The following is a 288,358-nucleotide window of genomic DNA, read 5'->3' on the forward strand; positions in this document are numbered from 1 at the left end:
TTTAAATATTGTGGTGATATTAAATCCTTAATAAACTTAAAAGACAACAAAAATATAAAAAATTTATTGCTCCTTTAAATTTATGAAATATTTTTGTCACTTTTGTTTAATATTTTAAAATTGTACTTTGTTTAAAGCAATAAATTAATCGCAATGTATTCCATTTTCATTGCAGTATATCAATTATCGCAATTAACACAATTGAATTCAAAAATACTACAAATTATATTTTAAATTCACTTTTAATAAGTAAAATAATATTTTGAATTCTGTTCCAAGTAAAAGAAATACTCAATTAATTTGTACTGGTTGAAAACTCTTATACTAAATATTTATACAAAAAAATAGTACTCAATTAAATTTCGTACCTTATTAAAGTGAAATTCAATTCTATTATTTTTAATTCATATAAAATTTTGAAATTATTCTATAATTTTTTTAATTTAATTAACACATTTAATAATTAATATTTTATTCTTATATTAATTCAATATTTAAACAAAATTTCAAATGCAATATATGAAATCATTAAGAATTGTGCTTTAAAATTTTTAAATATATTGTAAGCAAATGTATACTTGCTGACAATGAAAAACTTTTAAAATTATCATTATTCACGCATAACCAAGTACATGTATTAATAGTCCTTCAATTCAATACTCACAAAGTTTAAAAATGAAGTGCAAATTTTAAAGTTTTAAACAAAAATCTAAAAACTACTTCTATAATATTATATAATAAAATAAAAATATTTTATATGACATAAATCAGGAACAATTCATATATATCAAATTCCAAAATGGAACAATTTCTTGAAATACGAAATCGTTCCTAAATTTAGCATTACAAAATAATATTAAAATTTTTCATTCTATTAGAATTTTTTAAAGATTTTGTTTTAATTTCTAAATATTTTTTTAATATTTCCCAAATTTTTTTAAGCAACCACTTAAACTACCAAATTTTAACAAACCAATTTTGAAACACATACATACACGCATTTGATTATCAAATGGAAATTATATTACTTAATATTTCAATTAAAATTGTATTGAAGCCAAATACTCACTATTTTAGCCATTTAATAATACTGAATTTTTATGTAAATTAGTGTATTATTTTTTTCTTGTTTGTAAAATTTACATTCAAATATTTCAATAAATTTATAAAAAAAACATGGTTGTCGTATAGCTTTTAATTGATTTCTGCTTTAATTTTCTTGCTTATTACAAAACTAAAAGTCACCAATAATATTAAAGTACGAAACAAACATTGCAAATTATTGAAAGAAGTAGGATACAAAAATACCTTATATGTATTTTAATTATATGCATACAAATATATTAAATATCTTAAATATACTAGTATTTAAGATGAAGTAAAACAAGAATTAATCAAAATAATTCAGACCAGTTTCTTAAAAAAGCAAAAAAACAAAAAAAGAAAAAAAAATATTGTAATTAAAAAAAAAAATAACATGCATTCATATACTTATTAAATTCTACAGTCGCACTCCAGTAAAATTATAAATTTTTCTTTAATGTGCTCGCATAATAATTTAGAGCATATTATATAAAATAAATTAACATCTAATTTACACCTGATATAACTGGCTGGTATAAGCAAAATAAAGAGCAAAAGTACTAAAAATTTCCTTTTAATTAAATTTCCGTTGTCAAAAGTTGAAGAATGTTTTTTAAAAATATTTATAATTTCATAAAATTGACCATGTGAAATGATTACATATTTGAACTACATAATTTTTTAAATGTATTATGTACTTGAATTATGTATTTATAAAATACAAAAAACTAAACTAACCATGAAAATTTAATGCAAAGTTTTCCATTTTTCGCACAACTCCAATTGAATTTTTATTCAATTAATTTTGCTTTAAATTTAAAGTGGGTAATAAAATCATAAAAATTTTCTTTACATTTTAACTATCGTTTTCCACTTTTATTTTTAATATTAATCCAATTATTTTTTTATTTTAATAGTTACAATTACTTTACCATGTATATGGTAAAGAAATCTAGTTTAATATTCCAATTATTTAACCTACACCTTTTGTGTTATTTAATATATATTTTTTTTTTCTTCACATATAACACGTACTCGTATTACTTGCATTATAATGTGAACATTAAAAGGGAAAATTATTTTCATATCCCATTCTCATGGAAATTATACAAAAAAAATAAAATATAAAATCATAATTATAATAATTATTACACATTATTTTTAAATTACATGGTACCTAAAAGAAAACGGGTACTTTGATCATGGTCAAAAATTTTCTACAAGAAAAATGTGTAAAAAAATTTATTTTTAATAGAGCCTAAGTTGTATTATGATGCAATTTAAATTTCAAAAGTAAATATTTAAATTCAATAGACAACTATACAAATATAACTTTTAACAATGATTACTGTTGACAATAACACTACTTCTGCTGCTGCTGTTAAATGTGCAATAAAACGTAAAACAAATAAATAATTTAAAAAAAACCAGATTGAGTTTTTTTTTTATTTTTCTCTTATTTTTTGTTCCTCACTTAAAAAATGATTAACTATTCAACATATTTACTTAAATATCAAACAAATGAAACATTTTTAAATCATAAAAAAAAACTGTTCAAAGAACATCTTTTACATTTTATTTTCCATATTTGTATGTTTATTGTCATACCATCAACAAATGAGCCACGAGTGGTCGTATGTCAAAAAGCAAATAACTAATAATTACAATAAATAAATATTTTTTTTTTGTCACACATTAAACTATGCTCATATTTGCATAGTTCATATTAAATATATTCATATAAATAAATAAAAACTCAACAACTATGTTTTTTGAATTAAGATTAAAGTGAATGAATCATTGAAAATCAGGTAAATTTCAACTTTGAAGATGATTCACTAGATCTACCACAACAGTAAAACAAAACAAAATTTACATTAAAAAATTAAATTGAAAAGAAAAAATCATGTTGCGGCATCTGTAGTAATTTACATTGCGTATTTTAGCTGTTATAAGCATTATTTAATTTTGGTTTTTTTTTACTATGGTTTACAATTATGTGAAATATACGCGCGCTTACCTTACAATAAAGTACGTGCAATAACTGGAAATCTGAATAATTTTAAATAAATTTTTTTTTATTACTATTATTATGTAATGGAATTATAATTGCAACTATGTATATTTCGAAAAATTATACAATAAAATTAAAAAATATTGCACAGAAAATATTCTTTACAACTTTGATTGGAAAACCAATAATATTTTCAAATTATTAAATTTAAATTAACATATTTTTTTAATTTACAAACAAGCAAAAATTACAAAAGACTTAAGTGAAGAACTTGAAATTTTTCTATACACAGGAATATTAGCGCAATTTCTAATTATTGCATTTCTAATTATTTTTAATTACAAAATTTCAGGTTGTTAAAAAATTTCTCAAATCAAATAATTTTCATTTAAAGTATTTATTGCTCTTTAACTCTTAATTTACAGACAGTTATCCAAATAATAAGCAAAAATACCAAGAAAATTCATGATTATTATTATAAATTTATTTTTTTTTTTTTCAAAATTAATTTTATTCAAATGTTTTTTTAAGAAGAATATATGTTCATATTATTAATTGCAATCATTAAATTGTAAAAGTCATTAAATGACAATTCCAATGTTAAAATCTATTTGTAAACCATCCATATTATAAGTTTTAATAATCATAAACATTGCGGTGAAATATAGGCTCATGACTTGAATTATTTATTCGGATCAAAAAAAAACAAAACTGTGATTATCTTTTAAAACACTGAAAAGAAATTTATAACACAACTTCCTTCTTATTATTTCAAAATTTCAAAACGAAAAAGAAAAAAACAAATGGTTTCTTTAGATGCATTTTAAATAGAAAATGAAAATTTTTATATGAAGCTTTGTTTTAATCTTGAAATTTTAATCTTTTTCGAATTACAAATGTGTAATATTAACGCAATGTTAACAAAATTTCAATAAAATCTCACAGTAACAGACGGATAGGATATATATATGTATGTGGAAATCCATATTTATAACAATCAACTTACGAATAAATATTTAAATGTGAAAAAAAATCAGAAAACCGCGTAATTGTAATAATATGGTGATATTTTTTGCGCGAAATTTAACGATCAAATTAAAAGAAGAGCGTAAAAAAATTTTTTTTCCTTTATAATAATATGTGCATGTGAATAAAATCTCAATTGGTTTGCATTAACAAATAGCAAAAAAAAAAAGTGTGATTGAGCGGGTGCATATCTCTTGGTTATACAAATTTCTTTTGCACATATAAATTTTATACAACTCAAAAGAAAAATAAATTAAATGATGACATAAAAAAAAATTAATTTTTTTGTTTTCTTTTTTGCTTGTCTTTTTATTTTTTACTTTCATTTTCATTCAAATTGACACTATGATTTAATAGTGAAATAATGTTTTGTTTTCTTTGAATTTTTTTTCCCAGCTTTTCTTTGGGCTCTTAGCTACCGCATTTATATTGAGTGTTAATGCTGAAGATAAGAAAAAAGCTAGCGAAAGTAAAGGTGTTGAACCAAAAGCTAAAGCTGATAAAAAACAAGAAAAACGTGGAATTTTTAGTACTAGCTACGGTCATGGTTTTGGTTATGATCATCACGGTCTTGATCATTTAGATTTAGGTGGTCACCATTTTGAACATTTTGATAGTAGCAATGATTATTCTCATGGTCTTTCAAGTTATGGTCATGGACATTATGATTTTGGACCACATATCGATCATGTACATCATCATAAAACAATAACACTTGTTAAAAATGTTGCTGTACCATATCCAGTTGAAAAACATATTCCAGTTCCTGTAGAAAAACATGTTCCAGTACCAGTTAAAGTACATGTACCACAACCTTATCCAGTTGAAAAAGTTGTACATTATCCAGTTAAAGAAATTGTTAAAGTACCAGTACATATTCCAGCACCATATCCAGTAGAAAAACAAGTTCATGTACCAGTTCATGTACCAGTTGATAATCCAGTACCAGTTAAAGTATATGTACCCCAACCCTATCCAGTTGAAAAACAAGTTCATGTACCAGTTAAAGTACCAGTACCAGCCCCATATCCAGTTGAAAAGAAAGTACCATATCCAGTAAAAGTACCAGTTCATGTACCACAACCATATCCAGTTGAAAAAATTGTCCATTATCCAGTTCATGTACCATTTGATCGTCCAATACCAGTTCATGTTCCAAAACCAGTACCAGTACCAGTTGAAAAACCAGTACCTGTTCCAGTTATTAAAAAAATTCCAGTACCAGTACATGTACATGTTGATCGCCCATATCCAGTCCATGTTGAAAAACCTGTACCAGTACCAGTTAAAGTACCTGTACCAGCACCATATCCAGTTGAAAAAGAAGTTCCAGTACCAGTTGAAAGACATGTTCCATATCCAGTTAAAATCCCAGTTGAACGTCCAGTACCAGTTCATATTGAAAAACATGTACCAGGTATATAGAAGAATTTTCATAATTTTCATAATACATTTGGCCTTTAAAATTAATTTAAAAATTTTACGAATACATTTTTTTTTTCTTTTTTATCGTAACAGTTGTTCACGAATCATACAAACCATACAAAGTTCCAGTTGCAGTACATACACCAGTTCATTTACATGAACCATGGAGCAGTCACGGTCACAATGAACTCTCTTCATATGGTGGCGAATATGATCATCATTCTTACCATCATTAATATGAAAGAACATTAAATAATTTTTTTTAAACAAAAATTTAAATATTTTCCAAAACAAAATAACAAGAAAAAAAAGCATAATAATACGAATTCTCTCCCTCTCAATAAAAAACAAAAGCACTACAAAACAACTGTTATATTTTAAAACATTAACAGTTCATTTTTTTAGAGAGAGAGAGAGAGTAAGAAAAAAAAGAATAAGCAACCCATCTCTTTAAGGAGACGTATTGTTGCATTTCGTGATATTCAAATTGTTTTCTACTTCTATTAAAATTTCAAGTTTTAAAAAAAACAAAAAAAAATAAAATGTTATACTTCATTATTGTTTTCTAAAACTCTCTATTTTCTATATTATTTTCTCTTTTTCTAATTGTTTTCTTCTATTTGTTCTCTTCACTAATTTAATTCATTAAATTTCATTTCAAATTATCTTTATTAAACAAAAAGCTTAATTTAATTAATTTTAGTATTTAAGATAAATAAGATTAAAACATCAAATAAATAAAAGTCATCATTTGAAAACCCTTCAAAGAAAACGCTCCGAATACCCCCTCATAAGTACATAAATTAGATAGATACGATATACAAACATAATATACAAAAGGGTTATCGTTATTTTATTATATTAAAATAAAAAAAAAAATTAAAAAAAAAATGGCCACACTGCCACTTATTTTATAGTATTTTATAGAATATTTAATAAAATAAAAAATAATAAATATAAAATTACAAAAAAAAAAAAAAAAAATATTTACCAAAAGAATTTTTGGAGAAATTTTTCAAATGAACAAAAAACAAATCAGAATAAAACACGATAGAAAAAAAAAACAAATATGGCGGTACAAAATATAAAGTCACGATTTTTGTTCTTTATTCCCTATTGAATTAAAGAAAAATTTTAAATCGGACCGTTGTATATGAACCGTTATTCATCCATATTTATGTTTTTATTTTATTCTTTTTTATTTTTTGTTTTTAACTTCGGTTCTTGAAAAAAATTTCTCCCGCCAAAATTTTTAGTGAAAAAAAAAAATTATTTTTTGTTCTTTCTTGCCCAAAGTAACTTTTTTTTTATTTGTTTTGTTTTTACCATCCATTTTGAACATACATAAATTATATAAAGTGTATACAATCATGCCAAATACACAAACATGCAAGTATTTATTATTGCTTTATTTGCACAAAATGTACATAAAAAATATCAAAATTGCCAATATAAAACAATAATAATGTTATTTATGTGTTTGTGTTTTTAGTAAAAGAAAATATGATTGTGTACATACATACATAAAAAAAAGCAAAATCTCGATATTTCATTTTTATACATTAATTAATAAAATAAAAAAAAAATAAGAAAAAATTAATTAAAATAAATAATAATTAATTTTATTTGTAATTATGTAATATTTTTTATATATACATTAAAAATATGTAATAAATAAATATGTATTTTAATTTTTTATTTTTTTGTAAATAAAATTTTAAGATTAATTGAATTGAACAAAAGAAAATATTAAAAAAAATTTCAATATTTTTTATTTCTTTTTTTACAAATTTTTTTTACAGGTATTCTATTATACTAATGAAAATTAGTATAGCAAAATTCCCTTGAATTGAACAAGCAAAAGATAACATTTTATAATATATTATATTAGTATCATATCTACTACATATGTTGAATAAATCAAATTGAATTGGATTCAAGAAAAATTAAGAATCTGGGAATTAAAATAACTTTTAAAATACAAAACTTAATAGTCATTATGTACAAATATGAAGAAAATTGAACGTTAAATGAAATTTAAAACAAACTTGAAAATTTAATATTAAATTTTAAACTCGAATAGTTTAGCTGAATTTAGTTTTCAATTGAATTATGAGCTCTAACCTAATTGAACTAAGGTTTGTAAACGAATCTTAATATTATTACTATATTTTGATTTAAATTACAAATTTTGTATTTATTAATATTATAACAAATTTCTGAAATTTAAAATTCAAAAACTATAAAATTAATTTTTAGAACACTTTTATTCTAAATTTTTATTTTTAATTGTAAATTAATAATAAATTAAAAATAATTTCAAAAATAAGAATTATTGATTTCAAAAAACTAAATTATTTTAACTAATTTAAAAAAATTACATGTCAATTTAAGAAGGTTTAAACCTTAACTGATCGAAAAGCAATCAAAGATAAAATTGAAGAAGCTATTTTCGATTGCATTAAAAATTTATTGAATTTTTTTGTAATTTATTCTTCAAATTTAAAGTTATATAAGTATTTATTTGCTTATTTAACCTAAAAATCCCAAAAAAACTATGATAATGATTGTAAATTCGAAAACTTTTTCTTCTACATTTAAACTGTTTTTAATATTTTGATTTTTGTTTTTGAAAGTGGTAATCGATTCCTTTTTATTACATAATCTATTTGTTTATGTTACATAAGAGTCAAAAATTTAAGGATTTCGTTGTAATGTTTACCGCGTTTAAATTAACTCATTTTTTTTAAAAATTGGACATACAACACTTTCAAAACAAAAAGTATTTTTATTAAAAATATTAATATTATTTAAATTATTTACTCAAATTAAATTGATATGTATTTACAAAAATATTCCATACACATAAAAAAATTTCAAAAATATAAAACCTAATACTCTTAATCATTCATATTTGCAGTAATTAATCATTCATACAATTACATGCGATATTTTAAAATTAGCCCATTTATAACTTTATTGTGGAATCAATAAATACATTTTGTCGCTATTTTCCACATTTCACAAAATGGTAGACTCTTAGGAGCAAAATGGTTACCAGATTATAAGAAAATTGAGGTAAATTGAGTTTATATGTATATATTAGAGTTTTATGTTAACGATTGACATAAAATTTTTAAATTATTTTTTAAATCTATCACATGCTTAGCTTGTTTAAGAATACAAAACGTATTGTATAATTCAGTGTTTAAACTGCAGAAATTTTCTATAAAAAAATGTTCTAATAAATAATAAACCACTTAGCGCTGTTTACCTTTTGTTTTATTAATTATATATACATACCTCATAAACTTATGTACATGAATATAAACATATACGTACATATATGAATAATTATTTTAGCAAAGAATTGGAAAAAAAAACTTTCATAAACAAGACATTTAACATCGATAAGATCAATTACTACAATAGCCCACATTCAATTTAACGTTCGTGAATTTTTTTTAAATAAAGTTAAGTCAAACCAATGGTTTGTATTGTAGCACTTTTCCCTTCAACAAGTGAAAATTCTGCTTTTAAATACAGTCTATGTATACCTATATACACACTATTAAAATTATTTTCAGTCATATACAAAACTATTTCTAGGATTGCATATATTTAGGATGTCGCATATATGCAGTCTTTGAAATAAAACAAAAATTAATATAAAGGTGTTAGAAAAATAATTATATTTTTTAATGTCATGGAATTTAACGTTAGCTTTTTGTGTTTATAGAAATTTGAAAAAGCTTGTGGTTTCGGAAATATAAGGTGTCAAAAATCAAATTTTACAAATTTCAAGAGGAGATAACTTGAGAGGGAATGGAGATGGAAAAAAATTTTCCTCCAACGAAATGAACTATTTGTTAATGTCTAAAGGCCCCTAAAATTTTAAGCTTCTACAGGCTAGGGTCTAGAAGAAAAACGAAATCAAAAATTTGGAAAAAAAGGCTTTAGATAACGGTAAATTTGAACGGCCATTTTGTTTTTCTAAAGTTTAACTATAGTATACCACGCTAGGGAAAGCAAGCTGCTGCCTTTCTGCATTTACAAAATTTCGAAAATGCTTATGGTTTCATTGCAACAAATAGTTAAAAAAGGCCATTTTTAGGGTTTTGGGGTGGTATAACTTCTAGGGAGGGAGAGATTTTAAAAATTTTAAAAAGAGGTAAAAATTTTCTTCTACAGAAATAAGATTCTAGTAAAGATCCATGTTCGTATAAAATTTCAGCCTTCTATCTTCAAGAGTGTAGAAGTTTTGTAAACAGTCACACGGACAGACAGCGGACGGACAGGCGGACAGAATGAAACTAATAAGCACTTTTTTCAAAAATTTTTTGGAAAAGTGCTAAAAACCACTTATAGAACATACACTTTAATACACAAACAGCCTTACACAAATTCTATGTCCATTTACTTTAAACATGTGCATACAACGTATGTTCTTAAAATACATAAATATTTTGTATGAATAAACAGTTCTATTTTTGCGTAATTATTTCAATAAGGCAAAACCGTGTAAGTCAAATTATCACAAAATCAAGGTATTACTACATTTAAATTTTTTATGTTCAAATTTATTATCCAACAAAATTTTACTCAATTCAAAACATTCTAAGTTGTTTTGAGTGATTTTGATTTGATTTTCTAATTCTAAGAAGTTCTAATACAGGCTGACAACAGTTTGAATGCATTGCTATAACAGACAAAATATTGAATGCATTGCTATAACCATGCATTATAAATTATCGAATTAAGTTCTACACAAGTTTGACTGCATAAACTACAATACGTTAACTTAATTTACTCGAAACTCTACTAGTTTTGACTTAAATCGTTTTGCCTTACACTCGTATTATGTAGATATAAATGAATGTGTATTAGAATAATAGTAATAACACAATGAATACGTATTTCATTAAGAGGTCAGCAATGTGAGTAATCAACAATTCAGCATATTTGATAGCAAAAAAATCTTGTATTTTTAATTCTCATTAGTGTTGACTCTAAAATAAAAATAAAGTACAAAAAAAAATCTAATAATTTTTTTTCGTAATTTTGAAATTTTCATTTGTAAATTTTTTCTCTCCTGAAGTTTTCTTGTTTTTGTTAATTTTTTTTTATTTCAAGGTCATTTATATATCAGTTTTTCTTTCAATCTAATTCGAAAATTTAATTGAAAGCGCAACATGTATCGCACGTAAGAGGAAAAAAAAAATAAAACACAACCTATTTGAACCTGTAACGTGAATGTCTAGGTCTCTGCGCGAATAATTTTTTATTTTTCTTCTTTTGTTGATTTTTGCTGTAGGCTTTTAATGTCTGCTGTCTAATTCAGATGGAAAATTAAAAATAAAAAAATTTAATTCCCTAACTATCATTTCCAGGTCATTTTTTCTTAAAATACCATGCCATTGTGTTTTTGTTTTTTTTAATAAATGACCAAAAATAATTTTTTATATAAAAAAAAAATAATTGCTCATATTGGATTATTACATGAAATGGCAACTAAATAATTGCGTCTTTTGAATTCTCAAACTTAATAAATTTGTTAATTTATTTTTATTAACAGGTTATAACTGTTAATTCCAAAAATAAGTTGGTTACACAAAGACATTAAATGCGAAACTTGCTTTAGGCCAGTCGCAAGGCAAGCTTGAAAATGTTGTATGATTGTGTATATTTTGTTTTATAAATAGAAACCGTACTTTGTAAAAAGCCGATTACAGAAAAAGAATTTCTTCAAAAAAAAAAAGCGAATCATTTTATTGTTCATATCGTTGTATTGGTTAATTTACATTTTATACAGAAGTTTTGAAATATTGCTCATTTACATGCGGTGGCTATGCTCCTTTAGAACTTTACTTAAGAACAAATTTTTACTTTAGAACAAATGTTTTACTCATATTTTGTTCTTAAATAAAAATATTTAAGAAGCCATTATTACAATTAAAAAACCAATACTAAAACTGACTTTATTGCTTTTTCTGTTTTTCCTTAAGTAAATTTACTTCCCAAATTTATATCTAAATACATTTCTGCCTCTAAGTACAATATTCAATAAAATATTCATACATACACCCATATAATATATAGCAATTATTTAGCACAATCTGCAGCAACAATTTTTTTTGGGTTTTCATCTTAATCACGCCCTTGATATACGAAATAATCCATTTTTGGACTTTTAATTGAAGATTTTTAAAAGAGTTTTTGTATTTTTAAAATAAAAGGAAAAAAAAAATCACAGTGAAAACAAAAGTAAATGAACAATACTTTTTTTTAATATAAATTTAAAAAAGATTTATTCACTTACATCACAATAATAAAATATATATATAAAGTTAGCCTGAATGAATATTAAAATAATACAATGAATATACAAAACATGTATAAGAGCTATAAGAGATTGCAACTAAAAACGTTACTTGGAGATTTTATACCGTGACATAAGTTTAATTTTTATCCAAATAAATAATTGGAAAATTTTTTGTAATCGATGATGAGATACAATATTTTGATATAGTTGATAAATAGTTTGAAATTTATGAACGATACAAAATATTAGCGAAAGAGATTTTGATTTTAAAACGTTGAAATAGAAAATTATCGAAGCATATTATTTGATCAAATTAATTATTGATCAAATTTTTTTGAAATTCTGAGTTTGAAACAGACTAATGTTGATTCAATTATTATAAATTTGTTAAGATCTGCTTATAAGTCATATAAAATATGTGCACAAGCAAGCAAAAATAAAAATTTAATCGAAGAATGGTGGATATATTATCGATTATAAAGGTATTAGCTTTCTTTAGAGATTGACACAGGGCTTTTCAATAACAGTTTTTGAAAGGTCTAGTAAAGGACGTGAAATCAATATATCTATTATTTAATTTTTTATTTCATGGGTAAATAAAACAAATTATCAAATTATCTAACTTTCAAAGACTGTTTCTTTGAAGCTTCTATCTTTTTCGAAAGGAAAATTATAACCAAAAAAAAAATCTTAAGAGTAGAAATTTTATGAAGATTCGTTAAAGTCCCTATATCTCGGAAACCATTGAAGTTTAATATGAAGCTTCAAACAAACTTTTTAACCATTTTAGATAACCTTAACGATAGTATATAATTTTGTATTCATTACCGGATGACGCTTTACAACATCTCAAATAAATTCAGATTCAGATCACAACATTATCAAAAAGAAACGCCACCTTTTAGTATTTCAGTTTAACTAAAATCTGTTTTGGCTACAAATTTTATAAATTAAAATTTTAATAATAAATTTTAACACTAAAATTTGATTTTGATACTCCGATACTGCATCTTAATATAGTAATTAGAAAAACAAAACAGAGACAATTATAAGGTTTTTAAACATTTTAATTCTGAAATTTAAATATAATTAAAATTAATTCTACAAAAACATGTCAAAGTAATTCCACAAACATAACGATTTTCTTTACCTCATAAATCTCAGATCATTCAATTCACTTTTTTATTAAGTTGATATTTATAAGTTTGAAGTAGAATAGATTAGCTAAAATTGTGACCTTGTACAAAAAATAACTATGGATACTGCGAATCCCAAAAAATATTAAAAAATAGAATTTTGTAACAAATATTTTGCAATACATCAGCCTCAATTTTTATACTGTATAACCTAAAATCAAAATTTAAAATTAACAAATTCTTTTGATTCATCACTTAAAACAAGATCCAATACAAGAGATATTCAATTCTAAATATCATTTTATTTCATTTCTAAAATAAGTGCTTTATCATTTAAAATTTATTTGAGAAAAATACAAAACGATTTCCAAAACTTAATAATACAATGGCATTAAAAATACTCTCAATTTTCAATCCTCTATATGAAAAATTTTATCACATTATACTTATATATATAGAAATTTATGTTTAACATATGTTCTTTATACAGGTAACATGATCAACAAAATTTTTAACAATAAAAAAATAATTTAAAAAATTTAATTATTTTTCAAATTACAAATTATTTTTCACTCCTATATATACCACCTATAAAATAGCACCACACTTAACTACTGTATCAGTTTTATAACAATAAAATGTACCTATAAAATTTTTTAAGTGTTTTTCTTTCTCTCACTTAAATTTTACGATATGCGAGTACTAGTTTTTTAATAGCGTAAATTAACAAACATAAAAAAAAAATAAACATTATTTGCAAGGGCACTTGTAATAATAATTATTTCAGAAAAAGAAAAAAATACAAACAAAAATTATTTGAAACAATAAACTGGAGGCAGGTCCATTGTGTTATTTTATATTGTATAACAATATGTACGCACAAATATCTTAATTATGTTAGACATTTTTAATAAGGTAAATTGTTGATATTTTAATAATTTACGTTCAGTCAGGTGTCATTCTGTCTAAATCTAACTATTTACATATACATATACTTATATATATATCCCTATATATTTGAGTTTCAGGTTAACTTGAAAAAAAAATTATATTACAAGTAAATATTTAAGTGTTTAAATAAATTAAATTATAACTGAAAGAGGTCAACATTTTATAACGTTCATTATAATAGTTCTCAAGTTATTATTTTAAATAAACATATTTATAGTTGAATGTAATCATATTTAAAGTTTTTAATGTATAAATACACCCTTATTATTTATAATATTGCCCGAAACATTATTAGCCTTAAATAAATAAAATTATAAGAGATTTTAATGTGTACGCCTTGGAATATCTTAATCTAATTTTTCAAAATGGTTATAGAATTTAATGATAGATAAAAGGAGATTAAGCAGATTAAGTCGAGCAGCTTATTTTAACTGGCAAATTCAAATTATAAAATGAGAAAAATTTTATAATATTAAACAATTATCAAACTTTTGTATAAGTGTTAATTTAAAACATTATAAAAAAAGAATTAATTGTAATAAATGCTTAAAAAGAGAAGCCAGTCAAACCAGGAATAACGTTTTCAAAGTTCTTAATATTTAATTGTTTAATTTGTCCGAATATTTTGAAAAATATTCAAAAAATATCAAAGAAAAAATTCAATGCACTTTATGTAGTTTAACATTCAAAAAAAGAATTTCTGCAGCAAAAGTCATGGTTATAGTTTAGAATTCTGGCTTAAAATTTTGATAAAAATCAAATAAAGCAGTTCAAATATCAATATTACAGCTTTTATAATTTCTGAGATATAGCCCAATAACTTTTGAAGTTGTATGGCAGGTACCAGAAGGAGCCAAGCAATTTCATCGACTTTTATCAGATACATTGGCAACTACTCAAACCAGTACCCTGATAATGTCTAATTTAAATAGGGTTCTGGCACTTACTATAATAAATCATTTGTGAAAATTTGATGAGCTTACCTCATTTAGGTTTTGAGTTATCGCTGGGTCGGACGGGCGGACGGACGGAAAAAAGCTAAATCGCACTCAGAATTGCACGCTGATCAAAAACATACACTTGAGTCTATATCTAAGACCATTATTTCTTATCGTTACAAACGGTAAGGTAAATTTACCTTCGAATTAGTATACCCTTCGAACATACATTCGTACGGGTATAAAAATTACCTCTGATAAAGTACGTACATACGTTGCGGGGCCTATTACAAAAATGAAATATTTAATTCTGAAACCAATAAAGTTAAAAGAATTTAGAAATCATTATTTAAGAAAAAAATGTCAACAATCTTAATTAATATTTTTGAGAATCAATACTTCTAGAATTAATTTTTTTATAACGAAATTATGGGAAACGTGATAAAAACGAAACGCTACGAAAACCGCTTTACTCAAAACAACGATTTGTTCTGTAACTTAATCCCAATAATAATGAATACCCAAATTAATTGTACTTTTCCAAATATAGTTCTAAAGCAAATGTTCACATTGAAATACTTCATCATTTTCTATAATAAATCATAAGACTAAATATATTTTTTACAGAATTAAGAGACCAAATTATAACCAGAAAAAAAAGTCTACCCTGTATTTAATCGAACCTTACTTATTTTCATAATCGCATAAAGAAAATTAATATTAGCACTCAAGCTTACATTTATAACAAGCAAATTACTGTTCCAAATGAGATTGAAATATCTCTTAAAAGCAGCTTTAACGCCACAACTGACGGTCTCAGAAGTTTTCATTTAGTACATTGTTAACGTACTAGTATAATAAATTTTATTTGAACATTTTAAAAATTTATTTTAACAATCCAATATATAAACGCAATATTAAGCAATTTTACGTGGAAAAAAACAAATTTTCAAAAAAGCTTTATTTAAAAATTATATTAATTAGTCTAAAATCACATTTAATTTTAATTATGAACAATTTATTTTAATTCTTTTAAATTCTTAAATTATTTTTTTTTCCGCCACTTTATTTCGAAATTTTTGATTTCTTTAGTTTGTTGATAACTACTGAACTTACGCTCTAATTATATACTGCATTTTTTTTATGAAATATTGACTGTCATTAAATTAAAATATGATAGAAATCACATATATATGCATATATCTCTATGCACTATTATATTTAACATAGTAATATATAAAAGTTAATTTCCTTTACGGCACTAAAAATAAATATTTGTTGACTTATATGCCATACAAACAGACCAATCAACATTTTCTTATAAATTTTATTATAAGTTTTGAAGCGAATTTGCTGTCATTGTTGTCGTCGCTCATTCATTCAATTAAAGTTTTTTTCTCTTTGGATTTTCTTTGAATTTTTTTTCAAATACAAATCTTAAAATGTTATTTAATTTTATTACAATAATAAATATCGCACCTAGTAATAACAATAACAAAATTTTTCATGTTATGTATGATTAAGAAATATTTATAGAGGAGATATGCGTTCATAAAATAGCACAGGTACATGTATAGAAGAACAACATAAAAACTCTTGTTCATATTTTGGAAACTGATATTATGTAATTTAAGAATTTGATTGTTAAATGTGAAAGTTCAATTGTGAAAATGCAGTTTTTAAAAATATCTGAAAACTTAGTTGTGACAATCTTTTTTCCCACAATGATACCAAACATCACAAATAGAATTTTTAACGGAAACGCATTTGGATATGCTATATGGAAATTAAAATAACCTATTTTTAGAGCTGTCTGTCAATTTGTTTGTCCGTACCCTCATGTAACTCTATTTCGGCTAAACCAATTATAATGAAACTTTTTAATTTCTAAAATTAGACTTGTAATTAGTCAACTTTAATTGGATACGTCACGTCAGAACAGGATACGCCTGAGGATGTGATGTACCCGAAACTTGACGCTGGGAAACGATATAAATATATTCCTATTTCTTATAGTAATATATACGAACATAAACGTTATTAGCCTGGTAACACAGTAAGAAATAAGGATTCAAACAGTGTTATTGCGATTAAATTGAAATTATAGCAGCAATTTAATTAACAACTTAATTACAACTTAATTTCCATAATTGCTTAATTTTTGTAACTTTCTCATTTTTAATTAGAAATGTAATTTGCTCTAAAACTCTCCTTTTGTAAAAGTTTTTCTACTGAAGTTTCAAATACCCCCATATTAAATCTATTTATAAAGGCTTTAATTTATTTTCAAATTATCATTCAATTAAAATCATCAAATATAATTAAATCTATAAAATGCACTAAATTACATATTTGCATATTGCGTCATGAAAAATAACGTTCACTTAAAAAAAAACAAGTCTTAAAATTAATGCAGATGGAGGATCAATGATGTTTATGTTAATTTTTACTCAAGAAATGTGTTATATAATCTATATTTAAAATTATCGCAAATTCCTTATTTTTGGCATATTTTATCTTCTTTTTATTATTTATTATTTTTCATTTATAAGGTCATTTTGTAAAGAAACCCATCCATCGGGAAAAATAAAATTCCTTTCGACAGTACATACTTAATTAATAACATTACATATATGAAAAGTGAAAAATTCAACCTTGATAAATAATCAAGTTAATTACCACTAACTAACAGTTAAATTTTATAAACTACAAAATTTAATCAGGTTAAAGAAAAATTAAAATAAATGTCTGAATTGTTATGTGAACATAATCACGACATGATACAGTTCATTGAATTTTTATTTTCCCTTAATACTGTTAAGAAAATACAAATAAAGAAAATTTTGCTCATCATTTAAATTTATAATATAGTTAACAACCTGTATCATTTTGTAATTTCTTAGGTCTTTCTTATAAATTTCATTTTATTTTCGTTAATTATTAACCCACTTATTACTATTTAATTCAATTATTACTAAACTGGAATAACGTTGATTTAGTAAGAAGTTATATCAACCATTTTATACGCAGCTCCTTTGAATAGTTTTTTTTTAAATCACTTATTAAAATATAGGACTTGAATTGAGATCAACTACTGCTCTTGAATTATTTCAACATTTAATTAAAAATATGACTGGTGCGGTAGCTTATAACACAGCATAAGGATTTAACACAGCTGGTATACAAGCCCCAAATATAAAAAAATAAATAACAGAAGCTAGGCTCCCATACAATTAGTTTTAAGAAAAAGAGCATGAAAAAGTTAATATTTAATTAAATTTTAATGAATTTGCAAATGATAATCTGCAATTACTGGTAAAAACCAATTTATTGCAGAAAACCTGAAGGTGTCCCAATGAAAATAGCTTAGATTTATAATAGTGATAATAACTTCAAATTTAATGTTTTACAAAATTATTCTTCTAGTTGCTTCCAATCATTAAGAAAAGCCATAAATAAATAATTTTAAAATTTAATTACAATATAACATTCAAAAATTAAAATTTAATGCTGTGGTTATTTTTCAAATTTAATCTGACAAAATACGAGTATCCAATCAGATTATCTCCCACATCCTATATGAAACGTGATTCCATATTAAATACATTTTTATGCCCATAATTATTTGTAAAGCTGTGAAATCTAATGACACAATCAGGATAAAAATAAACGAAAGATTTATTTTACTTGTTGTAAACATTTTAAAATTACAAAATTACTTTTAACGGAAAACATAATTCCTTTCTTTCTACGAAAAATACATAGTTATTAAAAATCGATTTGTTATGTAGTCAAATGGATTTGCTACTAAAATAAAAATTAATAAACATTACGAATTTTATATCGGAACAACAATTTTTAAAAATGAATCTTATAACTCTTATAGTATTAAATGTCGTCATTCGAAAGAGTTCGAAAAAATTATGCTAAATTTATTTAAAAGGCTTCTAATATAAAAATATACGCTCAATTGTGACCTTCGTACAAATTATTTTATCCCTCTATATCTAAAATTTTTACTGTTAAGAGTCATATTTAATATTTCCTTCATAAAGCATAATGATAACTAATTCCTTTTAAAGCAGCTCTTCTGAATACAATAAAATTCCTTAAAACATAATTAACAAATTGTACCGCAATAAAAAAAACTAATTCACTTTTTTTTAAATGGATCGGAAATGAAGTTGTTAAGCAGAATGAAACGAACATAGTGGAAAAAACATTAAAACAAAAATACCAAAAAAAAAAAAGTGAAAACAATAAAAATTAATAAGACTTTACACTAACACATTCGTAAAAAAAACTCAAACGACCTTGAAATAAAAATGAAATTGTTTACATTCGAAAAAGTAGAGCTTTTTCTAAATAAAATTTGAAGACAAAGAGTTATTAGTGTTATTAGCAGTTAAAAGTTTTTCGTTCGCCTAAACTTAGGCAATTTTTTTTGAAGTTACAAACAAAAGATTATTAATTATTGAATCCAACACTTATGCTATATTTTTGTTCAAGTGCTTTTAATTTTTTTTCTTGAATTATTTTTTAAGTTTTTCATATTTGTTATTTTTAATTAATTAATATTAAAAAAATTAATAAAATTTTGTATAAATTTGAAGAAAGATAGAATTTTTTTATAATATAGAAATGTAAATGACGTTATATTTGGCATCACGGAGTTGCATAAGATAACTTAAAATTTATTTGAACCTAAACATGGTTTTAGCTTTAAAGATTAACATTTCTTTTTAAATATTAAATATTTACATACTGTTAGGAAAATTTTTCGGTAGATATTGTAATAGTAAAAGCGTTATAATTCATATAGTACAGATATACAGATAAAATAGCATAGCACACAATTTTTATTGTCACCAATGTAAAAAATTGCATATAACTTGGGGATTACTTTAAAGTAAACATAAATCTCTTAAAATTTTTAGGATTTTATCTATAATCCTTTAAATGTTTAAACGCACAATGTCCAATAAAAAAATTAGTAGCATACGTGTATAAGGAATTTAAATGATAAATTAAAAGTTGTAATATAAAAGTTAAAGCTCAGATAGATTGATCGGTTTTTTTTTAACCTTGCAGACATGCAACTGTATGATCACATGAAATTAAGCAACCAAATAATTTGTATTTTTTTGCACTTCAATGTATCAAAATGTTGCCCGGTTACGAAAAAAATGTTTATTAACATTGCAAAATTAATTTCTCATCAGTCATTGGTTATAATTAAAAATCATTTAGTGGGTGATATGCAATGGTCGATGACTGATTACATTAAAATATTTTTTATATCTTTAAGTCTTAGTTTACAATTTTTTTCCGTGTTCTTAAAACTGACTTTTTAGTTAATACGATTCTAATTCGAAGTGCTATTTTATTGTAATAAATAAAAAAATAGAACTGGGTTCGATTTTGTATTTCCATTAAAATATTCTTACTATAAATTATGCATAAATTTTTTAATCCTCTATTACAACTTTATTTTCATTAAAAAACAGAAACTTGTGAAAATAATGGTAATTATATTGATTAATTAAATCAATTAATGATTCGATTGTTTCGGTTTTTTTTTTCTCGTCCGCAATTTCAATGGATCATTAACCTCATTTTTCATAGGTAATTTTACCAATGAAATTTTTCATTTTTAACATCAAGTTATGTTTTATGGTTTTTGTGTTTTTTCATTTTTCAATTTATATTTTCAACACTTTAATTAAACTCCGCTATTAAATGAAATATTTCAAAATTGTATTAAATTTTATTAATTGTGTTTTGTACACACAACTATATAGTTATAAACGAGCGCATATAGTATTATTAAAATACATAAAAACAATAACAAACATAATGTGAGTTAATATGCAAAATAGTTATAATAATTGTGTACATACATATATGCATAAATGAATGTGTACAATGACCATATATAGAAAAACATTGATAATAAGTGGAATCGTTGTGTAATTTTAATTTATAATTTCTTAAGCGAAAATCATATAGCTGCTCAGTTTTATTAACACGCTTTAAATAAATTGCAAATTTTTTTTAGCTATACGACTATGTCGAACAATATTTTGTTGGATCCTTTCTAGTTTTTAAAGTTTTGTATCTCATAGTTATTATGCGACTAAATCCATAAATGGTAAAAACAATTCTTTAAATAAAAAAAAACACAACATTCTCAAACGCAATTCTGTCTAGCAATAATAAAATTTTAATGAATTTGATTTTCTTTTATAGTCTGTTTTGTTTTAAGCTGTAACCAACTAAACAGTATAAAAATGAAATTTTGGTGGCGGTAATATACTCCGTTTTTATGTTTTCTTAACATCGTAAATAATTTAAAAAATTTTGCATTTTTTCTAATTCCTATAACATTTTCGAAACTTAACTATTATTCTTCCATACGCAATTCTTGCAAAGGAAAAAAATATATGCGAAACTTAGTAGTCAAATAGTTTTTTAAGACATAAAACACTATAGACATACACTGACACTTATATATGTATATACATTCATCTTCCACCTCTTCTATATTTTTAAAATCATTGTTTTTATGCTACATTATTTTTTGTTGTGCTTAATCCATTGAAAATTATGCAATTCACTTGTTCGTCGAGTGCATATTGCAAAAAATAAAATAATTATAAAATAAATGTGTTATATGTAGGAATATAAAGTTTGTGTGTATGTAAATAAAATTACAATTAGCTACTAATAACGAATTTGGTGACAAAATAAAAAATTTTTTTAAAAATTGGTGAATAGAAAAACCTTTTTAAGTTTTTTAAATATTTTTTAACGGAAATCCGTCATAAATATTTTAAAAATACGTTATAGCCCCTTGTATAAAGACATTATGAATATTAAATAAGTTGATGGGAAAAGAGGATCTTAATATCGGAAACCTCGACTTCGAAACCATTGGTAAAATATGCATATTCCAGAAGCTTCCTCAAATATCAATAATTACAAAAAAGATATTTAAGATATTAAACAAAAAAAAATTTACATATGTACCTAAAATGCAAATTACACACTATAAAATATTTTTTAGATAAATCTACAAGTGACAAATGATTAACTAGCTACTAGATAATATAAAAGATAAAATTCATATTACACTGTTATTTGAAAAGTCATCGCCCATTTTATATCTCCGAATATGAAAGAAAGTTAATTACAAAGCGGAATGCAAAACCAACTATAGTGTTGACTATACACCATGCATATTATAGTTCCGTATTCTATGATTTATCGAGCATTTTTTATACATGCAAAATAATTTTCCTTTATATGGAAAATCGTTCCCTTTAACTCACTTAAACAATATTATTAAGTATATGTTATACTTTTGTTACAATTTCAACAAAAAGAAATAAAAAAAAATATTATTATCTAATTGCAAGTCAATTACAGGTCATATACCATTTAAGGAAATTTTTTACTTTCCATAGAAAAAGACAAAGTAAAAGAGTAAAATAGCTTATAAACAACCATCAATGACAACCACTTCATTATTTAACAATGTTTCAAATTTTTATTATAATAATAATTTCAATATAATAATCAAAATATTTTCATTGCAAATTTTATAACAATGAAAACCTACAATCTATAATCTACATTATAGAATGTGTATTTATGAATGTGTATTTGTATGTATGCATAAGAAATATTTCTTATTCAAAATATTTTGTATTGTTGTAAAATTAAATACCTACATAAATACCTAGATGTATACACATTTACTAATATTAAGTACTTAGATTATCAAAGTTTAACAGGTGTAAATTAAGTGCTTTGAACTTTGTAAGAGCAGTATACCTCTTTCTTAAATTCAATATTATTAATATTCTGTGTTAATACAGTAAGGTTCAGATATATTTAATAATGGGGAAAATTGCGAGTTTTAGAAATTTTAAAATAGAAATTTTAATCTGTCACAGGATGTCCGTCTAGAAAAATCCAATGCATTTTGGTAAATTTGCGAGATAATAATCGAAAAATGACGAAGAATGCAATTAATGTACTCTTACAATATCAGAATTTGAATTCTTAATTTCCTGGAAAAATATATGTATTATTCCGTGAGGGACTGTTAATCTAGTTTTAGTTAAGTGCGTATTAGGTAAATAATATTTATCTGACATAATAGACTATAAGCGATATTTAAAACAATATTTTTGTATTGTTAAGCAAAATTATTACGACAGTAACTATTATCGTAATAGCCATTATACAATCTTTGGTAATATCAATTATCACTGATTCTACTGTAAAAACCCATACTTAAATTTCAAATATCTACTTTACATTTTCAGCTATACGTTTGGTTATTTAAAAAAAAAGAGCTAAATTTATTCTGTAAATGCAAAATTTTAATATTAAAAAACAAATTAAAATGTTATAAATATATTGTGGTTGACATTTAAATGGTTACCGTGATGGGTTTTCCGTTTCATTTGCCATAATATAAATATTAAATTTAAAAAAAAAAAAAAAACTAGTTAATATTATTAGTTTGTATTTAATGCTTGTTGTCTGTACAACATGAATAATTTACAGGCAAAATATTGACTCTATACACGGCAATAAGTAATTGAAAAGAAAAGTAAAAATGAATAATTGAACTTTATAGCAAGCAACAAAGTCGATCAAGGTTAATCTGTGTTCATCTCTATAAAGAAAAATGTATAATTGTAATTTTTCTATATATTTCAAAGATATTTAAGTAATATTTTAATTTCTTATATTTTTTCATTCTCTAATTTATGGATCTTAAGCTAGATGTACAAAATGTTCGTTTGTATATGTTAACTCTATAGGTACATAGGCACTACACATTTTTAACCATAAATATGGATAAGATTTCCAATAATCTTAACTTATTTTAACATTTAAACATTGCTCTTAATTTTTTAAAAATTTTAAGTAATTTTTTTTAAGTAACTCATAAAATTATTCAAAAAGAAAAAAATTTAAAAATGGGTTAAATTATTCTGAAATTGCATTTGTAAAGTAGAAAAGAAAAAAAATAAAACAATTATTTTATTTAATTGATTTTAATAATGAAATATTTGTCAATGTCAATTGGAAAATTTCATAACATTACAAATATCAAAATTTGAAATGAGACAATGAAAATATTTACGATTAATATTTTAAAGTAGCATGTAATAATTATGATTTTGAGGTTATGCAACAAAAGTTGACTGCATTTAAAGCATTAAAATGAAAAAATATAATGCATAAAAAATTGACTTAAATTAATTGTAATTTGAGATTATTAGTATAATTGCAATAATAATTTTGAAAAGAAAAGCAAAACGAAATAGAAATAGCTTAAAGGAAATTATTAAAGAGCTCAGCATAATAATGACTGTAAATAAATGCATGGCTTATTCTTTTTAAGACATTTTTTCGTTTTCAATTTATTTATGATGATAATTTTTATGAAAGAAAAATTTAAGATTGTCAAAGCTCACAATTTATTACTATTGGATTCAGGATATATTTTATATTTTGTCTAACTAAGTAATAGGCAAATTGCTGTTATTGTTATATGTATGTAGACTGTTTTTCATTGTTTTATTGGTATTTTAATTATTCCAAGATGTAAGTAAATAAAGGCGAAAAATCCCCGAGCTCTAATACAGACATAGTTAAACAATCTAATTTTTTTTAAAGAAATCTTCTTATATATTAATCTATATTATGATATTTCAAACTAATATCTTATGTTAGAACCTTTAGTATTTTAAATAAAATTTGACTTTTTTTTATTTTTACTGGCCGCATTGCATAACAATTAGGGGAGGTTATGTGATGGCACCAAATATCACATATCGTTCTAGGAAAGTGTAAATAACCTATTGTTAGAGAGATATCTGTCTGCAAATCTGTTTGTCAGATTCAAATCAGTACTTCAACTTCGACTTAACTAATCTCCACGAAAATTTATATTTGAGTTGTAGCTTATATCTGTAACTGACAATACGTCAACTAACATTTTGAGAAATGTTAGAGAATCAAGTGTCAGCAACTGGACTTTTACTACGGAAAAATTTTACATTTTTAGAGAAATAATCAACCAATTTACTTGAAATTTTATAATTAATATCTGAATGTTAGAACCATCATTAATATCTGGATGGTAAATCATGAATAAATTTTTTTGGAAAACATCAGATCTCGGAAACTGAACTTTTACTAGGGGGCTGATTTTACATATGTGATCATATCTATTATCTAATTAACGGAATTTCTCAAAATTCAATATTTGAGTTCTGGTTTTTAACCAAATTAACTGGGAAACTTTGCAGGAAAATCGGAGAACTGAAAATGAACCTCTACTAAAAGTATAATTTTCACTTTTCTAGGTACATTAAAACCTACTTTCTATCATTGATAGAATTTGGAATAAATAAGTGCTGACCACTTCAGATTTTTTTTCATGATTTAGATCTTTGGAACAGAACCCACAAAAAAAGCGCCTTCAGTCATTCGAAATACTTCCAATTTAACTTAATCGTTCAAACTTCCAATCAAACTTAATACTTTCCATTTTAATATTTTTATACCCTTTGAGCCACACACGTCCTTTACATGTCTCTGCAATTTTCAATTAAATTTTAAAGGAAATACTATTTTAAGGTGCATTCGATAAAGTTAAAAAAAATAATGTTTAACTGAAATTTATATTTAACCGAATTTTTTTTTTCTTTTTAAAGGGAGGACCGGGGTTCCCGTGGCTCTTCTAACTTCGACCCATAGGATTTTTGTGATCCACCATCCAGTTGAATAAGCACTTTTTCTAAGTCTCCGACGAATCTCAGTATCATGTCCACCCAGGGCCAAAATACTTCCGAGAGTCACATACTTCCGACAGTCTCACATTCGCATAGCAAATGCTCCACTATTTCATCCTCTTCCAAGCACAGACGGCATAGCTCATCCTTTTCAGTTGAACCATTTGAGAAGAACAAGAGTTTATTTTCCTTTCAAGAGGAAATTAATCAAAAAATTACAAGTTTTCTTATATACTGTTACAAAATAGTTATTCAACATTTTCTAATTTATTATATTATTTGTAAAATTTCTATTTATAAAATAATAAAAAAAACTAGTCAATAAAATTTCAACACAAATAACTATCATCATGTATGTATTAATTATTATGGCAATTAATTAATTGCTTATCATGTTCAAACGCAATGGCATGTGCGTGCAATAAATACAAGAACTTTTAATATAACATAGCATTAAATAAATTTAATCAAAAAACCGCATCATATAAATCATAAAATCAAATTTTTTTGAAACCGAAAGTAATTTCTGAAAAGCTGGAAAACATTTTAAACATTTTATGTCAACTTTTTTTATACTTTATAAATTTTTTTCATCTCTGTAATTTTCTGTATGTAATTTAAAATATTTATCATAATCTGATATTTTTCAAATGTAAACATGTTTTGTAATAATTTTTTCTAAAAATAGTTCAAAAGAGCCTACATTCATTTTATTTTTCTTTCTGTTTAATATTTTTTCAATAAATTCGCCAATATTCAATACTATACCCAGTACTATACATAAAAACTAGCTTACAGATTTATTAGAATGCACGAATGTTACATTATAGATGACATTACTGTAACAATTCCCTCCTCACCATAGAGGAAGATCACATCTTAATTTTAATGTTAATTCCCACTTATTTTTTTCCCACAAACTCAAATCCTTTAATACAAAATATTTCTTATTTTATTTTTGATTTTAAGTAGATCATGCAAAAATGATTTAAAATGAATTCGAGACTCGAAAACTGTCTGTATTAACAAGTTGTTTTCCTTCATCAATATAATATTTTTTATTTTTCAATTTTTTAATTCAACTATGTACCTACATACTTGTACATTACAAGCATTCATGTTAAAATTTTCTTCAACAATAGAAAAAACGAAATTAAAAGTAAATAACAGCAAAAAAAAGTGAAAAAACTGCAACATTTTTTGATGCATTCAGGAACTTTTTGAACTTTTTTTTTTACTTTTTTTTTCCTTATACTAGTTTTTCTTGTTTTTCACTGTGTTTTTACACACACATACATACAAATGTTGAACATACAATAATAATAGATAATTGCTATCAAAAAGAACTGGTGTATATTAACAATTTATTTATTACGTCACATGCAATTTGGCACACTTTAAAACACAAAAATATAGAGCATGCATAATATTGCAACATTTTTAAATTAATAATAACAACAAAAAAGAACAAAAGAAAACTTGTAAGAAAAAAAGCGCATGCAAACAAACTGAACGAACTGAAACGACGCTGGTAAATGAATTGAATCAATTCGAATTTTTATTATACAATTTTTAATTGTTTTCTATTTTCTCGACACAGAACGGAAGTTTAATAACTAAGGGTTTAACATTTTGAAATTAATTAATATTATGTGCAAGTCCTACATCATATCAATTTCGCTACAAAAAATTTTTTTTGAATATGACATTAAAAATAATTTGACAAAAATTTAATAATAATCTGTTTATGATGTACGATCTTTTCTAATTATGCTTTTAAAACCCCAAGACTTATTAAACCCAAAAGATGAATAAAATGTGCATACGACGTAATATTTGTTGTCCAATTTTTTACTTAGCGATTTTCCTTGAGTCCACATTCAATTAAAGGACCACAATAAATACAAACAGCAGCCATGAAATGGTACTTTAGAGGTACTTGCCAAATAACAACCTGGCTTGTTTTATTTTGAAAGCTTTTTTAAGCAAAGTAAGTATAGGCATGATGAGAATTTCATTTGAGCTCAATAGTTGTGAACTTAGTTTATTTGCAAAATAAAAACTGTTACTTTTAACAGTAAAAAAAAGCAAGGTATTGAAATATAAAAGTGGACATTACACGACTTTGTTTACATCGTGTAACTTTATAAGAAATAATTTAATTTCAAGAATTTCTTACTTTAAAAACAAAAAAAATTTTTACGATAAACAACTTACAACTTACGATAACAAACATACAAGCAGATATTTTGGTTAACCAAAAAATTACATCTTATATTAAAACAAAATATGTAAAGGACGGGAAAATTTTCTACAATAACGTTATTTTTTTTTATCTTTAATAATGTGCGATCAACATAACGCTTACATGCAAAGAAAAACATTACGAAAAATTGGAAAAATTTTTCCTTTTACTTTCTTTTAATCTTTTATTACGTTCACATATGCCCACATACATGTATTCCTCGTACATATTAATGTAGACAGTATGTTATGTACAATGCATATATTAGCTCTCGTATGCACACACATACCTGCTTGTTAATTAACTGTAAATACGTTGAACTTTTGATTTTCTTTGTTTCATATATGGATAAGTGCATATTATGTAGGTAGATGCATCTTCAACAACGTTATTATTAAATTATTATGATCGCGTGGTCGTGCCGTTTTGCTTTTCTTATGTTTTCTTATTTTTTATTTTTTTTCTGTTCTTTATGAAAAATAAAAGAATTTTTAAGCTGCGCAATGTCTTACAAAAAAAAAACTAACTGCTTTCGTTAAAATCATATTTTACATAAGATAAAATTCATTCAAAATTATTCAACAACAAATTTAATATTTACTAAATTTTATTACATTAAAAATGCTGCTTGGAAAAATTATAGGGAAGTTAAAATATTGACGAATTGTATGTATATGAAATTTAACAAACGAAACGAAAAAAAAAATATTTAAAATTGCATTATGGCGTAATTCGCAAAATTGTGAGCGAAAAAAATTAAAATATGGAATGTTCAATGATGTTTAAATAATTGAGAAAAGTTGAAACACCTTCTGTAATCATTTGTTGCACAAAAGAAAAAACTCATTTTAAATTACGTTTTTTTAATAAATATGTTTTAATATTTAAAAATTTTTTAACAATAATTAAATATTTAATTGCCCAAAATATATTTTTGTAAAATTTAACAAATAATTTTAAGCTTCAGTAAAAATACAAATCAATTTAATTTATTGGAAAAAATTTTATGGCCATTTCCTTTTAAAAATCGTGTAATAATTTTATTCATTATAAATTTGAAATATTAAAACTAAAATGATTGCATGCTCTCATAAATGAATTTTTTTAAAATTAAACTAATCTTAATACATGTAGCTATTTTTCCAATTTACCGAAAATTTGTTAATTTTTGGCAGAAATCAAAATTCAAAAGAAAAATATTTTTTTAGTTTCAAAATTTGTTTTTGCGAATTTTTATTGTGCAAATAATAAAGATTTTAAGCTTTAATGATCCAATTTTATTTGCAATTTTAAATAGCGAAATTTTTTAAAAATAATTATTCTCTTCAATTGCAATTAACCAACACGATGTTGGGTTTTTAACAATCATACGAATTGTAATTGTTCATTGAAGTTTTGATATTGATGCAAACATTTCGTATTTAGTAAAAGGTTATATAAAAGGTTAGTATAGCTAATCTCGCATTATGAGGCATAAAATGTATTTAATATATTTTAATTGCATTTTTAATCAAATAATGTTTCTGGAAGTAAATTACATTAAACTTAAACTTTATTTGAATCAAAACCTAGGAACCACCCTTTTTATTAGTAATTTCAAAACTAACTTATTTGCCTTAACAAATTTAAGACCGAATACAGATTAAACCATGAAAAATCCGAATTTGTAGTAAAATTAAAAAGTTAAAAACGCAACTTAGTCATTTGCTGACTTTTCCATTTTTCATAATCACAGTAATTCATAATAAGGTAGTTTTCTCAATAAAATATGTTCCATATCGAAATTTGTCGGGTAAGTCGTTTCTTAAAATTCAAAATACTACTTCGGAATCATCACGACTGGCTTCAAATAAAGAAATATGAAGTGCACGTTTCATAAGAATATTTGGGATTTAAATTTTTGGCGACAATTTTAATCGTATTCATTTGTAGACTTTTTTGTGGTAGAAAGTCAAGACAGATTCTTGCTGTCTGCTGTGTATACAAAATGCATATAGTCATAATGCAAAATTTTGTATTAATCAGAAATAATTATTCGTTATAATTCACATTGTGATTTATGACAGAGGAGAGAAGTCTATACTATTCGTCAAAATAAACTTGTATACAGAATTTTAAGAAAAGTATCATGAAAAAATTAAGATTTCATAGCGATTGAGATTCAAATTACTGATTAGTTTCGATCCGATCTAACATGTTACATATATTTAATTTAATTCGAAAATGCACTTTAGTCTTACAATATTACACAACACAAAATTTAGTGAATTAAAAGTAACCATAATTATTTTAAAAGCATAATTATCCAAATTATTGTTAGCACCTGCATACATACGAGTATTACAAAAATAATTAAATCAAAACTGACTAGTTAGAAACTAAAAGACATATAAAACTCTAAAAAATCTATATAAATTTCAAACTTTAAAAATTGAAATCTAATTCATATAAATTAAAATTTTAATAATATTTAATTTGTATTAATTCATACATGTAAAAACTTTATAATCTAGCAATTATCTCATGATAATCATTAAAATTTCTTACTATATTAAAATTATTACGGAAATACCACGTACTATAATATATTTCTAATGTTAAGTATATAAATAATTGCATATAATTTAGAAGGAAAAAAAAATCAAATTTTTACAACAATTGCATCACCATCATCATTAACTTTTAGTTATACTTATTTTCTATCAGAAATTACTATAGGAATTCTAGTTATTTAATATGTAATCAAAGTTAAAACTTTGTAATTACACTTTATGATGATGATTTATGTATCAAACATGTGTTATGTATTTACAAATATACCACGGAAAATATGGTAATATAAGAGGAAACTGTCTTTTTTTCTTTTTCTTTTCCTTTTTTATTAAATGTAGAATATTCATTAGTATATAAAAGTATAGAAAAAAAATTTATTAATTTTTATCCTCCTTAACATATTTTAATATGTTGGAACATCGGAATTGCCAACATATTAAAATATTTTAAAAAATAATTGAATTATGAAAACCCCAATAAAAACTGCAATGGTATGAGTAACTTTATAAAAGTTGTTAACAAAAATTGTGGGCCACATATTTCGGTAAAAATTACTAAATTTTTTTGAAATACTACATCATTTAAATGCACCCTCATTGATTGAGCTACCCGGTAAAATGAACATCTTTTTTTTGGTTATTATTCATAAACTGTGTAATTAAACTGTGTAATTTTTTTCGGTGAAGAGTGAACAAAAAATTAAAATTTGATTTAAGTGAATGCTGGATTTATTTAACGATTTGTAAGTTACTTGTCGTTATTGAAGTAATTTTGAAGAATATATGTACGTATGTGTAGGAATTTAAAATAGAAAAATGGAATCTAAAATTACTTATAATATAGAAAATGACAGGAGAGTTCTGTGACACACATAAATTGACGCCTACTACAATACAAATACATTTTTCGTTTTATATTGAAATTCTAAACTAAATTTGCGGCAAAATGCAATTAACCCATTTTCGAATTTAACAACTTATTAAACAATTGACAACACTGCCAGAGCATTTTCAGCAAAAGAAAAAATTCAAACGTAAACCAAGCAGTCTTTTTAGTTTTTTTTTTTTTTTTGCTGAAAGCAGGAAGAAAATTTACGCTATTCAATTTTTTCAATTCTGCAACAATATTATGTACGATAATATTTTGATTATATTATGATGAATATTTTTTAGATTATGATTTATTTAACGATTTGTAAGTTACTTGTCGTTATTGAAGTAATTTTGAAGAATATATGTACGTATGTGTAGGAATTTAAAATAGAAAAATGGAATCTAAAATTACTTATAATATAGAAAATGACAGGAGAGTTCTGTGACACACATAAATTGACGCCTACTACAATACAAATACATTTTTCGTTTTATATTGAAATTCTAAACTAAATTTGCGGCAAAATGCAATTAACCCATTTTCGAATTTAACAACTTATTAAACAATTGACAACACTGCCAGAGCATTTTCAGCAAAAGAAAAAATTCAAACGTAAACCAAGCAGTCTTTTTAGTTTTTTTTTTTTTTTGCTGAAAGCAGGAAGAAAATTTACGCTATTCAATTTTTTCAATTCTGCAACAATATTATGTACGATAATATTTTGATTATATTATGATGAATATATTTTATCCTCCTCTATCCTACTTTGTTTCAGAGCTTGCATTTATAATTGAGCTAAAAATATATCCACATATACAGATATATGTAATCAAACACATACTTGTTTATAATGTAATAATATTATTTTGCTCTATTTAATTTATAAGTATATATGTAAATGTACATACTTGTAATCATTGCACTTTATTATTCATTTCTATTGTTGTTGCTTTTATTATTTATGCCTATGAATATGCACGTACGTATATATATATATATGATATTATATGCGCTTTTAGTTACATATACACTATTATTTAAAGAAAACAATAATTACAATAACGTAATGAAAATGTAAGTAATATAATTGCATTTTATTTCACCTGTACGATTACTTATATTCATTTACAGGTTATGCAGTTAAACTGCATTTTATTTTATAGTTTTGTCTATACAAAATTTTCATTGAATAATATTAAATGTAATTATGTGTATGCTTATGTTAGTAAATTCTATACATAATATGAATGATTTTATAAATCTTAAACTATCCCATTATATTGAATGCTTAAGAGAAAAATCATACTACTGACCTAGTCTTTAGATGAAATTTTACTTTATAAAAAATAAAATAATAAAATATTTTATACTGTCATTTTCCTTTTGTTATAATATAAAAAAAATAAGAATTATGCGGTTGCATATAGTGCAAAAACATAGGAAATAATATACTGTAATTTATAACATAAAATTGATAGAAATGATATTTTGAAAAATTTATAAGTATATAGAGAGAAACAGCTGACTGTATAAAAGATTATTTAATTTTCTTAAATAATTTAAAACAACAGTTAATGTTATATTGCATAATGGTTTTATAATATATAACTTTCACATGCAAAATATACATAAATCGCAAACTAAAATCAATGTCTTTGAAATTGTGTACACGGTAAATGAACTTATAATAAATTAAGTTAAAAAGTGGTACGAAAAATATCAATAGTAAATTACTATATATTCAGACAGATTTAAATGGTAAAAAAATTTAATTTAATCCAGAAAGTAAATTCCGAGCTAAACTCAAAATTATAACAGCCTATAAATCCTGTATACATACATACCACAAATATCACTACAGACAATTTTAAATTTGCTCGAAAATTTCTTTATACTTTCTTCCATTAATATTAATTATTAAGGAAGCAGGATTCTAATATTCCATTCAACATGATAAGCTTACAAGAAAGTGATTTATTATGCGTAATGTGCAATTCTTATTGCATATTGCTGATACCTTTGCAAGCGGCAGGGTAAGGGAGCGCACTTTTTAAATATTGTGTAGGGTGCCGAACAAATCAGAACCTCTTCAAAGTTCACCACCTCTTTAAAATAAGCGTGATTTCTCTTTAAAATTCATTATGTAGGTAGAAAAAATTTGTTTAATTCCAGCAACTCCAATATAACATTGGCATCAATCATAGCTCACGATGTTATCAATATAACAAGGATTCACTGTATATTGCATAAATCAAAAATTAAAAAATCTTATTAACTTTTTTAAAATGATTTATGGGGTTCCGGAAATATTTTTTTTATTTTTCACTGACAAAATATATAGAAAAAACAATTTTCATCTTTTAAGCCTAAAACTATCAAAACAACTATGATTGAGTTAGATGCACTTTGGATAAATCCTGTAAGATTACGTCAAACAGTCTACTTTAAACTTTTGATTCACTTGTTTTTTATTTCTACAATTAATTAAAATGTGCACCTGAACAAAAATATGATGTAAATCACCTTCCAATCCTATAAAAACCAAATATTTTAAAAATCTGACCTAATGCCATATAAAAATTATTATTTACCAAAAATAATTTTCACTACACTAGTCAAATTTCACTGTTTAAATACAAAAATGTATAGATGTACATTTTATTTTACAATAAGACGTACATTAATGTTAATTTTTATTAAAAAGGGTACGTTATATTTAAAGTTCAAGTTGAGTACAACCTTGGAAAATTAAAAAAAATACAAAATAAAAAATTCAAAAGACACAAAAACAATAAACAACAAATTGGATTCCTTCGTAATTTTATTTGAAATTTTCGTTTTCTGCTACATCACGCATTACATTTATACAAGCATGAGTATACAGAGATAGCACGTTTTAAAAAACAAAATATTAAACACGTTTTTAAAATTATAAAAAAAAAATCATGAAAATGAAGAAACAATCATCGAAGAAATTTCATTATTCATCAAAGTATCTAACAAACTGTTTGAAAATCGATATTTCTTTAAAAAATTATTACGACAATAAAAGAGAATCATCCATCCTACAGTTTTAAGTTAAACCAGTAAATGCTTAGAAATTTTTTTTTTCTTTAAATGTTATGTAATAAAAAAATTTATTATAAAATACACATTGGGGGCAGCATCATCAGAAATAAGAAAATAAAATACTTAATATTAAACAACAACCTATTACAGAAATTAAATATCGGATTGCAATAAAAAGTATGAGACGTGGAAAAAAAATTGCATTCATAATAGTTTCACTGGACATAGAAAATTCATACTTTTCTATATTTTATAAAGAAAATGAGATGAAAATTTTAAAATTAACGCATAATGAAAAGATTTGAATAGAAAATAAAAGGATTATGAAAATGAAATGTTTTAAAATATTTGGAGTGGAAGTTTATGCCTATAATACTCTTACATTATAGGTTTTAAATTTCAAAATGAAGAAAATACCTACAATATATGCAATATTATGTCACACTTAAAAAATATTTTAATAATATAATAAAGTAATTTTGTACTTATATATAAAGCATTAAATACGGTATTTTAATAACATTGTTATGTGGAAATTAAATCAAAAATAACGTAACATTTAATTCATAATATTTCCTTTATAAATTTAATATTTATAACAATTTGCATGCATAATATATACAGATATAATATACTATTGGTTAAAAATTATTGTATTTTTTCAACATATCCAATAAACTATAAAAATTTCCAAATTGATTTTTTTAAAACTGAAAAAGGAAATGTTATTAACTCATTATGCCAGCTGTCCACTTTTATTCCAATTACAATAATTATAATATAAATCCTAAGTAAATATGCATATAGGATATATATCACATCCACATGTAAATATGTTTAATAATAAAAAATTAAAAATAAATTTTAAACTACAGTTTTGATTTCAAATTAGATAAGTAAAAATTAATGCGACTAAAATGCAACACTAAACGAAAATATTGTAAATAATTTGAATTAATTGAATAAGATATGCGGTGAGAACAAAGCTTAATTAGCCTATTATACATAGGCTAATACATATTTTATAAAAAAATATGCAAACTTTTTGTCATTTAATATTTTTGTCAATCATTTTATTATTTTAAATAAATAACTTATTCAAATATAATATATCGTATTTGTATATCCAAAATTATATGCACTGTTAAAGGACATAAGTGGTCGAATAATTTATAAAATTTGCAAGTAGTACTTCAATTTACTCATTTAGCCGATATCAAACTTAAAACAGGCGTTAAATTAAAATAAATTGAATTTATAAAAAATATTTGTGAATATTGTTCACAACACTCTACTTAAAGCATTATCAACGCACAAAAACTGTAATAAACCAATTTTGTACAAAATTCAGATGTATAATCTAGCATTGTGCTATAAACTATGGTTCAATTCGGAAAGCTATGGGGAGGTCCAGTCAAAATACGAAGAGTACCGACAAAAAAAAACTTATATCACATATTTGTTAGGAAAAATATAATCTATGGCTTCGAAAATCTCCTTAGCCTTAAAAAATATGGTAAAAAAAAAAATTGACATACTTAACCTAGGAAAAATAATTTATGAGTTATTAAATTACAAAAAATTTAAAAAAAATCTACAAATTAGGAATCGAAAATTACTGAAAACGAATACACAGCAACAATCAAGACACAATTGCATGCTTGCGACACAAAATATCAATAACAATATTACTGTCATAATAATAAATAATATGCATAATAATAATATTTACAATGTGAACTGAAAACGTTTTAAGTAAGAATTTCAAAATAGCCAGTTAAAGTACAATGTTTTTCTACTTTTTTTTTCAATTAAAATTGTGCAATTTGAGCAAATTTCTCAATTCAATCTATATTTAAAAATGGACTCGTATATACAATAACGTAAAATTTTCAAGAGAAATTCCTTCCATATTTTCTCATCTTTTATTCCAAATATTAAGTCAAAAGTCAATTCTAGTCAAGCGTAATTTTAGACTTTCTTAAGTAATTTTACTTACAGAAGATGATTAATAAAATCAACTAACAATAAATATTCACGATTTGTTTCCAAATATAGCCCAATAATCATTTAATATAAAGAAAATAAGAAAACTTTTTTCACATTTTTTATTTTCTTTTTCTAAAAAAATAAATGGAATCTAATAATTGTCATTATTAAAGTAAAATAAAACATAATAATTGATAAAATTCTCAAATTTTTTTGAGCAATTGCAATTTTGTATACAAAACTTTATCCACTAATTAAGCAACATCTTAAACTAATTATATTGACTTAAGTAAAACAAAAAAAAATACCAAATTTATATTACATGTAAAACTAATTTGTTAAAAAATATTGAATTTTCAACATGCCCTTTTAAAACCCTTAACTTAATTGAAATATTTATAACCTTGAATATGTTTTTGAAACACTTTAATTTACAATTATTATACTGATTTTAAAAATCTATTAACATTATATCGATTGATCTATGAATAAGTAATCTATCAATATAAGTTACTTAAAAATTCATAGGTATTTTTTTGTAACCTTGCCATACACACATATAAGCATATAACATTAAAAAAATCAATATGCAATTTAATCTTAAAATCTCTTAAAAAACAAAAAAAAAACTACTAGACTGTATTTGTACATAAATGTATTTTTACAAGAGCTCTTTTGTTCTCTATTACATAAAAATGTTACAAAATATTTTGCAAATATGTATTATCAAGCTCAAGCTAAGCTCTATAAAAATAATTTAATAAAACCTACATTTAATCTTATCTAATAATTATCAATCACCAACATCAATGAATTTTATTGGAACAAAATATTATGAAAATGCAAAGAAATAAACTTAGAAAAATTTCAAAGCATCATGGATAGCAAGCACAGTGTAATGCCATTAAATCTTCTAGTTTTGTAAAAACGCAAAAAAAAATAAAAACAAAAATTTCCTTGATTCAAAGAAAATTACAATTTTAAATTTATAAACACATACTCTCATACTAACGCACATTACACCTATGAAAGAAGTTTTCATACAGAGATCGCAAAAATGTAAAACGAAAATTTATTAAAGGTTTGTAAGATTAAACATGGCGTTTGTATCTTTATTATAGATTTACATATTATTATTATTATTATTTCAAAAATATATAATAATATTGTAAAAAAGAAAAATAAATAATTTTCATGTTTAGCAAAGAGTGCACAATTTAAATTGATGCATTACAAAAAAAAGCAAATTATACCAGAATATGTGGGGCAATCTTATACCTTAAAAATGTTATTCGTAAATGATGTAAAATTTAATTAATAATTGAATTGAAAATGAATGTCAGTATTTTTAAGATAAAATTTTATGGGAACAATACTTTATAACACTAGTACAGTTTACTATACTAATATAACACTATAAAGAGTTTAATTGGTAAAAAAACTAAAAACTAAAAAGAGTATAAAACACTATAAAGAGTTTAATTGGGTTAAAGGGTAATTTGTATCTGTTAATAATTATAATATCTGTTAATAATTAATTCTTTAAACGACTAATGAAAAGCAAATGTAAAAATTGAATTTTTCCATTGATATAACTTTACGAATCAGATTGCACTCCATAGTTCTAAGAATCTATGGAAGTTAATGACCAAAATATTTCAAAGGTTCCTAAATGCAACCTTTGACATGACGCAAATAAAAAAATTTAAAGAGACTTTAAGATAATGCTCGAATTCAAGGGTAAATTAGAAGGTTAAGAAAAATAATTGAATTTTTTGGTGGCTTGATATTTACCGTTAGTTTTCTAGGGTCTAAAAGAAAAACGATATCAACAATTTGAAAAAAAAAAAACATTTTAAGTAACATTTGATTTAAGAAGCCCTTTAGCAGTCTTTTTAATATTCAATATTGCTGCGGTAGAAGGAGCTAGTAGCGACATTTTTTCGTTTACAAAATTTAAAAAATGTTTATGGTTTCTTTAAAATAAATAGTCAAAAAATAGGCTTTTTCGGTTTTTGGGAGAGCTTTAACTTTTAGAGGGGAGGGGATAGGTAAAAATTTTCTTCTACGAAAATACGTTTCTAGTAAAGATCTACATCTATGTATAAATGAAATTTCACAAGGTTGTAGAAGTTTTTGTAAATATGTCTACGGACGGACGGACTGAGTCATACTAATAAGCACATTTTTTCAGAATACAACAAATTATCTAGTAAAAGTTCTTTTAGAATTTCAAAAAAACTGCGTAAAAATAGGCGAATTTTATGCCAGAATTTAAAAAAAAGGACAGTCGCTCTACTGCATGATTTTACCAAAATAAATTAAAAACAATTTATGTATATTAAAATTCAAATTAACTTCAACGTATAGAGTGATTAAAACCATTTCATATATGTATACGTAAAACGCCAACTGATTTTAATTACAAATATTTTAATAAACAAAGAATACAGCGGGGAATGAAATTATAGGGTAAAAAAACAGCAAAAAACCCGAAAGAAAAACAACAATATAACACCATATAAATGTTAATAAAATTTAAATATTTCCAAATATCACTGAACCGAATATCAAAAACGGCTTCCCCAAAAAAACAAAAGTGCATAGCAAAAAAAAATAATTTAATTTGTTTTTTTTTGCTTAATATTTTTGAAAAGTACCACTTGAAAATATCAGTATACAAGTTTGTATGTATGTTATATGTTTACACGTTTACCAAATAAACTAAAATATACAACAAAAATTATAACATTAAAAATATACATAGCTTAAATTTTGTTTTTTCACTTTTCTTAAAAATATTTCCAACGATTTTCTTTTGATGTTAATCGATTGAATGCACAAAATACATTTACACAAACATGCGCTTTGAACAAACACATTCGCAGAAAAATTAATTTCGTTTACAATCACATCGATCAACAACAACAACAACAAAACTTACTCTGTTACTGTTACTTAAAACTATGAATGTATACACGTTTGTAATAATAACAGTAAATGTAAGACATTTTAATATTTTGTTTTGTTGTTTTTTTTTTATCTTTTTAATTTCGTTCAATTTTTTCTTTCTTATCGAATTTTATGTTGAGTTTGTTGTGAGTGTGTAGTTGAAGTAGAAAACATTGTTTTTGCTTTCATTAAGTTTTTCTATACAACAATATTTTGGCTAAAAGTTTTCAGGGAAAAATTTTTATTTTTGGCTTCCATAACTATAAAAGTCCATACGAAACAAACAAGAGGCATCATTAACTCGTTTACTTTTCAACAATTCAAATCATTTTCAAATATAAATTTTTTTATATTTTTTTTTCTTTTCTTTATATAAGAAAAACAAACGGTTAAATAGTCGTTAACTACTAAAGTTTCCGTTTAATTTAATTTTTTAAATCTTATTTTCTTTTAAGTAAATAGAGATGAAATTGCTGGTAAGTTAAGAAAAAAAAACAGGATAAAAACAAGGATTTTTCAACACTAAAGAACTTAATAATTCATACAAATTCAATAAATTTTTAGATTCGATACTCGAAATACTCGAAATTTGTAATATAAACAAATTCAACTAAAAATATTGCAAAAGCATAAGTTAAATTTCTTTTTTGTGAAAAATAATGAATATTAGTTTAAAAAATAATTTGTGAACTTTATTATAAAAAAAAAAAAAACAATTATATAGAAAATTGTCTACCCAGTTGAACAATTAATATTACAAAAAAAAATTAAATCAAAAATAAAAGTGAATTTTAAAAAAGAAAACGAAAGTTAAGACCAAAAAATTCAATAAACTGAAAATCATTAAAGCAAAACTTGCTCTAAATTATGAATATGAATTAGGTGGAAAATTCAATGTGCCTACATGAAGCATTAAATTTATTTTACCGAATTTTAAATTATGAATTCAAAAAAAATTAAAATTCATTCATAAATATTAGTTACAGTTTTCATGATTTATTTCCATAATTTATTGGATTTATTCAATATAGGAAAATAATTCGAAAAAAAATTAATTATATGAAATCGTGTGAAATTAAATTCCAAAAAATACTTTCAACAATTTAAAATTAATTTGTAAAAACAAAGAACATTGAACTTAACAAAAATTGAAAGTATTTAGTGAAAATTGAATACATAATCACATTTCGATACTCGAAATCATGTTAATATGAGTTACGTGCATGTAACATGAATTATAAATTAAAAAAATCTTGTAAGGAGTAATTTAAAACTGTGAAAACTAAACTGTGAAATTTAAATTTGATAACTATCTAAAATATTTTCAATTAGATTATAAAAAATTTATACAATTTCACTTTCGTTCTACACAAGGCGGTAAAATTAATTGAATAAATAATTAAAACTGGTTACCTTGTAATGAAAATTTATTTGTCCATTTTCTTTTAATTTTATAACATCAAATTCCAAAAACATTTCGCTTCATTTCAGATAGACATACTTAATTTTTTTCATTACAACTTTCTAATTATTTGCTTAAATTCACATTAATTACGCATCATTTGTTCAAATCTCAAAAACTTGCAAATTCATATTCCAATTTTGTATGGTCCATTTATTAAAATTTAAATATTTCCTTTTATTTTCTTTCAACTGGAACCATATAAAATTCATTTAAAATTTCTCTTATTCGAAACAAAAAATTTTAAGAAATAAAATTGAGCTATTGGAAAAATTTGTAATAAAAAATTTTTTTGTCATTTATTTTTTTTAAATACCTACTAGAATTTAAAAAAATATTTTATAAATTCTTATATTCGTATATATTACATTTACTTGAATACAGAGTACAGCTTGCCTGTTAGCATTAGTCTTATTGGCCAATGCTGAAGAGGAAAAAAAATCTGTAGAAAATGCTAAAGTAGAAGAAAATGCAGCAACACATGACGGTAACGATAAGAAAAATGAAAAACGTGGTTTACATCATTATGAAGATTTTCATCATGATTATGAACATCATGAACATCATGAACATCATGAACCAATAATTAAAGAAGAAAAGACATTAACAATTGTTAAAAAAGTTCATGTACCATATCCAGTTGAAAAGCATATCCCAGTTCCTGTTGTTAAACATATACCAGTACCACATAAAGTAAAAGTACCAAAACCATATCCAGTTGAAAAAATTGTACATTATCCAGTTAAAGAAGTTGTTAAAGTACCAGTACATATTCCAGCACCATATCCAGTAGAAAAGAAAGTACCATATCCAGTACATGTACATGTTGAACGTCCAGTACCAGTTAAAGTATATGTACCCCAACCCTATCCAGTTGAAAAGAAAGTTCATGTTCCAGTAAAAGTTCATGTTCCAGCACCATATCCAGTTGAAAAGAAAGTACCATATCCAGTTGAAGTTAAAGTTGAAGTAGAAAAACCATATCCAGTTGAAAAAATTGTACATTATGAAGTTAAAGTACCAGTTGAACGTCCAGTACCAGTTCATGTTGAAAAACCAGTACCATACAATGTAGAAAAACCAGTTCCAGTACCAGTTATTAAAAAAGTACCAGTACCAGTACATGTTAAAGTAGAACGTCCAGTTCCAGTTCATGTTGATAAACCAGTACCATATGAAGTTAAAGTACATGTTCCAGCCCCATATCCAGTTGAAAAAGAAGTACCATATAAAGTTGAAAAACATGTACCATATCCAGTTAAAGTACCAGTAGAAAAACCAGTACCAGTTCATATTGAAAAACATGTTCCAGGTAAGCATGATAACAAGCAGTTTAGGCGTTATATAAAAATTTATACCATTATAAAATTATTTTTTTTAATTTTTTTATAATTAATTTATTTTTAATTCCATTTTTTCACAGAATATCACGAAAAAGTTAAACCATACAAAGTACCAGAATTAATTCATAAACATTATGAAGAAGCAGAACATAAAGAAATTCCAATTCATGAAGAACATGAAGAATATCAATCTCATGGTGGCTGGGAAGAAAGTGGTGAATCCCATTATCCATAAAAGAATTATTCCTTTCTTATTTAATTATTTATATATAATGTATACATATTATGTATATAAACATTAGAAAAAAGTATAAATTAAAATTAAATTAACAAAACAAATATTATGTCATATATACAAATATTATGAAATCATGTAAAATTGGAACTGATTTAGGACCTTTTAGTTAAGTTAGGAAAACAAAATTTAAAAATTATACTCGTTATATAAAAATAGAAAATTAAATTAGCTAGGCTAAAGGATAAACCTTACATAGAGGACCAAAATTGTTTTGTATATTTTCATTATATTTTATGTTTTTTTTTATATTTGTAAATTTTTTCTTTTGTAAATCCCCCAAACTTCATATATACATCACCATCTCATCATTGTCATCAAAGAGATGGTATAGGAAAGGTATTGATTCTAAAATGCTGTGTTTCTAGAGATTTTCATCTCTCGTTTTATAAATTAAGTGATTTAATTATTTTTATTTTTTGTATTTTTATTTTATTTTTATTTTTTTATATATTTTTTTAGAAAAAATTTAAAAAATCCAAAAAAAAAACCGAAAGTAATTGTCAAGATAAACGAAAATCATTAAAAATCATGTAAATTTTGTTAATTGATACAAAAAAAAAGTTAAAACATTAAAAAGCCAAAAATTATTAAAAAATTAATAATTATATTTTATTTATAAAAATTTAATGCTAAATTCAACACAAAAATGAAAATTATCAGTTAAAATTTGAGTAATGCTAAGAGAATAGCAAAAGGTATACAGTAACAGCGAACATTGCGCACAAATCCGTCAGCTTTGAAAGTAATTAAAAATATTTAACGCATTTCGACTGAACTTGTTGCTTAAATAAGAAGAATTCTCCTCGTTTTTGTGTTTCAAAATAAACTAATATAAAAATTTTACAAGATTTCAACTAGCCAACAAAATTATTAAGAAATTATTCATAATTTTTGCCAAACGGCATAATAATTTCAAAATTGAATAAACTCAAAAGTAGTGATTATTTTTTCATTAATAGTTTAGAAAATAAATAATGGTATAAAAAACCTGTAGTACAATATAAAGAAAATAATCTAAAACAATAATTGATAATTCAACCAGCAATATAAACAAAAGGAAAATAGAAGATCGCTTAATAAATGAAAAGGATAATAAGTTAACAAATGAAAAAAATTAAATCTGCTTTTGAGAAACGAATTCAACAATAAATAAATGTAATTTTCATTTATTTAAATACACTCACTATTTAAACTTTTATAAATTTTCTATTGAAAAGCGTAACTCAATAAAACTTTTCAAATTTGAATAATTAATTTATTTTTAAAATTACAATAACAGTAATAATATAAATATGATAATTGTTATAACATTCTACCCCGATATTGTACTAACAACCACATTAACCACAATTAAAAAACTCATTAAAAATTTTATTTGAACTAAACTGAATTTCTTGTATTTAACAATATTTCATTGCATTTCTCATACTTTTTTAAATTATTTAATTTTTTTCATTATGTCGTGTATTACACTCCAATTCATACAATGTTTATATTCATATTTTGTCATAATTAATATTATTAATATATTGAACAGAAAAGTAATACTAACATATTAATAAAATGGGGCATAAAATATACATACAATCCTAATATACTAATGGTAATAGAAATGGATTCAAAATTTCAATATGGAAATTTTGAAGGGTTTAATCTTGTAAAAATTAAACATACACAAAAAAAATACTGCCTAACTAACTTGCATTTGCTGAACGCTTTCAACAGCAAAAAATTAATTGAAATTTTCCATTGATTAACTAACACCTTTTACAGGAATACAATAATTAAAAAAAAAAAACTCTAATAGCTTTCCAATTCATTAATTAACCAATAGCTATCAATGTACAAAATAAAAACTATTCAAAATTTTCAACACATTTTTTAACTTATAAAAACACATTTTTAAAAATTTATAAAAACAACTTATAAAAACGAATTTCTTTCCTTAAAAATTTTTAACGAAAATTATATAAAAAAGGAAAATTTCTAGCACAAAATTTGATTGTATATAAAAATCACGGATTAAATTAAACGATCTCTAATATTTTTCTATCTGTTTTACTATCAGTATCCTAGGCGTACTATATATTGCAGTAGTAGTATGTGCATGTGTACCGGTTTTGAATAATAGTAAAATCTTCATTTATTGAAATCAAAATTAACTATATTTCGTTACCTAGGCTATAAAAATTACGTAATTTAAATAATTTTTTAAAATATAACTTCATATTACAAAAATATACCCATCTAATAAGCCATAATGGTATATAGCTAATTTTACAACATCTCCTAATAATATACTTATATTTGATTTCTACAAGAAAATTATTTAATTTTATATTGTTATAAATATAACAATCAAACAAATTTTGCTAAATATTCGTATTATTATTATAAAATCGTACAATACTCTTAGCATGTAGCGTGTTTAACGTATAAGTTAATTATAAAAATAATAACAGTAAACATTAACAGTTACCACTAGACAAAACATATAACACACATACACAAACAACAATAAATTTATATAAAATTGAGAGTGTTATAACTAGATCCAGTATTTCAAGATTATTATAAAATCAACAACATAATAAATTAAATGTTTATTATAGCGAATTTAAAATGTAAAAAGAAAACATACAAAAATAAATATCTATATAATTTAGCTTCCTGTTTTAACAGTCATTTTAAATTGTTATGGTATTGTAACGTCCGCAAGCATATTGTGCAAGAAAAATTAAAGTATTTACCGTTATAGGTCAGTAATATGGGGAAAAATAGTAAACAAAATGTATGTTAGTATGTCCGTTAACATACGTACGTATATTGTTAGACGGTGCAATGTACTACAAATGATTTAGCGGAATAAAATAAATGTACTGATAAAAACAACACTGTAAATAATAAAATAAATATTTTACTTTTTCCTTATTTTCGATACAATTATGGATATCTTATTCGACAGAAGAAGAAATTTAGCTGGCATTTCTATTTTTTATATGTAAAGATTTAGTATGATGCATCGCAATCATTAAATAAGAGAATGTCACGAGTATAAAAACAACAAAAGCAAAAATATATTAACAGTCCAGTTAACAACCAGATTTTTTTTTTACTTTTGCAAATTTATACAATTTTCTTCAAAATTAATTGCGATGTAATGGTAAATTAAAAGAAAAGTAAAATAATGAACAGCAAGACAAGTTTTTACATTAAAGAAAATCGAAAGTATTTTTCTTTATTTATTTTTGAGATTATAGCTAAATTTTTTTATTTTTTCACTAAATAATGTTTTGCATTTATACGAGATGCTATATACACATAATTGTACAGTACTCGTATGTATTGTTTATTTAGTTATAACCGCCTAAATTATCTATAAAAACTAAAATTTTCGGAAGTTTTAAATTTTAGACTTAAATAAATAGATTATTTGCACAATATCAATAATTTTAAACTTGCAGTTTTCCAATGCCAGTGTATCAAATTAAAAATTATTAAGCACATAATGAATTGTATCAAGCCAATGGCTTGTAAAGTAACACTTTTCTCTTCACCAAGTGAAAATACTGCTTTTAAAAACAAACAATCTACTACATTAATAAAATTACTTTTATTCACAAACCAAAATAAGTTTAAGATTGCATATATTTAGGATGAAGAAAAAAAAATATTGAAAGGTTCAAATCCAATGATTAATTGTGTGAGTCAAAATAAATAAATGCCGAAATAATTTTTTTCAATGAAGTAAACTATTTATTGCGTTGGTATTTAAAAATTGTTAAAATTTTAGATCCCTACAGTTTACCGTCTAAAAGAAAAACGGCATCAGAAATTTGAAAAAGAGATAACGTTTAGTTTTAGCGGCTGTTTTGTTGTCTTAGAGTTCAGCTAAGCTATGCTGCGGTAGAAGTCCACCACTGCTTATACGTTCACATAATTTGAAAAATGCTTATGGGTTCGTTTAAGTAAGTAACCAAAAATGTCATTTTTAAGAGTCTATTTTGTATATAAAATTTCACTTCTGTGTATTAAGGGATGTAGAAGTTTTATAAATAACAAACAAGGACGGGGGACGAACGGCGACACGGACAGAGTTAAACTAATAAATATTTTCTTACAAAATTTTTTCGGAAAATTGCTTAAAAAATTATAACAAATATTCATTATATTTACACACAATGGAATTAAGTATCCTGACCAGATAGTATTGCCATATGTACATAAGTGGCTTTTATTTAACTTCAATTTATTTTTTAAACGATCTTATTTTTTGAGTTTCATTTAATTTGAAATATTTCTTTTCCAATTCAAAACTATTAGCGACTAATTGAATTATTTTAAATTTAACTATAATAATTTATATTGTAAGGGTATAATGTGGTATAATAATATAATTTAAAAATTTATCTTTTCCATTCTTCAACCTTACAGCAAACAACATTTTGTTCAAATCGCCAACATTTAATATACATACTTGTTACATTTAACAGCTATACCTAACATTTTTTTCTAAATTATTAATATTATGCTTTGATAAGCCACAAAGGCTTTCATTTTAATTTTTGAAAAGTGGTTGTTTTTAAACCACAAATTTAGTTAACTATCTCACCTTCGTTGTATGCATGCTACATGGAATTATTATTAATCTCATAAGAACATTTTTCTAGAACATTTTTCTGTCCTATCTTATGAAAATTACAAAACCACATAAAAAATGTACCTATATGTACCTACATATATTTTAAATAAATCATAAAAAGTAAATAGAATATTACTCACTTCATATAAGGTACATTTGCTGGAACATGATATTTTGCACCTGGATCAAAATCTAGTTCTGATCTCAAAACAGGAGGCTTTATTCCACCATACTGCTCTCTATATAAACGGATACAAACAATAAATTAAGCAAAATGTTAAAACTCTTTGAGTTCAATAAGAAAAAATTACTCTAATACAAAATCAATTTCGTACCTTAAGTTCCAAAAATGACAATTCATAAACTCTCTATTGATTCGACGGCTAAATACGTCATAACGCCAAGCCTCTAAAGACAACGCAAAGGGTAAAAATGCCAACTATAAAGTTTAATTGGATAACTAATCTTAAATATGTAATTGAAAAGGAAGTACTAACCTTATCAATTGCCATTGTAAATAAATAATTTATGTCATAAGGAAAATCTTCAACCGACTTTTGTATCAAACCTAAAGTTTGCAAATGTTTCAAGGTTGATACTGATAAACCAATTGCATCGCCTATAGCTTCATGAAACCCTAAAATTTGAACTCATTTCCGTAAAATATTTGTGTTGAAGTAATAACTCTTTAGCTTAATACCTGGATTTGCTCCATCTCTATAAACTTTTGGTAGATGTCTATAATTTAAAAAATATTGTATATGGGCCATTTCGTGATGAACATTTATAAAATCCTTTTGTTTGATTTTCGTGCACATTTTAATACGATAATCGTGTCTATTACAAAAATCCCATGCGGAAGGCTGACACAAGACTTCGCGATCTGGAAGCAATTGTATAACAGAATTTATCCAAAATTCTTTAGGCATTGCGGACATATTCATTGAAACAAAGAACTCTTCAGCCAATTGAAACATTATTAAAGGTGTATATCCTTGTTCAATCATTTTTGGAGTTACATCAATAAACGAACGACCAGGATATGGTATTATTATATCTAAAATATTTGTCCAACTTTGCGCATACATATTGCCGAAAATGTGTCCTGGTAATGGTGCATTTCTATTGATTTTATCTGGACCATAAAATTCTCTTAATTTTCTACGCACGTATGCATGCAACAACTCATATAACGGTTGTATTTGTTCCCAAACACGTTCAACTTCTTGACGAAAATCACCAGACTCATAAGCCGAAAACCAATATTCTCCACCATTTGTTTGGTCTATAATGGAAGCAAACAAATAGCCACTATTATTTAATAAAATTTATTACGCAATTTTGGTCTTATTTAAAACTTTCTTATTTAAAATATCAAGCGCAAGTGCTTTCTATATAATTATTTACCACTTAGAAAGAAATTGCGTTTATTCCTTTCCAAATATCTACTAAATTTATTTACTTGAATGAAATTTGAAAACAACAAAATTAGTTAACTTACTATTTACAAAAGCAATTTCATTCATTAATTCTATAAGTTGCTCAAAACTATCACGCATATCTCTACCAGCTTTACGATGAAACTCTCTCCAAGTATGCTGAAGTTCATCCCAATCACGACTTCTTGCCATTATAAATTTTAAATCCGGATTAAGTTTTAAACCACATTGGAATGGTTGCTGATATGCACAAATCGAAGAAGCGTGATAAAGAACAAGCATATCATTGATAAGGCGATTATACTAAAAGGAAATTTTCATTAAAATTTATCAATCATATTGAATATTTGAAAATTAATTTATTTGAAATTTACCCTATCCAACTGATCTGGTGGTAAAGCATTTGGACCAACTTGTGTAAGAAGACGATATTGACGTGCCAGGTTCTGATCAAATATTAATGCTGGATCAATATTTCGGGATAGTTCAAATATATTTCTCATATAATCAGAATATTTTTGTTGACCCAATAACTAATAAAATATTACGTAAGTAAAATAGTATTGTTTATATAAGTAAAACTAGTAAGGGTGGAACATTTGTCACAAAATTTTTCAAATCTAAGCCAAAATATCGCATACGTAGTTAAATGTCCACATCTAGTTTAAAACTTTTAAGCTCTTTGAATTTCAGAGAAATTAGAGTGCAATTTCTACTTTTCTTTAATTTAAAAAAAAAAATACCGCAATAATTTAACATTGAATTCAAATCAAAATCTTTTAACCTTGTACCAGTTCTTACGGTGTCTACGACTTAATATGTTTAGTGAAGAAAGAATATACTTATTAACAAAAAACAGAAAAAACAACAAAAGAGCACGCGATCATATAAAACTAAACGAATAAAAAATAAGTGTTTACTTTTGCTGTACTTTAACCGTGTAGACTTGTGGTACCTTTATTGTTTTTCCCAATGTACCTGTAAGAACATTATTATCATTGTTAAATTAAGTAAAAAAAATAAATATTTTCATGTCAATGTCATAGTAATTGAACATAGCCAAAGCTTTTGTGCTTCTCGTCATTTTGTCTTCGCTCTAGTGTCATTATGTGTTGCTAGTTTTTTCTTTATAAATCATATTTATGACAAATTATTTTTGAATACATACCTCATTCATCATCATATCTACACTATGCATTAACATAGAGCTCAAAAGTTTTAAACATTAAAATTAACAAAAACGAAAAAGTTAAAAAAAATATCTATTTGTTTTTTTTCTATTGTACTCTAATATGATTTGTGACTTACTGCTTCCGTTTGAGTAATTTCATTAACACCAGTCTCATAATTCCATTGGGCAACAACATTTGCAGTACATTCTAATGATCCTCTATGATCGTTCTCAATTAAAAAATTACGTAATTTTTCCATTTCACGAGCATATCTACGATCTTGTTCAAGACGATATCTTTCATCATTAATATAACGAGGATCATTATTAAATCTTGGATCATTATTAAATCTCGGATCATTATTAAATCTGGCGTCGTTATTAAATCTAGGATCATTATTAAATCTAGGATCATTATTTAATTGCGGATCAGAATATGGTGGTCGTTGTGTTGTTGTAAAACGATCACGATCCCGATTATAAATATCTGGATTATTGAATTGACTTTGATTGTATGAGATGACATCATTATTACGATTGCTATAAGGATTTCTATTATCATATTGATTAATTTGTCTGTTATACGTATTTGGATTATAAGTTGATGGTGGTGGATAATTTGGATAATTTTCAGTTGTTACTACGGAACCATTACTAAATGGGCTTTGATATTGTCGTCCACTATTATAATTATATCGAAATCGATCATCTGGATTTATACCAGCCTAAATTAATATATTTTTAACACAATTCACCATAAAGCATTTTTAATCAAAAATACAATTACCATTTTTTATTTTCTTACTTACCATATAATCATTTGGTCTATCATCAGCTTCTAATTCACTAATTGAACCATATGGTGGTCCAAATCTCATACTACGATCATCATCTGGATTATTTAAATAACGATTTCTATTTAAATTATTATTAAGTTGATCTGGTGTATAACTATTTGGAAAAACATTCGGCCGAATTGTTGGTTCAACTGTTGGTAATGGTGGTAAATTTAATTGTGGATTCGCAAAAATATTTTTAATACTAATTATTATTAAAGTGAACACAAATTTCATATCAATATGATAATTATAATAAAATAATATTTTCATATTTCACGTAAAATTTCTAATCTATTTTTTTTTATTAATTATCTCACTTTGTCGTTTCCCAAATAACATTCGTATTAGAAATTTTATTAAAATATTTTCATAAGGGTGATTAATAATTCATTAATTATTTTCTAAAGCGAAAGTGTATGGACTCAAAATTTAAGTAATACTTTCAATTTTTTATTATTAAACTACTATTTGAAGTGAAATTAAAAAACGATAATTCATATAAAAATTATAATTGTAAAGATGCAATCATTAATGATTCACTTGTAAATTCAAACAAAATTTTAAAATTCAAAATTGGGTTTTTCAGTACAAAATTTTCATGTCACAAGAACACTAATATTAGAGTAACCACTACATTAATTAAGAGCATTTTAAATAATTAAAACGAATAATATTTTAATATTTCAATCTATTCTACTAAAATCTTAAATATACTTATATATTTACATAATACGTATAAAGTTCTCGCGGCGATTCCTAACTAACAACTAATTTCAAATTTTACTTTAACAAGTAGAAGTAAAAAATTTTAATTTTTTCATAATTAAAGTTCGGGTAAGTTTTAAAATTATAACTAATTCTTTTTTGTTCTTTTTTTTTATAATATTGTTTTCATTTACAATTACTGAACATAAAATTGTTAGCTTCTCAAGTATGCGGGTTTGATATATAGTTACTTTTATATTTGACAATGATAAGATTTTTCATTTAACTTTAAGTTTTTCCATTAAAAAAAATAAGGTATTGTTTTCCACGAGAATTTTACATGTCATTAGAAATATTTATATAGAGAAAAGAAAAAAACCATATGCGGATTTACAGGCGGGGTAAATTATGTTTTTTATGCTTATATCGAAAATAACTTATATAGAAAATTGTAAGAGTAAAATAGTTTTTATACAACGTAAACTATTGGAAAAGACATGGTTTAAATCCAAAAATAATCAAAACATTATTATTCGGTCAACTTGTTATTCAAGAACCTATTGCAAAAGCTATTTAAGAAATTGTTATGTAATTTACTAATTCTTTATTTATTTTTATTAATTTTAAAATTTTGTCACTATTTTCTAGAATTTTATTTTCAGTTAGGTAAAAACATTTTTTAAAAAAAAATTATAGTAATTATTTAGGTATTAATGTATATTTAAAATTTTCACACCCCCCTCCAATTTTATATGAGTAAAACCGTCCCTGAAAAAGAGTAACAAAAAAAAAAACCACACTATTGTAATACACTTAAAGAAGAGGTCAGATTAAACCTTAAATTAGTTTTCTTTAAAATAACAATCAGAATAACAACTACAGTAACAAGGTAAAGTAAAACTAAATATTATCAAAACAAGCACATTTCGTCTAACACATGATTTATAGCGTTATGTTAAAAACGGTATGTTATAATTCTACTCGTAGAATCCTACGAATTGCAAAAAAGAAATTGGCAAATACGAATTCATTTCCATTTATGGTAGCTTGAGGAATTTAGGGAGGTATTTAGAGAGGAGAGTTAGAGGAACTGAAAAAGAAAACCAATACTTAAAAATTTTAAAACGACCGTTCTCTTTAAATTGCTTGTTTCATTAAATTGATTGTTTCATAGACTATAAAAACATTTAGTTATAATAAATATTCGGAGCAGAATTTCAGAAATTCGGGATTGAACGATTACGAACTTCAGAATTCGGGGGGAGGTAACGATTTACGAACGAAATTTATGATAGGACTCATAGTCAGAATTTCAGAATATGTTGATATAGGCGACGAGGTTTTTATTTTAAGGAACATACGTACTGCATACAGGTGTGAGGTAGGTTCACTTAGGAATGCAGAAATGCTCTTTAAAAAATCAAATATAATTTGCATGTTATCAGGCGTTTGCATAAATAATTATATAGAGAACTAAAAGTGAATGATTCAAAATCACATGCTAATGATAATTTGTTAAATTATTGTTCTCGATAAAAAAAAAATAATACTGAGGTACCGCTGATGAGAACTTAAAACAATAATTATAATGACAATACTATATATTAATTTTTTATATTTTTTTGTTTTTCTTTAATCATCAATGCAATTTAACTGCCATATACATGAAATAGTACAGTAGAACAGAAAGGTTCTTCTGTATTGAATATTGGAAAGCTTAAAAATATAAAGCGCAAATACATACATACATATGTTAATTACATTATGTAAGTACTAAGTTTTGAAATTCATGTAATCATATTAACTTCAAATATGTATATATTTGTAAACAATTAACAAAGATATTATTGCTCGTAAACCACTTTAATCTCTATATATTAAATAAATTGTGTTAGAATAATTATCAGGGTGTGATTCATACTATATAGCACATAAAGCGGTCAATCTCAATTATATTATAGACCATAATAATTTTGTATGTTATGTAACCCACATTGGCATTGTAAATGATTTTTTATTTACATCATTGCGACATACTTCTATGCTTTAAGTATTCATTCTTATTACATGCATATATATATATCTAATATATAAAGTACAAAATCTTTATAAATGAATATATGGAAAGCAAATTTGTAATTTTCGGATTTTCGAAAATTTAAGAATTCGAAATATTTTCTGATTTTTTCGAAATTGTTAGCTTACTTTTAATAATAGCTACAAATAAAATCAGCCCGCTACAACATTATGCAAAAAAAAAGAGAGCACTACAATTTCTTAAAGACTTCCTGATGTTATATGCCTCAATAAATTCGTTAATATAAAGAAATTTATAAAAATATTTATAATTATTGCCAGCCCAAGCAATGTCTGTTCAAATATTTGATATTTACTTATAAATATATAATGTAATTATTAAGTATGTGCTGCACAAAATTTTCGAATATTAAAGTTTTTTTTCTGTTTTGATTCGAACTCAAATTTTATACTTTTTACAAATTTGCAAAATGTCCTTTATATAATACAAAATTTTGAGTTCGTAAATCTTAAATTTTAAGCTCTGGCTCAAACTGGAATATTACGAAGCTATTGCATCTAATTAAAAGGGTTTTTTTTTTAAATTGAATTTCAAAATGAAACCATGTATTAATTTTGCTATTATAGTTTGTTATCAAGTTTTATAAGAACAATTTATATAAGTGTTTTATGCAATTTATAACATATAAAGTATAAATTAAATTAATTTTTTAATACTTTTTATTATTTCACCGCACCTATGTTCATGCATATGACGTACCTAAAGGGTAATTAAATATTATGAAACAACTGCATACTCTTTATTAACAGTATTGCATGCAGTGAGAGAAGTTATGAGATGGCACCAAATTTCGCATGTAGAGTTTTTAAGAAAAACCCACTTCTCCATGGTGGCTAAGCGTGTTAGTGATTCGTTTTATGTATGCATAAGTGTATCTCAAGACTGAACGGATGGGAATGTCACGAAATGATAAACTTTTTCAATAACTTTTAGAAGAAATTACAGCAACTGTACTATTACTACAAGCAAAATTAACATTTTTGCATATATAAAGAGAAATAATCCACCATTTTTCATGAATTTTAATATTGAGTGTGTTCGGCTCGGAATCAGAAATTTGTCTAAAGGCCGGTTTGACGGAATTTTTTGAAATTTATTATTTGAACTTTTCAGTGAATTCGTATGGCGGAAAGCTACCCCCAACCAAAAGCGAAATTTAAATTATTCTAGGTTTGCAAAGAACACTACTAGACAATACACCTTGTGGTCGATCATTTGCTGACCATATCAGATTTTTTTTATACTTATTAATTTCATTCAATTGCAAAATAATTAAATTATAAATCTTCTACCTTCATCTACACTATATAGTGGCTATAATTTCAATAAAAAAAAATTTAATTACACTAACGATGATGTTATAAATTTTGTTGAGCGATTTTTTAATTGTTACAATACAATGTTAAAATAATCAACATCTATAATTATCAAAAGTATTTAATGGGATAAAGATTGCAAATCAAGAAAAGTTTTTATTTACTGATTCAGTATATAAAAAACTTCAATTAAAAATTTTTTTATTTATGTAGAAATTTTATTTAAAATGATAGTTGAAAATATTACTAAGCTTGTTGTCTTCAAATTTTTAAATATTTTTTTTTTTCAACTTCAACAATTGTTTGAACATTTAATACAAAAACAGACAGAAAAAAACGCAAAAAAGTGATTGACCGAAGCGTCGATTATTTTAGATATACATGAACACAAACACATATTACTTGCACAGATAAATCGCAATTACAACAAATGAGAATAACCACCGCATTATATAATTACTTATATACATGAAATATATCTAATGTAATTATAATAAATATTTAGATTTTTTCAAAACTACACATAATAATTTTTGTTATCATTTTTTCAATGTTTATATTGTAAAATTTAGCCAGAAAATTGTTTTGCATCCAATAAAATTTATTTTTAATTCACCATTATTTTGGCTTAATTAAATGGCGCTTCTCTTATTGTACATATATTTTTCTCTAATATAATTTTTATATAGTCATCATCACTTGCTAGTTGACCTTCAATTTTTTAACGAAATATTTTTTTTTATCATTAAATATGCTATGAACTTAAAATAATGAATTTTTTATACAAAAATGACAAAAAACAATAGCAAAAAAAAAATGATGTGGTCAGCACATAACCGACCGCAATGTGTATTGTCTAGTTAAGTGAAAGTGTTACAGAATATTATAAAAATGTCTGTTAAATACTTCTTTCCAATTTTTAGGACATTAGTAAGCTTATAGTTAACATACCTAGAAAAATGTAAATTTGGCTCTTAGTAGAGTTTCTCTTTGTGCTACCCGAATTCCTTGAAATGCTCGCCAGTTAGTTTCGGTAACAACCAGAACTCAAATTTCAAGAAACTCCATCAATTCGTTCCGTAGATATGGTGAAAAATGTAAAATCGGCCCGCAAATCAGTTCTCGAGCCCTGATCTTTCCAAAAAATTTATATGTTCATAGTTTTCATACGAGGAATTTATATATTAAATTTCAATGAAATCGGTTGATTATTTCTCTTTATATACACAAAAATGTATATTTGGCCCGTAGTAAACGTCCAGTTGCTGACGCCTGATTTCTTCCAAAAGCTAGGAGGTTTCATCGCCGGTAGAGCAAAACTTATATATGAAATTTCAAGTAAATCGGTTGAATATGTTCTTCAATATGCTCAAAAATATAAAACAGGCCCGCTAAAAAGTGCAGTTCCTGAGGCCTGATATATACCAAAAGTTGATCGATCCGTGCCATGGTGGAAATAAACTTACATATAAAATTTCATTAAAATCGGTTCAGCCGAACTTGAGATACACGCGTACACACACAGACCGCCAGACCGACAGACCGACAGACCGACAGGTTGCTAAAAATAGTTTATTTACACTTCCCTACTATAGAGAAGTACGTTCCCACCGAAAACTCGATATGCAAAATTTGTTGCCATCACATCACCTACCTATTGTTTACACAATACGGTCGGTAAAAATTAAAACGAAAACAAAATTTCAATTCAAGTTTTTCGAAAAAAAAAACAAAAAAAAAATTTATAAAAAAATTGATTTACTAAAATATATTTTTGCATTATCAAATATTTTATTTAATAATTCTGTAAAATATATAAGCTCTATTTAATTAAGAACATTATAGATCAATGCAAATATGTCCAAAATTTAAAAGGATCAAAAGCCATTTAGAAATAAGCATTATACAATCATCCTTATGAACAAGAAAGTTATCGTATTACGGGATCTCCGCTAAATGTACTCAAAAATGAAATATTCAGCCCTAAAATGAATTCCACTAGTAGAATCCTATGAATTACGAACATAACTATACGACGTAGACTTTTGAATGATCAAAAATTCCTTTCGTGGAGACTATGGATCAGCAATGGCAGTATCATTTTTCGGAGTATGAATATCAGTATTTTATTTCAACTATCAAATGTTTATTTCTATTTTTTGGTTACTGTTTCAGTAACCAAAGTTTCAGTATATCTTTTTATATGAAAGTATTGCAGTTTTTTTAGTTTTAGAATAAATTCGAAAAGTGCATGAAAAATGTTTCTTATATTTGTTTGGCAATATGAATTCATTTCCTTTCATGGTACCTGTTGCGTTAGAGAAACTGAGTTAAACTCAAACAAAAAAATTCAAAACGTGAGAATTTAAGAAGACCACTCTCTTCAAATTACTTGTTACGTGTGATTATTTCTATCATAAACTTTTGAGGGTAATTTTTACTACGAACGGAACATCGGAATAAATTTTATTAGAAACGGAATTTCTAATTATCCATTACGAATATTCGGAACAGAATTTTAGTTGTTCGTAATTGACAATATGATATTCGTAATTTTCCGAATTTCAGAACTAAGAACGAAATCCATTATAGATCTGATTTATCATTTATTCAACTAGCTTGGTCACTTTAGCATATGACATCATTATTTTGTATAATTCGCAAAAATGAAACAAATTTAAAAAGTATTAATTAATAATTAATTTGTTTATTTTTTGTTTTTAATATTCTTGTATTCCAACAATAAAAGTAAAATATTAAAAAATATTGATTATTTCTCTCAATATTTTTTTAATATTGATTTTTCATTAAACTTAAATATATTATTCAATTTATTTAAATCTAATACTATTAAAGCTTAATTTTATTAAATTTAATTATTTATTCAAAAATTTCGTTTGAAAAACAACGAAAATAAAACATGTAAATTATTAAAATGATAATTTCTTAAAAAAAAAATATTAGGCAATTATTTCAGGATTCTAATATATAAAATTATTAAAATTTGAATAAGCTTTTCTATATGCTAAAAAATTTTTGAAAACTAAGATTTAAAAAAAGAAAAATCAATTTAGTCTGTGATCGAATCTTGGTATATTCAAATCGAAAAATCGGATCTAAAACTTTAACAAAATATAAAGAAAAAACAAGGTATTTAAAATTTATGCTTTTTTTTTGCAAAAAATAAAAAACTGGTTATTAATTGAAATTTAAATAAAATTCTATGTTAATTATTATTTAATATTCAAATTACATAACTATTTATTTAATTTAAATTAATTATATAAAATTATGAGTTATTTTTAGTAAAGAATTAATCTTTTAAAATAAAATTATGAATTAAATTATTTAGAGTCATCGTACTAATTGCTATAATTTTACACATAGTGTGAAGAAAATCTTTTACGATAATTTTTATTTCGAAATTTATGTCTTAAATGTATTATAGAAACAAACGGAAATTAAACTTTTCAATATTTTTTCTAAAAATTGTTAAAATTTTAAATAGCATTGCAACAAAATTTAGAGTATTAAAAAATTTTAATAAAATTATAAAATTAAATTACCGTAACATCCAAAATACAGTGAAAAAAATTTACTACAATTACGGTAATAAAAAGTACTGCATCATAGTTTCGATTTTTGCACTACGCCGTCTGCTTTCTTACTGCGTAGTTAAAATCCATTTTAGATTTTCGTATCTTGCTACATTATATAAATTTTTTATTCTGCAATATGGAGTACAGAAACAATGTAATACTACATTAATACTGCGTTTTGGGTGTCAGGGTTATTAAGTTTATAAGGTATATTTTATATCAATATACGATTCTTATAAGTATTGAAAGGATTTACAGCAGTTCCACAATGTCTTTGACTTTAAAAACACAGAAATATTGTTATTGAATTTTTTTATTTGAAAGTCAGAAGTAAAAGTACATTAAACTACTAAAATATTAACCATTTTTATAAAAATTTTCTTTTATAATTAAATAACAAATTTTTAATTTTTCCGATTTTTTAAAATAGCATAGTCGCAGTACAAAATGCCACACTTATACGTTCTGGTAATTTTGGAAACATATTAATTTTCTATAAATAAATAATTTATTATTTTTCTATTAAAATTTTTCTAAAGATTTTTGCGTTAATATCATCATTATGTTTTGTTAAATGTGATATTTCCAATGAAGAAGAACTGAAAAACTTCTTAGATAATTTTGATAATGAATTAGCTACAATTAATGATCAAAAAACTGATATTGCTTGGAAAAAGGATGCATATTATAATGAAGAGGAAGCTGAAGAAGGTGAAACACCAGAAGAAATAAAATTATCAAAAGAATTAACTAAATTAAAAAAATTTATAAATGAAGAAAAAACTAAGAGTAAATTTAATTTAAATGATATAAAAGATAATAAATTAAATGATTTATTTACGAATCTACCAAATCTTGGTTATGAAGCATTAAATGAAGACGATATGGCAGAATTAGAAGCTACACAAGCTAATATGTCTTTAATATATAGAAAAGTGTATATATGTTCATTTGAAGATCGACAATTGTGTAATTTAACACTTATACCACATGTTCAAGAAATCATTCATAATTCTAATAATACTGAAGAAATTGAATATTATTGGAATGAATGGCAAACAAAAAGTGGTTTTCAAGCAAAAGATGATTTTACAAGATTTATTGAATTTTATAGAAAAACTGCTACTGCAAATGGTTATCAGAAACCATCAGATTATTGGTTTAGAAAATTTGGTAAAGGTGATGAAATCATACGAATTATAGATAAATTAGTAGTACAAATACAACCATTATTTGAACAATTTCACGCACGTATTCGTGGTTTATTAAGACAAAAATATGGATCTGAAACTATACGTTATAATTGGCCATTCCCACAACAATTATCAGAGAAATATATTAGTGCTGCTTTTCGTAATGAAGATCATGATGGTATTGAATTACCATATCATGAAGCTGGATTACCGAATGTTACGGAAGCGTTACAGAAAAAAGAACTTCTACCAAAATCTTTCTTTGAATTAGCTGAAAGCTTTTACCAATCTATTGGTCTTACTCCTCTCGAAAGGTAAATATATAATATAATATTGATAGAACATATGAAATATCTTAATATATAATTTCTAAATATCTTAATAATAATCGAATATTTTTATTATGCAAGTGATTTCTGGGATAAAAACGTTTTACCTAAAGGTGATCCAAGCGAAACATATTTATATTGCACAAATAAAGTATACAATTATTATGGTAAAAATACATCACCAAAAATGACACATTGTCCGAATGTAGATAATCTACGTTTAATGAATATGTTTGAGACTGTCTCTACTTTACATTTTCATAAAGAATCTAAAATTCAACCAACACTATTTCAAATGGAACCGTTTCAGGATTTCTATGAATCATTAGGAAAAGTTTTCTCATTATCAGCAACAACACCAAAATATTTAGAAAAAATTGGAATATTACCAAGTGATGCTTATAATGCAGAAAGACGATTGAATAGATTATACTTTTTGGTAAGTGAACAAGTTTTTCTAACAATTTTTTAAACATTCTATTAATAACCTCAATTCATTTCTAAATCAAAGGGTTTCCAAGAAGTTTTCGTCCTTCCAGTTTTATATATTCTTGATAAATATCGTATTGACGTTATGAATGAGAAAATTAAAACATGGGATAATTGTGCATATTGGGATCTTACCGAAAAATATACTGGAGCTATACCACCATATCAAAGATCAAATAAAGATTTTGATATACCATCGAAACTTTTAATAGGTGTTGATGAAATTTATTCAGGGTAAAATATTACAAGGACACATTTAAAAATTTGCACTCTTCTATTACAATTTGATTATTTTTTTTAGAACAATCATTGGTACAGCAATTAAATATCAAGTTTATAAACATTTATGTGAAAAAGCAGGACAATATGAAAAAGGAAATCCAAATTTACAATTAAATGATTGTGATTTATCAGATCATCCTGAGATTGGTGAAAATGTTTCGTAAGAATATTAAAAAGCAATAATGTAAGTTCTATACTATTTATTGTTTTGTTTTTTTTTTCCCGGTTTTAATATATAGAAAAGCAATGTCACTTGGATCATCAAAATCATGGAAAGAAATCTTGTCTATATTAACTGATGGTGAAACTGAACTTAGTTTTGATGGTTTAATTGAATATTTTGAACCATTAATAGAATGGTTGAAAAAGGATAATGAACAAAATAATGCTGAAGTTGGATGGCAAGAAACCAATCGTATGTTTAATTTTATTTTTTACCTTGTTAATTTAAAAATAACTAATTTTTATATTTAATTCAATTGCAGAATGCAAAGCATAAAAGAAGTGTCTTAATAATTATTGTGATTACATCAATGTGCCAATGCTTAATTAAAAAAAAAACTTGCCAGTTTTCTAATAATAATTGTTTTTTTTTCTACCAAATTTTGTACCTGAAGGATCAATTGAAAATAAAAAACAAATTTTTTTAAATATACGAGTTTTTCTTACAAAGAAGCAATATTAGTTATGCAATCATATATTTTTGTGAAAATATTTTTTAAATCTAAAATTCTATCAGACAGTTCTAAATTTAGAAGCTTAATTTTGATTCGATGCCATTGGAAGAAAGTCTAAGTTTATTTTTTGTGTTTGAAACGGGTTTTCTATTACTTTAATTTTTTTCCAACTCACTCGCTCTCACAGTATCAAAATTATGTTCCTAATTTATTTCAAAATAAATTAATATTTTTGAAAAGAATTAATTTTTTTTTTAAATTTTAGTTTCGACTTCATTAAACCCTTTACAAAAATATTGCATTTAGGTTTGAAGTAGATGATGTAGTATTCAAAATTTTTTTGTTAATTATTTTTTATTAGAAATCTTTTTATATTTTCTATTTTTATAATAATTTTATTATTTTATAATTGGTTGCATGAATAAAATCAGGTTTTTTAATTAAGAGTTAATAAACCGGTATAGGTTTTTTCTAGATTACAATAAAAAGATAATAATATAAATGTAAATAAACAATAACAAAAAAATTAATAATTAAAATGCAAAATAATCGAATAATTTTTTAATTTATTCAAATTTCTGTGAATTAAGAAAAAAAAATATTTCTACTATATCACAACTTTTATACAAATTTATATAGAACAAAATTATTACTGCCATTAAGATCAGAAGCTTTTTACCTTCTTGCAACGTTTACCTAACAGCATAGCGAAACGTTACAATGGCAATATAGCCGTTCGCTTTAATTGTTATTCTCTTAAACTTTTATTGGCATATTTTTAACGTCATTTTTCCCTTAGACGATATGGTGCTGAAATCTCTAAATTTTATTAGCTTCTAAACATTAATAAATAATTTACATTATAGTGCAAAAATTTATAGATCTTTCTTCTTCCAATTTTTGCCCCTAAAAATTTCGCAAACTTTCAATTTTCATTCGGCTACACTTTTCTTTGAAACTTTTTGCTTTATTAATCTTCTATTAAAACAAATAACAAAAAATACCTAAAATAACATAAAACAAGTAAAAACGTTTCAGTCGGTATAAACCGATTGAATTATACCCTGCACCTTTCATTGTTGCATAGCAATTACTCGAACCTGTGAAACCATTCTATAGAAACTTCACGGATATGTCTTCAATCTATCATTGGATACACAACTGCCAAATTTCATGAATCTGACATCATTATTTTTCCGAATATAAAAAATTTGCATTTGGAGTTCCATGTCATTAAAATTTTTAGAGCATATGTAGAATATAATTGGACACACCTTTACAAATTTTCATATATATATATCTTTATTAATTTTTCAAATATTTAAAATAAACTCAGCTGTTGTATGACAACTTGTGAAACTTATGTGTCGATTGTATTATTCGTTTTTGAGTTATCGAACGGGCGGACGAACATATCTAAATCATCGCAGAATTGTACGCTGAGCAAGATACATATGCTGATACATACATATGGCCCGTATAAAAACCCCGTATAAAAAAGTAATTATATTTTTTAAGTAGCCTATAATTAGCCGTAAATCCGTGATTTTTTTTAATCTTCTTTTAACATTTGTTCTCATCCGAAAAATATGCAATTATTATAATATAGTTTGAAATATTAATATGAATAATTTTATTGAAACGCTTAAAATTAAAGTGATGCAACCTACAAATTACTGATTTCGTGGTTCTTTTATATAAAACTATTTTAAAATATTAAAATTGATGAAGGTGATACAAAAAAGTACTATAAATACAAGTTTTACATTGTGGTTTTAAAATGTATTTAGCCCGAAATTTTATGTTTGAGATTGAGCCACTATTCTTCAGTTAAAAACTTCAATTAAAATAAATTTTTTTTATAAATTTGTTGAAGATGTGCTACTTTGCAAATCACTACATTACATTAATTCGAATTTATTTATTCTATTATCCTTATTTTATATATATATATATAAAGGTCTCTAATTTAATACTGGTTATGATAATAATAAATAATTATGTAAATATGTTTTCTGGCGTCATATAGTGATAAATACTTTAAAACGACGAGAACTTCCTTTGAAGGTGTTATTTTATATTATCCTATTGAAAATTTATACCTCTGGAAATATAGAAGCTACCAACTTTTCAATTTTTTTATACATACTTAATACACTTATCTCTGTATGACTTTTTTTATACATACTTTATACACTTAACTTATACATGATTTGATTTGAGTAATTTTACATTGAAAATTTTAAATTTACAAAGATTTACCATAAATATTTTAAGCTGAAAAGTACACTGTTTTCTCATTTAATTAATTTTTTTATTAGTAAATATTAGAAAATTTCCGCAACGAACTAATATCGACATAGATTTTAAGAGTAAATTGGATGAAAGTGCAATTTCCAGCGTGATTTAAAAATAATATATGCCATGTAATCATGGATTTATAAATACATATATAACCCGAGTTCTCCTTTCAGCTTTTTGATAGAATTTTCAAATAAATTTAAACAATTTACAATTTAAAAATTTAAACAAACCCATTTTGATAATATCAAATCTACTATAGAGTATTTGGTATAGAATATTTTTATATTATAAGCAAAGGCTGTCGTAGAAATTTTTTTATTTATGTAAATTTTAAAATAATAATACAATAGAACAAAATGCTCAATATAAATCTCAATATAAGGTGCAACAAAACTTCTCCAAAAAAAATATTTCCAAATATTTATTTGATAATGTACCCGTATATGTTAATTGTAAATAAGAAAATTGTCATTTACCTTGATAATATTTTGATCATTCGAATATTATAACTTTTCTGCATTTCGCCTCAAAATTTTATTAAACAAATTGAATTTTCTATCACATACATATCTAAAACCTACACAATGTTCCTTCAATATGTTTACACTAAATATTTTTTAAAAAATTCAAAACTTTACAAATTATACATTATATCGCACATAAATTAAATTAATAAAATTATAACTGTAGAATATCTAATTATTTTTAAATATATGCTTTTAAAAATTTTTCTATATATTCTGAGAAATAATTGGAAAATACATTATTCAGGAAATATAAAGCCTAAAAATTTGATAGTCTTTATTTATTTACCTACACATATATGTATGTATATCTTATACACAGAATTTCTATATATATACACACACATATATATGTATATATATATATATAATAACTATGTGGAGCATAGCTGACAAAAAATCCAAAAATTAATTTGTCAAAGCTGAATTTAATATCAAATTCATTGGACCAATTTAAAATATATTATTATTATTCTGTCATTAAGTATATCACGCAGTTTATGCGGAAAAAATAACTTATTTCGTTACTCTTGATAACTATATGGTCAGTAATATATTAGGTTCAAGTATATTCTAGAAGAAAATCAAAAAAGCAGAAAATAAAGCTTATATAATAGCGGATTTATTGTATTTGATTGATAAATTTCAAATTATTCAATTTTGAAATGAACACAAAAATGAAAAGTTATTATACTAAATTGAGGTTATTTATAATTTCAATTGTTTAAAAGCTAAATGTGTAATCGTGTATCTTATATAAAGGTAAAGTATGGATAATGCACTGGTTTTTATGTGGAACCCTCATAAATGAATTATTTTACATTACAGTGGAAATATACTTTACTTCAAGTACATTAACAAAAATATTACAAATTTATATAATTTGAGACGTCAATTAGCTATTTGATATCTTCTGCTGTCACTAGTACAATCTCATACACTTTTTAAGTATAACACTTTGTAAACGTACGAGTATATTTTCATTATTGCATGCAAACGTGGTTTTTTACATATTTTACTTAAAATAATAAATTTCATTTTTTACAAAAACAAGCACAAAAATATTAGTGATATTAAGTATAGTATTGTCAAATGATTGCCTCTGACGATATTAAACCATCATCTGCATTATATTAAAATAAAAAAGTTTTACCCGCTGCACTCTCTATTTGCTCTTTGTAAAATTAAACTTTTGGAGTTTATTCACTATTGGATAAAGACGATATTTTGTTACATTTTTTATCTTTAACATTATAAATGGTGTAACAACTTCAGCATATGAACTATGATCTAAAGTCAAAGTTCAGGAATAAAACACATACAAATCAACACATACTTTATAAGTTAAAATTTAGATGATATTGCGAAAGTTTTTATATTAAATTGTATATTTGATTAAATCGGAAAATTTGTAGTGTTGACGATAAAATTATAGTAGTAAAAAGAAGAAAACAAATAGGTACACAAAATTATGTCCAGTAAGCGGAAATTCTAACTTGTTGGTATTTCTAATGGTAATTATTTATTTTTATTTGTTATTATTTATTTTAATATTTAGTTTTTTTTTTAAATGAACTTTAATAATAATGAAAAAAAGCTAATTTTTATTAACATTTATGAAAAGATATAATCATTAATTGAGAAGAAAAAAAATGCAAAAAAAAAATGTAAAATCAGTTCACGTCTAATGAATTTAAAATGGGATGCAATATTTTCTAAATACAAAAATGTTATGATCTCAAATTTAGTTCTAATTTAACTTTGCTCTAGTTAAAAACAAATCAAAATAAACGCAAATTTTTATCCTTTTATGATTTTTTTTTCGACGGTCTTTATTTTTACAAAAAACTAACAAATTACGGTTAATTTTACGATTCTTTAAACGGTTAGCAATACAAAAAAGTGAAATTTAAAAAAAAAAAGTGAAAAGTTTGAAAAAAAATTTTTTTTTTGGTTATTTTTTGTTCTTTATTAAAATTTCAATTTTCCCTATAAATTTTAAATGATCATTTTAATATAAAGCAAAAAAAATATCTGAAAATGAAAATGTTAAAATTAATTGTGAATTTGTTGAAGAATATATTTGGATTATTAATTTTATGGGAATATAGTCCAGGATATTGTGAACAAGGAACGTTCGGTAATAAATTTAATATATGATCCGTAAATTTATTAATTATTATGGCATGTTTGAATTATATTTTTAAATCTTATATATTGTATATTACCTTATGATCTTACTATATTAGAAAAAAAAAGTTTTATTTTACTAGAAAAAAAACTTACTGCAAAAATTTTTAAAAATGCAAACGATTTTGTAATTTTGAATTTATTTCCATAAATTAGTTGAGAATGCACGTAATTAATGTATACAATATTAGTAACACATAAATATACAATAAAGCACTAAAATATCAATAAACGCACTAGAATATTTCAATATTCCTTTGAATTCTTAAAAATATTATTGAGAACATTGGAATATTGAAATTGATTTTTCAAAACCCTTTGTGTTTGTTCTAAAATGATTTTCAATTAAAAAGTGATTTTCGATTAAGACAATAATTATGACATATATAAAACCCTAAATTAACATAAGTCAATAATAATTGCGTCCTTATTAATGGAACCTATAATCACCAAAATTTTTGTATTTAAAAACAATATGTTCGGTTAAATTTGAGACAAATACAAACCTTGTATTCCTATCCAAGTATTCCTCTGCAAGTTTTAATAAAACTTCAACTTAATTTAGCGTAACAATAATTAAAAATTAAAAATTAATGGTTGTAATAGAACACTCAAAATTAACATGAAGAAAGTTGTAGTTTTGATTAATGTGACTTGAAAATTATAAAATTTTTCTATTAATTTAATTTTTACTTAAATATAAAATTTAAACGTACTTAAAATGAGAAAATCTTGATATCTACATCCTTTTCGATATTTTATCCAATTACATACAAAATACGTGATGTGAATATTAACTTCTGCAATTATTTATGTGTACTATAAATAATAATATAAGGCAATTTTTAAAACTTACTCGAAATTTGATATTTTGATATTTAATTTAAAGTAATAATTTTAAATTAATAATTATAAATTTAATTACTTTAAGATCGTCTTTTAGTACCATCAAATAATCAACATCCAACAAAACCAAATCCATTTTTAAAAGTACGGCAATTTTATGATGGTGTTGGTGGTGGTATTGATTGTCCAGCAGCAAGTGAATGTGTTCCATTAATTGAATGTTCACCAATAATTTATGATATTGCAAAAAGTTGTTATTATAATGATAAATCATTATTCTGCAATCAAAATGAAGATGTACCACATGTATGTTGTCCAAGTAATCCATTAGAACGTAATCAAGTTTGTGGCCGAAGTTTAGTTCAAGGACAATTTTATAAAGGATTGGGAACATATCCATTTGTGGCAAGAGTTGGATTTAAAAGTACACCTTAGTTATTTACAAAAAATTCTAATTTTTAATCTTTTATATTTTACTTCTTATGTAGATGTTAATACGGGAAATTTTGCATATCCCTGTACAGGTTCAATAATATCAAAAAGAGTTGTTTTAACGGCAGCGCATTGTGCTTTAGCAAAAGCAGATGGACATCGATTGTATGTTATTATTTATTAGTTTAATTTCTCTCATAAAAATTATTGAAATTTATTTTAAATCTAATAAAACTCTATATTATTTTGTTATAATTCAATTCATTATAATTATTAAATATTCTTAAAGATCTAGCATACGAATCGGTGAATACGATACAACTACAGAACCTGATTGTGCTTCTAGTGGTTTTTGTGCACCACGTTCAGTAAATCATGCTATTAGTCATGTTATTGTACATCCAGATTATAAACATGGCCAATATCATCATGATATTGCTTTATTAATATTAAAAACACCTATGAACTATTCAGGTAAGTATATATTTATTTAGTAATACAATAGCACAAAGTAACTCATTCTACAAACTAGTAACAATAATAAAATTAATATAAGACGAAAACTAAAATATTATTAGATTAGAATTGAAAAGAAAATTGCAGTTCAATTACAAATAATTTAAATAGTATGTATATTCTTATAATTATAGTTTTAAAGTGGAATATACACTAAAGTATACAAATGTACATATATGTATGTATATAAACTTATAAAGTTACCCTACATTTCAGTAAAATTACTTTAATAAATATTTCCCATTGAAATTTATTAGATCGTATGAAACTGGTGCAAAATGCATAAAAAGGAATGCAAAACATAGGCAAATATAAAATGTTATAATTTATAAAGGTTTACTCATACGAAGGTGATAATTATTTCTCACTTTTATTGTTTATAACCATATTGACGTAACCAATTAAAAATATCAGTTGAAAATTATAATTGTGATGGGAGAAACGTTTTGAAAAACACCAGTTATACGAGTATATATAGAAAAAAATTAAAAAAGTCAAGTTATTTTTTTTTTCTTTAAATTAAGAGTAATAATTTGCACTGTATTAAAGTTTAATATGTACTAACATGTAATTTTTTAATTTAGGTCAAATTTTGTCACATAATTTAAAATTATTTCAATAATTTCAATCATTTTAGTTGCATCACAGCCAATTTGTCTTCAAAAATCGAAAATAAACTTAGTTGTTGGAAAACGTGTTACAATTGCTGGATGGGGTAAACTTTCATCATCAAATTATCGTTCAAATGAAATGGTATCATTAGAATTACCATTAGCAGCATGGGAATTATGTTTACGTGTTTATGGTTCAACTGGTGCATTGGAATCACCAAATTCCGTTGGTAAGTATAGTTAGTATCACCGTAGAGAAAAATAAAAATATTTTTAAAATATTAAGTACACATATATTAAAATATAAATGCTTTTACATATTATTGAAGATGGTCAATGGATGTGCGCTGGTGGTGAAGGCAAAGATGTTTGTCAAGGTTTTGGTGGTGCACCATTATTTATACAAGAAAATGGAATTTATTCACAAGTAAAATTTAAATTAATATTAATTTGTTTTTTTAATCGTTCTAAATTATTTCTTTTTATAATATTTATAACTTTTATTTAGATTGGTATAATGTCTTTTGGATCAGATAATTGCGGTGGTGCACGTATTCCAAGTGTTTATACATCAATTTCATATTATGCTGATTGGATACAAGATAATACACCCACAGAATAAATTTTTTGTGTAAAAAATTGGTTTAGTGTTAACATTATCCTATTAATTTGGATAAATTAGTAAGACAAAAGAATATTTAAAATTATTATTTAATTTAATTAATGTGATATACTTAGAATGAAAATTATTGATAGTTCAAAAATATTTTGTCAACCTTAATTTTTTGGGATATACCTACATAAAAGTGAAACTCCACATAATATATAAAATTAATTTAAAAATGTTTTAAAGAATTATGTTAAAATAAAAATATTTTTATTTAGTTTTAAGTTTAACTGAGTTTCTGTTTCTATTTATTAAAAGCGAATAGTATAACAATGAATTTATTTACACGCTAATTTTTAGTTAAAATTAAATTAAACACTAACATAGTTGTTGGAATTTTAAACTTAAAATAAATAATAATAAAATATTATTCATAATTGTTTTTTTTTATAAAAAACTTAAAAATCACCCACATTCTAAAAAGAAAAATAAAGGATTATTTTGAGTATAATTTTAATTTTAATTTTATGTAAATAATATTCTTACTATCAGATTTTTCCCATCCAATATGGACTTTATTCTTTTCATTTTCAGCTTTAAGCCAATTCATTAATGGCTCAAAGTATTCACGAAGGGCAGCACCAGACATTTTTCTCTCTCCAGTAAAAACTTCCATTGCATCAGGCCATGGCTTTGACGCTCCCAAAGATAACATTTCCCTGAAAGCAAATGATAATACAATATTAAAATACAATTTATATTTATTGTTACTGAAATACAATTTAATATTATTATTCAGGAATTAATTAAAATAAATAAGGAAAAGGCAGTTCAAAATCTTACTTAAAAGCATTTCCAGCCTCAGGACTTCCATAAAAATCACAGTTATCTAGTGGTAATTCTGGGTTACCAGGTTCATATTGACCAGACTTAACACAAGCAGCCTTATAAAATTGAAATTGTATTATGAATGAAACAAAATACCTGCAACACACAATAAAACATTATGAAAATCTTTCTAACAAGTATTGCAAATTAATATTCAAAATAAAAATTAATTTAAATTTCAAACCTTAAATATTCAACATCAGCTGATATATGATATTTAGCTGGTGCGTCAAAATCATCTTCAGTTCTTTTGACTGGTGGTTCAAGACCAGAATATTGGTCACGTAATTTCCAAAAACCACAATTCCATTCTTCTGGTTTTAATTCACCACGTAATATTTGCCAACGGTATTTATCCATTGTGTATGCGAATGGTAGAAAAGCAACTTTGTCTAACGCAGTTAAAAACAATTGATTGATACGTGCTTCTTCATCTGGTTTATAATCTTTTAGTAAACCAATTTTTTCTAAATGTTTTGGTGTACTGACAGATAATGCTAAAACATCACCAACAGCTTCATGAAAACCGGGATTTGCACCGCTTCTATAAACATGTGGTAAATGTTGATATTGTAAGAAATATTGAATATGACCTAATTCATGATGTACAACAGATAATTGTTCTTGTGTTACTTCTGTACATTGTTTAATGCGAACATCATCTTGAGAGTAGAAATCCCATGCACTAGCATGACATACTAATTCCCTACCATCTTTTGGTTTTTCTAATATACTATTCTCCCAAAATGATTTTGGTAATTTTGTCATATTTATTGATTGAAAGAATTCATCACCCATTTGAAACATTTTCAATGGTGTTATTCCTTGTGCTTTCATTTCAGCATTAACATTTACCATTGGTTTATTTGGGAATGGTGCTACTAAATTTGCAATTTCACCCCAGGTTTGACCCCATATATTTCCCAAAAGATGTATCGGAATTGGTCCTTTCTCTGATACATGTAAATCACCGTATTTTTGTCGTAAACGCCAACGTACATAACCATGAAGTTGTTCATAAAATGGTTTCAAATCTGTTAAAACATCTTCAACTTGCTTTTCAAATGTCTCATCTTCATATTCGTCTAACCATTCTTCAGCACCAGATGTATAATCTACAATCAAAGAAAAAAATTTAAGAAAATAAGAAAATTTAATAAAAATATAATACAGGATTTTATTGAAATGTAAGAAATTAATTTTTATTGAAATGTAAAACTTACTACTTAATTTGGCAGCTTTCGTTTTCAATTCAATATATTTTTCAAAATTTTTACGTACAGGCTTTCCAGCAGCATCATACCATTGTGTCCATGTATATTTTAATTCTTCTGGATCACGACTTCTAACTATAATAGTTTGAATATGTGGCTCTAATGATAAATCACATTTCGTTCGATTTAAATGAGCGCAAATTTTTACTTTAGCATAATTTGTTTCCATTTTTGATAAATTTTCTAATAGATCTTTAAAATCATCATCATCTAAAATAGCATAACCCAATTTTGTTGATAATTTATATTGGCGTTTTAAATCTTCATTTTTAAATTCTCTCCAATTAAATTTTTGTAATTTTTTAACAAGTTCACGGGTTTGTTTAGCAGTTTCTGCTTGAACTTCATTTTTATGTTTTTCATTTTCATCAGTTATATTTGATGCAAAAGCCCATTCTGCTACATAATTTCGATTACTAAGGCTATTCATTTCTTCATTTAAATCATTAATAAGTTGTAAAGCTTCTTTTTCTTCATCATTAAGAGATGATTCTGCTGGAGCACCGTTCGTTAGCTATATATTGAAGTAAAGTGAATGTATGTGTAAAAATTATAACTGTATATGTATATATTATTTGTCATTTGTGCTTTTAATGCAAATTTTAATTTTATTGAAAGTGTTACCTGCATTATGCAAATGCACACAAAGCATAAACTTAACTTCATCTTGCTGGATTAAATCTCAGTACCTTTATGATAAAAATAAGAAATTTAGTTACTCTTTGTTATTTTAAATAAAATTGATTGTTATTATATATTTTTGAAATTTAATTAAATTCATTACAATCTATTATAAACTCTATGAATAAAAATATATTAAATTTGACGGTGGGAAAACTTTAATTGTATTTAAATCTATTGTCAAAAATTTATAATTATCTTGTAATAATGATTATTAGAACATTATTAAAATTTAAAACCTTAAAAATTAATAAAAAAAATTAACATGTATTTAGAAAATCAAAAAAAAAAAACCTTGTTATTTTATAATCGTTATTAAAATTGAAATGAGAGTTATTAACCGCAAATTTTTTATTAATTTTTTTTATGCCTTGCAAAACTTTTACGTGCTTTACGTTAATAATTTTTTTTTCTTATTTTTTTTTTTGTTTTTGATTTACCATAAATTTAAAGTTGATAATTTATTACAAATACATTATGTCGATTGTCGACATATACTGCAATTTTTAAATAAGTTTTAATTTAATAATTAATTGAATTATTCTTCATGTAGGTTCATATGTACATTATGTAAGTAGTAGGAAATTATGTATAAATTTTAATACACGTAAATCGCAAATTAGAAAAGTTAAATAAAAAATGTTATCATTTCGAAACGGTTGAGCTTACAGTTCATAAACTATTTGACCTTACGGTAATAATTAAAATTCTATAAATCTTATGCTATATCATAACTGTACATTTTTGTGCCGGTTTAAAAATAAATGATATTCGATTTCAATGAGTTTCAATTTCTTGCTTTGTTAGATTAAAATCCATGTAAAAATATTTATTTCATTCAATCTGAATAAATGTTAATTTTTTATAATACATTAAAAATTCCACCAAAAAATTCTTATAATACAGATATTTTTTTTTTTGGGAAATGAATTGGGTATAGGGAAAAAAACCTCGCAATTCAAATATTTTTCTATGTAAATTTAAATATGAATATCAAATTTATTAAATTGGGGCTAAAAATAATAGATAAAATAAAAATTATTTTAAATCTCTATTTTCCTTACCATCAAAAAAAGGAATTTACTGTATCTGCAAAAAAAAAAAAATTCGTAAAGGCTTCTATTCGTATGACGTAACCGAAAAATTAAATACAAACGTTAAACGTAATATTGAATAAATATTTATTTTTAAGTTAGAAAAAATTAAGTATCGTTGGTGTACACTGTACACAAACAGTATGTTGAAAATGAATAACTTTGTAAGCATATGGTCTTATTGTTTTTGAGTCAAAATACAAATAATATGTATGTACATAATTATGTACAGAATAAGTACAAGATTATAGTATCTACATAGTTATGTACAGAATACGAACAATATTTGCGTTATGAATTTGTTTAATATTTCTATGAAACATTTAATTATTTACAATAAATTATTGATAATTTTACTGAATTTGTGTTCAAATATAAAATGTCTGTTTTGTATACCAATTGAATAGAGTTCTCAAATGAATACCTACAATTATACCAATACTTGAGAAAACTCCCGCTTATTAATCATAACTGTTAAAATGAGTACAGTAATTTCAACAAAATTCTTCATTTAGAAACATTTCCGCCAAACATTTCTCTATATTTTTTACAGTAGCATAATTCTATTAGAAATTGATAAAATTACTAATTAAATGCTACATATTATTAAAAGTTTCTTATTATAAGTTTTAAATTAAAAAAAAACATTAAATTCAATTAAATTTTAAACCTTAAATAAATAAAATATACTTACATATATATTAAATTAAATTAACAAATTCATTACATTTATTTACATACCAATTTCAAAAAAAAATATTTTCGCCTATTTTATTGTATCCCTTTTTATTATACTTTCATTTCAAGTTTCTAAAAAAAAATATTTTGCTTTTTTATTTAAAAAAAAAAAAAGAATATAAAAATTGATTTATTTCTTAAATTTTTTTATATTATTTCTTTTATATTTTCTCTTTTTCACTACTTTTTTCAATTAAAATTATGGACTTAAAACGACAAATATTAAAGACAAAACTCCACACAAAACTAAACAAATTTTGAAGATCAACTGAGCTTTTATTTGATCAGGTCGGGGTCGCTCTCATACACCACACAAAAAAAAATTTATGCTCAGTTTTATATACATGCAACGTATATGTACCATTATAATCTTCTCATTTCTACATTTCAACATTCAATATAAAATTGAGAGATTTTTCATACATATATTTGTATATATTAATGTGCAAACAATTTAAAAAAGATTGCTGAAATTTACTTTTAGTTTAGAATATTTTAAACGGTTTATACTCGTATATACAGAAAAAAAATACTTGTTCATACGTTCATATTACGTTACTGTGCAGACGGGATAAGAGTACACCTCGACTAGTAGTGCCCCCCCGCTTCCAGTACGTGTGGGTTACAACGCTATAACGCCCTCACAAAATCCACCCCGCTGATGAATTCGAGCAATCTGAAGAACGAAGCAGATCGTAGGTCGTTTTTACAAATATATAGAATTTAGTATATCGTCGAAAAAATTTTATCGAACTCGATTATAAATATTTTTTTATAATATCAGATGAAATAAAATATGCTTTAAACTTTCAATTAACTTTATTAAACAAAATTATTCATATTAACATATTATAAATTAATTCATTATGTATTAATGCTGCAAACAAGGAATATATGTAAGTACATTACTGTTTTTAATAATTTTAAACAAATAATATATCTTGAATTAATATTTTTTTCAATTTATTTTAAAACAAATTTTAATTTATAACATTATAATCATGAAATAATAAAAGTTCGTGATTAGAAAGTTCAATATGAAGTATTTTTCTTAATACTTATATCTAAATAAACAACCTTCTATGTAACAAAAATTAAATTCATATAATATGTATCTCAGAGTAGACTAGAAGATTTCCAGTTTTCCTTGTTTCTATTCATTTTCGTTTAGTATATTGTTTACTTGTGAGTTTAAATTTAAGCTCAGCTCAATGACACAAATTTTAATTTCAAATGAGTGAGAATAGAAAATTTTGACACGAGCCAAATCAAGAATATAATCTTAGAATAGTTTAAAAAGAAGAATTGTTTTCTTATCATGAAAAGTATATAATTAAAAAAATCTTCAAAAAAAAAAATTGTACTTCATAAAAAGAAAATATTTATTATTAAAAATTGTTTGTCATAGATTTATTATTAGATTATTTAAAACAAAAATTCATCTATTTACTTCACCTGAAAACCTAATAAAACTTCACATATCCTTTACAGTTTTTATCCTATACCATTTTTAAAAAACGAAACCATTAAAAATTGGAGTTATACCAAAACATTTCTAATAAATTAATCTTACTTTTATCTTTTTATTTTTGGCAATTAAAATCACCCACATTTCTATTTTACGTATTTAATGTATACATCATAAAATAAAAAGTAAATTTCTTTTATTTATGAAACTAAAATGAAATTGAGTTATGTACCTAATATAGACGAAATAAATTTTTACAGATCGTGATTTTAATTTCATTACCATTAATAATGTTGTATAGAATGCGATGACATACGACATTTCATACATTATATATGTATGTACCTATTTAAGATGAAAAGATATAGATATATAAAAATTATTTTGAATAGAATTGAAATCAAATAGAACTTTGATTGTATCTCCTATTCTTGATCTTGATACTATTCTTATATAGCTGTTTGATTTAACTATATTACATGTATGTATATACTTATTAAAATAGATTACATACGTACATATTATATTAAATGTACATGGATGTAAATGCTTTAGAATGTTTGAATGAATTTCTAAATTTTGTTGAGATTGTTTTGATAAATAAAGGCTTGGAAATAATAAAAATAAACAAAAAATAAAAGGTTGAAAACGGAATGACCGGCAAATTATGCCAATCGCGTATATAACTGAGGTACACAGTTCACATTTAAATTTAATCATGGAATAAATATGATATACGTATGTACATATAATATAAGTACATCATTATTCATTAGATATATCTATAAATTTATTTCATTTTATAATTTGAAGACTTGATCCTGGAATTCTGATAATGTACGATTCTTGTTGTATTAAAAACTTATAAAACAGATAAAAGTAATTTCATTTTTTTGTTTTCCTTCTTTACTTTTATTTATTCTTTTTTTCACCTTCTCTTCTTTTCTTCTTTTATTAGGATTATATTTTCATAATAAAATTATTGATTCCTGATTTTGTTCAATGAACTTGTACAATGAATATTGCAATATTTGTTTTATTCTATATCTTTTTTCGTGAAATTGGGTAAGTCAAACTTGTTATGCATAGGTATAAAAAAAATGAAAAAGTCAGATATATGAGATTGAACCATAGCGATTCCATTATTCTGTGGAATTTTTGCAATACATATACAACATTTAATTTAGGTAGGAATATACCATATTTTTTCATATTTACTGATATGATAAACTATAGTATACTCGTAATTTAAAATGGTTTTCTTTTGAAGTAATGAGAAATTTTCAAATATTCTTATAATAAGTTAATTCATACTGATTTAGAATATTACTACGCATTTATAAAAAATTCCAATATTAAAAACTAAATTTTTTTATCTTTAAATTCAATAATACGTAACAACTAACATCTGTAAAATATTAGCTGCATCTACTACTCACTCAATCTACCACTTACATGTAACCTGTTAGAAATTTTTTTATATGCACATATTATGTGCATGTTAAATAGTTCATAATTTTTTTGAACACATTTTTTCCAATTAGCACTTCAAATTAACTATATATATATATATATATATATATATATATATATATATATACATTTTTCTGCTTCTATAAAAATTTAATTTATTTTATATTTATATTTTATGTAAAAGTATAAAAAATTAAATTGTTTCACATAAATATCTATTCAAATAATATTTAAACCAATATTTATCATTTTATCAAATATTTTTTTTATAAAATAAAACTTTTCAAAGTTCAAATGCATAGAAAAGAAAGGAATAATCCAAATAAGTTAATTTATATTCTAAAGTTAAGAGCTTGTTAATGTCAAATAAATAATAAATACTTCACAGCAAAACATTTAGCGGTCTCCTGCAGAATTTCATATATAACATGTGAAAAATTTGAAATTGTATCAATTCTAATTATAATTCAATTTTAAATTTAATCAATTACCAATTCTATAATTTTATAAAACAAGACAATCAAACAAAGTCCATGTTCTTTAAAATACTTCACTAAGTTTTCTTACATTTTTATATTAAAAAAAAAATAATATGTAGAACATATTTTGCAAATCCACAATTATACTATACATTTTCTAACCCAATCATATATATCTTACTTTATTCTGAAGTTTGCTACTAAACACGTATCTAAAAAAATTTATAGAAAAGGACACAATGTAGATATATGAAATTTAATTTTGAAATCGTCTATAATTTTTATTTTTTTACAGACAAACTACTAAAAGCAAAAAAGGAAAACTTGGTCAAATGATGACAGGCCACCAACAACATGATAACAAAATTAATTATACCCTTGAGTTTTGGTTATCAAACTAAATTATACTGTATATTAAAATATTCTATTTAAATTCAAATCCTATCTTCTTGTCATCTACTATTTCAAATAAAGTGGCAAAAAAAAATACTGTTTTCCAAATTTTAACAATAGCTTTAAGAAGTTTTGAAATTTCCATTTTACACACAATTTTGTTTTATTGTGTGAAATATTTAAAAAAATGTTTTACCAATTTTTCACAAAATTGGTTTTTTTGTTCTTACACTTTCCCTTCAATATTTTTCCTTAATGGTTGATAACGACCACGAAAAATTAACTTGATTGATAAATTTTAATCTTCGAAATCTTGTTCTTCTTCTCGTATTAATTTTTCTAACATTTCGTATAATTCTTTAAGAGTTGGTAATTTTACAACAACCTCAGAACAATAAGTTTTATTATCTTTAATTTTTTTTTGATATTCTTTTGGATGCCTCTTTTTTTCATGTTCCTTACAACTTGATAATTGAACAAAAGTGGAACTGCAAAATCTACACCAAAATGGTTTAAGTTTTGTGTGGGTTATCATATGTAATTTGAGTGTTTCACGAAGTCTAAAGTCTTTTTCACAGTAATTACATTTATAGGCTTTAGTTTCAGAATGAATTAGCATATGTCGCTTGAGATTATATTTGGATTTCAATAAATCTCCACAAATAGTGCATAATAAATTTGCTTCTCGATGATTTTTTAAATGTTTCTAAAATATAAAAGACAAAGATCAATAAAAAAAATAAGCATAAACAATATACTTCAGACAAAATAAAAATTTACCATCATTCTAAAAGGTGTAAATTTTTTTTGACAAATTGGGCATGGTTTTTCATCGTTTTCATCATGACTGTATCTTTGATGTCCGTACAAATTGTTACGAGAAGCGAATTCTTTATTGCAAAATTTACATACGAATGATTTTTCTACTGAATGTTTACTCTGTATATGAAACAGCATTGAATCTACTTTTGGATATGTCATATCACAATGCGGGCATTGGAAGGATGAATGTTTTTCTTCAACAGGTAAATGCAATTTTCTATGTTCTTCCAAAGATACGTTACTTGAAAATATTTTACCACAAATTTGACATTCATATTTCTTCTTTACTTTTGGATTATCTTGAAAATTATTTGACATTTTCCGACCATCAGGAATAAACTCATTTTCAGAGAAATGAAATTTCTGATGCTCATTCAATTTTTTACCATTTAGAAATTTTTTCCCACATAATTCACATATTTCATATTTCTTTTTAAAAGAACGAGAGCACTTACGTGTTTTGTTTAAATGGTTTGGTTTTTTATTTTCCGTATTTAAATCTTCAGGTACAAAATTAACTGATGCGTTTTCTGATTTATTATCACATATTTGAGCATCGTTCGTGTTATCTTCATTAACAATCTCATTGAATAACTTTATCATAATAGATTCACTTATATCCTCATCTATTTCAGACTGGTCCTTATTGGTTTTTTCGTGTGTATATTCACATAAATTTTCTTTTTCAATTATTTGGGAAACATTTTTGACTTGGTTATAAAAATTGGTAATTAATTCTATAAATGAAAAACAATCAATACACACTTTAAAAATGATGAAATTTTCAGCCTGTGAAATAAGTATTATGTAGAGTAATTTCGTATTGTACACATAATGAAAGGTGTTACCGAAAGAGAAAATAATTTTTCAATAACATCTAAAATATTTTTATCTAACGGTGTATCATGAGCCTTAAAACATTTGGCACCACAAAATCGGCATAAATTTTCCCAAATCTTATGATTTTCCTGCATTTCTGTAATAGAATACACTGTTTCTTCAGATTTGCGGGATAACATTATTTAGGACTTCTACAATAAGCTACACATACATAGTTGAAAATTAAAATTTCTTCTTTAATCTTTGAATGTTTCGTATGCATGAAAATTAAAAGAGCTATAGCTTAACCAATTTTTGGATAATCTTTTGAATTAAAAATTACTGAGGCTTTAATTTTATAGATTTAAAGAAATCTTAAATTAATTAAGAAGATAATCTTTTCTTATTTGAAATCGCGGCTAACCTGACATAAAAATAATTTAGTAATGTCAAAGTAAAATGACACTTTTAAATAAGAGATGGAGCATTATTAAGTAGAATAGCATCAATTTAGCTGTGTACAAATGTGACTTGACGACAATCAAAAACGAAATTTTGTAAGAACGAGAAACCTGAGTCTTTCCACAGCTGACAGAAAAATATATATTAAAAAACAAATACTTGGGTCTTTATCACTGCTGACAGAAAAATAATATCAAAAAAGAGAAACTTGGGTCTTTACTCTTTTCTATTAAAAAATATGAATTACTCGACATATAAGGTCTGTCCGGTATAAGAAAGTTTTTAAAACTTTCAAAAACTTTATAAAGTTTTTGCAGGCAAAGCCTCTGCGTTAATACTTTTTGAACAAAAATGAGAGAAAAGTATGACGTTTTCATTTTCTCAATATTCAAAGGTTTTTAAAGTTTTATGTAAAAAATTAAGTGTTTTGAAAACTTTTTAAATCTTACAGCTGTCGAAACAGATATTTTTCTTGGTTATGTTTGAAAGTTTTATTTAAAAAAAAAAAAATTTTCATCAACAATCATTTTTTTTTTCAAAACTTTTAAATTTAAAATAAAATAAAATAAACAAAATGGATTTACAAATGGTTTTTTCTAAGTTTCACATTTTTATAATCCGAAATCAAATTTTTGGTATAACAAAAAATAATTTGTTCATATTATAACTTTAAAATTTTGACGTTAATCATATATTTATAAAATTTTTAAAGGCTTTTACAAGTTTTCCGTCTGGTTTATTTTTTTTTTAAATGAGAAATTTTTTTTCTTTTTGCGAGAAATGACTGTTTCTTGTTTTTAAAGTTTTTTGAAGTTTTATCCCAGATAGAACCTAAATAAATATGTATGTCACGTGGTTTGAAAGAAATTTAAATTTTCCGTATTTTGTTTTAACGTTGAATTTGAATATTTTAAAGTTGAGGAATAATGCAGGTCTAGACCAGAGGCTCTCAAACATTTCTCTCTCGTAGATCCTTTGTCAGGTTTTCCAGTTTTAGCTAAACCCTCTGCTATTTTATTTAAAAGATTTAAATTTCTAACAGTAACGTAGTTAAGGTACTTATAATGCTAAAAATTTTTTTAGATTAACATTACATTTAAAAGTGAACAAAACTAAACAAAAAATAAATTCATTTAATGGGAGGAATGAACTTGATGGTTTGATATCAAAATTCGACATTTAATAAGATTTAATCTCAAATCTCCTCGGTTAATGACGTCCAGCTACTTTTTCTTGGTTTGAGATTTCCCTCTTTTTCTTGGTTTGAAATTTATTACTTTATCAATTATACAGATTTTGGAATTTTCGAAATTTTTTGGCATTTTCCCTTATTTTCAATTCATAAGCTCTCACTTTTTCTTTTTCGTCCACTTAGACCACTTGCAGACTTTCATCGACTCCTGGGAGGACTTGGGATATAGACCATCTTGGGAATAACTGTCCTAGACTATTAAAGAATCTTCAAAAAGATTTTAAAAAAACTTTATGAAAAAAAATTTCACATTTGAGAGATTTTGTGCAAATCAACCTCTGTCCTTTAAAAGTTCACTTTTTTTCAACTGCCAATAATCTCGAAGCAATAATTTTTAGGGTATTTGTAAAGAAGTTTTAAGGTACAATCGCATTAAGTGTTTAGGTACCAACCTAAAAATTTTTTATTCAAATTTAAACAGTTTTTTTTCTTATTTTAATTTGTCATTGTATGGTTTTACTTCTTTCTTTTCTTCTCTGCGTTTTCTTTTGTAAAAAACAATAATAAAAGAGTATCATAAATTCTTGGCACAGATTTAAGATTATCAAAAATTACTAGAAACCTGTACTAGATTACATTAACATTAAATCTAATTTGTCATATTTATTTCTGAATTTTCTCGTTTTCTTTCTTTTTGTCATAGAAATACATAGGTACAAATGTTGATAGTTCATTTACACTCTGTAAAATAAACATGAGCAATTAAGTATACATAATATAATCATAATATATGTGCATATGTATATGTATAAAAAAAATAATAACTTACTATCAGTGATTTCCCATCCAATTGGGATATTCATTTTTGCATTTTCGGTTTCAAGCCATTTTTGAAGTGGCTCAAAATATTCGAGTATAGCAGAGGCTGTCATACTTCGCTCACCTGACATTATTTCAAGAGCATCTTTCCAATGTTTTGAAGCACCAAGTTCTAACATGGACCTGAAAGATAATACATTTTTTGATCATTACATAAAAATATTCTTATTGAAATAAAGAATGTACTTAAAAGCATTTCCAGCTTCTTTACTGCCATATATATCACAATTATCTAATGTTAATTCAGAATCTCCTTTAACATATTGACCAGATTTTTCACACAGAGTTTTGTGGAATTGAAATTGAAAAATATGAGCTGCAAAATATCTGAAAAAATTTTCTTTAGATTTCGAAAAACGTATAATTACATACATTTATGTTTATTCAGACCTTAAATATTCAACGTCAGCGTCAAGGTGATATTTTGCTGTTGGATCAAAATCATTCTCAGATCTTTCAACTGGTGGTTCAATACCACCAAACTTCGAACGCATTTTCCAAAATTCACAGTTTAATTCATTTTCATGCACCTCGTTTCTAAAAACGGCATAACGATATTTGTCCAAAGTATAAGCGAAAGGCAGAAACACGACTTTCTTCAATGCCTATTAATAAATTGATACCAAATATTACCGTTACAAATTACCTCATAATCTTACCGTTACAAATAACTCATTGATTCGACTTTCTTCATCGTATTTAAAATTTTTGAGAAGACCAATTTTTGTTAAATGTTTTGGAGTTGACACGGACAGAGCAATAACATCTCCTACGGCTTCATGAAAACCTGGATTGGGTGCTCCTCTAAATGGCTCAGGCTGGTATTGATATTGTAAATAATACTGAATATGTCCTAATTCATGATGTGCAATATATAAATGTTCCATATTAACTTTCGTACATTGTTTTATACGAACGTCATCAATTTTAAAGAAATCCCAAGCACTTGCGTGACAGATAATGTTTCTACCATCTGATGGCTTCTCCAGGACACTTTTCTCCCAAAAGCCACTATAAAAGCAGTCGAACTAAATTTTGAATTTATTCTAACTATATTTATGTGCTTATCCAATTTTTACAAAAAGAGACAAACTATTATATAATAAAAGATGCATTTTTTCATCCCCTTTTGTGAATTGGTTATTACTTACTCTGGCAATTTTTTCATATTGATCGACTGGAAAAAATCATCTCCCATTTCAAAAATTTTGACAGGCGTATAACCCTGCTCTATTAACTCATCAGTAACATCAAAAAATGGTTTGTCAGGATACGGGGTTAACAGATCAATAATTGGATGCCAAGTTTGTCCCCATAAATTACCTAATATATGTATAGGCAAATTTCCTTTGTCAGAAACTATTTCTGCTCCATAATATTTTCGAAGTCTATAACGTACATAGGCGTGAATTTGTTTATAAAGGGGTAAAATTGAATTGTAAGCTTCTTCTAAATTTTTTTCAAAATCTTCATCTTCATATTCGTCAATCCAATCTTCTGCCATAGATGTAAAATCTATTCATGATACAAAAACAAATAAAACATATGCAACATTATATGCTATATGGTTCTATACTTACTATTCAGTTTCGCAGCCTTTCTACTAATTTCAATATATTTGAGAAAATCATTTTTAACTGGTGTACCTGCCTTATCATAAAAGGTTTTCCAATAATATTTCAATTCCTCAGGGTCTCTACTTTTTCGAACTTTGTATTCAATATCTGGTTCGAGAGACAACCCGCAATTATCAGGATTATTATATTCGCATACCTTAACTTTAGCATAATTAGTTTGCATTCTACTTATGGCACTTAAGAGCTGGTTATATTCATTTTCTGGCAACGCATTATATCCTAATTTTGATAAACGTTTAATTTGTCGACTTGTCCATTCACCTTTGGCTTCATTGAATTTTTGTAGTAAAATATCCTCTGCGATATCTTTAAAAAATTGAGCGTTTTTTGTTATTACATCGTTCATTTTTTTCTGATTCTCTTCCGTTACATTAATGTTATATTGATATTTGCATTCATACTCCTCATTCCGTTTTTCCAATAATTTGGGATTTAAATCTATCAAATATTTTTTGGCTTGTTCTTCCAGAGAAGTGCATGAACTATTATCGGATGCATTATGGCACGAAAATGATGACGAATTTCCAGAAATAAAACCAAAAATACCTAGTATTAATAAGCATATAAGAAATTTTTGATTTAAATTCATGTCAATTTTTCCAGTATCCGAATTCAATTAATGGCAGCACAGCACTACTTTTAAAGTCCAACTGAAATAAAAATGCAAATTTTTCTAAATAAATAAAAAATCTGTATGATACTAAAACAAAAATAAATTTGTTTCACTTTGATAATTTTCACAAAGGTTATCTAGCATCACCTTAATATATTTTATTTGCTTAAATTGCTTCCGAACTAGTAAATTCAAGTTTAATGACTATTTATATACGAAGAACAACAAACAATTATCTGAGTTAGACACTCAAAAAATTAATTTTTATTAATTTCAATCAATAAAATCAATTAAATGTGCATTTGTTTATTAAGATTGTATAAAAAAAACAAAAAGTAGAACAGAAAACAATAAATATTAAACGTCATATAAACCGGCAATAATATTATGTTAAGTTTTTTAGTTCTAAAAATATTTTTCTAAAAAAATAATAGTAAGTTTGCACATTAAACAAATTGACAGTTGTATACATCATCATGCGTAATCAAAATTTTGTTCTTATACGACAATTCGTAATTTAACGTAAAATGTAAAAAGTTAAAACGTTAAAAAGAATACTTTTTACGTTACAATGTAAAATATATTCACAGAAAGATGGTTATACAAAAAATATTTTGAAGTTAAATATTTGATTTAAAATTAATCAAAACCCTAAAACAAGAAATATTTAATATATTTTTGACAGCTCTCAATTGACCATCTCAATTGTTTATTAGTAGAAAAATTTTACATTCATATTTATACATTTTTTAAAAGCCCAAATCACACCTGATTCTTCCTGTAATAAAATGTAAATGTGTAATATTTTATTTTCTTCCGATATTTTTTTTTGTTTGTTCATTATTTTGAAGACATTAATAATTATAATGAAGAATATTGCTTCATTTTCCAGATAATGAAAAACAATAATTTATTACAAATATTGAAAAAACATACTCTCTTTTACGTGCGATAAAATTATTTTTTTTTAATATGAATGCATTCTCAGTTTTGCAAAAGATGAATAATGAAGCTTAGAGAGAAAAACTTGTTATTCGTTATATGATAAGTGTGCTACGACTGCGATTCCACTTCCATGAAGGAACCTAATAAAAACTTCCATATGTGCATAACTACTTATGTGACATATATCTACATCTGTAAGCAATTACATATCATTTTCGTTTTATTCCATTTGCTCATGAGTAGTTAAAGCTGAGCACAACTACATTATCTCGAACAAATGCGTGAATGAACTGTGTAGTTACGTTATTTTTTCCGGTAGATAGTTTTGGAATTGTTTATTTGTTTGTTTTGGCATTTAATTATAATGTTTGAAATTTCTTTTTTTTTTTTATTAAATTGACATTTAAAAAAAACAATTTTAGGAGGAAAAAGGGTTATTCCAAAAAGCTAAGGTTATGGTTTATTCATATATTAAAAGACTGGGGGTTTTCGTTCATTCAGTGCTAGAATAGTTCTACTTTGTAGTACCTTCGAAAATTTTCACTACATACACTGAAAATATAAATCGTTCGGAAATTACTGACTGCAAGAAAGTGCATTCGGAAATTCAATCTGAAATAAAGAAATGTTAGAAAAAAAAATTTTAATTTCAAAATAGCAGATTCAGATATTGAAAAGGTTATTAGACTAAGTTTTCTTTAAGTCTTCAAATCAATTTCCTTATTTTGCAATGAATTAAAAGGCGAAGGGTATTGGTATACAATTTCATAAACAATATATTTTCTGTTACTTTCGAACAACTGATTATTTAGAAGTTTCAGAATTTGTAGACTGCGCAAAAAAAACAAAAAAAACTTAGCTAAAGTTTTTGCATACTGTTTAACGATGCAATTTAGAAATTTTAGTTCTAATGTAGAACTTTCGTCGCAGCGTACATAAACGAAAACCCCCACTGTTTCATTTACAAACTACACATGTTAATTTATCAGTATTTGCTAATAGATGTCACTATACACTTTTTTGTTTGCGTGTCAATGTTTTATGGAATTTGACATATTGTGATGTCATTATTTTAGTACCAATTGACAATCGTAATATTTTTATTTTATTAATTTTAAACGAAATTTTTTTGTTTTCTTATTTTTAAGAGATCGATCATTTACCAAAAAAAAAAAAATTTACTTACTGTCCAAAAAATATAGCTGTTTCAAATATTCAAATAAATTGTAGTTTATAATTATTATTTCACATTCATTTCAATATCTACACCAAAGTTTTAACATAATTTTGACCAAAAACTAATAAAGGAGGGAAAATATGGCTTCAATTGTTTATCTAGAACATTACTTGGATGGTAAGTATTTTTTGTAGTTAACACTTAGCTCATATATTTATTCTTAAGTTGAATTCTTCCAAAAATTTTCATAAGAATAAAATTTAGAGCATTGTATTGTATATATGAAAAAGTAATATGAACATTACTAGTTCTTATAGAGTGAAGTGACTTTGTAAAAATAATGTAATTTGCTTCGAATTAAATCAACACATCTAGAAAATTGTAAAACAATTAGTTTTTTGAAAAAAAGAAAACAAATTGCCGAAACAAATAAATAAATAAAAATACTGTATACCTACTAGATCAGCTGTGAAATTCACAAAAGAAAAAAAATAAAAAGAAAAACGAAAAGGAACTGGATTGACTTCTATCTTCTGTAGGAGTATAGAAAGTTTTATAGATACATATAAAAAGTTAGTTTAATACCAACGAGCAAGCAAGCGATACTTTATAAAAATGCAATTCATTATTCAGTTCGTATACTAAATCTGGTTTTGATTAAAAATATTTCCTCTCTAATTTTTTCATTATTGAATTTGAAATTGTTGAAAATTTCCAAAAGAATGAATATGTGAAGTGAAAATTTTTCATATTTTTCAATATAAATTCTAATTGAAAGTACAATAATATTTGTGAAAATTTCTATTTCTACATATACATTTACAAATATATTTACATACATACATATTTATTATATATAGAGAAAAATGAGTATAAACTACACCGCCTTATATCAAGGTAAGTTGGTTTATTGGTTTGGAAAACAAAAAAAAAGTTTAAGGATTTGGAGTGGGTTAATTAAACTTTTCAGTATCTATTCTACACAAGAAAATAAAACGTACCTACATAAATTAATAAATTATAAAAAAAAACGCCTATCGTCAAAATAAATTCATTAATTTTCATCCATAAGACAGTGTAACTTCATAATTAAAATAACAAAAGAAAAATCTAAAAAAAAGTTCCATCTTGTAATCTTTAATTTTTGTTGTTTTTTTCTTTTTTTTTTTTGTTTAGGTCTGGAATCACTTCCCAATGAATTACAACGCAATTTTAAATTAATGCGTGATTTAGACGCAAGAGCACAAAATGAAATGAAAAAAATTGATGAAAAAGCCAAAGAATTTATGAAAGCCCAAATTCATAATAAAGAATCATTAACAGAGGAAGTACGTAAAGAAAAATTACGTGAAATACAAGAATTATTTAATAAAGCAAAAGAATATGGTGATGATAAAGTTCAATTAGCAATACAAACTTATGAATTAGTTGATAAGCATATTAGAAAATTAGATTCAGATTTAGCTAGATTTGAAGGTGAAATTCAAGATAAAGCGATGTCCACACGTAGTAAATCTGAAGAGACAATTGCAAAGAGTAATTACATATAAAATAAGTTCATCAAACGATTTTTTTTTTAAATTTTTATTCTTTTAGAAGGTCGTAAAAAAGTTAAAGATGTTAAAAGTATTGGTAAAAAAAGACGTACAGCTGGTGGTTCATCGGATGAAGAAGCAAATGCAATCAAAGAGAAACAAGATAAAAATTCAACTAAAAATAAAAAGCAGAAGGTAAATCAAGAAAAAGAAACAACTGGTCGTAAAGGTCAAAAGGTAAATTCCATTAAAATCATTTCATTCATACATGTTTATTTTTATTAATTAATTCGATTTTCAATTTCGATTTTAAAAAAAATGATTTATTTTATATAATATAGATTTTTATATTTTATTTTTTGGATTCTACAAATTTTCAAATATTTTTCGATTCCGTTTTTGTTTTTTAAATAATTTTAAAGTTGTTTTTAAACAAGAATACGAAATTTTTCGTATTAGTTATTTTGAAAGTATGATAATTTGAAATATAAAAAAAAAATTAAAAAGATGTACTTTAATATTTTTATTGTTATTCAGTTGAAAATACAGGTATTTATGTAATAACGCTTTTTTAATACAAAATATGAAAACAAAAATATGATAATTTTTGATGGTAATCAGAAAAGGCATGTAAAAATTTTCATCTTAATTTGCATTTGCATTTGATTCATTTTCATAAAAGACACACCAAAATAATTCGCATATTGTTTTTATTTTCAATCGCTTTTCAATATTTATTAAGCTTTCATTTTTTATGTAATATTTCGGTAGTCAAATAAGAAGTTTATTTCATATATTATTCGAAACTCATGAAAAAAAATATATACATACTTAATTATACTTAGTTATAATGATTTCTTATTAATCTACCGAATTTTAAATCGTTTTCAAAAGTAAATGAATTTGTATTTTAAAGTTTGCCTTAAAAAAGTATATATTTTGTGTAATTTTTATAACAGAAAAATACTGAAGGCGAAGAAATAGCACAAGAAACAAGTCATTTACCAGCAACACATCCAAGTGATGTATTGGATATGCCAGTTGATCCAAATGAACCCACATACTGTCTATGTCATCAAGTATCATATGGTGAAATGATTGGGTGTGATAATCCAGATGTAAGAAATATTTAACTATGATTAATTAGGATACATTCCGAAATCAAATATTTTAATTTTTTTAAATTTTAGTGTCCCATTGAATGGTTTCATTTTGCATGTGTTGGCCTAACCACTAAACCGAAAGGAAAATGGTTTTGTCCAAAATGTGGACAAGACAGGAAAAAGAAATAAATTAAAAAAACGAATGTTAAAATATTTTTTGAAAAGTGAATTATTTTTTTTTTCTATTTTAAGATCCTTCTCTTTTGTTTAAATAATTATTATATTTTACTAAAAATGTTAAACCCACAAAATTGTGTATTATATATTATGTTTAGTAATTTAAGGTCTCTTTATAAATGTATTTGATAAGAATTAAAAATATATAAAGTAATTTTATTATATTCTATAGAAATTATCTATATTTATCAGAAAAAATAATATTATTTAACAAATACAATAAATAAGTAAAAAATAATTTTAATAAGTTTTAGTTTTTAAACCACTTTTAGTGAATTTCTAAAAATCTCAGGATGAACAGATGCATACACTTATGTACATGAATTTAAAAATTTACAATACAGGATTATAGATATCTGGAATTCGGCAATCAAACAAATTTTATAAAATATTTTCAAATAGTAAATATGGTTTTATTTAACTATTTGGCCATATAATAATACATTTATTTTTGAAGAGCAATGTTGTCCGTATATTAATTTTAATATTATAACGAATAAAGAATAAAAAGTAATTCGGTAATTTACATTATTTTGTTTACAATCATCAATCAAGTTTTTATTAAGTAAATTTCTTAAAATGCGTTAAATTAGTTTTTACTTTAATTAGTAATTTTTTTTTATTGGGTTTCATTTTGAATCGAATTAGTGATATTAATTTTTCTTGATTGAATAAATTGAAATTTTCAAAAAGTTTTTTAAAATGGTTCTAATAAGTTACAGTAATTTGCAATTAAAAGATATGGAATAGACAGAAAGAACTCTTTATGGTAGCCTGCAACTTTCGCGATGTACAACGCAACTGCTGATTTGTCAGAATATCAAATACAATATTTTTATTTACATATATAATTAGTTTTGGTATCAATCCGGCATAATCTGGGTACATAAAATGACAACTTATACTCTTCGTTTTGTACTTCATAATTTATTGAGATCTCAAAATGAAAAGTTATGAGGAAAAATAACACAGTATAAACTATAAAAATTCCAATTTTTTGGTAAAAATGTAATATATTCATTTAGATTCAAAAGTTACTAACCCATATTCTACAGTTAGACGGGGTTAGATGGGGTCTTTTCTTCACAATTTTGTAAATTCCAGAATAAAATAAATTTTTAAATTTGAAATCTTATACTCAAAATCACAACTGTTTTGAATTATCTAAAATTATTAAAAACTCTAAAACAAACATTAAATTCTATAAATTATTGTAAGGGATTTTGAAAGGTAAGACAGCTAAAAAATATAAATAAAAGTATAAAACAGTATTTTTTTTTAAATCTTATATGTCAATTTATTTTAAATTTTCTTTTTCTTTTTTAAATAAATTATTACATCTACATAATTTTTATATGTATACATATTTGGATAAAATTTATTTCTATTTATTATTTTCATTTACATTTCTATTATATTTAATAATTTTCAATTATTTTATTTTCTTTTAAATTATTATTTAATAATTTTTGTTTAAAGTTACTTTACTTTCATTTTGTTTTACGGATAATCAACATAATATTCGTCATTGCTTCGAATTTTTTCTTATTATTTTAACATTTTTTTTTTTATTTTTCTCTCAATTTTATTCAAATTGTATAGTATTTTTGTTTTTAAATTTTTCATAAAAGAAGGAAAAATAAAATTTCATATTTATTTCATAATATAAATTGAATTTATGTAATATATAATTAGCTAACACATTTAAAAATTTCACACAAAAAATATTTTCACCCTAAATTTAAATTTAACGAAGAATAATTATTAATAAAAAAAAAGACGAAATTTTGAATTTACTTAAACACAAATCAAAAAAATTTTTTTTTACATATTTATTTTACATGTATTTCTGTCATGTTAAAAATTAAATTAATTTTAATTAGGTAATATTTACATATTTATTAATTTTATTAGAATAAACAACATTACAACAGATACTATAATATATATTTCTTGCAAATAATTTATATTTTTTTGTTAATTAAAATTTTAATTTAATAATAAAGGACTAAAAATAAAAACAAATATTTATGAAACTAATTTAGTTCTTACATAAACAGATCGAGACTATTTACCCTTGATGTTTAATTTATTTGTTAATCAAAATCGGTCTCAGCATTTACAACGACATAATCGGACACAAGATAAAACTTAAATAATAATCTAAAATAAAATTATAATTAAAAAAAAAACAACATCACATTTAAAATATTACATCTTAAATAAAAATGTAATAATAATAGTTATTTTAAAAAAAAAGAGGTAATAAGTATATAACTGTTGTTGTTTATTTAACGAAAAATAAACGAAACATTAACGGAACTTTTACATGTAAACAAAAATTTATTTTCTAATTTTAATTATTGAGATTATCTTCAATTTTTTTTTTTTTTTGGTTTTCATTTTTTACAATAAAATTAATAAATCATTTTAGTAAAATTAATCTTTTCCATAATTTAACGAAAGATTTCTAGTTTAACAATAGATTAATAAGTTTTGTAGATAATTTTACAAAATGAAATAAAAAAAAATTATTTACAATAATTTAAGCCAAAGATTTTGTTTAAACACAAAAGTAATAATCGAATAGGAAAATTTTAACATAAATCCAAAATTACTTGAGACTTTTTGACTTAAATATTATTATAAATCTTAAATAAGTTGTAATTTTTCATTAAATTAATTTTATTATAATTTTTCGTTAAATTTATTTCAACTAATTTACTACAGTTTTATTTCATTTTTCTACTTTTTTTTTGTTTTAAGTTAAAATGAAAATGCTAAAAATGGAAAATTTAACAAAAAAAAAACAAAAAGCTGCGTCTCTTCACAAAAGTAATAAAATACTTATTAATTAAAAATTTTCTAAATATTTGGGATTTAAAAAAAAAAAACTCATTATGATCGAATGTTTTCGTTCATTTTCCATTATTAATCATCTTTACATAACACCTGATGGTAATTTTTCATATGGTGTACCTAACGTATCTCTTCGACGTGGTAAAGTTCCGCTTGCTGTTAATGGTGCTGACTCAGGACACCCTAATACCTTTAGTAAATCAACTAAAGCTGAAGTATCATCAACGGAATATTGCGGTGCTGGTATACCACTTCCATTATTTGTTGAAGAACCAGCTGAAGCTGTTGAACCTGTACTACTATTACTGGCATTACTTGAAATTGTCGCATTTGATGATGAGTTTTGATGACTTTTAGCAATTGCTAATGACGCAGCTGCTTTAGCATATGCTAAACAAGTTCTACCTTCATGATCAGTTTTCTTAATATTTGCATTATTCTGAAAGACAAATTAAAAAAAAAAGAAGTATTAAAAATGTGATTTTAATTAATAATAAAATTTTAATATTTACCCATATTAATAGCTGAGCTATAGCTAAATTACCCGTTGCACATGCCAAATGTAATGGAGTTCTCAAATCACGTGTACTAACCGTTGAATTTACTTGATCATGTGACATTTTAGCCAGTACTAAAATTATGGTCTTCATATCAGATCTATAAGATAAGAACACAGTGTTATAACAGGGTAAATTTATTTTAAATTTCATCAATTCAAAAACTTAAAAAAAGAATCACATTTTACCTAACTACAGCCTCAACTAATTGTTGTCCGAGAGGAGCTGCTTGATTGCACATTGGTAAAAATTCTTTAGCCTCATATTTACTACGTATCCAAGCCTCTTTTTCTTCATGTTTTGAATTTGATGTTGGCTTTTTCCTATTTCTAGTAATATTTGCTTCCCAAACTGAATTTGCTAAATTATTACCAATAGCTAACATTACACTCAAATGACCAAGTCTAAAAAAAAAATTAAAAAAAAAATCATGAGTTAAAGTTTAAAATAAAAGTTAATTATTGAAAAAAAAATAATTTAAAACAAAAATAAAATAAAATAAAAAATAGAACTGATTTTTACTCACGGCCAATCATCCAAGTCCAAAGATCTAACTTTACTTATATGTGAACCTAAATTTCTGTGTATTCCAGAACATTCGATACACATTAAAATACCTAAATTAAGACTAGCCCATTCTGGATCTATAATAAAAATATGGAAATAAGATTTTTTTAGAACTTCACCGAATATTTTTTAAAAACTTACTTGCAGCATCACAGTCAACACAAAAATCATTACCCGGTACCCTAGATCTAATCGAAACCATACTTGCTACTTCATTTGAGGTAGCCGGTTTCATTTTACTTGATTCAATATTTTGTAGTGATTTAAATATTTCTTGTTCAATAGCAGCAACCCATTCATCACGTTCTTCACTATTTGCTGCTTCAAAATGCCATTGTTTGCTATCCAGTGATACAATAAAGAATTCAAAACCATCTGGATCATCAATTTCATTATTCTTGACACCACTACTTTTCATTCGACGGTGTCTTTTTTTAACATTTGGTGTTTGAGATTCAATTTTATTTTGTTGCTGCTGTTGCAATTGCTGCTGTTGTTGTTGATTACTATCACTTGGTATGAAAGTTTGTGAATTACTGTTACTCATAGCGATACCTTCATCACCGCTTGTATGTTGCGATGAATTCGATTTTAATGGTTCTCTTAATGTTTCAAATGCTGTAAGCAAGCATTTTTCAGTAGATTTTTTATTATCTTTTGCTAAAGATAAACATCCAATGCCTTCACTTATACCATTTTGTTTACCATTCATTGATGCTGTTAGAGCACTATTTGTAATTATAGATTTTGAACCACGTGGCTTTTGTCCTGGAACTTTAACAGTTACATATTGTAGAGGAATTTCTTTACCATGTACATCATCCATATAATCATGTAATGATGGATGATATGTTAGTCTACCATCATCACATAATGTCACATATTTTTTCTTCCATTCTTTATTCAATGATTTGCTAGATCTTTTATAAAGGTAACCTTGTTTTAAAGGAATTGATCTACCACTACCCATTTCACCATTTTTAAGTTTATCTTCTTTTTTTGATGAAGGTATAAATAGATTTGATCTTCTTCGACTTTTACGGGATGTTGTCGGTGTTGATGTTGGTGTTGGTAAATCTTTTCCATGTCCAGAAGTACCATTCATATCTTTAGAATCTTTTTGAGATGGTGCTAATGATAGTGGCGCTAAATTTTCTGAGCCATGATGCTGTTGATTATTTTGATGATGTTGTGGTTGAGATTGTTGTTGATGATTATGTATGGACATAACATTTTGGTTTAATGGAACAAATTTTGCTATATTATTATTATCATTAGCTATTGCTAACATTGCAGCTTGCTGTTGTTGTGACTGCAATTGACCATGTGATACAGCACCCCATTTTTGATTTTGTTGTTCAACATGTGCAAAATCTGCACTTATTCTCGTTGGTATATGATGGCTTGACGTTGATAGTACATGATGACGATGTGGTAAAGTTAATGTACTACTGTTATTGCTTCCAGTTCCTGTGCTGGCAATTATCGATGGTGAGGATGTTGAAAAACCATTTGATGGACTTGAATGATGAAAACTAGCTACACCAAGACGTGTTCCTTGCGGTGTTGTTGGTCTTGAATTTGTAATACCTGGTGGTGGTCCAGATACTCTATGTTGAACTATTCTTTGGCATGCTAAAAATTTTAAATAAAAAATAATATTATTAATGTAGAATAAAAAATGTATTTATAATATTTTTTTTTTGTTTAAAATATCGCACAATTTTATTTATTAAATTTATCATATTTTTAATACCTTCTTGAAAAACTCTTTCGACATTAAGGCCATATGTAGCACATGTTTCAAAATATGAGCACCTTTTCAAATCATTTGCTAATTTACGAGCTCTTGTATCATCTATTACACGCGGACTCCTGTCACTAATCGCATCTGTACAAACACAAAAAGATAAAGAAAAAATTTTATTTAATATTTAAATTATGAAAAATATTGATGAAATTTTAAAAAATTTTTTATTTACCTTGTGTTCCAACTAATATGATCGGAATTTCAGCTGTATTACGAAAATGCGCCATTTTTGTGTAATAACTGTAAACTGCATTAAAACTAGCCTCGTTTTCTAAACTAAATACAAATATAACAGCATCTACCCAAGCAGCAAACTGAAATTGAAAAAAAAAAAATTTAATATTTACCCAAATTTTCTAGGCTTATATGTAAGTGTTTAAAATTACGGACTAAAAAAATTTTAATCTCAAAGTACATAACTAAAATTCTAACTCAGGCATTTGATTTCAAGTTCAAACGTGGAACAAACGTAAATAGACAAACAAAATAAGATTAGGAAGATTATTGAAAAATTTATTAACATTTTGGATTTCACCACAAGTTTTCAAGAGTTTATTAAATAATTTTCTCAATTAATTGGTTTAATTCTGCTTTTTGGAGTTTTTAATGAAAAATATATTCAATCTAATAAATGGCAAATTTTTATTTTAAAAAAGTTTTCACATTTGGAATTTTTGCATCTATTTTAGAACCATTCCTTGTTTTCGAAATTTCACATGCCACCCAAATTAACAATTAAAGCTGCACATATACTTGTATAATATTGTCTGAAATACAATAACAATAAAAAAACAAAACTGAAAAAAAAAATTCTCAAGGATCAAGGGCAATAATTGCATACATGCTCTTAATTATTTTGCCTAAAACAAAACATAATTTTTTTTTATACCTATTTAACCGTAATTATAAAGAAATCTTAAGAAAAGGTAAATATCCTTTCAAATTATTCTTGGTTTTTTCTCTGCTTCATTGTATTTTTAACAATATGAGGAAAAACGAAAACAGTCTTGCAACAACAGCCACAACAGCAACAACAAAAAAATTCAACTTTTATAGTTTTTGTTTAATTGTTTTGTTTAATTTTTGTTTTTTGTGTATGTTTTTCTTTCTTATATTTTAGCTTAACTTCCGCCTTCCGCATTAATTCTATTTATTGCGACTAACGATTTGAAAAGAATTAAAAACAAAAAGTAGGTATGCAAAACACAAAAAATTAAGGAGTAAGTAACAACAGAATTGTGAATGAAAATGACTCCAACCATGCAATCAAATTGCTTTTATTGCACATAGCAAAAAATCCAAGAATAATAAAAACAAAAATTAAAGAAAAACAGAAAAAAAGCAATTTTTTTTTTTTACTGTTCTTCTTATTATTAACGATTTTTCTCTATTTTTCTTTTTTTTTCGTTGTTATTCATTTGTGACTTTTCTGGATAATTATTAAAAAGACAGGATTTACATATTCGCATCAATTCATGACTAATTTTCCTTCTCAAGAATTAAAGTCTTAGTTAATAGTTTTTCAAAAATCAGAGATATTATATGTAAGTGTACACTTCGGAGGGCCGCGAAACCTATGTCAGGATGTACACATGTATATAAATTATGTGAATTGTCTTAATTGCAAAGGCCAAAATAACTTTGAAATTAAGACAATAAAACTGTTCCGAATTCGAGAAAATCATTGGAAAAAATGAACAGAAAATTCTGCTAAAAAAAAACACTATCTGTCAAACAGAATTCATTTGTCAAATCAGTGATTTCAGTTATCAGCTTCTATTAATACGATCGTCATTAGAATAGCCAAAATATGTTTGCGTTGTTGAAATGGCATGCGATTAGTAAGTATTGTGGCCCTTTTCTAAAGTAAATTCATAAAATTTCGGGAAATTGTTTTTAGTTACTAGGGACACCATTCAAGCTTCAAATTTTCTCACTTTTAATCGCAGTATAATAGCTGTAAATATTACCTTCATATTCTTAAATTGGCAACTGCTGTTGTTGGCCACCTATGCTCTCTTTTCTTTTATATTACTTTTATTTTTTATTTAAATAAAAAAGCTGTGTTAATTTTAAAATTTTAAATAGGCTTACAATTTTCAATATTGCAAATATTAATATTTTCTATAAATTTTTTGTTTTATGCCTTGAAATTTATATTTTATGTACTTATATACATGCATAATATATGTTCAAATACGCAAGCATTCTTATCCAGCTATATACATTTGAGCACTTATTATGACTCTGACATTGTTCTTGTCGCCATTGTTACATAATAGTGTATAATTATTTTCGACGTCGTCATTATCATATCGTTCTATTTTGAGCGATATAACTGTGTTCCATAGAGAAATTTCTTTCTTTATGTACATGATATCGTACAATAAAATTACAGTTAAATTTTGATTGATGTTGATGATACGTATTGTACGATATGCATGTATGTATGTACCTAGTATTGATAATGATGAATATTATGTTGGATGCTTTTTTAATGATTTTTACACATGTAGGCATATGCATTTAATACAAAATATTTTCAATAGACTTTTAATTCAACTTTTCTATATATAGTAGACTTTAAAAAAAAGAATAGAAAAAGTTCATTATCCTTTATAAAATCGTATATGTGTGAGAGTATGCTTGTATGTGTGTAATGCATCAATAAGGAGTCTAAAAACTTTATATTATATGGAATGATGAATTATTTTTTTTAAAAGGGCTTTTGCTTTTCTATTTGTATGTATGCACATATATACATACATACATACATATAACTATGTACATTTCAATTTTTTAGTCTACTGGTAGGCTGTACAGTGTTATATTTTATATGCACGTAGTAAGATAAAGTAGGTATATACAATATATATGTATGTAAGTATACAATGTACATTGAAAATTTGTATTTCAAGTTTTTACACATACATACATATGCATACGTGTAAGAATATACAAGACTTATGACTAAGTACCTTATATGTACTTTCTATATCAAATTAATTCAGTTGAATTTTCAGTTGTTCCGCATTTTCCTTAAAAAAAACCGTAATAATTTAGATCTCTAATAATTTTAATAACATTATCATTATTCCTTTATTTGTCGTTTTAATTAAAACAATAATTATAAAGGCTCAAAATAAAAGATCTCAAAAAATAATCATAAGACGTCGAGGTATACCATATAGAAAAATTAGCAAATAACCTCAGGTTCCTATATATGTAACCTACAATTTAAGTAATTTTATAGAATTAGATATATAGAATTCAAAGACAGAGAGTCCTATTGAATTTTGTACAAAAGAATTTTGAAAATCAAAAATAAATAGACTAGTATAGGAAAAGTCTCCCAATAAACAAATTGGTATAAAAATATAAAAATTTGCAAATAGGATGCATATGTTTTGCACCAGGTTTTCGGATATATGTGTGTACAAATATTATACCGGGTGATTCACAGAGGTATTCAACCAAATGTACCATCGATTAGAGAATGTGAAATAAGTAAAACTTTTGTGCTGGAGTGAGTGTTTTCAACATCGTCAAACTGGTTTATTTGTAGGAAAATGTTCAATCAAGATCAAGGACTTAAAATTAAACAAAATTGAAATTTCAATATTTTTATTTTATACCGCCTGGATCATTAAAGATTTTTTAATGTTTTTTAGTTTAAATTAGAGCATAAGAAAAGAAAAGCAATTCTGTGGAAAATTCTTTTGAAGTTTCAAAAATATTCATAAGAATTTTCGGGACAAAAAAAACGTAAAACAATAAAAAATTGGAAAAATTGAAATGCTTGCAGTTCGGAAAATGAATAGCCAAATAATGGGCTTCATTGTTTTCAAGCCCTCCCTTTGCACTTACTAGCCTTTAAATTTTAGCAATCTATCTTTTTTGGAATGGAACTTATAAACAAAAAGAATTAAACATGTTAAATGTTTCTGAATTTTTTTGGAATCGCTGTACCTCGGGAACTACTTAGATTTGGCACTCACTACAGAATAAAAATTTTAGTCATTTTTGATCCTCTAACGAACCGATGGTATATATTGTTGTATACCTTTCTGATTCACCCTGTATATACGAAAATAATTACAAATTATTACGGCCACGTAAAATAGATTCTTAGATAATTTGACATTATCCATATGCATACATGCATGTTACAATAATATGTTATAAATATTTGATATGTACATAAATATAAAAGACTATTTTATATTATTGCTCAAATGTTGACTCTGAACTTTAAAAAAATGTAAATTTATACAAGACATTGATAACAAGCTCAGTCTAGAACAAAAATTTTTTCTTATATTTACATTATTTATGTAATCTTGTATGTAACGTACATATATATATGTAACGTTAAGGTTACTTATTTGCCAAATAAATATTCATATAAGTATGACACAATGTATATGTGTAACAAAAAAAAACACATAAGTCTAAGAGAAATTAAAAGATAATAGAGGAAAATTATGGAGAAAGGAAAATTGTAAAGAAAAAAAAAACAAATATTAGAAAAATTACAAAAAAAAACATTTTCAATGGTAAGATGTGATCTCCTCCTGTGCTCTTGAAAATGAAATATTGAAGGACACATTATTATAATTTATATTTTATTAATTGAAAGAAAAAAGGATGTAAAGTAAAGATTAATCTGCATGCATGTACCCCTACGTCCTTACAGTGTTCATATATTATCAGTTTTTTCTCATTAAATTAAAATTTCAAAATATATGAAATAAAAAGGATACAAAAAAGGAAGCAGACTTTCAATGTTTTCATGTTACGAGTCGAGAATTAAAAATTTCAATATTTTTTAAGAAAAACTGCCTATTTTAAAAGAATCAAATTTAAGCATATTTTCGGAATTTAAACTTAAAGTTAAAAATGTCTTAATTAAAAACTTAAGCCAGGATTAAGACATCAAATATATTTAAAATTCGGTCAGATTCAATTTTTTCTTAAATAAACAAATTCCATAAACAATGGTTTTGATAGCTTAAACCCTGATTTTGCTTTGATTATTTTTTTGTTGTAACATTATCAATTTAGTTCTAGCCTTAAAAATTACAAATTATACAATTGAAATTGAAATATATTGTAGAACAGCAGTTTAAACTAAGAAGTTCTTTAAAAATATATAGGTTCTATGATCAGATCTGGAATGAAATTAGATTTTTTTATAAATTTTCCCAACAATATTTTAATTTTAATAAAGAATTCCTCAAAAACTCGCATGATTCAAATATAAAATTTATTTTCTTTAATCATTTAATATATTTGGATAGGCATTAGACTTATATAATCTCTAGCATAAGTGATTTTTCATTTTATATTATTCTATAATATAGACATAGACTATTGACCTTTAGAATTTTTTCTGTTTTCCCTTAATAAATCTCAATTATGTATATACTAGTTTATTACAATATACAAACAATCATGATAATAACATATGAATAGAATTTTCAGTTGAACTTCTTTAAGTTTGTTTTGTGGGAAAAAAACGTCTACAAGTCCAATAAAAACGGATAACATTATATAAATAAAAAAAAGGAAAGAGAAAATTCTTTGTCCATAGCCTGATATATTGAATTATAATGTAAATATAATTTCCATATATGAAAATCCTACAACCAATTCATATTATATGCATTTAAGATTAAATTACCCTAATATATAGGATAATAAATCCTAACAATTTTCATAATTTAATAATTAATTATTAAAAAACATTTAAGAGAATAGGTATAGATTCATAAGAGCTTTATAAGAGGCGTATTTCAAAGAATAAATATTAAAAGGAGAAAAAAATTAATAATAATAATTAAATTTTTATATCCTGGAGTTTGATTATTTTCTCTATACCACTCATATATTTATAATATTTTTATTGGTTATTGCAGTGTTCTAGCTTTGAAAAATATCAAAATATTTTTATTTCATTCCTTTTATAAAGCCATAGAATCCTTTATATCCTAATATATTCTTATAGAAATAATAATTTTCTTTAAAAAATTATTATTTTCATATTTTTAAGTTCCTTTTAATCTTATATGTGCCCATAATTATAATAAAAGATTAAAGAATTCAATTAACACAAAAAAAATAATAATTTAATCGAATTTCCCTTAATACACAATATAACTTTGAATATCCTTTCTTGTAATATCAGAATAAAGAGGAATTTTTAAAGGAGCATAAAAATCATGAAAAACAAATTAAAGAACAACAACTCGGTATGTTTTTCATGAATATACTGTAGTTGTTAATATAAAAACCTTATTGACTCTATTAAAAAGGCGTTAACGTGAATACCACTTAAGTTTTTCCATTAGGGACAACTCTTACCCCCTAAATGTGTGTACAAGTCATTTAAAATGAGCATAGGGTACTAAAAATAATTATTAATTTACAAAAAAAAAAAACTATTCTATTATTAAAAAACATAAAAAAAAGCAAGAAATTAACAAGAACTTTAAAAAAAACTACTATAAAATCTTTGTGAAAATATAAAAATAAAAATTTAAGAAAGGAAAGAAAAAACTTATAAAAAATAACGCCAGCGGGATTTTAAGTTTTTGTTTTGCAAAAATATCACACACACAAAAAAGAAAAATAAAAGAAAAAAGTTCAGGGGCAACTACACATTATAATAGACAATAACAAGAAGAACGAAATAAAAAGAAAGAAAAAGGACTTTAAGGATTTTATTTTTGTTTTAAGAACAAAAATACATGAACTCGCAAAAACTACACATAACTGCAAATATTTCTTTCAAATAAGTTCAAAATAAGGATCAAAAGGAATAAGAAATTTCGCTGAAGAAAACAAAACATTACACAAAATAGAAAGAGAGAAGAGAGAGGAGAGGAAAGAAAAATATATCTAAGTCTTACCAGATGTTCTGAAAAAAAATAAAAAAGAAAAGTAAACAAAATTGAATTTTTATTGAAAAAATCATCTAAATGTTATTTTAAAAGAGGGAGTAGGAATGGTCAAACTAAGCAGAATTGAACTAGAAGAGGATAGCACGATTCAACTGAATGATGAGCAATTGGATACCATCAAATTAGATCAATTGTAGATGATAAAATGCGGGTAATATAGGTCTATTAGTAGAAGAATAATCGCACGCTATAAACTATATTTATGCATTTTACGAGTTGTATGTAGATTATTGCAATTAGTATGATACTTACAAAGTAAAACCAATTCTAACAAATTCATTTTGGACCCAAACATATTAAATATAAATTATAAGCAAAATTTAGATTTTATACGAATGCCAACACCAAATTTTAAAATTTCCATAATTCTGTATTGGTAATTGTATTGTGTTCAATTCAAATTCTTCACGGAATTCTTGAATTTTTAAGGAAATGAATTTTGTGTAATATGATCGCATCAGACATTATTTCAAATAAAATTTGAAAAAATTGTGCCTTTAATATTTTACATCGCATAAGAAATGTTCATTTCTGAAGTTTTGGTAAATTTTTACAAATCTTGTTCAGCTTTCACATTAATTTTCAATTACAGCCTAGGTACGGATTGCTGATTATTTTTAAATTATAAATTTCATATGAGTTTTACATGAGTTTGTGATTCCATTACTGAATTCAAAGATTTTATATATGTATGAAAAATTCCCAATGAATATAAAATTACTTTCCCTATTCCTATATTTACATTTTAATTTGAATACCTTAGAAATTCATTGCCAATGCGAGTTGTGGTAATCAAATCAAAATTTGCTTCCTATTCTTGTCCCATATATAGTATCAAGAAATCAAAATCTCAAAAGTTGAAAATACGCGTCATATATGAACATGTAAGTATGTGTGTATAAATAGAATAATTGATTTTTTTTGTTTTGTTTATACATTTTGACTTAAAGGACAAGGAAAGCGAGTAAAAAAATTCTCGAAAGATTCACCCCCTAAGGTTATTTTTAATTGAAAATTGAATTAAAATAATTCTTTTTTTTTTTGAATAATAAAAATTAAAAAAAATATTCCTGTGTATTACCAAGTATTGCCCATGTGCAATATTATAAAAAGTTCATGGTTACATGCATTGACTATATAGAGAGTTCATGAATTTTATAAGGATCTTTTTTATGGTATAAAGAGAGATTATGTGTTTATGAATATAGTGCATGAAGTACAATATAAGATTTGTAAATTATTATAATGAAAACGATTTAGGATCATTTTTCAACAATTAAAAGAAATTAGTGTACAATGCATTCTTACATTTCTTTATAAAGTATCTAGACCTACCTACTCTTAATGTAAATTTTATGAAAAATGTGGTTTCGGCAATTCAATTTTCAATTAATGCAAATCGAATGCAAGTTCCCATTTAATTGTTTTTTCTTATTTTCCAGTTCAATACCTTAATTTCAGTGTTCTTGCGTATAAAAAATGTCCTTAAACTTAAACAGTTCCCGAAAATCAACATTCACACTTTGAAATTATCAAAAAATTCCTTAAAAATTCAGCTTAACTTGATTGTTATTGGTCTTAGAGTGTTGATAAAAATTTTAGTAAATAATGCTTGAATTGCTCTTTTATTGTTAATTTTTTTTTTTTATTTATTCATTGTTTTGTTTTCAGACTCACTATTTTTCTTCCAATAATTTTAAATTTTAATATTAAATTTTGTTTATGGCAATTTTTATAACCACGTTTTTATGAAAATTATTGTAACTTTTTTTATTTTTTTGTTAAAAAACAAAAATTTTCACAATAAATTCATGAAGAGAAAGAAAATTACACTCAACACTGTAGGAAATTCAATCATCAACTGAAATTTAAGGGAGTAAAAAAAGGGCAAAACAAAAAGACAAACGATTTATTTTTTTCTGTAAGGATTCAAAAATTTTGAACACAGAAAAAAATGTTTTCCAGTTTTTCTTTTATATTCCCTTTTTTTTTTTGTCTCATATTTTATTAAAAAAATTTTTGAATTGAAAATGACTGGAGCATTAAAAATATAAAAAAAATCCTTGCAAATTTAAAATTTTCCTGAATAATTTAAGAAAATTTTAAGAAAATTTTTTTTTTGAAAATTATTTTGTAAAATAAGCAAATAGGCAAACTTAATTGTAAATTTAAATATTAAAAGGAGCATGATATGAGTTATTTAAGGAGCAAAATCCTATTATTAAAGAAAATTCCCCCGGTGCACGGAAATTGATAAAGTTTTAGGGGGGGGGGGGCCCACTTAATCGTTTCTTTAAATGTGAAAAGTTTCCAATAAAATTTTATAATTTTAACATTTACGGCATTTCGTAAATTGGATTGCTATACCAAATCATAATGATTGATTAATAGTGTGTGTAGATTGAAGATTTGTATAAGATTTGACTATTTGTGTAAGATGTACTAAATTGTCCTATCTTAAATCTAAACAATTTATTGTGAATTCGAATTAAGTGTGTTATTCATGGCTAGAGCACACAGCTTAAGTGAATCGAATTATTTCCTTATTGAATTTATTTGTTGTAATTTGAAATATTTTCCTGATAAAATTTAAAATTTTTTAAAATCAAAATCAACGAAGGAAAGCACTATATAAGCTGAAAAATAACTGATCTTCTTCTAACTTTTCATCCTTTCCCATATACCATTTAAAACCAATAAATAGCAAAAGAAATAGCAAAAGAAGAAAAAATTGACTTAAAAGGCTCCTTATCGTTTATTTTTCATTTTTTCGGCTGTCTATCTTTTTTTATTACATTCCATTCATTCGTGAATCCTTACGTATACGGAGATGGGCGAAAAAAATGCAAAGTTTTTTAAAGCAATCAAAACTATAAAAATTAAAAAAAAAAATGTTCGTTTATGTTTTGTGAAAAACAAGAAAAAATTATGGAAAAATGCTTGAATTATACAAACACACGTGCACTAAACTAATCACTTATACAAAGTTATTAAAAAAAAAAATCGCATGTTTGAAATTACCAACAAAAAAAATTTTCATTATATTTTTTTTCTAAATACTTTATCGGAACAATACAAAGTTTACCATTATAGACATAAGGAGGTGCTTAGGACACATGCCAAAATTATAAGTTTAAATTGTTTTCAAATGTTATAAACAAAAAAAAATCAAGAAGAAAAAAGTAAAACTTGTACGAGTATGTCGCCACTCGCCATCGCTACTACACTCTTTCGACATTTCTAAAAAATTTTTACAACAACTGAAAAGAGAGTAGAGTCAGAATATTTAGAGAATTTTCAAAAATTTTCACTCAATGTCTAAAAGAGTAACTTAAAAAATTGCAATGTTAAAAATGAAAATATTGATTTTTTGTTTGTTATTTTGTTTTTTATTATTTATGAGCATAGCAACCTTGTATTGCGCGTTTTCGCTCTTCTTTCTAAAATTTCAATTGTATTAAATGAATAAAAAGGAAATTTATTATTTTCAGCCACTTCTGCTACCCTTTTTTTATTTTAAAATGCTAAATTGTACAATGTCCTCTTCAAAATCTTTAAAATCGCTGCAAAAAAATTGATAAGGGTTTCCCCCTTTTATATAATATAGAAAACAGTTTTTAATTTCATTTTAAATTTGATTTTACTTCCAAATTTCACTTACATGTGCATATTAGCTTAGTGAGTGTAAGAAAATGAAAAATTACACAAGAATAATGTGGTTTAAATATTGTAGGTCTTCATTTTCCTTCTGTAGAATAATCAAGACAAATATTAAAAATTTACGATCCGATGTTTGTGATTTGAAAGTTTATGAATATTTTTACGATGTTAAAAAGACTGCACTGTTGTAATTTACTACAAAAAAAATACCGAAATCTAGACAGGCTACAATAATTCAAAATATAGCAGCATTCTTTCTAAGAAATTCATTTATAAACAAATTTTAAAGGTATAATAAAAGCTAATTGGACAAATTGTTTTGTAAGATCTACAAATATAATTATTGGCAAAAAATATTAACAGGCGTAATGTAATGTAGACGAAAATTAGAATTTTGTATTATCAATACTTTATTTTTACTATATTTAAAACTAGTACAGTTCTTTTTCGCAGACTCAAAGAAAATTAAAATATTGCATACTTTTCGGAGATACAAATAATATTTTATTAAAATTAATGCACACGAACCTGAAATACTCATTTTTAATATTACAAAAACAAGCCATGTGCGACTTTTACTAGTTAATCTGATCTATATTATAAAGCAAGGGCTGATACGATTCACAAATTTCAAATTTCTTTTTATGTATTCATATGTAAGTACTTACAGGGATAAATGAAAAAAAAATCTTAAGAACACACGTGTCACTGCTCTCATTATCGTACTCATTTAACTTAAAAATCTAATAAAGATTTATTACGATATTAGAAAATATTGAAAAACTACCAAATTATTTTTGGCGTATTTTACTCTATAAATAGTTACAAGGGTGATCATAAAAACAATTATTTCGAAGATATTTCAGGATCATAGTGGCTTGCTTGTACAGATATTTTAACACCCTTTAGAATTAAGAAAAACGATTTTTAAACTGTACGCGAAAAAAAATATTTAAAAAAGTGTATAAATAAATTTTATAAAAATTTTTAGTGGGTCGGTCGATTTAATTGATAGTTCACATAACAAAAAGGGGTTCCCACAAAAGAAATTCCAAAAAAGAAAAGATAAAGTGCAATGCAATGTTATCAGAAACAATAACTTGTAAAGTACCTTATCATGTTTCCAGACAAGAAAAATTATTATCACGTGATATTGTTTTTTTTAGAAATAAAAGCGACTCCTTTCAATTTTTTCATAATCTATTTTTTAGTTTTTAGTTGTAAAAGTCATTCATCATGCAGAATGGACAAAATAGACGGGTAAATGGAAGGGGGGGAGGAATTAAATTTAAAATGTACATTGGCGCAGACATCTTTCTCAGTTTTTTATATTAAAAATGAATTTTTTAATAAGAGGGGTGATTTTGCTTCAGGCGTACACAACATTTATTTTCATTAGATTCAGTTTTAATAAAATCAAAAATGTAGAAGGAAAAAACACCATTTTCCTCGTTTAATGAAAGCATTTTAAATTTAATGGGTACCTGTGTGTACTACCTTACAATCTTATTAAAAAGTAAGCGTGCAATGATAAGATTATGAAACTAAAATACAAGTATAATTTATAAAAGATTTTCCATTTTTCTTTTTTTAAAAATAGAAAGAGAGTTTTTGATTTTTCAAATGAAAAGATTTTTAGGTTTTTCTATGTAATTAAATTGTGTGTTTTTGCATTTATTTAATCGCATCAAAAAGTTTTTTAATGACTTTAAATGAATACAAACAGTAATTTTAACTACTAAGAGTACATTTTCTGTATTTCATATTAAAAAGTATAGAAGAACGACTTGATTTTGTACATTGAACTTTACATAATGAAATCAACTTTTAAGGAAGAACATTCAGGAATTAATTTAAAAGAAATACTAACTTAGTTCCTAAATAATAAAATTTACTAAAATCTTGAATAACTTTTGTTTTTTCAGAATTTTATGTTTATTTGCTTGTATAACAAAAGTGCTATCGGAACACTAAGAATATTCAAAGGGAATAAAAATAATGCAGGGTGTTTCGTAGCAAATTGCACTGCTGTACACCATTGTATAGGCCCTCATAAGTAGACAAAACTTTTGCATGGAGACGATGTTCAAAGCTCAACAGGTTCAGAGTTACATGGGTTTAAAATTAATTTCGACTGACTTTTTTACTTTTTGAAATTTTAAGTATAACTTCGTGCCTGGTGTAAGACAGGCGGATTATTAAACATTATTTGAAAACCTTAGAATAAGGGCTTGCTTATGAATGTATACATTAGTTTTAATCTGTTCAGATTTCGGAATCAAATGATTTTTAAAATCGAAAAATTTGAAATTTTAACTTTTCGTTTTTAAAAAAATCAATAATTTTCTAGGTGACGTAACATTTCTGAGTGCAGCTGAAGACCTTTCTCCAATTTTAGCACAGTTGGAAATCTTGTCTTCTAAATTTTAATTTGTCATTTGGGTCATCTTCCTACCTGTTCTGATTTAAGAGTTATGGAGATAATGTAATTGAGAAATTACTTTAACTAATAACTATATGGTATCTGTAAGAAGGTTTCTAGTTCTTTACGCTTTATAATAACCATATACTGAAAATCTACTCAATATTCTTTTTATTTTCAGATTAAAAAATGAAAATCTACTCGTAATTCTTTTTATTTTCAGAAATTTTCAATCAACTACTTTTTTCGATTTTTTACTCCCCATTCTTCCCAATAATTATTTCACATTTTTTATTTTCGAAAAATTCAATTCGAAATAAAATTAAAAGCATATTATGAAAAAATGAGATCCTTAAAAAATTATTTTCCATTTTCATTTCCTTCGCACAAAAAATATCTTTGAATTAAATATTAATTATGCATTTTCTCTTTATATATGAATATAAAACAGAGGAAGTAAAATATGAAAACCAATTTTATATTTCATAAATGTGCTTTTTAAAACTCTTCAATATCAGATTAGATTTACAATAACTGAGTTCATTTTGAAGATTATAATCAAATATTAAAAAACCAAAAAATAAGAAACAGAAACTTATTTTCTTTTTAATTTTATTAATATAAAACACAAAAGTAAAATAAAAACCAAAGGAAACTCTCATTGCTTAAATATAGAGCTTTAAAACATTTTATAGACCACATAAGGAAACCCAAAAAAATTTCCACAAATAAAAAAAAATCAACTTTCTTTTATCAAATATCAAATAAAATAAAATCAAAACAAAATATGGGAATAAAAAATTTTATCCTTTTTTTTTGTGATTTCATATTTTAATCTAACTTCATACTTTATTAATAATAATGTTCTTACGCTCTAAAAAGACAAAATGTCGTAGCTCGATTTAACAGAAAATTGAGGTATAATAAGTTTTCTTTTTAATAAGAGAATTGCTTTTTGTGTTTTTGAGCACCTCAATGATTTGAAAAATTTTAAGAGAAATGAAAATTGTTATAGCTCTTTTTATTTTATATGAAGATTTGAACTTCTAAAATGGTCCGCATGCTAACTGAAAACTTTGCAAATTATCGTGCTCAAAAACCTTTTAAGAAATGTGTTTCTAAAATTAATTAAAATTAAATTATGTTAATTTCTATACAAAATGAAAACAGAATGTATAGTGAAAAAACTTACTGTGCGGCTCTAATTATTCTTGTATAGTCATAAGTCAGAGCATCATTTTACTAACGGAAACCCAAATTTTATACTAGTACAATTTGTGTCTAGTTTCTAGATTTTTTTCTTTCAATTTTAAATAATTGAATACAAAGAAGCGAATAATTGATAATTATAAGCGAAAATTGAAATATTTTTTGCAAAAAGTATCAGATTCAAAAGTTTTGCGTTAAAATAAAACTGTGTTGCGGGGACAATAATAATACTTTTTGCACTATGCATAAACAGTGAAATCATTGCACAAACACAATTCCCTTTAATCAACAAGATCAATAAAATCTGTTAATTTTCATGTAATAATTGAAATTTTGTATTTAAAACATTTTAACATAGAATTTTCAATTTTATCATAATTCTATATTCATTTAACTATGTAAGAATATAATTCACACATATACGTATACAAATATATATGCATATATATATACATAAAACAAAAAGTATAATATTTATAAAATGCAGAAAATTTAATCCCTTAAGGTTTTGAGTCATAAATCTTTAAGAAATAAAAATAAAATAATTTTTCATTCACATTACATACATTTTTAAAACTCTATAGAACAACATTAAACTATACATACTATAATACATACATACAGACTTAAAAAATTGCATATGTATACATATATAATAATACGTTTAAATATTACTTTTTAATAATTTTAAGTTAAAAATTTTCCAATGTATATATAGAAGGAAAAATATTGAAAAATGAAAAATATTAAATAATAAAATAAAAACAAAACAAAAAAAATAAGCGGAACATAAGAAAATTTCTCGCAGAAGGATTCATGATTTTCAATTGCTCAACATCGTGTATATATGTATGTATGTGAAAAGTTTTTTGCTCCAATTTTCTACAGAATACACTGAAAATTGATCAATATAATTTTAATATATACATTTTTCTTATTATAACTTTTTTAATATTTAATGTAATTTTCTTCATATTTCAATTTAAGGAACGATACAAAAATATTTTATTCATTTCAATTTTTTTTATAACTAAATTGCATATTGCATATAATAAGGATATAAAAGTTTCATTTGAAAATTTTATTATGAGCACTATTGTAAGGAGTAAATAACCAACACTGTATATTGGGTTCATTTAAGTTTAAACAGATTTATATTAAAAAAGTTAATGATTTTCTGTAATGTTATTACAAAAAATGTTCAATATTACATTAAAAATTTAAGTGTATATTAAATATTAAATACTTTATATATGTATGGTATCTTAGTTCTAAGATAAGAAAGCATTGAATTTTTAATACACCTTGTACCAAATCTGAAGAAACTGTTTCAGATAAAGAAAAAAGAAAACATTAAACTTTAGAATAGAGATTAGATAATCTAATCTTTTTGCAGGTAAATATTGGATATAGAAAATATTGTTATCAAGAACCTCATTCTTCAGTATAGAAACTTTTTCATATTCTTTTCATTCAAAGAACTCATTAGAATTATTTTTTATAGAAGAATGAATTTTCTTATATAATATTTTAAGAAAATTAAGATGAACTTGTAAACCAAATGAAATTATGAATATATAGAGTTTAAATAATTCGAATGTATCGGTATATAAGCTTAATATAATTTATTTTGGAAAGCTATGTAATATAATTCAAAAGTTCAAATTCTAATTTGAGCTTCGTTGTAAGAATTTTTAATTCTGTAAAGGTATGTACAATAGGGAAAGGAACTCCAATACGTTTTTTGTTTTTTACAGAAATTGTGCTATATTTAGGGACTAACCCCAACCGAATATTATAAATTTAAATATTAGAGATTTAATATATATAAGGTATAATAAAATTGGGAGTATAAGATATTGTGATAGTATAATTTTATACATTTGAAGTGCTCCTGTTATGTTATACGTTTTATGCCTAAATGTGAGATTACACAATGGAATTCAATGAGATTTTGCTAATTTTCTAAGTAATAATAACGCAAAAAACCGATTTTAATTGCGATTTTTACATTTTAAATTACGATATAAGCGCATCCATATTAAAGATTACTTTTCTTTAATTCTCTTGATAAAGACTTTGTATATTAGAAATTTTAATTAAAACTTTAAATTTTAGTTTAAATTTAATTTTAGTAGAAAAATTTCAAAGTCAATTTCAGGCCAACAATATTTTGTTATAAGCTTTGATCATACTATCAAAAAGTCAAATTTTAGCATTTTAAATTAAAAAAAAAATTCAACTAAATCATTAATCCCTATACGTTTTTATAATATATGTATATATATAGAGATTAACGGATAAATATATCCACATATACATAAATATCATAAAATTAAAAATGTAAATATCAACACTTTAATCCCTTCATTAATTTTTATGATATTTTATTGTTTAATGTAGCTAATTGTAATTCCAAAAAAAAAAAAATGGGGTTAATTGAAAATTGAAAAGCAAGATCCACATACTAACTATTTACATTTTTGTATATATTTATATCATATTCGCATTCATAAAATTAATTTGTAAAATATTCGAAAAATAAAATTTTATTAATAAAAACAACAGCAAGCACCCAGAGTACATTGAATGTTAAAAATTGTTCTACAATTCATTCTGAATAATTGTTAATATATATTTTTTTTTAACAATTTTAATCGGTCCCAATTGAATAAATACAAATTGAAAATTAAGTTTTATATATGTATACAAGTACGCAAATATGGAATGAAAATTTAAAAAAATTTTCCATTGAATAAAATTTTTAAAGACAAAAAAATTGATTAATATTTGTGTACGTCAAAGAAGCTTAATAATTGGCGGTCATGACATAAAATGAGATGATTTTTAACAAGTTCGATTATACTAAATCAATCTTAATCTATATATTAGATAGGGTGGAATTGAAAATTAAGAATATTCATTTTAAAATTTAATGCAAACAAATCAAATGTCCCACTAATATTTTGCAAGGAAAGCTAACGATTTTCTATTATTACACAAATCCTTGTGAAAACATATTAAATTTTAATTAATTAAAATCACGCGCCAACTAAACAAGTTGTTAACCCCATAGGGCATAAAAATACAAGAATTCCTTTCAATGCAGTCAAAATTTTACTAATTTAAGATTATTTAAGTAGAAACACGTACTGCCAAAATGTTTTACCTAAAAAAATTATTTTCAATAATTCTCAATAAAAATTTTCTATATATTTTTTTATTCGGTTCTCTCCCGCAATTTCTCATGTTCAAATGTGAATATTCAATTTTAGCTCACATACACTTGTATTTATGATTGAAACAATTTGAATGTCTTCTTTAAATTTTAAATATTATGCAACTTTCATTTCTCCTTACTCCCACTTACATATGCATGCATATATAGAAGAGAATTCCACTGAGATTAAAAAATATTCATTTCTTATTTTTATATGATCGTATTCATATATTCTAGGAGTATATCCCGCATCTATACCACTACACTTTAATACATAAATATTTTATATATAAAATCAAATTCAAAGATTCTATATTGTTGTGCAAGTAAAAGCACAAAAAAACATATTGTTTAAGTTTTTTTTTAAAGGATAACATTTATTTTAGTATTTTATTCCCAGTATATCCTTTCAAGAGACAAGAGAAATATAAATTTTACTACATACACTGGAAAGTATATATTATTATGTGTTATACATATATTTATATTGGCATATTAAAATTGTATTTTAATACTCGTAAAATCAATAGACGATTGAAAAATTGAAAGATTAAAAAAACAAAGAGAAGAAGAAAACCTATGTGGTATAAATTTGAAATAAGAAAATTCTCTTTATTATGATGAAGATTTGCCATTAAAATGCAAATCGAAATTTCATTTTATTGTATGGGTTTTTTTTTTACAAAATCATATAAGATAAAGAATATTTTCAATTTTATACGTATATGTGAAACAAAAATGAATTTACATAGAAAAAATCTCTAAGGACTTTAAAAATATTCCTTATATTTTTATGGTTATTTTTTGTTATGGTTATGCATGGTTATTTTTTTTTTGGTACCTCAATAATTTGAAATTGGTATTCACAAAAAGTGTAAAAATTTCAGATTTGTAGTAATAATATTGGAAACCCATTTGAATTATGAATAGGAGTATTAGAATCAAACAAAAGAAATTTCAAATCAAAGTCAGTAATAAAAAAATTTGATAGTGTACTCAATAAAAATGTCCTGTTTTTCAATTATTAAAAAAAAAATACAAAAAAGAAACGTCTGACTTGTAATCATTTGCATATTTGTGTTATAATCAAAACGAATTCAATCTTTTTGTTGTCACATTATCCAAAAAAAAAAAAAAACAAATTTAAAACTGAATGATCACTACATGAAATTAGATTTATGCATGTTGAATATATAAGACCTAAACAGGACAATTTGTATAATGTTATACGTAAAAAATATTTATTGTTCAAATAGAGATGGCAAACCTTTTTTTTGCTAATGCGAATCAAAAATTTTTGTTTCAGTTTTGCAGCTTATATGCACAATTCATATAATGGTCATCATTTGTATTTGTTTTCAAGACAACAATTAAAATTTCAGAATGTAGTGAGAGAATTTCATTAAAATTTTTGTGTGTTTAGTAGCACTGCAAGTTGCTAGTTTAAAGAACTGCTAGCATTTAACCCGGATTTAAAAATAATTAAATAAATTACCAAATATTTGATGATATATATAAAGAATAATTGATGATATATATAAAGTTTTTAGCAGAAATCTCGTGAACAATAATATTACCTCAGTGGTTTTTGCATTTTAAAAGTAAAAATGTGAAAACAATTTCGAGCATCATAACTGGAATTTTGAAAAATGCAGATGTTTTGTATGATGAATTTTCGGAAAAGCCCTTTTTTAATTAAGAGCATATGTCACACCATATTGTGTACTATAATCAGACCATAAATGCAATTAGTAATTTTTCGGTTTAAGTATATTTCCCGTCAATCACTACCAATTACGATTTTTTGATGCTGTTTTACCTTAATATTGATTTTACTATTATTAAATTTTTTTTAACATAAATTTTTTTATGCTACAGGATTTTAATCATCTCCTATTTCTTTTTTTTTACATTTACTTTGAAGTATTCGCGTTCGATTGGAATAAAACAATTTAAAATTTTACTTGGATTCAATAATAAAATCCAATCACGTTCCCGTCTATTCTATTCTTGAAAACTTAATTAAACATAAAACAGAATTTAATCGCGTGAATTTTTATTTTTTCAAGTATCTTGTATTTTATACGTTGAATACCTTAAAACAATAAACTCTGTCGGTCATTCATTAAGCCCATTAAGGTTTTCTACTGCTGTTTCACACTATACATTTGAAAAAAAAAAAATATATCCGTTCATATATTGAGTAAAATATAAAGAACTTTAAATATTTTTAAAAAAAATTGCATTTTAAATCTCTAAAACGCGTTCAGTTTTATAGAATTCTGCGATTTAGATAAAATAAAAAAAAATCATTTTTTTTTCCTTGTTATTTTTGCAAAATATAATCAATCATATATAGCCTAAAGGTTGGATACTGTACAACAACAGAACATATGTAAAAAAAAAAAAAACAAAACAAAAAAAGGACTCTGTGGGTAAGAAAAATAAAAAAAAAATTTAAACTCACAATAGAAGAAAATTAATTTTCGTGCCGTAATGACGAATATTGATGATAATCGAATGCATTTAAAGAGTTCATGAATTTCAATACCTTCTCTTAAAGTTTTTAAAGGAATAAAAAAAAAGGAAAATATAAAAATAGGATAATGAAAATAGAGTGCGTCTACGCATGTCAAATTCCTGATATAAAATGCGTTTCAATGCAATTTTACTGTACTGTATAATAAAAATTATATAGGAAGCAAATATTCATCTATACAATTGTATAAAATTTGCATGAATATTTGTATGTATGCATGTATGAATGTACAATATTTCAATTTAATAAAAACAGGACAAATTTGTCTTGTGTTTGATTTCTGTACAGTTTTTTATTTTTTGGTAACCAGCCAGTTTTTCCTAAAATTCATATGAAAATTAGTTCAGAGTTCAATAAAATTTTGATTGTATATTTGGAAATAAAAAGTACAACAAAAAGGATTTAAATTTTTTTATATTTTAACTTTAAATATCCTGCGGGGTAATAATAGGTAGCTCTAAATGTTTTGATTTTGTAATTGGGTTTTCGGTAACAAAAAAAAAACCAATGCAATTTTTTTATGGTTTGAACTTATTAACGAGGTTGGTTATCAATATTGTATTCCACATTTTTTTATAAATAGCCATGGTTTTTTAAAACAAAAGATTTATGTATACATATGTGTATTTATTTAAATATTTAAAAGTACAGTCTGCAATATAAGAAAATAATTACTCATTTTAATAAAAAAAAAAAAAAACAAATTCTTTTTTTATAAAATTAGGAAAAATGTTCAATGAAATTTTAATGAGGTTAAAATTAAATAAACTTCTAAATTCAACAAAAATAAAAATTCTCGTCGAATTGTATATACCCAAATAAATTTTAAAGCGTGCCGCATTAAATAGAAGATGACCAATATGCAATAGAAATACAACAAACATAGAAAATTTGGAATTCAACTTTTAAAAAGATCCCACAAGAATGAACCTTCAGTGGTATAAGAGACATGAAGAGAATTAATAAAATTTTAGTTTTGAATATTTTGCCTTTTTAAATTGAAAATATTTGAAAGAAATTTCATTATTCTTGTTCCATCATAAAGGCTTTTAAATCACAATTTTCATTTAATTCGATTTGAACAATTTACGCCTCTTTCCCAATTCTGTCACATCCCAATTGAAACACATGCCAAAAATAATGAAACAATAATAAGAGAAATTGGAAAAGTTAAGAATTGGAAAGAGAAAATATCAACCGAAAATTTGTTTTCGAAGAGAATATTATTAATAATATACTAAAAAAAAAATATTATTAATAACTATTAATAAATACTAAAAATAAAATATTATAAATAAATTCGGCTAAAAAATTTGCTTTATATTGACAAATATTATAAATCCCAGAAATCAGACACGGTAGCATTCGAATACATCAAATATTTCACTAACTTTTTATTTTAAATAACTTCGAAAACGGCGCAATGGGATCTTAAGATTTGGAAGAGTTTGATTGAAGCCCTTTATCTGTATGAATACTGAATTTAAATAACATAATATTTATAGCCAATAACAGCTAAATACAAATTACAATTTAATTATTTTGATTGATTTCTATTCCATAAAAAAATAGTCACTTATATTATTAAAAAAAAGAAAACAAAACGAGAAATTCGTTCATTGTTATAAATCGAAATTATTATTGACATGAAGAGCGAAAATTGACACGTTATATGTTAATCAACAAATAAAAGGACGACAAAATAATTGCTTTTCACTAACAAAAAATAAAATAAAAATAGACTGAGCAATTTTGTATTTTCCGAAAATGAACTTTTAATCTATTTTTACACACCTAATTATTTATATTGAAAATTACCTTTAATTGATATTGAAAGCATGAAAAAAAATTTTTTTCATTTTTCCTATAAAATCAATTAAAAGAATTACATATTGCCTGTAAATACTAGGAATTATTCCCAGTAAAATAGTCCTAATAACCAATATAAAATCGCATAAATATTGAAATTCTATGAAATATTTCTACTATTATTGAAAAATTTCTTTATAAATTCAATTAAATTTAATTTTTCATAAAATTTTCATTCCAATCCCATGTTAAATGATTATGTTATGTGTTTTGACACATTGTTGACCGGCAATTTTATTGAAAATTTATCTCATATCCCTGGCTATTATTTCGTAATTGGATGTCGAAGTAAAATAATAAAAATAAGTTTTAATAAATTTTATTTATTATCAACTTTTAATATTTCATTTTTAATATTTTGGTGGCTTAATATCAGAGTCGCTCTTTTCTCATACAGTATCATTTTCACAGTTACCACAATTCGATTTTTAATCACTCGGACGATCAGATAAAGCTTCCGCGTGTAATTCATTGAAAGATTCTTCATTACGTTCCGTCATTGTTTTTTAAATTTTTTAAATTATTCAATATTTTTTACAACAAAAGACTTATATATATATATATATAAGAAATAGCTTGTGTTATACTAATCAACAATTGCACTGTATGGTCGCTAACAGAGAAAACAACAGCGATGCGAAAAAAAAATTCATTACGAGATTACTCGTAGCCGGTCAACACGTTCGGCCATAAAAACTCGTGACCGGTCAACAATGTGTTAATTAACGTACATATATTAATTATATGGAAAATTGCGATAAGGTTAATAAAACTAGATTTATTAACAAAAAAAAGTCTGCTATAAAAATTACATAATTTTGTATAGTAAAACTTTTAAACTAGTTTACAGTGCTACAAGTGTACAAAACTACTTGATGAAATTTTCACTCTTCTTACCGCACTTTTACATTGAAATTTGTTGCAATGCAAGTTACTATTTTTCAATCCGTACACCTTTATCATCCACAACTTCATAATTACGTTATATTTGGTTTAATTTATTTTTTTTTCTTCTTATTTTTTTCCTTTCTATTTAAAATTATTACAAATTTCCGGATTTTTTGTTTTTTTTTTTTTTTATATAATTATATGATCCCCCTCCCCCCTGTATGTTGGGGAATAAAAATTTTCACATCGTATCAATTTTTTCATATAAAATTTCTTAATTTCTTATCACATTTCAATTTAATTTCAACATCATTTTTTAATTTAAAAGTTTCTTATGTAACATATAAGAGTTTGCATGTCTAGCTTAAACTGTACGATATTATTATGGTAATATATACACACATTTAAATACAGAAATACATTTCGAACATTCCTTCTTCTAATTGTATATACTTATATAGCACGATTTCTTTTCCTTTCCGGTTTAGTATACCAACTCTTTTATATTATAATATGTAAAGTACATGCATACATAAATAAAAGTATGCATTATATAGACTCTATTTAGGTTTTTTTAAAAAAGGGATTGCGTGACTGACAATTTGTGCATTTATTTTACCTAAAATTAAAATGAACAAACCTGTCGCCAATTTCAGTGACGTTGTAATATTTTAACAGTATGGGGAGCGGTTTATAAACTTATCGGTTTCGCTTTTTTTTTGTGTTTCGTGTTGTTTTTCTCCTTAAAAATAAATCAAATGTCAATCTTCGTCTAAAAAAAACTTACTTTGTATTATGTCGAGGCTCCATTTTGTTTTCAATGGGGAGAAAATAGTTATTTTTTTAATAAAATTTATTTAGTTTATTCTTCTCCCCTTTTAAAATTTTTGTTTATTTTATTAAAAAAAAAAACAAAAATTTACTTAAATGAAAAAATTTATTCGTTGTCTTTTGTTTTTGACAATTAGACTTAGAAAGTGGCGCCACAACTATTTAGAAAATATTAAAGAAAATTCAAAAATTCCCCGTGTTATTTTTGTTTTTGGTTGCTTTTCGAAAATCGTTAAAGTTAACAATCCATATAAATGATTACTTTTATACAAATAAGTACCTATAGCAATTTGTGGAAGTTTTGCATTAATTTAATAGTCACTTAACTATAAATGCGTACATATATCGTACTACAAAAGAAAATTTCTATCTTTGTAATTTTAATAACATAATTTTGCTTTTCTTGTTTTTGAATAAAGGGTTTTTCATGGTAAACAAAATTATTTTTGACAACAATGATTAGGAGTGGTATGTAACATTACTTGCTTATATAACGCTAATCACTCGATGTCACATGCATATATTTCTTACATAAAATTGAAAAGTTCGAACCAAATAAAAATTGAAATACGTTCAGTTTTTTCTTTAAATACAAGTTATATAACATCAACTTTAAGAAAAGTTGTAAAAAATTCATTTACTGTTATTGTTATATAGTGGTGCTACAGGTCATTTAGTTAACATTGCATATACTTTATTTGTTTACAATTTTTTATTGATCCTCACAATATGCTCTTTCTTTTATTATAATGACAGATGCGAACAAATACTATTAAAAATTTCTGTAACCTCCAGGTTTAGTGCACTGACACCAGCAATCTAACACGTTGATATTTGTTATGGAATAAGCACAAGCAATTTCTGTTCAAGCAAAATTTTAAGGAAATAAATTAAAACAAAAACCATTCTTTCCCATTTTTTTTTATATAAATTCCATAATTCAATTGAAAAACCCTGTACATAATGCAACAATTTATCACTCAAACTTTTGGATCTTTTAATAAAATTTTCTCCCCTTAAACATTATATAATTGTCAAATTTCTTGTTAACCAGAAAAGTTTTAACTATATATGCACTTGCTTACTTACTTAATACAAAAAAGTTTTGGTTTTTTTTCTTATGTTTATTTAAATAAAAGTTAGGGTGCGAAAGCTAAGGAAAGTAAAATATTTATGTTTAATTTTGGGGGAGAAAATATACTCTCATACATACATAGTTAAGTAAACTTGAACGTAAGAATTTGTTGCGGTAAAAATAGTATTATATAAGAATGAAATAAAATGTCACGTGATTACCTGTCATTACTTTTATTATTGTTATTATGATTGTATCGCTGTTTTCAATGGTATTTTGTTTTTGTTTTTTTAACAAAGAAAAAAATTTATTTAAATGAAAAAATTTTTGATAAAAAGTTTTAGCACACCCTTCAATTGCTGTCCGTATAACGTTTTTTTTTGTGTATACCCCACCACCAAAATCTTGTATATATACTTATTGTAATATATAAAAATAAATTAAATTGGGCGCCATTTTATTACAAATGCATAGTAGTTTAAATTTCTTTTATTTGTTTATACTTTCTTAGATCTATTCAACTTTAACTGGATTCAATTTATAAGAAATTGAAGTTAATATTGAGTGCCAAATAAAACTTTTGTTGTGGAGAGGATATAGTGGGTGTGTATATATATATATACATATTAGCTATATAATGTGAAAAGGACATTTTAGTATAAAGGAGCGGTAAAATGAAAATAATTTCATATTGGGAAGAGGATTTTTAATATTGTACTATGAAAATTGTATAAAGAATTAAATATGTAAGTAAATGTTAATGACAAATGAAACTTTTGTATTTTTATATATATATACAGTCTAGTATTATTATTCTAATTTTTCTATTATATTATTAAAATTCACAGATAATTATGTAACAAAAGAATGTACAGATTTGAGTTCCAAATATAATCGATCACACTCTATAATCTCAATTTGTTCAATTTATGTATATATAGGGTATAATAATAGAAAGTATTTTGAAAAGTTTTCTAAATTGGTTTCTTTCTCGCAACTTCAATAGTTTGTATATACGAGAATATACTATATAGGAAAAAGAAATTGGGAGAAATAAGGAATGCTTTTGTATGTATATTATATGGATGTAATATATTTGATTTTCCATGTAAATAATTTTATTAATTCTAACAAAATTCTGTACAATCAAGACGAAATCTTGAATTTGAAATTTTGTAATTCTTAAAATGAAAAATAATTGTATAACATATACAAATGCACATATTATATATTATTCAAGAAAATTAAATTTTACTGATTGTGTAAAAAAAAATCAAATTTAATGAATATGGGATTTTTTCAAATTGGCTTTTTTTTTATATTATTTTTATAAATTTGATTAAAAATGTGGAAAATTCCTATATAGTATATTCTCGTATATACAAACTATTGAAGTTGCGAGAAAGAAAATGTGGAAAATTAGAAGTGTGAAAGAAACAAAATAAATTCATTTTTCTTTCGTTTCATTTGTCACTTCATAATCTGAATGTGCCTTATCTCTAAATTTGTTCCACAATTTTTCAAAAAAAAAAATGCGATATTGATTGAGACAATAAAAATATTCAGTCCCATTTCATTTTTTAACACAAAATTTAAAATTTATATCATGACACAAATTTATGTCATGCAATAAATTTATATCAGACAGGAAATATTTTTGAAAATTTTAATTTTTTATTAAGACTGCAAATAATTTTCAAATCTCTTTCCAATTCTTTAATAAAGAAAAACTTTATATCATGTGATATATTTATGTCATTAAGAATTTATATTAGAAATAGACTATAAAACCTTATTTTAACCAAATAAAATATTTTTTTTAAATTTAAAATTTTAATAAAAAACTTAATTTTCAATTCCATTTATTTTCGCATATAATTGACAGGCTTTTATGTTAAAATATTAAAATAAACAACAAAAAAAAATAAAAAATCTTCAGTAAATTTATATTAAATTTTCGCTCAATCAAGATCGATTTAAGTACAAAAACAATATACATTATTAAAAATATATTTATTTTTGAAAAAAAAAAATAATGCACATATGATGTAATAACAAAAAAAAAATAAATTGAAATTTAACCACTTAAATTGAATATGAAACCATCAATTTAATCAACTAACAACCGTCATAACATTAAAATAAGTGTAATATGTATAAAAAAAACGAAAATAAAGAGAAATGAAAGAAAGGAGTGAACCCAAAAAAATACCTTAAAATTGAAATGTTATTCGTATAAGCATATTACCTTAAATATGGCTAATAAAATTTAATATCCTTCTTTTTTCCTTTTTTCTTCTTGTCTATATTCTATATAAGTGTATATGTATGTGAACAAAAGTCGCGTTCATATACGCTACACATAAACATATCATTTTTGTTATAAAATTTCAAAAATTCAATATAATTTTAACTTTTTTTTGTTATTACTTTGTGTTTTGATACCTTTTCATATAAAAACATAAACGTGACAAAAACAGTGACAAACTTAATAATATAAATATGTTTGTACAGTTGTACTATATACATTATTTTTTAAACATACGAATGTATGTATGTACATTTGATGAAATTTGTTTACTTAAATAAAATTTTAACTCTTTTGTTATCCTTTCGATTTTGGCATTTTTATATAGAATATTACATAAAAATGTAATATGAAACGTATTATCCTTTTTTTTATCATATTCTATTTAATGATTTACTCTGTTTTAAAAAACAAAATTAAAAAGAAGGGTATATATATAAATATATTTAGTATAAATAAATTACAATATGATATATGTAATCATGCTTTATATTAGAACCACATTATTCCCACCTTCTATATAGAAAAGAGAATAAATGCATTAAACAAACATATCATAATAATATTCATTCATAAGATGTGTATGTAGATATATGTATATAAAATACGAGTATAATACATATAATGTACTGTACACACAGGGTGTTTTGCACAATTTCAGTGATGATTATTTGATCAATTTCCAGCAAATAATTGTATGAATGGTGGGAGGGGTAAGCTGATATATTCGTTTTCGAACTACAGTCTGTTGCAAAAAAAAAGTACTAGATTTTTCATTCATATATAAATAAATGCTTATATAACTTCAGAACCATCCGACATAGAGTAACCATGTAGGGTTAGTTTCACAATCTATTAATTGCCCTTTATTTTTGGCCATACAATCAATTTGATTTGAGTCATAGTTTTTGAGATAAATACGTCAAAGTCAAAATTTTTGTTTTTTTGTTTTTTGTAAATTTGTTTTAAAAAACATGATATGTATTTCTCGAAAATTTATGTTACTATTATTATTTTTTTTCTGTTTTTTTTTCGATACTCTACAATAAGAGCTAAAAGTTAACCCACATAACATTTTACTCTATCTCTCATGGTTTTGCGAGTAAAACCTGTTAAATGTTCTTAAAAACAATGCGAAAAATGCAAATTTCATACAATTTTTTGCTGGAAATTCATCAAAGAATCGTCCCTAAAATTATTTTCCAACTTATACGAGAAAACCCTGTATACATAAAATGCATTTATTGTTTGTTAAGTCTTCAATTAATTTACATATTATGTACATACATATAAATACATATAGTATCCATATAAATATTTGTCATCTTTCTTAAATAAATTTTTTTTTTGTTGAAGTCACTTTGTCGCAGTAAGTAATTCAAAACTCTTTTTTTAGATATTTGACTTTCTTGTGTTTTTGTTTCCATTTGGAAAATTTTTATTTTATTATATGTGCATATCTATGTAATGTATACGTATAACAGTTTATATTATTATATATGATATATTTATTATGTTCGCTTCGGTTCTATATTATTTTGAATATAAGAAACGTGGTAAATATTCAAATATTGTTTGTATTATTAAAAGCTAAAGCTAAGTGAATTGCATTTCACTCAACATAATTATGTCGACATGTTATTATAATCCCAACTCATTATATGAGTTTACCTTTTTTATACCCTGCACTTCGTGAAGGGTATATTAACTTTGGTATGGAGTTTGTAACTACTTGAAGGAGTCATCTGCGGTATGGACATATATATATATTCTTGCTCAGCGTAAAATTCTGAGTCGATTTAGACATGTCCGTCTGTCCGTCCGTCCGTCCGTCCGTCCGTCCGTCCGTCCGTCCGTCCGTCCGTCCGTCCGTCCGATCGCACGATAACTCAAAAACGCATAATGCAATCGACACCAAACTTTCACAAGTTTTTTCTTTTGTACCAAGGACGAGCCCTATTGTTATTGGACTAATTCGGACAACGGGTTCGGGTAGCTGCCATACAACTCAAAGAGTTTATTTTAAATATTTCAAAAACTAATAAAGGTATAAATATAAAATTTTGTATACATGTGTCCAATTATATTCTACACATGCTCTAAAAATTATAATGGGGTAGCTGCACCGGTTCGGGTGGCTGCCATACAACTCCAACAGCAAATTTTTTATATTCGGCAAAATAATAAAGTCAGATCCATGAAACTTGGCAGTCATGTGTCCAATTATAGGTCAAATATATTTCTGAAGTTTTAGAGGAATCGCTTGACAGGTTCGGGTACCTGACATACAACTCCAGAAGCAAATTTTAAATATTTAGAAAAATAATAAAGTCAGATTCATGAAACTTGGCAATCATGTGTCCAATTATGGCTCAAATATATTTCTGAAGTTTTGGTGGAATTGCTCGACAGGTTCGAGTAGCTCCCATACAAGTCTAAAAGCTTATTTTAAATATTTGGAAAAATAATAAAGTCAAATTCATGAGACTTGGCAGTCGTGTGTCCAATTATAGGTCAGACATATTTCTAAAGTTTTGGTGCGATTGCTTGACAGGTTCGAGTAGCTCCCATGCAAGTCTAAAAGCTTAATCTTAATATTTGGAAAAATAATAAAGTCAGATTCATGAAACTTAGCAGTTGTGTGTCCGATTATAGATCAAATATATTTGTGAAGTTTTGATGGAATTGCTTGACAGGTTCGGGTACTTGCCATACAACTCCAAAAGCTTATTTTACATATTTGGAAAAATAATAAAGTCAGATTCATGAAACTTGGCAGTTGTATGTCGAGTTATAGGTCACATATATTTCTGAAGTTTTGGTGGAATTGCTTAACAGATTCGAGTAGATCCCATACAAGTTTAAAAGCTTATTCTTAATATTTGAAAAAATAATAAAGTCAGATTCATGAAACTTGGCAGTTGTGTGTCCGATTATAGATCTGATATATTTGTGAAGTTTTGGTGGAATTGCTTGGCAGGTTCAGGTACTTACCATACAATTCCAAAAGCTAATTTTAAATATTTGGAAAAATTATAAGGTCAGATTCATGAAACTTGGCAGTCGGATGTCCAATTATGGGTCAGACATGTCCGTGAAGTTTCTATAGAATAATTTTAGAGGTTCAAGTAATTGCTACACAATAACGAAAGGTGCAGGGTATAATTCAATCGGTTTATACCGACTGAAACGTTTTTACTTGTTTTTTTTTAAAAAAGGATATTCAAGTTTCAAAAGAATAAATATTTTGTTTTTTAGTAAGAGAACAAAATAAAAAAGAAAGAAAAGTTTGAAGATAAATAAATTGTCATTGAAGCCTTTTTTACTGTTATAATGTGTTTATAACAGTATATATAATGAAGTTAGATTTTAGAAAAATGTCATTATGGTTAGTTTTTAATGTAAATTTTATTATATATGTGTTTTTTCTTTTCAGAAAAATGAAATATCAAGCTTGAAATGTTTATTCAAATGTACATCCGAAAATCGATATTAGGAATAAAGAAGAAAAAGTTACTGTAATGAATTAGAAAACAAAATATCACATACTTATACAAAAATCTAAAAAAAATTAGACTATTTTGAGATCGGAGTAAAATTTTTTTCGCATCTGTTTCATTCTTGTAATATTGTAATTCCAAATAGAGACATGAAGATGTAAGTACATCGTGCAATAATTCGCAAATTTCTAATTACTAAAATTTATTCCCTTAATTAAAAATTGCTTAAATATATATATTAAAGCAAAAATATTAAAATATATAAATTATATTTATTTAAAGCAAAAGGAGCTTATCTGAATAAAGTAAGTAGTTCATTAAACTTTAATTTTGTATTTCTTGAATATGAAATTTCCTATACTGATTACGCTACAAAATGAATACTTATTGTTAAAGTCTTTCATATATATAACGAATATACCAGGCAATATAATAAAACCTGCATAATATTAATCAAATTTCCATCGTAACATGAAATATTTACTAAAGATAACCTAAACTTATTTTTATATACATATATAGAATTGTTTCAAAAATATAATTTAAAAAAATGTCTAGACTAAATTTCGCCCAAAATTGAAATTTAATTTTGAATTTTTACTTAAATTTTAATTTTCTTGTTCTTTTCTTAAAAGATATGTAACAACTTAAAGTTATAACATTTATACGTATACGTGCATACATCGCGTATACTTTTGAAATTTTAAATTTTCAAACAAATTTTTCAATTCTTCTTAAAAAAGATTTCTTGAGCCCTTAGGGAAACTATGATAAAATTTAATACTATGATAAACAATCAAAAATTCAATTTGAAAGAGAAAAAAGAAATTTTTAAAAGAGATGTTATTAGTCAAAAAACAAGAAAAACAAAAAAAACAAAACAAAATATAAAAAGTAAAAGGTAATCTGTTGGGAGCAAACGAATCTTCTCCACCTTCTGTTTTTAGCAACTTTATATAACAAAACTGTTAAAAAATATAATTTTAGTAGAATCTAATTTCTCAATTTTTCAAATCCCTCAAAAAAAATTATGGAAAGAGGAAATAAAGCAACAACAAGAAAATTGAAAAAGATCAAAGCAAAATGAAAGGAAAAAGCTGTGCTCTACTCAACTACGAACTACAAAATTTTGTTTAAATTTCTCTTTCCCATTCTTATATCACCTGTTCCACTTCCCTTTTTGTCTCTTTCCTTCTTTCGTTTTTCTACATTTTCGAAAATCCCCAAAAGTTCATTTTATTTTTATGTCTTGATTTGACCTTAAGTTTACTTCCTGTTTCATAAAGAAAAAAAAATTTCCCATTTTACATAATTTTTTTTAAAGAATAACCATTGAGAATTGTGATATGATAATGCTTTTGCTTACATAGAAAATGAGAGTTAGAGAAAAGGCAACATAAATTATCAATGCGCTTTAGAATGAGAATGAGATATGAGATGGGGGTATACTCGTATCAAGATTATATATAGATACTTGTAGATATTTGTAAAAGATTTCCTGTAGTAATTTTTTTTACATACCATAAGTACGCCTAAAGTAATTTTATTTAACAAAGTATTATGTATTATGTTCAATAAACAATTACACAAAAAAAAAACACAGAAAACAGAAAACAATTTCAACTCGAGGGATTTTAAACATTATTTTATATTTATGGGGATATAGAACAAAAGATAAGTAGAATTTAAAGAATGAAGAAGAGAGATGAAAATTGGAGCACAAAATCAAAACTAAGTAGAAGTATGATATATATATATACAATAAAGATGCTAACAAATAAATTAATAACATTTTCTACGCAAAAATAAACAAAAGAAATAAAAATTCAGACACATACATACCTTCAAACCAACAGGTACATTATACATACAATAGTAATAAAATTATTTTCCTTAACATTTTTCCCCAACATCCTTTTCTTTAACATTTCCTTTTGTTCTTATACAATAATGCATAGAAGATAATATTTAAATAAATTTATCTTATTATCCACTTTGACTACTCCTTCCTACTTATATTTAATATAAATTTGCAGGTAAATCGAAATGTAGTAAGTATAAATGTATGTAAGTTTGTACAATGGTTTTAACAACATCTTAGAAAATACGCCATTTTATGCCCTTAACATAAATATATTAATAAAAGCGTATAAGGTGAAAAACAAGTAAAGTGGAGAAGAATTAGTTTTTTTTTCTTGTAAAAAAGAAACGAGTAACCTTTTATTATTAAATTACAAAAAAAATATTGTGTCTAATATCTGTCCGACAAAGGATAAAGTGTTTTGTTTTTGTTTGTTACATTTTTTTGTTACATAATATATAAGAATAATTAATCGGATCATATTTTTTAAGGGCTTTTAAAAGAGGAGTGTTAAAGGGAAGTAAGAGAGATAAATTCTTATTGTGGCCATTTTTTCCCTTTTGGAAAGCAAATAAACATGCATGTATAGAGCGTCTATAAATTACATAAAATTGTATATGACCGTAAATTTATAATGATAGCTTATTCAAACTTATTAAAAGTACAATTCTTATTTTGATTATTTGGATTCTATAGAATTTAGTTCTTTTAATAACTCCTTAATTATAATTACTTAAAACAGAAAAATTCGCTCACGAATTCTCTCTTAAATTCAAAAAATTATTAATATTAAAGTGGTTAATCGTAGTAATAGCGTTATTTCTTATATATTATTACATATAGGTTGTTGTTCATGAATTTTTTAATTTTTTGAATAAAATCAATTCGAAAATTTGAAATTTTCTATTGAAAAACAAAATTCTTTTCAATAATATACCATTACCTTTGCGGCTAGCAAAAAATTCGGATGAATGTACATATTTCAATATATCAAAATCTCTCTTATTCTCTCAACAATTAAGTCGTGTCTCAAAATAAAAATATCATTTACTCTCTGACATTTTGATTAAAAGATAAATAAACAAAATGAACAAACATCTTCTAAACTCTTCTTAATTAAGCATCAAATAAAATTCTCATATAAAATCTTAATACGGGTAAGCCTATAAACAGTAAGTAATAAGTAGTAGACTATACAGTGTTTATGTATACGATTATAATAATAAATCTTATTGTGATTGAGTGACACGTGCCACAAGTATACTTTGTGGCAATTGAAATTATTATTACCAGCAGCAGCATATTTAAAAACTTCATTTGATTCTTACAAAATCTATACACAACATATTTGTATATTATATAATATATATTTGAATATAACGCATGAATAAGCACATACTTATAAATGTAGATGCATGTATATATATATGTACAAATTTATATGTAAAAAGATTATGTATTGCACATTTTATTTAGTTTAACTTGATTCTATATGAAAGCCATAATTTATAAAAAAAAAAGTAAAACTCTCACAAACTACAAATTGAAAACCTTGAAAACTCTTTAACATTTTTTTCTCTTTTTAGAACAAACCATACTTCACTTTAACAACAACGATATTTTTTAAAATTTTAATTTTTTTTTATTATTTTAAATTTTGATCCTTTATGTTAAGAATTAAAAAAGGAGATCATGCATGAATACCATAATAATTATCCTTAAGCGGTAACATCGCATAAAAATTCATAAATAAAATCAAAGTTAAAAAATAAAATTAAATAAGAGTCAGCGCGCGTTTTCCAAGCGAATAGGTTTTATATTTAAAAAACACAGAATTTTCTTTGTATTATAATTATAACAGCTCTAGATACGTACATACATTAGGTAGCAATGTGTGTACATCTATAATTTATAAAAATGATAAGTTGCATTTTGTTTTTAATATAAAACATAGCTATTAGGAAAAAAAAGAAAAATTGAAAAAAAAAGAGTTTTTTACAGTTCATTTTGCATATACAATAATAACCCTGCAGGATACTTGCTTTATAGTAATAATATGTCGCCAGTATCAATTATTTATGTAGAATATTTTGTTGCAAAATATTCAAAAAAAAAATTAAAATATTTTCATAATAATAACAGTAAACATACACACGTAAACATATATATATTATATATATATAAGAAAGAAAAAATATCCCGTTAGCTTTTAAAAAAAAATTTCAATTTTTAATTTTCCTATATTTTCAACACATGCAAAAAATGTGTATATATATGCAACAATATTATAATTTTTTTTTTTGCAATAATAAATATCTTTCCCTTTCTTAATGATGTAGTATTTATAAATATGTAAATATGTATGTCCTTTGATACACAATACCATATTATAAAGCCGTACTGAGATTTTATTCTAAACGTGTGTATACACATATACATACATACATCTCATTTCTAATATACTTTCTAATGGCAGTGAATTTATTTTCATTCATTCTTGTCACTTTACAAATATTTTTAATTTTTAAGCTGCGATAGCTAAAACAAAGTTATATACATACATACTCACTTACATAAATATACGATAAAGAGATGCAGATTTGCAACAATGCATGTATAATATGATATAGAAAACAATCTTGTAATATAGTAAAAATACTATGTGTATAATTTTTAATTCACTCCTATAAAAACAGTAGAAGTAGCAAAAAAGAAAAATAAATTTATCAAAAGAAAAGAAAAAGAATGAAAAAGCAAAAATCATCATCGCCACGAGTATTTTTGTATAGAATAAAATTTGTATAGTAGTTTCATAGTAAAAAGAATCCAGCCTTATTAGCAGCAGGATATTTAATAGAACACTCTAAATTATATATGCACATAATATGCATATTATTATTATAAATGCATAGTATTTTGTGACGGCAGCAGGTCCTATATTGTAAATTGTATTTTCACGTGTGCTATTTCAAATGAAAATTCCCTATAAGTATGCACAAAGTCAATGTGATATTTTTATGTATAAATAGAGAAAGGAGAAAGAGATTTTATTCTTCTCTATTCATTCAATCCTTCTTTTTTTTTCTTGATGTTTTATTTGCTTAAGCCACCATCAAAAAACTGTCACGAGAATATAAAAGACAGTGACATATAATATGATATATATAAGTATATACGTATGTATATGTACATAGTGCATAATGAAAAATCTATGTATATTTAAAATAAGAAAGTATTCATGAGCTGTTAAACAAAAGGATTGTAAATTTGTAAAATAATCTTATATACTTATATACACAAAATTCTTCTATTATATAAAATAGCGAAAATTGTCAAAATTGGATTGTATAGACTTATGCATGTCTCAAGTTTCATTTAACTTGATTTTCTCATTATATTCAGATTTTTAAAGATTACACACGTACCATATATATGTACAACTATAAATGAATTGAATATTATAGAAAGACAAACAAGTTGTTCTTACTAAGAATGTTGAAAATGCATGTTTTTGTTTTCATGGCATTCTGGGAATATTCCTTTGTTCTTTAATATTTTTTTTGGTGTATATTAAGCAACTATATGTGATTAAAATTTTATTGCATGTAATAATAATTTAATTTTAATTATCTATTCATTTAAAAATTCTTGAGGTTGTGCATATATGTATGTATGTACATAAGCATACATGCACTTCTATATTCTTGAATAAATAAATTTTAAAATTATTTATAAATGCATATTTATTCTAGCTTTCCAATATTCTTTACAAAATTAATCATTATACTTAAATTTGATTTTAAATTTTAATTTATGTGAGATTGCAAATATTAAAAATTATTATTATTCTTGTTAGTTTGTATTACAAAAACGTGATATTCTTATTATACAAAAAATTTACTTTGCATTTTAAGGGCTGATTCCTAATAATTAAAACTCTAAAGTTAATTTAAACTGATCATTGTGCCACCAATTTAATGAAATTTAATAAAAGTTTTAGTGTTTAATTTTAATATTTTCCATAAGTATCATACGTTTTAATCCGAACATAGGATGATTTCGGTGATGATTTTTAGTTAGAATTATTTAGAAGAGTATGATTTTTATACACAACTACTCATATTCTCTTTATCGGATTACTTGGGGTTTATAGTTCAAAAATTTGGTAATTTTCTGAATAAAATCAATTTCGAAATTTGAAATTCTATATTGAAAACCAGAATACAGTTCAATAACAATTTGTCACCTCAAGTAATTTGTCTAACAGAATATGGGTGATCATATTGAAAACTGATCATTTTGTAGGGGTGACTTAATTATAATAAATAAAAATAGTCACACTTTTTCGTAAAATAATCTTAAATCCAAATATGAAGTGAAAGACAAAAATTAATTATAAAATTTGTAAAGTCTACGTTCACAATAGAATTTGCTACTAAAAATTTACTGTTATCATATTGAATTAAACAGTAATTATGTAACCAAAATTTTTTTAAAATAATTACGGAACTCAAAGGATCTTTTGTTCTTACAATATTACTCACACACTATCACTCGCAATAATTACGGCTTTAGGTGGGTTTAATCTCCTTATTCATACAATGTACGAGCATATAGGGAAATAATATTCAAAGCGTGCTTAATAAAATCTTTTTATACTCTTTCTGTTATTTACATTGCAAAAAAAATCGCAACAGCTCCTATATACATATTTCATTCCACACTTTCATAATTTAAAATTGAAATTATTTATAATATAAGTAAACCGCATATACATATAACTGTACTTGCGTATAATAGTAAAATTTTGCAATAAAAAATTATTAGAACAGAAGTATAAAAAAAAAAGTCATTATTATCAACATGTTGCGGAACATGGAAGCGATTATTCTTTTGTGTAAAGCAAAAATATTAAAAATTTTTTTTTTTCATTATACAAAAAAAAATAGGGTTGAAAATGATTTTTGTTACTTTTAATAATAATTTTTGCAGGATTAAAAAAAAAATACAATAGAAAAGTGATTTAGTAGGAAAAATTCTAATAACTTTCAATTTTTAATCTATAATAAAAAAAGCATTTTTACAATACAAAGCAAAAAATAAATCAATAAACACAATATGTGTGTGCGCCCAGCTATTGATTTCATATTGAACGTTGTTATACGCGAATTTTATTTTCTATAATATTGTCCTTATAAAAAACACGCAGAAATTTTCAATTATTCAGTGTTAATTTATGGGATGAAATTATTTTAAAAAAATTTTCAAGCTGATTTTCACTGATTGATTGACAGCGGAAGAGTATAATAGTTTGTGTGCATCTAGTGTACAACATCATGAAGAATTTATTGATTAAACCTACATATTTTCCCTCTAATTCACAAACCCTTTTTTTTTTAATTTTAATTTTGTTTTTCTTTTTAAGTAATTTACAATAATTTGTGGTTTTAAACTGAAAATAATTTTATTTTAGCTTACAACGTGGTTGCCTTTAGAAAGAGGGTAAATCATTGATTAATTACTTTTTAATATTATGTAATGGAATCATATTGATTATGTATGATTGAGTGTGTATTTGATTGATTTTTGATATAGGATTCTATTTTGATAATATTCCTGCACGAACTTTAAAATTTGGTTTTTTTACTATAAAATTTACGGAAAACACTCGGAATTTTATTTTGTTTCCTTTAAAATACATTTATTGCTATTATTAATCTGTAACTAAATCAAATCCTTGTAATATTATTGAAAATAATTATGCGAAATTATCCCTCTTGTTTAAAAAAATTTGATTAGTAATTTTATTAAAAAATTTGATATTACACTTAGACATATTGTATTCCACTTCAACATAATGGCCGCTAATTGATTTAACAATTTTCAATAAAGTATCTAATATTCCAATATAAAAAATTGAAAATTTTTATAAAAAAGAAAAATATATTAGCAAAATTAATTTAATTTTGCATAATTTCGGAATCATAAAATTCAATTTTCCAATCCGTTAATTAAATGGAAAATGATAAATATATTTTTATTTATTAGAATTTTTTTATATATAGAAATTCATTAGTTTTCAATAACATTTCTATTAAAAATAATTTTAATAGAATTATTAAAATTCATATAACATGCATAAAATTGTTATAAATGTTCAATACCATTAAATTAATATAAATGATTGGAAATGTAAGTGCAATTAAATTTTGATGTAAAATAGATTTTTTCTTTGTTCAATTAAATTAATAAATTAAATAATTGATAATCAATATAAATGTGTAAATTTATAAATTAAAATTCAATTTGTCGATTTATTTGATAACTGCATATTTCATAAAAAATTCTAAAATAAATTGCTGTGTAAGAAAAAAAAATGAAATCATAATTTCTAATTCACATAAATTACACAGTCGATTAGTTTTTATTATATAACATTTATTGTAATGATTAATATTGATTGATAATCATTAATAATAAATATATTATCATGGTGATAAAATTTAGACAATTTGCCACAATTAATAACAAAAGATTGTAACAATTTTAGGTAAATGCTAAAACTAGAACGGATATACCATATTGTAAAAAAATAGAGGTTAATAGTAAAATCCTTTGACATTTACAAAAATTGTAAAATATTTCAAGAGGAAATAGTTTTAAACGAGTAAAATAATCAAGCATATTTTGCAAATATACAATATACAGAGTGTTCTAAAAATTTGTTACCACATTTGCGAAATGAAATTAAAAAATAAAACAAAAAATAAGTTCTATAATAAAATAAAGAATGAATTTTAACAATTTGAAAATTATTCTCCTTTATTATTTAGACAACTGGTAGTAGGACCTATACTATTGAAACATAACATTTTTCATAGTCTGGAATTATTATGAGGAAAACTTTGAAATCCTAGGGAAAACTTATACGAAAACTATTAGAACAAATTTCTTACATCATGTGCAAAAAAAAAATAAAACGTTCAAAGTTGTTGAACCCATTTCCTTGAAAATTGCATTTTTAAAAAATACAGTTCTTATATAAGCATGGTAATAAGTTACAAAATAAAAACAAAAATTTTAATGAGCAACCCTAAGTAATTACTCACGTGTAATTTACTTAAATGGTATTCTTGACAACAAAATCAACGATGCCATCAAAATTTTAAATAATAGAAATCTAAATTATCCTTTTTGACTTTAATTTATTTGCATAAATATACAAAAGTATACACATTTAAAATTATAATCCCAAATATATACAAGAGTTCTCTTTTGACATATTCACAATCGTTGTGTACTCATATATATATATGTATATGTATATATCGGTATAGAAACTGCGCGATTAAGAATAATAAAGGAAACTTATTTTTAATGAAATCTTTTGACTCAATAATAAATGAAATAAAGTAAAATGTTGGTATTCAGTTTAAACTCTAATTATTATGATCGTATGCGCAGAATATGAGTTAAAACTGTGTTTTTTTCAATCACTATATAATTCGCATAACTAATATTAAACAATGATACAATTTTATAGTCAAAAATAATTTGATTCGCTTATTTAACGTTTTAAAATATAAAAAAACAAATTTATAATTCTATTATTTTATAAATATTTGCATAAATATTCAATATGAAAATTTCGTTATGCAAAATTTAAGTAAATACACTCTCATTTCTTATTTATCCCTTTGTCTCACTATATTTCTCTATTTTTTTCTCCCTCTCTCTATTTCCGTTTAAATGTATAATTATGCACATTCTTTATTCTTTCGTGCAATGTGTCCTTACCCAATATGTATTTTATATATTGCGGTATTAAAAAGGATTTAAGGTTTATTATTTAATAAAAATAAAAAAAAATATAATCTAAAATTTCAACAAAATATAAAGGAAAATAATAAAAATGCAGTAAAATGTCAAAGGGTGGAAAATATTAAACAAGATTTAAAATACATGCAATGATAAATACCAAAACATTTTATGAAATTTTGGCTATATTTTTGAATTTGGTTAAACAAAGAAAAAGAAAGAAAAATTTTCGTATAGGGTGAAATTAAAAAAATTAAAACAAGAATAACAATACACTAAAAAAAAAGAAATGTTTACACTTTGTTGATTTTAAGTTTTAAACTAAATTATGTGACATTTCTCAAATTTCTTTATTGTAAACTAGAAAAAAAAAAATTTATAACAAGGATTATCGACAAAAAACAAAATAAGGACACTCTTTTTGTTTTGTTTAGAATTATTGAAATTTAAATTTGAAAACAAAGAATATTAGTTTTGATTGAAATCATTGACGAAGGTAAAACCTGGAAAAACTACTTTCAAAACCATTTCAAGTATAAAATCATCAGTTTAATAAATTAAAAATTTATGTTAGAACTACGTAATGGGTTATAACACTGACTCTGAATTGCAATACGAATTATGAATAATTTAATATTAGATTATTTTTTAATTGTTTAAATAAATATTGTGCTATTTTTTTAAACACTTTAAAGTTTTATATTTAACTTAAATAAATATTTTAAAACTCACCTGCATTTCTGGTGGTCCACCTTCATCTCTTATTAATAATAAATAACTTTGATTATCAATATATACTTCTTTTTTAAATCTTCCACCTTCCGGTGATTCTTCTTGCATATATGAACCAGTTAAATAACGATGTACTAAAGCTGATTTCCCTGAATTTAGTGAACCAACAATTCCAAGCCTTAAATCTGGTACTGAACGTGATATCGTCCATTCTTGACTATTTACAAATGAATCTAAAAATATTTACAAGAAAAATAAAAAATATTTAATTTATATGCATAATTTCATTAATTAAGAATAGTTAAATAATAACAATTTAAGTATAATCGATTTTATTTTAAAATAAAAACTGTAATTACAAAAACATTATAATTTTTCATGACCTTTAATCATCATCATCATTCAAAATAATGCTTGGAGGAAACAATCATAAATTACCATATCAAGACTTCAAAAATTAAAATATTCAAAAAATTTTCTTTAGCAATAAATATGCACCCACTCAAAATGTCTTAAAAAGCAATTATTGTCACTCAAAATATATTTTAGTAGTCACAATACTTACTTATGTGTACCTAAAAAAATAATAAGCTTAAAATCAATTCGTAATGTTATGGCAACAAACATATTATTATTAGGCGCCCCATATTTAGTGGTTTTATCCAAAAAAAAAATTTTTCATTAAAAGCAACCAAAAATTAATTAATGAATAAGAAACAAAATAATGACATTAATGAGTGAAGTTGTACTTAGAAGAGTGATTTTTGTAAATCTCTTTAAAATCTCATCATCATCTTTCAAAAGTCTTATTAAGGCTTTTGATATTTTAATTGTATATTTTTTAAGTAATTCTAACCTATAAAATTTGAAATTATGCAGTTTAATGGTAATTATATCCAAAAAAAAAATAAAAATAAAATAAATAAACAAAAAAAAACACTCAATAATGACATTGAAAATTAATTTAAACGTTACCGTCGTTGCAAAAAAAAAATGTTTAACCTTAAAAAAATTTATTTATTTTTTTTTTGCACAATAAATAAAATAGAAAACGTTATTATTTTTTTATTACTATTTTGGATTTTAAAGGTACACAAAATTTATTTTATTTGTTATAAAAAATTTGGTAAAGAAAAAAGTGAAAACACTTTAACAAAATAATAGAAAATCTGCCTTTCAAAATTGTCTGTTAAATAATTGAATTCACCTTAGTTTACCGCCACCGCAATTAATTCATATTTATCGGTGTGTAAATTCACTTATCGATTTGTTATTCGAATATATTTATGCATGTGTGTATAAATTATTCTGTGAGTAATAATAAATGAGGGATTCGAGTGAATAATGAGAAATAAAAAAAACAAATTGAATAAATAAAAATGCTACCAAATATAGTTAAAATGTCAAGTTGACAATTATGGTAACAACAAGTTTGATTTTATACATAATAAGGTTTTGTTTTTAAATATTTTTGTTAAAAATTTTGTATATAGCAATCGAATTAATGAATTTTGATTGAAAATCATAAAAATAAAATATGGATAATGGAATTGAGTTCAATTGATTTTTGGAAAATGAAAAGAAAAAAATTGGGATGTGATTAATTTTGTGTCACTATCAGTCAGTCCGTGTTTAAGTGCGAAATTTTTAAAATCTTATATAAAGTATAAAATAACTAAGTATTTCCAATAATAAAATGAAATTTTCCATATGTAGTAAAAATTAAGCCCATATTGCTTTTAATACTGCCCTGGTAAGTGTAAGACCACCACATTTAAAAATTTTTATTTAGCAGGGCAGTACATTTGATATTCCAATATTTAAATTTAAAAGTTGCAGAACACACAAATTTGCCTACATGCGTTATATATGTAGTAGTTCAATAGTTTTAGATTTTTCGTTCTATGCGATTTAAAACACTATATTATTAATCATAAATAATAATTAAAACTTAATAGAAACTAATAAGAAAAATTGTTCAATTCTCATCTTCCCTTTATTTTGTTTTTTTTCTTCTTTTCACTTAATGTAATAAATTCTTATTATTTATAAATATTTAAATTAAATAATATTGTTATTAAAGTATTGGGCGTGTTTTATTTTCATATTATAAAATACTTTTTCTATGAGATAAACGAGAGAAACCTTTGACCTATTCCTTTCGAAAACATGCAAGCATACATGCATACACAAATTGAACACATAAATTTTAAAGGATCATAATAATTTAATATGAATGTAGGTAAGCATTATAAATATATGTCTATAATAAAAAAAACTGGACTTTTTAATTTATAAAAAATGTCTTATATAAAGTGTTACATAATTTTTATAGAAAGACTAAAAATTGCTTTTCTGTACATTTGAAATAGCACGAAAATTCAACAAGAATAAAAAAATAAGAGCAAAACTGAAAGTAGTAGAAAAAGGGTTAAATCTCGAAGGACGAATCATGTTAAAAAACAGGAAATTTTCTTATTACTATAGGGAAAATTATTAGCGTTCTTAAGTGTATTTAAAGAAACTATAAAAAAATTTTTGTTTTTTATCGAAAATAGAAAAATATAATAATTCTTTTTCCTCCTGCCTGCCTCGGTATGTTTTATTCGTTTCAGTAAAAGGGTATGTAAAAATACATACATACATACCATTACTCTTACATAAATGAGTATCAGTTTATTGTTAAAGGGTTACATTTTGAAGAGAAAATAAATGATCATATAAAAATTAATTTTAAATAAACATACACTCTAAATGTAAACTATACGCATATATATCTGAACATAAGGACCTTCTTTATTTTATCATTATGCTTTAAGAATAAAATTATGCCATTTAAGAATATTAAAAATAAAATTTGTAATGCAATAAATACGTTTGTCATATACAATTTATATAATGAAAGCACATACGCACGTTATAAGAATAATATAATACTACCCATATATAAGTATGTAAACAAATATAAATGAGAATATTGTAATAATATGTAAATTAGGAAAAAAATAAAAATTCTACTTAAAAGAAGAGCAAATCCTTTAATATTTATTTTAATATGACGGTGTTGAATAAGATAAGATTAAAAAGGTGATATACTGGAATAGAAAATTCTTCTTAGAAAAATTAATAAGGTGGAATGTAAATGTATTTTTATATATACTCGTATACGTATGAATATGTGAGATAAATTAAGAAGGAAATTTTTTTTTTTTGAAATTATAGATAAGACGACGACGGAATGGTAAAAATGCAATAAAAGGTGTGAATTTAATTTTTATAACAATCAGTAAAGTTTTCAATGTTGTGCGAATGAATAGAGAATAAATTTAGTTTTAATTTTATTGGTTTAAATTTTTTAAAGGAGAAGAAGGCTGACACATTTATGTAATAACCTTTAAAACTTTAAATAGGGTTGTGATTTAAAAAATATTTGTGAAAATTTAAATATTCTTTTAAATTTTACCGCCAAAATCAAATATAAATCATGAAATCATTTACAAAATGTATGAACTGAAACTATGAAAAATTTATCATAACAACATGTTACGGAAAAACAGATGAGTACAATAATAAGTGCATTTGTACTACACAGATTCAATTAATTAGAAATTTAATAGAAAAATTTTGACTTTACCAATATACCCAAAGAAGAGCAAATAAGGTTAAAAATGAATTGGGATTTGGGAATAATTAACTTAAGAGAGCATAAGTTGCGAATTTTCAAAAATTAAGCAATATTGAAAACTTTCTGATTATGAGACTCTCATAAAAATTTTTACTCATATATACATGTACGTAAAAAAGCTTTATGACAAGAAATATATGCACATATTTACATACATATATATATATGCATAAATTGCACTCGTATAAATGAACAAAAACCTATAGGGCATTATCAAAAAAATAATTAACTTTTTTAAAAAACAAACAATAAAAAAAAAAAAGATTTTAATATAGATAGTAATCCTTAACCTGCAGATTAAATACCTATTCTTTTCCATTTCTTAAAAATATGGTCATACTTTTTGCCCTATTCAATTATTGTAATTTTTTTATTTTTTTCTTTTAATGTCCTGTTTATAGTTTATTTATATGTGAATAAAATAAATAAAATATTCATTTATCGGACAAAAATATTTTTGTATTCTTTTTATACATTTTACGTAATAACATAAATATTTATTATTTAAATATTTAATAGTAAAAACATGAGTCTCTTTTTGATTTTCTACGTAAAATAAAAACAAAACTAAGATATTAACCCTTAAGTAATAAAAGGTGTTTTAAGAAAATATAAAAAAAAAAACAGTTTTTAAAAATGAAATTTACATACAGCCCAAATTTTAAAATTAAGGCATATCCCATGGGAAAAAAAAATATTATAGAATTTATTTTGAGAATATAACAGTTGAAACTGCAGGTCATTCAAAAAATATAATAATCTACGTCTAAAAAAAAATTGGGCATTCAGACAAGTATACATTTGGATAAGTAATAGAGTCTAACTATTTAATGCAAAAAAACGTAATTTACAATAATTTACAAATTTAATTAGAATCTCTTAAAAAGGATGGAACAAAGATATTAAATTTGCATTGTATGTAAGTATTTGATATCATTTACTTATTGTCATTCTACAGCTTTTCGGAAATTGGAATTTTATAGTACAAAAATTTTACAAATACAATTCCCATGGCTCTCTTGGCTCTCTTTGCAGTTAACATTTAATAGTGCCAGGAAATTAAAAAAAAATTAATATGCAAGATCTCAGTTCATTTTAAAGTATCATTTTCAACTTTATTCAAAAAACAAATTTAAAGAATTTGAAGGAGGTGTTCATATCCTTAAAAAAAACATCAATTTTTATGTGAATTTTTTTCATATTCTGAAAAAAATTGTCGCAAGAATAAATATTGTACAGAAACTACAATATTTCACGTGAATAAATTAAATTTCATGGCTATTTTTAGAGATTCTTTGATATAAACTTGTTGATTTTAAACGATTAATAAACAAAAAAAAATTGCGATTTCAAAAGAATAAATTTAAAAATGACCAATTGTTCACAAATGTTAACAGAAGAAAAAAAAGAAAATCAAGTTTTTTAAAATATTGTTTTCAAAAAGTTTTACAAAAAAAAAAAAACTTTATTTAAAGAATTTTTTTCCTCGTTTAAATTTCTTGTTTGACAAAAAGAATAACAAAATTTTTCTTCCTTTTCACAAATTTTTTTTTGTTTTTTTTTTTTTGGAAGTTGTCAATCATATTTTTATTCTTCTGTTAAGATTAATTGAAACATAACAAAAACAAGAAGTAAACAAGGTGTTAACAAGATGTCAGAAAATTAATAAAAAAAAAAAATCAAGAATAAAAAATGGTAACGACTTCAAATCGGAATATTAAAAATTAAAGTTTTCAAAAGCAAAAGATATAAGAGTTTTGTTCTTGTAAATGAAATTTTCAGTTTCCCAGAATAGGGTAACGTGCGATTTTTTTAAACGTAAAAGTTAAATGGAATGTAAGATATTATATTCGATTTAAATTAAGGAGTTTTTAGAGTTCTATATTCTTTCTGTGCATCTCTCGATAATTTGATTTGAATCTGATATTTTGACTATCAAATGCTCGATATGTAGGCAGGTGCTTCCGCATAAAGTAATGGATAAAATCACTTCGCTAAGTGGTGCTAATTTCGTGTTTACTTTAGACATTACTAATCACTCTAGTAAAGACTCTAATAGCTAAATTCAAACTAAAACCTTTTTATTTTCTAATATTGTTTTTGGATATACATATACCTCTGATTTAAAATCTATAATTTACAATAAGATTTTTACAATTAATAGTGTATGATAGTGATTTAAAACTATATTTTTATATCTATTATGTGTTCTAATAGTTTTCTGAGAAAGAAATAGAGTCAAGTCATGAAAAATGTATCTAAGAAGAAAGAAGACTTAAATTGTACAAAGTTCAATAACCACTGATATTCTTTTTATAATACGAGTAAGTCTCAGTTCTTATCAGAGTAATATAATAGTAATTGGTATTCCTACATAATTTATCTGTATCAGATTATGCTAAAGCTTCTGAAAACAAGATTTTTACCTTTTACAAATCAATATATTTTATTTTCATTTTATATAATTAACCTATTTTAATAACACTCAACAAAAAAAAAACTTAACTTTTACTTATTGCAAGTCATATTCTTATCAGTCCCTTAATTTTATTAATAAGGGTAAAATTCTTTTTATACCTTATCCATTTTCTATTCTAGTATATTATCATAGATTTCTCAAGTACTCGTATATACACTATATTGTATTAAGATATTAAAGATCAAATTTAGAAAGGAAACCAAAGATGATCACGTAAATAAGCACTTATCATTTACATTAATTTTTAAAAAGATAGAAGGAAACTTTTTCGATTTTCCTCCTAAAAATTTTGGGTCATACACAATTTCCCAAAAATAAAACAAGAAAAACTGATTTTATTCTAAGGATTAGAAACCAAGAAAAAAAAAACAAAACCTAATATTACATGATGTCAACTTTTAGTCATCACATAAAATTACTATCATCATTATTATATCATCATCATCATTATTGATAATATTAAATATCATTCATTGATATTGATAATGATTGTGATTCATTCTTTAATAATATATGAGAAAACTAATTCTCTAAATATACAAGAATTTCCAGTTCAAAAACAACAAAAAAATAGCAGAAAAAAAACTGGACATTAGAAAATAACAAAATCAATTCAAGGATCTAAAGGATAATAATCTCCTAGTGTATATAACCAAGAATATATGCATGTTTTACATTTGAATTAGAGGATGACAACAATCACCATAAAATTCTGATAACCATATAATTATTTATCTCCTTCTAACCAAAAAAAAAAAAAAGACAACAGAAAAACAAATCAACTAATCGAAAAAATCTGAAAGGTGTGCTGTGCTGTCTATAATTCATAGGTGGTAATCATCAAGCTTATGTTTCATGTACATATGTACAATGTACATATAAACTATACAAGACAACGAAACAAAAGAAAAAAAACAAAATTCTATTGTAATTTTGGAGAGGAGATGATGATGTAAGATGATGAGTTATAAAATATTTATGAATATTTAATGATGTACACGTATAGTAACTGTATATAGATGATGATGCTGTTGATGATGAACAATATGATCAAATATAAATGACACATAAGATTAAAAGTATGTAAAAAATTAGAAGAAACCAAAAACTTGCACTTCTAGATTACGATAAAAGAAAGCAAAAATTGAAAATTCTTGATATTTTTTTTTGATGAGATTCTTAATGAGTGATTCTCTTATGAAATAGAAATTGACTGGTTAAACACAATGGTCAAAATTCAGTTGATTATAATTTGCATATTTTGACTCAGAGTCAAGTCTTTTATTTCAATTTATTTCCACTTCTCATACAATGTCATAAAAATGAAATTTATTTTGTTATCATTTTGAGGACTTTTATGTCAAATTTTTGGTGTACATATAAGAAATCAAGGTGTTAATTATGAATTTTTAATCTCCCTAAATATTTATTTTTTATTGTAGAGTACATAATTTTTATTACTTGAAATTACGAAATACTCCATCATATCCATAGAAATATCTACATACATCCATATGTAAGTTTTATGTAGAACTACCCGTAACAAGTATAGAGTTACTCTTGTAATTTGAAGATACATTATGTACTTAGGTATGATTTAATGCTCAGTGATTTAACTTTTAGTATGAAGAAGTTGAAAAAATTCATACAAAATGATGGTAAATTAATTTGAATTGAAATTTGATATAAAAATTTGATTATGTACGCAAGAAAAAAAGAAAAACAAAACCAAATTATGTAAAGAAAAGATTATTTAATGAAATTGGTTTCGGTTGCTTTACGCAAAATTTTTTTCAGATAAACAATCGAAAAAAAAATGTGATATGTAAAAAAAAAAGGTTATTCGAAATTTAAACTTTCTGTGCTTTTGTTATGTTGAGGTTCAAGTGTATGGTGATTGTTCAACACGATTGCGAGAAAAATAATTAAGCAATATAAAAGCTTGGTGTCTGCTTGGACAAAATAAGAAAAAAATTAACTGTTTTGCATAAGCATTAAAATGTTTGTAATTTTTTTATACAAAATTTTTGTTATGTCACAATTTTAAAAATTTTTAAACTTCGATTTTTTATTACCAGATTTTGCGTATTTAAAATTCTGTTAAAATCAATAAAAAAAGAAAAAGTTGCAAAAAAACTTAACAAAAGTTTTTTCTTTTTTTAAACTAAACAAAAAAAAAAAAAAGCATGAGATGTAATTTCTTTGACGATATTGAAATATTGGTTTTTCTTTGACAATCTTTACAAATCTTGGTTGTATTACAAGCGAACAAATAAATAATCAAGCAAAAATTTATTTCTTTTTTTTTTATAAACACCTCTGACATACTTTAGTATATTAAATTAAGCGTATATAATAATTATTTGTATTAAAAGTCACTGATGACAAAAGGTAAACATGATAAAATATTTTTTGTATTTTAAATATTGCGATTACGTGTAGATGTATAGGCATGGCTACGTAAAATCAAAAGACAGTAATTGACAAAAACAAAATTTTTCGAAAAATCAATCGAAATGTGATTTACCAAACAAATCACGTATATGCTTAAAGATGAACGAGTGAAATAAGTATTTGAAAATTATTTATAAATGTATTCCACTGTGTGATTTCTTTGTCCTATACACATAAGCAAATACTTAATTTTTTTGCGGAATTACAAAATTTCGTCAAACAGAAATTTTGTATAGTTATCGGGTAAATACTTTGTTAAACAAAAATAATTCATAAAACTCAATTACAATAAATTTGGATCAAACCAATGGGTTGTAATGTAACACTTTTCCCTTCAACAAGTGAAAATACTGCTGTTGAAGGGAAAAGTTCTACTGCTGTACAAGTGAAAAAAAAATCTGGCTACGCACTACATTATTAAAATTAGTTTCATTCATATACGAATACATTTCAAAAATTGCATACCTTTAGGATGAGCAATGTAACAATCGTTGAAATGAAACAAAAAAAGAAATGCAAAAGGCGTTAACATAATGCTCGAATTTAAAGGTTAATTACGGAAGTTAAGATGAATAATTATATTCTTAAGTTTCAAACTCCTACAACGTACGGTTTAGAAGAAAAACAACATCAAAATTTTTAATTTGTCCATTTTGTCATGCCGCGGTAGAAAAAACCCCACACTACTTTTTAAACAACATTTAAAAAATGTTTAAGGTTTCCTAAAATAAGTAATCAAAAAATGGCATTTTTAGGTCTTTGAGGGGCTATAATTTTTGGAGAGGGGGAGATAGGTAAAAATTTTCTTTTCCACGGAAATCAGTTTCTAGTAAGGATCTATACACGTATGAAATTTTATGTACTTATGAGAAGTTTTGTAAACGGACATACGGACAGACGGACGGACGGATGGACACAGTGATACTAAAAAGCACTTCTTTCAAGATTTTGTTGTAAAAGTGCTCAAAAGAACCTTGTGTGTCTAAGAAAGTTAATTTCTCCTCTTTGAATCATAATTCATTGAAACTGTGATTGAAACACAAATTAAGATAATAAATGATTTAAACAGTCGAATTTTACTCTCACAGGCATTTTGTTTATTTTGTCATTTGCTGCGTTTTTGCTTTGAGTATTCGAACACTATCAGTAGTAATCATTGTCAATATTAACAAATTACATGTACATATGAGTATGATAAATGTGTTTTTTTAACAATATTAACCTAAAGCAATGAATACATTTTACACAAAGACTATATTATATTATTATATTAATATGCTAATTAGTATTATTAAACGCGATTAATTGAGAAATAACAAAATATTGATATAGCGGTGAACACATGACATAAATTATTATTTTATGTACACAAAATTATACAAACGTATATTTGTATATGTATGTGAGTATATGATAATTTGCATTATGCAAATTACTGTCAATAAATCGATAGAAATCTCGGTTATTAAAAATTTATTTATATAAATATTTCAAATTATTTTATAATCTATTAAAGTTGAAAATTTTTGATTTTTTTTCTATTTATAACTATATTGCAAAAATTATTTAAAATTATTTTAATAAATAATTTAAAATATTTAAGCAATTTTATTAAAGATTTACAATTTTATTAAGAACTTGCAAAACTTGTTTAAAAAAAATTAAAAAAAAAATTAATGAAATTTTTGAATGAAATTAATGAGTGTTAGTAAATCTTTTGGAAAATTGTAAATCACATGTTTCCGAAAAAGTGTTTGTAATTAAAATAAAATTTATAATATAAATTTGAAATTTTTATTAAGAGAAGTTTAGAGAAATTATGAACTCACAATTCAGGGAAATTTTCATCATTTCGCATAAATATATTGAAATTAATTTTATATGGAAAACTATTTTCATTATACTTAATTGATGATTTAATTTTTAAATTATTGTGTATAATTTAATTGAAATTTTTAAAATAAAAAGCAAAATTTTGTTGCATCAAAATTAAATCTCACAATTGATGATTAATTTTTCGGTTCAAATACAAAAGTATGAGCTCATTATTTCAAACATTCTGTCATCAAAATTGTGTTACTTTTCACAATATTTGCTAATTAAAATCTTTTAATAGTATGTGTTAACTTTTATGTACTATTGACATTCAAATTCTTATTAAAAGTTCCTGAAAAATATTGTAGTATAACAACTGAAGTTCAGGAAAAATCTAATAAAATTAATCAGGATGTTCTATTTTTTAGGTATAGATGGGATTTTTTCACAATATTAATTCTACAATTAATAATGTGAAAAAATTTTTTTTCTAAGTCGAAAAATTTAAATGAAAATTATTTTTATTCCTGTTCTGAAACTCAAGAATGAAAACGGATAATAGCCTTTATTTTAATTTCCAATGACCAATATATATATATGTGCAATCTTTTCTATTTTTACCTACCACATGATATAAACTAAGGGTGGTATTGTCTATACTAGATTTCCCTTGTAAATTAATGGGAAATTATTATTTTTCTCGAGGAACCAATCGATCTTCCAGTTTGTATACTTGCAATTTTCTGCGGTCTGAGTATGGTTAGTAGATAGGTTTTCAAGAAAATTTACACCTTTGTGTGTAATAGAATTTTGACAACTGAATTTTTACCATTGTCCAATTTTACATTTTCGATAATTTTTAAGAAAACGGCTGACAGATTTTCGTAAAGTTTTATATATTTAAAATAAGAAAACCAATGTTAATGACAACCAGGTTTCAGCAGTACAGAACTTAACCTTATAAACTAAATAACCGGTTAAAATTTAAATTAAATTTATTCAATTAATACGAGTACGCTAACAAAATCAAATTTTTTAGAAAAACCACAATTTCAGAATTCCCACTAAAAACTAAATTCATATTATTAGAAAATATAAATATTTATTATTTTCTTATAGCTTAATAATAAGTTACCCTGATTCAACTATTTTAATAAATAATCAAAAGACGTAACCTATTTTTGGCATAATAATAAGTTCGTGGAAATGTTGTTCAAAAAATACACAATGCTATCGATTATGTGCTGACCACATCTGATTTCTTACTATAAATTTTGCATATAATATTATTTACTCATAAATAATTTTAATACATATATCCTTTAACAAATGATGTCACATTAACGTTCTTTTGAATGACAACCAACAACAAAAATAAAAGGACAACTCTTTTAATAAAAAAAAAAACTCATCAGGAGATTTGCATAATAAATTAACATTTTTTAAAATATACGTAAAAATCATGAACAAAAAACAGGACATTTTCAGTTTAACGTATACACATTGAACGAAATAACCAAAACTAGTTTAATTTTTTTTATATCCCAAGCAATAATAATTAAATTCCAATCTAACTGTCCCAGTTTTCCAGTTTAATTGCTTATGTATTTATTTTTAATTTTTGTGTTTTAGTTTTTACCTTCGAGCCACCACATAGCATAAATTTTTTTTTTATATTACGAACATAATAGGATATTATTCCTTTCCTTCTTTTACGAATTTTTGTCCTTTAAAATTCACTTCGAAGACAAATTCTTATTTCCAGTTGTCTCCTTAATGATTTTCAGTATAAATCGTCGGATATTTTTACTTTCTGTTAATATTCTTCGGTAAGTAATTTTTTCTGGTGTCCCTTTTTTTAAATCTTGTCTTAAAATAAAATAACGAGTCTGATTTAATTAATTGCAACGATTTATTTTTAATTCATCTTATAGTTTTGGGTAACATTTTTTTTCTTCTCTTCAATTTCTATTATGTTTTGTTTTAGGACACTTAACCCTATTTTTAGCATACAATTTTTTATTATCCTTTAATTAAAGCATGAGAAATTCTTATATCGAAGTATGAGTAAATGTATTTGTGAACACATACCACTTTGCTACAAATTTATGTTCGATATACAGAAATGCAGTGCAAATTTCAATTTAATTTAAAAAATTTTATATGCCTTATAAGCTACAGTTATTTTGCTTTAATTTAAGATTTAGGTTATTTTAATTTTGTGTCAGAAAATGTAAAATAAGTAAACTGATATTTTTTGGGTTTTGTATATTAAAGGGGCTTTCAATGTGATATAGGATTTTAAATATGAAAACGCTTAGAGTCATAAAATGAAACCTGTTTTCAAATGCTTAAAGTGAAATATCTGAAATCTTTTAAACTATTTTGTGTTTGTAGCGAATTGCTTTATTAAAAACTTGAATGACACAATTATTCAAATTATATTTAGTTACTTTAAAAGTTTGAACTACCTCAGCAAAATATTACTATTTTGAAGTTTTAAATAATTTTCTACAAATTCCCTATTGATAAACCCATTATACTGTACTATTTTAATTCAGAATAAAAACAACAACTATAGAAACCAAACTCACCAGAGAATATCTATGTCAAGTCTATTTTTGACATATCGAAATTGTATGCGATTTTTTTTAAAAGAAAAGGAAGATAAAATAATAATGAAAAAAAAAAACAAAAACAAGCAAATCTCAGTATAGAATAATAAAGGTTATAAAATGTTTTTTGAGGTCATGTTTACAATTCTTATTATATTTCTTTAAAAATATATACAAAACACATTCATACTCATGCAATAGTCCTTTGTATATGCTTAATAAATTTACAGATATTTTTGCTATAATCTTTTTTTTTTATTTTTCATTTTTTGTGATTATGATGGATGTCTTAAATGTGACACATTATAATGCAAGTCATAAGGATAAAATTTGTTTATAAAAGGAGAAAGAGAGACAAAAAATAACGAAAACAAAAAATAAGGATAAAAAGAAGAAGAAGAAGGTGAAAATAAGAAAATAAAATTTTTACGTATAATGCTACGAAAAATGGGTAAATAATGCGATTTGATATGCTCTGATATGTGGAAAACTTTAATGATTTAATTTTCTTCAACAATTTTATACTTTTTGTTATTTTTATTAAATAATAATAAATAAAAAATTACTGCAGACAGGGTGATTCTCATTTTTAAATATTTTAGAAAAAAAGATTGGAACTTAAGAAATATCATCAAGGCAGTTTGTGGAAAAGCAATTCAAAGTTTATCGACTCCAATTTTTGGTGGTGAAGCATTTTAACAGTACTAAATTCAGTTTTAGAATTTACGAACACAATATAGGATAAAGGTCGACTTCTACAATTTAAAAAATAATTGAATTTCAATCTGACGAATGTAAAATACGCGGACAATTAATGAAAAATATTTTAATTGAATATTGAAATTATATCGATACTTGTGCGTCTGCCAAAATGGAACAAATGATGCAGATTCCAAGAAATTTTTCATATTTCTACATCATAGGTGAAAACGAAGAGTTGTAAAATAAAGCAAACGCACATATAATTCATAATATTATTATGTATAAAGCAAACGAATACAGATTATGTAAAATTTAAAAGTCCAACGAAAACTTAGTAAATCTGACCATTCGTGTAGTGGTTATGGCACCGATCCTTTAACCGAAGGGTCACGGGTTCAAACCACGGTCAGGTCGTTATTAAAATTATATTTAATATTATAACTTAATATAAAATACTTATAAACCCTATACAAATAATTTTCATATATTCATAAAATTCGATATCAAAAAAACCAAGAAAAATAAACAGTAAATATTAACTGTAAAAATAATAACTTAAATATTTAATACGAAAAGAAAAAACTACGGCAGACTAGTCACCTATCTAGTTAAAACTCTATGACGCAATGAAACTAGGGTATGTTATCATGCTCCTCACTAGGAGTGAAAAAGAAAAAAAAATATTCCTAAAATTTTTCATTTCAACACTCTGTCGAAAAATAAAACTAAGGAAATTTTAAAGTAAATATTTTTTTTCATCATAAATTGAAGATTTTTGTTTATTATTTACGATACAGATTTCTTATTTTTTTTGGCTTCTTATTTCTTGTACGTATGAATGTACATACTTACATATTATGTACCTATGTGATTGAAATGCTCTGATAAGCATTTTAAAAGTTTTTATAGGATCCAGATGCTGATGACGTCTGCAAATGAATGAATGACCTACTAATATGATTTTTTTTTCATATAAATAACAAAAATACTTATTCAATAATAAATCGCATTAAAATTATTTCTAAAAATGAAACAAAATTTGCAAAACCATAGCAGTTCAAGTTATAATGTCATTTGTGTTTTATAAAAATCTATATAACATTTTAAAGAAATACCCATAGGAATAAGAAGATACGTGTATGCATGACGTATTCTTATACACTTTATTATAAAATTTACAATAATAATTACTTTAAAGTATATTTGGACGTCTGAACCAGTAATATTTCGATCGTAGTGTTATTATTATAATTTTGAGTATTCAATTTAAATTAGTACATATTGAGTGAACACTGAAAACAAATATATTTAAAATGATTGTGTAATAAAATTTTATTCTAAATCATCAAAAAATTTTTAAGAAACGACCTTATGTTTGTGTGTACGGATGAATACATTTAAATTCTAAAAAAATTACTCATTCGATTACGTATTCAAACTCTAATGAGTAAGATTTCCCTTATTATATAATTAAACTTAAATCACGTTCAATTAAATCAAATGTTGCATGAAACAATCAAAAAAGTTACACGCAACAATGATCACAAACCGCACATATAACTATCAAGTTAATTAAGAGGAATGATTTTAAATTATTTTCAAATTAATTAAACACAAAATAAATTTTAAAATTGTCTAAATGAGCATTTATTTATGTAAAAAAATTAATGTTCTTTTATATTGTATGAGCTTTAGAATTTCGAATATTTGGAAAAACAACAACGCTCTACAGATATTTTTGGCGACAAAATAAAGTTTTCGCGGTAACATTATTCAATTTGTATGCCCGTTTACCCCATAGTTTTATATTAAATTGTGATGTCATTTGCAAAAGATATGCTATGTAATTGCTAAATTAATAATCAGTTGTAAGCGATGAGTAGTTCAAAAAACTTTTACAATAATTTTTTTATTTACAATTTGAAGAAAATTTAAATTTATGTTTGAGTCCCCGACTAACTCAAATCTCCAAATATATGCAGATTTGCAATTATTAATAGCGCAATATTCATCTTCCCGCTAAAACATAATAATGAAAAGTTGAAGTACCTACGACAATTTTGATTTAAATTCAATATGAAAATTTAAAAAAAAAAATTACAATGATAGTTGCTAAAACCGCCTACAAAAATTATTAATAATTGCTTTTGATTAAAAAAATAATAATAATAAAAGTAAAAAAATATTATGAAAAATTAATAATAATCTTTTTTGTCTTGCATAATAACGTTATTGATGTTGACGCATCTGCAAAACATAATAAAATTAAAATTGAGGCGCAAAATGGATACAAAACGTGTCGTAGGCTTAAATGAAAAAAAAAATTACGTACTTATGAATCTGCTTTTCCCAATATTGTTAATGAAATTGTAATTCACTGATTTCCAAAGTGGGTTGTATGAATAATGTAATTTTGTTTAGAAAAACAATATGGTAGAAAATTTTATTTAATAAAAAAACAAAAACATCGTTCAGATTTTAATTTGCAACTTTTCTTTTAATTTGCGAGCTTGAAAACTTCTTTAGGTGCTTTTATAAAATTTTATGTACAGTATTCATCATAATTTCAATTTTTGTTTTTTATTATTTTCCACAGATTTTAAATTACAAAATGAAAATGAAGAGGTAACCTTCATAAAATGTCAGAGAATATTAAAAATAATTTTATTATAAAAGAAAATGACATCTCAATAATTTTTATCATAATAAGAATATTGTAATACATATTTGAGATGTTAACCATTTTAGACAACAATAATATTGTACAGTTATTTAAGTATGCTGGATCTTAATTGAAAATATATATAATGGGTATGACTGTGTAATAAATGCATATGTATACATAAACATACAATCTAATCCCAAATGACTCAACTTATAAAATAAAAATAAATATAAAAAGTAAAACTTTCGGTTCTTTTATTTTTAAAAAGGTGTTTCAATTTAATGAAAAAATTAAATTTAATACACAAATTGTTAACTGGTATATTTTTCAAATATTTCAATATTAAAGTTGTCCACAAAACTGTGCAGATACTGCATGATTTTATGTACAAAAGTACCCAAATACTGCGGAAAAAATACACATAAATAATCATCTTAAATATAATAAAAATAAGCCAACACATTTGATTCATTACTAAAATTATTCTAATTACAATATTGTGAAAAACATTTTTACTGTTTTTGTTAATACCGAACTTAATAACGAGAGTTATGTCAGCAAAACTAAAATTATCTCAAGACATTTTAGTTACGTTCCTCATATTCTCTTAAATCTTTAACATTGAAATATAAAATTCTGTCTGACCAAATACTAACCAAATTTAATACGTCGGGACGTACATTAAAAACACCAATACAAAGAAATAAATCTTTTCAACCAAAATAAACGCGTTAGAAGAGAAGAAAAGCTCGTTAAGTTTCAAAATGTCATTTTACATGAAAAATCAAAACACGTCAACACGATTTCATTCGTAAGAAAGAGTATCTTACAACAACAAATATATTAAAATAAAGTATTCTCTAAAATTTTAGACAATATAAACGAGTCTATTTTAAACAGCTTGACTATGAAGTTACATACAATATGTCAAAACTTACGGTATAACACTTTTAACTCATTATTAAAATTACTTAAAATTTATCAAGATTTCTAATTGGAACACCTATTTATTTATTTTTGTGTTAAAAAAAAAGTCACTTAATAATAACCATAAGGAAATACACTCAAATATAAACAAGGATAATCTCGAATACTATAGAAAGCATCCGGTATGATATTATGCCACTTTTTGAAAATAAAATTTTATTAGTGTCATACAGAGATGAGAAAGAAGAAATTATTTTTAGTATAAAAAATTGTTACAAATATTAAATTTTATTTCTTGTATAATTTCTTATTTTTGTTTCCTATGCATACTAGCCCTTTATATATATACTATGTAGGCTTTTGCCACCTAATACAGAAGAATTCGAAATTTAAATTTCTATAACATTTTTTGATAACATTTTGTGTACATTCTTGTAGATCGTAAAATCAAATAGTTATCATAAAATTGAGTATCCTTTTTTTTTTGTTATGAAATAATTCTTTTCTTTTAATATTTCAATATTGAATAACATTAAAATTTATATGCAAATTATGAAAATCGGAAAGGAGTCCGTCATCCTGTTTTTCTGTTTTTCATTTTTTGTTTTTCCATATGTACTGCGCAATTTCAAATTAAATTTTTTTTATTTTCAAAATTTAAAAAAATGATATGCCGACAAAATGTTTTTTTGCTGAATATTAAAGTAGAAATCTTTAGATTTGGAAAAATTATTTAAAATTTAAGAATAATTTAAAAATCATAGCAGAATATGAAAATGTTTTATCCTTTAAATTGAATTTATTTAAAAATATTTAATTTTTTTTCTTACTTAAAAAATTGACTTTTTGTTGTTAGTCCTTTTGTATGGTGAAGAAAAAATTTGCCTGTTTGCTCACTAATTTTCTAATAATTTGCTCACTAATTTGCATTTTTGCTCACTAATATTAGCAATTATCGGCAAACTTATTAATTTCTACTGTTGATAATCTCTTGAATTCCTTCACAGTTTTCAAATTGAATAATTTTATTTAATCAAAACACATAGTACTTTATGATGTAATAAATTTATATAACAAAAATAGTCTAGAAAATTCCATGTTCTCCAACTGGAACACAATATATATACATAAATGTAACCAAGAATATATCAATATCCTATATTATTTCCATCCCGTTCATTATATGCAAAAATTTCATAGTTGATTCATTTGTAACCTTATTTCATGCTCGCAAATAAAATAATCCTGAATAAAAAATCGTAAAAGACGCAATGTGTTGTTCGAGTTTCTGCATATTGAAATTAATACAATAAGTCGGAAGTTTTCAAATTGTTTTTTTTTTTCATTTTATCCTGAATATTATTTTATAAAATAGGTTAAAATATCAAAATAAATTATTCTTGTATCCTCAAATTCTCATATATTTAAACATAATGTGTACGTCGTTTCGTGTACATACAATTAAAATTCCGATATGGTATTTCATATAAAATTTAATTTATCTGTTTTAAATCGTGAAATAAAATATGTAAATGTAAAACATTTTTTTAAGAACCTTTAAGGAATCTTTGAATGTATCGAATACCAATTTTTAATACAATGTTGTTTGATAATAGTATAATGGTAAACATAATGGTAATAAATTATTGTTAGCATTTTGTTCAACTCTCTTTCAACTCTGTCTATGCTACTATATATTGTAGGGTATATGAAAAATGTATGTAAGAAATTGCTATATAAGAAAACATAGAAATAATTAATGCAAAAAACACCATACGTTTATGCAACTATGTACATGAAAAAAAACCAACCGCATAAAATACAATTTTTATAACGTGTACCTTACATATTTTTTTTACCTTTTCTATAACACGTACTGCACTCATATACCAAAACCCATATATCTTTTAACTATTTGACCCTTTCCATTAGTTTTTATTTCTCCTGTTTAGTGTACTTATTCACTGACATATTGAATATGAGTACAATACAAGGAACAAAAAAAAAAAACAAACGCCTTCCTAATATTATAATAAAATTTATTTAACACACGTTATACAAAATGCCACACTTCTTATCAGCATTATTTCATCTATTTAATTTTTAGTGCAAATAAAATGTATGTGGGCGACTATACACACTTATATCTATACAAAAAATATAAAATATATAAGTGTTTAATGCATGTATAATAATTTAAAAAGAAAAAGAAAAAAAGACCAACAATGTTGTTCAGAAGTGTGTCGTCGTTTTCCTCTTTGATCTTTAAATAATTATAATAGAACTCATCTTTAAATGCCACTCATAGGAGGACTTAAATGACTAAAAAAAAATCAAAATATTCCACATATTTTTTTTTTCAATATTAGACAAAACTTTATTGAATTTTAGAATCATGTATTTTGTAAATAGGTTTTTTAAAAGTGTGATGTTATTTTGTAAATTTATCACTTCTGCACGATACAAGCAAATGAAAGAAGGAAAACATACGATGTACAACGTAGCTGCGTAATTTTACAATTTTGTAGATTTTTATAGCATTAGAGCAATAATTAATTAGATTTTTATAGAAAGTTGATTCAAAATCTCAATATTTTTTCTCATAAACTCAGGAACTAAGATGCAAAGTATTGGGAAGAACACTTGAAAATTGCGAAGAATAAAAAAATTATAAAGATTTTTTTATAAAAAAGTAAAAGATTAAAAATCCCATTTTTTTTTTTATCGTACATAACTAATTTGATTTTTTCAAAACTGTAATGCAAAACTTCTTAAAAGAATTTGTTTCCATTTTACAAGCGCATTCTATCTACTTTTAAATCATGTCATACAAAATTCAGGAAAAAGAATAAACGAAGGAACGAAATTAAAGAGTTTTTGTTTTAATAAATGGAAATAGAAATTAAATTTGCCTCAGGTTTTTTTTTAATATAAAACAAATGTTTATAACTAAGTACAATGGAAAAGTATAGTATACAATAAATTTCTAAATTGCATAATCTGATTCAAGGATTTTTTCTGTTATCTTATGCATATATTTTGTATACATACATAGTTAAAACAACATCAGTACATCAATGCAATAAAGTTTTGTACAAGATTGCACTTCAGACATGAATTTTTTTATTAAAAATCTTGATAAAAGCAATCATAATTTAGTTCGGAATCGTTACCTGGTCTAATTTTAACTTCCTACTTTTTATAAATTTCAATAGAAATTCTGAGTTGTATAACAAAATCGCACATAATTTACGTCAAATTTAGCAAATCACAATTTTAATTATTTTCTTTTATCTATATGTATATGTAATTTAAATAGTTTCAGATATTATTTGATCCAGATGTTTTATTTGTATTTGTAATTGCTATGAATTAAAGATCAAAACCAAAATACCGACCCAAAACAATAAAACAGAAAGTTATATGAAATTAAGACATTCTGTTTTCCGGTCGAAAAATGTATACAACATTGTCAATTTTAAATTTTATACTTAAATGAAGAGTATGTTCACTTTTAATGAAATTATAATTTAACCATGAAATTTTTTCTGAAAATTTCATATAAAGACTTATCACATGGTGTCTTCCGTCAATGATATAAACCATTTTATAAGGATCATTTCAGTTTCTTTATATATTATCCTTCTATATTTTCATTTTAAATTCAATAAACTTAACATTAATATATATTTACAATCGTATTGAAAAAATCGAAAGAGTATTTATATTCAAAATTCCCATCTGGTCGTATAAATTCAAGATATAGTTTCTTAAAGTGGACAACAACTGCAATTTCATTACCACCAATTTGTATTCAATATACTTTGTATTTTTTTTTTTTTTGTCTGTGTGACATAAATTTAGATGACTTTTAAACAAACCACTTCACAATACAATTCTATTATTCATTGAAATAGTATTTCTAAAAATATTACATCTTCATATTACTTGTACAAATGTATTTTATTACAATCTCCTTCGAACAATATCGTTTGACATACATTTTATACAATATTAATAATTGTGAAAGGATATTGTGATATTGTCGGTAAATTGATTTTAAATGAACTTTTGAATTAAGAACGTAAATGACATATCCAACAAGGACTCATCACTCACTTAAAATATTGTGTACTTTTATCCTTTTATTATAGCTTTTGTTAAAGTTAACCCTGATGCAATTGTTAACAAAAAAAACTCATAAAAATATTCATAAATTTAAAAATAAATGGCTAACAAAAAAAGAGAATTTCAACAAAAGTATAAAAAAAAAAATCAAGATCAATCATACAAAATTCTCTTTAATGTCCTTATGCATTTTTAATAGAAATGCGGAAAAAAATACTCAATTCAAATTTCAAAAAGATTACGAGAACGTAGAACACTATATTATAAATCTATTATTAAATGAGACTGAGTGACTATTAAAAACATTGTGATCTTAAAAATTCACAATGAAAAGAAAATAGCCTTCAATTATTTTTCTTATATGAGCTCATAAATATTTTATCAATATGATAAGAAATGCTTTACTTTCTTTTATTGCAATTTTTAGATTATGTTTTAAATTGAAAAGTAAGATTTACGTGTATATATGTATGTGTGTACATATGTATATAAAAATAAATTTTGTTTTTTTTTTATATAAAATTGAAATAAAATTTATTTAATTTAAAAATTGTATACCATTTTCAACTGAACTCGTAAATAAGTCGAGTAAAATCGTAAAAATGTCGCAATAAACTACAGCGGTGGTTAAATAAGTATAAGAATAATATACACAGATTATAATCATGCATATGTATGTATATGCATGTATTAGGATGCATTAAAAGTGTCCCAAACGTTATAATCACAAATCTTTAGCCGAGCTACTTAATAATATACAAACTTAAAATTTAGATATTTTAGGATTTTACACAAATTTTTTATAAGGATTTTGCATTTGTATATAATGAGTTTTTCGAATTTTCATGGCTAATTAGGCAGAAAATTGCTAATTTTATTCTGAATAATAGTACAATTTTTTTTGCATGTTAAATCGCTTTCAGCAGTAATATTACTGAAAAACTGTTAACTATAACCTTCCTTGAATACATAGATATGGCCCTCAGTAATAAGATGAAACATTTCTCAATATTAATCTGATATATATATGTACACACTTTCTATATGATATTTTGATTATTAATGCAACACTTTAGTACCATAAAGAGAGCGTCACACTCTGTACTATAAAAATTTTTATTACTGTAATGTTATTATAAAAATATCTCAATAACAGTAGAAAATAACATGATGTTACCAATAAGAATAATATAAGAAAAAGAGAATAGGAAGAAAAAAAAACAAACATTGAAATTGAAATTTACGATTGCACGGATTTCATGATCTTCTCATAATTTACGAGTTCACAAGAATATAAGAATTTAATTTTTTTTTATTACCTGACATTTTGCAAACAAAATTCTAAAAAAAAAGCAAAAAAAAAAAGAAAATTATAAGAGCAGATGAAAAAAAATACGAGAACACAGTTTTTTTTTTTTAATTTTAAAATTGTCCATTTCATTTAAGTTAGCGAGTGTACAGCAATTAAATGCAAAAGAAAAGATACTAATTTCAAAAGATATACAAAGAATTGATTACAATAATATACGTCTATACTTATGTACGTTTGTCCTATAACTTAAATTTATGCTTCTTGAAGTGTGACCAAAGAATGATAATTCATTATTTTATTAACTGTATACAAAAAATTTGAAACTTGGAAATATGAATAGGTTATAGCATGCTTCTTTGTACGAGTATTAATAAAATTGCATAATATGTAAAATGCAATAAAATATGTGTAACAATTTCGTTACAGCTGAAAAGGACACATGGAAAACTAATATAATTTATGCACAATAAAAAATATATGTAAGTCAATTCTAAAATAATTGTTTTATGAGGTCTTCATTTATTCACTAAATGCATTTACTGTTATCATCGTATTGTTGCATTAAGAGCTCATAAAATTTGAAAGGCGAAGTACTGTACATTTTTGTTTGATAAAAGATTTGTTAATTTCTTTAAATTATTAAAAAAGGCAAGGAAAATATTTTAATTATTTTTATTCCATTACATTTCCTGGCTGGATCCGTTCTATTACCATACTTCACGAATGCCATCGTATCGAGTAGTAGAGTTTTTATAAAACTACATAATAATACTACACAATTTTTAATAATTAATAATTGCAATTTGTTATCGATTTCTTACATGAATTTTGAAGGCTCAGATTTTGAAAGCTCATGCAATTTACCGAATTTCAATTACTAAACTTAATTGCTTACCAAAATTTTAACGAAAACACTCAAAAAATAATGTTCAATTTGAATTTCTTATGTTCAACATAAAGTCATTTTTACCTGAAATTAGAAAAAATGGTGAAATATTAGATAAAATCATCAAAATTAGTCCAATAAAATTTTTTTTAATTTAAATATAAATAAATCATAATCACACGTGAATAATATAATATAATATAAAAAGATCTATATGGAAAAATAATGAGTTCACTTCCATTTCATAGTATTCACCGGAATTCAGTATATTAGACCATGAAACAGACAATTGCTTATTTTAGAATCCAAAACAAAATTTTCCTTAAAAAGCATTCTATATTATCGAAAACTTTAAATTTTCATAGCACATCTAAGAAGCTGGACTCCCTTTTATGTATTAGAAATGTTTAAATGCAATATTCGATTGTTCAATTATTTTAAAATAAAAGTATATCACCCCCATTTCTATGATTAATTTCACATTTAAAACTGTTCATTTAAAATTTACTTCTTCCAAACGATTAGATCATAATTATATTTTGTCCTTGAATATTTTCTAGATTAATTTTGTATGTCGCAAGTACACCGAGTATTTATGCATATACTCAAACTTTTCGAGAATTTCTATTTAAATATTACGCAATATTGGTGCTAATAAATAACAGCAAAATAAAAAAAAACAAGGATTTTATTTGTTTACTTTTCTGGTTATTAGTATTCAGATGCACATACAGAATTACGTTGTTAAGTACCATTTTGGAAGACGTAAGTATTAGAGGAAAGAGTACCCTTTCTTCTACAGTACACTATGTATTTTGTGCAAACCTATTTCAAATTTAAATTATAAAAATTACATACCTATTGTATACTTACATACCTATTTTGTGTTTTTGTTTTGTTACAATCAAGGACAATCTTAAGAACCCTTAAAATTCAAAAATTTTTAAATATTATTTTTAAAATACAAAAGTAGACATTTTTTTAAAATATGTAGTAAAGAAATCGCAAAGAATGCCCACATTTTTTAAAAGTCTATAACTCTTTATAAGAAATAAACCACATTATTTAAAGCACACCGAAAAAATGAAACTACATGAGAAGCCTTGGTTTTTCTCAACTACGCAACACTTTTTTCCTATAATATGTCATTGCGTCTTGCCTATTTATTGTAATCCAAGAAATAGGCACCAAAAAAAAAAAAGAAACATTTACAAAATTAAATGAACATCAAAGGAAAATAGGAAGAATATGAAACCACTTTAGTATAGAAAAAAATTACGATCAAAGTGGTAGAACTAAAGGGAGACATCATCCTATATAGAAAATCACAAAAAGACAAACAACTGGCAACAAAAAAAACAGTAGTTCAAAGGATCTTTAAGGAGACACAATAATTTTTAATATAGTGATATTTTACATTTTTTATATTTTTTCTGTGTCCTCCATTTATAAATGCACTTATTATTGTTGTGAGAGGACACAAATATCAGTTAGATATCAGTCCATATACTTATACTTATGTACACTATACGTTTTTAAATATTAAGTAGAGTAGCTCTTCTACTTGTAAAGGAAATATAGATCTGGGATCCTTTTTCATATAAATATCCTTTTTTTTTTGACACACATAATTCTATACATAATATAAGTTCATTTATAAAAGACAGTTAACCCTTTGTATCATTTCTAAATAATGCTTTGAATTAAAAAATAAAGAATTAACATAAAAGTAAGATCCGAGAATAAAGGTAGATTATTGAACCCCTGTTTCTTTTATTTTATGTATTTACATATTATGTATGAACTATTTTGAATGTAAACTGAAATAGTTTTTTTTGGCCAATTTTGAGTTTACTTCACAATTCTTGGTCTGGAATTTTTAATTTGGATTCAAATTCGAGAGATAGAATAAGATTAAAGTGCAAATTGTACTTTTCACAAATTCACTTTAATGAAGTAGAATTAATAAGGAGAATTATGATCCAAATTAAAAGTATATAAAAACTTGGCTCAACGAATTTTCTTTCGAAGCGAGATAAGAAATCAAAAATATCGCTAGTAAATTTTGATAATAATACAAAAATTTAGTTTAGCTCGTTTTGGGTTTTAAATCAAAATTTAAAATATAATCGGGATAAAAAGTTGTAATCGTACGAATGCGGAATCTCCTACTTATACTCATTTTACTTATTTTAGTAAATATTCAATTTTTCAAAAATTCTTCCAATATGTTATTTGCTGCCATATAGAAATCTGAACTAAAACTTAATTATTCCTCCCTTTTTTGTTGTTGAAAACTTTGCCTCCTTTATATTTTAATCGGCGTACTATTTTCATAAATAAATATGTACAAAAAGTCTGGGATATGTAAAGTTCTTACCATTTTTAGGTTACATTATTTTCTTATAGAAAAAAATTCTTTTAAATAGTTTTTATTAAGTGGAAAAAGATGGAGAAACGGAAATTAGACTACAAAGAAATAAAAGAACTTTTAAAATAAGGACACTTTATTTACAGTGTGTATGTGGTCATTATGTTCAATATATACAAGGGCTTGTTTAACTATACATATTTACAAGTCTAGTGCTTCTATAATAACATAGAAGAATAACCAATATTAAAAGAATTTTTGTAACTTTACAATTTTTAGCAAAAAATTTAGTTTTGCCGCAAAAAAAAGTCTTTGTTTTTAGCGAAAAAATTAATTTTGATTTTCATTTTTTAGAAATTTAAGAGAACAAATTAATTAATTGCCAAAAAATACCTCGAAAATTTTCATCTTAGCATGTTTGTATAACAAAACAATAGAATTTTTTACTACTTTTTTTTTAAAGATCTCATTAAAATTAGAGCAAATTTACGATTATTCAAGAATTTTTTTTTCTAAAATTTTCAAAAAAAAGTTTTTAAGTAACCATGACCGTAACCCTTAATATCTTTAAAAAATTTAATGTTTTAATAAAAAATTTGTGATAGGCATAATATAAAATTATAAGTATTCGTTCATGAACTTTGAATTTCATTTTGGCATTAACATTGTATCAAATTTTACAAACCTATAAAAATATTTATGTATGTATATATACATAGTCACATATGTACATAATGTTTACATACGAACATAGCTCATAACCTTTACAATGTGAAAATGAAAACAATAAAAGCATAATAATAATAAAGAAGAGAAAAAAAGGAAAAGAAACGCAAAAAAATTTGACCGCTATTAAACCACTAACATTCATAAACACAAACTATTATATAGGATGATGATATAAGTTTTTAGTAATAAAATGCTTGGAACCAAAGAAAAAAAAACTTTATTGTAAACATTTTACTCTATTTAATAAAAATCTATGGATATTATCAAGAATACATTGTTAGATCTAATAAAATAATTAATGAACAATACGATATTAGCATAGCCGCAGTCAATTTATTAGACTGTCTTAATTCTAAAACCGAAAAGAAAATAATCGTACCAATTATGATAATCAATTATGATAATGATTATCATCGTTTTGAATTTTAATGATCAGCCTTACTTAATTATGGATCACAAAAAATTTCGTAGAAATTGGAAAATAATGAGGAAAAAATTTCTATGTAAAAGGAAAAAAAACTGTTGTGAACAAAGAAAATTATAAGAATCGAAATAAGAAAAATTATAAGAATCGAAGTAAGTATGTAAGTATTACATACATATTTAATGTAATAATATCACATACATATTTACATATTTTAATAAATTTAGAAAACTTATAAGTATATCAAATTTATGAAATTATGAAGAGAAGAATTGACGTATGAGTATGTATAATTATATGTAGAATATATGTAAATGTACTGCATATATTCTACATAAGTATGTCAATTCTTGTGTGCGTATATTTACTGAACCTTATTTGCGTTCAATCAATTTTTGGAAACAATATTATGTGGGATTTGGAAGCACAATTTAGTTGTATGTATCTAAGTACATTAAATGGAAAACAATTCCAGCATAAAATTATATTTTTAAAACATAATATTTATAAGAAGTTAATAATGAAATCGAAATACGTTTAGCTCATACTACTCGGTGTTCTCATACTTACATATGTATGTATTATAGACCATCCAATTGCCCCTCTAAATTCACTAATTTATTTAATTTCAACTATGAATATTCAGTTTTAATAAGCAATTTGCTTCATAATTAGAATTATAAGTATACGCATTTTCTTTTGAACTTACATTTTAATAGAGCTTAAACTCAAAGTTTTTCAAAATATTTACACATTTATAGTATGCATGCATATTTTACTTTCATTTTATTTATATTGAATTATTTTGTTTATTAAGCTTAAATCTTTTCATTTTCAAAGTGTGATATCAAAATAAAATTTTTTTTGACAATCAAAATATTTTTAAAATGAAATTCTTTCATAATATTCTTTACATTGACTATGGATAATGGAGTAATCGCTCTTAATAAAAAGCACACTTAATATGCACACGTACATATTTAAATTATTCATATGTACGTATATGCCAAACATACAAAAATAAAAAAATAATTCAAGCACAATAATTTAATTTTGTGTTTTTTTTTTTTTTAACTTTTATAATTCACTTTTTTACGCTGTCCAAAATCGAGTACGTCGTTAGAATTTAAGTATGTTTTTATTACATTTTGTCCATTAAAAAGTTTTTTTAATGCTATAACGTGTAAAAAAATCAATGTGATTATATACAATTAGATACTGTACATATGTAGCATAAGTATATGTATATGAAAATTTAAGAGCTTTAGAATTAAAAAAATTTTATGCGCATTAATTTCCTATAAAAATATTAAATATTGGGCGTGTGAAATCACTTATTGTTATATTCCATATCTTATCTATAATATCAATGAAGGTATAAGTAATTAAGATGTATGAAACTAGAGTTTTTTCAAAAATCACACACATATTTTTATCACATACATACATAGATACCAAGGTATTTTTATCAATTTGTCATGATGATTTAAAGTTAGTTTTATTGTGAGAAATTAGCATTTTCAATGACTTTTTGATAATATGCTAAATATATGATAAGAAAAATGACCTTAAAAAAGTTAATTAATTTTTAATTAAAAACTTTACTGATACAATTAAAACTATTATTCGATTACGATTATTTTGAAAGATTTAATAATTAAATGCGATTTGCAATTAAAATTTTAACTTTGATTACGATAACTATACTAAAGTTATGTGTTTTTTGAAAGATCCTATAATTGGTCATATAGAATGGAATTTTTATATAGTGATCCCATTTTATAACGAACATCTCCCCATAGCAATGTTATCAGAGGCTGATTGTTCATTCTGAGATTCTGAGAGCAACAATGTAAAAAATACTTCCAGTACGATTCGACTATATGATTTAGGTAAAAAGTTTGTATTGTTATAATCTATAATCTATCTATAAAAAAAAAATTATTATCTATTATGAGATTTTCGATTCACTCGAATAAGTAAAAATGAATAATACTACTAAATTTCAGCTAAATGCTATTTTGAACTGAATGAACTCTCTAGTTGAAAAATCCGAATAAATATACGAAATGTATATGTATGATATAAAATCATAAACATTTTCCAATAAAAAATTTGAATTGCACTAAAATTGGAGTATTTCACTTGGTTTATAATTATATTTATTATTATAATTATTATTAAATTAAATTTATTATATTTTTTTGAAAACTCCTAAAACAACATGAATTTATTTATTTTAACAATTTTTATGTTAAAAATCTTTCGGCTTTTGCCTTCCTTATATCTTCTCTTCAAAACAGGTTATGTGAATATCAAAATATGTACCATTTATTAAAACCATTTTTATGGTCAATGATTTTTCCATTATTACTCGTATTATAATATAGCGAAAAATCTTGATTATTTTTCATAATAATTATGTTATGATTAAATTTTACAAAACGGAAATTATCGCTTTAAAAAAAAAATTACATACACATTGGAAATTGAAAGAAAAAAATTTATTTTTTTTTTTAATTTAAAATTACCTTTATTTATTGAATTAGTTAGTCTTTTGATATTTTCATTAAATTTTACTTTCACCTTTGCTGTATAGTTCAGTTCATTGAATTTTAAATTACAATTTATACTTTTTATAAAAATAAAATTATTATTTTTTAAAAAAAAAAGGAGAGATAAAATTATTTGTTTAAATTTTTATCGCCCATTAAAAAAATTGATATGGAAAAATATTAAAATTAAATATTTTTTACTTGAAAAAAAAAATACAAGAAAAAAATGTGTGTTAGTTAATGAGAAGGAAAATTTATTGTGTTCATAAATAATTTAATGGAACATTAAATATTATCAATCTGAAAATTGGATAAGTATTTAAATGAAGAAACAAAAAAATAGTGCTTTAAAGGAATTACAAAAATTTTATTACACATTAATTGTAAATTTGCCATAATAATATAAAAATCGAAATCTTTGATGGAATTTCTTCTAATTATAATAATTTTCGACTATAAGTTTTTGTAGCGCCAACTCGTTGGTTTACATTTGCTATTCAAGTAGTTACAACGCTGGAACATTTATACCATTTTTCTCTAGTAAGTAAAACCTCCAACACACGGCTGTAAGACTTTATAGGAAAGATATTATGAGGTTAAGTAAAAAATTTCTAATAAACTTTTTAAATCGACTGAATTAGTTTTGCATTGTGCTAGCATTCATACATATACCCTATCTATTTTTAAATAATTAAGAGCAACTTTGTAAAAGAGTGACAATAACATGCAAATTTACGAGCATAATGAAATATTTTCTCAATTCTAAATTTATTAAATTTTTCTAAATTTAGAAAAAAAATTTAATGAATAGCAATAATTCTAACTTAATTCACAGCAAATATTAAAAAATCGAAAAATAGAAATAAATCATAAAATCAAAATAAATTTTAATACATTAAGTATCTACACTACTATTCCACCCTTATACCCAAAATACATTATACTTCTTAAAAGAAATGAAAAATTCTGACCACCTATTTGCATATACTCGTACATATACATATACATACATAATAAACAAGAATAGTGCCAATTCTTATTTGAAAAAAAAAATCATTAAAATTTTGGCACAATTTCTTTACATAAAAATATTACAAATATTTTCAAATTTTCTTCGGACCATAAGTATAATTAAAATACCTCAAACTAAGATGTTTATATATTCAAACTGTACATAATATGATTATTGTGTCAGTGGTATGTATGTATATGTATATAAGAATACACAAAAATCGCACATTATTATAAATTTGCCATAATATTATAAAAGTCAAGGTCTTTGATCGAATTCCCAATTTAATTATATATTTTTTTTTCTTATTATGTATTCATAATTAAATTATACACGTATACGTATATGTATGTACATATGTAAAATTAAGATTCATACATTCATTCTTAATTTATATTAATTATATTAAGTATGAAATTTATGTTAAAACGGAAGAATTATATTAAAAATAAAAATCCAAATTAATATATTATTATGCCATTACATGAAATTAATTTTTTAAATATGAAAAAATTTATTATTAATAATTAATTGTACATAAGTATATATGTATGTACAAACATATATGTATATAAAATTTGTAAACAAAACCCATAAATTTAAGCTCCATATTAGGTTAGTTTTTCTTAGAGCGAAATTTTGCGAGTAGCCCAAAAACAAATTTGTTATATAACAAAACGATATTAAAATAAAGTTGAAAACAAAAGATAAACTAATTCAGTCACGCCATCTTACCATAAAAACTTAATAAATTTTAATATACTTAAATACGTAAATACATATTATGCGAGTATGTATACATAACTATATACATATATACATATGTATATAAACTTACTTATTGTAAAACATATTAAATATTATACAATACGATTAAAATATATAGGTATATGAGCAAAAATAAAATCAAATACTAAAAATAAAAACAAAAGAAAATTAGAACAAAATTATGCATATATAGTTAGTCCCAAGAGACGCCTGTTATTATGTCACAAGTATAAGAATAAAATTTTAGCTTGGTACACATGTGTGTACATATAAAAAAAATAGCCTTATATTACACTACTTATAATTCTAAAAACTTTAATTGCATATTCGAATATTTAAAAAAATTTATACATATATGTATGTATATACATATATACATAATGTATAATGATTCGTTTTATTATTTTTAATAAATTTCTAATATTCGTGACAAATAAGTTTTTATAAAAACCATCGTAATAAATTAGAGCAAGTATATAAGGCTAATAAACTTTTGTTTTACCTTACACAATTCAAAAGCAAGTACATATAATATATGAATTTTTACATAAACCCCCACTATAAAAGCACCTCCACAATTACATCATTTCTTCGGGTCTATAATTTACCATTATTTCAAAATATTATGAAAGAGAAAAATAATAACGAAAATATTATAATTTTTTTGGCAATTAAATTCTTAAACAACCTATAATCAAGAAATGAAATGCGTAACAAATTTTGAAAATATTAAAATAAAAAAAATTGCACTTAAATGTTATACACATGTAGGTATATGTATGTATGTATGTATGTATGTACATAGGAGCATATGTAAAGTTCATTTGAATAATCTCACGTCATCATTAAAATATCACGTGTAATAAAAATACAATACAGGTTAGTAAAAAAACAATTAAAAATTAAAATGGGAGTGTATTTTTTATTTTACATAAAGAAACTGTTATACATATATTTAGAAATTATCTAACTGTAAATTGATATTATTAAAAAAAATTAAAACAATGAACAATATGAAAATTTTAAGACAAAAAAATATCTTTGAATTTTTTTTGCTTCATTGTTTATTTGGAAAAGTTTAATTATAAAATCTGTACGAAAAAAAAAAGTATGTAACTGTTATAATTTTTTGTATCATATACATATGTATGTATTTATTTCTTCGTATGCAAAACAACTATGTTAGGTACGATGTTATAATAAGTGTTAATACGTTCTATTTAAGGTTTTTAAATCGTTGCTCGTTATGTAAATTTTCTGATCATATTCAAATAAAGTTGGAGCAAACTAATACTGGTTTTATAAACAATTATTTAAGTTTCCTTCATTCATATGTACTAAATTTTATCAAATTATTGTATGTAATACATTTCGGATGACCAAAAAAAAAGCATTGAAAGAACTGTTGGCATAGTGCTTGATTTGGAATTCAAATCAAATTTACTTTGAAATAAATCTGTTAGTTGGCAAAATTAGTAGAGCAACTTCACTTTTACTACAACAAGATTAAGTAAAAAATTGAAAAAAATTTTTTCAGTGAAATTAATATAAAATATGATTTAGTAATTATAAATGTTCATTCTGAATTATTTTTACAGCACTGTAAGATTTCTGTATGTTTACATAAAAAATTAATTTAAATACAAATTAAAATAAGGCGCACATAAAACATCAAATCGAATATTTATAGGTTTTTTTACGTTTCTATGTTAATGTGCCAATTTAGTATACATATGTAGATTATGTACGAATTTTTTATTTTTAAGCAATTTAAGAATATATTTTATACGTACCACATTTATAAATATACATTTAATAAATATTTGAACCCAAAAATAGAATTTTATGAAGAACAAGCAATTCTCAATTGATAAAAAGTCTTTATGAAAATCCGATACATATTACATACATATATTCACATACGTACATATGCATAATGCAAGTATAACAGTGTATAACAAAAATTTTTATTTAATCATATGATAAACTGACCTATGACTCTTTAAATAAGAAATATTCAATGTGTACTACATGTTTTTAGGGCCATATATGAAAATATCGATTCATGTTAAGTATATTAATTGTGTTTGTTTGTATGAAAGATATAAACTTTTATATTTAATCAATATTTTTATTATACATTTTATTATACATGACTATGTATGTATGTATGTATATATTATATCAAATATATAGTCAAATAAAAGCAATAAAATACCTGCTGTAATATATTTGCGGCTGGTATTTGCAAGTGTGTATGGAAAAGTAGCATACTCGTATTCATTCATAAAGTAAATTATATTTTGCTTCTGCTATCTACATATACACAACATTAAACCGTTATTTTACGATAAATTTTGAAAACAACACAAATTATATACTAACACTTTTATGTGATTCTTTTCAATATTTTGAAGGATATTTTTTGAACTTGATTATGGGTGTGTTCTAATTTCATTTCAGGGTTAAATTATTCTAATTACGTTCTAACATAATATTATGTAGGTACGAATATTCTCATGGATCATATTATAAAATTAACTGTAATTAATTGGGATAATTATAATAAATGTGAAAACATTTGAATTATTAGCGCCACTACAGGGAATTAGAGCAATTAGAGTGAAACTAATTACATACCCATGTAAAGTAAAAAAAAATATAATACTCTTATTTTAATGTTTGCAAAAATGGGAGTCAAAATAGAAAAACAAAAAAAAAATATACTTAATTAATCACGAAATTTGAGAAACAATAAACTTTAAATGTAGGGTGTAGACATGTAGGGTACACACATTTTATTGTTCTGAGTGAAAATGAATAGTGAAAATGTTTAATCATGGAGTATAAATTATTCGATTAAGTATACCTGTGCTAACATAAACATAAATAACAAGATCATATTATGTTTATTTGTTTTCTCATTGAATTAATTAAGATTTTTTCTCATACATAATTCAAAAGTACGTACAAAAATAATAATTCTGAGTAAATTTATTTCTATAAATACTAACACTATTATTTATGAAAAACTGCTTGCGTACATATAAGTATAAAAATTAAGGCACATTGCGTAAAATAGCTACACATGTAGAAGAGTACACAAGCAAGGTCAAAATAATTTAAATTAAAAGAATTCCCTAAGAAGTGAGAGGTGCTTTTGTTGCTAAGCAAAAACAAAACAAATAATTATACAAAATTAAAAATTCTCAGGTGAAATTCCAAATAAAATTCAAATTTCTTTCATATAGTTTACCATACACATGTCGTCCGATAATCAACACATTTATTTGTATAATTAAATTTTATTACATTTTAATTCATTCCAATTTCGATTAAATCAAATAATATTGGCAATTGTTGTCGTCAATTGAATTGAATATGCAATAAGTAAAAAAAAGTGTTTTTATTCTTGTGATTCTTAAAAATCTAATATAAACATCAAAATAGCGCTCTTTACTTCAAAAAGCTGTGTTTATTTTTGTGTTTATTTTTAAAATATGTACGAAATTTATTTATTTTAAGAGTCCCATACATAAGTAAAGTTATGCCGTATTTGTATACTTTAAATTTGAAAAATAAATTTGAATTAAACAATTGAATTTTTTTAAATGTTATTCCAAAAAAACAACTAATTTTATACTCGCATTGTGGCTATTTTTTCCTTTTTTGCGCTTTTTAATTTTAAATTTGAATTTAAAATGGTGTTTTATAGGCTATAAGATTTTAATGAATAATTTAGAAAATAAATTTCTCAAATTTTAGATCAGTAATTTTAAGTTAATAAGAAAAAATAAAGATACACGAAAAGTACCAAAACATCTATTTTGAAAATCTCTTTTATTATAATATTAAATAAATAATAAAATTAACATTATTTTCATAGATTTGCAAAATTATAAACATAGAAGTGTAGCAGTATTAAAATAATATTTTAGATTTTAAAAATTTTACATATAAAATAATTGCAGGTACATATATGGTTGAAGAATCTCTTTTATATTTGAGTATCCCAACAATTTATGACACTACATTGAATTATTTCCATCTTAGATGGCAGCTCTGTACAATATGAACAAAAAGCCATTAAAATTTATTGGCTACTAATATATAAATACGCTGTTACTACATCCAGCTTTAGTGTATCAATTTTTGTTGCTCGAAAAGTAGTAACTCTGGTTGCCAACAAATGTTCTATTAATATTGAAGCAGAATTCGCATTTAAGTAGAAATTTTTAATTTGAATTGAAATCTAGTAATATGTGTTTCAGAAAAATTTTCTATTATTTATTAGACATTTAATTTGATAATAGCAATTATGTTTTTGTGCTATCACTAAACAAACTGTTCCTCCAACAATTTTTTAGGTTTTCATCCTAATTTGCGTTTATTGTAAATAGCATATTTCAGATACGCACCAGCTTCGTACCAGTTACGAATATACATACTTTCGGTACATTAATGGAATTTTCATACCAGCATTACATAATAAAAACAGAAACTCAAATTCCCTTTATGTATAAAAATTCTTCGGATGAAAGGAACCTTCTTTTCTTTAATAGGTTCAATCGGATTTCGTTGATTTTTTCATTTCCACATTTCAGAGTGTGTACTTAAAAAAATACCAATTTAATTTTTTTATAACTTATTCCTCATGAATGAAACATTTACGAACTTTATAATTATAGTTAATTATAAACAAATATAAAAATTACCATAAAATTATTAATTGCAAGTACAAATATAGTTTAAACACCTGCTTTTGTAGCACACGATAGTTACGCTTTAAAGAAAATTATCACAATTTTTTTATAATTTTAATTTTAATGCTTTTTGAATACTATTAAAAATGTAATGCAAATGAATTTAAACAGTGTAAGTGTTTTTTCAAGTTTTGCTCACGAATTTTTTAAAAAATATGTAGGATACTATAAAAAATATTTTTATTACAATTGTAAATTTATTTCGTATATGAAAATATTTTGTACGATAAGGATGTAAATTTTTTTAAATGACAACTTTTATGTGTAGCTTGTTGATAATTTTTTTTTTTTAATTTATGAACCATCAAATGATTTTAATGATTTCAAAATTTTATTTAATTTCAGTTACTCTTGAACTTACTTTCATTGCAGATAAGTGTTTTTATGTCCCAAATATAATGTATATACCGTATACATTATAATATAATCACAAATTATCAACGTTTTATAGCTGCACACAATAATAGTAAAATTCGGCTCCTGAGAGTATAGATTTAAAAACCATTAATTATGTAGATTTTAAAAATAAAGTAGAATTAAAATCAATTTGTATTTTGTGAAAAGAAAATAAGTGTGCGGTTATAAAACAACAATGAGTTTTAAAGGATATCAAAAAAATATTCAAATTTATTATCATTTTGATTTTTATTCAATCCTTATCAAAAATTTAATATTCACATCATCTTCAGTAGCTTGTCAGCATTATCATTTATTTTCTCTTTACCTTTTTCATTGTTAAAAATAACAACACCGCAACAATATTCTCATTGTATTGTACATGTAAAATGTGATATGTCAAGTTTACGATACCATCACAGTAGTAATGACATAAAGTAATTTAATGAGGTGTAAAAAATAAGCGGCAGTTCAAAAAAAAAATAAATTAAAAAAAACACAGAAAAAAGCATCAAATGATTTTTTTTTTCATAAATATTTTAAGCATTTTTAACATGACGCGAGGACCTTTAAGGGTCACTAACTTCAATGCACCAATATTACTTTATTTTCCCTTCATTTTGTCCAGTTAGCGTTATTTTCGATTTTTTTTCTTGTTTCTTTTTCATCTTCATTACTCTGTTTTTGTCTACAACTATTCAAGCATTAACGGTCATTGTTTGCATAATATTAAATTATTCAACGCATACTGTTTAAAATCGCAATATTTTATTAAATTAAAAATAAAAAATTTTGATAGCGAGTTTTTTTTATAAATTTTTTGCTTTCTATTTGTAAACATGTACGATTTTACTATATTAAGAACAAAAAATTAAAAAAACTATTAAAATCACCAATGAAAATTAGGAACCCAAGTATTTGTTTGTAATTTTTTTTTTTCATACCCTTGCACAACACAAGTTATATAACGGTACTCTGAACTTCTGATGTCAAATATAGGTAAAAAAAAAAATGTACATACAAATTTAAATACAAAGCGCGAACAAAATAAATAGTGACTGTTTTTCCATCCCGTTTTAGGTTTTTTTCTTTTTTGGGTAGAATTTAAGCACTAGAATTGTTATATTATATTGATAAGAATCAAAAGATTGATCACAAACCTTTGTGTATCGTAACAATTAGATAAGTGCTCAGTTATTTTTGATGTTAGGACTGAATTCGAAACAAAAATTTTTGTTTATCATCTGATTTATAAAATCGTAGGTTTTTTTAATACGATTTTGACTACAAACGTACATCGACACCTTATCTGGTCACACAAAGCAATTTAAGTTATGATTGTGCAAATAATTCTATTCTTAAGTACTGAATTCCAATTGTATCTGAGGTGCAATTAGAATTTATATATTTAAATTGAAGGAAAGTTTTTAGAACAGTTTGAAAAATTTTAACACTAAAACTGTAACAAATGATCAATTCCATGTATTCTTAGAATATCCGGTAATATATTGTTATATAAAGAAAAGAAGAGTACAATACTTTGAATACCGAATTTTTACAAGGATTTTTTTTTACTTTTCAAACTTAATAAAAATACCAGCGAGAATGTAAGTTTTTCACGTCAGTTGTTATTATAATTATTTGATATGACAATCAGTCGAACTACCATAATGTATTAATGAAAATTTATGCAGTTATACTTAAAAATTTCTTCTCTGATCAAAAAAGGTTTCAAATCTCTGTATGATTTAAACATGATGCGAAGTGCATTGCATCAACTCATACTATATGTGCGAGTATTTGCATATCGTATTGGTATACTTACAAAATGGTAACTCAATTGAAAAAAAGGAATAAATTTTTGAGGATTGTACACATTAATTGTTAAAGATAAGGAGTAAAATAAAAAAAAATTATACATAACTGGTTACGACAACAGAAAATTTTTGGTAAAAAGGTTGTTTAAATAGAAGCAATTCACAAAAAAAAAACTAAAACACAAAAAGAATTAAATTTTTTTACTTTTTTTTTTTTTTAATTTTTTGTTATGTAAAAATAATCAAACGATAAAAGTAAATATTTTCATAACGCATGAATAGTTCCTTTATTTTCTATTTCTACACGACGTACAGATACGTTAAAAAATTTGATAAACAAAGAAAAAAAAACGATCCATATTTGGTCCTGCTTTCCTGTTTTGTTTTAATATGTTCCCTGTTTTGTTTAAATGTGTTCTCAATATCCTATCACCATTTTCCCTTATTCATAGCTTGCTCTGCTCATTCAAATTGAAATTTTTAGTGGCTTTTTTCTCGTTTCTTCTGGTGGGGGTTGCCTTGCCTATACCTACTCTACTATTTCATTCTAGTTGATGTATACACGTAAATTGAATGACGACCGCGGTATGTACATGAAGTATTTGAATTTTATTTATTGTCAGCATTTTATTTGAAAAAACACAAAAAAACAAAAAAAATTGATTCCCTTTTAATACGATTATTAAAAATATAATTTTTGGCTTTAACATTGTAATGAAAAATAAAAAAGAAAACACAAAGAAAAAATTCAATATTGTTTTTTATATTTCCTTTATACTCTTACTATTTTTTTTTTATTGAATATCCTTTAATGTCCTTTTTACGTTTTTTTTTTTGTATAGAATTCAATAATTTAATAAAAAATAATCATATTTATTAATTATTAATATTCAATTATATTGAATTAGTGTATATAGTAACAAAATATGGTATAAGAGTTTTAGTATTGATTGCATGTTAAAAGTTTCAATGTAACAAAATTTTGTTTCCTTTTATTTAAAAGAATAAAAAACAGAATTAGGATATTAAAGAGGGGGAAAAAGGACATTAAAAAAAGCAAGAGAGAGTTTGTATTTTGTTTTTTTTTTCTAGGTAACATAATTTGAACACCCTTTAATATTTTTTCCCTATATTTATTATTCAATTTGTTCTGGCAAGGATAATAGGTGTATTGAAAAACAATATATTTAGCGTTTCTTTAAATAATTATATTATATTTAAAAAAAAGAAATAGAATTATAATTAATTGGGTATGGTGTGTCTGTAAATAAAGCTAAGTATTGCAAGAAATTTTGTAAAATATTAATTATTAAATTTTGTTTTGTAATTTATTGGTATATTTTATAGAAATTATCACTTAATGATTTTGTTTTCCTGTTAGAAAATTAATAATAACATTAGGTTGTTTGGAAAATTTTTAAATGAACTGATCATTACTTGTTCTTTTATTTACAATAGCCAATATTTAAGCAATACCAAAATGTTGAAATATTGAAAAATTTTGAAAATTCTTCGAATTTGATTGCGGGACAAGTCGAATACCAAATGTATTCTAAGTTTTATATATATATAGCTTTAAAACTAACCTAAGATAATTAATTAAGAGAATAATGAAAAATCTAAAAAAAAATCTCTTCAACTTTCATGGCTTACTTTCTAAAATTGCTGTACTAAAATATTTTAATAATCTTATACATGTATACGTTCACGGTTGCTTGAACTGAAGGAAAATGTTCAAGGTGCAAATTTTGAGAACTAAAAAATCACAATAAGGGCCATAATTAGAATTGAATATTTTTATTTTTTTGCCAACAAAGATTTTAGTTTTTTTTCTCATTCCTCATAATTTAAAAAAAAATCTTTGCGATTTTTTTTTTTCATTTTATACAAAATCCGAAATAAAACCAGATATTAAAAACCATAAATAAAGTAAAAAAAATCCCTTAAAATATTTTATTTAATTTCACATTTTAAAAGCGAAAAGAGGCTATTCAATACCAAAGTTTACCAAAGGTTAATAAATTGGGAAAACATTAAAATATTCAAAGCTATAAATATACGTAAATAAATACCCAAATGGTAGATACCATTAACAAAAAAAAAAAACAAAAATACCCAAAAAATTGGCGCATACAATAAAAATTTTAAGAAAATGAGCAACAAAAAAAAAAAACGTGAATGGAAATTTAAATAAAATAAAATAATTTTTTTTTTTTAACAAATGAAATAATAAATATAAAAATTAGCTATGGTTGGTTAATTTTAAATAATTATTTAAAATATTTATAAATATACAGAGACCACCATATATATAAACGTACAATATATGAAAGTAAAAAAAAAATACAAGGAGCATTATAGGTATCCTTTCAAGATACAAAAGATTTATTTTGAATTAAAAAAATTTAATTCAAGGATATACGATATAAAAAAGAACGCGAATAAAAAGCATGTTAACGTTAAAAAAATTCCATTTTTATTTTTTTATTTTTTATTTTGCCAAAAGAATGACTCTTTTTCATAATAGAATTCTAATATTAAATGAAAACAACAAGACGAGTTGAATTCATAATTACGAGTAAATAAAATAATTGCAGGGCCTTTTTTTAATTTAAATTTAAAATTTATTTTGTTCATTAAAATGAATTTATTTATAGTACAATCATATACATAAGCAATTTAAAAAATATTTAAAGGTATGGTCTTGCATAAGTTCTTTTCCGGTTTTGCTTCAGTTTTCTGAAAAAAATATGTTGTATATTGTATGTTGCCTTTTGACTACAAAATCCAGAATTATTTTGCATTTTTCATCTGATTTTATTAATTTTAATAATTTTAATAAGTTTTTAAGATTATTAATTGCCGGAAAATTATAATTTGGGCAAAATAATGAAGCCTTGTTTTATATAAAATTTCGACAATTTCAAGTACTTTTAATATTGCTAACTCCTAACGTAAGGTATTACTTTAAAAATTTTTATAATATTTCCTTCAATAATTTATAATAGCCCCCTTAAAGCATTTAATCCTTAACTTTAATTCAGAACAAAGGCAATTTCAAAAAGAAATTTCACACGCATAGCATTTTATAGATTTTCAAACATGGGTTTAATATGTTCTTGCTTAAAATAAATTCGTGAAATTTGATATTACCTACCAATTTTTTCAAAATTATTACCCTAAATCAACATTATTTTAACAATATATTTTTAAATATTAGAATAAAATTTATTGATAATTGATTTTTAAACAATTTACCCACATATATTATTTCTGAAGAACAACAAAATAGGTGTTCAAATACCAAAATATTTGTAATGCAGGTATTGTATATTTGTTGATAAAATATTTGACAATTATTAGAATAATGATTTGGATATAAAATATGTAAAATGTAATTGACAACAACAGACTGCTAATCAAAAATTTCAAATCTATATGCAAACAAATAAAAAAAATCATTTCGTTAATGTGCATTTTTGCAGATGGAAATATAGAATTTACATACCATCATCATTTTCATAAAGTTATAAATTATTTTTCAAATAAATATTGTGGAATTTAAAGGGTATTTTTATATTTGAATTGAATTTGGTATTTAAGTATACAAAACTTCTAACAATTTAGTTTAGAATTTAAACAATAAAATCACTAAAATGTTTTATAAAAGAGAAGCGATTCCATCTCATTTAACTAATGAATTCACTAATTTCTTTTCAGATTATTCAATAAGGAACGTTATGTATTCGTTACTATCCTATATAAGTAAGGTTATGTTGCTTCACAATTTATGTTTGGTTTTTAATTGTTTTGCTTCTAGTGTTTTCTTTCACCTCGATTTATTTTAAAAATATATGTTTATATTTTCGTATGAAGAGATGAGAGATATATAGCATAATATAAAATATTATTATTTATGTAATCCTATATACATATAAATAAGAAATGTCCTTGCTGTTTTTGTTAACCGAAAATTGTAGAGATAAAAATGTGAATACACATAAATAATTCCTCTTTTAGAAGTTCATTAATTTGTAATTATGAAATGTGTATGTAAATTTTTTATGAAGGTTGTTTATTAAAAGTAATTTTTTTTTCAGAAGAGCGAAGTTAATAACGAGAATCGTTTTATGTAAATTTTCCAATTATTTTTCAAGATATTCTCACATACACATTATAGTATATTTTATGACCAAACTGACTATGGTCAAATTAAATTATAAAAATAGAGCAAAAATTTGATTTGATTTTGAATTGGAGCATAGTACGAGGCAAGATTAAAATTCAAAAATCCAGAAAATTCCTGTATAACTTTCAATATTTTAAATTTTAAGGATAACAATATTTTCGAAATATTCAAAGAAAGATCCTGTTATCCTTAAATATTATAGAACGGGAAAAGGGCGCGCGCAGATGTTACTTATCAACATCCTTAAATAAATATTTATTTTTTCCTATTAGGAAGAAAGGATTTTTTTTTTCAAAATTGCTCTATTTTCTTCACTGTGAAAAAAATAGAGCCTTTTAGTTAATTTTTGCCTTTTTATTTTGCGAAAACTATTATGAGAATATTTGAGAAAAAATAACAAATTTTAAAGAAAAAAATTAAAGATTTTTTTCTTTCTTAAAAAGGATCTTTAGTGAAATTTTAAGGTAAAAATACACAAAAATTTAAAAACAAAACTAGGAAAAATATCAACTATTCTTATATACCTTCCATTCTAACGTTCTACGTCAAATATTGCACTACACAACAATACTTATTTGTGTTTGGTGTAACGAAATAAGTCCACGTCACACTAGGTCAAATTACTTTTCATATCTTAAACAAAAATTTTTTTTTCACAATTTACAAATTTTGACGCGAATTTCGAACGTTTCGTCGACTAAAATTGTTTCAAAAATCTATTTAGAAAACTCAACACAACAATGTGTTGACTGGGAAGTGTACGTTAATAAAATCGAAATAATTGGCATTAGAGGTATGTATTTAAAGTACGTGTTGTAAATATTCTCTGATTAATCAGATTGTAGAAAAGATCAGCAGATTGTAGAAAATATACCCATTATAGAAAATGTGTACAATAAATAAGTTTGTCTTATAAATTTTTGATCCGAAAATTCAAAATACGTATAAAAAATATGATTTACCCCCGAAACGTAAGAATTTAGCGGAAGAAGTAAATTCCTGGGGAACTATTTCCATAATAGACACACATATACCCCTAAAATTTATGGATTATAATAATAATAGTATACAATAGAATTTTAACAAAAATACTCAATAAACAGTTAGTAGAAATAAAGCCCGACAATTTTATATTATATACACATACACTACATTATATATACATATACAGATTCTAGCATTTTATAATGGAAAAGGAGATTTTTAGGTTAAAATATTGTAATACATTAATATCCTTTTCTTTTCTGCGACACAATATTGTATACTTAAGAAAAATGCATTATAGACTACTTAAAGTAAGAATATGTGTTACTATATACATTGTGTATTTATAGACAGATTTATCACTTTATAAGAAAAATGTGAATTCGAAATTTCTTATTCTGATATTTTTTTGTTTTTTTATTTATTTTATACCTAAATAAAATACTGAACTATTATTGGAAACTAGAGTAGAACACTAGTGTGTGTAATATCCTTTTTCGCAATTTTTTTTTTTGTCTTCTTTTTTTCTTTTTTATATGTACTTTCTTTTAAAAATATAGTTTTTACCCATGTCGCATGTAATCAGGAATTCCGTTCATTTCTATACAAACAAAATTTACTCATACTTTAGCAGTATTTTCATTTATACGTACATGCAGTTAGTTATATCCTGGCATTCATTCATACCTTGCCACACATTATACGAATATACTCTAATCTTCATAGAAAATACATATGTATGCATAACATATCTACGTATGTACAAGTATGTATGTATAATCAAGGAATATTGTTCAAAAAATTTTAGTGAATGGAGAAAAAAAACTATAATATGAAATAATAATAAGAATAATAATAGTAATAATAAAAAAAGGAAGGAAACAAAGAAAGATAAGATTATGGAAGACACTGGTGAAAAAAAGAAAAAAACAAGAAGAAAAATAGAGCACGGGTTTAAGTAAATTTTCTATAATATTCTGTTTTATTGTTTTTATTGTTGTTGTTTTTTTTTAGAATACTTTTATTTGTAAAAGAGAATGCGAAACGATATGAAAAGAAAGGAGAATTACATTACACGTCACGTACTTATCACAAATACTATAATATGCCTACCCTAAATATTAAATAAATTTTTGCAATATCCTGAAAAAATATCCTTAAGAAAAATATGATTTTTCTATAAAATTTTGCAAAAAAAAAAACATACGCATACGATAAATGTGGTAATTTCCAGTTATTCTTATTAAATATAGCGCCTTAAAAATTCTTTCGTAAAAACAAATTACTTTATAAATCTACTTAAACAAGAAATTTATATTTTTTTATGATGAATTTAAAAAGTAACTTTTTATTTCAGACCTTTATGCTCAAATTTTAAACCGTCTCGTGGTAATTTCCTCCAACAAAATTAAGACATACATATATACATATATGAGATAGGAACAAAAAATAAATTTAGTTTCTTCAATGCTGTTTGAAAGCAAAACATAATTTCAACGGCTAAGTCAATAGAACTTAACTGTTGAAATATTCGTTCAAATGTTTCAAAACTGCACTATTAAAATTATGACAAATATATTGTTAAAATTAGTTGTATTTTTTGTAAAGAGTTAATATGATAAATCAAGTAAATTACAATCAGAATTGTGTAAGAAACGGCCTGAAATTCTAGCAACTTTCATATTAGAGCAAATTCTTGAAGCGTGCTATAAAAATTATTAAATAGTTTTTAATTTAATAGGATTGTGAATTTCGATTTTATGTTTTTAATAATTTCCATTTGAATTTTTTTTGGCAATTTATGTGTGAATTAAATTAAAAACTTCATAATTTTTAAAATCATAGTTTACTATCAAAATATTGCAAAGAAATAATTGGGAAATTGTAGTAGTGCTAAATAGTAAATATACGAGTACTAGTATTAAGCACAAAAATATGGGAATAAATGTTTACAAAAAAAAAATCTACAGAATTATTGTCATTATTGAATTTTCCAGGATTTTTTGTTTTTCATAAGGAAATTAAATTTCTTTTAATTTTCTTTCCCACCTCTGCCGTAATTCTGAATTTAAATGGAGACGAATTGTCGCATATTTTCCTTTATTTTTGCTCATTTTAATGTTCTTGTAATATATTCAAAACCTCAGAATTTTATGCAAAAATTAAATCCATTTTACGTCAGTCTTAAATGTTGATTTTATTGATTTTTTCTCTACTATTTTCGTATATTTTACATGAAATATAAAATACAAAAACATTAAAAATTGTTATATGAAAATATTGTATAAGAATGAAAATTCACTCCAATGTAACCTTGAACTTTTTTAGAGGATTTTCTTAATATATATTATGTACAAACATTTTATAAATTTTTTTAATATACAGACATTTTAGTATGTTCGTGCATAGATAACAGATATGTACGCATGTACAAGGCTCGAACAAAACAAAATTGTTTATTAAAATAAAACAATGGTAATAAAAAAAGAAATTCAGTAGTAAAAATTTTATTTATCATTCTAACATATAGATACAAACTTACATTTATACAAACCTTAAAATAACAGAAAAGTGGAGGACAAGGTCATAAAAAAATTTTGTTTTTCATGAGAGACAAAATTTCGTAACCACTATTTATGTATATAAGAAAAATAAAAAATCTTTTGTACTTACTTATGTTTCACTTATAGTGCACGTGTATATGTAAATTATTATTATAAAAATTATTTTAGGAACGACTAAGTCACAATATATAGCGTATCTAACAATGTTTTTACTTAAGTATGAGAACAAGTAACTAGTATGTATGCCTGAGAAATAGCTTTAAAATATGGTATGTAATTAATCAACCAAACATCTCTGGTAATAAAACAAGAAATGCATATTTCTTTTAATATACTGAATTGAAAGACAAAGTACTATATTCTTTAATGTTCTTGTTGTGAATTTAATTATAATTGCAATTAGACAAGCAAAATATTTCTGAATAATTTCAAAATATTTCAATTGAACGAACCTTGAGTCTGTGATCTTGATTCAAATAATTTCAATTTAAGTGGTATGAATTTTTCATATTTTTATTAAATTTATGCAATTAATAATTATTTTTTACATTAAGAGCATATTACATATTTAGTCACAGTGATAATGTACAAGACTATATAAGTATCTATTTAATATTTTAAATTTATATAAATGTGAAAAATGTTCTACAACAGTAAACAGCAGTAAAATTGCAAATATTTTTGCAATTTAATAAATAAAAAGCATAAAATTTAAATTCACCATATCACCCGTATTTATACATTTTCCATAATTAAATTTTACTATGTACAAATTGTTGAGAATTTTTTTATAAAAATTTCGCCAACAAAAAAACAAAAGAAAAACTGAAAATATCCTTGAGAAAATTTAATTTAGTACCTTTAGTATAAGTAACTAGATAAAAAATTTTAATAATCTAATTGCAACCTTGATATTTTTTCTAAAATTTTTGAATTTTATTATATTTACATACTTATTAACACCTACTTAATACTGTTAAAAATTTTGTTTGGGAACGGAAATTTATAGGAAAGATGTTAAAAATTTTTTTTTTTTGTAGAATTTTACATAATTTTAATTGCAAGCAACTTACCATCGAATCATACTCAAGACTTAAGAGTAATAGTTAAATTATCACTATAATTATCATAGGTTATATATGAAAAATATCACCTTACCTGCAAAGAAATAAAAATAGAAATATTATTAAATTATAAAATTAATTTTCAACATTAACTAAAAAAGTAATTTAATATTTAATAAGTTACTGTAAAAAAATACTAAAAAAAAAGTAAATCAGCTGAGTATTTAATTCATAAAGTGTAAATTATGGTACCCACAGTGTTGATGAATATTATGGGTGTTACTATCATGAATATTAATGTAACATTGGAAGTAAGTAAGTACATATGTTCTTACTTATTTATTACGTAACATTAAATAACATTAAATTGCATGTGTACAATTAAAAATGGGGGTAAAAAATTAAGTATTATTTGAAAAAAAAAATATAACAGACTAAATATAAAATTTGAATCAATCAACAGAAGAATCGTTAAACTTTTGTCTTAAGTAATAAGTAACATTTTTGATTATATATAATTTGTAGATATTTTACTTACTTATACCGTATAATTTTAGAAAAGATCATGTTGAAGTAATAAACAAGGTTACCTTTATTAATATCGAGTATATAATCAAGTAATTATGGTAAAAATCTTTGTAGAGTATTAGGTATAAATCTCATTTTTTTTTTAATTTTAAGTTTTAATTACCGTATACGGTATCAAATTATAATTAAGAAATGGAACCATATGCTATATAATGTGCGTCTATAAAATGGAGCCACGCCAGTAAGTATGCAAGTATGCATGTCATATAATAAAAATCGCATAAAAAATTAATAGAATTGAAAACAAATTTAAAGAATCGCTTGTTTAAAAAATTGATTTATTATCAATATGAATACAAGTACATAGACAATATTGGCTCACTTGACAATATTGGTTTAAAAATTTACAAGAGATTTTTTTCGGAAAACATTTTTAACTAATGACTTCAAATTTATTATTTCATTTAATAACCAGAGTTAAAAAAGAAATTATGGGAGTACTCGTACGGTGCCTTTTCAGCCGATAAAAAAATAGAATTGAGATGCTGCCTCAACAGATAACAATCATTTGATAGTGAAATTTCAATTAATAAACCAATTCTTTGGTAACAAAGGCTGTCTAAGTCGAGTTTGATAGAGTTTTTAATGTTGAAATGTTTATTATTCTGTCAAAATTATATTCTGATAGTTTAATTAATTTAAAGTCCGTACATTAACAATGTACATTATATGAAATCGTCGTTAATCAGAATACCTAATTTTAAATGTAGAGGTTTGTAATATTTAATTGAATTTAAAAAAGTCATGCACGAGAATTTATTGAACATACAAAAATATATAAATCTTATATATCATAATATTGTACTCATATAATGTAATTCAAACGATTGAGTATAATAAAACAACCAATATAAATGTGTGTACATTAGATATTTAAAGCTGTTAAGACAAAGAAATGATACATGGTACATTAAAAATTGAAAATTTTTTACTGTACCATGTGTCAATCTTTATTATAAAGAAATCTTCCGGTTTTACTAATAAATTTAAAGAAATACATATTATTATTTTTAAAATAATATTAAACCTAGTTATTGTTTTGGATAACAGCAATAAAATCAAATGAAATAATCTAATATATGTGCATAATATTCATACCAGTTACACCTTACACACGGCAATAAAAACTACATTTTGAATTAAGAGGGCACATTGATTAAACAAAAACTAGGAAAACACAACAAAAATATTGCGGAAAATAAAGTTCAAACTGTGTTGACATGAAATACGCTGGGAATCTAATTTTACATTTTACATAATATAAAAATGTACCTTAAACTTCAAGTGAAGTAAAGAAATTCAACATTGAAATTTATACTTTAAAAAAAAGCAACTACTTATTTTAAGAGCATCGAATTGGCTTCCTCAAAAATATTTTTAAAAATTTAAAAATTGAAACGAATACAAGAGGAAAATGTAATAATGAAAATGTACTTAAGATATGTGTATGTATATATAGCACATATCTTAAGCTTATACATTGTAGCTATTTATGTACCATGCACGTACGTATATGTATATAGCTGCAATGCATAGTTGTTGCGACGTAATTTTCTTGAATGTTTGGCAGTAGAACTAAATTTTTCTGTATTTAAAGACTTTCCCATTACGGGTAAAAATTAAGGAATTTTGACCGACATCATCGATTTTGAAAGTTTAAAAACGTTGGTTGAGCAGCGAAAACTATTTTAGAAAAAATCTTCTTCATGAGTTTAATTCGATTTTTAATCTCAAATTAACTCACCTAATTAACTATTTTTTCTAAATTGAATTTAATAGTTTTTCATTAAATTTCGACTTCCTATATAGACAATCAAACAAAAGTTTTTAATTTGATAAACCATTTTTAACAAAAACTTTTCCAAAATGACATCTATTAATACTACCAATCGGGAATATGAACTAAGAGACAGAAATTTTGTCTTAGAAAAATAATAAGAAGGGAAAATTAAAAAATTTATATTAAGAAATTGGAAGAAAAACAGAAAAACATAAAAGTAAAATTTCTTTTTATTCTCTCTCTCACACGTTTATTAAAAAACGTGCAAGATAATTGAAGACCCACTGTGAATTATAACTTGTTGCATTAACCATAGTAGGTATTAGTACGTCTATAGCCATAATATTACTATACGTAAATGGGAATTTAGTGTATGATTATGTTGGTGACGCTAAAGAAAACATAATTATCTATACTTTATTTCATTCATACTTTTTATTGATTCCAATTTTTAAAATACGAGTATATTATGTATGTAAATTCCTCATAATATAAAAAAAAATACATAGTTATTGTATACAGAATTAAATTGAATTGAATAATTTAAAAGTTGATACTTCCTTTGAGGAAGTACGCAATTTTTTACACAATAAATAGATATGTAGTGTTATTTAATACAGAGGTACGCATATGTATGATTACTTGTAGTGTGGCAATTTGTATACAAATAGAGGTAAATATTTATTTTTATCCAAAAATGGAAATTTATTAATATAACCATTATCAATTTAAACTGTTCATAAATAATGATAAAAATTCAGAAGTCCATACATAAAAAATAATTTGAAAAACTGGCATATTACTTTAATATTCAAAACTTAAACACCATACGTTGCTAGATACCAAATATTTCAAATATTTATAATAGGGTGCTATAAATTTTATATTAAAAAAAAAAATAAGAGAATATTATTTTCTATTGTTATTTAAAATTCCATTGGATAAATTCAAAAATTAATGCACTAAATAAAATTGAAGAAAAAACCCACCTACTCGATTTTTATTAGTAAAATTTTTCTGAATGATAATGCGATAATTTCTAGTCTAATCATATAAATTTAGATAGATTTATGTGGGCTACATTTTCTTGTATTCCACATCATATATGCGTAAAATTTATATTCTTGGACATCAAAGTCGGAAAAATGTGAAAAATTTTCTAAAATAACGTAAAAATACTGTTAAGAATGTCGTGACATACTTATTTCAAATCATATTATACTCAAAAACTATAGTCTAACAGCAATATTTTCTATCTATATACCTAACTATAAGTAAAGATATCATAATCGTTGAGATTTAAAGACTTTCACATTACCTGTATTTCTATATACATTCCATGTTAACTATTTAATAAATCGTTTTGACACAATCATAAAATTAAATACTAACAATTCTATTTTAAATGTTGAAGTATAAAAATCACCGAATATAATCAATAAAAGATGAACAGATCATTTAATAAAGCGATCAAGTAATATGATTACAAAATAGAATTTAAAGAAAGTTGCATTTCTAAATGAACCCATCAACAATATTAACAAATTTTAGATCTTTAATAATTTACATCTTAACTTTTAGATCTTTAATAATTTACATCTTAAACTAACATGATTGGAATTCTGATCAAATAAAATAGAAAGCATTGATTTTCCGATGCTTTTAGTTTCACTACACTAAATTAGTTCCATAATATAAGATGCTATTGATTTTTAGTAGATTTCATTTTTTAATTAACAACAATAATTCAAGATTTAATTTTCTTCTTTCTCGAATTTAAACTTACACTAAAAGTAAATTAACTTATAGTCATAGTGTAAATTTATTATAAAATTTTCTTAATGAATTTTAAACATGTCTGATGTCTGGCTAAACTAAATCATAATATAAAATAAAGTATCAAAATATTATCACACAAAGTAGCAAATTGGAAAAATTCATAAGTATAGCAGTAAAGGAATCTATCAGATTTTATGTCCGCCTATTGTGAATACATGACATGGCGTCTATGTCATATATTGTTTCTTAACATTAAGCAAAACATTATGCAAAAGAAAAAAAAAACTTCATTTCATGACTGCTTTTTCTTCATTTTTTCTTTCCTCTAAAATAATTGTGAAAAATTGTGAACTACGTCGTTTGTTTTCGAAAATGTGATAAACTTTTTCCACAGGGTACTTAAGACGAACAACATTGTTTTAAAAAATAACAAATTTTGAAAAATTATAAAAGAAATTTTTCAATTTAATTTTATTATTGTGCTTATTTGATCAAGCAGTGAGAGGAAGAATTTTTAGCAAGTCTTTATAAACAGTTTTTAGTACGTACTTTTTAATTGCAATTTAAAAACATAAAATTATTTGCATTGAAGGGAAGGAAAATGCCAAAATTATTGTTTATTCTTTAAACTATACTATCTTCCTGAAGTTTCGAAGACATCCTGTATGAACACCTATATATATTACGGCAAAAAAAAATATGAAACGGAAAAGTTAGTAACAATATGATAGATAGTAAGATTAACTGGTTTTCTATACGATCAAAATAATTTTTGCAACTATGTTTGAATTTATTAATTGAAAAGGCAGCATAATATTTTGTCGTCTTGTTTTAGTTTTATGTATCATTTCTTAATTCACTTTTGTTACGAGAACAACTTACTACGCAGTCTTAACCATACACACTTTTATTAAGTGCATATATGCACAAACGAATAAACTTCAATTATGTTTCCCTCCTTAATGAATTAATTAACAGAGCGCCGGAAACCTAAACTAAAAATAACAAAATCAAGAAAAATTTTAATACTTGCAAAAGTATAAGGAAACTGAAAAATAATATTTTTTTTCTCTTTGTTTGAAGATTGGACATTGGCGGATTTGAATGTGATGAGGAGGAAAAATCTGAAAAATATGAAACAAGAAAAAAATAGAGGAAAAAAAAATAAGGAAAGTGACTGACTGATTTATGAAGATTATGTCTTTTATACGATAACAGGTTTATGTTGATATTGCAATTATGTTTCGATGCATTCATGTGTTTCATACATAGGTACATAGGTACCATTCATTTTTTTTCACTTCCAAACAGGATATAAAGTATATTCGTTAGATATTATATTAACTACACTGGTTAACTGCGCGTATACAAATATATGTGTACCATATACATCTTTTCAGTATGTATATACTTGCATTTATAATTCTGATTTGACATCGGGGTTAATTAGAAATTGCAAAAATTTATTTCTGTTCAAATTTTTTTACAAATTACTTCTCTTTTTAAAATTTTTATTAAAAAAGCAATAGAGAATATAAAAGGATGTAATTATGCTTATAACAAGAAGGAGGGAGAAAAGAGAAACTCTAATATTTTTTTTAATAATTGGGTCTTGTAGATTGTGCTGAAAACGTGAGAGCCGAATTTATTCAATAAATTTTAAGAGTTGTTTTAAGATATTTTTTAATGAAAAATTTTAGAAATATTAAATTGTAAAATAAATTTGGTTCAGAAAGAGAATTTCTAGCATTCATGATTCTCAATTATAAATATTTTTTTATTTGAACTTATCAATTTATTCCTGACCGTAATTTTTAACAATTTTAATCTACAACTTACCGAAACGATCTTCTTATTTTAATAGTATAAATGATTGGACAATTATCTACATTAATAGTTTATACTTAGTCTAAGCAATTCTTTTGATAAAAAAAACTTGTGATTTTTGTAAGCTATAGACGCAATTTAATATTTTTCAAAACAAAGTGTAAAATCGTAGTTTCTAATTTAATTCTTTAAAATTTCATTTAAAAATATAGATTCTAAATGCTTATGTCAATAAATCTTAAAGTCAAAGAAACACGCCAATGTAACAAATAAAACGCAATCTATAAAACATAATCTAAACTATATCAAATATTCCATTATACTTTTTTAATTTTATATAATAACTTTAACTTTTCGCCTCCGGTCAAATTATTTAACAATGTATATACGAAGAAAACCCACTAAATTCTTACATAACGAAATTATAATTAAATTTTCATGAAAAAATGGCAAAAAAATTTTTAATTTCATTAGTCACAATCGTGTTACGAGTATATAAAACCGCAACTTTTAAATTACTTCTTCATTCTCTACCAAAATAATAGTACCTCCTTAAGAATTATTTCAACTTTAAGCAAGTCATTCCACTAAAGTACTTTTGTATAACTAAATTAGCTCTTTGTTGAATATCCACTCTATACTCATAATAGAAAAATAAAAGCTCTCTCAGTTCTTTAAATAAAGTTTAATATTCTCATAAATTAAAAATTTTTTTTTTATTAATTACCCAGGAGCGTAATTAATTGATTTAAATCAAATATGTTGATAAGTTTCTATAAAATTTTTTAAAAATCTTAAATTGTAATAATAATTGTGGGCTTTTTGTTTAAAATACCCTCAGGCCTTGATTAAAAATTTAAATATAAGAGCACTACGTTATTAAAACAAAATCAAAAATTACACATATTTTAAGAGTGTTATAGTACAAAATTGGTAGAATCTTACAAGCAGAGTGTGCCACTTACTATCTTTTTTGTTGAAAATCAATTCAAATTTGCTCTAAAATAAATATTGTAGGTTGTTTTTATTTGGTTGAGATTTTCAATCAAAGTTTGTGTGCACTTATATAATTTATAAAACTTTAGAAGGTATTTAAACAGAGAGTGTAGGTGGGTGGGTCATTTTAAAATTTTCTTGAACTTAAAGTTCATTTTAAGCACCCTAATTATAATATCACACCACCACGCAATTACATCACAAATGTACAATAAATTTATTTGGGAGAATTTTACAAATAAAAATTTAAACTTTAAAATTTTCTTGTGTTGTAAGTAGTTTCTAAACAACAATATGAACTTTACTATAAAATTAAATCTCGTATTAATCACATAATTGTATTGTATTTACACTTTATTAAAAATATTTATTAGTTGGTACTTGTAGTAGATACCTGTAGGGAATTTTAAACCTACTGAGATCTAAGATTCAATCAAAATTCAAATAAGATTCCTCTTAAATACACACACTTTAAACCTTATTATCGCATAGTGCACAATTTACAATAGAATAAAGAAAGAGGAAAAAGATAAATATGAAAAGAAAATCCAAACAGAAGAGACAATAATGAAAAAGAAAAAATAAACCCGCATTTTGAAATCAATTAAAATGATGGTACATAAAAAAAAAACCATAAACATGCGTCAAAACTGCAGCATAATATTGTCAACAAAATTAATGTACCGCCGTCATTGTCAGTTTCATATTTCAACTATACTCACAAACTGTATATACAAACATGCAAACAACTTTTCCTTTTTGATTTTTTTTTGCTTTGAAGTTGATCAACCAAACAATCAATGAACCGTCTAACCATCGTATATGCAACTTATAACAGTATTGTGTATACAACCATAATATAGAGGTGTTTCTTTCTTGTTAACTTACATGTTAATTTTTTATGTTATTATCTTTTAAATACCTGTTTCAATATTATTGTGGTTTAAAATCTTTGATATTTTATAAAAGATCCCAGAGATCGTGTAATTAACTGGTTTGAAATTCGTTTAAAATTATTATACGAGTAACATGTGGGAGTTAAAAATTGTAGGTTTCTTTTAATATACATAAGTACAATAAGCATTTTTGAAAAAAACAATTTTATAGAAATTTATGTTTAAATAACAATAACATTATATTTAAAGTTTAATTGGGGCTTGGAACATTATAATATTATAAATATAACATAAGTCCAACTTTTCCCAATTGATGAAAGTTGGGCATAAACTCTATAACATGATGGTCGTTTCATTTTTATAATTTTTGGTTTTCTCAATCAACTAATTTACTATAAGAAAATTGAAGATGAAAGAAATTAAATTTGATGTTTGAATCAAAATACTTAAAAGACAAGCGTATGCATACATGTAGATAATTTTGATTAAAAAATTGCTATAGGACAGATGAAATAGCATATAAGTTTAATATTAGAAATATAATAAATTAAAAATAACTACAAAATTTATTCTAAGGAAATTCTTGCCTTGAATCACATATACTTACTCAATTTTAATGGTAGGCACATATTTTGAGATTGAGGGTGGAAAAAAATAGAAACAAAAATTAAAATATTTAATTTAGAAGCTCAAAAAGAAAATTATCCCGCAGTGTTTCACGTCTTCTTACAATTTGTAATTTAAACCAAATAACACAATGGAACCAACTATACCTATTTGACTATAGGAGAAAAATATTGAACTTATTTTTCCATTTTAAATAGCAATTTGAATAGAGAAAATTGCATGTTATTATGTCGAATCGCACTTATCAAACACAAGTGTACTTATGTAAGTTTAAACTGCATGCATGCGTATATTTGTTTGTCTGTAAGTTAAATTACTTAAGAGTTCCATGAGTTCAAGATTTTTATAAAAAAATAAACATTTTCCCATTTATTGCGTTTGTTTTTGCTATTTTTAAAAGCGTTTTTTAAAATTTCAAAGTATAAAACAGAATAAAACGGTCTTGAAGTTTTGCTCGTTTTTTTTTTTAATTTTAAAATTTTGTTTTATTAAAATGACTTTGTGAATAAATTTTAAAATTGTACCCTACATTGCATATAAAATGCGTTTATTCACTATATAGTTGTGCGTTTAATTTATAAAAAATTTTTATATTAAAATGAAAAATAAAATTACTTTAAAAATGTTTTTGTAAATTGAATTAGTCTAAAATTACAATAAAATAATAGAGAATTTATTTAAATAGAAGTAATGACCGCCTATATGGCAGTGATATTAGTCAATGATTTTTTGTTAGTTTTAAAGTTTTAACTTAGTTTTTCATTTAATTAGGGCGTTCGAAATTCGAAATTCTGGAATCGAAATAAATAGAATTCCGGATTATTCGAATTTTTACATCGTTCGCTTCTCTTTTTTAATAAATCGTAGGTAATTCCAGCATGTGGTATAAATGTAACTCTAAGATTGGTTCGAAAAATTCAAGCACAATGCCATGAGCAAAAGAAAATTTCTACGTTTTTTGTCTTGGTAAGAAATTTTCTTTTATGTTTCAATTTAGTCGACAGAACAAAGACGAACTATATCCGAAATCACAACAACAACAATTTATAATTAATTTTCACATAAATGAGCACATATTTAATTATAAATAAAGTTTTCCTATTGAATTTTTTTTTGCAATAATCCCGGAATCACACTGAAATTCCGAATTTAATTTTATGTAATTCCGAAAATTTCGGAATTAATTTTTTGATAAAAATTGGATTCCCAATTAAGTTCTTATAAAATTATAATTGATTCCATAAGTATAATAGGTCTTTCACAAAACACATACATATTTACTTTTTATTAAATTTTATTAAATTTTATTAAATTTCTGCTCTACAAACATTCATTGTTTTAACTTGGAAGACTTATATATATGTTTTAATTAATATAATCATTTTCTATATTCGATCAAAATTATTACCCATTGATTAAAAATAAATAGAGTGAAATTTAATTTTGCAAATTCAAACGCCAAAGACAATTTTACATATTTAATTTTTGCATTTTATACATATTATATACGGCACCATTAACCCTTGATTTCATGGTTCATCAACTTTGATAACTTGTTTTTGCAAACAAGCAATTTCCTTTTAAATTACATTTAATCAGCTATAACAATTTTATATTTATAAATTTAACAATTTTTTATTTTAACCCTTAATTGAATGTAAAAAAAAGGAAAATCCTTAAAATAATTAAATACCTTATAATAATTATTGTATTATGAGAAATAAATCACATGTTCGATTAATTTTCCATTATAAAATAATTTTTAAACTCATACTCTTTTCTTATCCTATAAAAATATGAGTAAAAGTTTTAAAGTATGAATGAAAACTTTTATGGTATGAGTTTGTTTTATTTTTTTTTTGTTTTTGCTCTTTTTCCATTGTTTTTTTATGTGAATAAAAATTTCTTTGTTTTTTAACCGAACTATATACACTTGAGGTTAAAAAAAATAAAAAAAAATATAATATTAAGACCATGGGGGGCATGGTGGATCGCCATTTCTTTTATTAATATTAAAAATCTTTTATAATAGAAAAACTTTTCAAGGTGTATATGGTTTGGGTTTTCTTTTGTTTTACCTACACTTTCATTACAGTGTCTCTAAGCAATACAACGATATACAATTCCTTTCTAATATCATCAAAAGTTCCCCATCTAAGTAAATATTTGTTCAACTACTCAAACTCCTATTTAACAAACAATGAAAAATGTTTAAATGAAGGTATCAAGTGGTAAATTTCTCATGCTAAAACAAAAGATTTTCTATTAATAAAATTCAAAAAAAAAAAAATTACTATTTACTTCTCTAAAGAATGACAAATTTTAATAATCAGTTCCTAAAAATATCTTTTTTTCTTGTTTTTTTTTTTTTAAACAAAAAAACAGTTTTTATACATAATTAAAAATATCCTTGGACTACAAAATTTTAATAAGATGAATGCCCCATCATCTATGTAGCTATAGATAAAAAGATAGATAAAAATGAATAGGTGGGTTGAATGAATTAAGCAGTTGATAAAGTATAAAACAAAAATCTTATTTGAAATTTCTATATAGAAAATTACTAAATTAAAAAATGTTGAATCGCAGCGACCCAAGCATTTTGAAAACAAAACAAAAATAAAAAATTAGAACTTAGTAAAATGAGATTTTTGCATTAATATTTTAACCTTAGGGTTTGTTTTTACATAGAAAACTTTTACATATTATGTTGAGGCTATAAGTTTTTTAAATACAAAATTTCTGTACTATGTATTACACTATTCAAAGCCCTCATTTGCATTTTTGACGTTTACTTAAAAAATTTACAGTAAAACAAGAATACACGAAAGAAAAAAAGACTTTTTTTATACTCCATAAAAACGCACTTACCCTCTTTTTATATCTCATAAAATTTATTTTTTGTCGTTCCTTATTATTATTCAGCAATATAGAACTTACAATATTGTAAAATAGTAAAAAAAATCTGATGTGGTCAGCACATAACCGACCGCATTATGTATTGTCTAGTTAAATGAAAGTGTTACAGAATATTATAAAAATGTCTGTTAAATACTTCTTTCCAATTTTTAGGACATTAGTAAGCTTATAGTTAACATACCTAGAAAAATGTAAATTTGGCTCTTAGTAGAGTTTCGCTTTGTGCTACCCGAATTCCTTGAAATGCTCACCAGTTAGTTTCGGTAACAACCAGAACTCAAATATCAAATTTCAAGAAATTCCATCAATTTGTTCTGTGGATATGGTGAAAAATGTAAAATCGGCCCGCAAATCAGTTCTCGAGCCCTGATCTTTCCAAAAAAGTTATATCTTCATTGCTTTAATATGAGGAATTCATATATTAAATTTCAATGAAATCGGTTGATTATTTCTCTTTATACACACAAAAGTGTATATTTGGCCCGTAGTAAACGTCTAGTTGCCGATGCCTGATTTCTTCCAAAACATACGAATTTTTGCGGATGGTCGAGCTGAGCTTATATATAAAATTTCAAGTAAATCGGTTGAATACTTTCTTCAAAATGTTCAAAAATGTAAAAAGTGCAGTTCCCGAGGCCTGATATATACCAAAAGTTGATCGATCCGTGCCATGGTGGAAACAAACTTACATATAAAATTTCATCAAAATCGGTTCAGCCGAACTTGAGATACACGCGTGCACACACAGACCGACAGACCGACAGACCGACAGACCGACAGACCGACAGGTTGCTAAAAATAGTTTATTTACACTTCCCTACTATGGAGAAGTACGTTCCCACCGAAAACTCGATATGCAAAATTTGTTGCCATCACATAACCTACCTATTGTTTACACAATACGGTCGGTAAAAAATGAAAATAATAGAAAAACATGGAAAAAAGCGAAAAAAATAAATGAAGGATCATTTGCATAATACAATATCCTTAAGCTTGTAACTATAATTTAAAAAAAAAAAACAAATTCTCAAATATTTTGTGTATAATGTTCGGCTTTATCTATGTTATATTTTACATGTATGATCACTTTGTGTATTATCCTTGCATACAGTTATGAAATATTTTTGTTTAACTTTTTATATATTAACGTACTTTATACCTACGACACTTTACAGTTTCTTTGCATGAAAGCAACAGAACAACAAAATTTTCAAAAATATACCAATAGAAAGAAAAAATAAGTAACAGTTTAAAATATGTGTCAAAGAAAATATTTTGAAGGATATAAAAAAGGATATTATAGTTAAAATGAGAACATGAGTATTATTTTCTAGAAAGAAGAAAAAAATACAGAATAAATGAAAATTTTTTCTTTAATAATTAAAAATGATGTGACCCACTTAAAAAAATATTGTATGTGCGTAATTGTATACAAAAATGTTTTCTGTTTATAGCTATTAAATGAAAATTGAAATTTAGTTGTTCAACAAAATATTTTCAAATATTTAAACTGTAAGTGTAAAACTAAGGTTTGAAAATGTTTTAATATGGAAAAATATTGTTGGCTACAACACCATTTGTATGAAAGAAGACAATAGAATCAATTTTGAGAAAAAGTCTTATAGTTTTTCTGAATTATAAGAATAAAATGATTTCGTCATTAAAATTTAATTTCTATAAAATTTAAATAAGTGTAGTGAATAAAGTTATTTTAATTAACTAACTAATTTTCTTAAATAATTCAAAAAATCCAAAAACAGTGCACATTAAATTGAACATATTTCAACATTATAATTAATTAAATATTTTGAGGTCATTAACCGCATTTCTATACCATAAAGAACATATTATGTATACTCTAAAATAAATTTTCATTTTCCAGATCATGAATTTAAGATTTTAAATTAAATTTAAAAAAAGTTTTCTATTAATAAAGGATATTTGGATAAAAAATGTTTAGATCATTAAAAATTTAAATTTATCAATTTTAAAGAGAAAAAATTTTCCTTAAAACACAATAATTTATTTTATACAGGGTGTTTTGTATAAGCAAAAACTTGTGTGGTTGGGCGAGAGGGATGTGCAAATATACTAGTTTTTGAGTTAGAGCCTGTTAAAAAAAAGGTACCGGACTTTTCCTGCATATAAATAAATGCTTGTAATTTCGGAATCATACAGCATGGAGTTATCATCGGAAGCTTGTTTTACAGACGATTGATTGTTCTTTTTTTTTTTGGTCTTACAAATACTTGGATTCGAGTTTTCGAGATACTGCTCGTCAAAATCAGAATGTTTTTTTTTTTTTAATTTTTTTTTACAGAACTTGAAATTTCTATAAAATTTTTATGATTTTTTTTTTCGTCCCTGAACTTATTCGCCATCTTATGCGAAACACCCTGTATAATGTATATGTATATACCCATATATTTTAAATCTGCTTATTAAAATTTCAATTAATTAACATTTTGGAAAATTCTTAATCAATAATAAATTTTACTAATTACAACTTAATAGGTTACATAAAAAGTTTATTAACTTGTTTATTTAAAACAAAACAAAAAAATTGTTAAAAACAAAATTTTAAATGACTATTAATATTTTTAATATTAATGATGTATAAAATAACAAAAATTAAAATATAAGAAAAAAAAATATTTCAATTAATTTTTCAATTTCATCAATAAATAACATTAATAATTAAATTTCCCAATACCGGAGGCAAACTCTATTTTCTGTGTAGACATTCAAATAAATTTTCAAAAAAATAATAAATTGCTTACCCCCTCCGCCCCATAATTTGTAATAAATAATCATTATTTTTTTTTTAATTTTCTATATATAAATAATTAAACAAGTAATCAACATAATTTACTTATGATAACCAAACTCAAACAAAATAAAAACCTCGCAGGATATAAAATTGAAAATTTTCAAAAAAAAAACAAAAACAACAAAAATACAAACAATGTGAATCCAATTTACATATTTTTCTACATCGTTAAACAATTTAATTTAATAAATTATAAACTAATAATTTTCAGGATGTAATGAAAAAAAATCAATTTGATCTTCATTTTCCACACCTTTATTGCATTGAAAATTGTTAATAAAATGAATTAATTATGAAAATTATTATTTTTACTAGCAAAATACATATTTGGTTTTTCCGGAATTAAATTCAACGGCTGAAGTAGTAAATTTCAAATCTAAAGTGCTACATAAATAATTGTGTATGTAGGTGCGTATAACATGTTCCATTATAAGTACCTTTCATATTTAAGTGTGTATATAATGTATTATTACATATGCACGTGTATAGGCAGGCAGGTATTAATAGTATTAAATAAACATAAAATTTAATAATTGCATTATTCCATTAGCTTTTACAAATATTATTTTTCAAATTAATTACTTAAAAGTTTATGTTTTAGTTTAATAAAAGGAAAAAATGAAAAAACAAAAAATTATGAATAAATAATAAATTATGATAGTAAAAGGATATTTTGTGCGATATCTAAAAACTAAAAAACTAATAATATTAAATTTGTATGTACAAACAGTCTTAGACAAAAAATTGTGAACATGGTTAATTTTCAGTTTCTTTTTATTGTACCTAACTTAAATATTAGTGTTTATAATTATTATTCCAATCTAATCGCAGATTGAACAACAATTAATGGAAATAGTTATTTTATTCATTATTATTTTAAAAATATCCTTAAATTGGGCCTTTCTTTCAAGATTTTTAAAATGTCAAATTTTCAAAAATATATTTTTTTATAATTACATACATATGTACATATATAGTTTTTTAAAACATGTAATATAACAGTAAATGCTGGTTATCAACATTAAACGCTAAAAACAATTGCAAAAAAAAACATTTTTCTACGTATTCCAACATTTTTGCCAATTAATGTACATACTCTTAAAAAAGTATTCCATGTAAGGGTCATTGAACGAAATATTAGAATAAATTTAAAATATTTGTTTTTTATGTGCGAATATTCAATCTTTTAAAATTCTATTTTTTGCCTACAGACAAAACAATTTAAAATATTTTTCAATATGGTTTTTTTTTGAAAAATAAAATTTTAATATTTTAAATACTGACGATTATAATGACATAATTTGTCAAATTTATATTATAATTTAATAAAACACATTTTAACATTATCTGATATTTTAACATTATGTACCTGTGAAACTTAATTGAATTGCACGTATACCTTTATTTCATCATCCCTCTACATTTAGAATTTTAAATTGCTTTTTATGTAAGTATCTCATTTTAATATTTTATTAAATTAGAATTTTTTTTTCATAACTAAAATTTATAGACAGGAATTTATCACATTTTTTGCTTTGGTAAATAAATTGCTCATATTTTCCAATATTTTTAATACTTATTTAATATTTATCAGAAAATTATTTAAATATAAAGGTAGAATTAAATTTAGTATAATGTAGTTGAGTATATATGAATTCGTCGACTGTATACCCGATCTGCAACCTCATATAACAATTTGAAATCATTCTTTATTGCATTTTATCGTATTCACCGGTTCCACTTCACCGGTTAATCATAACTAATTCGATGAATCAGTTTATTTAATTATATTCAAAAATAATCTTATTACTTACAAAATTATGATCTAATTTATTGAATATGCTCTTAAAAACCACCAAAAGATGCAAAAATCATTATTGGGACGTCAATCATTTTTTATTTTTCCTTGAAATTATTAATTCCTTTGAGAAAACAAAAGGAACATAAATGATTTAGCAAATATCAAATTATTTTTTTTGGAACACAAAAATTTCTTAAATCGATTTTTCTGTATATTAATCTTTTGAAAATGAGAAAAAGATTTTAAAAGAGTATGAGAATCTATTTTAATCTGCTATGACCTTGAAAATCTTAAATATGTGTATATGATTCCTTTCAAATCAATTAAAGCCACTTTAAATTCCAAATTTCTATATACACAAGCATGCATACACACATTTTTAACTTATATTAATCTTCAATTCTCGAATTCAGTTCAATTTAAATTTTAAACAAAAATATATTAAAAAAATTCGCTATAAGTACTACAACTGAGAGACAAAGGAACCAATAACAATTAATATTAATTCATTTTTCAAATATAAATTATAATGAATTTTTTATAATTAGTTCGCAGTTCATTGTACAATGTGTACTTCATAAAATAACAAAAATAAGAAAAAAATTTTAATGTACTCATAAATTCAATTCAATAAGTATTGAACTTGTGCCTTTGAACTGCTTCTCTAAATACATATAGCTACATATTATATGTAGTTATATGGTCATTTATATTACTAATTAAAACATCAAAGAATAGTAGCATAACAAAATTGAGTACAAAAGTATAAAAATGTTCTGAATTTCTGAATATAAATTAAAATAACTTAAGCTATTGAGACCTACTTGAGTTAGATGTACAAAAAAAAAAACTAAAAAAAAGTCTTATTGTACTATATTATGGTGCTGCAGAACGTTTGTAACTCTTGTATACTTTAGTGTTAAATAGACATTGAATTTTAAAATTTTTAGTATTTACACATACTTATGTAGGTAAATTAAAATGAGTTATTAATCAAGCGTTTTTGAATAAACCGAGTATTAATTTCGTATAGCAAAAGCACAAATTTTTGAAGTCTGATTTGTGAGGGATAATTATTTGCATTAGGTAAAACTCAATATTTACGATAATTCTTCAGTCATCATAATGATTAATTTTAAACATCATGTTCGATTAACTCTAATTAATTTAATTTTAATTTGTACAAAAATTCAAGAACAATGTTTACGACTTTCAAAAATAAGAGACAAAAAATGTTAGCAGGTCATAAAAAGCACCTTTATACATTTATGTAATTAAAAGAGAAACAACTAAGAATTTATTTAAGTGGTTTTAATTATAAGAAATATTGCTCAACCAAAAAAAAATTCATCTGAAATCTCAATTCTCTTAAAAATTTAAAAAAAATATTATTCAAATAAGAATTTTAATCGAATTAAATTTTAAAAATAAATATTAAATTCAAATTGTCAATATTAAATAACCTATTAAACTCATAAATTATTAAACTAATAGCAAATTAATTATTCAATAGGAATTATAATGACATTTATTGCTTGAACTCAGAAACATCTTTCAAATAAATTGCAATCTTATAAATTAATTTTAAATTTTCTCTCTACACATAATATTATATTTAAAAATATGAGTAACACATACATTTATTTGCGTATACTAATATGTATAATTACACATTTTATTGGAAAAGGCTCAATATTATTATGATAATAAAATGGCTTTAAAAATATAACTATTATTTTTATGTAGAACACCCATATTTCATAATTGTTATATTTTAAATTCAATTCGAATATAATAAATTTTATTAAATTAATAGCATAGAAAGTTAGTCCATTTATAAAAATGTTAGTTTAAAAAATATTTTGAACTAAATTTTTTTATAATAAATATGTATAACACATACATATGTGTATAACTAAAAGAAGTATGTCTTTTTAAATTTATGTATACTTATAATTTATGAGAATTCCAAAAAATATATTGAATTTAATTTTTTCATAAAAATATTAACTTCAATATATTTCAATAACTCATTAAATTTATGACAACTATAATATTATAAGTATGTATAACAATTATAATTCACTTTTATCGAGATTTTTTTGACTGAGTCAATAGGTATGATAAAATAAAATTTAATAAATTTTAATATAAACTAAAAATTCCTTAAATATGACAAATGTGATAAGTTTTATGATAGCACAAAAATTAAAATGCTAATCTTAAATAAAAAGTTTAGAAAAAAAAAACGAATCTGGAATCACAACCTATATTAAAGTTTAAAGTACAAGTCGCTACGACTATGAATATGAAACAATAAAATATTAAACAATTTAATGCAAACATTTTTATGCAAGAAATATTGAACAAAGCTGTAAAATATTTTTCAGATTCGAATCGAATGCCTCAAAGCTAGAATAATAAAGATAACTTTTAATTTAAAGTGAGATCTTCAAAATTCTTCTATTCAAACATATATTAACTTAGTTTTGAATATCTTAAATAGATGTCGCCACCTTAACAAAAATAAGTAAATAAAAATTTTCAAATCTTAATTAAAGATTTTACTCGTATTGCATTCAATATTCATCATTATCGAGAGATTCGATTAAAATTACTCAATCTTTATTGCTTTGTGCTAGCTTTGTAAGTGTTTTGTATACTAATGTAGTTTGGTGCTCAATGTCTTCATATTCAACTTAACTATATTTTTATAAACATAAGTATATTTATGAACTGTACGACTATAAGCTAAAACCTACGTATTTAATTCAAAAAAAACTCTGTATAGTATTGTGTCCAAAGTGAATTAAATAAATCTGTTTTTAAAGTGTGCCAAATATGGTAGTTGAAACACTCGTAGTAAAAGAATCGTGAACGTAAAAAACGTAAAAAAAATTTTTTTTATTTCAATTTTCTTTTTTGTTTTTTTTAACAACTTTTATTTTCGATTCTTTCAGGTCAGACGTTTTTTAGGTTATTATTGCTGTTTCTATAGTTTTAAAGCTGCATTTATATATACATACGTTTGTACACATGAAGTATGTATTGCTATTGCTGGTACTCGTATAGTATCAACCGATAATTCTTTTTCATTTCAATATTACGTTTTCCTTCAAAGCCTACAAGCTTTATAATCAGTTTCATTATGATTTGCTTCTTATTATCAGTGACGTTTTTCATAGATAATATTAAAAAAGTATGTAAATGTGAATGTGAAATGCAAGCAACAAAATATATTGAAAATGCAGAGGTTTTTTGTTCACAATAATTCCAAAATTATAAAGTTTTCTTTCATTATTTTACTAAATGATTTAATAAAGTGTATAAATGAATTGTAACACGATCACAAAATCACTGAATGCAAAATGCGGTAGAACTTATTATATGTGCATAAGTAAGTGTATATTGTATAGGAATATTAATGATACTTGGTTATACAATATAATTTTATAGCGACAAATTAAAATGGCGCTATAAAAGAAAAAACAAAAAAAAAATTAATAATTGTTAATTTTAATATTAGTGTTGAAGAAATTACTATAAATGGTTTTCTTTATGGGTCTATTCTTTTAAAAAAGTGATCCATTTAAGACAATAAATTTTGAAATTTATTACAACATATGCATACTTACGTACATACATATATTTTGACCATTCTTGGTTTGAAATTGTACAACTATGGATTTTAGAAAATGATATGAATTTCATCTCTAATATTTAATGCCCATGTAAATTTGTAAATTACTTGTGATCATAAACTTTATGTATAAAGGAAACTGGTAAATAAATTTTGTAAGATCTTGTCTGAGGTGAAAGATGTTAAACGAAAATATTGTTCAAGCCTAAAGTTTGGACTTAATCACATTTTTTTTTGATTTACTCCTCAACCTAAGCATGAATTTTTGTCTTATTGCAGAAGTTATCAACCAAATGTGGTCGCAAGAATGATTTAAATTAAATTTGTACAAGTTTAACACAAAATTTTAATAATTTTACGTAACTAAAAAAATCCCTGAGTAAACAGAAATTTCAAAATTAAAAAGTTCAGTTTAAAATTATATGATTTATTTCCGTTTTTCTTTAATTCTCCCTACATCTCTTATTTCAAAAATAATCAATGCAAGCTATTTTAAATAATCTAATTATACTAATATTTGATAGAAAATGAAGCAATATTAAAGCACTCCTTTAATATATTGATTTTTATTTAGTCATTTATTACAAAATTATTAAAGGAAACGAATAGGAATAGTTCGATAGAACAAAGAAAACTATTTAAGTCGACAAAACGTTATGTTATATAGGTACATATATATTTGTAAATGCTCATAAGTATGTATATATGTTCGTATTTTGAGTCGTTTAAAACTGATTTATTTTTGGCACGAAATATTCATAAAAAATTAAAAATATTATTTTTGTACTATTATCAAATCTTTTCCTCTTCTTTCCATCAATAGCATGCAATCGTAAGATTGTAATGTTTTTAATATTTACTGTTCAAATTTTGATTTCCTTAAAAATAATTTTATTGTAATCCTTTATCATTTTAATTCCAAAATACAGGTATATTATATGGGAGAGAGAAGAAAACTGAATAAAACCATAATTCTTTTCATTTGATTTAGGCAATTTTTTATATGCTAAAGTTTTGTTATAGCCAAAATGTCTATTATGCTAAATATACTTATATGTACACTTTCTTCACAAAATATAAATGGAAATTTTGCAGTCTTTCGCTACATTTAATATTTATCGGAAAATAAACGAAAAAATTGTTATAAGAGCGCCCGATCGGTTTACTTAGCACAACTTTAATTTTCTTCTATGGCAAAAGTGAACTCTGAAATAGAATAATAATTGAGCGCAAGAAAGCAGTATTAAAAACTTACAGAGAAGAATATTTTTAAGAGTGCATTAAAAAAATCAAAGTTTTTAATCGGAAAAACTTGATTATATGGCATAAAACAATCAAATGAAAGAATAACCAATAGCTATGTACATACAAAATGTGTAGTATATTGGTATAATTTTCAGTTTGCTTGTTTATTTGCTTGTTAGCTATCTTGTTTGCCTGATATTTATATCAAAATTTTATATTTTGATTGTTTTGATTTTTATTTGAAAATTTATTATAAATATAATCATTGATTAATAACTATTATTATCTCGTTTAATTTACGGGTATCATAAATATTTTTTATCGTTTATAATTTAGTTAGTGTGAGCCAAACATGAATATTGTAACTACAGTGTAATTGTTTTTGATTGTTAGATTTCAAAATTCAAATGTATATGAACTATTTCTTCGAATATTGAGCAATTTGGTTTGGGACTGACTGTAATTTCCCATATTGTTAGGAAAATTACAAAAATTCGTTGATTTAAGGTAAATGTAAGTAAATCTTTGAGACTAGCCATGAAACACTCGAAAATTTATACCCTTCAGTTGGAGGACTCAGTTTTTAAAATTTTCTCGTATTTTTCAATAAAAATCACGAATCTTTTGTTTATGATCGCTTGCTAAACTTAAATGGTATTAAATTAAACTTAAACGTTTGGTATTTTTTCCCTTTACATTTGAAATAATTGTGATTTCATTTTTCTCACAATTATATTTTCTATTGTAGTTAATTTTCAGTTTGATTGTTAGTTTGTGTTTTTTGTTTTGCTTTTTGAAAATCGTCACGTTCGTTTTTATTGTAGTGTTATTTCTTATTTTTTATTTTTTTTTTGTTAATCTTTCATTTTCCTTACTCAATAGAGAAAAATTGCGAAAATCAAATCTGTTTTTCTTTTGAGCGTTTGTTAGCTTTTCGTTTTTTCATCAATTATGGTTAATTTTAATAGTTATGAGTCAATTTTAAGATTTAAAATTGTAAATAAATTTATTATACTCAATGTTATGGTACATTAAGAAATTTAGGAGTTATTAAGAGTTTACCGTATTCTTATTACCCATTTGTTACATCTGCTTCATCAGAAGCTTAATGTTAATTAATAAGTGCTAAATAATCAGGCAATATGTAGATATTTATTTCCCCATGCGCTTTGGCGCTCCAAAGTTTTCATTTATTTGTTTCGTCCCGAAGTCAAATAAATGAAAACTTCTAACCAATTTATTGAACCAATTAAAATATCTTCTTAAAATAGAAAGTATTCATTTAATCTTTTAAACTTATAACAAACAATTTATCTTTCACCTATCACTAATGAAGAAAACAAACAATCAACAAAATTAATTTCTCATAAAATAATTTTCTTTTCTTAAGTTGTACATAATTGTATTTTAAATTGAAATCAATAACTATAATTTTTAGATCATATTCAATTATAATGGTACATAATCAAAACACCTCATCAGAAATCAATCAAAAAAAAGTAGTTACTTAGTTATGAATGATGTATCTTCAGCATTTCTGGAGAAGAGAAAGTTTTTAATGAAAAAAAAATTAAATTTCTAAAAAAAAACATTTTTAAAAATTCATAGCAAAAAGCACTTCAATTGAATTCAGATATTAAGAAAAAAAATTAACCATAGCTTATAGTTAAAAAAAAGTGAAAATTAAAAAATCAAAATACAAAACAAATCTCAGGACCCCTGGGTATGCAAAATAACTCTAGTTACTTTACTAAGTACATGAATTTCATTTAATTTTTGATTGTATTGTGTTTGTACTCAAACTAAAATTTCGAAATAAAATATAGATAAAATTATATTGAGATTAAGCTTTGTTTTTGATCGGTAGCGCAACAAAAAATGAAAGTTTAAACAAATCTTTGATGAAGGTAAAATTTATGAATGATTAATTTGATTAATTTTATTTTAAAAATCACTATTCTCTTAACAATCTACGGCCATATCCATACTATTATTAATTATCTCTTCATACCATTATTGGCCAATCATAAAATATCTACATAAAATAGAAGTGTAATCGAATTAATACTCAGAGTAAGTAAATTAATTTAGTTCAATCCATAATTCACAATATTTATTCTATATAATTTTCATTTATGGATTACATATTATTAATTTTTAGTGACAACTTCATCTGCATGATAATGAGAATATATTAAAATAGTTTGATGGGAACAATGAAAAATTTAACTATACATGTCAATAACTCACCACGAAAAAAGAATTAGAGAAGAAAGAAAATCCAAATATAGTTAATGATTCAATCAGTTCAATTTTTTGTGATACGTTTTGTTCACCATACGCACCAGTTCATATATGGAATGTAGTTCTTTGTTATATAAAATTTGTCCATAAATAATTGATAGAAATTAAATTAAACCAAAGAAATCAAATCAAATTTAAATATCCAAAATATTAAAATTAAAAAACAAGTCTCCAAAATGGGGAAACAAAAACATCTATCACAAATAATAATAATGTCAAAATAATAAAAATAACAATGCACTCTACCGGTTAAAATGTACATATATTTTGACAACACCTAGCCTATGTATATTGAAATGACAATTAATTTAAAAAAAGTTATATTTAAATTACGGTGTATTTATGGATTTTATGTTCTACAAAAGTATGCATGAGAACTTTATTTGTGCATACGAGTAATATAATATTAAAATATTTTCAGGGTTTTTCAACTTATAAAAAAAGCATTTCTGTCTAGTTTTATATGGTTGTCAAAAATAAGTTGATTGAGAAATAAACAGAACAAACAATATGAATTAAGTGGCATAACAATTCAGGAAACTGTCGTCACACATTGATAAACCGCATAAATTTTATATTAAAATAACATTCCTCATTAAATAACTAGTACGAAATAATTTGCGGGCCAATCATGTAGTTGACAAACACAGACATATATATGAATTTATTTCAGTGAACCACCGCATACATACATAATGTAGATTTTCTCGTTATTTTGGTTATCACAAAATCGTGATCAAAATTCAAATGTTTTAAACCATAAATATATGCCATGTTAAAGCGATTTGATTTCATATTTTATACAAGTAAGTATTTAAATATATTAGGTGAAATAGAGACATTAAATAATATTAAATTTATTTGTAATTTATTTAAATTTTTAATGGAAAGTATTAAGAAAGAATTTAAAAAGAAAAATCATTCAAGAGAAATTTTGTCTTCCTTGTATAAGAATACAATGTGTATTGTAAATATCTACTATCTACATCTACATATTTACAAATAATATATTCGAATTAGTTATAGTTGTAAATTTTAGTTATGAGAAAGGTATAATGATTGAGGAAGAAGAACTTAATTTTTAATTCAACTCATAATTTCAATGCAATTAAAATTATACACAAATAAAATATTAATAAATTTTCAAATTTAATTCAGAACCTTTCGTAAATTTATTCATGTTGAGTGAATGAAAATTAGTATAGCTCAACAATGTGTTTTTATACTAATGTTAAATGTATATATGAGTGCAACATTTGAGTAAATTGGTGTGAATATTATATTGAATAAATAGTAAATACTGCTGGCACATACTGAATAAATACAAAACAAAAAATATATAAACTTATCATTTTTCCGGCATTTTCATAAACAATTTTTAGTTATTTATTAAGCAGAATAAATCAATTGTAAGGTAAAAATAATTATAAAATTTTGAATGTGTTAAAATTTAATATTTAAAATAGTCAAATTTATTTCGAAATAACCTATAGTTTTAAGTCATTGTAGGGTTAAAGAAAATCTAAAGTACAAATATAAAGCAAATGTTTTCTGCAAATTTATTATAAAAACCTTCAATGATATTCGAATTAATCAGTATAACAACAGTTGATTTGAGTTCTGTCCCAAATTTAACTTCTCTTCTTCTACTTCTTAACTTCCCTTCTTCTGTTCTACATTTAGATTATTTAAAATTAAATCGTGGATACATATATATACATATTTCTTATTCAACCTGACTCTTATCTTATTTTATTAATAATTCAAATATTTATACAAAAATAACAAATTTTTTGAACATTATCTTATGATGTTCATACTTAAATCCGTATAACATTTAATGTACTTGTTTACTTATAAAACAAGAACTTGTTATTATTTCACAGCTCATAACAATAAATCTTCTTATCTTTACATTGCGTTTATTAACTTCAGGAAATTATAAACATACATATATGTGTATGACTGCTTTATCGTATAATATTATGTAATTTATCTTTTCTAGTACCACAACTACCAACTTATTTAACTGCAAATTTAATTTTTAATTTACAAAATTCTCTTAATAAAGTTAAAGTTTAATTACCCTAAGTAATACCAAAAAAAAAAATAAAAAATTGTTAACTAAGAAGAAAAAATTCATAATTAATAACACCTTACTATATTAAGAATTTTAAAAAGTTTTCACCCTTTTATAACGCAAATTATATTTACGTACGTGGAAACTTTAAGTAATTTTCATTTACCGAAATTTAGCGCGGTGAAATGCAAGACAAAAAAATGAATTTAAATATTTATTATGACTTGTTAAAAAATTAAAAACTTTATCTTTCTATAGATATTATATTAAACAAGTATCATAGCGAAAATAAACCTCATACCTTTAAGTAATTCGAAAGAAAAAAACTAAAATAAAAAATTAAACAAACATTTTAAAAAATGATAAGAAAACCAAGATAAATCATAAACTCGTTCAAGCTCTTTCTTAATAAATTGTGAATCTGAATAATAATTTCTTCTGGTTTATTAAAGTGATAATATGGAGTTAAAATATTTTGTAAGAAAATTTCCTTACTTTTCTTTTAAATTTAAAGTAAAACTTTTACCAATTGCACGCAAACAAAATTTTACTCCTTTTATCATGGAAACTTTTATAAGCCGACTTTCCATTTTAAAATTTCCTGAGTTGGTAATTTGTTAAAATATAATTACGCCTAAGTATATTTATTTCACTATATAATGTGCATTAAATGAGAGCATTTATACTTAAATATAATTTAAGTTTTAATAGGGGGAGGAAAGCAAAATGAAGGAGATAAATTCATTGAACGGATTAAAATCAGGAAATTTGCGCTTTTACTGCATAATTAGAGCTATAACTGCAAAAATATGTCTACATACATATAAAAAATTAATGGGTATTAAACAATTGATTATTTTCTTATTTTAATATACCCTTAAATACCGTTAAATAAGGAAATAGACTTAAAAAATTAAAAATTTTCTCTCATCTTCGGTTGCTTCACCTACCCAAACGAAATGTCCATACCTGTAATTGAATGACTTCGACAACTTTTAACTACAATAACATAAAATCGTAATCAACTTTAAAAATTTGTCATTAATAAGTATGTAGTTGTTTACTATGTTTTACAAGAACAGGAATTAATATTTGAAAAATATCTCTTTGATATTTAAAGTGAATTTCAAAGCTTTTAACAATTTATGTGAATTATGTACTTATAAAAAAATTCTGACGTACTGGAACTTTTGCAAAAATAGTTAAATACTTATTAAACTCAAAGAGTTTCTTCACATAATAACATGAAATGGAAATTGCTTGTTCCGTTTATATTGCTCCCGTTTCTATAAAATCTATTTAAATATATTTAAGCGATTTACAATAAATGCAACTTGCAAAAGTATTTTGAAAACAGTCTTTTTTTTTCTTGTAAATAATTTTAATTCATTTTAATATTATAAAAGTCGCAACAAACTTTCTAGGACTTTTTTGTTTTGTTATTTTCTTATTTTGTGTTTACAAAATTAAAAATATACATTATATTGCAGTTAACAGTTTTTTTTAAAAACTTAATACAGAGTGAGGGAAAATTTATTAACCGATGCTGCTGAAAATATATAATGCTAAAACAGTATGGGATTGAAGAAAATTTAAATAATTCAAAAAAATTTCAATTGTATTGCAGAATTTTTGTAGTACAACTAGCATTTTTTCCAACAAACCTGTACTGGAGAAGAAAATATTTTCAAATGCTCCAAATACCGTACAATATATACGTTATATTCGTTAATAAAGTAAACGCTGGTTTATATGATAACAATATGTACTTGTATAATAACATAAATATTTATTACATGCTTTTACTCAAATTTATGCACATACGTTGTAATTAATGTTATGCAACATATAATTAGATTATATTTATATCTACAAATGATTTTTTTTGTTAAATTTTTGGTAAATTAATTGAATGGAAATTGTATTTTTCAATGCGTGTATCCTTAATAGTTAATAAATTGTAAAACTTGTAAATAAAAGTGTTATTTTACTAATTTATTGCTACGCCAGAATGAAATTATACGTATATCAAGTTTTATTTTGGCAATGTAATTTCAAATTTTATATGTTATCCCTACATGTGTACATTTCTTCTTTTATTAAAAATTATTCATATGTTGCTAAAATAAACAATTTCTTGCTTTAAATATTACATAATATGTAAAAAGAGCAATAATGAAAGAGTAACAATATTTTGCATGACTTATGCATACATTTTACACTACTATTTGAATTTTTTGTTAAAAATTTTGCTACCGTCCTGTGATATGTTGTTTTTCAATACATTTTGATAGCTTAATATTAAGTAAGTAAGTTTACATAAAATTGTACTTATAGTGCATATAAAGTACTACATTATAATATATACATATGTATGTATATAGTTAAAGTTATTAACTAACATTTCATAGTTTGTTGGTATGTGCTGCTTTTTATCATCAAATAATTGTATATTTTGCAATAGAATAAAAATAACTAAACTTAGTTGAATTACAGATACAACACAACAAATAAACAACAAAAACAATAAAAACGAAAAAATGACAACAGAAAAAATAAAACCAAAAATAAATATACGAAAAAATTTAGGTCGAATTGATGAAAATTGCAAAAACCTTTTTGCAAAAAAACAAAAAAAAAGCAAAAAAAAAATATAGAAAAATTGGAAAAATTGTACAAAAAAATTGAAAGAAAATTGCAAAAATAACAAAAAAACATAAAAATAGAAAAAGAATAAAAAAAAGAAATGACAAGAAATGGTATGAGATAGCAATATAATAAAATAGGACAGCAACATACAAAATGCAACATAATAAAAAAAAATTCCTTTTCCACCCCTTCAATTTCTTCTATAGTAAGTATTAATTTGATTTCAATTCAAGAAGCATAAAAAGAGATGGGGTGAAAATAAAGAGAGAGGCGCAAAACTTTTTCATTCTTCTATCTTATTCAGAGAGTTTAAGTATAGAAAATATAATCAAAAAAGAAAAGCCATGACTCTATAAAAAGAAAATTAGAAAGAGAAAAAAAAAATGAGAAAAAAATTATCGAAAATTTTCTTTGTTTTCTATTCTGTTTTTTCTTCTTTTTTTTTGTGTCATTTTCTATTTGTTAAGGAATTTTTACAGCTTATACTGCAATAGAGAACAAAATGAAAAAGAGGTAAATCCTTAAAATTAGTTAAACCTTTACTATACTCAATAATCTCTTACTTACTTATATGTGCTGTATAAAAATTAATTTAATTTAGGTATATCTGTACGAGTATGTATGTATATACATATATATATAGATGCTTATACTAATAAATACATTGAACCATTCAATCATGAAAGTTTACTTTTTTTCAAAAGTTTATAGGTATAACAAATAATAAGTAGATTATGTTGCTCGTTGTTACTCTAAACCCTGAGATTAGATATCAAAACAAATTGGAAAAGTTTAATATTTAAAAGGATTACCTTATGTATATAGTTTATAAACAAAGGTAATACTCGTACTATACTAAAATATTTTATATTCAATATAGAATTCTCGTTCTACAACCAAAATACTATTTAAAGGTTGAAATTAATTTTCTTTGTTGATTGTTGCAAATCTTCAATTGTTTTAGGTGTAATCAAAATTTCGTGCTTATTAACGTCAAAGATAAAAGTATTTAAGTTTACAATTATTTCGAACTTTCCGTAGTATTAATATTATAATTCCTTTTAAAAGTAATTGATGGCTATGTGAATGGCTAAATAAAAGCGAATAATATTGGTAAAATCTATAAATTTTAATAGCATAAGATTCAAAGATTCCTTTTATAAAATTAGCTTAATATATTCGAAATGCATTTTATTTGGAAATTAAAAGTAATCTTTAATATTATTTTTATACCGACTTTAAAAGCAAACCATATCTTAAATTATCTTCAATATTATTATAAGTTTATTTTCTTAATTCAATAAATAATATTCTTGCATACGCCATTATAAGTATACTTATACTTATTTAATCTAGCACAAAATAATAGACATAATTATTATTATCGAAGATATATGTATATAGAACAAGTATATTATTCTGTTGCCAACTGATGATAGAAACTTTTCTTTAACATTTATAATAAAAGTTTTTCCTATTTCTACACCCTCATCATATATAAAAATTTCAAAAGTTCCCTCTTTTATTTTAAAGAAAAAAGAAAATTTAGCAAAAAAACATTTTTTTAATGGATAATTGGGTTGAACAGAGTATAAAAAAAATATACATATATAAAGTCTAATTATAATGGTTTGCAATATTTATAACTTAAATATTTTAATAAAATATAATTTAGCAAGCTATAAGCGCTTATATACCCCATCTTTTATTATAAATAGAAAAATAAAAGAGAATTAAAAAGCATAAAGTAGAATTTTATAAAATATTTATTCCTTTTTACGTCTAGAGTCCTGAATAATTATATTTGTAGGTGTATGAGAATATAATGTATGTATGTATATATATTTTTTTGTTGTAAAAGAAAATTTCTTTTAATTGTTGAACACATAAATGTACATGTACATAGAATGCATAGAAGAATTTAAGTTTCTATACAAAAGGATTTTATATACTTGCAAGTAATTTTTGAAATAACATTTATTATTTTCGTAATTTAGCCACGATTATCTTTTGAAAAACAAAGAAAATTTTCTTTAATATTACAATTAATGTATACATAAATTTAATAGTGCTTGTAGACATGCAAATTAATTAGCTAACAGCTTTTCCTTTTTTTTCTTTTTAGTTGCATGAATGCTTTGTAGAAAATATTTTCAACTCAACCCTATGAAATATTGATAAGTGAAAATATATAAGGAATGATTTAACTCCCTTGTTCAATAAATATTATTATAGTTTTGCACTATGTCAGGCCAGAAATTTCGAATTTGTAAAAAGTGTAATTTAGGGGTATGTATGTAGGTATGTGAAATTTGAGAAATTTTTAAGAATAATAAATACTCGATGGCAATAACAAACTAATTTGAAGTTTTGGTGATAATTAATATTTTTAATCGAATTATAAGATCACTAACACTACAAAACTATAGATATATATGAGTACTTTGAATTCGTTACTTTAAATGTAACAAATTGCATATACTCGTATTTAACTACATATATATGTACATAATGTATACAGAGTTTATTATTATATAAATGGTAAAATTACCATTTTTATTATTTGTTTAACTTGAATTTAAATGTTAATTTAATTAAGATATTGCAAAAAATTAAAAATTAGCAACAGGTTTACTTATATATATACATATGGATATATTGAGGTATATATACAAAACGATAAAGTAAAATTTACGTCCATATGTGTAAATTTAATCAAAAAGAGACGAGCTGTATTTTTTGAAATAAATATGAATTCAAGTAAAACATGATGATTTTCTGCCAAAAATAAAATTAATATAAATTAAATAAATTAAATAAGCACATAAAACATGTATGTAGACATGTATGTGTATGTAATGTGTATATTTGAACAAGTTTTTTTCAATTTATAAAATACAGTTTTACACTTTCAAAGTAATACAGAAAAGAAAGAAAACGTAAAATTTCGCTAAATAAAAACAAAAAAAATATTAAAACATTTGTTCAAAGTTAAAACACGGGCTAAAAACAAAAAATTTATTATTTCAATTTTTTATTTATTTTTTATTTTTTTACCTGTTGTATATTGTTCGCGTTTATTTTATAATTTGGCCTTGATACAAAACAAAAAAAAAAAATACAAACATAAGAAAAGTTTTTTAATTATTTTATCAGAAAAGATAAAATTGTGCTACAGATAATTTTTTTCTCTTTTGTTTTCTACCTTTTCCTAAAGTTTAAGTAAACTTTCAAGTACAAAGTCATAATAATTGCATTATATAAATTATAGATTATAGTTAGGTACAGCGGAACAGAGTAAAGAAAATTACTTATTTGTAACTATGTATGTAATTGTTATTCTCATACATAAAATATGTATTTCATACCTTAATTATAATTATTAAAGAAAGAAAAATAGAAACCAAAAATTATGCAAAGTAAGGCAGTCAGTCATCTGTTAAAATGTTTTTGTGTAATATTTTTTTTCTTGCATAATAAGCACCTCCGTACCTATGTGGGCATTATATTCGAAAGCTTATGATGTTATTATGCATAATATAATTTTATAAAATTATAAAATATGAAATATACATAAGCGTTTCTAAATAAGATACAATTAGAAATATAGATTTGGAGGAAATTAGGTTAAACATTTTACGGTTTTTTGAATATAAAATTTTATCTCATACTCTTTGTTATTATTACGTCATGTGCAATAACGGGCGGAATAATGAAGTACTTGCATTTGAAACTTAATTGTTATGAATTACGGCAATCAATTTTCACAATAATTAATTAATAATTTAACAAAAGTATAAATCCATTTCTTGGAAATGTTATAATTCTCCTTGCTCTATGATTCTAAAGTTGTATGGTATCATTTTTTCATATTAGAAGTAAGTCTTTTCTCGTTGTAGGTAGTTTTTCAATAATCTATCAAATCCACATGACCTGCTTACGCAATTTTTTTACTAAATATCTATGTCATAGCAGCAAATATGTATGCCAACGCAGTCTCCGGATAGAGTAGAGTCAATTGCTCTATTATAGATACAAACTTATCCATAATACGGCATTCGAAATTCAGAGAGGCTTGTACATATTTAGTGAACGCATCATAACATAATAATATAAAAAGAAACACATATGATAAAAAACAAAATTCAATGAAAGATAACTTTCAGCAATTGGCAAGTGGTAATGTTAATAAGGATGATACAAAAAGCAAGCAAAAAGCAGCTAAGGCTAAAGAATAAGGAAACATTCTAACATTACCAATATAAGAAGAAAAAACCAGCTCATTTTGGTCATAGTCAAATTGGAAAAAGCATGACTTGAGTTGCTAATATACTTTTATTTCAACAGATATTTTTTAAAGAAAAGTTTGACAATAATGTTAAAGTTAAAAATGAATCTAAGAAACGAATCTGAACTTTTCCTCTAGAGATTCTGAGATTTCATTTTTGTCTTGGCCGGTTCGAGTTGCATAAATTTAAATACAAATTATATTATGGAACACGTTTCATGAACCGAAATATTCAAACGTTTTTTCTCATTTAACTATACTAGCTCATATACATTGTGTAGTTAATCACTAAAAATGTTATGTAACTATAAGATTTTAATGATTTCAAAATATTTTAATATTTGCTTATTTTAAATTCCTTAATTACTTATAATTTATTTAACTATGAGATTACTAAAATTGTTTGCAAATAATTTTTGCGAGAAAAACAAAAACACCGTAATATTCTTAATAAAATTTTATTTTAAATTGAATTTTCAAATTTATTCTATTAAAATCAGAATTTTTTATTCTATTATTTACATTGTTATCTAATAGATTATAATATTAATTTATGCAAGTAAATAATTTAAAAAATCAACAAATTCATTTTAGAATTCATTTTAATTCAATTCAGAGTAATTTTTTTATTATTTATTTGACAATATAATTAATATATGTATATACTAATTTGCTTACCTGATTTACGTTTTTCTCTATCTGGTACAACTAAACTTTTAGCACGTTTAACACGTAATGATCTTCTACGTATTGAACGTAAAAATGCTTCTGGCATACGTGAAAATCTTTGTGGTGTATCGGGTGCTTTAGTACGTTCGGGTAAAAAGAAATTTTTTACAGCTAACATTTTGAATTCTTATTTTATATACTAATAAATATTGAAATATGATTTATATTATAATTGGTATTCTAAATTAATAATTACTATAAATAAGAATTGGTTTAAGTTCTTCTTAAATATTTCCTTTTTGATACACTTTAAATTTTAAAACATCTATCCTTTGTGATATTTATGATATTGAAACATCTATCTTTGTGATTGTAATCAAAAATATTATGATGACAAATTCAAATTAAATTCTCTTTTTTTCTTTCCTTTTCGAAAAAAAAAAATTTTAAAACTTTAATTTTATTATTCTGTCAAAAATATAAAATGGTTTCATTATTTTCTTTTGCATATATTTATTATTAAACTCGTTTGTTCAAAAATCTTTTAAAAGTAAATCTTAAAAATTTTTGATATTTCTTTCAATTTTTTCAAATGAAACTAAAACAAAGACAAATTAAAATAAATTTTGTGACTAATATTTTATTGTATACTTTAAAAAACTTTTTGCCTTCTTATTCTTTATTATATTTTGAACAATACTTTTTTTAAATGTACAAATTATTGTGAATATATTTTAGTATATTTAAATATAAAAACAAGAATTTAATGAATATAAATTCATCTTCTAATTAAATATTTGAGATACATATATATTAATGTATAACTATGCACAAACACTCATATTTAATTGTGAATACAATTAGTATGAATGTAAATAAAATTTTGCAATGACATCACACTGAATTTTTAATATTTTTGGTCATCACACTTTTGTAATTAATATTCTTTTAAAATTAGAAATTCAATAATAGCATATGGCGTTAATGATAAATTCCTAAATATTCGAGGCAGTAAGAATACACGTAAATGTGCACGTATATTTATTGCGTGTAAATATAAAGTGATTAAATTAAAAATTTATATTGTGCTGCACCCTGTGATTAAATTTCAAAAGCACCTCATCTGTTAACGTCTAATAATAACGTTGATTTTATTTTTAATATTTTCCTCTTATTTATTTTTAAAATAAATTTCAAGTTTTTGCACTCAAAATTCTAAAAATAACTTTTATATTTTTTTTTGTTTTTATTTTTTTTGCCTTATTATTTATAATTATTTATGTTTACATTTTTATTGCAAATGATATTTAATTTAGTTTTTTTTCTCTTCCTTGAACCTCTTATCAAGCCATAACAAATTTATTATTTTGAATTATACACACACACGTATGAACACGTTTATATTATGTACTCTTTATATACATACATATGTATATATTTTTATTGCAATATAATTTTTATTTTCATTAAAGAAAATTTGTTATACTGTTTCACATTTAATATTTAATTTCTTGATATATTTATGCATATAAAAATTATTTTTATTTGTATAACAAATTTTTAACATTTTCGTGTTATCCATCTACAAGTATTTGAAATTATTTCACTTAAATTTCATTACACAGATTACTTAAATTGACTTATGTAATTTTATTTCGAATATTTTTAAAATAATTCAATTTACTTTATTCAAAAATAATTTTTGAATCAAATGTAAATAAATCCAAAATTATTTTGATTAAAATGTCTAATCCTCTGACATTAATATTTTATATTTCTTTTTTATTTCAATTCAAAATATTTTGCTTATTTAAAAAAAAAAATTTACACGACACGTTCTCTCCTCAAAATAATGACTTTTAAAGCCAACAATCCATCGTCAACTGATTAAATGTTGTCTAAGAACAACACATTTCATACGTTTTCAAACAACAGACATTCACCACACCATACGACAGTATGTTCACACACCATTAAAGTATGTACATAATACATATTGTTGATTTGTTGATTGCTCAACTATACTCACAAATATGTAGTTATAACAAAATTTATAACAAACAATGTTATGATGAGTTTATGACTTATGTTTGTTTTCTACGTACATTTGCACCGGTAACGAAAATATTAGTAAAATAAATTTCATGAAGAGAAAATAAAAGAATCATACAAAAAAAAAAAACAACTTGAATTTGTTCGATTCATACAATACAGTATGATTAATGAATGAATTTAGTAGAAAAAATTATTAAAATTTAATAACGGTAGAAATATGGTATTATCTATCAAATAACGGAAATAAATTAAATATGAGTGAATGGGAGTAATTAAATATGAGTAAATATGAGTGAATGATGCATTAAGTAAGGTGAATAAAGCAATATTTCGTATGATATCAAAATTGTTCGTCATAGTTTTATTTATACACTACAATTTTAAAATAATGTTACCAGATATAGAAAACTTTTTTTTTTCAATTTAAACTTAAATTTGTATCTGAAAGAATTTTTTGAAATTCTGAACGTTTTTAAAAAAAAATAAATTATTTTTAATGTTTTTGTTTAATATGTTTTTGCTGATATTTTTATATCGAAAAATTTTTAAATTTTTTAGTGCATTGCTGAAGATTATTTTAAACTTGGAAATTACCAATAAGTTATACAAGAATTTCAATTGTGATAATTCAAGAAGTATAAAAGAAAAAGTTTCAGTATTGAATATACCTAATACCAAGCAGACAAACAACCCATTTAGCTTAATTTTGAAATTTTGGAGGAGTACGATTATTAATTTATCTCCCGCCAAAATCTGAAAAGATTTGCAACATTTTCATAAAAAGCACATATCAAGAATATTTGGGCAACGCCGTTTAATAAACTAACAATTACGTTAAGTATAAAAACGACTTTCAAAAGACAAGGGAAAAAATTGGAAGGTAGCTGCTCTGTTAGGTGTTTCAATTTTTTTTTTAGCGCAGCAACAAAAAAATGTCATAGTTTTATAGGTTTTTAATAGATTAGATTGTCAACCGTTTTAAACAACTTCATATGAGAAGAAATTTAGGTTCCATTGTTTTTTTATTATTCTTAATTCGTACAAAAATAATTTATTCTTATTCTGTAGACATTCATATATACAATACAACTAAAGAAAGGTAAATATAAGTTACTTTTACAGAAAATAAGTATGTAAAATTTTTTCTATATAAATTTTTCTATGTGACAAAACTGTATAAAATTATATTAGTATTTATGTATGCCTTCCATTGTTGTTATTATTTATACCATGTGACGGGAGTAGTAATTTTTATTATTTTTTGCTTGATTAGATAACGATTTGTTTATAGTAATCAAACTAATTATAGATGGTGATTGTAATGTGCAGAGATTGTAAATTTTGTTCACATACAATTTCTTTGTTATATCGGGTGATTATCTTAAAGGCGTACAACTTAGCAATATTTATTAGAAAAGAACATGAAATAATTATGATTCAAATGATTGGAATTGGTTTGATTTGAAACCAAATTTTACGTCCCAAGTTTTGGATGTATCGTTTTCCATTGTTATATCCTTGAAATAACGTTAACATTAACGTCGTCCATTAACGGATATATTAACCTCAATTTGTTTAATAGTTTACAGCTTTCTTTCGCTATAAATGCAATAACTTTGTTTATAAACAATAAGTCCTTAAACCAGATAATTGGTTCGTCGTTGGATAAAACGTTTCAATTTGGATAAATTGAGATTTTCAAAAATTAAAAGAAATTATTCTGGTTCAACACTACTTCATTTGAAATAGAAAAACAAATTAAATCGGAAATAATATGGAATTGTCAAATTTTACATATTAAATTGTAAGTAAAAAAAACACCCTTTGCAATTCACCACAATTATGTAGACGTGACTTTGTATAGCACACAAATTTTAAATAAAATTCCTAATATTTTTGGGGAGCAAAAGAGAGTGGACATATACAAATGAGTTATTAAAAGAATAAACAAGTTTAACCGTCGTACTGTCAAACACTCTGAATTATGACAAAATTTTTTTGATTTTAAACTACACTTATATAAAAATAATTGTAGAAAAGCAATATTATACGAGTAATAAGCTCCAATTATGGAAGGCTTTTTCTTAAATTAATAAGTGACTAATTTATTTAATTATTCAATACAATAAATTAATTTCCTATAACCTAAATTAAAAACGTTCTTATAGATTTTAATTATTTCGTCGTGCGAATTATAATGGTAATAAAAGTATTAATCGGTTAGACAAAGCATTAGTTAATTATAGTATAATTTGAGTTCAATGTATAATTTTAATAATGGCAGCAAATTAATTATTCAAAATAAGTTTTTTTAATATTAATATTATCATCTATATGAAAAAACGAACTTTAATCGCACATTAAGAGCTTATAGCTTTCAAAAGAATTGGTTTTAGACTGAAAAACTTATCGTTAGACGTTTTATCAAAATTTTTAATTAATTTCTTATCGTCTATAAAATTCTAAATGTTTTATTTAGAATTCATTTCCAAATCTTAATTTCATTTAAAATGAAAATCTACTTTAATTTAATTTAATTAATTATTTATTATTATTGTTTTGGGACACTTTTCCAATTAAAATTTTGATTACGATTAAAAAAATTTATATGAATTAAAAAATTATTAATAACACAGTCAGTTTCTTGCGACAAATATAAATTAATACAATAAAATCTGACAAATTATTGAATTTCTAAAAAAAAGTAAATATTCTAGTAAAGCAACTTTATAATAATAATCGAATTATGACATTAGAAGTTAAATCTGAAAAGAATTACCATAAAACTAATGTGAGGACCCGTAAAAGCTAAATAAATTCAAATAACAATTTCTTAATGCATTATGAATGTACATATTTATAGATCATTTATCAATAAATAATATTCGTTAAATGCAAACTTTAAGTCTTGCAGAAAAATTAGTCACGAGTCTTGTGTATATTCCCTTAGCACTGCTTCTTATAAGTATATATGCATTATGCATTTAATTGAACTACTAAGCGAAATGTATATTGTAATAACGTCATACTTAAATAATAATAAAAATTATTTATATACAGGGTGTAAAAAATCATATTTTTAATAATTAATTACTTTTTCTGTTATGTCAATATAATGACGGCGTTAATTTATAAATAAATTTCAAGTTTAGAGTTGATCTTATCGGAATATGTACATAACACATATTAGTTGTGAACTGATTTATTTAAATAGCTCGTGTTATTTGTTTAAGGAATTTTTCTATTACATATTATGTACTTCATTTTTATCACAGTTACACGTGAAAAATATTATATTTACTAATACATAATATATGTACATATATGTATATTTCAACAATATAATATTTTACCCTAATTGCTAGATGCTAGTAAGTATTATAAGTGATAATTAAATATGCAAATAATAATAAATAGGTGCATTAATTTACACGAACGCTTACAATATTGTTTACATACCTCATTTATGTCATTTTAGAAAATGTGTTAGTCAAATTACCAGATATGATATACGAGTACATTAAATGAATGTGTACAAAAATATATTTTTTTTTCTAACGGGAATCATTGCTTTGAGCAATGTTTATTATTTACTTTCTTATTAAAAAACTATAACAATTTATGAATTTACATATATGTACGAGTATAATAAATATGCAAATAAATAGCATAAATTTTGACACATATGATCTAATAAATTCAATTATACTTACACATTCCAAATCATTATTAGTTAAATATACTACTTAACAATAATATTTTATTTATTTTCAGACCAGAACTATAAATTTAGTATTTTAAGTAAAAAAATAAAAGAATAATACCATATATATGTTAAGTAACTAGAAGATAATTTTAAAATAGCTTTAATAAGTTTCTCGGCCGTTTAAATATAAGAATCAATTAAGATAAAATCAATAATTTTTCAGTTATTTCTAAAGTGAAAAGGAAAAATTACAGTACAACATGTACACAGTCTGGAATAATTATTTTGAATTTCATTATACATAGATCTATTAATTTCCAGTGTTGATGATATTGTACAAAATTTGGTTCGAAAGAGAGTGGTTGTATTAGTTTACGTTTTATTTTACTTATTACATTATTTCTCAATTCTAAATACATGTTTATGTGTAATAATACACAAGCATACAAACAAATATTGTATCTTATCACAAAAATCATAATTTCATATATATATGTATATAAGTGTTTAATAATTATTGTGCTCGCAAAATTTTTTACTCGTTTTTGTTTTTCGTTTATCAGAATGTTCTTACTTTTACGAAGCTTTTATTCGCTCCCCTTTATATCTTATAACCACCTGTTTTCTGATAACAATTTATCGCACATGTACATGGTATTTCTATATTTATATTTTATAATTCAAGTAACATTGAAAAAAGAATTAATGAATGTATATGTATCTTAAATTACATAAGTACACCCAGTAAATAAAAAAAAAGCAAAATCTAAAACTTTTCGCACATTTTAAATTATTTAATCAGAATTACAATAATAAATTTTGTAATTCTTACACGTTGTTAGAAGCACAATAATATTTAATGTTGTAATGCATTTACTTTCGCTTTAACATACATAAATAAGAAATAAAAAAGTTTATGTTATAATCTTGTTTTTGTTGTAAATAATTTTGTTTGATTTAAATCAAACGAACACAACTAAAATATCTACCATACAATACAACAACATATTATTTTGTTCAATTGAAATAAAATTCACCACACCAAACACAGTATTATATCATGCAATATACAACATTAAACATGTATGATAAACAAAAAAAAAATTAATTTGAAAGCAAATTTTGTGCGCAGAAGTTTGTGTGAAACAGGTAAAAAAAAAATTAATAATACGAGTAATCAAAATAAAAAAATTTGTATCAAACATGCTTTTGAGGAAATTGCATATTGTTTCACTGAGTATACACTGTTGTTGAATACGATTGTTTTAGTTTTTTTTTCGTATTTGAAAACCATATGATTAAATAATCATTCAATATACAGGGAAACTTTGAGAAGCAATAAACTACGAGTACATATCTGCTATATCGTTTTGTTGTATGTATATTTAATATATGTATAGCGCAAATAAATATTATACCATAATTTTTGTTGTTTTTTATGTTGATTTATTATCATACAAATAGATATGAATACTTTAAAAGAGATAAGATTTCATTTTCTGGCTGCTGAGTTTGCAGTACTACAGCATAAAATAGTAGAATAGTATTATCGTAGTACTATAAAAAATGTTCAGTTTTGTTTCAATATTAATAGATACATACGTTTATATACAAGCTTATATAATTTTCCATTTCTATTGCAATTTTGTTGCAAATTTTCCATTATTTATGTTTTTCTGATTATAATTTTCCTATTTCTTATATAGTCATTTTATAATTGTACAATATTGTACAAACATTCATATTGTATTTATTTATGAATTTTCTTTTATGAAAAAAGGAAAATGTTTGGTATCATTATGAATGTATGGGTATATAATTACAATAAGGAAAAGGAAAAAAAAGAGGCATGAAAAGCAAAAGCCTTAACTTAAAGGTAATTGTACAATAAAATCGATTTTAATGTTTAGTTTTTCTATTTCTTTCTCTCACTCTCTTTTCATAACTATTTTATTTTTTGTGTAGTACCCAGAGAGTTTTATAGAATAACGATGCCGCCGACTGTCGAGAGAAATGTAGTGTTGATTATTACAATCTATATGGGCTTATTTTTTTTTCATAGTTTATGAATAACTTTATAATTTGCACACGTAAAATATGTAAAGGATACACCATGTGCATATGGTGAATTGTAAATGGTAGAAAAGTACTCATATTTTATACATATGTATGCACACAAAAAATATAGAAGAAAAAAAAAGAAAATAAAGGATAGAGTGAAGTTTTTATGAGATTAATGACTTTTCATTTCGCCATAACATTGTGGAAAATTTTGATATGAATATTTTATTTTATTTAATTTCTCAAATTGTATAACAAATAAAAAAATTGCCATGTTTGCATTGGTACTTTCTATATACCATTCATGAAAATATGTTTTTGCAAACACAATATTTTAAAAATATTTTGAATCAAAATTTTGAATTTTTTGCTTTGGTTTTGCTACATAATATTGAATCTTTTTTGGAGGGTATTATGAAGTTAAAAGAGTTTAATTAAGTAACTTGCATAAATCAATATATTTAATTGTAATTGTACTCAGTTGTTATTACTTTAATTGCAATTAATTGCAAATTCTCGATGAACTAATAGGTGTGTTCGGAATAGAACCGGATTAACCATTTTACATTCCAATTACGATTTAACTTGCGAACATCAAGCAGTTGAGACAAATCAATCTACTTTTACGTTGATCAATTTGAATTATTTTGTATGCAGAAAATATTTATGAAATATTACTAACATCATTTTAAATGATGTTATACAAGTACATAGTAAGTTTTTATGAATGACCTTAAAACACTTACTTTAATAACCTAATAGCCCTAATATTATATTTATAATTTTAATTCAAAATTTTTCGGCAATTTTATAACATTTTTATTAAATGAATTACTTCCTTTCAACAAAAATAACAGAAATATGTTGGAAACGATCCGCTTTTGTATATTTTAAGCGAATATAATAATAATTTAACATTGTTTTAGAAAATTATATAACAAAATAATACACAGATAAATAAAATTATGTAAAAAAATTTGAATTTATTTAACTAAATTGCCAACAATATAAAGCACATAATATAAATATATAACATTAAAAAATAAATTAGTAAAAATTTGGATCAAAATAAATTTTTGTTATGACATTATTAAATTAACATATAGTATCACTTAAATAAGTTATGCGCATGTAAATAACATAATCGCGCCGTCTAAAAATTTGACTCTACTCTATATATGGGTTTTAATAAATTATAAGACCTTTTATTCATTCCCTTTTATTTTATTCCATATTTTTATTGTTTTTATTTTCATAAATATGTATGCAAAAATTCTTGATAAACAGGATGTGTGAAATTCGGTTTATAAAAAAATTTGTGATTGAAATGTGACTGAAGATTTTACAATTTTTGTTTTCAAATAAAAATTCTGATACTTTATTAATAATTGCAAAAAAAAAAATTTTTTAAGTGGTCAAACTATAATAATTAATAATATTGCTTCCTAATTTTTAGTTTTTGGACATGTTAGTAATAATACAGCTTTTAATCTGATTCAGCTAAGAAATAAACTTATGAGCTCAACTGAATTATAAATGTCTGAAAACAAATTTAATACCATACTATACTTCATTATGGAACTCAATGACCAAATTGCTGATATACATCAGAATATATAGCATAATGTATTCTAATGGAAATATTCTCGACAATCAACTCAAAATTTAACCATTTATAAAGTAGGCACCATAAGTGAAAAACTCAACCATGAATAAAGTAGCAAACTATGTAACAAAATATTAATATATTTTTATTAATATTTCAAGTTTTTGGTAAATAAGTGCTAAAAAATTCTAATACTCCATTAAAATCAAGTGAAATCCTTTAAAAATATAAAATTTAATTGATTCTAACTTTAGTTCTAAAATTTTAGCTAGTTTTTAATTTTATTTAGTATTTTAATACCAGATTCTTGTAGGCACAATTGCAAAAGGGCTTTTCAGTCACAATCTGTACAATACCTGAGAATTATAAGTACCTAGTATTTTATATCGAATGTTCCGGTATATATAGAGTATTATATGTATATAACAAATAACGAAAGAACACAAAATTTTTTTCTTGAAATCAAAATGAAGCATCTTATTTTAGATAGAAAAATTAAATCGTTTAGAAAAAAAAAAACCTTGGGGCTAGTGGATATGAATTTAAATTTTATTGGATTGAGAAAAAAACTGAAAAAAAGAAAGAAACAAAAGAGCAAATATTTTTCACAGTATTTGTGTATGTGGAGTAGCTACAAAAAGAAAATATAAAATTTTCAATTTCAATTTTAAAATTTGGTTAATTTTGATGGATGGCTTAGCCCTGTTTGATATTTTTTGGCTCTTTGGAACAATATTTTTATATAATCTTTTAAATTACTCCATTTCTATTAATAAAATACACATGTGATATATATATTTGTGTGTACAGTATGTGTCTTCGTTCTACAATATATCTATGGACTTATGATTTTATTTTTTTAGCTCTTAGAACTTATATGAATACTCTAACATGATATTTATATAGGCATATAATCTTATTTTTTTTTTTTTATTTTAATTTACCCTTGGCATTTACCCTGAAAATGATTGTTGTGAATAAAAAAAATTTATACTTACTGTTGGATTGTTATAAATTGATTCGATGTTTACTAGACTTGAAATAAATCGATTATCATTATACATATATATATACAAACACGTATACCTTTAGGTAAAATGAATAATTCAGCATTTCTTCATTCTAGTATCGCATCTTCACATTTATATTACATATGTATACAAACTTATAAAAATAATTGATATACGAATTGAGTAGAATGAATGGATATACGTATGCATATAGATTTATACATATACATACCGACATACATATGGGTACATTAATTATTATAAAAGATTTTAAAAATTGCGTTTTCATTTCCATACGTGCGAATTAAATTAAATTGGTGTATAATGAATTTGTGTTTTAATTCATAATTTAGGTTCCTTTTCTAAATATGTATGCAATTATATAGGATACATGAGTTTTGAATAAAGGTTTACAATATTTTATTATATCTATATAAGAAATATGTTTGCCTCTTATTTGTTTACAAATTGACTTAAAAAGTAATATAAGCAAACCAAACTAATAATCAAAAATTTCCATTCCTCTATAATGCTAAGAATCCAAAGATTTAAAATAAGAAGAAGGATAAAACATTAAGGTATTATAAACTACTAAGGCAGTCAATAAGTTCAGTACAATTAACTGATTATTGAATTGGTTTTTATGACTCATCAATACTATTGCCCCGTTAAACTATATAAATTTTCTTTAGATTTCATTTCGCTGTTTTATTCTTCCTCCTTAATAAAAGATGCGGAAAAAGAAATTAATATGCGTTTTTTCTATTATTTTTTTTAATTATACGGAAATTTTTAAAATCAAATTGTGAAGTGAAAATAATGAAAAATTTCTTTCCTCAATTTATTTATGATTGAGTATTAAAAAAAAAGTTTTCCCAAAAGCTTATTATACTTTAACATCATCGGAAAATAATTGAAGTGATAATAAAATTCCATTAAATCTTCATATAAAACGTGTAATAAATTAAAAATTTTTAATTTTTAATGTCTTGAAAGGCATAAAATTATAGAGAGAATCGAAAATATTGTCATATACGATCAATAAACTTAAATGCAATCACAATGCAATTACAGTGTACGTATAATCAGTGATATTCCTTTGTCAATATGTGTAGAAGTCATACATTGTGTATTGTTCGTGTAAGAGGACAATCTACATATAAGTAAATTGTATATATAATATGTAATTTGGTTTTGCATAATTTTACCGGTTATAAATATTAACATATAAAATAGGTAGTAAAATCACTTATACTTAGATTTGATAATTTGATATCAACAGCATGGAATATATTTAAAAACAATAGATAAAAATCGTTGTTACAACATTTTTGTTTTTCTCAATAATTTATGTATGCACACACAATTGTACTTGTGATTGATTGGGGTACATGTATATGTATATACATACATATATGTATATAAATTCATTTATTTGTTATGTTACTTGTTATAATACCTACACTTTATTAAAAACAGTAGTTTTTAATATTTTATCTTATTTTTGTATCATAGTACGTGAAGTGAAACAGTGAACATTTGATATTTTAAATATCTTATACTGTTGATAGATATAAAATCAATGTAGATTTTAAAGTAATTTACTAAGCAAACTGTTAGTGCATTAAATCACGTTATATTAAATACTATTCAAGCTCGCAAATTTATTCACAAATAGTGATGTTATAGCCTATAAGTAGGCAATTATATAAACTTCTTCTGTCATTACAAAAGATTTTACAAAATAAATTTATATACTACTATACAAAGTATACGGTTGAATTCAATTTTCGTTTTCAATTCAAACTCTTTGCGGCGCTTCGAACAAAAGCTGTCGATTTGATAGAAGATTTTTTGCAATTCTAACAACAAAAATGGAATGCTTTTTGCATCAAATTACAAAAACGTACTGCCGTTGTAAATATTTGTTAGAACTGCAAAAGCATGGGAATTTTGCATATTTATATTTATATGAAACTTTGTATTGAAAAAATAACTGTACTTTTTGTCTATCTTTATTCTACCTGATATTAACTGTCAATTTTCAGTATTATCTAAGTTTAAGTACTGTCTAAATTTGGTTCCAAGATACTTGAAAAATTGATTTTACTGTTAACATATAACGTACATATAACACATTCAAACATACATATATATATGCATATGTATATATAAGTAACTATTTAATATGCATCAATTTCAATCAGAAAACGTAAACATTTCCTTTTACCTTAATTATAAATGTTACCTGTCTAATAATAAAGTTTTCCTGTTGTTTTTATTTCCACTAATTAATTTTAAATATGTACATATGTATGTGTGTATATTTTTATTTTAAGATCATTTTACATCGATAATATTGTTATTCACTTAATTATGAAATAGATTGAAAATTTTTGGCACTATACGATTTAAGAATATATTTTAAGAGTTAATTAGCAGAATTGGAAACTTATAGCAATTTTTTCTGTATTTTATTTTACAGAAAATTAATGAAAAAAATAGCGAAAAAACAAGTCAATGTAAAAATTTTTACACAAAAAAAATTTTCTCGTCAAATTAATTTTAAACCATCAATTGTGTTTTAAAAAACAAACACAAAAAAAAATATAAAGGCACAAAAACTTACTATATAACTGTAATATTGCAAGCTTACGATATAAATGTACCGTTTAAAATAAATGTCCATTTGACTTTTTTAATATTGTGATAACAGTGAAAAGCAGAAACACGAACGACATGATGGCGAATTGTACTTTTCTTGTGGCATGGTTATTTGCTATAATAGTTTGATTATAGAGTGGTGACGTTCGTATTTAATGCAGCATTTATAGTCGCTTTTATCTAATTGTTTTTGTTTTTTTTTTCTGAATTTTTTAATTAAATTAAAAAAAAAATGTCTTAAATTGAAATTATAATTGGTTTTTATTTTATGGAAAATTATTTTTATGCAAATTTTAAATAAAAAAAAAATACCTTAAAAATAGTTCATGCTCTTAATTTTTTATTTAAAAATATATAAAAAAAAAATGGAACAAAAATTGTTCATTTTATATTTTTCTTCTTTTTTAAACGAAGGGAGGGAATGAATAAAAAATATATAGATACGAAGTAATGGTTACAAATTGTAAGTAAATGTACAGATTCTGTGAGTAGAAATATGAGAAATAGAACGGAAAATTTAAGAATCTGTAAGAATAATTGAAAGCCTAATTGCCTAATTTAGTATAGAAATAATATTAGTAGAGTTGAGAAAGGTAACCAAAAAAAAGATAAGTAAAAGTAACATAATTGCATAAAAATATTTAATTTTATATAATTGGGTTCATTCAGCAATTAAAACTCATAATAGCTTTCAGTTCAGCAATTAAAACTCATAATCTGAATTTATTATTAATATCATATTATGGCAGTTGTCAAATCAATTGGCATTGAGGCTATTAAGAACTGATTATATCGTTTGGCCACTATTGCGGGTTTGAGTTTCGGGACATTTAATGATACGTCATTTCGGTTGCTCACGGTCCATATGAAAAAAATTTACCAGCAGGGCCGTCAGCGATATACGATGAAGTACAACGATATATAATATATTTTATCAACAAACTTTACAGCGTTTATTTGCTAAAAGAATGTGAACATTCAGTATTGTAGAAATTGTTGAATTTTTTATTATATAAAATTTAATTGCCTTATAAATTATTTCCAATATTATTTTCTGTGATATGAAATTTTTCTATGATATGAAATCATCAATTTTTCCCATTATTCTATTTACAAGATTTTTCTATTGTTTTACATTGTAACATGCTTTACGTTACAATGTAATTTGCATGGGGCTCAAAATATTCTATAGACACCAACTATTTACCTTTCTTTATTTAAAGATAACATTCTTTTGTTTAAATTTGATTCAAAAAAATTGCAAAAAATTGTTTTTGCCTTTTTTACATTACAAAAATTTCATTCCATATAAAATGCAGCACTTTACATTCACTCTACGTAGTATGGACTCTTTAAAAATTAAAAATATTTTTTTAAATAATATTTTAAACAGAATTTTTGTTCACATCTGGGGTCCAGAACTTTTTTAAAAAGCAAAATTAATAATAAATGAAAAATTCACTTTATTCCCACGTATTATTTTTGGATTAAATTGCAAATTCTCATTTAACATGATAGCTCCCAAATATTTGAAGCCCAAAAATACTATACGAAAGCATGTAAGTTTGTATATAAATATTTTTCCATATACATACATAGCTACATATTTGCATACTCTTGTATTTGCATTTAGTAATTATAAGCCTTAAATTCATTTTTTTTATTCAATATGTTCACCTTCTCTCACCCAAAAAATCATAATTCATTTTCTTAACAACCTAATAAACTGATCAAAATAAACAAAAAGAAAATTTCATAATTTTTTTTTCTACTTATTAGCACAACATCAAGAGAAAAAATTAAAATTTATGACATTCGAATTTTTTATGGAATTTCAAAAATTTTCAAATGAAAAAAAAAAAAAAATTTTAAATAAACCAGAAATATTAGTCAAAATTATCAATAATTTAGCCTTATAATTTTGGGATTTAGTCATAAGTTCTAGAACTTTAAATCCCAAAAATAAAAAGCTGCGGAAAAAACATTGAACGGAATAAAGCAAAGTTTGAATTTTCGAGAAAATAATTTGTTTATTCAAGGCAAAGGCATTTTTAAAAACAGAAATGGAGTCACAAAACTGTTAACTAATGAGTTAAGTTGCTTTACTATTATACAACATGCCCAGAGTAGTAATTATTTCAATTTTCAGTATTGCATATTATTGAGAAATTTTATTGTGTCATTTAGCATAACCTACGTAAAGTATATAAACTAGAACTCGTCTATTTAATCAAGAAATTTAAAAAATTCATTTTGGATTTTATGACTTTCGGACTTTGTTTCTTAAATCCCCATGATGTCTTATAAACATTCAGTGGCAAAATATTTCTATTTTATTTCTTTTGTTTTTCATTTTATACGAATTCATAAAAAATGTTAATGACAATCGACTCGACATATTAATAATAACAAAAAAAAAAAAATCAAAAATATAAGAAAGATGGGTGCTCTTCTTTCCATAAAAATTTTTCACACCGCATCATCATCATCACATCACAAATTAAATTAGCAATAAAATAAGAATAAAACGGAAAAGCGATTTTCATTTTCCTATCTGTTATACAATTTCGCGGACTTCGACTTTATCATTATTGTGTGTATGTATATGCATACATTGTTGCGAAACGTCATACAAACGTCATATTTTCATACAAATGTATAGGTAAACAATTTCTATTTTTAAAAAAATTTTTTTTCCAAAAAGAATTTCCGTATTCTAAGAATTTTGTTTTATGAATGAGTGAAATAAAAAAATTTTCAAACATTAAATCAGAATGCGGGGGCTTATTTTAGTGAGAATGAAAAATTATAATAAAATTAGAATTTAACAGAAAAAAAAATTCTTTTTATTATCACTTTTAATAAAATTTATATAAATAATACTTTATAATAGTTCAATGAATCCATAAATAATTCCAACAAATTTAAGATTTTTTTTTTGTATTATTAGTCATTATATTAATTAAAAGTAACTCAAGTAGTGCTGTCATTCCCATAGAATAGTAATAAAATTACTTTCGTGTTGAAATTATATTCTACCATCACACTGATTTTCAGAAATGTGAGTAATTTATAAAGTTTGAATGAAAATGAGAGATCTCTTCTGAAAAACATATTAAACACATTCAAAATTCAAAGAATCGCATGATTCGAACTAGAACATTTATGTCAGCATTATTTCTGAAAATTTAATTTTGATTAAAATCCTTTTTTAATTTTTTACTCCAAATAATCTTAAAATAAAGAATTTGAGTTGGTTTTTGTTACTCATGCGAAGACATTATAACGTAAATAAAAAAGTTTTAAAAAAATCGAAGTTTTGAGAGCTTAAAGCACACATAACGCATATACGCAAAGTAAGCACTTGATTTCAGGCTTCAATACAATAAGTCAGGAATGGCTGCGATGGCTCAGAGGGTTGCTCCTGCTCCACTCGGTTCACTTCAAATCTACAATCTACAAGAATTTGCAATAGATGCCAGAAATTAACTTGATAACATATACCTATACACAAACATTGCAAAACAAAAAACTGAAAGTTTATAGTTATAGCTTTATTTCCTTGGATATAGTTAGGGGCGGGTTCACTATTTGGAAATCGCTTGGAGAGCCGAACAAGTCAAAACTGTTCGGCTCTCCAAGCTTAATTAAATTAATTGTGAACGGCGTAAGTTCACAATTAATTTAATTTCGTATTCTAATTTTATTAAGTATTCCTATTCTTCATAAATTCATAAATTCAGAAATTTAATTATTTAATAAAATTCTATTTTAACTGAAGAATCTTATATTTCTGTCAGGTTATTAGAAATTGAATAGAATCCTCCAAAAGATTCCACCTTACTGCAATACTACGCCATAATTTTACAAAAACAATTACTTTCTAATTGAAGTTTTATCAAAGCTATAAATGGTAACACTGTTTGTTCTTGAAGGTGAAATTTGGCGAAATAAAGAAAATCCAAGAAAACACAAAACAATAATTTTTCTTTTCTTTTAAAATTATTTTTATATATAACTGAAAAGATAATTGAGATTGCATTATTGATTGCAAAATTGATTAATTTTCGAAATTGACTCAAGTGGGCTATTTTGAAAATTTAAAGAAACTATAAACTCCTACGCTATATTTTTAAAATATTATACTAATAATGAATAAAATTTTATTTTTATAATTTCTTTTTAAATTTTTTACTACTTATAAAACAAGTTTTATTTATAAATTGATTTTATTTCGATTTTAATTTCAATGAAATTTTACCGAAGAGGTCAAATATGAGATTTTCTTTAAATATAAAGTTTTAGCTAACTTTTAAATGAATCTTAACAACTAATTATGAGTAGGTTGAATGAATCATAAGTACCAATAAAGTGATTAAGGAAAAAAAAAATTAATAAAATGAAAAGTTTGCGGAGGAAATGATAAAGGAATGAAAATTAAAGTCTTAAAAGTTTTCAGTAAAGATTTTCAAGAAATTTATTGAAAATAGTTTTTTTCTTAATATAAATGAATCAGAATTTTAAATGAAAAATTTCTGTATAAAAATAAGTAACCGTATATCTAATATCGCACATATTCATACACTTTTATTACACACACCTTTTAAAATTTTTTATTCCACACCTTTAAAAATTTTTGATCTATTTGACAAAATGGTATAGGAATAATTAATTTTTCAATGTATTTTGACAAATGGAATTGCTCTATATTTCATTGATATTTGGTAGAGATGATAGACCTGCCCTTTATGACATTATGTTTGAAATTGTTACCGCACATTTAGATAGATATAACACTTCAATTTTACTAATAAAAAATGTCTAGCCAAGTTGGCTAGCCCGTTTCTTCCCAGAATTTCATCAAAACATTTGTTTTTGGATTGCATTTTAAAGCAATTTTCTTCGATTAAAGCATATATTCTAAGCCAGGATTATTGGTACGTCTGGGCTAATTGAGTGAAGGACTATAATATTGTTACAAATTAGATTCCATGATGAGTTTACTAAAGTAAATTGGATGAAAAATAAATCACAATTCCAATAAAATTTTTTTATTTTTGAAATGATTTCTTACGAAAATTAAAATTATTAAAATTATTTCAATAAATTTCGCTTAATTTATTAAAGAAAATTTCCTGAGCAGAAATGTAATGTGATTTCGAATTACAATTTTTACATTACAATTTTTAATTAATAATAGTTTTCATTTTCCAAAACAAACTCCAAAATTTTCAGATTTAAAAAATTTCAGAAAACTTTTAACCCGTTTAAGGTTTTTGAAAAATTTTATTAAATTAAATCCCTAAAGTGTTCTGTCTCGCATATCGGAATATTATTTTAAATAATAACTTCGAAATTAATCTTAATAATTACATCTATTTGCAAGTATACGGTATAAACTGTGAAGTTGATAATATATTCAAAAATATCCTTATGAACATTTCCAGTTTATCATCAACTTTCTATCACAAGTCTTTTATATTATACATACTCTTTCAAATAATTTACTATAGGGAAGAAAAATGTCTCTGATGGAAAATAATAATATATTTAGTAAAGTTGAAAAGAAAAATTCAATTATTCACTTGAGTCGCTATCCTCATATATTGAGTCGCATTATATAGAGGGTATATTCAGCTTTTCATGAAATCTCCAATTGCATGCCTTTTTTTTCCTCCTTTGCTATTTAGTTGTCGCATTAAAATGCAAAGATTCTGATTGCATAAAAAAAAGAAAGAAGAAAAAATAAAAAGTGAAAGAATGGCACGAGTCTATATTTTTATTCCCGTACGAACGTATGTATGTTCGAATGGTATACTAAATTTGCCTACCGTTTGTAACGCTAAGAGATCTGGTTTGAAATATAGATTCAAGTATATGTTTTTATTCAGCGCACAATTCTGAGTCGATTTAATCATGACCGTCCGTGACAATGTCAACTCAAAAACTAAAAGATCTCACTGCTAAGATATCCAAAACTAAGCTCTCCAAATTTTCATAAATGATTTATTATAACAGAAGTCAGAACTTTCTGGTTGCAGTCATACAACTTAAAAAGCTATTTGGCTATACCTCAGAAATAATATTGTGCAAATATTTGTATCATTAGTGCGTTGAAATTTCTCGACTGCTTGTGGTATCTGCCACATAACTTCATAAGCTGGTTTGGGTTTATGTCATAACTATACTATACATTTATAAAATGACACTAGACACAAAAAGGAAGAAGTTGTATGAAACTGTATGTCCATTATCTCCCTCATTTAAAATCATGTATTCGTACGGGTATCACAAAGTTGACACGGTCAACTATATCTATTCTCGTTTTTTTTGTATCTTTATAGAAAATCCCATTTGTAAAATGTTAAAATAAAAAATGATAAAAAAAAAGACAAAAGTAGAAGAAAATTAAAATCTTTAAAACGGATAAAAAAAAATAATAGAAAAACTGTTCTTTCTTTTCAATAATAAACTGGACTTCACTTTCGATGCATGTTGTAAATAGAAAAAGTAAAAAATGCCACCAAAGACCATTTGGCCATTTGGTTAAACATTGAAAAAAAAAAAAACTTAAAAAACATTGAAAAGAAAAAATCAAAATATCACGAATTTTATTTTCTTTCAAAATAGAGAAATTTTTCTATTGTACGTTATACTCGTCTAACTCTAAATGATTGAAATTTAAAATGGGTCAAAAGATCATTAAATGATTTCTTAAAAGCAGCTTGAGTTTTAATACCTTTAATATAGTTTAAGGAACTTTTTTATAAATATGTACTTCACTAATATAATTGCTTTGCTATATTTACAAGAAATTAAGTGAATTAAAATTTTATAAAGTTGACAACAGTTCTAAACTCAAATATGCTTCTGTATGGATAGTTGTAATGCAACTAATAGAAATTCGAATGAAAAGTTTAAGAAAAAAAACAATTGTGTGTATTGAATTGAATGCACTTTTAATAACATTTTAAGGAACTGAATTTTATATGTAAAGATAAAGTTGAAAGAAAACAGTTATGGTGTAAATAAAACCATTAAAATGAAACGTGAAATTCATGTAAAATTGAAAGGATTAAAAATAAAATCAATTATTATGGGATTGGGTTACTCTTAAAAGTATATTGAGTGCGTCAGAGTTCCTAGTACAATAAAAAAGAATTTCATTTCACTAAAAATCTTTTCTATTTATTTTTGTAGAAAATTGGCCTCATTAAAAATGTTTGTTTAACTATTTAAGATTTTTTTTTTGTTTGGAAAATCGCCAATATCGGGCATACCTCAATTTTTTTTTGTTTTTTCTTTTCCTCCCTCTTCAAAATTTTATCAATTTAAAGTGCAAATTCTTTGAAAAAAAAATATATTTATTTTTTTCCGAATTGAAATAAAAATCAATACAAAAAACAAAATGTACGTAAACAAAAAAAAAAAATTATTTGGAAAGGTGGAAATAAAAAAAAATGTTATTGAATATTTTGAAAAGGTTGAATTTTAAAGGGCATTTAGAAATAAATTTCTTTTGGAATAAAAAAACAAAGAGAAAATAATATTTGTCCTTTAAAAAATCAAATTCAGACAAAAAAACTCACAATGTTTAGAAATAAATTTATTTTTTAAAAAAATATTGAAAAATTTTCTGTTTTACGATTGAGATCCAAAGTCATAAAATCGATTCCACATAATAAAAATGTTTTAGAAGCAAAAGCAAATAAAAAAATTTATCGGAGCAAAAATATTTCTAACTCAATTTGGAATTGTCTTAAAAGAAAATTCTTTTTATATCCTTGATTTCTTATTTATATATTAAGAAGTCTATAGTTTTTTTACAAAATAAATCAATGAACAGGGTTCTTCACAAAATATACAAGACTTATTTCTTACAGCAGTTTTTTTACACTTATTTTCTATGTTTAATAAATAATACAAAAGATTAGGCCGTTAATTGATTGTTTTAGATAAATTAATGTTTATATAACTTATGAATTGTTTTTGGTCATACAGGGTGTAATGTGTAACGTGTACAACCTGTAGCGTGTTAATTATTCGTTCTATTAATATATAATCTGTTAAACTTACAGTTTGAAGCCAAGATATTCGATTAAAAGTTTCTAATTACAGAGTTAAAAAACTTAACATTTTTCTTAAAATATTTGTTATGTAATATTTGTGTGACTGTACGACAAAAATTGTATACAGTCACAAAAATTAGTTTCCAACAAATCAAACTGAAGGAACTAAAATTAGAATTTAAAAGAGTGTGATTAAATCCTACAAATTAATGTGAAATTAGGGTTAATATTTTACTTTGAATTTTAAATTTTTGTTTTGTTAATTACCAAACAATTTAAGTCGGTTAGGCAGCTGCCACTTCGAATTATTTATCTTAGAACTGTTCAATGCAAACTGTATAGATTATATCCAGGACTTCTAGAATACAACATTCAAAAAATTTTTCAGTAATTTTGGAAAAATTCGAAAATACTATATCAGTACTGTTCATTACAAATATGTAGGCTGCTAATTAAAAGAATGGCACTTCATTTTCCAAAATATTGCATAGTATAAACTACTACTAATATGGATTACGGTAGATTCTTTCTAATATAGTTGCAAAATATTTTAAAATTTTTTACATAATATTGTATAAAAGGTTTTGCCTATTAACCCTAAATTTAGACAATTGTATACGAGTACGAAAGATTTCAGTATTTTAATACACATCAACATTGCGAAAACTAATCTTAAATAATTTTGTCTTATTGACATAAATTTGTATTTAAAAATAAATTTAACTGTAAACACATTTTTAAGTACACTAAAACTATCACAATCTTTTTAAAACCTTATCGTCTTATAAAATAATTTTATATCATACTTTTCTAACCCTTTCTATGTATATTTATTATTAACTAATTGTTATATCAAATTTTTGTTACCGTGAAGTTGTTAAATATTAAGAAAGGAGGTACAAAGGTTGTACCTTAAGATAACTCTGAAGAACTCTAAAGAAATATAAAGAAGGGGTCTGAGCAAAAAGAAAGAAGATATCAATATTTTATTTATTTTATTGATAGAAATTTACTTAAATTATTGAGATTGAAAAAAAAGGAGGATTGTCGGGCAAAAATTTTTGCAAATTACTAATACAAAATTCAATAAATTTAAAAAAAGAACAAAAGGATTCACCTTTAATGACATATTTTATCTACTTTCATTCTGATATTTTAATTTGTTGACTGAAAAATTTGAGAACTCTAGCATAAAAGGCAATATACATATGTATGTACCAATACCCATATCATGTACAGATAGTCAAAATTTCTATTGCTGGAAAAAGTTGTTTGCTAGAAGGGAATAAGATGTGTCGCGAATTCTATAATCCTTTTTAATGATATTACAAAATTAAGCGTAAAATAAGGCATAAAATTTTTATAAATTTATAAAAAGTTATTGAAATTCATGGAAATTCAATAAATTCAGTATAAGATTTCGCACTGAACACGAAATACTTTTTTTTGTTTCTTTTATTTGAATTGTGTATGTAGGTACATGTGTTTTTTATTGTACCTCGAATAATAATTGTAGAAAAATCTCACAGTATTGTTGGAAGTACTGTATAGATATTTCATGTATGTCAATTGAAACAAATTTTGTTGAGAATACGAGGAGCGTATAAGGGGTTTTTAATTTGCTACTTACACAGTAATTGGTTAAAATTGTTTAACATTTGTTGCGATATTTATACAAATCATATTAAAAAGGTTAAGAACATACAATATTGTATTTACAAAAAAAATTTTTATTACGCAAACATTTTTGATATTTTATATATTGTAAAAGTTTGAAGGAAAAAGAACACTTCTCTCTAGTTTGCTCATAAATGTACTCGTCGATACATTTAAGAAAATATCATTATGGTTGTAAAACTTAATTAGTTTGAATTGAAGTTAAACAAAACGAGAAAATGTTAATTTGGTCGTATTAACCCTGTAACATATACATATGCGGCTTATTTATTTCATGAATTGATCAAGAGCGACAATTTGAACGTATACAATTTCATCATATACAATATAGCTTTATAGGTGGCTTTAAACAATTCGTGGTATATTTGATTACCACACTTGCAATATTTTTTAAAAATTAAAAAAATTATAATTGAAGTTATAATATGGCATTCGCATAATATCAACTTTAGAAATTTCAAGCAAATGTTCTCTAAGAACAACAAATATTGGACAAAGTATGGCAGGTTCTCGGACCACTAGTCTCTAGCAGTGGACTCGCTGTAGTAGAGGCATTTACGACCATAATTGAATAAAAATTTATTGACTGAGAAACTTAATAGAATGGAAATAGAAATTATAAGGCTCAAAATGTTCAGTCTATATGATTTCTCTTTTAATAGTTGATTCCTCCTGGTTATGTAAGAATTTTTATTTAAAATAAGTTCAATAAGTATTGTGCGTCTCGATAATCGTGGTGGTGTTAATTAAAGACATCTTATTTTCGTAATATATGTTTTACGTCAATATACGTTAAAAATAACATTCAAGGAAGCTAATTACATAAATATTTTAAATATTTTAAAATACTTGTTAAGAAAAACACAAATTTGCTTTAAACATTGTTGCTTAAAAAAAATAAATGTACTTTGAGGAAATTTCAAAATTTATAATGAAAATTTTTATGAAAAGAATTTAATTTTTTTTTTCGAAAAAATATTTAAAAAATTGTACATGTACTTGCTTATGTTTAAATGCTTTTGAAAATATTTTCAAAATATTTAAGGAAGAACATTGTTATATTAAAATAAATTTTCTTTTTCTTCTTCATAAAACATAATTTATTTTTAACATATTCTCGCTAGCTAGTATATACAGGAATAAAAGAATTCCTCTTGCTTTTTGTGTAAATTCATTAAAAGATTAAAATGATGTGATGAAAATTTTTGACCTTGCACTAGATATTAAAGAATTTCTACTTTGTGTATAAGTGAAATAAAGATATGACGTAGATAAAAGACGTCATTATTATTTAGAACCCATTAATATTTTTATAGATATTTTTATATTTTCTTAAAATTTCCCCCTTTGTTTACACTGTTTTTTTTTTTGGGTTATATAAATACAAAGTAATTTTCTGCATTAAAATCAAATATTTTGATAATAAAACGTAATTGAATCATTCCCAAAGTTTAAAATATATTTTCTATTGGGGGAAGGGGGGAATGAGTACGAAAGTATCTTACTGAATAGAGTACATGTAATAAAAGTAATTTTTTATTTGTTGTCTTAGAGTTAGTTTGTTGAACAAACAAAAGACCCACGGTTTCTCACATAAGATCAATAACTAGATCAAAAATAGTCTATCGCAAACCCGAAAATTGGTATCCTCTACCGTAATAAAATGGTCCGGAGAACGTGATACCCTGCTGAAACTAGTTCACTTCCCTTATAAAATTCGATAAACTAATGCGTCAAATAAAACCACCTCTAAGCTCTTCAAACAAAAAATCTTCTTATATAATTTTGTTTCTTTTTCCTGTAGTATCCCAGTGAGGTTTTCCACTTTTATTAGCCAGTGACCATTTCAAAATGTTTTGTATATCAAAAACGTTAATTCATTTGGAATATAAAGTGATTAAATTAGGGTTATAGAATTATGTAATCTTCCCTGTACACATCATATACCATCATATACTTTTCACATATACAGACATATTCAGACTATAGTACTTGTTATACATACGATGTATTAATGCTGTTTGAAACTTATATATAGAATGATTATTTTAGATAGCTTGCTGGAAAATTGATATGGAAATTTTTTTAAATTCACCCAATTTCTTTTTAAGTAATCTTTCTTTTTAAATCAAAATCTAAAATTAAAACCTAATCTTATCTCGTTATAAAATATATTTTTTCCTTAAAATCTTAAAATAAATTTTTTGTATGTAAAACAACATATTGCCAAAAAAACAAATCGAAACAGTGAAAATCAACTATAGATTTTACCAAACGTAATATAAATCAAGTACTTATTGAGGGAAACGAAAAACACCTAAAATTCTAAACCCCAAATCAATTTAATATTTTCTATTGATAAATCTTTACATTAAGAAAATAATATACAAGTGGTACGATAGCGTACAATAAATTGAAATCAAAACATCACGCATCCTAAAAGAAGATAGACTGTACATATACACAAAATTATATAGTATGTATGAAGTTAATTACCCATGGGGACTGAAAAGTAAAGTGTACCAGAAATACATGATATTAAATGAATATGTTGATATTCAAAAATAAATTATATTGTGTGTTGTTTATTAGTTTTTATGGGGTCATGGTTGATATAGCTCATTTATATTTATTGTACTCATTCCTTAAATATTTTCAGGAAAAAAAGAAGATTTATTACCACTCTAATTATATTATTATTTTGTATATATTTTCACCTGTACAAATATTTTTTTAAACATTTATTTTATATTATGTTTATTGATTTCAAATAACGTATATGTAAATTCCAAAAAATAATTTAATAAAGATGATTTTTACAGTGAATGTTTATTGAATTCTTAATATTGAATTTTTTGTTTAAGTAGAAATATTAGTATTAATTGTAGTGTTAGTCTACAGTCAAATAATTTATTTTAAGTAAATTGAATATTCTTACGGGTTCTCTTAGAAAAATGTGAATGTGGTACATAAATTTTTTCAAAATATGTAAAATTAAAATAAGTATGTGTACATACCAAATATAAATACCAAATGGTTTTATAATATTTGAACAAATATTGTTTAAGTACGTGACTATTTTCATGTAAAATAAATTTTAAATCTCTCAAAATAATCATTTTTTTTTGCAATATTTCAATGATAAACTCCAATTGTTTCGCAATTATTTACTTGCATTTATAAATGTTGCGTTTTTTCTTTGCATGTTAAAAATACACAAATCATACACGACAAAGGAAAAACTGGATTCAAAATTAAATCAGTATAAATTCTAGTTTTCTTATATGATTTCCTTTATTAACCAAGCATAATACGAGTAAGATAAAATAATTTTCTTTTCACTTTCATGTATCTATTTTGTACCTTATTCAATTTTAATTAATCAAGTACCAGGAAAATAAAGTGAACATGAAACAAAAATTCCTCTTAACTAATAATAACTTATTGTTGAAATTCTGTTAAACAACTAATTATTTATTGTATACGAACCAGAAAAATCCTTAAATATTCCAAATAACATTTAAAATTTTTAATTTTTTTTTTTTGTGAAAATTATGTCCACACCTTAATTATATGCGCGTATGCAATAAGTGATTGTTAACAATTGCATACTTACATACTTTCATTTTCATTATAACACATTTTTTTTGTGAAGAAAAATATACCAATCAAATTATTAACAATTTTTTTTTTATTATATACTTACTCCTGTAACTGAATAAAAAGTGAAAATTTTTATTACACGCAATAATTACATATAATATGCATTTGTTCGCACGTAAATTAATATATACAAAAATGTATGTATAATGTACGAAATGAAAATTTGATTTTCTCTCTTAATTTTATTAGTACGCAAATTGGCAGCATTTTAATATTTTACATTTTACATGAAAATTAAAATTCACAGCATAATTTAATTTCATACAAATTACAAGTATGTATAGCATCATGTGTAAATGTTGTTAGTAATAGAAGCGACACCTATATACAGTTACACACGTATAGTATGTAACTGTAATGTGTTGTGTTCAATCGAGTTTTGGCCCTTTAAAATCAAAATAATACAAAACAATACCATCAAATTTCTTTAAATTACCACAATTACACTCTTTTTACAAAGTTACTACAATATTAAACTCTTCAACTACAATAAATTGCATTGAAATTGCATAAAGATGCATTAAAAGCAATTACGGATTAATTGAACGTTTTCCTTTTTAATTTTATACAATTGCAAAAGTTAGCAACTTTTGCATTTTCATAATAAAATTAAAAAAAACGAATTAAAGTGAAAGTTTCTCTCCTCCTCCTTATTTCACAACATACAATTAATTTTCTTCTTCTTTTCTTTAAAGGTTCATTTTCGAATTACAATGCACATTTGAATTTCATTCTCATTCCCATAATGAAATCAAAAGTTAATCGTTTCTCATTTTTTCACTGCCACAACACTATTAAATATTTTAGTGCAATATTAAATAATAATAATTTTCTTGATTTTTTTCTTCATATTAGTATACGTATGTAAGTATATATGCTTGTGTTTATGCTTAAAAAAATTTTTGCTAAATTGAACAGTATCATAATCGCATCAATGTCATCATTACTATTATCGTTATTATGAAAATATGAAAACTTTTTTTAATGTAAACAGTATTTATTGTATACCGACTTGTACAAAGGCAACATACTTTGACGTTATGTCCTGCCAGTTATTTTTCATAAGTATATTTTTGTTGAATATGTACATCGAACATTGGGAAGAATAATGACACAATTCACAAATATAACTTCGACTTCCGGAATTTAAAGTATTTATAGTTATATATTGTATTTTTCACTTTTTGACTTTAAATTTATGTAATGTACCAAAAACTTTTTGTGCTTTTGAATTTGGTTATTACTTTCATTTTGGGATCACCGTAACCATAAGCGGCGACTTGAGTCATGAGTTTTTTTCAAAATTAAAAGAGAGCCAATATGATTTTTAAAATTTTAGAGCGCCATGGCCGTTTTTACCTTCATAATGGTTGGTTTAATTTGGCAATTTAAAGACAAACATTTTCAATGCTTCTTTGTATAATTTTCTAATAACACATTTTCAATAATATTCTGGCAACTATCTTTTAGATTTCGTATTCTTGCTTTTGTTATTGCACCAGTTTTATAGATGTTTGCACATACATAGTTAATCAAAAATCAAAGTGAAATGAACCGTCGTTTTTGTATGTATTTTATTTTGAGCACAGAGGAAAATATTAAAGAGAGATGATGATAAATAGCAATAACAATAAAATTGAAACTTCTACTCCTTTTAAAAGAATGTAGCTTTTATATGGATGCATATATAAAAATATACGTATGTATATACAAAATATGTATACGTACATACGTATGCATAAGCATTTATGTAGAGCTTTATTAATGCTACCATATAAAATTTGTTAGAGAAAAAGTTTTAAAGACAAAAATTATTGCGAACGATATGAAATCATGATTGTATGACAGTTACTTGCATGCAATAATTATGTTATGTATATTTGAGTGTGTATGTATATATATATGTAGTTTATATTACACAACAACAAAAAAGTTTTATTTTTCTTAAAGATTTTCTTTGTTTTTTCATTTTATTTGATTTATGAGTGCTTAGGAAAAAATTACGAAAATATTTAGTTGAATTTATAAGTGATATTTGACTTGGAGCATTAAACTTAATACATAAATAGTGTTATACTCGTAACAATTATTATATTTTATATGTAAAAACTGGAACAACTGGGAATAACATCGCTTTTAAGATTTTTCTATCCTTTGGCTGGTATGCAGTTTTAAACAGCTTAACAAAATTCGGGGTTTGTTAATTAGCAAAATATTTTAAAATTTTGCTTGTAAACAAACCCCGTTACAAACCCATAAACAAGGGTCGCCAATTTTTTTACTATCTGATAGCTTATTTTTAAGTCGAAGCTCTATAAATTTTTAAACCGATCTAATTATCAAATCAACATTCTACTTTTTTCAAACTTCTTAATTTAAAACACAAAATATGAAGTCCAACAAAATACGAGGAAAAAATTTTTGAACAATTTATTATTTACATATATAATTCAAATAGCTGTTTTCAAAAAAATTTTATCATCCTTGATTCCAGTAACATAAATTCTCTCATATTCCTTCTACTCTTAAAAAAAAATATATAGTTAACTCAAAAATCATAAATAAGAATTGCTATAGAAATATTTATTTTTGCTCACATAATAAGTTTATAATTTATTTGAATCACTTTAAAATTGCAGTTTTCTTATAAAGTAATTTTGGTTTTTCTTCAAGAATTTTCCAATATACAATTGTATTTTTTGCTTTCCTTATACTTTTCAAGAAAATGCTTTATTACAATATATTTAAACAAAAAACACCTCAATATATTATTATATACATATCTGTACGTATATGTACATACATAATATATATTATAATATGGTACATGGTTTTTATAAAGGTGTTCAAAGTGCTAGAGAGAGATTTCAATGCAGTTTTATGTTACAAGAATAATAAAAAACACACGTGACGTGAGGGTAGACAACATATGTATGAAAATATGTACTACATAATATTTATACCATTTCTTTTTACAATAATTGTAGATAAATGATAATATTATTATAAGTTATAAATGGTGAACACACATACACATATATCATGCTCATCTATACATGTACATAAGGAGTTCTATTCATGGCATACAATGCATAGTATATTCAACTATACATAAATTCATCACCATAGTAGTATAACAAATAAATATTGTATAAGAATAATATAAAAATTGAAATTTTTATAAGTATATTTTTTTTTTTGCAATATTTATAAGACTTACGCTTTATATGAGCACAAGTTTGTACATATACACATCCCATGTATTATTATGTATAATAATAAAGTTATAATAAGTTGGTCTATATATACACAATATAAATTCATTGGTTTTATAAGAATATTATGAATGGAGGTATCAAAAATTGGAAAATTGCCATCATATATTTTAAACACTCGACTTTTTTTTTTTCTTTTTCCTTCTTAAATTTATTGTATAGCGTATAACATTTCTATCAAAAATTTTCAAAAGTTATTAGATATTAAGAAAAGTTATGATGACTTATGATAAATTTAGTTTTTGTGCAAAAATTACTATATATACATGCATACATACTCATACATACTCATATAAAATAAAAAAGCCAGTAAGTAGCTATACAGTTGAAAAGAAATTAAAAATAAATACGAAAGAAAATTACAGATACGGATCGAAAAAAGAGAAAAGAAAATTATTTTTCATATTGAAAACCTACATTTTACGAGTATGTTATAATAAGAAGATTTATATGCAGGTTACCTACTGGTCTTGTATACATGGTTATGAATTTTGAGTTATCAGTCTAAATATACCGGTATACAATGTTTAAAATTTACTCTTAATACTCCATAATCCACCCAATATAAGTACATATAGGATTTAATTTTATTTTAGTGTAAAACCTAAGATTTTGTATAGTGGTAGCAAATTGTATGTATGGTGATGGGTTAATATTTTCCATGTTGTTCTCTTTGTACATACTTTAAAAATTATGAACAACACAAAAAACAAATTCAATGTATAAATATCACATGGTTGTATTATGATGCAATTTGTTATGTTAGTTTATACACAGTTTAAAACATTTCTATAACCAAGAAGAGTTGATAGAAAACCGAGCAAATAAAATATATAAGACAAAGCAAAAAAGAAAAAAAAAACAACAAAATATAAATATAAAAACAGAGTTAATGACATTTTAAGAGTCACACAAAACTTAAGTGCTTATATAAGAAGATCTATATAGAATATATAGAAGGATTTTTTGTATTAAAGAATCATCAAAACATATCCAATTATTAGTGTTATGTGGGGATATTTTATATTATTTATTATATTGCGCACGTATAAAGGAATTGCACTTAAATTGTAATATATTATGGTACATTGTACATACATGCATGTTTATATCTATGAATAAAAGTCAATGAACTATAAAAATTAATGTTATAAGATGAAGAAATCAATTTAAAAGGACTTAAGGAAAAATAAAAGAAAACTTAACATAGATGTATGAAAGTACACATGTACACGAGTAGATAACATGTACATTTTAAGTGTTAAGAATTTTTATTTTTAATATTTATACAAAAATATATAATACATATACTTATTTGATTTAGAAGCGAATGAACTCAATATTTAAATAATATTATTGATGATTTCTAATGACCATTAAAAATGACTTCTTAGTTGGCATTTTTTGGAGTATTTTCCATACACGTTAAGTATAATTTGCGAATAATATGAAGATTTAATTTTCAATTTGATCAAAATTATGTAAATATGTATGCACGTCAAGCCGTTACAAAAACTAAACATGGATATATACGACGGACAATTTAAAATATCAAAAGAAATATGATTGTAAACTGCCATATAACATGCATACACACTTGTATTTTTATCACTTCTAAAATGTTTTTGCTTTTACAAATTGAAGTAGAGGAAAAAGTATTGAGACTGCAAATTTTACTTAAGAAAGTACTAAGTACTCGTACTATATAACATTGTTTGCATAAAATCTTCCGTGTCATGTTTTATATATAGGAGTAACGCTATTGCAATGAGAAACAGTTGGAAAAATAGAAATTGTTAGTTCTTGTTATGTATACATAAAATAGTACCATTTGGTACTATAAAAGCAACAACAACAAATCGCGTTACAAAATAAATTTACTATACACACACACACAAAAAAGATTTTATGGAAACGAATTGAATATGGGACTAAGCATATAACAATTGATTAATTTTAATTTTTGTTAATCTAATTTTTAAGAATTAAGGCTCTTGTATCACAAAGCCGTGAATTTCATATTATATTAATTAATAATCTACAATCAGTGTAAAAATTCAAGATTAAGAGAACTGCAAATTATTTTGAATGTTCCTGTTCCACATAATCGTAGAAAAAATAATGGCTTTTAACCTATTGAAATTTAAATTTATTTGTAAAATTATTATTATTCTACAGCTCACGTACGAATTCGTACTATGCTCTTACATCTATATCTACATAAACATAATGTATGTATGTATGTGTGTGCATATGTCAATTATAATACACGATTACTATAATCCTTAGATTCTAAAAATATATAAAAAACAAATTTTTTTTTACTGGTACTCGTAAAAGATTGCGTTTTTAATACCAAAAGTTTCAATTAAAATTTTACTAATGGTTAAAAAGAGAAAGAACATGAAAAAAGAAAAAAACAGAACACTCATAAAAACGAAAAAACTAAGCAAAATAAAAAGAAAAACTTGTTATACAAAATTTTATTTTTACATACTTCAATGAGCGGTAATGGTACTACGCCGCTACTACACTCTTATTACTAAACTGAATTAATTTTTCTCTTTTCCTTTTTCTGTTTTTCTTTTCTTTTTTATTTACTAATGCCTGTAAATTTTGCAATAATAATTTCTAACGAAAAACAAAAAAAAACAAAAACGAAAAATAATATTTTCTTGACTTTTTTACAGCTGTCCCTGTTCTGTTATGTTATAAATGTACTATGACCAAACAAAAAGAAAAGAAGAAAAATAACAAGTAATAAAAACAAAAAATATTGAAAAACCACAGACGAAAATATTTGCAAAAAGAAATTTTGTTTGTATGATTTTGCGAGTGAATTTATTTTTTTGGGAAATTTTATTTTAAATTTATTTAAAAATTTTAATAATTAAATTTAATACCCAAATAATTTGTTAAAAAAAAATTAATTATGAAAAAAAAAATTTTTAAAAATATTTAAATAAAAAAAATTAACTCGCCCAACGTGGGGCTCGAACCCACGACCCTGAGATTAAGAGTCTCATGCTCTACCGACTGAGCTAGCCGGGCACACAACAAATGTGGAGCAAAATATTAATATAAAATTTACGCAATATTTTTTCAACAAATTTTTAGAACTAAATTAATGATCACATAAAAATAAAATTTTTAATATTAATTTTATGTAGCTACTCGTATAAAGTTTCGTGAATAAAAACAAAATCTTAATTTTGATTATAAATATTTGTATGTATGCATATATAAATATATGTTTGTGCACATATTACAATTTTATGGATGTAAGTAAATATATTTAAAAAAATGTCTCGCAATTAGAACAATTTTTGCTTATAAGGCAAAAATAACTTTTGTAGCATTCCCCAGCTGTGATTAATATTATTGTTTTATATATATTGTGGATACTTGCGTATAATAGAATAACCTATATTTATATAAAAAAATATGTATGTATGTTTTAAAATACATATTTTTCGAAAATTTCGTTTCAATTTTCTAACTCACAGAAAAATATTTCTAAAAAATTTGTTCTAAAATTCAATGAAGGTATGTAATTTTGTTCACTTAATTTTATTATATTTTATATATTAAGTTAGATATCAAAATATACAATCGAGATCCCGCAGGTCGTAGCGTTTTCGGAATTTTTGCCAATTTAATTTGTTATTTTGCCCAAAAGCAATCAAAATGACTGCATTGTGTATAAGAATAACTAATGTATAAAAAAAATTGTTTAAAAATTATTTTTAATATTATTTATAGTTAAACAACAAGTTCTTAGTAAATTTTTAAGGCGCAAATGATATAAAATAAACAACTTGCTATAACAAGTACCACTGCATAAAAATACAAAAAACAATTACTGAGCCACTGCAAGTTATTTAGTTAAAGTACGTTCGAATCGATAATTTATCGTATACTTGCATGGCATTATGTAATGGTCATCGAAATAAATGTAATTTCAATACAGAGCCGAACTGATCATATAAAAGTCATTTCAATAATAAGTCATTTGATTATTTTAAATTTCACTAGCAGTCAAAATGATTGCTTTTAAGCAATATATGTAGGTATAACACATATGTATATATACCGGAAATGAGAAAGCGTAAGATATAACCTACAATTATTAATAAACGCATTTTTATGATGTACAAAAAGTCATAAAATTTTATGAAATTATATCATTGCAATTTCTAACTGAAATTTAAAAGCACTCAAAATGCCTTCCTTGGGCAATTTAGTGTTAAATAAACTAAGTTGACCGATGCTAACCACATAATGTTTGGAATACATTCGTGTTTAGATTAACCACGTGGTTAATCTTCACACGTGGTTAATGGCAAAGTGTTATATAGAATAAGTTATAAAGTTGCAAAAAAAAGGATCCTGAACCGACCGTACTAAGACAATTTCAATTTATGAGTTGGAGTTAGAATGTCAACTTAAGAATTGTAATTATTGTAATTTTATAGCGATAACCTTCTACTACAATTTCAAAATTAACATATTTTAATATTTACTTATAGTTTGAATACTTACATACATATATAAATAATTTATGAATAAGTTCTTCAGTTAAACATGTTTATAATTGTATAAAGGACATATTTCACTCACCTGTAAAGAAAAATGAAATTAAGAAAATTATTATTAATTTAAAAAAAAATATAAAAAAAAATTATTAATTTCATTGTGAAAGCAAAAGTCTATGTGCAAAAAAGAACAAAGAAGAGGTCTTTCGATGTTCCTGACACCCAAAAAAATACGCACACAGCCTGAAGTAAAAGTCAATATCAAGTATGGCGATACACATATATTATAACGCGGAGAAGTCTTCTAAAAAATTTAGAAATATTTATTGTAACTCTTGTTTAAATAGCTTTAAAAATAGCGCATGTGGCAATCTATTTTCCAAGCCAATATTATAGTTTCACCAATCAATTTAAAATTATGGCAAAGAATCAGTTTTGTATGCGCTCACATTTATTTGACCCTTACTGTAATTGCCATTATTCATAATTATATGTAATGAATTCTTGGTACTTAATTTATTACTGAAATTTGGTTTTGTAATGAAGTGACTGTTCTCACATAAAAAAAAAATATTGAGTACAAAACAAATGCAAAAATGAGACAACAATTAATGCTCAGAAAACTTAAAAGCTTTTGAAAATTTATAATAGAACTTTGTATAAATTCCAATTTAATCTCAGTTTTAATTAAACCTTCAAGCTATTAAGTACAATTTCAAAATATTCTTTATTTAATTAATTTGAAAAGATAATGGCAAAATTTTTCAATATATTTTTCTTGATTTTAATTATAACTTTGTCATTTTCAAATGGATATAAAATCGTAAGTTATTCTTAAATATTGTAATTCTTTTACTTTTAAACAAAATTATAATTAATTCATATCGTATAGGATGCTAAAGCTAGACATGGATGTGGAACTTTACATACACCAGTAAATTTTGATTAATATTTCTAAATTTTTTAATTATAAATTTCTAATTAAAAATTTTTATTTTTAGTGTAAAAATGATTCAGATTGCTGTCGTCCAACATACATTTGTTATGATATCTGTATTTTAGATCCGAGTTTAAATGATTAAACACAATACAAATATAAACTAGAATGAAAATTGTTATCATAAAGCATGAATAAAAATATTCAGAAAAGCTCAAATTACCGTGAACTTTAATCATTATTATTATTATTGATGCGGTTTCGAAGAATAACAAAATAAATATTAAAATGTTTTTTATTAAAATTTAAATTCTAAATAAATTTATATTATCAAGACGAAATTTTACATGAGAAATCATGAATTTTTAGTTTAAAATTTTAAGAAAATTCTTGCTTAGTCATTTATATTTTAGGAAAATAATTTAATTTTTCTATATTTTGGGATATTTTAGAAGAATTTTAAATTTTGTCCAAAAGTTGCTTTTAATTTCAATTAAGATTATGTCAAAAAATTATGAAGAACCTCATCACTAGATTTAAATTTAATTAAAATTAAGTAAAAATAAATTTTCTCCTTTAGTGCTGTGAAGAAGTTTGTGAATTTAAGTATCAAAATATCCTTTGACTAATTTAATTTCGAAAATTTACTTAATTTAAGAGTGATTAATTAACTTGAATTTTTTTAAGCGTTAACCAGAAGTGAAAATAAGTGAAATAATCAATTAGATCTCATACTCTTCATTTAAAAACTTTCTATAATGATTTCAGTTAACAATTTCCATGGCATTTCAACACAAAAAGAACATTTTATTGAACACAACGTCCGACACATACGTTTTTACAAGTTCTTATTACAAAACTCTTGGATTTGAATGCAAGATACTTAGCGAAAACCATTGTTAAAACGAATTTTTAACAAAAAAATTTTGTTGAAAATTAAAGTGTACATTATTACACAATTAAAGTGTTTTGTTAGAGGAAATTATCCAGGAATAAAAAAAACCACTATGAATTTCAAAACATTATTTAATGATAATGACACTTTGTCAACTTACATCCTTTGCTTTGCTTCTCAATCAAATTAAAATGGCAAAAAAAAAACTATTCTCTATGTCAAAATTTTAAGTGTAATTATAACAAAAGGCTTTAATTTGCAATTAAGAGATTCAAGTTCAACAAATATTATTTGTTTCTGACGGCGCAATAATAAAGGCCAAATGCTATTCCTTAATTGTTATTACTTTTGTTTTTTTTTTTGTTTTTTTGCAAATTTACCACATCAAAACATCCTACAACTACTATAGAATAGCCTACAATAGACTTGACATTCAAAAGAGTGTTGAAAACCACAATTTTATATTAAAAATTTCATTCGCTATTAATTAAGAAAAAAAAATTTACGTTATATACAAAAGGACTTCAAATTTTTAAAAATTACAAAGTCCTTAAAATTTACGGAATCAATTGACACTTTTATATGCTCATTCACTTTCCTGTGCACATTTATTTTTACACTTTTTTCAAAGTTAATAAAAAAAAGGTGAAGAGAAAAAAGTTTTCCTTTTGTTTTAAGCTTATTACCCTTTATTAATTCGACACTATTTTACAACAAAAAATTTTTTCCTTAAAAACAAAACATATTTTTGTTGTGTTTATGAATCCTTTTTTTTTGTTTATTATTGTTTTTGAAATCCTTTAATTCAATTTATCGGAAGCCTCTAATAAGTGTGGGAAGCCATAGAGAAAATGACAAACGCAACAAAAACGTTAATTAAATAAGCAAAGACAAAAAAATTGCATTGTTGAATGAAGGGTTGCAAAAAAAAAATTTTTTTTTTCATTATCGCACTGTTATTGAGGTTTTCATTTTATGTGCTATATTAAATTTTTGCATTTATTTACCCCTTTTGAGGATTAAAAATTTTTTGGTATGGCATTGTAAAATTTTAGTTCTATTTTTAAGGCAAAGAAATAAAGAAGAGTAAATACATTGGCCTACCATACACATATACCGGCAATTTTCGATGATCTATGGGCTTTTTCAAATTGTGTGATCCATTGGTATGCCACTCTAAGCTCATACAGATATTCTACCACTCTCATACCTTAATTTTTTCAAATTTTGTTCTGAGTAGAACGAAAGCCTTTTAAATGCAATCAAATTACGACGAATATCCGAGAGTTGGCCAAAATAACCATAATTATTTTAATATTTTCATTGTTATATTATGTGGATTAAATTCTATTGTAAAAGCCAGATCATCCTGAAGTATACGCTTTATTTTTTTTATTATTTTGCAAATTTTAAAAGGTTTTTTTTTTTTAAATTCTTTTTTTCCCAAAATTGACCAAATTGTGGTCGCGAATATCATTGTGGTTCAAATTCATACATACACATGCATATGTATGTATATGTATAACCAGGCGCGGTTCTGATGTATTCGTCGCCCTAAGCGGTTCCTAAAAAGTGCGCCCCCCCCCCCCCCTTCAACCTTTTCACCTATTTTATTACTGTGAACAAAATTTAATAGGCATTGTACATTGTGCATCATAAAGCAGTTTCTTGTAAGCTTATTGTGCTGAATTATAGAATTAAAGTCTGGAACTAAACTTTCAATTTTTTGTTTTATAAATTCAAAAACAAGGTAATTTATTTAACTGTACGTTTTTTTATGAAGTTATGATCAGATTTATATCAATCACTTAAACTTGATTTTTTGATTTTAACAACCAAAAAATTTACTTTTTGACGTAAGTGAAACTTATTGTAAAAGGTTCTATGAAAATTATATCAAATGAACTTTTTCACAGCTTATTTGAATATGAAAAAAAGTAAAAAATTATTTTTATTTTTATTCGTAATTTTATTTTCATTTTTATAATTATTTTTATTTTTATTCGTAAAATTTGGCTTTTTATTTCACAAATCGCCTGAGAAATGAAGCAGCGTATAAAAAAAGTTTCGACTTGCATTCAAAAATTTAAGGAAAATCAAAGTTTCGTTCTAAAATTTGTGACTTAAAAACTAAGCTTTTCATGTACTTTATTTTAAAAAATATAATGAACAGTATTTTTATACTGTTCATTATATTTTTTAGATTTTATTAAAATAAATGCATTTACTGGTATTTATAGGCTCGTGGTTTTGAAATTTCAGAATGTCGTTTTGCTTAACTGTTTTAATTTTGGAGATAAATGTGTGAAGCAAATTATGCGCCATTTCATTTTACTCTTATTTTTTGGATGACTTACACTACATCAATTCAGCATAAAAATTCTTAACATTCACTTGATTATTAAACAACATTTTTTCAATTCAATATAAGTAGTAGATTTTATCAATTAAAATTTAATTCTGTGATTGATAACAGTTTTTTCAAAAACGAAAGCAGAACATAGTAGTAGAAATTCATAACGATCATGTAATTTTAAAATTCATTCAAAATTTTTTGTTGTTAAACAAAAACAAAATATTAGTATACACAATCTCAATATCAAGCTATGCTTTCCATCATTTAAGAATATTGCTCTCATTCTCTTTTTCTAATTTCTTTCTATTCTCTTTCTTAATTTGTGTTTTTTTTGTTTTGTTCTTGTTGTTTACTAATGCAATAGTATACAGAAAAGTAATACATTATAATAATGTGTTTGTTTGTTTGGTGAGTGGGCGCCAACTAAGCAAAAATAAAATTTTGCATGTATGAAACAATTTAAATATAATGTGTACGAACGAGTGTAGCCACTAAGCATAATAAAAACATTGCTTTGTGATATAATTATATGTGTACGAGCGAGTTTTGATAGGGAGCAATCTCAGCAAAATAAAAATTTTGCTTTATGAGATAATTATATGTGTACGCATGAGTGTTGATCTTATTCATATTAGACAATATAAATTATGTGTACATGTGTATTTTTGAATATTTTTATTTGTTGCGTACATTGCTTCTATATATGTATGTATATTATATGAGACGATTTCACTTATATATATGAACGTTTGAATGTATACAGCTGTGTGAAATAATATTCTGTGTTTATAGGCATATACAATACATAAAAAATAAGAATGAAAGAGTAGTGTAGAGTAAAGAAATGTATGAGTAATTTTAATTCTATGAACATTTTTTGTTATATGGTGCAAATAGAAAATATGTGTAGGAACAAAATATTATGTTTGCATGTAGGTAGATTTTATTAAGTTAATTTCGCTATAAATTGATGTATAAAAAAAAACTTGGAATCCTTTTTTTTGAGTGAAATTTTTTTTTTTTTAAATTTAGGGGTTTTTTAAGTTTTCAATGGCGCCCCTATTTTTTATCGCCCATTGCAAATGCATACTTTGCATGTATGATAAATCCGGGGCTGTGTATAACACAAACGAACTCAGCAAAAATATGTTGGCATTTGGAAAATATGCCAAGAGACTTAATTTTACGAAAAAAGAAATTTAAAAATTTAACCAAAAATTATTTTTGAATGAAATTAAACAATTTAGCTACTTAAGTTTGAAGTAAAATTTATTCAATAAAAATTTTTTAATAGAATTTTAATGATGTACAAAAAATACTTTAAATGAAGAAGATTTTCTGTAAAACTTTCACAATTTGTGTAAAAATTTTCATGCTATAATAGAAGAGTGTTCCTTATATTATAGCAATATGTTCATTCTTTTCAATTATGAACAGGATGACAATAATTATAACATTAAAATTAAATTTATGAAAAAAATACTGATATTGTAATTTACTTCCTTATAGCGTCGATCCTTTTTAGAATACTTTGTTTTGGGCCATTTTTAATTGTTTTACCCTATAGGATAAACACAAAATTTATTTGAAACCTGCATATTACTTTTAATAATTTTATTATTTTTCAAAAAATATATCATAATGCACGCTTAATTCATAACACGTATATACATACATATACGGACATATAGGTAAATATTGTCCTAAGAATAAAACATATCATATTACATGGGGACATCAAAAATTTAAAATTTCGGCCAGATGTTATCGTAATTATTTAAATGTTTGAAAATGACGATATCACATGCATTTAATCAACTTTGTAAATAAAATGTACACGACGAATATTTCATTATAAAGTAATTAATTTTTTCAATTTATTCCAAATTTTTATATATTCACCTATATAATTAAAATTAATACTGTTTTGCTTTTTTCTATTAAAATATTATGATAGATATTAGACAAATTTTCAGATGTAAATGTTGACCATTATTATATAATTTTAACATTACTTAACTTTGAATTTTTTCCGATACATAAGTAATTTTTTCTATATGAGACGATTTGATCTGCACGCATATCATTTATTAAACTATTAATATAAAATTTGGTTTTTTTGTTACATTAGATATTTTAGAAAATAATTGGTAAAAATTTGATGTCATCATCACGAAAATATCGCGGTAATTGATCTCCGTTATGAAAATAATGCACTTTACTATGTGTGTAACGGGTAGTTTTTATAATATTGTTCATTGTAAACATGTAGTAAACCGTAAACATGGCATATTTTAAAAAAACCAACCCTTTTAACAATAAATTTTCATTGTAACACTGAATTTTAGTATGCGCTCTATTTCCAAGGAAAATTTCTTTTCATTCTTCTTCAATAATTCTGCTCGAGAGAAAATATTTACATATGTACATATGTACGTATATGTAAATGTTTTAGAAAAGAGATTTTCTTACTTTATTTCTTATAACACAATTTTTACTGTTAACACTTTAATGCAAATGATACTTTATTACAATTATTGTTGTATAGCGTTATGATACCTTCTCAGCCAATGTTTTTGCTGGTTTGAAACCTTAATAAAAATTTTAATTAAAGTGTTTAAAATTCCAAAAATTTGAAAGCTTTCTTGAATTGTTCTTTCAATTAATACTGAAAATTAAATATTTTTGAATATAACGGGATATTAACTTATACAGAGTAAGTTATGCGTCTAAAAAAGTAAGGGCTCAGATATACATGAAATTTTTAATTTTCCAACTGTTTGATTGCTTATTTGTATTTCTATACGTTTTTATTTAATTCTGCACACATTCAACTGTATGATCGCATGCAATGAAGCAATCAAACAGTTGGTAATTTTTTACAAACTAAATGGAATTTTTAGTTTGAATTGTCGCAATAGTTTAGCTGCGTAGATGTGTGCGCAACGATTTTATAATAAGCCAATGATTGTATGTCTGTCGGCGCCCCAATGGTTGACTATAATATTGCAATCAAACATTTTTAGCAGTTTATGATTAATATTTTGTATTTCTATAATAAAAGTTCAATTCATTAAATTGAGTCAAAAATTAAACTTTTATTTAATATTGAGCAATTAATTATTAAAAATTATGGATTAAGAGTGTTACTCAATCATTATTGCTCTCAATTCAAATACTTTCTAGTATAGTAATAGTTTGAAATTCATAATTTAAATAAATATAAAATTTCTATTTTCTCTTCTAAATTTTTACTATTATTTTGTAAGGCAAACTTTCATAACATTGTATGAACTTAATTCGTCTGTTCAGAAATAAAACAGTGTATGATCGTTATACGTTGTATACGTTATACACTGTTTCATTTCCCAACAGATTTTATATAACGTACAATGTTATATTAGTCTTCTCAATTCCAAATTATCAAATTAATTTGTAGGTAATTCAATTCCACGTGCCAAATTGCTCACAATTTTACTAATTATGTTTAATAATGTTTAAGTTTTACACACATTCTTCTTCAATTAAATTCACTAAAAAAATACAAGGAACCAAGTGAATAAAGAAAAAAAAACAGTTTAAAATATTTTTTAGTGTTAGAAAGTGGTGTGCATATAGTTTAATGTTTTATTATAAAAGATAAGATAAACGATAAATTAAAAAAGACATGTAGAAAATTACAATTTCCCCGGTGTTCTTTTTACTATTTCATGAATTCTATTTAGCTATACAATTAATAGAAATAGTTTACAATTTAAGAATTTTTAAAAAATATAAGAAGAAACCAAAAACTGAAAGTAAATAAACCATTTATACACTATTTTGTATTTAAACAAATTGAACTTATTAAGAATTTTTTTCATCCTTGAAAGGATAAAATTCCTTCTTCCTGTTTTCAATTCATTTTATATTTATAGTTAGATGTATGTATAACAATTTTATCTAATAATTTTTCTAGTCTGGTAATTTATTTAATGTAGTCTAATTTCAGAAAAAGAAAATGAAAGAATTTCAAATAAATTCTTAAATTAGCGGCGTTTGGTTCGCTTTCTTCCCTTAACATAGCAAAACATTACTGTTTTTTTACTCTCATTATCAGTATATAGCATAAAATACAGGGTGAATGTAGTTTACTGTAATTTTTTGGTAATGATACGTGCTTATAGAACTCGTATGTAATGTATGTATATGCATGTAAGTTAGTTTAACTAATTACATACATCTATATATATATTATATATAATTGCATTCCAAATGATTAATTGTTTTAATGCTTAGGTAATTTGGAATATATAGAGAATTAACAAAATGAGTTCATAATTTACGAGTATAATTAAAGAAAGTTTATAGAAATTAAAGTATTTCTTTAAAAAAGAGAGACATAGGTTAATGTTAACGATGAATAGATAATAGAAATTTTCATTTTGTTTGAATAATATCAGAACATACGAGTAGATGACACACAAATTAATAATGTGCAACATTACAAACCTTTTTTCACTAGAAATTAATGTTAAACTGGCTGAGTTAGAAACTAGTTGCATTCTCTACTAAAGTTAATTGTTAAAAAGTTTTTTTTTATATGATCAAAATTATATCCTGTTTGACCTGGTTGCCATATTCGGGTATATTTTTTTTTAATTAACGGGGGTATATTGCCCCGTATATGGGGAAAATAGAAGAAATACTAAGAAATAACCAGTTACATAATATTACGAGAGCAGTTTAATCGCTATAGAAATGCTATTTTTAAGGAGATAATGACTTTTTCAAGTTCCTCCAATTAAGAAATTTAAAATAATCTGTAGTTTAAATTTAGATTTTTGCAATTCGTCAAGTCCTACCACTAAATCGGACTTCTATATTAATCATTTTTTATTTATTTGATCTTCATCATATGGAGCTACAGCCCTTCCAGTGATCTCTATCAACAGCAAAACTTCTCCAGTTGGTGACACCTACTTATTTCAAATCTTGCACTATGTCTGTACCATCTGAGTCTTGATCTACCCCTGCCCCGCGTATTCTTAGTAGAAAACCTCATTACCGATTTTTGTAACCTATTATCTGGCATTCTATGTACGTGTTCTGCCCATTTTATTCTCTAACTTTTTACAAAGCGTACTATATCTTTACCTTTAATTAGGTGCAGTATAGTTCGGAGTTTGATCTTATAAAGTAATTGACCTCATCATTACGCTTGGGACCATAAATTTTTAATATAACTTTTTTTTTCAAATATTCGCAAGGAACTTTCATCTACCACTGTTAATGTTCATACCTCACCACAACTTACGACCGATCTGACAAATGTCCAGTACATTTGTAGTTTACAATCTCTGGCAAGAAATTTCGATTTGAACTATTTTCTATATGCATGCAGCTAACATTCTGTTCTGAATAAATAAATAAAAATTTAAATTTTATTGTAATAGCTTGAGGTATTTTGTTTTATTTTCATTTATTTTTAGTCCTATATTCAAACATGACTGTTCAAGGTAGAAAGAAGTGACACCTCTTTTAAATGGCTAGGATTTTATAAACCGTATTTGAAAGTGTTATTCCTCTATAATTTTTATTTATTTAAATTGCAAAATAATAGAACTCGTGTTGACGATAATATTAGAAAAAAACTCTTAAGTACATAATTCAAATTTTGTTCAATTCATTACGATTTAAGGAAATTTGACAAAATATGCAAGAATGCCATTTTATTTCAAATGTTTTGCCATATTTCACTCACCTACCAGTACTCATACCTATATATTGTGAAAAATATTACTACATCTTTCTTTCAGCACTTATATACTAGAATAATAAATATTTTTAGAACCGCAAATAGGTTTATATATAATCTTATAATTCTTTATTATACCTTTGTAAAATTTTTGCAATATATGAAGCTGCGTGTATATTGCCCAATTCTTTTTATATGGTAGGTATATAGGCATATTAAATTCCCAGATGGTTATTTAAATGACAAATGAATTATTTTCTTTATTTTAATTAAATTTTATTTTTAAACTGCTCTCAAATAAAAGTTATAATGTAATTATAAAATAAACGAAATTTACACCAAATTCATGTAACTTATTGCCATTTCACCCCTTACTAATCATTGCACTAATATTCGGTACAATAAAATATTTACCATGATTAAAGTACTTATTTAATTCAATAGCTTTATAAAAGAGGATTAATGGTTAAAGAATAATTCATCATTTTCTATAATATCCGATTTACAAAATGTATTCAATGTCAAAATGAACTCTTTTTTTGGAGATTGTAAATAGAACGAAGTAGCTATGTACCTAAAGCTAAATTCCAAAATTAGAACACAATGGCATAATTTACGTTACAAGTCGGTGTGGTGTCAATGAAATTTTTTTTTTACCAATATTTCTAATTTAATTTTTTTTATAGCAAAATGCAACACAAAATTATTGCATTAATTTAAAAGATTCTAATGCCATTAAAATAATAGAAATTTGACTGAAATTAACAGTGAATGAATGAATAAATTTTCTGGTATACCCTAATGTATAAGAGCTGAATGTCAAAGAATGACAGAATAATGCTGCAATAATTTGTACACTTCTACTTACATTTTTGAAAAATGAAAAAATAAAAGTTAGATGTTAAGGGTTTGGCATTTGAATACCATGTAATTTGTACTTCAATTTGTAGGAATTCTGTTGCATACTTTATGGTGGAGTTATAAAATAACGTATTAAGATATTGGACAGAGATATTGTGTTGTGTATTTCTAAATAGCACTTACTCTTATAAAATATTCTGCATCTTTCTTAATTCCTAACGATATCGGGTAAAATACAATTTCTTTTTAAAACAAATTAATACTAAAATCAAGTACAGCAATAAACTGCTCGAAGTGGAGGACATAGAAACCAATAAGTAAAAAGAGATTTTTTACCAAGAATTTAAAATTTTTTAGGTTTTACGTGTGTTTTTATACATTTTATGCTGCATAGATCTTTTACCATTTCATCAGAATACAGTTTTCATTTAATTTTCCATTTCACTAAGTAGCTCGCTCCCAAATTATTAATATTCAAATAGTATTAATTCAGGGCACGTTTGGTAAGCAATTTCAGTATCAACCAAGGTTTATACTTTTTAACGACTTTAGATTATTTTCTTTAGGATGAAAACTTTACATTGAATCTTTGGTTTATGATGACCAAATCACTTTTAGGAAGCAGTATTAAATCTGTAATTGGTGATTTTATAGCCGAAGAGTTGGGAAAATTTGGTAAAAAGCGGGACACTTATTATGTTATTGTAAATATACGCTTAAAATTTATATTTCATCCTACTTTTCTCAGTTTAAAATCATTCTGAAACCATTTCAAACTACAAAGTGTACTTTAATTCATGACACACCCTCCAACGTATTTTCTAAATATGCAACATATTCCATTTACACATAAAATTAGTGTAACAAAACGTTAAATATTTTAAAAATGAAAATTAGAATTTCTTTTATTGTGCGTGTAATTTTTATGTTTTTCGTTTTTTACTTCAGATTTTTTTTTGCTTCATATATGTATGTATATGTGTAAGGACAACATTTCATTTCATTTCATTATGTTATACTAATGACATTTTAAAATGATACTTAGAATATACAAAAATAATTCCTTTTGTTTGATGACATTTTAAAGTAAAGTAATAAGTGTAAAAGGAATATACGACACCCAACGACAAAACAAATTTTATATAATAATATATTCCACCTTAATGCACCCTCAATCAAAAACATAAGGATTAAGTAATGTTTTATATGGCATATTTTATAAGAATATGGAGACTATAACGTTGTATATATACTGACAAAATAATAATATGCAAATGAGTAGATTTTTGAAGAATCTTATGAGGTGTTGATTTCCGAAATTAAAAACAAAAATTATGCATATTCCAAAAAAAAAAAAATTTTCCTTATTCCGTTTTTCTTTTTCTCCTCCTCTTCTGTAACACCATATGAATAGTAAAAACCGAGTGTTTTGAAGGATAATGAAGAATTTTAATTATATGTATATGCAAGATTTTAATGTGACAATTCTTTTCATTTTAATTTTAATTTTTTTTGGTGTTGGTGTGTTATTTTTTTGATAAAAAATTTCCATTTTTCATTTTTAATTTAAAAGGATGGATTCAAAAGTAATTTTCTATTACAAAAAAAAAAAAGGAATATTTCGAATGGTTACTTCACACTTCAACGAATTTTCGAATCGATTTAAGTGCATATTTAAAGAGTAAAAAGTAAGTGAAAAATAAAGGACTTGAAAAATTTCATAAGGAAGGATATGAAACCCTTATGAATTTTTTTAATTACTTTCAAAAAATTCCTTATGGAAAAAAGAGGAGTGTAAGCATAATATAGACCCAAATTTGTTAGAATTTCATTTATTTTTTAATTGTTTTAATGGATTTTTTGAGGCACACTTGTTAAGCAAGTAAGGTGTGAAAATATATATATATATACATTTTTTTTCGTATAATTAAAATACTTATTCGGTTTTTAAAAATAAAAACAAAAATTTTCAAATTCAATCACTTATATAATAAAAAAGAAACGAAACAGAATTGTCAAGAAGTTTTCTTAAATAATATTTGAGAGGATTGTAAAGAACCAAACATTGTATTTAAAGTGCCACTTATTGTAATAGAATATAAAAATTCGGCGATATTGCAATCAACCTATCTATACTATATGTGTACATTTTATGGTAACCGCGTCAACTTGAAGTAACCTAGCTCACTTATATTAATTTCAATTATTGTGTTGTGAAAATCTAAACAACTTATTCGTTCTTATTGAAAAAAGCCGATAAAATATTATTGCACTTCCAAGGGGTACCAGAGCTAGCTCTTTCAATAAAGATGTAAAATCTTATGAAGAATAATCCTATTTTGTATATATGTACATATGTATATAAAATAGCCTGCGAAAATTTTTTAAAACTAATCCCATTTAAATTAAATAAAATTAAGTGAACCGATTTTGACATAAATTTGTGTATAAACTAAAAATATGCGAAAATTTTCGAGTTTATCCCTTAATTCTAACAAAACAATTTTCCCCTAATCTAAATTCACAAATCTCATTTTGATTTATTTTCAATATTTCTCATGACCTAGAAAAATTTCATTATTAAAAAAATTTCATTATTTTAAAATTTTAAAACTAAAATTATGTCAAAAAAATAAAAATTTTTTATTTGTTTTTTTAACAATTTTATGAAATTTTTATTTTAAATTTCTTGAAAAACCTCTACGAATTAATTCTAGAAATCATAATTTAAATATTTTTCTCGTTATTGTTATGGTTTTTTTTTTTTGAATTTTAAAAGATGCAAAGAACAAATAAAAGAAGAATTTTGTGATTGACTATAGCCTATAACTTAGTTATATCCTTCCATTTATTCTCTTCCTCCTCTTGTTATTACTTTACTTCAGCTTTATAATTATTTTACCGCAAAAGATATAGACAAGAAACAACTTACAAGTCAATTCAAAATCAATCACTTTTTTTTATTTTTGTAGTTCTTTCTACGCTCTGCTCTTACTTATATAGCAAAAAAGAAAATTAATATCCTGACAAAACCCTTGGTATATTTTTCTCTGTAATTTTTTACACAATTTCATTCAATGCTCTTTTTATTAATCAATCATAAAATTGTACATAACTACATACATATTTTTCGAATTTATTATAAAATTTTTCTCAATTTTCTTTATGAATTTTTTAATAGTCGAACACAATTAAAAATTTGACTATAAAATGCACAATCTGACATAAAAAAATAAAAACAGTAAGAAAAGCAAAAATTGAATACCTTGAATATAAATTTCCTATTTTTTTTTATAATTTCTTATTTATCCTTAAATATTTTGTAATTATATATTTGATTGGTAATATCTTGTTTTTTTTTAATCTTACCGAAGATTGAAGAATTTATTGCAAAAAAAAAAGGACATTCAAATAGAACATCTTATTATATCCTTAATGAAAATTATTTGTAAAAATTTTGAATCCTTAATAAAAAATACGTTCGAAATGGTTATTGCAAATAATATATATATATAAATATATGTATGTATAGGTATGTGAATAAAAAACTATAGCGCATAAATAATATGATTTTTTACGATCTTCTACAGTGGATTGATAATTAGGGGGAAATGAACATATTTAAGTCGAAAATTAGTTTTTTTTTAACATTATCTCCTTTTAATGAGGAATGTATTAATAAGGATATAGATTTGAAAAGTACATGTGTTATGTAGTTTGGTAATAAATTATTTTTGGCAGAGCAAAAAATGATGTTGTGAATTTTTGAAAAATATTCTACTATGAAAAAATTGAATCCTTTTAGAAAAACAGAATATACTGGTTAGAATAAAATACAACCACATTAGTTGTGGTAGCATTTCCTAAATTAACAACTATAATTAAAAACAAATAATAATTTATCAAAATCTGTTATATTGAATGATGACAAATTGTTAATTAACCTTTAAACATTTTATATTAAAAATTTTCTTGAAAAATAAAATACGAGATTTTGCTAAGCCAAACAAAATTACTCTGCTTTTTTTGCAAATTTGAAATGGATTATCAGCGAAAATTTGGCATACATGACACAGTTCAATACAATTTTTACACATGAATTTTGATTATATATTACTCAATTATAGGTCATAGATTCCAATGATTGCAAGCTAAATGAAAAAATTCAAGTAATCTTCATTTTTTCTTGTCCTTTTTAATTTTTTTTCAATTTTTGCATGAAATATCCTTATTTTCTTTTAAATATCTATAAGGATTTAGGTTACAAATATGAAAAAATTCTATCCAAACAAATTTCAAATGATAATAATCAAGAAAAAATATAATATAAGAAACTATTATGATTTGTATTTAAGATAAGGATTTATCAAGGATTAACATGAATTTGTTGTTTTTTTTTGTTTCGAATTTGGAAAATAGGGCAAAAAATAAACAATATTATAATACTGATATTATAATGAGAAAAATTTTTCCCAGGTGTAATGAGAAATAGCATATGTTCAGTGAGTGTGAATCTATATATGAGAACATACTAATTCTTTTGTACAACGTGTTGGGAAAATTTAATTAGATATGAAATCATATGAAACATATTAGCGAAGAAATAATTTAAGAAAATTGCATTAAAAATAAATTCGTGTTTGCTAAAACAAGTATTTATTAGTGTATTAGAAAAAAAAATCAATGAATATTGGTCTGAGTTATGAACGAACAATAAACAGGCTGGCAAAAATCGAAAAGCGTACAAGAGTCTATTCAATTATTCCATATTGAAATTTTTAATCCATTTAATATTTTATTTTTTACAACTTATAAAATTAAAATTAAAGTCTGTTTGTTGCATCTTTTATGACACATCCAAGCCTGGTACTGACTTATTTGACGCTCTAAAACATTTCCAAAAAGTGCCCTACCCGCCCCTCTCGCAAAACAATGAACAATACGCAATTCCACATAATAAATAACTTTCTTGTTACTTTATCATACTGAGTGCAAGATTAATCATAGAATTAAAAATTTGAATTAAACTTTCAGTTTAAGAATCCGGTTAATTTCGCTAAAAATAGAAAGAAAATATTTTTTTACTCTGTTTTCCGGCGCTCATTGCAAATGCTTACTTTGTATGTATGGTAGATCCGAAGCTGAACGCACTCTATACCATATTTATAGTAACTTATTTTATTACGTTCTCATTATTGAAAAGAATTAAACAAAACACATGAATGATTATATACGAAAACCTTTTGCATTACGTACATATTTATAGCTTTAGAAGATCCTTTTTCCAACAGTAATAACACCATATATGTATAGAGATGTGATACTTCTAATTTTTTTTTATTTAATACAAAAGATCTTTTCCTTTCGCCTAATAATTTGAAACATTCTCCATTTACAACAACTTTTTTTCTGTAATTCTCCAATAAAAAAAAAAAAATTGACTAAAATTTAAGAAAATATTCTATTTATAATTGAAGTGGAAAATTTTAAATGATGTACTATTCTTGAAATGTTGAAAAAATAGCAAGAAAAGCTAGAATATTGTGGCAAGAAAAATGCTAAACTTTATGCTATTATTGTCCTATTATGCTGAAACCGTACTAAACATTATTGACAATATTGAAGTTAAATTATTAACCTTGGAGAATATAATGTCCAATAAATCATACATTGAGGATATAATGTTACGCTATTTCAAAGATCACCATATTCAAAAAGGAGAGACGTACCTATGCAAATTTACTTTAGTAAATGATATTACATTAGCATTAAAATCCTTGCTATTTGAGTTTGTATGCAATTTTCTAATTTTCAATCCCGAATATAAGATATTTTCCAAAACAATTATAACTTGCACACCGATTTAATAAGTTTATTTGGTAAATTAAGTATTCTTCTTTTCCCACAAGAGCTTGACATGAAATTAATACTAATACTTTATATGTTAAAATTTAATAAATCTTTTCATTTTTAATTGATGACAATAAAGGAAAATTTGTAGACCGATGAGTAATAAATCAAGATACAAAATATTAATACTGCAAAGTTCCAGTAAAAACCTAATTTGTTATATAGAAAGAAATTTTTTTATCTCTACAATAGACTAGCATAAGTATTAGTTTCAAAAAAAATTATTTCTAATTGTTAACCGAATATCATAATTAAGGATCATACCACTAAATTTTATTTAAGAATACATTAAACATCTTACAATACAACCATAACCAATAATTGAAAATCTATCTCTATATCGTATTTCTTGAATTCTATAAGTATATACATATATAAAACCGAAAAACCATTCGAAATTTTCTATACCAATTAAAATGAATACATTTATAATATTTTATTCAAATTTTGGTTTTATCTAGAAATAAAACATTGATTTTATCCAAAGTAAATTACTCAAATTTATACAGATGAATTTCGTCTAGATATAAGAACTGAGGTTTTCATTTTAAATCAAACATGACAAAAAATTGAAGAATTTTCATGAATAAATTGTTGTATGAAATCTAAAATTTTGCATAAATTTCAAATAAAAAATAAGCAACAGCATAAGTATTTGATAATAAATAAGGACAATATATAAGGACACACAAATATATATGAAAATCTTTACCACAAACACGATTTGCTTCAGAATATTTTCCATTTATGTAGAGAGAATGCAATTATTTTCTTATTATTATTCTTAAAATATAAGCAATCAAAAGACAATAAAATGCATTTAAGGACCTGAAGAAATTTTTCAAATAAGGAAATAGTATGTAATTGAATTGAATATAAAGGTTTCTATTTTATGAATAAAATATACTTATAATATTTGTATATGTAAACCTTTTAAGGATTCAAAGGATTATAGCAGATGGTTTTATTATTATTTTTTCTATTTTGATACTTCTAATGCGGTTTTTAGCACTTTTCCAAAAAATTTTTGAAAAAAAAGTGCTTATTAGTTTCACTCTGTCCGTCCGTCCGTCCGTCCGTCCGTCCGTCCGTCCGTCCGTCCGTCCGTCCGTCCGTCCGTCCGTCCGTCCGTCCGTCCGTCCGTGTGTCTGTTTACAAAACTTCTACACCCTTGAAGATAGAAAGCTGAAATTTTGTACGTACATAGACTTTTACTAGAAACTTATTTTCGTGGAACAAAATTTTTACCTATCTCCCCCCCTTTAGAAGTTATACCCCCCCAAAACCCTAAAAATGCCATTCTTTAACTATTTAGTGCAATGAAACCATAAGGATTTTTCAAATTTTGCAAACGCAGAAAGGCAGCGGCTTACTTCCCCTAGCGGGGTATACTAAAGGTTAACTTTAGAAAAACAAAATGGCCGCTCAAATTTACCGTTATCTAAAGTCCGTTTTTTCCAAATTTTTGATGTCGTTTATTTTCTAGACCCCAGCCTGTAGAAGCTTGAAATTTTATGGGCTTTTAGACATTAACAAATAGTTTATTTCGTTAGAAGAAAATTTTTTTCCATCTCCTTCCCCTCTCAAGTTATGGCCTCTTGAAATTTGTAAAATTTGAATTTTTGACACCTTATATTTCCGAAACCGCAAGCTTTTTCAAATTTCTATAAACATAAAAAGCTAACGGTAAATTCCATGAAATTAAAAAATATAATTATTTTTCTTAACTCACATAATTAAACCTTAAAATCGAGCATTATGTTAACCCCTTTTTATATTAATTTTTGCTTTATTTCAAACACTGCATATATGCGTCATCCTAAATATATGCAATTCTAGAAATAGTTTTGTATATGAATGAAAATAATTTTAATAGTTTGATAGGTATACATAGACTGTATTTAAAAGCAGAATTTTCACTTGCTGAAGGGAAAAGTGCTACAATACAAACCATTGGTTTGACCCAACTTTATTCATTTTCTTCCTTGAGCCCAGACTCATCAACAATTTTAATTGAAATTAAATTGAAGAGGAGAAGAAAACCAGGAATATTGTGTTACGTAAGAGTTTTATTATTTTCTTCTTAAATAATAATTGTGTTGTGTAGGTTGTGCAGTTGTTGTGACTCTTAAATTGAATTAATTGAAAAAAAATATATATATACAAATAAACACATCTATTAATTTATATAAAGGCTTTAAAATTTGATTTCAGACCTCTTTTTACCTTAATTTATTAAAAATAAAGATTTTAATATTGATTTTTTTTTACGAAAACAGATGTCTGCCCTTCAGTCTATTAAAAAATCTACTCTATCTGATTAAAGAAAATAAAAATTTTTCAATTGATTCAACAATAATGACATGTTTGGATTTTTAATCGAAAAAAAATTGAATATAAAGAGAAATCTTTTAATATTGTGTAAAAAGGATAACTATTACAAAGAAATTTATTATTTATTTAATTTTATTTGTTGTCGACAATTAAATATGTACCAAATCTTGTCATTGGTACAAACTAAGTTGTGTTTTGTCACAATCAAACTAAATAAAAAGGAATTTTTGATTAAGGAAGTGCTCATTGCTATTCAAAATTAAATAAAAATTAAATAACATTATTTTCTTGTTTTTATATGATGAAAAAAATTTTATACATAAATTGGGCAGCTGACAATTGGATGACAATTTGGTTACTAAAAATTTACATTAGTAACCAAGCCTAAATACGTTAGGTATAATTATAAAGTTTCTATATTCTCTAAATAGAACGTAAAAGGATGTATTTTCCAATTTAATTTGACAATAGTTGATAAAGACATCACGAGAATCCTTCGTGAATTTCTTAGAAAATATAGAAGAAAATTTCTATAGTATTCTTGTATTCCATTTTTCATAAAGTGGATGGTATTTTTATTAACAATTAATTGAAATTTTAATTATGTAAAGTGATACTACAATATTATTAATTGACTACGATAATTTCGGCGTTAACTTATGGTTGCTAATTTTGCAAGCATATTAATACTAAAATTTCCATTCAAAACTGAGCTCTCATCCAAAATCGGCCATTCTAATTCTTACTCATAATTAAAATTTCAAATAAAGACATCAGACAAATATGCATAACATCCAAGATGTGACAAAAATGGGTAAGAAGAAGAAAAAAAAGTAGAACGCTCACGTGCAAAGGATGTCAAATGAACCTATGGCAAAAGCATTAATAGAGGGTCAACCAGTGAGTGTTGAACGTCAGATACTACTGATATAATTTAATTAAAAGCTGAAACTGGTAAAAAATTATTTAAATTGCTTTTAGTCATTTCAAAAACAAAAATATGTATGTGTACGTGCTGATATATTTTATATATTGTTATAATTTAGAAATTTTGTAAAAATAATAGAGGAAGTCCTAAATAAAGAATAAAACTTTATGAAATGCTGCTTAACTATTAAAATCAAAAATTTATAAAATTATAAAATACTGAATTCAATACCAATTCTCATATTTCTCAGCAAAAAAACGGCAATCGAACTTTACAGTATGCTTGGGTTTATCGAAGGAATAAGCCGTAAGCGCTATTATGTGATAATTAGTTTAAAAGGTGCGCGATAGATGCTCTTCTTGGATCTTGTTTCCGATTTAGCCCCATATTTCCAGTTTCTTCATTACATTAGACCAAAAAACTAGGTCATTCAAATAATAATTTTTTCATATTTCACACCTTAAAAGAAAATTTAACATTAACATCATTGTAATTTTTCGAAAATAAAGAAAGAAAATCCTTTCTTTGAACAAAAACGCTATGCGCAATTTTATACATTAACAAAAAAAAAATTATAATAATTCGTTACAGAAACAAAACCAGAAGCAAACGTTAAATTTTAAAATTGAAATAAAAATTTCAATTCAGCTTCCAAAACATAGAAAAAACACAAACGAATTAAAAAACCAAAGCTGTTTGCACATAAAAATCGCAAAGGAACACAAAAATTTTTCTTTATTTTTTTCGCGTGACTATTCATTTTGTTTTTTTTTTTTTTTGTGCAAATCTAAATTATGCAACTCATATTCTGTATGTACAAAACAGCATGACGATAAACCTATTGAACCATAACTAAGTCTCTTACTCTTTATATGTAGGTATAAGCAATGCATATGCAAACACCATCGACCAAAACTATTCATTCATTGTACACCATAAGTGTGCTTAGTTTGCAATTTTTTTTTTCTTTACAGTTATAAAAAAATTTCTTTTTTTTTTTTTTTTGAATGCGCTAATCAAATCAACTTAATGGTCAATGGGTCACTTTTTTCATCATCAGGACAAATTTTTTTAAAAAAATTCATAAAAATGCATTCAAAAAAATGACCCTTGCAGAAAAATTGTTGAAAAGAGAAAAAATATATATATTTCTTAGGGGGTGCTGCACACGTTCTTCAATTGAAAATTTTTTTTATAAAAATAAATAAAAATGAAAATTATGCACAAAAATAAATAAAATTGCACTAGGCATGCGACTTGACTTTTAACACAACAAAATACCAACTATATTAAACGGGTGTTCGTTCAGTCATCAAGCATTAATTTTGCATAGTTATATTTTTACATCGGGACAATTTTCATTCTATACCCCAGTTTAGAAAGTATGATTTTCAAAAAAAAAAAAGGCAATAATTACTAAGCATCGCATTTCTATCCCTCTCTCTTTCTCTCACATTTAATTGCATTTGAATTTCATCTTCAAGTATCATAAATAGACCTAAACCACAAAATTTTATTAATAAAATACTTGAGAAAAAATTCGCTCACTTGAAAAGTTTAAATTCATTAAAAAAAATATTTTTTTTTTTTGTATTACTCTTAAGGTCCTTTATATGCTGTTTAAGTCTACATAAATTAAAGTAAAAAGGTATTATACACGCGTTTCGCGAATATTTACGAGTTTTAAAATTTTTATTCTGGATATTTGTTTTTTATATTTTAAAACGGAATTTATTAATATTAATTACAGAAATGGGTATATATAGGATATTTTAAATCCTTATCCTAGACACGAGTAAAAAATTAACATGTAAAATTATTTTACATTTTACAGAATAATTTTTATTCAAGCAACACGACGGGTTTATTAATTTTAAATTAAAAAACAAGAAAAATATTAATGAATTTCTTTCGAATTTCTTTCGTCTACAAAGCACGCGCTTTCATAAAAAAGGGAGAAAAAAATAATAATTTATTAAAAAATATTTATTTTTTAAGGAATTGCATGCAATTTTCTAAAAATAAAATAATTTACTTTATTCCTGGAATTAATATTAAAAATATTTTAGAATTTTATGTATTTTATGCATTTTATAATTGCAAACTGGTATAAGTGCATTTTAATTTGTGTTCAGTTTTTCAATCCTTGTTGCTTTCTGTTCTGAAATTTCAATAAAAGAAAAAGTAGGAAGCAAAGTAATCACAAAAATTTATTTGATATTTTACTCAATTACGATAAAATTAATTATACTACGTACGGTTATCCGAAAATATGATAGAAAATATTGTATTGTAACATGGAAAAGAGCGGATCAATCAATTGAAAAGACGAAATACGAAACCTAAACTTGGAACGACAATTCTTTTATATTGCATGCAATTGCTTAAGCAGAAAAGAAGTAATGAAAATACTCAGATAAACCAGGATTTATTCTTCATCATATTTGCACAAAATTATTATAATAAACATAAAAAATTATCAAAAATAATCAAACTAATCTAAATTTTTGTGAAAAAATATCCTTATCCTTTTTTGAATTTATTCCAAATCTAAGTTCAAATTCCATTCAACATTATTCAAATATACTATGTAAATTTTACGCAATATTAATTAAAAGCATTTGTTGAACATTAGAAAAAAACAGAAGCAGTAGCAACACAGGACAATATTAAAACTCAATTAAATTAAGCATTTTTGTTTTTCCTATGCATATATTAAATAATTACGCAAAGGTCATAAATGCATTTATAAACGATGTATGTACGCATATGTAGATTTTATAAAAATATGGCAACGATATTATATAGCAAAGCAACAACGGAAAGCAAAGCAAGGCCGTCGACTTTACACTAAAATAATAAAACGATTACGATAGCAATGATTATGATGATGATGATGATGACGACGACAATGATCTCTTGAATAATTAATAAGCGAGTCGAGAATGTTAAGTGGCACTTTATATAATTTTTTATTTTTTATTTAAAGTTTAAAAGAGGAGAAGTTGAGGAGTCCTTTTTGATTATGTATACGTACAAATATAGTTGTTTTTTTTTTGTTTGTTATTCTTGTTTTGTAGTTCTTATGTATGTATTCTTGATTACGGCTATTATTCTTGCAGTTGTTATTATTTTTCTTATAAAGTTTTTTTTTAGTATACGCGTTTTTATTAAATGCATTTTTATGATTAAACCAGAATTTTTTTTTTTTAGTTTTTCGTCTTTAATATTTTATGCATATTTTCAATTGAGTTTCACATATTTTTTTATTTGAATGCAATTTTAAAAAAATGTTATGATGAAAATTATAGGTAGGTATAGGTAGGTAAGTCTGTTATGTACAAAATATTTATGAGTACTAGAAATGTGCATAATATTCGTGTACACAAAAGGATAATTTTTTTTATTTATATAATATAAATGCTTTCAGGATCCAATTAAAAAAATTATTTAAATAACTGAAATGAATATTGTATGTAAATGTATTTATGTATTTTGTTAAATTGCATTAATGTCCCGGTTAGTTCACAATTTCTAGGCTTATTTTTTCTTTAAATACTTTTGCAGGCAAAAAAAATGTCAAAATATTTGTAATGAAAATTAGGAGTAAATACAGGCAATTTTAAATGACGTTTTGTAAAAATTTTACTCAAGTTTTTTAAAGTTAAATTCATACAGGATGTTACAATAATATTTTGGTTCGAAATACAGAGGAAATTTTAATTTCATATGCAAAACAATATATTCTTTATCTTACTATAAAAGATTACGTTTAGGGTTCTAGGTCGATTCGTACAAAATCACTTTCGACCAAATCATTAGTGTGTACACATACATACGTAATTATGTGTTATTATTTAACTAAACAAAATTTAGCTGACTTGAGCAAATTTTTCATTACAAAATTTACTTGATTTTGCTTATTAAATAAATTGTTAACCGGGCAGTAGATAAATTTGTTACTTTAATTATTTTTAATTTTTAATCCAACATTTTACTTAATAGAAACAAAATTTCTTCATGGTGTGTTTACAAATTTAAACAGTTATGAAAATAAGAGCAAATACCATTATTTTCTTCTGTTAAAACACTACACATGGTGTCGGAAATATACATATTTATTTATTATACCACCATCTCAAAATTCTTATCGTGTGCCGAAAATATTATCAAAAATTTTTATTCACCACAATTACGAGTAATAAGGAATTCTTAACCCGATTACCAAATTTTTAATATACATATCGAGAAAAGCTCATACAAAGAAAGAACTACAAAGAAATGTAAAAAAAAAAAGAAATTAAGTGCATTTACCTGTATAGGCACATAAATTTTATATTCCATACACTTGCATACACACATTAACTCATAAATTACAGAGAAGAGAAGTTCAAGTACATAATATGCACGTGCATATTAAATTGAAATACAAATAGTATACGATATGATGAAAACAATTTATGATATTCACATACAATGGTATGAATAAATGGTATAATATGCAATTGTATATATATATTTACATACATACATATATATATATATAAATGTATATATAAATGTTTTATTATTATAAATGACTGTTACAAATAAACTACTAATATTATATTATGACCAATCATTTGAGTTCATTGACCATAATAACGATGCATAAAAGTTAAAAAAAAAAGGAAAAGGCAATACAGTTAATTGGGGTCATAAAATATTTAATTACAAAAATTTTATATTTTACATCATTTAGCTCTCATTCCCAATTCTATTCAAATTCTCTCCTCATTTCCAATTCTATTCACTATTATATTCTATTGACGCTTTTAATTGAATTTAGCACCAAAATATTTGTGTATCAAGAACAAGGTGCCAGCTACTAAAAAACTATATGAACCATTGCCAAACTTATTGCAATTTATATACAAACCGAGTAGGAGAATATTGAAAAAAAATTTACGTGATTATCAAGATAAATACAAATTTTTCATATACTCGAACTCTTATACTTATATAACATATTTTGAGAAAGATAAAAAGAGGGGGATTCAGATGTGTTTCCGGTGATAACAAGAAGTTAACACCATTTTCATGTAACAATCAATGTTCCTGTTTTTTTTTTATTATATACATTCCATTTTATCTTTATTTTTGACAAAAATGTATATATACTCGTATATATAAAAGTCATTATTGAAGTCAGAGAACAAACACCCTTTTATATTTTCTCTTAAAAATCTGTTGAAATGTGAAGGTGGTATAACTATGTGTGCATATGATGATAAAGATCTTGTGAAATATTAAAAATTTTTATGTTCTATATGTGCACATACAATTAATGTTGAAATAATAAAAAAAAAATCCCTTTCGAAAAAAAATTTCCTAACTAAATTTTATTGCCATTATGACACAAGTCAAAATTTAATAATATTTTTTAATTATCCTTATTCAAAAATTAAATAAAAATACTTGTTTTTTAATTGTACATAATTTCAATGTGTTTTTAAAGTCAACATAAATTGCATTTTCAAATATAATGTAGTTCATACATTTTACAGACTGGAATTGTTAACAATATTAAACAGGAAATAGAAGAATTGCATGTTAAATAAAATTTTCTCTTTAATTATACACAAGTATAATGTAAAATGTAATTACATACGAGTGTATATTAAAATATATATACATAGATATCCTTAATTAATGGTGTCCTTTTATGAGTTTAATTAAAATACAAAAAGTCATAAAATGAGAAAAACAAAGTACAAATTAAAATTATTTTGACTTTAATGTATTTTGTTATAATTTTGACATTTATGTGAGGTGAGAGAATGAATGCATTATAGGAATTAGATGAGAGTTTGAAAATTTTTGGCAGATGTTAAAATATGATTTGGAATATTTTGAAATATGTGACACGTGCTCAATATTTCACGTTAAAAATCACATCAATCAAATTTTTCTTGTTTATAACAAACACTGAGTTTCAAATTTTCTTTATGAGTTTTAAATTTTTTTTAAGTTTTTAAGCAGGTTTTGAATATGAGCATCATTATAGGTTCCTGGTTCAACATATTGAAATTAAGTATACTTGAACTCAAGTTATTGAGTTTGAATATGAGTTCTTAATAAAAAAAAAGGCAAAACATTTTAGTTGGAAAATATCATTTTCCAATAGATTATTTTTCAAAAATTCTTCCATCCATACGTTCTTATGGATACAAAAATTCAGTAAACGTACACATTCATAATTCAAATAACTTATCAATTAGAACCAGAAGGCAGTAAGAGAAACTGTAATTTTTTATTGTAAAAATTTGAAAACTATAATAAAAGTTATTTTGAATTCAAACCAAATATACTGAAGATTTCAATTTTTAAACGCAGCAAGGTAACAATTGTAGCAATTAAAAATGAAAACTTAAATCGGAATAAGTTCGATTTGGGTTAAAAATTCTAAAAAATTTTAAAATATATTTGCAGTATTCATTGGAGAAAGTTACATTGTTTATAAACAAAAATAATTGGGTCTTATAATTTCATAAGCAATCATACAATCAAAAGAAATTAACTAACAATTTTAAAGTCTTATGTTTCGAAATGGTTCGTATGAGTTTGGATTTTGACATATTTTTCGACTTCCTTATTATCAAAACACACCACAGCTACTTAATTAAAAAATTGTAAAATCCACTGAAATTAAGAACCTTAAACACAATTTATCAAAAGAATTATTCAAATACAATGTCTCAAAACCTCATCTTTTAATTTAAGTGAGATCATCGATGAATTCAGACGGCTCACAAAGATCTTATTAAAAATCATTAAGCAAGCTGTCTGGTTCGTGTCATTTTAAAAAAATTAATGAATGAAAATTAACATAAAAACAAAAAACATCGCAATAATAAAAATTGAAAAAAAATTTCTATATAAATTTCTATATGTCCTTGAATAAATGAACTTCAACAGGATTCATTAACAAGATTATTATTTTTTCTGTACTACTATTATTATTTTCCAGATTAATTACTTCACAACACTGCAACAATTCCTTTTTGTCATTTCATATTTTATTTAAGTAAAAAATTTAAAATGTTTGCTCCTACATTTCCATTCTACTTCCTCCAGCACATCATCTAAAATTTTCATATCGAAAAAACCGCAAAGGTGTTGAAATTTTAATATAAAGAGCCTGAACAATAAAAAAACCTTAGCTTCACTTTTTAAATACAGAGTAAACTTGCAAAATGCATTTTGAAATGCTTCCTCTTTTCGCACATAAAAAATTTAAAGTTGTTAAAGATTCAAAATGAAAGAATATTACAAACATGCACTTCCTTTTTTCGTTTCTTCTGTTTTGCATATTCCTATAAGGAAATATTTTTGCACGTCTACTTCCATACATATTTATGTATATATATATATAAAGAGAAAACCGCAAGCATTACGGCAAACAGTACGGCAATTTAACATCAAAAGTCTCTTTTCTTTCACAAAAAAGAAACAGGACTATAATTTATAACAAAAAACAACAAAAACAGCAGGAAAATTTTTAAGAACTAGGAAGAAATGAAATTCTCACCACTTAGTCACGCAAAAAAAAACAAAAAGCAAAAATTTTCATAGTAGCATAATCCGACGTCAAGCAAACGAATTTCTTCTATATATTTTTAATACATGGATGCACATATACACATAAACGAGCAAATATCATGTAAGTATGTATTTGGAATATGTACTTAAAATAAGGAAGTGAAACTTTTTATACATTTCTATTACATTTTAACATAAAATTTAAGAATTGAATTCAACATAAATCTGGTTAAAAGAGATTTTAGAAAGGATTTAGAATTTTTCACATTTATAAGGATGTAAGGGTGTGAACATTATTGCATGAATTGAAATATGCAAATTTACAAACTTTCGCTTAAATTTTTTGAATTTTTTAAATAAGAAGAAATGCATTTTTTTAATGGAAATGTTTTACAACAGAACGCATTCAGATAGCTATGCACAAAGGTACGCAATTCGATATTTGTGTGTTTTTAGCTACTAAAATTATGCCTTAAGTATATTCTGTGATGAAATACGTTGAATTTGATTATTTGATATTGTTTTCGTAAAAAAATCAACAATTAATTTTAATTTACAATAATTAGAAAAAACTTACGAAGTTCATATTTCCAGTAATGCTTCTGCCATATTAAGGGGAAAGGGACCTTTCTTTTAAATTACAATCTACATTTGAGTAATAGAGAAGTAGTAGATATTTCTAATTTTTTTTTTTAAATTTTTAAAAATTTTTGAAATGTGGAATAGAGGATTTGTCATGTAAGCCCTCGATATATTGAAAACTAGTAAATTTGATTACACTCTTAAATAGTGAGAATAACTTCGCGTCTTTAATAATACTGATATTACTCTTTTACTGTTATTGAGTGTTAATATTAATTAGGTGTACACAACAAAATTACACCTTGACTTATGCCATCAATTACAATTTCTTAATGTGTAATTAAAAAAAAAAACTGAAAGTATTTATTTATATAAAAAAAAACTTATGATTTTTTGTGCTCCATATAATAAAAAATGTTAACGAGTTAGAATGCGAAGAAAGGCTCGGTTCTTGTAATACGTTAAATTCATTTTATTCAAATCACAATGTTAATTTTCTTTGAAATTGAAACAATTTAAAGAAATTGAATCCGCTACCATTATAATATCAGCTAGTGTGTGTCATTTTACTGTTAAAATCGGAATTCTAATGAAGTTGTGATTTGAAAGTCTTCATATTTGGTAAAAATATTTGGATATGCCTTAGCCTTAGTCTAAAAATAAAAATCGAAAACAAAGTGAATTACAAAAAAATTGTTAAACTGTACTCAATCTCAATACTAAACCATATAATTTATAGCTCTAATACCCAGAACTATGAACTTCTATTAGAACTTGTTTTATTATCAAATATTAAAAAAAAACAAAATACAAAACTCATTAAACACACGCGTGCATATTCAACTCACTAAATATTTAATGTGTCCACTATGTGTGTACTTTAAATCTTAAATATTTACACTTCAGAAATTTATTTTGAAATATATTTTTTTTTCTATTATTTGCTTTTGAAATTTTAAAAGCAAAAAAAAAAAATTATTACAATAAAATATAAAAAAAGAATTTTCATTCCAAAATAAAAATTACAGTTTCATTGCCCTGTAATAAATGTCCTAATAAATTTTCAACTTAATAAGCGATTTAAAGATTATTATGCACATACACACACAATTCTCTCTCTCTCTTTCTCACTCTGTATGCGCATAAATATTATGCAACTATATACCTTTATACAAACACAAATAAATATATCAGGATATTTTTTTTAATTTTTCGATATCAAAGGAAGAAAAACTAGATTCACTTTAGTTCATGTTCATTTTAATTTATTTTGGCTTTAAAAATTCTATTTTATATAATAAGTGATGATATTTTATACTTTTTCTTTTGACATTTTTATATTATCGTAAAAATATAAAAGGACATTTAAGTATGTATATATAAAGTGTACGTTATTATTTAATGGAATGCACAGTTTATTCAAAATATTTCATATAAAGATATTTTATTTAGATTTGTAACTTTAAATATCTTGAAATTTGAAAAAAAAAAATGCATACAATAAAAATTACAATGTAACAGAAAAATAAAATGAAGAAAGGATAATATGAGCAAACAATAAAAGGATATTAAGTACCTATGAAACTTAATATGAAAATTAAATTGAAAATCATTTGAAAATGCTATTAAAAAATTTTAAATAAATTACTAAACACATAGCTTTATAAATTTAGAATAAAGAGAAGTAAAAAATTTTATATTTTATGATTTGTTAAGTAAATAATAATAAAAAAAAATATAATAGAGGACATAAGTGACATATGGTCAAATAGAATAGATCATGCCATAAATAAACATAAAAAGTGACAAAAGGATAATAGAACAGATTAAAAGTAATTTTTACTTTTTTTTAAAGCTGAATAAGTTTAATAAAATATTTAAGAATCAAAATGATTTTGTTTGCATTAGAAAATATCACAAAGAGTAAAATGGATTTAATTTCAAATCATTATGAATTTTTGAATAAATGAGTTTCTAATGCCTAAGAATTCATGAAAATCAAATCAACTAATTCTAAATACAATAATTTAATAAATAATTGGTACATTTCGAAATAGATATTTTGCATAAGAGCTTATCCAATTTATTTTTAATATGTATATTAAAATTTATTTGAAAATTGATTTCGGTTTCAGTTTCTTGTAAGGAATTGTCCACTAATATACACTCCTTCGAGTGTGGGTTATATATGGTGTTCGTTCGGATACGCGTATATATGCGAGCCTGAACCCGTATTGTACGGTGTTTCAAGCCGAGATACATGTAATAGAGATATCTCTGAGAGTAGGGGGTTTAAGATCGTACTTAAAAAGGGGGTTTAAGATCCTACCATGTACATATGTGTTCTCGGACAGTAGGTGTTGTTGGCGTTCCAGTCGACCCAAGTTATATCCAAACTGGTTTGGAGCTGTCTTCTGTCGTTGGAGCTAGACTTGCTGCCTGCTTGGAGCGGAATGCGATCTTCACTGGCGGAGCGCGAAAGGGTTGCCGCCATGCGAAGACGTTTCTTCCATCACGGTCAATAAAATTAACCGCGGAGTTGTTAGGGGATAAATAGAAACTGGGTTTGTGTTATTGAAAATTTATTTATTGGACACTGTAAGGTCCAGATTCTGTGGGGGCGGTGTCGACGAAATTCCCTTCGGAATATATCCAGTTTTACACTTAAGCTACAATAATAAGTCGCGATAATAAGAGGCTACAATAAGTCGCGGATGGGATTTGTTCTTTTGCTTCATTCGGTTCTCTTGGAATATACCAATATACATTCCTAATAGAGGAGTAGTAAAGGGTCTTCCGAATAAAATTTTTCTTGATTAAAAGTTTGTCGAAGTTCACTCGCATTTAGTGAGCTAATTCGGAAGAAAGAAATGGGAAATTTAATAAAATTTAATACTAAAATTCAAAATCATTTTTATTGTGCTTTTAAAACCATTCCTTTTTAGCAAACGTTTTGCACTAAATTATGTAACTATAACCCTTTTTATTCAACAAAATATTGTGATCTTTAATAAATGACTCGCTATATTTAATTTTGCACTTAAGGGATAATAAATTTAAATTTACCAATAGGTCTAATAAAAATCATTCCTCTAATTCTATAATTTCTTAAACCGATTATTAATTTTCTAAAAAATATGGTCTATAGAATTGTTTATAATCAGAATTAGTAAATTTCAATAATATTATTACAAATTATTATTTATTATCCTTTTTTAACAAAACTAAAAATTCAAAAATCTGCTCCTTACTCTAAGCACATTTTTTAAGAATTAAAAATGTAACAAATATTTAAACGATAATTTCTTTAAAATTTATGTATAAAAAAATAATAAAAACTTCAATCAAATTCATTTAACCCTTTTCTTCCTTATTTCTTGGGGGCATGTTTACAATAAACTCTCCTTTCATATTTTTATATAATTTGATTTTTTACATTAAATTCTTCAAGCAATCAAACCTAATTATTACAGTTATAAAAATGATTTTAAAGGATATTTTTATAAACCCTTTTTTCATTATATTTTAATAATAATTTTATCCTTTTGTATAGCTCACGTCAATATAGTGAATGGTATGTCGTATGGTATACGATTTATACCTGTGGATGATATTAAAATTCAATCAAAATATTTTTATATTCTCAAGTTAGACACATAAATGATATTATTCAGGACATTGAAATGAATGATATTGTGTACATGAATTTCAGTTGAATAAATTTTTGTAGCGCAATGTGTAGTCGAATTGTTGAATCCAAGTACCTCTTCTTAATAATATTGTACTCAATATAATTAAAATCCTTTTGCAGTTCTTAAATTTTTATATTTTAAATATCTTACAAATCCTTTCTATATAAATATCCTTTGGTAAATTTTTTAATACAATTTTACACTAAAACTCAATTTACTAAAATTTTTATAACAATTTTTCTAAAAAATTTTAAATATAATTAAAGATATAAAAAGATATGTGAAAATTTTTTATAAGTTGTCCCATACATTTTCCATAAAATTAACTGGAAATTGGAATAGATTCTTTAGAAATTTGAGAAAATTGCTTCTTTTGTTTGGATTCTGAATTAAATAAAATATGTTAATAAAAATGTTTATACACTTTTCCAAAACTGTTTGCAAATGCATGTCTTATAATTTTAACTTTTAATCAATTATATCTTAAGAGGCCTAAAAATCAAGGGTGGCAACTCTTGTCATGATAATCACTGACATAAAAACTTAATATACTCTAATAACTAGATACAGTTACGTGAAAATCACTATCTTGACGGAAATGTTCTTTCTATTTTCATTTCGTGTGCGTTCAGTTTCGAGCTTTGCGTTTTTCTGTATTATTACTTAAGCAAAATCACTGCCGTCACATTAAACGTTGAGGATATTTGTGCTTACTGTACATGAAACCTAAGTATTGCAACCAAATTTATATTTTTTAACTATTCAGAACGTTCTTCAACTCCTATGTGACTAACCTTCATCCAACTTAACCATTTCAAAGTCCACATTTTCCAGTTCGAACTAATGGAATTTCAATAATTCCAACTGCCTTACTTATGAACCACAACACTCTGTAATATTATTTTACATAAAATTTCTTTCTCAATAACAAAGCAATTATTTAAAATCTAATAAAATATTATTAAAAAGGGTTATGGAAAAGGAAAATGTTCTTCAGATTCATCTTTAATGTTTTTCCTATAATTTTTTCAATAATATTTGTATGTAAACATTATTAAGAAAATTAATATCAACTATCAAAGGATTTATTGGATTATATTTTTTTAAGAATATTAATAATAATTTTTGATCTTTGGTTTTAGATTTTGTTTGTCATCATTACACGAATTTCCATATGAAAGTTTTTTTTTAAATTAGAGAGAAAATTATATTGTTAACGACCCTGTTTACAAATAACTTATGATTTGGATTATAAACAAAGAAGATTCTTTATAAAAAAATCATGATGGGAGGTTTTATAAGAGTATGATAAACAAGAAAATATTGCTTATAAACATAGTTTAATTTAATGCCTTCATATTTGTAATTCAATCGACTTAACAAAAAATTTGCATTCTAAGACTCCTTATGTGTATAAGAAGAAGGTAACTTTATAAAAATAACAATATGAGACTACATTTGCATATACATTTTGATAATAATTATAGCTTTATTTAATAAAAAATTCAAATTTAAAAAAGGGATTTGTGTCAGTTCCGTAATTTTTCATTTAGGATTATTTTGACATTAAAGAATTTTAAGAATAAAAAAAGTATGTAATTTGAGATTCCAGTTTCAAATTACTCTGAGTTTTTTAAATATTTTGCATATAATTTTAGGAAGACAGTCTGATTTTGAATTTTAGTATTTATTTTAGTCTTCTAACGCATACAAAACTTATACTTGTAAGTTGTGATATCAAGAGGCAAAATAAATAGTTGGAACCATTTTACCTATAGAAACGGTTCAAACATACAATTCGGATTGAATTGTAAATAAGAAGAACCTATTAGTTTCCATAATGTGGGGAGAAATACATAAACTAAGATTTTAATTTATGAGTAGCATATTTAAGCAAATCAAAATTTTTAATGCCTTTATCGATGCGATGTTGACATAGAATTAGTAAAAATTTAAAATTTTCTTGAAAGGTAAAATATTTTCTTGATATTTACCAACCGTATTGCATACAATAAGAGAGGTTATGTGATAGCACCAAATTTCTGACGTAGAGAATCGTAAATCAACTATTTTTAGGGAGATGTCTGAATGTGTATGTATGCGTGCTTCTAAATGTGAGTTTATTTTGGCTATAGAACGGATTGATCAACTTTTGGAATATCACACCTCGGGAATTGCACCTATTTTACATTTTTCGCTTACAAAGAGAAATAATCAACCAATTTCCTTGAAATTTAATATTTTATTTGAAATTATAATATCCTTGAAATTCCGGATATTAAAACAATGAACCTTTAAATTTTTTGGAAAGATCAGGGTTCGAAATCCGACCTGAGAGCCGATTTTATATTTTTTTCGAAAAGGATTGATGAAATTTCTTAAAATTTGATATTTAAGTTCTAGTTCTCACCAAAACTAACTGATGAGCTTTTCAGGTAATTCAGGTGGCTCAAAGCGAAATTCTACTTAGAAATAATTTTACACTTTTCTAGGTATGTTAATCTTTCTAATCTTTTGTAACACTGTCACGAAACTAGACAATTGCAGTCAGTTATGTCCTGAAGACATGAGATTTTTTTTCTGGTGCTATTGTAAAAATTTCAAACATTTCAAATTGAAATTTACACTTTTAACCGAAAATATATTTAAAAATTCTTTTTGTTTTTTAAATTTTGTATATGTACATTTTTAAAACATAAAAAATTGTACCCATATTAACTATTTCAAACTATAAAATTGAAAAAAATCAAAGCTGACAATTTACATAATATTTTTTTCAGGGCATTTACATTTACATTTTATTTTATTATTACAGAACATCAAAAACATTTAAGAGAATAAAAGGTAAATCCATAAGACAATAGTACAAAAAGGTAAAACAATAAAATTACAACAATTTTGATAGACAATTCCTTTAAATAAAACAAAAAAAAGGCGGCTGCATAGGCCAGCAACAACTAATCATAACCATATTTTTCATGAATTTATAAAAAAAACCTAATCGTCTATGTCATTCTATTTTACTTTAGAACCTATGCATTAGTTGTATGACAAATGACACTACAAATACAGTGCAATTGAAAAAATTTTTAAAGGAGCACTATAAAATACTGTGAAAATATTAGTATGACAGTATGCAACCATAAAAGAATATCCTTATACACCGGATCCTTATATTTTAAAGAAAATTAGGGGAACAAAATATTTACATTTTTTTGTTTCTTTAAAAATTTTCTTCAACCGTGACTGACGTCAAAGTGACATAACATATCAAACATATTTCACATTAAAAACAAAAAGATGAAACGAAAAAAAAAAAATAGGATATTTTAAGGAAATCCTAAGGATATTTGTAAATTTTATTTAAAATGCATCTACAATTTTTAAATGTGTTCATGTGCAAGAATTTTGTTTGATGAATATGAAAAAAACATCAGCCATAGCAATTTCTTATATATAAGAGAAAAATTTGAAATGCAAATCAGTAAGGATCCCTTTTTTTCGATTAAAAACAAACGGCAATTGCATATTCAATTTAAATTAAAAAAATAAAAAACAATAAAATTTCAGAAAATTTTATTCTTTAAGGAAAAAAATTTTTTTTTAATCTTTTAAAATTTATTTCTGTTTACAGTTTCTTCAACTTCTTCTTGCAACTTAATATTTACCATTTGGCGTGTAAATTTTGTAACCACATTTCATGGCGGTAACGCAGTAGTATGGTCGGACGGTCACATGCAAATTATAAATTTTATAGTAATTTTTTTTTTTGTCAGTATTTTTATCCTTTCATCGTGTATATATTGGTGTGTAAATTATGATATGGAGATTATTTTTATTTTCTTTTTTGTTTTTCTACACACATGTTTTGTTTACGAAATTAATACAGTATAAAATTTATTCATTAAAAGAACGTGCTTAGATTAGTGAATGTTTGTGTGTGTGTTTAAGTGCGTATACAATAAAAATAAATTGTTTATGAATTTTTATTACCTGATTATATTAAAAATTTTCATTATTTTATAGTACGTTTTAGATTTTAAAGATAAGAAATGTACATTTCCTCTTCAAAAATTATAACAGTAAAGAAAGAGTTAAGAGAGTATATGGGGATATTTTTTTTTAACTTATAATGTAAGGAAACTATATTTGAAAATACACAATTTTTATAATATTATGAAATTAAAAATACGATAACAGACGCTTATTTTAATTAATAATTTTATGGAGAAAAAATAAACTAGGGCATACGGAGAACTTTGAGTACAAATTGTCATAAATTTTTCGACTCTAATGTGCAATATTATATAGACGACGGAGCGAGAGGAAGGAAATGTTAAATGAATGCTTAACTAAATTAATTGCAATATTTGAAAAGCAATTGAAACCGACGCACTGCGTACTGCCATATTAAATAATTGTTTAAGAATATACAGCAATTTCTTAATTTTTCTGTAAAAGTCCTTTTTTTTTTTGTTTTATATTTAAAAAAATTTGTGGTAATTTTATTTCTTAATTATTTGCCTATATCAATATCAAAAAAATAATTGAATGTTTCTGACTTTTACTCACTATTTGATTAGTTCGTGTTACCATGCCTGAAATTGCTGTCATGACTATCGTCATGAAAATCTGTAACCAAATGATTTTAAAACTAAACTTTTACAGTTTTTATAGTTATCAGAAGTTATTTTAAGTAAAAATGAATAGTTAAGAAAAGTTTACAAATTATATTTTGGTTAAATCGAAATTTTCATTCAGTATGAAGCTCAAAGATATTTTAGTATATGTACATATATTTGTTCTTGTATAAATAAAATATTTAACTCTTGACAATATTTAGTAAACTAAATTTAGTAAAATATTTTTTAGCCGTGAGATAAGTACTGTAAAGTATTGCAATATATTTTAAATTCATATATACTGCCTATGGTATACGTAAAACGGCATGACTGATGGTGAGGTGGCAGTAACCAAACAGTGTACAAAGAATGTTAACAGCTTACAAAGTCCACATTTGCTATCTCAAATAGAAGTGTAAACAACACCTAAAATTAGTGTATATAGGGCATTGTGGCTTAATTTTCCTTTTGTGTAAAACGAAAGGTTAATTAGAAAACTATAACGAAGCTAATAACAATAAAATTGAAAAATTTATTTTTTTTTTTTTTATAAAAATAATAAATACCTTAAATCTTAAAATAATTAGTCTCTTAAAATAATTTAGCTTAGACAAGATGTTTTCATTCAAAAAACCATTTATATATTTTTTGAAACAGGAACTTTATAAATAACAGTGATTTTTTAGTTTTTTTTTATAATAACAGTGATTGGATTCAGTTTTTTTTAAGCACTGAAATAGCTAATGACACGAATTGTATTTTAAAAATTACAAAAAGTGTTGACAAATTGAATAAAAAAAGTGGGCTTTAATTGCAATTCTACTACATTTTAATAGAAAATTGAGAGTTGACGGTATTTTACGTCTAAACAAAATTGTGCTTGAAATAAATTGTTATCATACTAAACACATTCAATGTTTGACAGTTCTATTTACGGTGCTATCAAATTACCTAATAACATCGATTAATTGGATAAAATCGATATTGCTGAATTAAATATAAAATTTTACAGATTTTCATTACTATATTAAAACTTCCTTAAAATATTTCTTCGTTTTCCTCCCCAAAAACTAAAAATAATAACTTTCAATTGTAACAGCACAACATATATATATACATGCACAAATCCATAAACACTCACATAAACAAATTTATCTATTCTTTTGCATTCGACGATTAATTTTACTCTCTTGACATAATGATCTGATTTTGATTTATGTTCATTAATGCGATTTTATGCGGTTCTTTCTTTAATAAAACAGTAAAAAAAAAGATACTTGCTTAAGGATCATATCCTTAGTATACATATATGAAGGATATATAAAATTTCATGAATTTCAATTTTAATGCAATGAATATTAAGGTGATATGCAGGAAAAAAAGAATTACTTTTGACGTTTATTATGATTAATGAATGGAAAAAAATATGATTTATACCATCAAATGTCAAAATAAATTCAATCATTATATTTTTTT

General features: G+C 24.1%; 10 protein-coding genes, 1 long non-coding RNA gene and 1 other non-coding gene across 18 annotated transcripts in view; 6 read left to right on the forward strand and 6 right to left on the reverse strand.

Annotated features, from left to right (window-relative positions):
* Nucleotides 1-7,114, forward strand: part of LOC129606070 (uncharacterized) — a 7,698-nt gene extending 584 nt beyond the window's left edge. The window contains exons 2-3 of the mRNA XM_055516156.1: nucleotides 4,520-5,540; nucleotides 5,642-7,114. Coding sequence (XP_055372131.1) covers nucleotides 4,520-5,540; nucleotides 5,642-5,784 — 1,164 coding nt within the window. The 3' untranslated portion in view covers nucleotides 5,785-7,114. The remainder of the gene's footprint in view (nucleotides 1-4,519; nucleotides 5,541-5,641) is intronic.
* A 32,700-nt stretch (nucleotides 7,115-39,814) lies between these two features.
* Nucleotides 39,815-42,436, forward strand: LOC129606015 (skin secretory protein xP2). Its single transcript, XM_055516064.1, has 3 exons — nucleotides 39,815-39,872; nucleotides 41,243-42,170; nucleotides 42,282-42,436. The coding sequence occupies exons 1-3, from the start codon at nucleotides 39,861-39,863 to the stop codon at nucleotides 42,434-42,436; spliced, it is 1,095 nt and encodes a 364-aa protein (XP_055372039.1). The 5' UTR covers nucleotides 39,815-39,860.
* A 4,841-nt stretch (nucleotides 42,437-47,277) lies between these two features.
* LOC129606085 (angiotensin-converting enzyme) lies at nucleotides 47,278-51,036 on the reverse strand. The gene is made up of 8 exons (XM_055516185.1): nucleotides 50,561-51,036; nucleotides 49,889-50,476; nucleotides 48,955-49,113; nucleotides 48,643-48,883; nucleotides 47,842-48,426; nucleotides 47,639-47,778; nucleotides 47,477-47,580; nucleotides 47,278-47,380 (listed from the first exon to the last, which is right to left on the reverse strand). Exons 1-8 carry the CDS (start codon nucleotides 50,858-50,860, stop codon nucleotides 47,278-47,280), a joined length of 2,220 nt encoding a protein of 739 aa, XP_055372160.1. The 5' UTR covers nucleotides 50,861-51,036.
* Nucleotides 51,037-57,791: 6,755 nt separating this feature from the next.
* On the forward strand, nucleotides 57,792-61,242 carry LOC129606118 (angiotensin-converting enzyme). The gene is made up of 8 exons (XM_055516231.1): nucleotides 57,792-57,859; nucleotides 58,739-58,776; nucleotides 58,848-59,815; nucleotides 59,912-60,269; nucleotides 60,342-60,553; nucleotides 60,621-60,761; nucleotides 60,841-61,016; nucleotides 61,087-61,242. Exons 2-8 carry the CDS (start codon nucleotides 58,756-58,758, stop codon nucleotides 61,098-61,100), a joined length of 1,890 nt encoding a protein of 629 aa, XP_055372206.1. The 5' UTR covers nucleotides 57,792-57,859; nucleotides 58,739-58,755; the 3' UTR covers nucleotides 61,101-61,242.
* A 4,712-nt stretch (nucleotides 61,243-65,954) lies between these two features.
* Nucleotides 65,955-69,738, forward strand: LOC129606161 (venom peptide isomerase heavy chain). Of its 2 annotated transcripts, none has more exons than XM_055516297.1 (7): nucleotides 65,955-66,246; nucleotides 67,240-67,566; nucleotides 67,631-67,739; nucleotides 67,864-68,048; nucleotides 68,728-68,931; nucleotides 69,031-69,128; nucleotides 69,210-69,738. In XM_055516297.1, exons 1-7 carry the CDS (start codon nucleotides 66,147-66,149, stop codon nucleotides 69,321-69,323), a joined length of 1,137 nt encoding a protein of 378 aa, XP_055372272.1. In that variant the 5' UTR covers nucleotides 65,955-66,146; the 3' UTR covers nucleotides 69,324-69,738. The 2 variants fall into 2 exon arrangements, with proteins under 2 accessions (XP_055372272.1, XP_055372271.1); XM_055516296.1 differs by having other exon boundaries at nucleotides 65,957-66,246; nucleotides 67,228-67,566.
* LOC129606158 (angiotensin-converting enzyme) lies at nucleotides 69,557-74,217 on the reverse strand. Its single transcript, XM_055516293.1, has 7 exons — nucleotides 73,987-74,217; nucleotides 72,095-72,159; nucleotides 71,420-71,984; nucleotides 70,381-71,311; nucleotides 70,152-70,292; nucleotides 69,855-70,027; nucleotides 69,557-69,784 (listed from the first exon to the last, which is right to left on the reverse strand). Exons 2-7 carry the CDS (start codon nucleotides 72,134-72,136, stop codon nucleotides 69,774-69,776), a joined length of 1,863 nt encoding a protein of 620 aa, XP_055372268.1. The 5' UTR covers nucleotides 72,137-72,159; nucleotides 73,987-74,217; the 3' UTR covers nucleotides 69,557-69,773.
* A 3,064-nt stretch (nucleotides 74,218-77,281) lies between these two features.
* On the reverse strand, nucleotides 77,282-79,833 carry LOC129606160 (zinc finger protein OZF-like). Of its 2 annotated transcripts, XM_055516295.1 has the most exons (4): nucleotides 79,670-79,833; nucleotides 79,467-79,594; nucleotides 78,577-79,407; nucleotides 77,282-78,502 (listed from the first exon to the last, which is right to left on the reverse strand). In XM_055516295.1, exons 2-4 carry the CDS (start codon nucleotides 79,590-79,592, stop codon nucleotides 78,095-78,097), a joined length of 1,365 nt encoding a protein of 454 aa, XP_055372270.1. In that variant the 5' UTR covers nucleotides 79,593-79,594; nucleotides 79,670-79,833; the 3' UTR covers nucleotides 77,282-78,094. The 2 variants fall into 2 exon arrangements, with proteins under 2 accessions (XP_055372270.1, XP_055372269.1); XM_055516294.1 differs by having other exon boundaries at nucleotides 79,467-79,833.
* Nucleotides 79,834-81,537: 1,704 nt separating this feature from the next.
* On the reverse strand, nucleotides 81,538-84,491 carry LOC129606157 (angiotensin-converting enzyme-like). The gene is made up of 8 exons (XM_055516292.1): nucleotides 84,368-84,491; nucleotides 83,551-84,257; nucleotides 83,122-83,485; nucleotides 82,630-82,981; nucleotides 82,361-82,575; nucleotides 82,157-82,297; nucleotides 81,921-82,093; nucleotides 81,538-81,832 (listed from the first exon to the last, which is right to left on the reverse strand). The coding sequence occupies exons 2-8, from the start codon at nucleotides 84,194-84,196 to the stop codon at nucleotides 81,822-81,824; spliced, it is 1,902 nt and encodes a 633-aa protein (XP_055372267.1). The 5' UTR covers nucleotides 84,197-84,257; nucleotides 84,368-84,491; the 3' UTR covers nucleotides 81,538-81,821.
* Nucleotides 84,492-86,292: 1,801 nt separating this feature from the next.
* LOC129606107 (inhibitor of growth protein 4) lies at nucleotides 86,293-89,316 on the forward strand. Of its 5 annotated transcripts, none has more exons than XM_055516214.1 (5): nucleotides 86,293-86,519; nucleotides 87,519-87,878; nucleotides 87,939-88,114; nucleotides 88,837-88,995; nucleotides 89,068-89,316. In XM_055516214.1, exons 1-5 carry the CDS (start codon nucleotides 86,483-86,485, stop codon nucleotides 89,167-89,169), a joined length of 834 nt encoding a protein of 277 aa, XP_055372189.1. In that variant the 5' UTR covers nucleotides 86,293-86,482; the 3' UTR covers nucleotides 89,170-89,316. The 5 variants fall into 5 exon arrangements, with proteins under 5 accessions (XP_055372189.1, XP_055372190.1, XP_055372192.1 ...); XM_055516215.1 differs by having other exon boundaries at nucleotides 87,942-88,114; XM_055516217.1 differs by having other exon boundaries at nucleotides 86,295-86,519; nucleotides 87,939-88,072.
* A 1,304-nt stretch (nucleotides 89,317-90,620) lies between these two features.
* Nucleotides 90,621-216,436, reverse strand: LOC129606078 (centaurin-gamma-1A). Its single transcript, XM_055516173.1, has 9 exons — nucleotides 216,136-216,436; nucleotides 135,905-136,137; nucleotides 95,183-95,324; nucleotides 94,957-95,091; nucleotides 93,342-94,835; nucleotides 93,160-93,277; nucleotides 92,822-93,037; nucleotides 92,589-92,733; nucleotides 90,621-92,515 (listed from the first exon to the last, which is right to left on the reverse strand). The coding sequence occupies exons 1-9, from the start codon at nucleotides 216,302-216,304 to the stop codon at nucleotides 92,159-92,161; spliced, it is 3,009 nt and encodes a 1,002-aa protein (XP_055372148.1). The 5' UTR covers nucleotides 216,305-216,436; the 3' UTR covers nucleotides 90,621-92,158.
* Nucleotides 216,437-248,890: 32,454 nt separating this feature from the next.
* On the reverse strand, nucleotides 248,891-248,963 carry Trnak-cuu (transfer RNA lysine (anticodon CUU)). The gene has a single exon. It is a non-coding gene; the product is annotated as a tRNA-Lys (tRNA).
* A 2,172-nt stretch (nucleotides 248,964-251,135) lies between these two features.
* LOC129606142 (uncharacterized) lies at nucleotides 251,136-251,762 on the forward strand. The gene is made up of 3 exons (XR_008696751.1): nucleotides 251,136-251,270; nucleotides 251,340-251,381; nucleotides 251,449-251,762. It is a non-coding gene; the product is annotated as an uncharacterized LOC129606142 (long non-coding RNA).
* The last annotated feature ends 36,596 nt before the right edge of the window (nucleotides 251,763-288,358 follow it).

The sequence above is a fragment of the Condylostylus longicornis genome, unplaced genomic scaffold (genome assembly GCF_029603195.1).
Source record: "Condylostylus longicornis isolate FDR11 unplaced genomic scaffold, ASM2960319v2 ptg000017l, whole genome shotgun sequence".
Taxonomy (NCBI): Eukaryota; Metazoa; Arthropoda; class Insecta; order Diptera; family Dolichopodidae; genus Condylostylus; species Condylostylus longicornis.

Coding starts and splice junctions, on each gene's coding strand:
- LOC129606157 (XM_055516292.1), bottom strand. CDS start 84,196: ATGAATTTAAATCAAAAATTTCTTATATGCTTATTAATACTAGGTATT. Junction 82,298..82,360: donor GCTGACGTTGAATATTTAAG/GTCTGAATAAAC, acceptor AAATTTTTTCAG/ATATTTTGCAGCTCATATTT. Junction 82,094..82,156: donor GAAGCTGGAAATGCTTTTAA/GTACATTCTTTA, acceptor ATTATCTTTCAG/GTCCATGTTAGAACTTGGTG.
- LOC129606085 (XM_055516185.1), bottom strand. CDS start 50,860: ATGAAAATATTATTTTATTATAATTATCATATTGATATGAAATTTGTG. Junction 48,884..48,954: donor CACCAGATCAGTTGGATAGG/GTAAATTTCAAA, acceptor ATTTCCTTTTAG/TATAATCGCCTTATCAATGA. Junction 47,779..47,841: donor TAGAGATGGAGCAAATCCAG/GTATTAAGCTAA, acceptor TTCAAATTTTAG/GGTTTCATGAAGCTATAGGC.
- LOC129606078 (XM_055516173.1), bottom strand. CDS start 216,304: ATGTTAGCTGTAAAAAATTTCTTTTTACCCGAACGTACTAAAGCACCC. Junction 95,092..95,182: donor CATATTAGTTGGAACACAAG/GTAAATAAAAAA, acceptor GTGTTTGTACAG/ATGCGATTAGTGACAGGAGT. Junction 93,038..93,159: donor TTGGACTTGGATGATTGGCC/GTGAGTAAAAAT, acceptor TTTTTTTTTTAG/ACTTGGTCATTTGAGTGTAA.
- LOC129606161 (XM_055516296.1), top strand. CDS start 66,147: ATGAAAATGTTAAAATTAATTGTGAATTTGTTGAAGAATATATTTGGA. Junction 67,567..67,630: donor GGCAAGAGTTGGATTTAAAA/GTACACCTTAGT, acceptor CTTCTTATGTAG/ATGTTAATACGGGAAATTTT. Junction 69,129..69,209: donor AAAATGGAATTTATTCACAA/GTAAAATTTAAA, acceptor ACTTTTATTTAG/ATTGGTATAATGTCTTTTGG.
- LOC129606158 (XM_055516293.1), bottom strand. CDS start 72,136: ATGAAGTTAAGTTTATGCTTTGTGTGCATTTGCATAATGCAG. Junction 71,312..71,419: donor GAAAGCTGCCAAATTAAGTA/GTAAGTTTTACA, acceptor CTTTGATTGTAG/ATTATACATCTGGTGCTGAA. Junction 70,293..70,380: donor GCTGATGTTGAATATTTAAG/GTTTGAAATTTA, acceptor TGTGTGTTGCAG/GTATTTTGTTTCATTCATAA.
- LOC129606015 (XM_055516064.1), top strand. Junction 42,171..42,281: donor TATTGAAAAACATGTTCCAG/GTAAGCATGATA, acceptor ATTTTTTCACAG/AATATCACGAAAAAGTTAAA.
- LOC129606160 (XM_055516294.1), bottom strand. CDS start 79,637: ATGTTATCCCGCAAATCTGAAGAAACAGTGTATTCTATTACAGAAATG. Junction 79,408..79,466: donor AAAAATTATTTTCTCTTTCG/GTAACACCTTTC, acceptor CTTATTTCACAG/GCTGAAAATTTCATCATTTT. Junction 78,503..78,576: donor TTACACCTTTTAGAATGATG/GTAAATTTTTAT, acceptor TTTATATTTTAG/AAACATTTAAAAAATCATCG.
- LOC129606118 (XM_055516231.1), top strand. CDS start 58,756: ATGCCACACTTATACGTTCTG. Junction 58,777..58,847: donor TGCCACACTTATACGTTCTG/GTAATTTTGGAA, acceptor ATTTTTCTAAAG/ATTTTTGCGTTAATATCATC. Junction 60,554..60,620: donor GTTGATGAAATTTATTCAGG/GTAAAATATTAC, acceptor TATTTTTTTTAG/AACAATCATTGGTACAGCAA.
- LOC129606107 (XM_055516214.1), top strand. CDS start 86,483: ATGGCTTCAATTGTTTATCTAGAACATTACTTGGATG. Junction 87,879..87,938: donor TGAAGAGACAATTGCAAAGA/GTAATTACATAT, acceptor TTATTCTTTTAG/AAGGTCGTAAAAAAGTTAAA. Junction 88,996..89,067: donor TTGGGTGTGATAATCCAGAT/GTAAGAAATATT, acceptor TTTAAATTTTAG/TGTCCCATTGAATGGTTTCA.